This window comes from Armigeres subalbatus, chromosome 2 (genome assembly GCF_024139115.2).
Source record: "Armigeres subalbatus isolate Guangzhou_Male chromosome 2, GZ_Asu_2, whole genome shotgun sequence".
Taxonomy (NCBI): Eukaryota; Metazoa; Arthropoda; class Insecta; order Diptera; family Culicidae; genus Armigeres; species Armigeres subalbatus.
The window spans coordinates 53001424-53239198 of NC_085140.1; the positions used below are offsets into that span (position 1 = coordinate 53001424).

Here is a 237775-nt window from a genome sequence, read left to right on the forward strand (position 1 = left end):
ATTTAGCACCCTATCCCGAGGTTAGCATATTTTTACCGACATAATGTGAGTGACATGTGTTTCTGATAAACTTAAGATGCTTCTCATTTCCCAAATTTAAAAAAATAACTTAAAAGCGACAGGTAAAAAATCTCCTGGTCATAAGAATCTCCGGTGTTATCCAATAATACCAATAAAGGTTTGTCAAAAACAATTCGATTTCTTTTTTTTTTGTTAAATATTTTGGCTGTGCATATGCACAGCATATGTTCAGAAATAGACAAATTGATATGAAATTTGCGAAAAAGAATCCACGTGTCTTGGAGGAACTCGAACTCTTAACCTCTTACTCTCTAGATAGGCGTGATAACCCCTACACAACGAGACCACTTAAAGGTCACGTTTGCGGAAAAGCCATCAGAACCCGAGTACCAACCTCCACCGATGTTAGCTCTTTTTGCAAATTGAATATCTTTCGGATGCTTGATTTGACCAATCTCCACATGTGCTTTACTGTTGCATATCCACAGTCAAGCAAGCCCACCTTTTACTTACTCGAGAAACATCACACTCTATGCCCCCAGCAACGGCATCTACCGAATCAATGACGACTTCCATCATGTCCCCAGCCGCAGTATCAACCCAATCATGTTCTTTAAATATATGTCTTCCGCTTGCGTCTCAAATCAAGGCATGTGAGATGTTGTAAGATCTTCAAACTAGCCTGGAGTTCTTATCAAATGATCTACCGAATCATCCACGACTTCCATGATGTTCCCAGCCGCGGTGTCAGCCCATAGTGTTTCGTCGTAAGTTTCGATCGAAAGAACTGGCCGCTCAATCGAAACTACGTAACCGGTGATGATCCGCTAAACCATGCTTATTCTGTTCAAGATCTTGGAGTTGTTTTCGATGCCGAGCTGACGTTCAAGTAGCACCAAGAAGAAGTCATGAAGCGAGCTCATCGTCAGCTCGAGTTTGTATCTAAAATCACTGAAGAATATCGTAACCCATATGCTCCTGGAAAACTATTTATTTAAAAATTACAATGCAATTCTTCCGTCAAAAGACACAAAGAATCACAAAGAACTTCTTTGAAAATTCCATAGAATTTGTTCTAAAAAAATCTTTGAAAATCTATCCGGCGATCTCCGATGAAGTTTTTCCAAAATTGTCCATTCAAATTCATCAGGAATCAATTCTGGAAGTCTATTTTTTTCGGAAATGTCTTCCGGATTTCGGATTGACATTGATGTGTTTTTGGACAATTAGATACACTCTATACCGGGACATAAACAATAATTGGTAGTTGGCATATACAAAAACGTTTGGTTTATATATGTTCACTACGAGAAATGTCTTTTTATGACTTGTGGTGCTCTAGCTATTATTTAACCGTAGCTATGAAGTTTTAACAACTTTGCAAATTTTAACTTTTAACCTTTTATTAAAATATTTTATTAATATAAAGCCATTTCGTTACACCTTTGTATACGATAATGATGATGATGATGATGATGATGATACTACCATCTATTGTAGCAAGGCACCTGCCGATAGCAGTGGGCATATCTTCTTCTTCTTCTTACTGGCATTACATCGCCACACTGGGACAGAGCCGCCTCACAGCTTAGTGTTCATTAAGCACTTCCACAGTTATTAACTGCGAGGTTTCTAAGCCAAGTTACCATTTTTGCATTCGTATATCATGAGGCTAACACGATGATACTTTTATGCCCAGGGAAGTCGAAACAATTTCCAATCCGAAAATTACCTAGACCGGTACCGGGAATCAAACCCAGCCACCCTTAGCATGGTCTTGATTTGTAGCCGCGCGTCTTACCGCACGGCTAAGGAGGGCCCCAAGGATGGTATCGATCATTTAGTAATCTGCGTTCGATCATTTAGTAGTTTGTCAATAGCTCATTCCAGAGATCTAATTTTAAAATGTATTGCATGGTGGACTTTTTCTGCGAAGGTTTTTCTACAACTTTCTTTAACAGGTCGATGTTCGAATTCCACTATTAAAGGAGTTACGGAGCTAGTTGCTATACTTATACTAAATGACCACAACATATGCAATCATTTAGTCTAAGTTACTGCTACTAGAGCTATAGCTCCGTTATTAGTGAAATTCAAACAACGAGCTGTATGGCAGAGTTGTAGATAAACCTTTGCACTAGAAGTCCACCATACAATATATTTTGAAATTAGGCCTATTGACAAACTACTAAATGATCGAACGCAGATTACTAAATGATCGATAACATCCTTGGAGGGCCCACGACCATATCTGAGCACTGGCCATATCTGACAAACGATTTGATTATATTTCTACAAGTCGAGTCATGTACGAGACACTGAAGACGGCCTTACTGTTGAGGTCGAAATACGTATCTGTCAAGATACAATTAAGTGGTGGAATTCAATGGGATTGTATAAACTCGTCTTATGACAAGTGAAGACATTCCACTAAAAAGCTCAAAATAATTTTCTTATCATGATAATGCTATTGTTTGTATTTCATCAGACTCCTGTATGAAGGGCCAAAAATGGGTGGGGTGGTTCCATAAGCAAAGACGCTTATGCGAATTCACGGGATGAATAGAGAATCTCTTTCCAGAGAAAAGTTCGTACATATAATATTATAATCTAGCCCTCGTTTCCCAGATTGATCCAATAGATGGGGAGAAGAGCCCGCCCTTTATCCACGAGATGTTAACAATAGGAAGTTGGCGATTCCACTCTTCCTATCCAAATCGCTTCAATCGGGTGCCCTGATGGTTTTCTTTTTATGGTATATAATCATATAGTTTCAATATAATTTGGTAAATATATATAATGGAATTCTCTCACCAAGTTTCAATTCCATGTCCTGGATGAGAAAGGACCTTTCTTCAAAGCTAGTTTCAGATTTATGCCTTCAGGGATAGAAAACCAATAGCTCTTCAAGAAATGTTCTGGTTTAGATCGGGGAATGTATTTCATTCTGGTTCAAAGATCGAAAAATAGCCATCTTGATTTCTGAAAAGACCAAAAAACCGAAAAAAAAGACGGATATCACATATAACAACATAATTGTTTTGATTAATATGAATATTTATTCTGACTTTTTTGCCTTTCTCGTACAACGAACTTTTTTTGCTCGTCATGACGATAGAAACTCGTGGTGGGTGGCTTACATTGACCTCTCTTGAGCCTCTTCCTATCATGTACTTCGTCTTCGACGTGTTGATGACTAGTCCAATCCGATTAGCTTCGCTTTTCAGTCTGACGTAGGCTTCCTCCATCCTCTCAAAGTTACGTGCCATGATATCAATGTCGTCGGTGAAACCAAATAACTGGACGGACTTCGTGAAAATCGTACCACTCGTGTCAATCCCTGCCCTTCGTATTACTCCCTCCAAAGCGTTGTTGAATAGCAGACACGAAAGACCATCACCTTGCCATAACCCACCTTGCCATAACCCTCGAACTACGCACGTCACCCGATCCATCGTCGCCTTGATCAACCGTATCAGTTTATCCGGAAATCCGTTTTCGTGCATTAGCTGCCATAGCTGGTCCCGATCGATTGTATCATATGCGGCTTTGAAGTCGATATATAGATGATGTGTGGGCACGTTGTATTCGCGGCATTTCTGCAATACCTAACATATGGCGAATACCTGGTCTGTGGTAGAGCGTTCACCCATGAATCCCGCCTGGTACTGCCCCACGAACTCTCTTGCAATTGGTGCTAGTCGGCGGAATAAAATTTGGGAGAGTACCTTGTAGGCGGCGTTCAGCAATGTGATTGCGCGGTAGTTGCTACAATCCAGCTTATCGCCCTTTTAGTAGATGGGACACACGACACCTTCCATCCACTCCTGCGGCAGAACCGCATCCTCCCAAACCTTGGTAATCACTCAGTGCATTGCTCTAGCCAGTGCTTCACCACCGTGTTTGAATAGCTCTCCTGGTAATTGGTCAACTCCAGGGGCTTTGTTGTTTTTCAGCCGGCCGATCTCCTCCTGGATTTCCTGGAGATTCGGAGCCGGAAGTCGCATGTCCTGCGCGCGTGCTCCTAGGTTCATTATCATACCGCCACCGTTGTCTGCCATATCGCCATTCAGGTGCTCTTCGTAGTGCTGCCGCCACCTTTGGATCACCTCACGCTCGTTTGTAAGAAGGTTCCCGTTTATGTCCTTACACATATCGGGCTGTGGCACGTGTCCCTTACGTGAACGGTTCAACTTCTCATAGAACTTTCGTGCGTTATTAGCGCGGTACAGTTCCTCCATCTCTTCACGGTCTCGATCTTCCTGCTGGCGCTTTTTCCTCCGGAAAATCGAGTTTTGTCTGTTCCGCGCCCGTTTGTATCGTGCCTCGTTCGCCCTCGTGCGGTGTTGCAGCAATCTCACCCATGCTGCATTCTTCTCCTCAACTAACTGCTCACATTCGCCGTCATACCAGTCGTTTTTAGATCCAGAGGCACCGTGCCTAGTGCGGCGGTTGCGGTGCTTCCAATGGCGGATTGAATATCTCTCCAGCCATCTTCAAGAGATGCTGCGCCTAGCTGCTCTTCCGTTGGGAGTGCTGCTTCCAGCTGCTGCGCGTAGTCTTGGGCTAGTCTACCGTCTTGCAGCCGCCCAATGTTTAGCCGCGGCGGGCGACTCCGACGCGTGTTGATCACTGTCGAGAGTTTTGAGCGCAGACATACTGCAACGAGGTAGTGGTCGGATTCAATATTCGCACTGCGGTAAGTGCGTACGTTCGTGATGTCGGAGAAGAATTTACCGTCGATTAGAACGTGGTCGATTTGGTTTTCCGTTACATGATTAGGTGATTTCCATGTGGCCTTGTGGATATTCTTGCGGGGGAAGAAAGTGCTACGGACTACCATTCCGCGGGAGGCTGCAAAGTTTATGCATCGTTGGCCGTTGTCGCTCGATACGGTATGCAGACTATCCGGTCCGATGACCGGTCTATACATTTCCTCCCTTCTTACCTGAGCGTTCATGTCACCGATGACGATTTTGACGTCCCGCAATGGGCATCCATCGTATGTCTGCTCCAGCTGTGCATAGAACGCTTCTTTCTCGTCGTCGGATCTCCCTTCGTGTGGGCAGTGCACGTTGATAATGCTATAGTTGAAGAAACGGCCTTTTATCCTCAGCTTGCACATCCTTGCGTTGATAGGCTGCCACCCAATCACGTGTTGGCGCATCTTTCCCAGCACTATGAAGCCGGTTCCCAGCTCGTTAGTGGTGCCACAGCTTTGGTAGAAGGTAGCCGCTCGATGCCCGCTTTTCCACACTTTCTGTCCTGTCCAGCAGATTTCCTGCAGCGCTACGACATCGAAGTTGCGGGGATGTAATTCATCGTAGATTATCCTATCGCAACCTGCAAAGCCTAGCGACTTGCAGTTCCATGTTCCAAGCTTCCAATCGTGATCCTTTATTCGTCGCCTAAGTCGTTGCCGATTGTATCGAGTCGTATTATCTTCTATGTCGTTCGTAATAGTTGTTTTTAAAGGCGGCTTATTGGGCCTGCGCAAACCTCCTGTCTCGTCGGAGGGCCGTCGTGTCAGGGCTGTTTAGCGTCCCACCTAACACCAGGACTTGGGCTTGTGCGCTTTGAGCAGCACACGGTCGCTTTGGCGGAGCCTACTTGCGGATACATGCAGCTTTTTATAGAGGTTTAACAGGGCCCACTGTCAAACCCCACCACATCCTAGGCAGGCGCCACAACTCGCAGATGGCCTGGGGAGGGATCGTCAAGCTCTTGGACATAGTCCTTGCTGCCCCCCACCTAGTACTGTATTCATCTTGATTTGTATTGCAAATAAATTTTCCACATATGGACGAGGTTCTGCCAAATCATACCAAGCGCCAACAAAAAAAAAAAACATTTTTCAGCCTAAGCTTTCGTTTAACAGATTTAATCGATCACAAATCGTATCGTTTATCCCTCAACTCCATAAATGAGGATATTCTGCAAGAAATGAACGTATGAATTGATATGGAATGACTTCCGATCACCCTTTACGGACAAAACATCACAAGTCAGTCAAAAAGCCTTTGTGTACGAGAAAGGCAAAAACGAACAAATTACTCTTTCCCTGAAGAAGACACTAAACCCGTGTCAAAACGTAGGACGAATAATAAAACTCGTTTCAATTAATTGAGCTACGCGTTTTATTCATATTTATGATTCATTTTTTGTGTTTTAGATATATTTAATTTATTATTTTATTGTAAACGGATAATTTAATAAATAGTACAGAGAAGCTTCTCCGAAAAAAGCGTAAATACAAATATTTTTATAAATAATGTAAATAAATGATTAATTATTTTAGAGCGTCTTAGGGAAGGTTGCTAACTTATACTAAATGACAAAATATGCAATCATTTAGTATAAGTAACTGCTACTAGGGCTATAACTCCACTATTAGTGAAAATCAAACAACGAGCTGTTAGGCAGAGTTGTGGATAAACTTGCAAGTAGTCCACCATACAATATATTTTGAAATTAGGCCTCTGGAATGAGCTAATGACAACCAAATGATCGAACGCAGATTACTAAAATCGATAACATCCTTGAGGGCCCACGACCATATCTGAGCACTGGCCATATCTGACAAACGATTTGATTATTTCTACAAGTCGAGTCATGTAGAGACATCAGACGGCTCATTGTTGAGGTCAAGTACGTATCTGTCAAGATACAATTAAGTGGTGAATTCAATGGTGTATAAACTCGTCTTATGCCAAGTGAAGACATTCCAAAAGCTCAAAATAATTTTCTTATCATGATAATGCTATTTGTATTTCACCAGACTCCTGTATGAAGGGCCAAAATGGTGGGTGGTTCCATAAGCAAAGACGCTTATGCGAATTCACGGATGAATAGAGAATCTCCTTCCAGAAAAAGTTCGTACATATAATATTATAATCTAGCCTCGTTTCCAGATTGATCCAATAGATGGGGAGAAACGCCCTTTATCCACGAGATGTTAATAGGAAGTTGGGATTCCACTCTTCCCATCCAAATCGCTTCAATAATGTGCCCTGATGGTTTTCTTTTATGGTATATAATCATATAGTTTCAATGTAATTTGGTAAATATATATAATGGAATTCTCTCACCAAGTTTCAATTCCATGTCCTGATGAGAAAGGACCTTTCTTCAACGACATGTTTCAGATTTATGCCTTCAGGGATAGAAAACCAATAGCCTTTCAAGAAATGTTCTGGTTTAGATCGGGAATGTGCTTCATTCTGATTCAAAGATCGAAAATAGCCATCTTGATTTCTGAAAAGACCAAAAACCGAAAAAAGACGGGTATCACATATAACAACATAATTGTTTTGATTAATATGAATATTTATTCTGACTTTTTGCCTTTCTCGTACAACGAACTTTTTTGCCGTCATGACGATAGAAACTCGTGTGGGTGGCTTAATTGACCTCTTGAGCCTCTTCCTATCATGTACTTCGTCTTCGACGTGTTGATGACTAGTCCAACTGATTAGCTTCGCTTTTCAGTCTGACGTAGGTTCTCCATCCTCAAAGTTACGTGCCATGATATCAATGTCGTCGGTGAAACCAAATAACTGGAGACTTCGAAAATCGTACCACCTGTGTCAATCCCTGCCCTTCGTATTACTCCTCCAAAGCGTTGTTGAATAGCAGACACGAAAGACCATCACCTTGCCATAACCCACCTTGCCATAACCTCGAATACGCACGTCACCCGATCCATCGTCGCTCGTATCAACCGTATAAGTTTATCCGGAAACGTTTTCGTGCATTAGCCATAGCTTCCCGATCGATTGTATCATATGGCTTTGAAGTCGATATAGATGATGTGGGCACGTTGTATCTGCGGCATTTCTGCAATACCTGACATATGGCGAACACCTGGTCTGTGGTGAGCGTTCACCCATAAATCCGCCTGGTACTGCCCCACGAACTCTCTTGCAATTGGTGTTAGTCGGCATAAAATTTGGAAGAGTACCTTGTAGGCGGCGTTCAGCAATGTGATGCGCGGTAGTTGCTACAATCCAGCTTATCGCCCTTTAGAGATGGGACACACGACACCTTCCATCCACCTGCGGCAGAACCGCATCCTCCCAAACCTTGCAATCACATACTGCTCTAATGTCTTAGCTGTAACGATTTTCATGGGTATTTTTACCTCATGTAATAGTTAAACAAACCCAAGTAACAATTGTGGGAATAATTAAAGCCTATTATTTTATGGTGGTCATAAGCAATGCTAACGAACAAAGGTTTTATATCACTCTTTGAGATATCCAGAGATATTGTTAGCTTTGAAGTTTTAATAGTAGTTTTATTATTGCTTTCAAATGCGTCATTCGATGTGTTCGCCATGTTGAATTTGGAAAGTAGTGTTGCTGTATAACTTATACTACGTGAATCATGCAATAAGACAAAAGATATTTTAGTTACAAGATAAAGATTGTCGCTTCGGTTCCCTTTGTTTTGTTGTCCGAAACATGTTGGGTACCGGAACTGTCAAATCGTATGTATTTTTCCTTCATTGACATTTAGCACCCTATCCCTAGGTTAGCATACTTTGTCGACATAATATGATTGACATGTGTTTCTGATAAACTTGAGATGCTTCTCATTTCCCAAATTAAAAAAAAAAATAACTTAAAAGCGACAGGTAAAAAATCTCCTGGTCATAAGAATTTCGGGTGTTATTTAATAATACCAATAAAGGTTTGTCAAAACAACTCTATTTCTTTTTTGTTGAATATTTTGGCTGTGCATATGCACAGCATATGTTCCGAAATAGACAAATTGATATGAAATTATGAAAAGAATCCACGTGTCTTGGAGGAACTCGAACCCTTAACCTCTTACTCTCTAGATAGGCGTGATAACCCCTACACAACGAGACCACTTAAAGGTCACGTTTGCGGAAAAGCCATCAGAACCTGAGTACCAAACCTCCACCGCGGTTAGCTCTTTTTGCAAATTGAATATCTTTCGGATGCTTGATTTGACCAATCTCCACATGTGCTTTACTGTTGCATATCCACAGTCAAGCAAGCCCACCTTTTTACTTACTCGAGAAACATCACACTCTATGCCCCCAGCAACGGCATCTACCGAATCAACTACGACTTCCGTGATGACCCCAGCTGCGGTATCAACCCAACCATGTTCTGCGAGTATTTGTCTTTCATTTGAGTGGCATGTGAGATGTTGTAAGATCTTCAAACTAGCCTGGAGTTCTTATCAAATAGTCTACCGAATCATCCACGACTTCCATGATGTCCCTAGCCGCGGTGTCAGCCCATAGTGTTTCGTCGTAAGTTTCGATCGAAAGAAATGTCCGCTCAGACACAATTACGTAACCGGCGATGCTCCGCTGAACCATTATGTTCAAGAACTTGGAGGTGTTTTCAATGCCCAGTTGACGTTCAAGTAACACCAAGAAAAAGTCATGAAGTAAGCTCATCGTTAGCTTGAGTTTGTATCTAAAATTACTGAAGAATATCGTAACCCATATGCTCCTGGAAAACTATTTATTTAAAAATTACAATGCAATTCTTCCGTCATCCACAGAGAACTTCTTTGAAAATTCCATAGAAAATTTGATCTCAGGTTCTAAAAAAAATCTTTGAAAATCTATCCGGGGATCTCCGATGAAATTCTTCCAAAATTGTCCTTTCAAATTCATCAGGAATCAGCTTTGGAAGTCCAACTATTTTTTTTTCGTAAATGTCTTCAGGATTTCGGATTCACACTAATGTATTTTTGGACATTTAGATACACTCTATACAGGGACATAAACAACAATTAGTAGCTGGCATATAAGAAAACATTTGGTTTATATATGTTCACTACGAGAAATGTCTTTTAATGACTTGTGGTGCTCTAGCTATTAATAACCGTAGTTATGAAGTTTTAATAACTTTGCAAATTTTAACTTAGGTTTTAGGCTACACCTTTTATTAAAATATTTTATTAATATATAGCCTTTTCGTTACACCTTTGTGTACGAGAATAATGATGATAATGATGATGATGATACTACCATCTATTGTAGCAAGGCACCTGCCGATAGCACTGGGCATATCTTCTTCTTCTTCTTATTGGCATTACATCGCCACACTGGGACAGAGCCGCCTCACAGCTTAGTGTTCATTAAGCACTTCCACAGTTATAAACTGCGAGGTTTCCTAAGCCAAGTTACCATTTTTGCATTCGTATATCATGAGGCTAACACGATGATACTTTTATGCCCAGGGAAGTCGAGACAATTTCCAATCCGAAAATTACCTAGACCGGTACCGGGAATCAAACCCAGCCACCCTCAGCATGGTCTTGCTTTGTAGCCGCGCGTCTTACCGCAGGCTAAGGATGCCCCCAAGGATGTTATCGATCATTTAGTAATCTGCGTTCGATCATTTAGTAGTTTGTCATTAGCTCATTCCAGAGGCCTAATTTCAAAATGTATTGTAAGGTGGACTTTTTCTGCGAAGGTTTTTCTACAACTTTCTTTAACAGGTCGATGTTCGAATTCCACTATTAAAGGAGTTACGGCGCTAGTTGCTATACTTATACTAAATGACAACAAAATATGCAATCATTTAGTCTAAGTTACTGCTACTAGAGCTATAGCTCCGTTATTAGTGAAAATCAAACAACGAGCTGTTAGGCAGAGTTGTGGATAAACCTTTGCACTAGAAGTCCACCATACAATATATTTTGAAATTAGGCCTCTGGAATGAGCTAATGACAAACTACTAAATGATCGAACGCAGATTACTAAATGATCGATAACATCCTTGGAGGGCCCACGACCATATCTGAGCACTGGCCATATCTGACAAACGATTTGATTATATTTCTTCAAGTCGAGTCAAGTACAAGACACTGAAGACGGCTCACTGTCGAGGTCGAAATACGTATCTGTCAAGATACAATTAAGTGGTGGAATTCAATGGGATTGTATAAACTCGTCTTATGACAAGTGAAGACATTCCACTAAAAAGCTCAAAATAATTTTCTTATCATGATAATGCTATTGTTTGTATTTCATCAGACTCCTGTATGAAGGGCCAAAAATGGGTGGGGTAGTTCCATAAGCAAAGACGCTTATGCGAATCCACGGGATGAATGGAGAATCTCCTTCTAAAAGAAAGTTTGTACATACAATATTATAATCTAGCCCTCGTTTCCCAGATTGACCCAATAGATGGGGAGAAGAGCCCGTCCTTTATCCACGAGATGTTAACAATAGGAAGTTGGCGATTCCACTCTTCCTATCCAAATCGCTTCAATCGGTCCCTGATGGTTTTTTTATGGTATATAATCATATAGTTTCAATGTAATTTGGTAAATATATACAATGGAATTCTCTCACCAAGTTTCAATTCCGTGTCCTGGGTGAGAAAGGACAATTCTTCAACGCCAGCTAGTTTCAGATTTATGCCTTCAGGGATAGAATACCAATAGCTCTTCAAGAAATGTTCTGGTTTAGATCGGGGAATGTGATTTATTCTGGTTCAAAGATCGAAAAATAGACATCTTGATTTCTGGAAAGACGAAAAAACGAAAAAAAAAAGACGGATGGCAGTATCACATATAACAACATAATTGTTTTGATTAATATGAATATTTATTCTGGCTTTTTTGCCTTTCTCGTACAACGATTTTTTTTTGCTCGTCATGACGATAGAAACTCGTGGTGGAGTGGCTTACGTTGTCCTCTCTTGAGCCTCTTCCTATCATGTACTTCGTCTTTTACTTGTTGATGGCTAGTCCAATCCGTTTAGATTCGCTTTTCAATCTTTCCAGGCTTCCTCCATCCTCTCAAAGTTACGTGCCATGATATCAATGTCGTCGGTAAAACCAAATAACTGGACGAACTTCGGGAAAATCGTGCCACTCGTGTCAATCCCTGCCCATCGTATTACCCCTCCAAAGCGATGTTGAATAGCAGACACGAAAGACCATCACCTTGCCATAACCCACCTTGCCATAACCCTCGAACTACGCACGTCACCCGATCCATCGTCGCCTTGATCAACCGTATAAGTTTATCCGGAAATCCGTTTTCGTGCATTAGCTGCCATAGCTGGTCCCGATCGATTGTATCATATGCGGCTTTGAAGTCGATATAGATGATGTGTGGCACGTTGTATTCGCGGCATTTCTGCAATACCTGACATATGGCGAACACCTGGTCTGTGGTAGAGCGTTCACCCATAAATCCCGCCTGGTACTTCGCCCACGAACTCTCTTGCAATTGGTGTTAGTCGGCGCATAAAATTTGGGAGAAGTACCTTGTAGGCGGCGTTCAGCAATGTGATTGCGCGGTAGTTGCTACAATCCAGCTTATCGCCCTTTAGTAGATGGGACACACGACACCTTCCATCCACTCCTGCGGCAGAACCGCATCCTCCCAAACCTTGTAATCACTCAGTGCATTGCTCTAGCCAGTGCTTCACCACCGTGTTTGAATAAGCTCTCCTGGTAATTGGTCAACTCCAGGGCTTTGTTGTTTTTCACCCGGCCGATCTCCTCCTGGTTTTCCTGGAGATTCGGAGCCGGAAGTCGTACGTCCTGTGCGCGTGCTCCTAGGTTCATCAACATAGCACCACCGTTTTCTGCCACATCGCCATTCAGGTGCTCTTCGTGATGCTGCCGCCACCTTTTGGATCACCTCACGCTCGTTTGTAAGAAGGTTCCTGTTTATGTCCCTTGCACATATCAGGCTGTGGCACGTGTCCCTTACGTGAACGGTTCAACTTCTCATAGAACTTTCGTGCGTTATTAGCGCGGTACAGTTCCTCCATCTCTTCACGGTCTCGATCTTCCTGCTGGCGCTTTTTCCTCCGGAAAATCGAGTTTTGTCTGTTCCGCGCCCGTTTGTATCGTGCCTCGTTCGCCCTCGTGCGGTGTTGCAGCAATCTCACCCATGCTGCATTCTTCTCCTCAACTAACTGCTCACATTCGCCGTCATACCAGTCGTTTCTCTGATCCGGAGTCACCGTGCCTAGTGCGGCGGTTGCGGTGCTTCCAATGCCGGATTGAATATCTCTCCAGCCATCTTCAAAAGAGGCTGCGCCTAGCTGCTCTTCCGTTGGAAGTGCTGCTTCCAGCTGCTGGGCGTAGTCTTGGGCTAGTTCACCGTCTTGTAGCCGCCCAATGTTTAGCCGCGGTGGACGACTCCGACGCGTGTTAATCACCGTCGAGAGTTTTGAGCGCAGACATACTGCAACGAGGTAGTGGTCGGATTCAATATTCGCACTGCTGCGGTAAATGCGTACGTTCGTGATGTCGGAGAAGAATTTACCGTCGATCAGAACGTGGTCGATTTGGTTTCCGTTACATGATTAGGTGATTTCCATGTGGCCTTGTGGATATTCTTGCGGGGGAAGAAAGTGCTTCGAACTACCATTCCGCGGGAGGCTGCAAAGTTTATGCATCGTTGGCCGTTGTCGCTCGATACGGTATGCAGACTATCCGGTCCGATGACCGGTCTATAGCATTTCCTCCCTTCTTACCTGAGCGTTCATGTCACCGATGACGATTTTGACGTCCCGCAATGGGCATCCATCGTATGTCTGCTCCAGCTGCGCATAGAACGCTTCTTTCTCGTCGTCGGGTCTCCCTTCGTGGACTGTGCACGTTGATAATGCTATAGTTGAAGAAACGGCCTTTTATCCTCAGCTTGCACATCCTTGCGTTGATTGGCTGCCACCCAATCACGTGTTGGCGCATCTTTCCCAGCACTATGAAGCCGGTTCCCAGCTCGTCAGTGGTGCCACAGCTTTGGTAGAAGGTAGCCGCTCGATGCCCGCTTTTCCACACTTCTCTGTCCTGTCCAGCAGATTTCCTGCAGCGCTACGACATCGAAGTTGCGGGATGTAATTCATCGTAGATTATCCTATCGCAACCTGCAAAGCCTAGCGACTTGCAGGTTCCATGTTCCAAGCTTCCAATCGTGACCCTTTATTCGTCGCCTAAGTCGTTGCCGATTGTATCGAGTCGTATTATCTTCTATGTCGTTCGTAATAGTTGTTTTTAAAGGCGGCTTATTGGGCTCTGCGCAAACCTCCTGTCTCGTCGGAGGGCCGTCGTGTCAGGGGCTGTTTAGCGTCCCACCTACCACCAGGTCTGGGCTTGTGCGCTTTGCGCGGCACACGGTCGCTTTGGCGGAGCCTACTTGCGGCTACATGCAGCTTTTTATAGAGGTTTAACAGGGCCCACGGTCAAACCCCACCCCATCCTAGGCAGGCGCCACAACTCGCAGATGGCCTGGGAGGGATCGTCAAGCTTCTTGGACATAGTCCTTGCTGCCCCCCACCTAGTACTGTATTCATCTTGATTTGTATTGCAAATAAATTTTCACATATGGACGAGGTTCTGCCAAATCATACCAAGCGCCAACAAAAAAATCCCATTTTTCAGCCTAAGCTTTCGTTTAACAGATTTAATCGATCACAAATCGTATCGGATATTCCTCAACTCCATAAATGAGGATATTCTGCAAGAAATGAACGTATGAATTGATATGGAATAACTTCCGATTACCTTTTACGGACAAAACATCACAAGTAAGTCAACAAGGCTTTGTGTACGAGAAAGGCAAAAACGAACAAATTACTCTTTCCCTGAAGAAGACAGAAAACCCGTGTCGAAACGTAGGACGAATAATAAAACTCGTTTCAATTAATTGAGCTACGCGTTTTATTCATATTTATGATTCATTTTTTGTGTTTTAGATATATTTAATTTATTATTTTATTGTAAACGGATAATTTAATAAATAGTACAGAGAAGCTTCTCCGAAAATAGCGTAAATATAAATATTTTTATAAATAATGTAAATAAAATGATTAATTATTTTAGAGCGTCTTAGGGAATGTTACAAAGGTTCCTTACTTGAAAAACTTCTTCAGTCGATAACAAAACACTGAAGAAGTTTCCAAGTAGGAAACGAAATACGTATCTGTTTGTTGATACATAAAAAGTGAATAGTGGAAGTAAATGGAAGAATAATAGTCTTTTAACCATGTAAATAAATATTGTAAATAAATAATGTAAATAATCTGATGATTGATTTAAATAAATATATAGGGGAACTGTTCCGAACTCCATCTCACTGCTAAACAAAGAAATACGGCACCAAATTCGTCGCTTCTTTTTGTCAACATGCGTGCTCACTGCTGAAAAAAATCACAAAAATAACACACAAACCAAATTCCTTTCCATTGCTTTGTTTTTGATGAGATGGAAATAGGAGCTATGAGATGAAGTGGCGAACCGTTCCCCTATTTCTTTTAACACCAATCAGGAAGTAAACAAACAATTAACACTAAAATAACAAAATTGGACAAAATTGGTCTAAACTAAATTGACCCAAGAATCAAGGCATATTAATTGTAATCCTAAAATGACGGGTTACAACTGAAAATGTCGACGAATTCTTCATAAATTAGATACATATTTTCAAATGTTTAGTAAACAAATTACAATGCGATGTTTTTGCTTTGTGTGAAACATGGAAAACCCCCTTTCCAGAATTGAACACCATTCGATCGTGCTGACAGGCCCCTCCATCATGCGGCTAGGGATCAGAAATCTGCACTCCTTTTATAGAGTTGACCTTGCCCCGATGAAGACGTCGCATGTCAGGTGATTATTCGAGAAAAAAGATCTCAGTATCGCCTCCGATGATATCTCGCAAGCACCTCCCACACATCTGATCCGTTATACCCCAACCACGGTTGCTCTTGGAAGGTTTCAACTCTCACGGAACATGCTACGGGAACCTGTACGACAGCAACCGTTCATCCCTGATAGACCACCTCTGCGACGACTTCAACATCACTATTCTTAACACTGCAGAAGTTACATGAGTGGAACTTTGAGTTCACTATCGCTGATTCCCATGGTAGTGATACTTTGTCAATAGAAATATCAATTACCAATTGAACATACAAACCTCCTCCGGTTGACATCGCATATGACCTCACGAAGCACATTGACTGGGGCAAATACTGAGGCAATTATTGACGGTGAATAGTAGGTGGTCGTACTTCAGCCGCGAGAAGTGTACTTGTTTATATCCGTTTCGAAAACATGGTTTGGCTATTCTTCATAAGCCAAGTTGCACTCGCAATGAGTTGTGGCGTAGCTACAGTGAAAAAACTCTGCTTTATTTATGTTTTAGTTGTGTTAGCTGCGATAATTGTTCCTGTTTTCGGATATACCTATTTTTAATTTCATAACTGTATTGTAGTCTATTAATCTTAATCTAAGCCGCGCGTAAAAAGAAAGTCCTATCATCCCTATAATATTTAGTACCGATTTCAATGTGGCGAGCCTAATCGTGATGAAAAATTGTCATTTCTATTATTCATGATGAAAGCCGATCTTTCCAAACACAAAACATACGTGTAAAATCCTTACTTCAACAATCTTGGGTACCTTAGCATCCATTAAAAAATAATTTTATTTACAACAAACTACAAGTGAATTTTGTATGCAGGTTTCTCAGGTGAAACGATATGAAGTCCTAGTTCAAGTGTCTTAGCTTTTTCGAATAGCGGTGATGGCTCACACAATCGCCGCTGCTCAACACTGATTCGTCTCGATTTACGCGCCAACGCAGCTGCAGTTTGCCTTCCACCGCAGTATCGTTTCGTGCGAGCTTCATAGCCAGCGTCAATTTCGTACGGGTAGTGAGGTTTCACTCGAAAAGGTTTTGTTTGGGGAACGACCTCGTCGATTGCTGTCATGGTGGCTTCGTGGTCACAGGAAATACATTTGAAGTTTCCAGATAGTTTGAGTTTCGTACCTGCAGCAGCTATACTTTCTTGCAGTGCGAGGAACTTGTTTAGCCGCGATTGAAGCAGCAATAATTTCTTGTTTGTCTTGACTTCTAATGTGTGTAGTTCTTTTCTGTCCACCTTCTCACAGAGTTTAGCTGCAAGAAGTTCCATTTCTTCTAATAATTCCTCCTTATTAAATTCACGTTTACAGATTTCCACGGACTGTTTCACAATTGCAATTTCTGTTTCAAATTTTTCCAATGACACACGCGTTCTAAAAAATGAAAAGTCGGGACGATCCTCCATTTGCATTTCTAATCCTATAACACGTCCAACGGTGTCGCTCTTGAGATATTCCACGTCTTGAGTTAGTTTTTCCAACTCGTTTCCAAAAATATTGAAATGTTCTTCCATATTCACCATGCATTCATCTTTTAGCAGATTCAATTTGCTTTCTAACGCTTCGAAGTTTTCCCTCATAGCATTGATCGTCTCTTGTAGCTTACTCCCCAAATCCAGGACCTCCCTATGCGCTGTCTCCAGTGCGACTAACCTTTCTTCCTTCTCAAGAAAAATCTCATCTATCTCCTTCTGAACAGATCGTAGATTGATAATGGCACTGGCTGCTTTTTGATGAAAGTTAGTTCTCATGGCGGGTTGTGACTCTTCGCAGGATATTTCAGAATTGCTCAAAACTAATTCACTTCCGGATGCATCTGGCAGAGGTAACATCCCGATCAAACCGTTTAACACACTTTTGATGCCTTCGATTTCCTTTTCCAATTGCTCTGATGCCGCCGTGGACACCGAATTGCGAATGGCCGAAAAGCGGGAGTTGTTTCGTTGAGATGAAGTTGCAGGCAGTTGTGCTATTGTTGGCACTCCACGGGTGTAGAAGTCCTCTGGCAGAGCGTTGATCGTCAATCGCTTTGAAGCTCGCTGTGGATCCACAGACCTTCGGGAGCAAAATCCCGGAAATTGCGTCGTTAGAAGATGAATTATATTATCGATCTGCGTTTTCATAACGGCAATATCACCTCCTTCCAGATAGGGGAGTACCATCTTCTCCATGCGAGCGAATTCCAGCAGTAAATCGTTTGCTAATGTCGTCAATCTTCCCAAACTTATTTCGATGGTGTCCAATCGGGATGCCACATTGAGAAAGTCGACCGTTTCCTCGGGTTTCAACGACTCTCGACTGGATTGATATCGTCGTAACTCTTCAGGGTTTGGCAAAACCGATACAACACTTTCCAGATCCGACAGCCTCTGTGAAATATCTTGTGATGCGGAGCTGTTGGAAACACTTGGGGCTCGTTGTTCAGTTTGGCTGATATTTTTGTCGAATGCTAATACTTGAAAGACTTCATCATTGTCACGTTGTTCAACAGCCACATGTAACGATGGTTCTTCGTCCAATGACTCGATTAGCCAGTTCAGTTTTTCTTTGTAATCTGGTAGCAACTCGACGTGTGATTTTTGACATCCCAACTTGCTAACAATAATGTGCAGTAAAGTGTGCAGTGCCGTAAGATCGAAACATCCAATCTTCGGTGTCCCGATGGCCAGATCAACCAGTTTTGCGAGCGAGAGATCGTACGTCATGGTTATGTCGCTGTCACTAATGAAATTGTTCAATCGTTGACGAATTTATCTTTAGTTCAATGCCTACTACCTAGGATCCTACTACCCATTAACATCAGGTTTAATAATGAAAAATGCGTTACATTGAAAATCAGCTCCCTGCTCTAGGATTCTGTTTTTATATGATTTTTCGCTCGTAATTTTGATCGTGTGACTTCAATTTGCCACCAAAGTATTTGCAAAATGTTTCAAAAAATTCTAAATAATTTAAAGAAAAGTCACTTGGTAATTAATATATGTTAAACATTTAGGAGTGCAAAATTGAAATGTAAATCGTGTAAAAACAGAATCCAATCCGGGATTCTTCATGCTATGACCTGCTTTATATGGTATATAAAAAATCGATTTGCCGCATCGGCGTAAATAAATTCAACTTTTATTTTAATGGAGTATAAATGCTTTTCACGAAAACTATATGATTTCATAAAATTATGCTATAGATTGTCCACAAATCTGCTCAATAATAAACAATTACCATAAAACCAGTTGACCTAGTAACTAATTTATATAGACTAAACTATTCCACTTATTGTTTGAAATGCTCTTCGCTCATCCCGGTTCCCCCATTCAGAGGGTTTTCCTAAACCTTGGGGGCATCATTATCGCTATACTAACCGCAATCAGCATCGGCACGCGAACGCATCTGAACAGAACATCTTATTGTAGGAAGTCTGCCCAGCCAGTTAGGCCGCAACATCTTGTAGTCGTACGGGCGTCTTTCATATGCAAATCTAATAAACGAGCATTTGCGCGATTAGCTAGATTCTAAACTATACAGTCGAAAGAATGTGGTACACCGACCAGTACATACGTAATATGTGTTGGATGGGTAGAAAAATAAGTATTAGAACTGTGTCGGGCTGTGTCGTTGAGCGTTGCCACAACGTTTGTGGTACATAATTTATATTTTCTTGTATAAATATATCGTTTATTTCCATTGTGTTCGTATATTGTGAAATAATAGGACAATATGTCGAAAATATGTATTATGTTTTGCTACCAATGCTATTTTTTTACAATTTATTCTTCCGCGATCAAACATTAAGTTACACTACTTTCAAATTGATTACCGTCGTGCGGGGCTTCTTTTGAAAAATCAGACGCTACTTTGGACATTTTAAAACAAGAATTATAACGAAAATTACTATAAAATTGTCATTATCACCAATCGGGTGTCTTGTTGATAGTTGGATGGCAACTTTCTGTTTCAAGTTTGGTATTTTTTCCGTTTATTTTTTTCAAAAAATCAAAAATTCAAAGCCCCCGGAATCAAAAGAAGCCCCGCACGACGGTACCAATTGCACGAAGATATCCTCAACATCAACACCATTGAAAACATAAATTTAAATTTCAGTTAATTTTATGATCTATTGCTCTTTCAGAAGGGGTTTCAATTTTCAAATGAACGATTTATTATTGATTTATATTGTTTATTCAGAATAATGCCGGAGTGGCCTCAGCACTACATAAAAGTCGTCTCCATTCAGGTCGGTCCATGTCTGCACGTTACCAAACACGCAGCCTACGGAGGGTCCCCAAATCGTCATGTCAAATGTCTTGTCCCCTTTGGATCGTTGTTGAGAACTATTTTCACCATTGAAACGTTAGGACCCCGGACCCCGTCCCGGAAGGGGACAAGCCTAGAACCCAAGCTGCTAGTCTGATTAACGGCAGCTTCCGGGGTGGGCGCGAAATGCCTCTTTTATCCCGGGTCCCAGGGTGTGTGAGCGTAAGGAGCTTTCGAAGAGTGGAAGTCCTATAAAAATAAAATTTCATTGAACTTTACCTCTCTCGTTTATTGAATGATCGGGGAGGGCGATCGATTCCAGCAGTAGACGACTTGTCTTGACGGGGAGGCTGGGACTGGCGTCGGAGCTCTCAGCCGGTAGCAGGTCGACAAATTATCCGATATTGGTGGGTTGTTATGGATGGTTGACACGAAAGTACGCCAATTTTTATTGTGGCCCAATTACAAGACCGGTGTGGGCGATACGGTACCGTGAGAAGGCCGGAACCGGTAGTGGCACCCCGATGGAGCACGTAGAAAGGTACTTGGTTGCGGATGATGCGAGATGCCGGTCGGCAATTGCAAGATGATTTCTGTCGTCGAGTCTAGCGTTTTTGTGTCGGAGATCCCCGCCGGTAACCGAGCGCCGGTAATTCGGGCACGAGTAATCGAGTGCTGGATCCCACGAGGTGGTCAATGGACGGGAATGGCCAGCACATACAATGATGACGGATGACAGGAGGACGGTTTACGAGATGGAGTTAGCTTTGCCGAGTATAATAATAATCCACGGAGGCCAGTGATTGCCGAAAGAACAATAATCTTATTCCGGAATTCCCTGGCGTCCAGTAGTGGAACGTCGCTGGCTTATAACTTTTTGAAAATCTCCACTCCCGGTCCGAAATTGATTTCACACGAGGACTAGCGAATTGTTGGGACAACGGTCGGAGAACTTCTACTTCGAATCACGAACGTCTCTCGAATGGGCTCCTCTTTCCAGTCGAGGCTAACGGTCCATATTTCCATCTCTATAGCTGCATATGGTTGCTCACTTTGATGGCCAAATTTGATAACAATCAAGACCACATCATCTGGTTCACCAACATATTCATCGCCCGCCCATTTTAAATTGGCGGTTGAATCTATCTTTACAATTTTTTTCCTATCTTTCCACTCTATACAAATAATGAGTAAATGTTACCGTTCGGTAACACCATGTTACTATCTTATATTCTGGATACGAGTCTGGTCCATCGCTGTTATCCGATTTTCGCGGTGTAAACGATGAATGGTTCATTCGCCTTCTCCACGGACCGTCCGTCATCTGCATCCCACCATATAATTCCTTCACGAGCATCTTCCAGGTCTCGTGTCCGTAGAAGACAGTCTAATGTTGGCCTCCCTCATCTTTCCGAAGTTTCGTGGCATAACATTAATAGCTGAACATACTGCGTGAAAATCATACCACTCATGTCAACCCTTGGCCTTCGCATTTCCCATCTCCAGCGCGAATGGAGTTGAATCTGAGGCATGAAAGACCACCACTTTGCCGTTGCCGTCTGCGCTATGAAAACCAACATTTCCTTGGCCAACTTGGTCAAATTCCATCCCCGGCGCAACCGACGTCAGCAGCATGGGTCAACCGGCAACAGAACAGGCGATGCACCATCAGCAGTTCGATCGATTGGCAACGAGGGCAACCGATCGGACTTGGCACCCGGCAGCACAAGGCGCTGAGCATGCAGAAAGTGAAGTGTGGCATTCAGATAGCAAATAAAGTTAGTCTTAATTAGTGTAGCAACGAGTGCGGTTCTTTTTTAAAAAGAAATCCCCGTCCCGGAATCGCGAACTGGCGCCCGAATAGGGACCTTCCGAAGTGGAAATAGTATAAAGTTCCGCGGTTAAAATCGAAAAAAAGTGTTAGTGCAGAAAATCCTAAAAAGTGGAATATCACAAATATTCCCAGTGATTGGTTCAAGGAGCCAAGCCTATCACAAACGGGTCCCACGAGCCCCACCGCAGACTAAAGCAGAGATCAGGACACCGTAGCCAGCCAGCTCAATCGTCATCAGGGCCCCCAGTAGCAGCTGCAAACAGGACAACCCCGAAGTGACTGCCTGGTTTCTCTCCACCGGGAGAAGGTTCCGATATCAACCCAAAAAGTCCAATGAAGACGTTGGCAATCCTTATGTGAGTACCAAAAAACTTTTTTATAAAATTTTTAAACGGTTAAATTTTGAAATATAAAATTTTGTGATTTTGTGTGTGATTTTGGTTAAAAAAGTGTTTTTAAAAAAGTCATATAGTGAAGTTTTAGAGTTTTGAAAAAAGAGGTTATCAGAATGAATCCTGGAACTCCTCCAGCTCCCCCTACCCCTGCTGTTGCTCCAATGAGTACACAACAATTTTTAGACCTAGGAAAAGTGCCGGACGTTGTCCGAGATTTGAAAACCTTTTATGGTGATCCAACCAGACTTGTTGACTGGTTATCCGATGCCGAATCACTTCTAGATACTTATAAGAAAAACGGCGCTACCGCTGTCCAACAAAGTGTCCACGGATGTTCTCAACGCTAATAATGTGTATTTTGATTGGGAAGAAGTTAAAACAACCCTAATCCTATATTACAAGGATCAAAGGGATATTAAAACGCTGGATTTCCAACTATCATCGATAAAGAAATCCACCGACGAAACACTGATCACCAACCCTTAACATTCTCTCTCTCCGCCAAAAATACCAATGTGAAACTGAAGCGTTGGAAAGCGTATCTCGAAGAACGAAGAACTATTCTATTGAATATAAACCTGGCAAAAGCAACGTAGTTGCGGATGCTCTCAGCCGGATAGTCTGCGATCATTTCTACATCAAATCGACTGAATCCCCTATAAATGTCTTTCGACATCAATTAATTCTGAAGCAAGGACCTAGTCAGATCACTACGAAAAAACTATTTGAGAATTTTACAAGAATAATAGTGTTCATACCCGAAATTAACGAACCCTCTCTTTTACAGGTTTTAAAAAGCCACCTTGATTCAAGCAAGCTCAACGAAATTTTAACGACCGAACATATTATGGGAACATTGCAAGAAGTGTATAAAAAACACTTCGGAAATCAAAAATCTTTAAAAATCCGTTTTGCCCAATATCAACTACAGGACATTCAACAGGAAGATGAGCAATGGGAAGTCATACGTAAAGAGCACCACCGCGTCCATAGAGGTGCAGAAGAAAATAAATTGTAGATTTTAAGGAAGTTTTATTTTCCAAAATTTTCTCAAAAACTGCACGATTTTGTGACGAATTGTCAAATCTGTCATGAGAACAAATATGACAGAAATCCAATCAATTTTCCTATCCAAAAAACTCCCATACCTATTCAACCTTTTCAAATCGCTCATATTTACATTCTCTTCATGGACAATCTCCAATACTTAACATATGTCGATAAATTCTCAAAATATGCCCAAGTTCGTCAAATCGAATCTAGAGCTGCTATAGATCTTATCTCGGCAGTTAAAGAAGCGAAATTCAAATTCCCGGAAACATTGGTAATGGACCAAGAGAAAGCATTTATGACCGGTGAATTAGCGAATTTTTACAACACTAACAAAATTACACCCTATATTGTAGCTACGGGTCGTAGCGAAATGAATGGAATCGTAGAACGTTTCCATTCCACCGTCTTGGAAATTTATCGAATTACAAAGGCGGAAAACCCCGGAAAAAGCCCAGAACAAGTAATGGAGATCTCTGTCATAAAATACAATAACACTATCCACTCATCCACAAAATATACCCCATATGAAATAGTAATCCCCAGCTCCCAAAGCTCCCATATAATAGAAACGGTACACAAAAACCTATCGACGATCCAAAAGATGTTTTAGTTACTAGATAAAGATTGTCGCTGTCGTCGCTGTCCGGAACATCTTTTGCTGGCGAGGATAGGGGAGCTAAATGTCAAAGAAGGAAAATCCATACGATTTGACAGGTATGTACCACACATGTTTCGGACAGCAGAACAAAGAGAACCGAAGCGACAATCTTTATCTAGTAACTAAAATATCTTTTGACGACCCAGACTAAAGATTTGAAACGACACAACAAAAAAAAACCAAACACACCACAATTGAGACAGGAATTGACGCATACGAAAAGACTAGACGTAGAGTAAAGACGACACCACGATATAAAAAGATACAAATAGCGAAGGTCAACAAAAGCACAATTGAAACAGCCGACGGCAGACGAGTTCATAAGAATGACATAAAAATCAGAAAAATATGACCACTGACTGGACCAACTACCTTTCATCTTTTCCAGACTTTCGACACTGCTGACTCAAGCATGGACACTACACATGCAAAAACTCGACCAACCAATTTTCATCTTTGATCCTGGCATCAGTAGGATCCAGAATTTCTGAAAAAATATCTGAAGGAATTCCCAGAAAAATACCAGGAGAAATTAATGCAGAATTTCCCAGATGAAATCCTGAAAGTATTCCCAGATGAATTGCTGAAGAAAAGCCCTGCGGATTGTTCCGAAGAAATTTCTGGAAGAACTCTTGGCAGATATCCGAGTAAATTCCGAGTGAAGTCCGGTAGGAATTCTAGTACACTTCCGCGGAAAATCTCCCGGAGAAATTCCTGAAGGCATTCCTGGAGAAGTCCCTGAAGAAACTCCCGAAAAAATACCTGTAAGAATTTCTGGGGAAATACTTGGACGAATTCCATGAGAAATTCATGAAGATATTTCTAGAGGATTTCTTGAAGGATATTCTGAAGTAATTGCGAAAAGAATTCCAGATTGGAATGCTAGATGATTTCGCTATTGAATGTTTGGAGGTATTCCCGGAAAATTTCCTGAAAGTTATCCCGGAGGAATTAAAGGAAGAGTTTCGAGAGGAATGCCCGGAGAAATTCCTAGAAGAATTTCCGAAGGAATTTCTTATAGATTTACAAGTAAAATTATGGAGCTAAATCGGAGGATTTCCGTCATAAATTTTTGAAGAAACTTTTGGTAGAATTTTGGGAAGAAATTCCTTATGTATTCTTGACGGAACTCTCGAATGCATGCCTGAAGGAAATGCCGGATTCTTCCTGAAGAGAGAATAGCCGAAGAAATATTTAGAAATAAATCTTGGGGAGAAGAAAAGAAATCTTCAAGGAATTTCCTCGTGAATTTCATAAAAAAAAAATTAGTTGGGGGTTTCTAGATAAGGAGGAATTACAATTACATGAGAAGGATTTTCTAACGATTTTCAGAGGAATTTGTGGATAACTTTCCGGAGGAATTCAGAAGTTTCCAGGGGAGCTTCTAGAAGGATTTCAAGTAGAATTTTTGAGCCCGAAATGTTTCGAGTTGTTTTGAACTTTCATATATTATGGATCCTGGATGCCCTAATAAGTCTTGGGAATCTTTTGAATTTTAACCACCTATTTCTGTATATGATTGGATCGTAAAGTGCACATGTTTGAGAGAATTCATTTCAGTACCCCATAATCTAGAAGGGGGCGACGCCCCCCCTGTCCCCCTCTGGCTACGCTCTTGAATTTAACAAAATATGTTCAAATAATTTACACTACACACCTCATGGCTATATAAAATATTAGGCATTTGTCGTTTAGCTAATCAACATTATCGAAACTTCAGACGTTCTGGATCTGAAGAGAGAAGGCTGTGATAAAACACTATCGGCACTCTATATATTGAAGGATATCTTCAAATAGTATTTTAATTAAAACTTTTTCTATATACTAGAGTTCGCTTGGCCGTATAAAATAGTTATAAAACATTTGTTTATACATTAGGTCTCTACGGTTTGTATTGTTTTGATTCGTAATTGCATGCGATAATATTTATTGCTTCTGTTCGTGGTAATTCTACCTTTGAATCACCAATCGCAATGTGCGGGTATATTTAGTGTAGGTTGTTATAGCTGTGCTGATTGAGATACATTGAAAAGCCTGGATGGGATCGCACACTATAATGAGAAAGTAAGCCGTACATATTCTTGCGATAAGTAGAATGAAGGTATTATCGATACTTGGAAATTGGCGCAAATTAAGAGAAAGTTAATTTTGTAAATCATTGATCTCGTCATTCAATGAGGGCTTTGAAACTCGTCCTTTTGGTTGTCGGACGAATCTGATGCCCCCTTTGAACGAAGTTTTCAATAATGTCGAAAGAAACGTGATGACGACTATTTAGATGCTCTGTTATGGATACGAATTGGATGCTTATTTCAACACTTTAAGTTTTAGATCCCTTTTCTCAGTGATTAGAATTTCAATCGATAGAATGTCGCTACCCCTTATGAGGTGCCCAACAAGAACATACAATCTAATGTTGCGCGTGCATCGTCTTCAACAAAAGGCGGAAGTTTTTAGTTATGTTCTGCTAGAGCCGCGTGTCTTGAATAAATAAATTTTAATTTAGGTCCAATCCTGCCGCCGCATTGTGCTACCATACGCCCATCGCGTGGCCGTGGTAGCCTCCAGCGGCACTTATCCTTGCGCCATTCTTCCCCGGTCTCACTAGTATCGATTAGTGTCCTTCACTCCTGGCCTCGGTTATATTTTTCTGCCACACGGCTCACCTACATTTTATACAAACATGAGTAGCACCTAGCGAAGTACCGGACGCGTGCTATTTATTGCCCATGTGGCGTGTTTTATCGGGAAGGGGAGCTCCTATAGCTTTCGTGTTTTAGTGCTTCACAGGTGGTTAGCAATTGCCTGAGGATTGTCGGATTTTTCTTTCCTTCCCTACTCCACTAATCGTTTATCTATTTGCGACGCGTGTCCTCTTCTCTTTCTCTAGCGATTATTTAAAATGTGTTTAGTGTGCTTCATTACTAGCTTACGAAGGAAAAGTGTGATAAGCGCTCCGGTTACGTGACATAATTAACTGCCATGACCTTTTACTGGAATGGTTCGTGTGCTTGCGAATTGTTCCTTTTTAAAATAAGGGTCCGACGAAGGTGTGTCCTTGGCATTCGAAATGGTTACTGGTAGTGTTGAGTAGGGAATATTCTTTTTTGTGGTTTGCATTAATTCGCTTTGGATACAAAGGTGAATATTTTCTTTTTGGTGTATCTAAAAAAATACCAATGAAATGTAAGATTCACCCATGAATCGGAATAAAATAATAATAAATATTATAAATACGCATTATGCTTACATTTTCATTTTTAGATTTTCTTTTTTGATAATGAGTTGTCATTTTTTGTGTTGAAGCTTAAAGGAGTCATTTTCAGTCTAAATGTCCTAAAACTGCATCAGAATCATAATGTAGCAACTGAATTTATTAGTTGTGATTTTATATTCTCTGCATTTGGAGCTGAACGACTGTATCATCCAAACTCATACTATTATCATGAATCTTAATCTTAATACTATTAGCGCACACCTTCGTCTGAATCGCCGTTATAAAACGTTGCCAAGAAGAAGCGAAAATGATCCTTACACTCTATTTGAAGTAGTCAGTGAATATCTATGTACAATACCATCTCTATAAATACTCTTAGCCGAGACGGGGAATGCTTCAGTCGGAGGGAAAGCCAAAAGAATGAAGAAAAATAGAAGAAATGTTCGCATTTTCTGTTTATAGAGTTAAGAACTACATAAACTGAAACGCAACGCGGGGTATCACTGTCTTCCGGTAGGCGTTGGTCGTACCGTAACAATCTACGTTCCAGACAGTTGCCATTTCAAGAGTTTGTTTATCTACCCGTTGAGACTTGCTGAATGGTAAAATTAAACTTTCTTTTCGGTCTCGAAATTTCAAACTGTCCGGACTAGAGACTCCTACGGTAGCCTACTACCAGAATGAATTTATTTTCACGTCCGTTGCAAATCATGGCGAACATAAATTTTGCGATAGACTGCGGTGGAGAGCGTCATCTTCATCGTTCGAGAGTATGTATACATATATTTGCAGCGACGTCGAACGTGACGATCTTGCCGATAGTGAACTGTAAACTATGTGCGTTTCGAGACTTTTATGCTTATTTGTTGTTGTTGGCACTTTGAGCGATAAGGTTACGTGTAGGACGACATTTTTGCACGATAAACTCTCGCTTGAAGTTATTGCATGTTGAATGATGCGCCATGCTTCTCCATCGAATCAAAACGCATGGTAATTTATATTGACAGTATTTCCATTGCATTGCCGGTCGTATAGCACCACGTATGGAATTATGGAATTATGTTATTTAGTCTTTGAAATTAAACGCAGTCCTATTGTTGCACTTGATTTGACTTATTAAGGCTCCAGTTGTTGGTGATTCGGCCCGTCCGACTCCGTTGCCGGGATCTACTATTGCTTGTAATGCTGGTGTAAGATGTTGCCGCTGCTTCCACGGGATGAGAACCAGCGTCGTCATACGCGGTAGGTGGAGCGGGACAACCTGCGAAAATGAAATTCATTTATTAGTTATTAGAAAGTTTTTGAATGCAATCGATAGTAATTTTGCTCGGTTTAAAAGGATCATCTTAAACATTTTAAAGTAATTGAAAATGATGTTCTTATTTTGCACTTTATAACAATAATGTTATAAAATTAATTTTACCTAAAAAGGAAACCCAAAAATTAAAATTTGGAAACAATACCCACAAGTAAGAAACACATTTTCATTACTATGGAAAACACACCCCCACCGATTATGAATTTTTAAATTCCCATTCCAAATCAAAAATCAATACTTACGGCAAACCGAGCAGCTGTCCTCGTCGCTTCCGTCGCCACACCCATCTCGACCGGAACAAACAATGGCCGTGGAGCGACAGTTTCCGTTGCCGCATCGCATTGGGCAGTAATTTCGGCCACGGCTGCCCGGCCCTGACAGCAGCTTAACAAAGAAATTAGGCACCGATCGGGACCCGCACAGATGGGGTGGCTCGTCACTTCCGTCGCGACACGAAACAATCGCATTGCAATATTCGTACTCCGGCAGACACTCACCGCTGCGACACATGAAAGTATGCTCCGGACATTTGCGTGATTTGCGGAAATCACATCCGACTTCATCTTCTCCCTGAGGGCACTGGATTTTCCCATCGCAGATACCGGCACGCGAAATGCACCGACCACTCTTCTCGCATCGGAACGACAGGGCCGGGCAGTTGGTGATATTGGATTTCAGTGAGAAGTTGCATTCTTCGTCCGAGGCGTCGCTACAATCTGGCCGGCCGTCACACACGAAGAACCAACTGATGCAGATTCCACTGGAGCGGCACTGGAAGGAAAGGATAATGTGTGTAATTGTGCAGATATTAAACTATCTATCGTAATTTAAATAATCAAGAGGAGCAATGCTAAATTTTAAAACAGCCTTAAAAGCTGCCTGAAATCGTTTAGGTTTGGAATTAATCATAATCAGTGCATGGTATCTTTCATCACCGTAACCAGCATATTGTCGCAAATTTCGATTAATCATTTTGAATGGCGCCAGATTCATAGCTGAATTAAACCGCTAAAAATGTGTTTGATGAATTGCAAATAAAGATAAGCCACCTAATTTAATAAAACTTCCTCTAGAATAAAAAGTTAATAGAAAAAAAGTGATTGTAAGCGTTGTGTTCTAACACTGCCAAAAAAAAATCACGCGCTTGTTGTGCACAGTACAAGGAAGGTGACAATTATGACTCAGAGGCGCGCGCGTGCTTAACGGTTAAATATTATCAGTTTTGATAGTTGCAGAAAACAAGACAGGAGCTAATATAATTATCATATATTTGCTGACTTAAATTGTGACTAAGGGGAAGAATGTAAAACGAAAATTTCCGAATTTGGGTCCATTACGAAAGTGGCGAGATAACGAGGTAACGACAGGTAGACACCTTCACGTGGTGTTTTATGGAGTATGATTTAGCTCCTCCCAGTACTACTTCTGGGGGAGGTGGTCATATTGTCAGGTTCAAGCAAATTGTAACCCAATCGTCCTCAATATCTAACTACGTAGTATTCAGTACTCTGTGGACATTTCCTCCATCAATAGATGTGAGGTCAGTATACTTTCGGTCAGGGCTGTGCAATGTCAGGATGCTCTTTGTACATTCATAGAAAACTTAAAATGATACTCTTTCTATATGGCTAACCATCATTGCACAAAGAGCGTCCAAGACAACCAAATGGAACGACGCTCGTACTGATGAAGAACATGCGAAAATGTGTATCCCCGCTGCACAAGATATTGTGTTCTATGCTTTGCATTAATTTTCACACGATTAGCTTTATATGTGTGCACGGCCCAATGGCAATACAACTGCAAATTGATGGTGATGAGTATCTTTTCGAAGGCAAGTTAAATGATGGTCCTGTATCGTGCCACTCTTTTATATTTTGGAGAATGATGGAAGAAGCAAATCCGATCATTTCAATAGGCATGTCACAATAAATAGCTTTGTGTTACTATGATGGTTGAGGAGAGTGTGGAATGCAGAAGAATAAGCGTGTCTATATCAGGGTGTTAAAAGGTGTTGATGGTGATGGTGCACAGCACTGCTTTCGGTACGCAACATCCCGCCCAATAATCCAGCTCACCATCCAGGAACTCCAGCCCAAGAGCCTCTCAATGCAGTCGAGACCTTCCTAATGTCCTAGAACATTTTTCAGAAGCAACAGTTAATCAGCGACTGTCAGATTTTCAAACAATCCTGTATAAGAACCTACCAAAACCTGTATAAGAACTGGGCATATGCGAAATTGTTAGATTCTTAAACAAATATTGTATAAGACCTTACAATTTTGCAAGCTTTGCTTTTAATATTTGTTTGTAAGCTTGTTAGAAAATCTATCAATGTAGCCTCTGATTTTATGTTATGGGGCTACTCGAGCGTTATAATTTCATCAAAAAATATGGAGTGGGTTTGGATTCATCCTGGAGCAGGTCAACGAACTGCAAGAGTCTCTCTATCTAGTATTCATTATACACGGAAAAGCCAAACCACGAAAATCTGTGTGGCGCCCTTAGACGCAAGGAGGTTCTGTTTTTACGAGCAGATCCCTGCATAACGGGGCTTTGTCTGGCCCCTCATCGTAATCGACAAGATCATGGTGGGTGCGATTAACCGTGTACTAAACCGCAGGCTGCTCTGGCAGCATTCTTCTTCTTCTTCGTTGATGGCTCTACGTTCCAACTGGAACTTGGTCTGCTTTTCAACTCAGTATTCTATTAGCATTTCCTTAGTTGTTAATTGGAAGCCTTTTAATGCCCGCCATGACCCCACCTATTTGGTACCGGCGGGTCTCACCATCAAGGTCAACTAGGCCAAATCGTTGCAAGTCGAAGGTTTTCAATATTTTGGCAGCCAGTTAGCGTCGGACATTGGAACCAAAATCGACATAGAAGCGCGGATGAAGAAGGCTAGGGCTGCTTTTGCGAGTTTACGAAATATATGGAGATCCAATCTAATCTAGTCTATGCACTCTATTCAACTCTAAAGTGAAATCTGTGTTGTTATACGCCAGTGAGACTTGGTGTGTATCAGCAGAGATCACAAAGAAACTGTACTGTGTAACTGTGTAAGTATTCATTAACCTTCCGGGACTTGCTTGGCCTGGAACATCCACGCAGTCCCGCCGCTCTCGTGAACGAGAAGCGTGCTTTTTTCGAAGGTGTTGTGCTTTTTACAACGGCGCGAGTCCCGGAATGTTAACCGATGTCTAAGTTTCATAAATTCGGCCTGGTGTTCTCACAACTGGATCTCGAAAGCTGAGCTTCATCGACGTTGCCGATATCAAGCAAAATTCGAGAGCGTAAATGGAGGTGGGTCGGCCACGCATTACGAAAGAGCGGAGAGAAGATCTGCAAGCAAACACTGGACAGGAATCCGGCAGGACGTCGCAGCAGAGGCAGACCCATGAACTCGTGGCGACGTAGCCTAAACAAAGAATTAAAGGAAGTCGACAAGGTAAATCAAGGCTAAATCGAGCACCCACCCAGGATGGAAATCTTTTACGTTTGCCCAATAGGGTAATCAGGACATATGAGTGAGTGAGTGAGTTAGGTTTCTAAAGAAAATATGAGACAAAATGGACAAATGACCAGAGGGTGAAACGTCTGTCATCCGCGGCACAATGCACTATGGTCCAGGATACAGATTTACGCGGAAAGATGCATTTTACGCCAAAAACTATATATTTTTTTAGAAAAAACTGTTGTTCTACAAAATTGTTCGAAATAGTAAGGCCATTATTATGGTGCTACTAAAAAATAGGGGTGTCCATCGTATAAAAAAAATTGAAAATATTTTTTTTTATTTCTCGGAATATTGACATGCTATGTTCTACAAAGTTGTAGCGCAGCTTATTCCAATCAATTTTGCTAAAACAACTTTTTCTGTAGCTCTTAAGTTGGCTGGTTCTTATAGATATTCTTATTGCAAAACAGGCGTTTTGAAAAGCTCCAAAAGTCTTCAAAGGTGACATTCGTGAAAATTAAAAATGAAATGATCAGATCATAAATATTGTTTTTTGAGGGACACCTTAATTCTGGTAAGTAAAATTACTCTAAACAAGTGAGCTTAAGTGCTACATAAAAAGTTTATATAGCAAAGTTGATTGGAAAAAGCTGCGCTACAACTTTGTAGTACATTTTATGCAAAATAAAAAAAACACATTTTTATAAAATGGCCCACCCTATTTTTCGGTAACTCTATAATAAAGGCCCAAGTATCCAGAACAACTTTGTAGAACAAATTTTTTTTCTTAAAAGTATACTATAGGCCGAAAATGCATCTTTTCTCGTAAATCTTGCAATACGATGATAACGATAACATTTATAAAAAGTGTTAAAGCTGTAGATCTTTTATTTTTCATTTCTCGCGGATGTCATCTTCTGAAGACTTTTGGGGCTTTTCAAAACACATGTTTTGCTATAAGAATATCGTCTGTATCTTCTTCCATTGTCGAGTTATATATATTTTTTTTGAAAAAACTAGATTTTAGTAAAATTGGTAAAACTTGAGATAAAAAAAATATCATGTCTCTAATTTTTTGACATAATAAGGAATATGAATTTCTCTTTCAAATGCCGTGTAAACATATTTTTTTGGTCTGCCCTAACCGGAGATATCAACTTATGAAAAAAATGTAACTTTGACAGAAAAACGATTATAACTTTTGATCGGAAAAAGATATTGAGCGTAAAGGAAAAATGTTGTTATGTCGTAAATAAATAACTTTTTGGGACTTGAAAATTTTTTGGAACGAAATAAAAAAAACAAAAATTATGGCTAAATGTCTTAAAATAAATGAAACGTCGAGATCTGTTGTTTTTGCCTTTCTCGTATACTAAGTATACGGTAAAGGCTATATGATCGCTCCGAAAACAAACTTTTTATAGAAGGCCCGGAGACCCATAGTGTTATATACCAATCGACTCAGTTCGACGAATTGAGGTGATGTCTGTGTGTGTGTGTGTGTGTGTGTGTGTGTGTGTGTGTGTGTGTGTGTGTGTGTGTGTGTGTGTGTGTGTGTGTGCACAAAACGACGCAAAAAATGTCACTCATTTTTCGGGCACTTATCCTCAACCGATTTGCTCGCAACAAATTGCATTCGACGCAGAATCCTTTCCCATTGTTTGCTATTGAAAATTGGCCAGGTCGGACTATGGGATCGGAAGTTATGGCCAAAATACAAATTTATACGTAAAAATCGCGTAGAAAATGTCACTCATTCTTCGGGCACTTATCCTCAACCGATTTGCATTCGACGCAGAATCCTTTCCCATTGTTTCCTATTGAAAATTGGCCAGGTCGGACTATGGGATCGGAAGTTATGGCCAAAATACAAATTGATACGTAAAAATCGCGTAGAAAATGTCACTCATTTTTCGGGCACTTATCCTCAACCGATTTGCTCGCAACAAATTGTATTCGACGCAAAAATCTTTTCCCATTGTTTCCTATTGAAAATTGGCCAGGTCGGACTATGGGATCGGAAGTTATGGCCAAAATATAAATGATGATTTTTCGGGCACTTATCCTCAACCGATTTGCTCGCAACAAATTACATTCGACGCAAAATCTTTTCCCATTGTTTCCTATTGAAAATTGGCCAGGCCGGACTATGGGAGCGGAAGTTATGGCCAAAATACAAATTGATACGTAAAATCGCGTAAAAATGTCACACATTTTTCAGGCACTTATCCTCAACCGATTTGCTCGCAACAAATTGCATTCGACGCGGAAAACTTTTCCCATTGTTTTCTATTGAAAATTGGCCAGGTCGGACTATGGGATCGGAAGTTATGGCCAAAATACAAATTGATACGTAAAAATCGCGTAAAAAATGTCACACATTTTTCGGGCACTTATCCTCAACCGATTTGCTCGCAACAAATTGCATTCGACACAGAATCCTTTCCCATTATTTCCTATTGAAAATTGGCCAGGTCGGACTATGGGATCGGAAGTTATGGCCAAACTACCTTTTTTAATAGAAAAATTACAAAAAAAAATGTTACCTATATTTCGGACACCTAACCTTGATCGATTTACACGCAACAAGTTACATTCGACGCAGATTCCTGTCCCATTTTTCTTATTGAAAATTGGCCAGTTATGGCTAAAATGCAAACTTTACGAAAAATCGCGTAAAGAATGTCACTCATTTTTAGGCATTTATTTTCAGTTTATTTGCTCGCAACAAGTTGCATTCGACGCAGTATCCTGTCCCAATGTGTCCTATTGAACATTGGCCAGATCGAAATATGGGATCGGAAGTTATGACCGAAACACCATTTTGGCTTTTGCCTACAAAGTATACGAAAAGGCTATATGTTCGCTCCAAAACCAAACTTTTACAGAAGGCCTGGAGACCCATAGTGTTATATACCAATCGACTCAGCTCGACGAACTGAGATGATGTCTCTGTGTGTGTATGTATGTGTGTGCGCACCAAAAGTGCAAAAAGTATAGCTCACTTTTTTGGTACTTATTCTCATCCGATTTACTTGCAACAAATCCCATTCGACGCGAGATCCTGTCGTATTGTTTTCTATTGAAAATTTGGAAGATCGGACTATGGGCACAAAAATTATGGCCAAAATGCTTTATGTTATAAAAAGTGCGTAAGTCTAGCTCACTTTTCATGCACTTACCCTCAATCGATTTACTCACAACAAATTGCATTGGACGCGGAATCCTATTCTATTATTTTCTATTGAAAATTGGCCAGCTTGGACTATAACCTTAGAAATTATGGCCAAAATACTTTTTGCCTTTCTTGTGCTACAAAGTTGTACCGAAAGGCTATAATTTCTCTCCGAAAACGAACTATCGGATGCTTCCACACTGATACACTTCCCTCCCATCTTCATACGGGAGTTTGGTAGAAGGACGGTCATGAGATTCATATCATAACAAATATTGCCCTCCGCTCGCTTGATGGGAATGACATTTTCGTTTTCTTTTTGTGTAGTCAGAGCTTCACTTTAACAAACATCCAAATGTGATATCCTTAAAATATATAACTGGGTAAAATAAAACAGGGGTATGTACATCAAAAAGATTGGAAAAGGAAAAAAATTGTAGAAATTCTTATTAGCATATTGTACATAGATCAAGTTGAAAACCGAACAGAGATCTCGCGTTTTCAACTGGATCTACAATATCTTTGCTTGAAATAATCCGATTTTCATAGAACGGACAAAGAAGTTTTTCTTTTTTACTCCTAGCTACTAGCACATCTACTTTCAAGCAAACACATTTTACGAAAGTCGAGAAAGGCACCATCACCGCTAGGTGGATTCATCTGGGTTTTTGTTGAGAAAATTCAGTTTCTAGGACCTACATAATTTTTGAGAAATTTTGATTTTATTTTGAAATCGATTTTTTATGCAGAAAATCTTAGAAATGCATGAAACGTCGAGACAACCCCAGATCTTAACGTTTCATGCATTTCTAAAACATTTGGCATCAAAAAGAAATTTCGATTTCGAAGTCCCAAAAAGTAAATTTTTTTCAAAATATTTTTTTTTCGCCGTTTCATGTATTTTTAAGACATTGTCATCAAAAAAAAATTCTTGATTTCGAAAAAAAAAATTAAGTTTCAAAAAAGTCCCAAAAAGTCAATATTTTCCAATTTCTGTTTTCGCACCAAATCTCGACGTTTCATGGACTTTTAAGACATTTGGCATCAAGAAAAATTCAAATTTTTCTTTTATTTTTTTCCTGTATTCCCTTGAGAAATTTTCGTGTTTGACCGCTTTGGTCAAACACTTAACGAAAACCAATTGAGCTGAAATTTTGCATTGGACTTTTTTCGAGGAGATAAACTTTTGAATGTTACCCGTTTTTGAAATTCGAAAAGTCGATTTTGATTGGCACCCTAGTATTGCTTTTTGCATTGAAACTTTTCGTTTCGTCACTGAAACCATTCGCGAAGTCGAAGCAAAATTCTTCACACAAACAATGACAGTTCTTTATGGGTTTTTACAGTAGAGCAACAGAGAGGAGGAGATGGCGGCCATGTTTCACTCAAACTCTGACAGATAGCAATGGGATTTCCCATAGGAGGGAAGAGCAGAATTTGCTTCGACTTCGCGAAATGACACTTGGCTTTAGCGACTGCTTCCGCGATAGAGCATTTGCACATTTTATTCACTCATACATCTATATTGCTGTCAAAATGTGCATTTGACAATTAAAGCTAAAAGCTAAAAGCACAGATGCACTTACACAACCAATCAACATCAGTTGTCAAAAAATCAGGCGTACCAACTTAACCACTATCTCCTTGTCGCCGAGTCTGGCGCTGAGTGCTCGGCGCGGAAAACCAAAGGTGGGAATAAAATTTTGGGGCTTATGCGCAATACGTGCTTTTACTGTTGCAGGTCTTAATGTAACGTACACACCAGTCAAGCAGTTTGACGAACATTGACTCCGCCCCCAAGAAATGCTGCTATGTTTGAACGTGTGTGAAGTTGTTCGAACAACCATCTGAAAGTTGGCGGCTCGGTTGGAAAAAATTAAAACGGTTTGATTTTGGTTTGAGTTGTCGGGGGTGGAGTCAAGGTTCGCCGAACATGTTTGAGCATTTGTAGTGAAGTTGCACAAAACCTCATATATTTTTTGATGGTTGGTGCTCAAGTTGGCGCTTCGGTCGTTCGTGTGTGATATTGTTGGTCGAATAAATTGATTGTTCGTGCCGCTGTTGGTAAAACTTGATGGATGTTTGAATAAACGAGAGGTGGAGTCAATGTTGGTCAAACTGCTTGACCGTGTGACCGTGTGTTGACTGGTGTGTACATTGCATGACACATTTTATTGGTCGATAGATTGAAGTACTCTGGATCTCCGGAATGTATCACTGATTGAATCTTTAACTCAGCATCTAGTGAAGCATTATTGGTAGTTAGTCGAAAAAGACGAAATAATCAGCTGCAAATTAATTTACAACATTTTACTGGAATCGTGGGTTTTAGAACAAATCGCAATACATGTTCCATCTAGATGACTTCACCACTCCCCACAATTGGTCATTCTTTACGGAATCAACTCACACTCCGACATGTTGTACAACATTGACTACACTTCCACGAAAGTCGATTCCGTCGGAGTAAAGTCTGAGTATCTGTGAGCAAGTTGTACGACTGTTGTACTCTCCAACAGTCAGAGGCAATAGTCCTGTCTAATGAGCAGGTTGAAGTAGCTCGGAGTTATTGCCATCCCGCTCAGTTCCATCTTCTTGAAATAAAGACTCATATGCGAATTTCACAACGCGCATTTTCGCCTATTATGCAGGACAACGTCTGCCGGGTCGACTTTTTTGTTGATAAAAAGAACAACCAAGATAGGAAAAACTTTGAGCTACTTCAACCTGCCCATTATGGAACGTACACACGGTCAAGCAGTTTGACCAACATTGACTCCACCTCTCGTTTAATCAAACATCCATCAAGTTTTACCAACAGCGACACGAACAATCAATTTATTCGACCAACACTATCACACACGAACGACCGAAGCGCCAACTTTAGCACCAACCACCAAAAAATATATGGGGGTTTGTGCAACTTCACTACAAATGCTCAAACATATTCGACGAACCTTGACTCCGCCCCCAACAACTCAAGCCAAAATCAAACCGTTTTAATTTTTTCCAACCGAGCCGCCAACTGTCAAATGGTTGTTCGAACAACTTCACACACGTTCAAACAAAGCAGCAACCGAAGCGTTTTCTTGGGGGCGGAGTCAATGTTCGTCAAACTGCTTGACTGGTGTGTACGTTGCATTAGGGGCCCCATACACGCTCCAACATGTTGGACCGCACTAATGTTGTACATGTCGGAGCGAGTTGAACCTTAGCCGAGACTTCATTAGAGTGATATGTCACCTATTGTTCAACCATTATGGAACGTACATACGGTCAAGCAGTTCGACCAACATTGACTCCACCTCCCGTTTATTCAAACATCCATCAAGTTTAATCAACAGCGACACGAACAATCAATTTATTCGACCAACAATATCACACACGAACGACCGAAGCACCAACCATAAAAAATATATGGGGGTTTGGGCAACTTCACTACAAATGCTCAAACATGTTCGACGAACCTTGACTCCACCCCGACAACTCAAACCAAACTCAAACCGTTTTAATTTTTTCCAACCGAGCCGCCAACTGTCAAATGGTTGTTCGAACAACTTCACACACGTTCAAACAAAGCAGCAACCGAAGCGATTTCTTGGGGGCGGAGTCAATGTTCGTCAAACTGCTTGACTGGTGTGTACGTAGCATTACTCGTGACAGGTGCATTACTATCGAATAAGGCTCGTAGAGTAATCGATGCGGTTGTGGGGCAACCGTTGAAGACATCAATCATGCAATCTGGGACTATCCCGAATACGATGTGGCCAGGTCCGATTTATATGCATTCCTCCAGGTACAAGGGAAACAAGATACTGTGGATATTTAATATGTGTTGGGGAAGCTTGATTTAGACTACATGGCCATTGTTCACGTTTTTTTAAATCGCCTCAATATCATTAACTTCCCCTTATATTTTTCGCAGAGTCTTGTCCACCTTGTTCTCACCCACTCCACTCGATAGAAACTTGGGCGTTGTGGCCGTGCGGTTAGCGACGTCAATGGTCTAAACGCATGTGCCATGGAGTGTGGGTTTGATTCTCGCCCTGGTGAGGAGGAAACTTTTTGTGACGCGAAAAATTCTCCACTGGCCCACTGGGTGTTGTGTAAATGCCATGTCCGTTGTCTCAAGCTAGATGTTAAGTGTTCAGTCTGTACGACCTCTGGTCGAAGACAGTGATTTTAATGTCTTTTGCTTTTAGTTAGAAACGTTTTGCTTGTAACATTACAAATTGTCTCCTGTCTGCACCACGCCAATCATGATTAGAAGACAGCATCAACGCTACTTAAGGGCGAGTTTTAACCCTCATCATATCCTATCCCATCCAGGTTAATTTCTATTTTGTTGAACTCTTTAACCTCGACCAAGCCATTTAACATTTCGAATACATAAAGGGCCCCACACACGCTCCGACGAGTTGTACAACTTTGACTCCGCCCCCAGGAAATTTGGATCGGTCTTCACTCCGACCGACCAGAGTGTCTTTGGGAAAGTTGTACTGTCCAATAGTCGTATAACTTGCCCACAGACGATCCGATTTGCTACAACACGTCGGAACGTGTGTGGGCCCCTAACGGCTCGGTTATGCCTTCTGGCGCCTGAGTTTAAAAGAAACGACAATTTGAAAACAATATCGGAACGTATGCGCACCGTTTCTGCTTTTATTTTAAATTTAAAAAACATGTGCGGAGGCTGCAAATATGGGTTCTTTGAAAAAGTTGACCTTATTAAAATTAGAGACTTGCTTAAAACAGAAAAATAGAAACCCTTTGTGTTGTAATTTAGCGCATACATCACTTTTTTTCAGATTACGGCAGTGATGGTCAACAGTTAGCCCTCATTCGTCATTCGAGGTTCTACAAGAAATGGGAATGGAGATATTTCATTCGTGATTTTCTTGGAACCAAACTCCTCATAGTGGTGCCCCAGGGACCTGAAGATTTGAAGGGGGAAGACCTTAGTGAGGAAATGGTGCGGTTTGAAGCCGGATTGCAAACTGACCCTCAAAGCTAGTTTTCATTCTGATTCACTACTATATGGTAGCATCAAATTGTTTACATAGTGTAAGCCAACACCATCGCTTGGTGAGATTGAGTTCGTATGTCGGGCAGTCTGCGTTGGCGGCGCTGAGGATCTTTACACACGTTTAAAAAAAATGGTATCAGTCTCCGTGTCTGTTCTCTTTAGTATTATGTCCTTTTCACTACTGTACCTACTTATCAACCACAAGTCGTGATTATCACTGATAAATAAGCTTACTGTCTACAAGAATATCATCCTCCTCGTGATTGAATACGGCATGCCGGTTTGGGTGAGCTGCGCTAATACTCATCATCTGATATGCTGAGGTTGATCCTAAGCACTCTTCCCAGGACAAGAATATCTGAGGTCGACCGTCTCGATGGCATAAACACTGTACATGAACGTTATAGAGAGTCTGAAAAGAAGTTCAGGGTCCGTTGCTTACAGCAGCCAGCAGGTCGGGCGTTAATCCTAGACTAGGTTATCAAATTGTTAATGTGAATATTGGCGTACTGTACATAGCAGCTTGGTCATCAAATTCAATAATTAATAGATGCCTATTTAAGACTATCATGTTAAACTAGATGAATTATTAAAATTACTTTTTTGAGGTTATGGCTTTCAGTCTTCTTATGCTCAAAAACGGGTTTTACGTTTTTATCCGACGTTTCGGTTACATATATTGTACCTTTATCAAGGAGTTAACTAAGTGGCGCCAAAAAAGTACTACACGATAGTTCCTGGTGCCCGGATAAATTCAAATTTCGCAGCCCCTACCGAAAAATAGAGATAACATAAAGTTGTGACAAAACGTTCTATGCTAGGACAATGTAACAATAAAACGGGACTTAGTTAACTCCTTGATAAAGGTACAATATATGTAACCGAAACGTCGGATAAAAACGTAAAACCCGTTTTTGAGCACAAGAAGACTGAAAGCCATAACCTCAAATATCACCATCATAGTCGATCTCTCATAGAAAATATTAAAATTACCTTATTTGATTACTTTATACTATAAAATTCAAATAGAAAGGGCCGTGCGTATATAATAAGATAATAAATTTAATAAACATAAATGGAGGCTATCCAGTAACCCGGTGAAAATGGTTCTCGACAACGATCCGACGGGCACAAGAAGGCGAGGTGCGCAGCGGGCAAGGTGGATCGATCAGGTGGAAGATGACTTGCGGACCCTCCGTAGACTGCGTGGTTGGCGACGTGTAGCCATGGACCGAGCCGAATGGAGAAGACTCTTATATACCGCACAGGCCACTTCGGCCTTAGTCTGAATAAATAAATAATAATAATAATAAATGGAGGCTATCAACAAGTTAGATTTCCTAGCAAAATCATTCAAATATAAAAATTAATGTCCATGGTATTGTTCAAGGAAGGCCTGGAAACAATGATCGAATAGAAATGCACTCGTGAGAGATGTGCCAGTTGGATGCCATTAAAAATATATTTACATATTCGTGATCCGCGCTTACACAACCAATTTTATCACAGTTTCACATGGGAAACAGCTCTACTGGGAAGGGATGTAAGTGATGTTACAAGAAGAAGTTCACTGCCTGAACACACCAGAGAAGACTGACTATCCCTATATGGATAAATTTGTCTCATACTTTAATTTTCGGATCGCCCATACTACTCAACGATGCAACATGATACAATCATGAAAAACAAACGAACTACAAATTAAAACCTATTTTGCACTCGAGCCCATACTTTAAACTTAAGAACTTTCAACATATTTGCTTAAATCGAATGCTACTTGCACAAGGAACTGTGTCCGTGCTTTTGCTCGTTTTATATCATTTTCACCCTCGGAATTGTTCATGTTGTATTTGCAATGCATTCGTATTGTTATTGATGACACAGATAAGATGAGACAAAGATGTCGTGTTTTGTCGTCCCGTTGGCTTTACTAGCGAATTAAAGGGTGTATGGAATCAAATTGCATAACTTTGAACTACTCGCCAAAAAATAGTCCATCAACCGATTGTCATGAAATTTGCAGGGACTGAAATACATATATAACTGTTTCACTGTAATTCTTAAATACATCCACATGTTGAAGTTTTTGCCTTTCTCGTACAACTAAGTTGTACCGAAAGGCTATCATTTCACTCCGAAAACGAACTTTTGATAGAAGCCTTTGAGACCCATAGTATTATATACCAATCGACTCAGCTCGACGAGCTGAGCACATGTCTGTCTGTCCGTGTGTATGTATGTGTGTATGTGTGTGTGTATGTGTGTGCACAAAAGCTATGAAAAACATTAGACAACTTTTCGTATAGTAATCCTTAACCGATTTTCTCGCAACAAGTTTCATTCGACAGAGGACAAAGCCTTGTTGATCACTATTGAATTTTATAACGATCGGTCATTGCGTTTAAAAGTTATGAAGAAAATGGTACATCAGACCATATAAACCCCGTATAAGGTTGGTGCCTTAACTAAATGCGAGAAAGGCACCACCAACGCTAGGTGGATTAATCTGGGTTTTTTTTGTTTTTTGATGGACTCATAAGATTTTGTACATGTCCTTAACTAACATTTTTCATCCTGCAAGCTATACCAACAAAAAAATAACTAATTTTATTGTCTCATTCGATTATTCAACTTAATTAAAGTCAACTTTCCCTTGGCGCCTCTAACTATTACAAAAATCGAAAACAAAAAATCAAAAAAGTGCTGCAGTGTGAACTGGCCTGAACAATGAAATTGATGCTCTCCCAAAATATGACAAATATCAGTCCAAAATTAGATTTCAGCGCTTTTCTTATTTTTTCGATTTTGGTTTTTAACTATAGAAGCGACAAAACAGAAAGTTTTTTGGAAAGTTTATCTGTATTAGTCGGATAATCGAAAATGTTAACGTTGGAGTTATAAACCAATACGAAATGTTGACGCGAAAGGCCAAATCAACATTTTGTGTTCCGCATTGATCAATTTTGAAGGCTTCCGAAGCTCGTGTTTTCATTCCAGACCAGTATCTTTCGATCGGCCACAATTCTAGTGATTTTGGGATCAAAAGCACAAAATTGGATTACTAACACTTTTTATTCTCAGCTTTTTATAAGATGTGGAATATGGAGGTGAATGCGCAAGATTTATTTGCATACGTCATGTTCCTTCGGCAGTATTTTCGAATGCTGAAGCCGTCTTCCACAAAATATCGTTAAAATCAGCCCAGAAGGGCTTTTGAAAGTGATGCAATTTGATTCCGTACACCCTTTATGCTTGATGATTTTTTTCCAATTTTTTTGTGAATTTTTTTGATTGGTTAACTCGTTGTTGCATTTTAGGTCTTAATCGACTAAAACAAAACAGTGTAAAAAACCTGGGTGTAATTGATTACATGACAGTAATTTTTATAAGCATAAGTTTGAATCAATTTTACCTCAAACCCATGAATCATTAATACTAACCTGAAACGTTCCCGGCGCGCACCGGGTGTTACCAGCATTGCATTCGTTCTCCTTCTCCGTTGCTTCCTGCTGATGAGAGTGGGCACAGTCGCACCGGCCCAGTTCGTTGCAGTAGGTGTACGGATCAGCCAACTGGCACTGTCGGTTGTTAACGCACGCCAAACCGAGTGAGATCGGCCCATCACCAAGATCGACACGTGTTCGAATTCCTATAATAGTGGAAAAGATACGAGAGATACGAGTACTCTACGATCAAGCTACACAGTGTGTACACACCTTCCTCACTCGGCATTGAAGTATTAAAGGGAACCATCGAGTACCAAAGGCAAAATAATATTATGGAAATTAGAATGGAAAAGCTTTCGTTTTTAAAACTTTTTTCAGAGGGATTGATACATCTAGATCTAAATAATCGAAATCGAACGTCGCTTTGTGCAAATTGATTGGTGTGGTTTCATTTAGGTGATTTTGTTTTAGATTTGCATCCTTATTAATTTTTCCATAATGTACCAGAATTCAAGACAAAATTTTCAAAACAACTTATCTGCTTTCGTAAAGAAAGATTCAAACGACGATTTGACGAATCTGATAGCTCTCCCACGCAAACCAACACCATCAACAGGTACCGGAAGCCTTCATCTACCTATTGATGGTGTTAGTTTGCGTGGGAGAGCTATCAGATTCGTCAAATCGTCGTTTGAATCTTTGTTTACAAAAGCAGATAAGTCGTTTTGAAATTTTTGTCTTGAATTATAGTATTTTTCCACCAGTAATTTCAACCAAGTTGAAATGTAAACTCGTCTTGCATATTTTGAATGTGTATTTTCCACAAACAGCTGCGAAAAATCGTTCAACCGTGCCGTTGATGCGAGAGTGAGAGAAAGCTCAACGCATCGAAAGCTTCGAAAGCACCATCTTACCTTGATGCTTTACTCTGATGCTGCCCTCTGTACTTGAAAACAGTGTAACAGATGCGGCCGTTGTAGTACTAGTCGTGGTCGTGGTCGGCAGCGGTGTAGTACTAGTCGTCGTTGTAAATGATTCCGATTCGGATAGAAGCGTGGCGACCGTTGTTGAAATGGGAGCTTCCGGTTCCATCATCGTCGTTCGGCTAGCCAAACGAACCATTGTGGGAGTTGTTTGTTCCACTATGGCAGCATCAATTTCATTATCAGTGTCCTGCTTTTTCGTGTCTGATTCTTGTGTTGTTTCGTCCATTTCCTTCGTCTGTTCATCACTCGCATGTCCATGTTTCTGGCTTTTATCATCTTGATATTCAGCGGTAGTGTAAGCTTCAGTGCTATCGTTGCTCGCTTCGTAAGACTCTTGACTAGTCTTTGGGGTGGATTCATCTTCTCCTTCAATCAAATTTGAATGGTCTTCTCCAGAGATATGATTGTGCTTCTCTATAAGCTCTACTTCTTGTGGATGCACATGCGTGCTATGTTTAATTTGATAGTAGCTCTCTGATTCTTCTCCGTCGTGACTCGCGTTCTCGTACTCATAGCTTTCATTGGTTGATTCGGTGGTTGAGATTTCTGAAGAATTTTGATCGTATTCTGTGGACTCGTGATAAGGAGTTGTATCAAGTGTTTCATTTTCATCGTGGTTTTGAAAGTTTTCTTCTGCCTCATGTTCCATTGCAGTGTACTTTTCCGTGTTTTCATACATATGCATGTGGGAGGTACTGTTAGTATCATCGAAAGTCACAGCTTCTTCACTAGTTACATACTCATCGTAGCTACCACTGGCTGTCGTACTCTCTTCGCCCGCACCGCCACTTTGCTCTACTTGTACCATTTCTTCGGCCTCTTCCATAACCTGCTGCTGCTGCTGCTCCGCACTATCCACCGGCTGCACTCTGGTCATGAAGTCCTCCACGACGACCGAATCATCCTCAGTGGTCGTCGAAACATGCGGCTCGCTTGGTTCCGGTTTCTGTTGTTGTGGTTTGGCAATGACCGGTAACTGTTCATCGTCTGTCACAATGGGATCGATGGGGGCGGATTCCACTACACAGGTTGGACCCGCTTGGCGAGCCGGAGACGTGCATTGACACCGGCCGAACAAATTGGGAATTAGAAAGTCACAGTGGCTCTCTTCGTCCCACATGCGACAGTGCGCGTGACTGTAGCATACCGTTCCTGGCTGGGCCGCTGGAATAAAAGGGGGGAAAGGAAGCATATTACAAATTGAGCAGTACATTGATCTAGCGTTTTTGTGTGTATCATTGAGTGGAAATCAGTGCTCTTGGTGGTATTGTTTAAGGGTTCGATTCAAATTTTATTGCATTCGTTTCGGTTGTTTATAAGAATATTCAATATAAAAAATTGAATATGTATTTTAATCAAGAACAATTTGATTGCGTCTAGAAATGCTTGAAAATATATCATTATCATCGTAGGTCGATAAAAATATTCAAAGATTCCTCAACATTCTGAGTTAATTATTAAAATACTAAAACGAATTTTCTATACTCCGATTTTCAACAACACTGCTGCACGATTACCGGAGAGGATACAAGTCTAACCTGTTGAATGCGAAGAAATCTTAGTTTTGACTTAGTAGATTTAGTAAACAATTTTTCATGAAATCATTGGGTCATCCGATAATAGTTTCCATTGAGTCATGGTCAACAATAAACTGACCCCGCATATCAGTCCCATACTATGTTTTCACATACGAAAATGACTGTTGAGTTTTCAATTACATCTTCTATATAAAACTTCTAAAATATCTAATAAATTGAAACATCATCAGATCTTGTTGAAATTTTGTTACGTTGTTCATCATTCGGTAGATTACCGTGAAACGATTTAGTATGATTGAAACATTGTTGCAATCAGCCCATGTAAATTCTTAATGGGACTTTCAATATGGGACGCACATGACTTGGTATTTTTTCACACATGAACATAAAAAAATCACAATTTTCATTATGGAAGTACTTTGTAACGAGTACAGATATTTTCTATTCCTAAAAAAGAATCATCATCCTAACCGTTACCTAACCATTATAATACAACTTATCTGTACATTTAAATATCGTTCAGAGTCCCTGATTGTTAAGGTCAGGTAAAGCCATGTGAGGTAACTCGGCGATTTTCGATAAACTGAGAGCGGATATGCTCATACGACAGAAGCCGAAGTTTCGGTATCGTTCGTGATGAGATTGAAATGTAATATACCTAAAGCAATGCGATAGCGTTCTTTCTATTCTGGCCGTTGATGAAGGCAATCCAACGTTACAAAAAGTGATTGTGTGCAGTTCGTTAGGGGCCATCCAGAAGCCACGTTGTTATATTTTTTTGTTAAATATCTTGGCTGTGCATATGCACAGCATATGTTTCGAAATGGACAAATTGATATGAAATTTGCGAAAAAGAATCCACGTGTCTTGGAGGGACTCGAACCATCAACCTCCTACTCTCTAGATAGGCGTGATAACGTGATAACACAACAAGACCACTTAAAGGTCACGTTTGCTCCACCGCGGTTAGGTCTTTTTTGCAAATTGAATTGACGAAACATTTTGCAAATATATTGACGTTGTTATAGCTTTTGAAGATTTTCAAAATTTTCAATTTTGGAGGGAGGGCATGTGGTTTATCGTGGAAATTTGGCAGACCACACCTGCCCCCCTATGACCACGTGTTTTATTTTCAAGTACAAAAAAAAAGTTTGTAACTAAAAACATATGGTTAACCCGATCAATTTGAAGATGGACAAAAATTCAAAGGTGCAGCCCAATCGGGTTGTACGCAAAGGTGACGTTGAACTACGTGGCTTTATATAATGTACATGTTTTCGACTTTTCTGTTCGATGAGAGAAACCAAAGCAAGCGTTTTTCAAGCCCAGGTTGAATCTGTTTTCGTTATTTCAAGACCAATATTTGAAAAAGGGCGTAAAAGTTACGCCCTTTTCGAATGTTGGTCTAGATTTATCCTGCGCTCCGAGATTGAGTGAGCATTACGCACTCTGGTCATAGATATAATTATCAAGATGTTGGGGTCAGAGCAAATTAGTACTCATTTTATGATTTCTCAGTCTAAAACCCGGTGGCTCGTTATAGAAAATCACATCGTGAAAGCTGGGCTGATAATTGCGTTTGGTGGTCTTCCTATGGAGGAAGTCAGAATTGACGCGATAAATAAGTTTGATAATAATTATTATTCCTTCATGTGAGTTGCGTCGGACTTTGGACACATAGGAATCTGCAAAAACGAACCGAAGAAAGTTTTCCAGAACACATCCACTGCAGCAGTGAAGAATATTCCGAGCTTCTCTACTGGCATCAATAGACGTAAGCGAGAAGCTGCCGTCAAACACCCCCAAGGTTTTGAGAGAAAACGCGCGTGTAAGCTAGCAGAAACGAACTGCACCAGCTGGTGCAGCCCTGTAAGTTGCATTAATTTGACTTCTATGCTGGCTGGAGGTCTCCAGTTAGCCTTGCGAACAAAGGTTCAGAAACCGGAGATAGCGAGTTCGATTCGCGATCCAATCTAGGATATTTTCGGGTGGGAAACATTCTCGACACCCCGAGCATAGTGTATCCATTGTATTTGTCACACAAGATACATATTGAATACTCATGCAATATCGGGCATATAAAGCTTTCAATTAATAACTAAAACAATGCTAATCGATTACTTTGAAAAGCAGGCCAAGTTCCAGTTGAAATGTAGTGCTATGGAAGAAGAAGCTTGCGATACACTTACGAGATTGACTGATTCACCGAAACCTAAACTGCTAAATATTATTATTATTGCTAAATTGTTAGCAAGTTTTCAATAGGTACTAAATATTATCATACCTAAGTATTATAACACACTCTGCCCATGATCGCATAAATGTAACATTTGCATTTTGGTTGATTTTCTAAATCGTTTGTCAATCCTCCCCACAAACTCAATCGTTTTCAATTTACCACAGATAAGCAAGATAGTAAAGCCTACTTTACTGTTGTGGGATTAGATGCAGTAAATTGAGCTTTCTGAACGATTCACAGGCTTTTTACTAAATGAACAAAAATGCGAGTGTTACAAATATGCGATCATGGGCAGACTGGAATCGGTTTTTACGCGGAGGATGTGGGCCGCGTGAATTAAAACAACGTAAAAAACCGCGTAAATCCCAAAATGTGTCTAAATGAACCATGGATATCCCGAAATTCTAGTGAAAACAAAATCGCATAAAAAGCGAATCGTGTACAAAGACCACGTAAAAAATGACTTCAATGTACATCGGTTATGAAGCGTTGACTCTTCCTTGATCGAATGGTCCAAGACAATTGTAAATCCATAGAGAAACGGCTGTAATATTAACGATCAAAGTCTATCATATTTTCGTGACGTTTTTTGATTTTTCGAAATCGTAAAGTGTACCCCAATTTAGAAAAGACAGACGTAGTTCTACGTCAAAAGAGGAATTTCAACTGATTCAAAATAAAACTAAGCCCAGCATGGAAATTATACATTTTCTTGAGTTCGAACATTTTGATGATGTTATCATGTTGTAATATCAAGTATTAGGATATGTGGAACTCGCAAACTCTTTCGATGCATCACGAATCAGGATACAAAAAAATGTGGACTCGCGATATGTTATAAGAATTTCGAGAAAAATTTGTTATAGTCCAGTTTTTTTTTTATAATTTCCTTATTAAAGTGATTTTTTGAACAATTATAAAGTTCATCACTGAACAACATCCCTATATATTCCTATGAGTATTTGGGACCTTCCGTAGCTCTGGAGGTACTGGAAAATCTTAAGATATATTAACCTCAGCGAAGCATCTGAATTGAACTTTTACAACAAAAAGTTTATCTGAGTCCAGTTCAGGAATCACAAAGTTGATATGTAATCTTAGAGATGCAAAAAACTCCTACTGCTACGAAAATTATTTTAAGCTTTTAGTGGAATGCATTTAGTTGTCATAAGGCGAGTTTGTACTATTCCATTTAATTCCACTACTTTATGACAAGCTCCTACTGTTGTTTCTTTTGAGTAGCATTCCTGTAGAAATTCCAGTATTGTCCATCAAATTGGTTTACCTTCCAATATTAATAGGTTTTTCTAAGGGCATACAAGTTTCATTCAGAATCTTAAAACTCTCTTCATTATGCCATGATTCTATGATTCTAATCAGAACCGTAACACAATGTCCTTTATATTCCTTTGCCTGAATTATACAGTTTTGTCATAAAATGCTAGTTTTCATTTTAAATCTACAGTCTTTAATATCTTTGGGTTCCTTTTGGCATTTATTAATTTACACTGGATTCTGTTTTTACACGATTTACATTTTCTCAATTTCCCACTCGTCCTAAATTTTTAACGTATATTAATTATCATGTGATTTTTCTTTATTCAGGATTTTTTGATACATGTTGCGAGGATTTTGGTGGTAAAATGAAGTCACACGATCAAAAATACGAGCGAAAAAAAACGTATAAAAACAGAATCCTGTGTATTGTAATATTTTGTTATTTAACCCTTTCAGGACGATTTTTTTTACATGGATTTGATGTACATATTTGAGGTTTTCCACTGGATCTTGCCAAAACTAGTACAGAAAGAACTGAAAAGTCGTAATTTTTCGGGAGTTCTAAGCCAAACTGCTCTAAAGTACATATCCTCGAATATCTATGTGATCATAAGGCATTATATTACCGAGTTTTGAATAAACGTAAACTATTTCAGGGTCTCAGTCTCAGAACATATGATCGACTCGATCAACCAAGTCCTGAACGATGTATCCGTGCATCATCGCTAAGCATCCAAGCAGGTCCATTGAGCCAATGCGATTTCATTTATTACTTTCATAAGCTACAATAAATCTTCCATGAGTCGATGTTCTAAGATACAATATCGACTAAAACAAAAACTCAGCCTAAAAAATTAAAAAGAAAACCATAGCAATTAGGCAATTCCCAATAAAGAAATCATGGTATGAGCAATAGATAAATATTTAATTTTCCACAAATAATGCAAAATTTCCATAAGCAATGAAGAATTTTCCACAAAACAAAAACAAATTAACACTTTTAAAACCAAAAATTGCAATTATAAAAGAAGAATTTTCCATAAACAAATCAAAATGTTCCACGGAAAAAATGCAAGCTTCTCATAAATAAATCAATATTAACAATAACAGTACAAAATTTACCACTAAATAAATATACCAAAAATTAAAAACTTGCCACGGAGAAAATATTAAAGAGCATTAAAAAATGTGGAAATTTCCATATAAGAAATAGGAATATAAAAAGCAATAAAATTGAACATTTTTCCATAGATGACCCCTTCTTTAAATGCGTTTGAAGTACATGGAGAACTTTATCAATTTGGTTGCTATTTTGTAATTTTTAAATAAAAAATTTTCTTATTTTTTTATTGCTCTTTATTGATGCGAAAGAAACTCAGCATTGCCGGGTGTCGCAAATGTCACAATGAACTATTTGCAGAACCGCACTCGAGATCAATTTCCGTGCGTTTGTTTTGTTAACCTCAAAAGCTAGCATAGCATAGCATATGTGATTGTACAAATCGTGGGTGGCTATACAATGCTCAATTGAGCAATCTACTGTATACTGTCACAAATTAGTACTTGGGATTAGTACCTTTTCTTATACAGTAGCAGTTGTATACCTGGCCACGTCCTTACAAACACGGAAGGAAGGGAAGGAATGTTCAAAATCATGAAGATGCAAGGAACCCATACTACCTTCATCTCGGGAAGGAAAATTTGTGTTAGTGGGTAAGGTGAATAATAGGGAGCTCTATTCGACAATATAGAGTGTTTGTCAATAACAGTAGATGCTGAAAAATTATTAAAATATATTCATTATTTACTTACGAACCGTCCAAAGCAGAACAAAGTAACCCGGATCTTGCAAATGTTTCGCATCATATATAAAACACGTTCAATCGCACACTTATTCACCGAACGTTAAAAACAGAACCACAAACGTGGATTTCACGAATGTTCAGCGTCCTGCCTAAAAAACGTCCGATCGCTTACTGAACAGAAATACGACAAAACAGGCACTAGTTGGTTTTCATTTCTACCGCACAGAACGAATAAAGGCTCCCCCAAACACACGCGATGCGACAGTCGCGACACGATTCTATCGCTTGGCGACAGCGATTCTGTCGCCGTTGGTATGGAAGCGAAAATAGAACATTGCTTGCAGCGACCAAACGATAGAATCGTGGCGACTAGTTGTCGCCGTTGCGGCGATGAAATCGCTTAGGTCTGGGGGAGCCTTAAAATCGGTCAGCGCGGACTGTCTGCTTACTGAGCAGAAACACGACAAAACAGGCACTCTTGTTTTGTTATCCTCAACAGCTGACCCAAAATTGTATTCTAATGACTTTTTTACATTTCCCAACTTCAACAAATTCAACCAACTGTTTTGTATATATACAAACCTTGTGGATCCCAAAACAAATCGATTAGCGAAAAAATCTTGCAAATCGGTCAACCCGTTCGCGAGTTAAATCGTCAGAAATGAAATACCGTTATCGGGGGTGACACTGGGTCAAATGGGGGTGAGAATGAGTCACTGTTTCAACTACTTAGAGTGCTTGTAGAATATATTGAATGTATCTGAGGGCAAGAAGAGTAAAATATAAGAGACCTTTTTGAACGATTTTGCTCTACGACCTCCAGACTGCCGGTGAGAGCGATGACCCATTCTCACCCCCAGATCCATTGTCACCCTCGATGGCGGTATCAACTCATTTTTATTATATAGAGATTTTGTGAAAAATTTTGATTTTTTTTTTGTGGAAAAAATATTTATTTTGTGAAAAATTTTGTTATTGGTTATTGTTAATATTGATTTATTCATGAACATTATGCACAGCATATGTTTCGAAATGGACAAATTGATATGAAATTTGCGAAAAAGAATACACGTGTCTTGGAGGGACTCGAACCCTCAACCTCCTACTCTCTAGATAGGCGTGATAATCCCTACACAACAAGACCACTTAAAGGTCACGTTTGCGGAAAAGCCATCAGAATCCGAGTACCAACCTCCACCGCGGTTAGCTCTCTTTTTTGCAAATTGAATATCTTTCGGATGCTTGATTTGTCCAATCTCCACATGTGCTTTACTATTGTATATCCACAGCCAAGCGAGTGCACATTGTTTATTAAACGAGAGGATCGCACTCCATGCCCCCCAGTAACTGTCTGGGCGGGCATGGAGTGCGATCCTCTCGTTCTCAATTTGCAAAAAAGAGAGCTAACCGCGGTGGAGGTTGGTACTCGGATTCTGATGGCTTTTCCGCAAACGTGACCTTTAAGTGGTCTTGTTGTGTAGGGGTTATCACGCCTATCTAGAGAGTAGGAGGTTGAGGGTTCGAGTCCCTCCAAGACACGTGGATTCTTTTTCGCAAATTTCATATCAATTTGTCCATTTCGAAACATATGCTGTGCATATGCACAGCCAAGATATTGAACAAAAAAAATGGTTTTCGTACGGCCGAGTTGCCGAATAATATGCAATTAATTGTAATCATGAACATTTTGTTTTTTTTTGTTGTAGAACATTTTGATTTCTTATGGAAAATTCTTATTTTTTAATTGCAAGTTTTGTTTTTACAAGTGCTAATTTATAATTGTTTTGTGGATAATTTTCAACTGTTTATAGAAATTTTGCATTATTTTGCCTTCGATATCGACTCGTGGAAACAAATGATGCTATACTAAAAATATTTTTTTGGGTTACTCTGATGGTTCTTTCGTATAATTTTCCAATGAACATTGCTTTTATAAGCGACTCATAGAGGAATGAATGTATTATAGACCCTTTTTGGAGTTCGGATCATTCGATTTATCCAATTAACCAACCCAAGCAGCACAAATCAAGCGAATATGGTTGCAGTAACTTAATTGTGACTGATTCTGGACACATATAAGCTACTGCGATCTATGTGTAACATGTGTGCTGCTCGGAAACTAATGAATGATGTATGACAAAATGTCCCAGTAGGTCCATTGGTTTGATATGACTTCAATTATTATTTATACAAGCTACTACAGACCTTTTAGGCTATACAAAACGTCCTGGAAACCGTTATGTTTGAGCTAAAGACACTATATACAAAGACGGGAAGTCTGATCCCTGAACAAATAAATCACAAGGCAACTATGCGTGCGGAACACTGCTGATGCTGGATATACTTTCCACATTGGTCTATTCAAATTTAATAATTCCAAAATATTTGATTTGTATCGTGTTCATCCACCCAATAAAAATCCACAATTCACTATAAACATGTTCAATTAATTTTCAACCACATACGAACACTTTTTTACCTAAATCCATGAAAAAATATTCAAATATCAATACAAACATATTTATTCGTGCTGGTTCAAATGAACCCTTGCCAAATATTGCGCGCGATATTTTGGAATGACAGGTCTCCTGCTCGATTGGAATGACACTGACAGTAAATTTGGAATTCCAATTGGAACATTTCCCGTCTTTGTTTATAGTTTTTTTTAGTTTGCGCTACTTAATCATCCAAGTCCGTGAACCCAGTGCTTCTAAGGCCCTACAAAAAAGTTTGCGAACAAATCTCATTGTTATTGTGCAACTTAATGTTGAGTCAAGATTACTTTGAGTACCTTGTCTCTTGGATCTCATGTTAAAGGAAATTAGGATCATATTCTTTTTGCATCGGGTTGGGTATAAACTGGTGCTGAGGACATTGCAAATGCCTGATCTGGAAGATATCGTGGGCTGAACTTGAGAACGTTTTGGAGTACCTTGAGCATCCTGTTATACTGAATATTAATCACTGGCTTAACGTTCAGGGTGACTCATTTTATCTAAGTATTCAGAATGATTCAAACATTTCAACTTCATTTGCATGCTCTTAGAATCGAAATCTTCCCAAGGTTTCGGATATCAAAGTTTTCAGGGTCTGTCAAATTTGCGCTCCCATATTTTTTTCTGTAAAGGCAATATCCAGATGAACAATTTTGCTGGAATGATGCCCTAGCTCTCGTTTGTGATTACACAGGCAATCTAAAATGCTGGGCATATATGACCCATACGTCCTGAAAGGGTTGAGATTTGTTTTGGAATTCAATTTCAATCGTTATTATAACACTATTTTTTAACCTAGATTGCTTTAGGAATTTGAGTGTTTTTTTTCTGGAACACTGCAACTTTTTTTCATATCGCAGGAATATCCATAGTTCGAAGACCCTTAGAATTTAAAAAGCATTATTATTAATCAGAATTTCATGTTGATTTTTTAAATGCAAGCTTCTTTATGTCATAACCTGAGATGAGATAAGACAACTCGGAGCTGAATGCCTTCTCATAATTTATGCTCGCTCCACGCGACGGACAGTTCCAGTGCGACCATCTTTTTTTCACCAACTAAAAATTAACAAGACGAATTAATTTATATCAATAATTACCTATTGCTGAGCAGTTGAACTGTATTCTTCAATTGCTACATAGTCAGGATGATGAAAACAATTTTTTAACTCCATTTCGCGTTCAAATTGGCAATGAAAAAGTTTGTTCATGTTGATTTATTACTTTCAAATCTGAAGTTGAAAAATCCCCGACTTCTAGCAACACTACGAAATTAATAACAAAATACCCACCTGCACAATAAAGCAACGCTACGCTTGCCGGCATCTGTATGTATCGTATCGTGCCGTTTTAAGTATGTATCGTAAAAGGAGATGAAGAACTTGTTTTCAAATTCTTCTTCTTCTTCTTCTTCTTCTTCTTACTGGCATTACATCCCCACACTGGGACAGAGCCGCCTCGCAGCTTAGTGTTCATTAAGCACTTCCACAGTTATTAACTGCGAGGTTTCTAAGCCAAGTTACCATTTTCGCATTCGTATATCATGAGGCTAACACGATGATACTTTCATGCCCAGATAAGTCGAGACAATTTCCAATCCGAAAATTGTCTAGACCGGCACCGGGAATCGAACCCAGCCACCCTCAGCATGGTCTTGCTTTGTAGTCGCGCGTCTTACCGCACGGCTAAGGAGGTTTTCAAATATCAAGCAGAATTAATATGTAGAAAATTTCTACTCCTTATGACAGGAAAAGCAAAATTCCGCTACTAGTGGGTCCACTATTAGACATTTTACCCTATACCCCATGATGAATTTCTTTTAGAAAGCTCCAAATCCGGGGAGCACTAGCTCTGATGATGCATTTCAACTTGTTCTACACAAATGTGCAGTAACCAACACGAAAGGAGCAAAAACAATGCGAGAATCACCATTTTTCTGTGGTGCTGCATATCTGATTCTGTTTTTTCGCACTTGTATACAAGTTTGATAAATTTGTTATCATGGCTTGTTATTATTCGGAACAGTTTTTGCCTCTCCTTTATCGTTTTTCTTTATCTATTGAGAGTGATTTTCTGCAAACCCTGATTATTGTAAAAACATGAACATTTTTCAAAACTGTTGCTGCAGTGAGTTGATGCACAAGTTTCGGTGGCGTGAGGCCAAAAAGCATGGCGGTGGCGTGGCGCGGCGGTTTTTTTTTTATATTTTTCCATTTTTTCCTGGAAATTGAGACTGAATCGTAACCTGTTTTTTCGTTTCTTTTATGGAAATAGGATCTTAGGCCCGATGGTCAAATAATGCAGATATGCATCGGAATTGCGACCGACGCTGCGTTACCGCTTTTTCTCGATGCACACCTGCGTCTTTTTAACGCTGAGTTGAAAAGACGCTACGTGGTCATCGGCCCTAAGATGCGCTTTGCGTTTAATGATTTCATGATTTGTATTTTTTACACTGCTATTGTTATTCACCATAAGCTTTTCGTGTTAAAAAAAAACAGGTGGTTCGAGAGCTACACCCCCCTCTCCCCATATGGCTTATCGTGGTCATTTTCCAAGCCCCTCTTCCCCATATATAACCACGTGTTTTCTGGACGGCCCCTAATGCAAAATAACGGAATGAAAAGTTAGTAACAAAATTGTCTTCTTTTTTGTTGCTGACAAAAATTTTCCGATCTTTGTCATTATTATCTACGACAAAAACAAAACTTTGTCGTTGGATCTCTTTTGTTGCTTGTTTCGCATGCACATTCAAGACAAATTGATCCTGAATAGAACTAAAGATTGAGATACACAATGTAAAAAAAGACAAGCCAGCGATTGAACCCACGACCTCCCGCTCTTCATCATCAGATACAAAGATCTGTTGACATCTTTTAGCAAATTTCCCCAAGCAAATTAAATTTGTAGTACTAATGATAAGACAAGAATAAAGTATGCCCTGTCCATTTCAAAACCATAATAACATAAAGGGAAAAGAAAGGAAAAATTAGAACAAAATAAAATCATTGGATATAATTAACCTAGATTTCCAGCACCCGATCCGGTAGCATTCCCTGGAAGGTCACAAATACCTCACACCCAAAAATAAAAACAAAAAACAAAAAATTAGAAATTTAATAAACGGTATAGTTTATATCTCTATTATTATCAGGGCACTTATTCTCTCACAAGCATAGTTTTATGGCCATTCGTCTGGTAACCACACTTCATAGGCGCCGACCACAGGAAGATGACTTGTTTTTCGGCTCTCCCAGCTACTTTGCCCAAATTGAAAGCGAAACTGCGATGAAACTAGAAAAGAGAAAAGAACCAAACAAAGCCCTAATTTGGTTTTTGAACGGTTGTAATGTTCGATTCAATTCAAATTTTATGCGCTCTTTCCTCTATCATTGAGATTAACGCTTTAGGATCACTGCTGGGGTGAAGGAAAGCACGAGATGTGTACTTCAATAAATTTCGAAAGGAACTATGGTGATCTTAATAGTAACAGCTAGTTAGTGTGGAATGTAAAAGATAATGTTTTAATTTGTTGCTCAGAGAGATGCGATGTAGATACTATTTATGGAGAAACAAGTACGAAACACTGATGACGGACTTATTTTTGGGGTCATTATTCGTTTCGTTAGTTAATTGCAATCTTCAAGTGGAATTAATCAAGGTAGTTCTCGTAATGGAATATGTATTACAAAATTAGGGCAACAAAAAAAATTACACGAAATGCGCTAAATATCCAAGAATAAATCTGAACATGACCATGTAAAAAAAAAATTTAAGTTTCAACTAGGACTTATCTAGATTTTTAAATGGCTCAGCTGCTATTGACTGTTATAGAAATAACAAATATCTGCGATTGTCAGTATCATATTACATTCGCGGATAAGTTGCACATGTTGATGCACAATTTTAACCTTAATCATAAAATTACTGAATTAGATGATATTTTAGTTTCGTTCTAACAATACGGAGTGAACAAATAAATCTCATTTGATTTCTTCTAATGGCTATTTCAAAGCTTTAATCCTACCTTGGGGCCTTCCTTAGCCGTGCGGTACGATGCGCGGCTGCAAAGCAAGATCATACTGAAGGTGGCTGGGTTCGATTCCCGGTCCGGTCTAAGAATTGATTATGAGAATTTTCTCGACTTCCCTGGGCATAAATGTACCATCGTGTTAGCCTAATGATATTACGAATGCAACAACAGTAACTCGGCTTAAAAACCTCGCAGTTACCAACTGTTGAAGTGCTTAATTAACACAGCTGTGAGGCGGCAATGTGCCAGTGGGGGATGTAATGCCAATACGAAGATAAAGGAGATACCTAAGTGATGAGTTTCTACAACGTTTATTCCTACTGTACAAACAAATGGTATGCTAATCCTCTTAAACTGTAGTTAAACCACATTAATCGGAAGAGGCCACTTACGCTTGCTGTCTATATTCCACATTTGTACTAGATTCTGCTTTTGTACCCCGTCATACGTATGCAGACAACTGTTGAATACTCGTCCGACGTGTATAAAAGCTTTTAACGGTCATCGAAATACCACGTGGCCGTCGGTGACGAAGCAGCACCCCTGAACAATAGAACTCAGAATGCACTGCACTTCTACACATTTCAGAGTCATCATCCATGAAAATGTGGGAAGTGGCGCAAGCCTACACATGAAACCGTTGCGTTTGACCGAGTTATTTTCCTTCATGATGCTGACCGGCTGATGGATCAAGCGGGGACACTTGTAGCAGACAATTCGTAGAACAATTGTCGAAACCTAATTACAGCACCAAACATCATCATCATCATCATCAGGCAACCCACGCAGAAGCAGTAGCAACAACACCAACCTGGCAGTTATTTTCTAGTGCAACTGTCCGTTCAACCATAATGGGTCTCTCTAACTAGATTGTGACTTCACAACGGAATCAATGCAATGGGGCCTCCGTTCGTCCGTCAGTTGTCGTCCGGTCAATGCGATGCGCTGGATGGTGGTCAGTGATTAAGTGCTCCAGGTACCGAAATGATGAAAACGTAACGCAATGGATACGATGACCGCTTCAGGTTTCAGGTTAATGAACGATGGTTTGTGGGCAGTGCAGCACAATGCAATGAGGGAGGAAAATTCGAAAATATGATTTTCCAATGTAGTTCACTGGGTAATGATGAGGGCGTTATGAAGGATGATCAAAATCGCAAACAATTAAATAAGTAATCGTATCATGGTCGAATGGCTATGAGTTACGCCAATTGACAGCAACAATTTTGCAACATTATTGAATGGATGGTGTAAGATTTCATGTAGCTCAATTATTAGTTTACCATTTCTCATTGGATGTCACTAAGATATTTCTCATACGCAAGGTTTACATACACGCAAAAATGCATTCACGAACTCGCGAGCTAGCAAGAGTTCGCCGTGATTCAAATCACGTTTTTGGGAATACCAGTCACATTTTCTGGTGCTTCCAAATTCGTGATTTCAATCAAGATGTATTTTTGCTGGCTAACGAATTTGAGAACGCTTTTTTGCGTATTGTTTACTAAGTCTAGTCCCTGGCAGAGGGAGGATCCATCTTTTCATCGACGGAGAGTTCCCCAACAAAATTTGAGGGAAATCTGCAAGTATCATTTTGAGAAGTATTAGGAGATGTACGGCGCTGGGGGATCTCCCTCTACATCTTCATCGTATATGGTGCCATTTAGCTTCAAATTACTGTTGTTCGATGTTTCTTCATATATTTTGTCTTGAGCATCAAATAGAACGGGCCGTCAATAATTTTGGAACAAGTTTTATCCACACTGATTTACACCCGCCTGGAACAAAAGCCTGGAACGAACCCGTCTGGTAGCAAAAGTTGGTGGTGAATGCTTCGTATTCAAAGTACATGCTATGGAGCGAAACCAAGCATAACAGTACCTTCCTGTGACGCAGGAGAGTCGCCACAGGGCCCGATAGAAGGAGATACCATCCAGGTGGTCGGTGAATTTACTTGCATTCTTAGTCTTAAATACAATGGCACATAATCTGTGAAAGTCGGGCCTACTATAGGCTACAGAAAAAAATACGGTTAGAAAGAGTTCACATTAGCACAAAACGTAACATATACAAAATGATCATAAGATTAGTGGTCCTGTACGAACAATAAACGTGGACCATGCTCGAGAAGGACTTGCAAGCACTCGGAGTATTTGAAATACGAGTGCTTAGGAGCATATTTGACGGTGTTCACAATTTACGACACGCTGGAAAGGGACGGAAGAGATCAGGCCGTGCGTTACGGTTCACACAAAAAAAAAACAAATTAAATATATATTTTTATAATTAAATAGGACGGTGTACAGCAGTACAGGACTAATCACGAGCACGTCTAACTCTATGGCGAACTGAGTATCCAAAAAGTAGCTAAAGATGGACCGGACAAGTTTAACTCATGAAATATCTGGATGTTATTTTCATATGTCATAACGCAACGAAAAATATTAATTTTTTGCGTATCTCGAAGAAGATGTCTGTTGAAACTTATAGAAGATCTGTTCCAACTACGTCCTAGAAAGCGATCGAGGATGGCCTTTTATTCAGTTGTTACATTTTGTTTATCCAACTCAGAGTTATGATTCTTTTAAAGGCAAAATCATGTCAAGTATACTAAATCGATTGAAGGCGCGAATAAGTTTTGACCAAATGAGCTGAAATTTTTATCTGAGGTGTCTATCTTATCATAAGAATTGTAAAAATCAGCTGACCGGTCGTTTTTTGGAGATTGACACTTTTTAAATGGGTTAAACAGATTAAATACACACATACAGACAGTCAATTTGTATATAACACTAAGGGTCTCGTCGTCTAAATGTTTAGCCATGTAGCCATCACGTGCTCTTAGTGTAAAAGATAGAAAAAAAATTTAAAAAAATATATAATAAATTTGTGTCTTTCCTGTGACTTCCTGTACTCAAATATCTAAAACAAAATACTTTACATCCTATATTCCAAGCAGTACATAATTATGTCACGTCTAATACAGTTTAACTCATCTTTCTCAACCACAACATACCGTAAGTGCCAATACGATTGCCCGGGAAACCCGTTGCGGAGGAGAATCAATCAGCGTATTTACTACGCGATGATGTGTTGCTCATTCATCTCACAATTTCCCGTGTCGCTACCTATTTTCATGCCACATTCAAACATCCATTAATAGAATTTCGAACACATCACTTTCCTTCCACAAGAGGTTCAATATACCAACTAGCTGAAACGCAAAAGCATGCAACAATGCCAGCCAGCCCGCCACCAGAGCAGCAGCTACCTACCGTCCAACCGACCTCGTTAGGAACCAGAGTCAAAAGGAACGGAACTGAAAGAAGATGGTCCTGTATGCACTTCTGAGGCTGAACCAGCGTTTCTTTTTTGTTGAGTATTAAATCTAACAGCCAAAAATAAAAAAATATAGAATAAAGATTTTACGCTTTTTTTAAATAATTTTCTCACATTCCTTCGCGAAATATTTCAAGAATTAGAGCACTATCTCTGTTAATGCGATTCACACTATGCTCCCCGTAAGTGAAATGCATTTCAACCTGTCAATGAAGAGTTTCTTCTTCCAGCGTGATGCATCCACCACGTGGTGTTTCATAAATTAGCGTTTCATTAGTGCCATCGATGACTGTTGAGTAGCGGTATCTTTTGTGTAATTGAACATGAACTTGCGGTGAACAGGGAACATCGTTGAATTGGTGGGAAACGGGAAGAGCTAGCTTGAGCTGAATGTATGCAAATGGCAGTTGAATAATGACAGTTTTGTTTGGATAGTTTCCTATTAATCTACCCTATCAGTGAGATGATTTGTCATTTTAGGTAATGCATAGAGAAGAGGTTCATGACCTGTGAGCGCTGCCAATATTGCATTGATAAGTTGAATCATTATAACGAGCAGTTTGATTCCAATTAAATTTATTTTTGTATTTATCAAGGTAGATAGTGGAGTTAGGAATACGATATTCAATAGGTGCTAACAAAAAAGTAACAAACATAGATCGAAGTTCTGTTTAGAAATTAATAGATTTTCAATATTTTTGAAACTGTTGATTTTTTGCCTTTACTGTACAACAAAGTTGTACCAAAAGGAAACAATTAGGGGATTCACTTAATGGCGTAGGTTGCTGTGTATCTGTTTATGGAAATGTTTCATAGGCGATTTCTAGACTAACATTTGAAAAGGGCGTAACAGCCAAAATTTATTCCATCTGATTCCTCGTCTACACACATAGCTATATATGTAGACGAAGAATCAGAAGAAATAAATTTTGGCTGTTACGCCCTTTTCAAATGTTGGTCTAGATTTGAAATATGTCCCTTGTGATTGGGTGTGAAACATTTCTATAATCAGATACGCAGCAACCTACGCCGTTAAGTGAATCCCCCTAATATCACTTGAATAACGAACTTGTGAAAGAATGCCCGAAGACCCATAGTGTATCATGTCGATCTACTCATCTCGACGAATTGAGGTTATGTTTGTATGTATATGTATTAGAGTGGTTCAAATTAGTATGGAAAAAAATTATATAGATTTTTTTAATAGGCCGCCCGCTTATTCCGTTCTATATATGATATAGGAAGCCTACAGCAGACTGAAGAGGGAAGCTAAGCGGATCGGACTAGTCATCAACACGTCGAAGACGAAGTACATGATAGGAAGAGGTTCAAGAGAAGACAATGTTAGCCACCCACCGCGAGTTTGCATCGGTAGTGACGAAATCGAGATGGTAGAAGAATTTGTGTACTTGGGATCACTGGTGACTGCCGAAAATGATACTAGCAGAGAAATTCGGTGACGCTCCGATCGAATAGAGTTCACCGCCGTACCAAAATGATAATCTACAAAACGATGGACGATGCTCGTGGAGGACCAACGCGCACTTGGAGTTCTCGAAAGGAAAGTGCTGCGTACCATCAATGGTGGAGTGCAGATGGCGGACGGTACGTGGAGGAAGTGAATGAACCATGAGTTGCTTGAGCTGCTGGGAGAGCCATCCATCGCTCACACGGCAAAAATGGGAAGACTGCGCTGCGGTAAGCCGGGTACGTAGACAGAATGTCGAACAGTAACCCGGTGAAAATGGTTCTCGACAACGATCCGACGGGCACAAGATGGTGGTGCGCAGCGGGCAAGGTGGATCGATCAGGTGGAAGATGATTTGCGGGCCATCTGTAGACTGCGTGATCGGCGACTTAGTTTTCGCCAAACGATTTTCATACCAAATATTTAATTTGATGATTGGAGATATGGAAAACATAGTGAAAGCGTCGACAATATTGAGTTTGAAAACTGCGTGCTCTGGTGAACCTGCCCGAAGAATGTGTCATACAGATGTGGTCGTAGGAAACGAAACACACCGTTAATGGCGACGAAGTAAAGCGTAACTGCCATAACAAAAAGTTCTAGAAGCCTTATTACCAATGAGTACTTGAAAGTGGCTCAGCAGTGCGAAAATTCCGAACGAATGCCAGGATGGTGCCGGAAAATCCCCAGTCACTAAGCTGTTGAAGAACAAAAGAGGCGTCCATGTTCTGTTTAACGCCTTCGTGATGTCGAGGGACACAAGGTCCACGTGTTTACACTCCTCGAACGCTGTAGAACGCCACGTATGCTATCAAACTAGGAGCTCGGCGGAGAAGTTGAAAACTATTCGGTAAATGTGAAAGGAAAGGCACTATTTTGAATAACATCATGTTTTATGCAGTGACGGTAAATGTCATTTCGATTCATGATACTAGTTTGCTAATAACTTTTTTCACAAGTTGTTTACAATTGTGTTTTGACGTAAGCTATTTCTACGGAGAAAGCTCGGATACAGGGTGTAAAACGAAAATTTTCAAACTCGAAACCGTCACGAAATCATGTAGATTCGCCTTTATCTTTTGAAGCATTTTCTAGGTTTATATTTATATCAAACGACTCGGAAACAATTTGAAAATTTTAGTTTGATTGTCAACTATTGAAAATTTCAATTATTTCTCAACACAACTAAACCAGCCAGCATCGGAGGCGATAATCGGGCGGAGAGCAGACTATGTCGTCGTTAAGCGATCCCAGCTATAACAGCTGTTCGCAGCGATAACTTTGGCGACAGTCAACGATGGATGATGGAGTGTCGATCGGAGCGGCAGCATCACTCGAGTGAAATTTTCTTCTGGTTGCGCTCCGATAGGAAATTGAAAATAAATCGGTTCTTTTAGGGACTATTATTATATTGGGAAGAAAGTTGTTAGGCTGAGAGGATTTTTCCAAAGTGCAGTATATAAAACATAATCGCTTGGCATCAGTAGCAGGAATCATTGCGTCAGTATCGGTCCGGGAGGCTATCGTCAGCAGAAAATTTGTTCACTATGTGCCATAAAACCACAATAACGGTCCCTAAAAGGAATTATTGTTGGTTATTGTTGGGTGGTGGGATGAGCGCGCTCAATCTACGAAGTCGTACAGCGTGCGACCCTGGCGCTTCAGTACGTAGACGACATCTCTCATTTAGAGATTGTGCTAACGTAAGAACTGCCTTTTATTCGATGAAATGCCTTTTATTCGATGGCGTACCGGCTTTTCAATATTCCAATTGAGGAGATGGAGTTCGAAGCTGGAAAAATGAAGAACCATGAAGCAGTGAAATTTCTTAGGAAATATGAAAGGAAAAAAACACCGTCAAAACGCCACTACATTGCAATCGGAAAATAAGGAGGTTTGAAGGATAAGCATACCTTTTTACCCGAAGGTAACAAACGCTGCTCAGAATATTATCAAGGAACATGGATTTCGAGCAGTCTATAAAAGTGGGAATATCTTAAAACAGCGGTTCTCAAGCTTTTACTTGATAGGTACCCCTTCGAACTTTTACATTCCATGAAGCACCCTCTATTGTTTTTCGCTGTAAATGAAATGGAAAACGGACCTGAAAATTAACGCAATAAATGGCTCACAAAATGTAGTCAGAAATCTTCGTTATTCTGTGAAACTTTGCAATTAGAATTAAGTTTATACGTCATCCCATAAGACGTTGATGACCTTTGGAGGTTTCCAAGATTCTTGAAAGTAAGCTTCCGCGCTTCATGAAAATAGCCTTTCCGGCCTCTTGAAGGGAGGCTTCAGAACGACTTGAAAGGAAGCTTCTTCAGCTTCTTCAAAAAAGAATTCCAATCCTCTTGAAAGGAGGCTTCAGAGCCTCTTGCGTCTTCTTCAAAAAATAATTCTGTGCGTCTTCAAAGGACGTTTCCGAGCTTCTTTCCGTTTCCGAACCTGTAGAAAGGAGGCTTCCGAGCCTATTGAAAGAAGGATTCCAAGCCTCTAGAAAGGAGACTTCCGAGCCTATTGAAAGAAGGATTCCAAGCCTCTAGAAAGGAGGCTTCCATGCCTTTAGAAAGCAGGCTTCCAAGCTTCTAGAAATGAGGCTTCCGAGCCATTTGAAAGGAGGCTTCCGAGCCTCTTAAAAAAGGCTTCCGAGCTACTTGAAAGGAAGCTTCTGGGCCTCTTGATAGGTATCTTCCGAGCCTCTTGAAAGGAAGCTTCCGAACCTCTTGGAAGGAGCCTTCCAAGTCGCTAGATAGGAGGCTTCCAAAACTTTTCAAAAAAGGTTTCAACCCTCTCGAAAAGAAACTTTCAAGCCTTTCCGAACATTCCGTGCTTCGAAATAGAAGGCTTCCAAGCCTCTTGAAAGGAGGCTTCCGAGCCTCTTGAAAGGAGGCTTCCGAGCCTCTTGAAAGGAGGCTTCCGAGCCTCTTGAAAGGAGGCTTCCGAGCCTCTTGAAAGGAGGCTTCCGAGCCTCTTGAAAGGAGGCGTCTGAGCCTCTTGAAAGGAGGCGTCTGAGCCTCTTGAAAGGAGGCATCCGAGCCTCTTGAAAGGAGGCTTCCATACCTCTTGAAAGGAGGCTTCCAGGCCTCTTGAAAGGAGGCTTCCAGGCCTCTTGAAAGGAGGCTTCCGAGCCTCTTGAAAGGAGGCTTCCGAGCCTCTTGAAAGGAGGCTTCCTAGTCTCTTGGAAGGAGACTTTCGAGTCTTATGAAAGGAGGCTTTCGAGCCTCTTGAAAGGAGGTTTTCATGCCTCTTGAAGGGGGCTTCCGAGCCTCTTGAAAGGAGGCTTCCGAGTCTTTTGAAAGGAGGTTTCCGAGCCTCTTGAAAGGAAGCTTCCAAGCCTCTTGAAAGGAGGCTCTGAGCCTCTTGAAAGGAGGCTTGAGCCTCTTGAAAGGAGGCTTCCAGGCCTCTTGAAAGGAGGCTTGAGCCTCTTGAAAGGAGGCTTCCTGAGCCTCTTGAAAGGAGGCTTGAGCCTCTTGAAAGGAGGCTTCCAGGCCTCTTGAAAGGAGGCTTCTGAGCCTTTGAAAGGAGGCTTCCGAGCCTCTTGAAAGGAGGCTTCCGAGCCTCTTGAAAGGAGGCTTCCGAGCCTCTTGAAAGGAGGCTTCCGAGCCTCTTGAAAGGAGGCTTCCGAGCCTCTTGAAAGGAGGCTTCCGAGCCGCTTGAAAGGAGGCTTCCGAGCCTCTTGAAAGGAGGCTTCCGAGCCTCTTGAAAGGAGGCTTCCGAGCCTTTTGAAAGGAGGCTTTCGCGCCTCTTGAAAAGAGACTTCCGAGCCTCTTGAAAGAAGGCTTCCGCGCCTCTTGAAAAGAGGTTTCCGAGCCTCTTGAAAGGAGGCTTCCGCGCCTCTTGAAAAAAGGCTTCCGAGCCTCTTGAAACGAGGCTTTCGAGCCACTTGAAAGGTGGCATCCGAGCTTCTTAAAAGGAGGCTTCCGAGCTACTCGAACAGAAGCTTCCGAACCTCTTAAAAGGAGGCTATCAAGCCTCTATGAAGGAGGCTTCCAGGTGTCTAGGAAGGAGGCCTCCAAACCCCTTTTAAAAAAGGTTTCCGACCCTTTTGAAAGGTGGCTTTCAAGCTTCTTGAAAAGAGGCTTCCGAGCCTTTTGAAAATATGCTTCCGTGCTTCTTGATAGAAGCACATAGAAGGTTTCCAATCCTCTTGAAAAGATTTTTCCGAAACTATTGAAAGTAGGCTTGTGAGCCTTCTAAAAGAAGGCTTCCGAACTACTTGAAAGGAAGCTTCCGAACCTCTTAAAAGAAGGCTACTAGCCTCTATAAAAGCGGCTTCCAAGCCTCTAGAAAGAAGGCTTTCAAACCATTTTAAAAAAGGTTTCCGACCCTCTTGAAAGGAAGCTTTCGAGCATCTTAAAAAGAGGCTTCCGAGCCTTTTGGAAATAGGCTTCCAAGCCTCTTGAAAATAGGCTTCCTTGCTTTTTGATAGAAGGCTTCCAAGCCTCTTGGAAGGAGTCTTCCGAGCCTCTTGAAAGGATTCATGGACATGGATGCTCGAACAAAATTTCGGTAAAAACGTGTGTAAAGATTTAAATCGCACCTCAGCGTCGCCAACGCAGGCTGCCCGACATAAAAACTCAATCTCACTAAGTGATGGCGTTGGCATACACTACATAAACAATGTAGTGCTGCCACCTAGGAGCAATTCGAAATGAACACTAGCGCTAAAAAGTAAAACACGGCAAATTTTAACCATATTTATCGGCACACTAGCACCGCGTAACGGGGGCATAACGACATACTTCAGAATAATCAGTACAAACTTTTACACAAGCACGCGAATGAAGATGAACGTCTGTTTTCTGTGCTTCCGAGCCTTCCGAGTTGAAATGAGGCTTCCGATCCTCTTGAAAAGAGGGATCCGATCATCTAGTAAATAGGCTTTCGAGTCTCCTGAAAGAAGGCTTGTGAGTCTTCTAAAAGGAGGCCTCTTGAAAGGAAGCTTCCTAAGATCTTGAGAGGAGGCTTCCTAGGCTTTTGAAAGGAGGCTTCTTAGCGTCTTGAGAGGAAGCTTCTGAGACTTTCGAGAGGAGGTTTTCGAGACACTGGGAGCCTTTTGAAAGAAGGATTCGGATCCTCTCTAAAGGAAGCATACGAGTTTTTAAAGAAAGCTTTCAATCCTTCATCAACGAAGCTACTGAGCTTTTCGGAAAAAGCCTTCATGCCTCTCTATTTGACAAACCTCTAGATTCTAGATTTTAACCACTTAACTTTTTGTTCTTTAGATCTTTCGTTGCACAGCCCTCCATACACTACGCTGGTTGTAGCGGACAGGATTCAATAGATTTTGATTTACTGATCGCCATGCATATTACGTACAAGACAAAGTTTTCGAATCTAAAATGACATAATTATCAAAACTGCATCAATAAGTTTTAGTGGAATTGTAATACATCTGCCATTACGCTTTTTGGTCCGCGGTACTGCTGAGGCCGGCAAAGGTACCCCCAGGAGTACATGTACCGCAGGTTGAGAATCGCTAAATTAAACAAATAAAACTTAGCTACTCATATTATACAAACTTCAACAAATTTGGATCAATTACTAAAATATATAATAAATTTTTATATGTGAATTTTCAATTGTCGTATCCAACAAATTTCTATTCTGAATATTAAAGTGTCATAAGAAATCAACAGAATTTTCAATAATATTTATGCATGGTGGTACTACATGCATCAATTGTCAGACAAAGGGTTTAAATGTTTAAAATGATATGCCTAACCGCCAGAACCCTTGCGAGAAAAGGCGTAGGATTGGCAATCCTGATGTGGCAAGTTCGATTCTCCGTCCGGTCCAGGATGTTTTCGGGTGGGAAATATTATTGACTTCCTCGGCATAGTGTATTCATTCCCGAGCAGGAGAAAGTACCTCAATAATACCTCATTCTATTATTGATATGTACCATACTCTGTTATGAACTAGCCATTCCATAAATAAATCAATATTAGCAATAAACTTTTTTGACGTAAACTACGTCTAAGGGGAAGAGTCGGATACAGGGTGACGACAAATGAAAATTAGCAAATTCGAGACCGTCACGAAATTAAGATAGATTTCAAACGCTATTAGCTCCTTTATCTATCGATAGATTTTCGAGATTTTAATAGCAATCGAATCGGCAATTTTTATGCCCATTGGAATTATTGATTATTAACGTAAAAACATAGAAAATTCCAATTCGTCACAAACCCAGTAAAATTTCAGAGTTTCATTACGGCCGCCATCTTGCGGTCTACTTTTATACGGTGATTCGCACAAAGACAAGGGCAAAAGAACAAAAGCCATGACCGAGGTAGAAGCAAAAGAGTAATGTCTATGAAAAAGTGCTTTAGGTGCTGGACATGTTCGTGTAAGCAACGCCCCCAACTCTAAGTCGAATAATAGTCAGTGTAAGGCATCAACACCACTGGGGGATGAATTTGGGTTTTTTGAGTGAAAATTTTAAATTGTCGCGTCCAATTATTTTCATATTTTGAGTTACGTCAATTTTGTTCGAAATCAGCAACATAAGTAATAAAAGAATTGGTATGCGATCGAACATGATTCAGACATACAGAACAGTCCCAAGACTCGCTTAATTTTGTTCTGTTGTGTGCGGTCGAAATAGTAGGTTGTGCAACAAGTTGCAAAAAGATGATTTTTTCAGCACGAGTCGTACGTTTATCGAACGAGGTTTGCTTTTGGAAATGTTTGATATCATGTCCATAAAACTATTTCATTTATCACGCGACGCAGAGAATGTACTATTTGAACACTTACCCAAGCTAATTCAGCAAAATGTAGTCATGTAACTACTGTTCTGATGTTGATTTTTCATTATAGCACCCAAATGAGTGTTATAATGAATATTAGTTTTGAGCTGCATAATGTTCATTAAAGCACCCATTTCGTTGGTATGGAAAAGTAGGCCGTTTTATGACTCAACAAAAAGTTAATTACAGTCACCTTTCCACATCTAGATATTGAAGGAACCATCGAGATAAGGAGAGATCGAGGAATGGAAGGAAAATTGAAATGGGTAGTAGATGGAAAAAACCCGTTGCTATGAAAAACGGTAAAAAACCAAAAGTCATTTCTTGTGTTTGATGTGTTTATTATTGCCCCAAGGTTGTCTAGTAGCCTAGAAACTTGAATATAACGACATAGAGAGAGTGAATCCTGAACAAAACATGATCAGAACATCGAAATCGAGATACCGAGATAGGGAGGTTATCGAGATGCAGAAAGTAAAAATGTATGTAGGGTATCTGTTCCTATATAAATAACAATAAGGCAATGCGCATATGAAATGCATTGATTTCTCACCCAATAATCAAGAAATATGAGAATAATTATGCTCGGCTCATGTAATTTTTAATTGAAAACAATTTGGTAACTTCAAAAATGAAATTTTCATCACATTATAGAAGTATTTAGCTAAAAAACATCATCACCGCCATGCACTTATTTCAATACCATTCAAAAAGAGTTAATACTATGCCTGTACCTATATCATTATTACTTTTGTGTATACGTAACGATATGATTGCAGTGATGCCGAATTCTACAATGTTTTGTATTTGAGTTGAAATATAATTACAAAATTGCTGTTTTTGTTGCAGTTTTCCATCTTATCAGTTCAATTTTGTGTTTGTCATAATTTATCTTTTCGATATAATTTATTTTACAAACATAATAGTTGAATTTCACAGTGAAAGTTCATTCAAGCGCTTTAAAATGAAAATCTAGGTCGGCAACCCTTGAGAGTACTGCAAGCTATGTAAACAGTTTGGAATACGGACAAGGATAATTTAGACGTTGTTCGAAATAAACCCATATCAAACTATAGGAAATCGCGTTGGTTTTTAAAATATAATAATATTCAAAGTGAAAATGTGATGTGCTTTATGCGCTGTGAAGTGAATTTTGAAGGGATAGAATTGTTTTAGCTTGAAATTGAGTGGAAAACAACGGCGTGAAAACAGATGAATCGCAATCTAGTAGCAATCGAGCAGTGCATCAAAGCATCAGTTCAGATGTAGGAAAATGAAAATAAAAGTGCTTTATAATTTTATCTTTTCATAATTTGATTTTTGTGAATTAAAACATTACATAAACAAAATCTTGAATAATATTCCAAACATTCAAGAATGTGTTCCATCCATTATTGTGCACATACGATGTGAGAAATAGATTTTTTATTTGGTTCATCGACTGTTGGGATTAATATACGGGCTGTTATTAATATGGGAACAGATACCCTAGTTCGTAGGGATGGAGAAAAGGGACATAGGGAGATATATCGAGATATAGAGTGTCGATGGTAATTATTGCGCGATCGGTGCAGAACATACTCGCATAGGGGAACGAAAAAGTCAAAATTTGAATCACTCTAAGCTCATGCTCAAACCAGTGACATAGGCAATCAAAAGAATTATTACCCCTTTTTCTTCTCTTCTTCTTCTTCTTACTGGCATTACATCCCCACACTGGGACAGAGCCGCTTCGCAGCTTAGTGTTCATTCAGCACTTCCACAGTTATTAACTGCAAGGTTTCTAAGCCAAGTTACCATTTTTTGCATTCGTATATCATGAGGTTAACACGATGATACTTTTATGCCCAAGGAAGTCGAGACAATTTCCAATCCGAAAATTGCCTAGACCGGCACCGGGAATCGAACCAAACCACCCTCATCATGGTCTTGCTTTGTAGCCGCGCGGGTCTTACCTCACGGCTAAGGAGAGCCCCGACCCCTTCTTTAAAAGTGTTTATTGATCATGGAAAATTTAATAGATTTTTTTGCTATTTTTAATTTTTTATGGAAATTTTTTTATTTCGTGTAAAATTTGGAAATTGTTTACTGCTAATATTGATTTCTGCCTTTCTCGTACAACAAAGTTGTACCGAAAGGATATCATTTCACTCCAAAATCGAACTTTTTATAGAAGTCTCGGAGACCCATGATGTTTTATACCAGTCGACTCAACTCGTCGAACTGAACAAATGTCTGTCAGTCCATGAGGCCAACCCTGAAAAATACATATTTTTCCAAAATAATCGAACAGTTAAAAGCAGCGTTGTATCGTGAGAGATATATCTCTTGTTAGAACTAATAAAACCCTCCCGAATTGCTTTATTTTTGGAGTTATTCGCAAAATTGGCCAAATTAGGAACATGGCCAAAACCGGTACAGTTCCCCTACCCTGATTTTTGTTTATTGGCAATTTCCAAATTTGTTAAGGAAAATTTCTAATTCTTCGTGGAAATTTAATTTTTCTGCCGATTTTTTCTTAAAAATGAGTTCCAACCTGAAGCAGCCGCATAATGAAATCTTTAAATAGCATTATAGAATACAGCCGTGGTTCGATCCTGTGCCGGCATAAAACACTTGCCGGTAATAACTATCCAACTGATAAAAAAATCGTTAAAGAGTTTACTGAACTGGCACATTTTCTTCAGTTACTCATTTCGATTTCACTTAACCAGTTCTATTTCACTTTCATCGCCTCCCGATATTCCATGCAGCCGGCTTGTCTTCCCATTGTGCATCATCGCTTGAATCAGATCCCACTCAGTAGCTACTGGCGGTGCGGCACGGGCGGCAGTATCGACATCCAGAAATAAATAGTCGTTCCCCCCTTAGCAGGCATTGCAAACTTTCACCCACAACGTGCGTAAAAAAACTGGCGACGTATGACTCGCCTTATCTTCTGTCTGTATAAGCAAACGACCGTTATATTAATTCTTTGGCGATGAGCGTCTTCAACTTTGCTTCCCTCTTTCCCGATCTATCAGGTTTGCTGCGATGACGCGACGTTCACGTTTCTATCAAGCTAGTGGTCGCGTGACATCAATCGCTGCGCAACATGTAGTTATAACAAATAACAATTTGCGTTGTGGCTTCGTATATGACTGAGTAAGTATGAGGAACTAGAGGAATTTATGCATAGGGTAACATGGAAGCAAAAAAGATGTAAAAACATGTAAGAGTTAGAGTTCCCATGTTCTGCTTTCTTTCAGTTGACAAAAAAGTGTGAACAAGCATGTTTCAGAAGGCGGGAATTTGTGCTGTTGTAGCAAAACTATTTAGACCTTTTCATACAAATATAGCTATAGGGTTAGAGAACATAAAAAAGGATTTTGGATCAGATAGAGAAAACAATTCAGAGAAAGCAGAGAACGTTTTCACGTTCTTCTATGATAATGCACAGCAAGAAACAATTATCAACTAAAAAATATTGCTGACTGAGTTGTTCCTAATTGTGTCTCATTATTGCCAAACACACATCTCTCTTGTTTTGACTTGTGAGTAACGGTGAATGAAGTAAACAAACATAGTTAATCTTGCTAATGCTGTCTTCAGTCATCAAGGTAAGAATGAACTACGATCATTAAGTCATTACGACAGAACGACAGACGTAATTGCCTACAAGTATCTGTATGACATCAAGTTAGAGTTTGAACTAATGAATACCACTTATAAAACACTCTAAAAATGCTTCATAGATGGCATTACAACTTTTCGGGTTTGGGGAGAGGAGGAATAAGGTTTTAAATAACGACGGTCGAAACAGAAGAACTCGAAAAACCGCTCATATCTTAGCTCATCAAACCATACTGGAAGACAGATTCCCATCAATTAAAGGAATTACATACCAGATTGTGCACAATTGGCGAAAGCCTTCTATGGCTAACTACTGTCTAGTTTGAATGTAAGTCAAAGTCTATTGGTAGGTACTTACGTGCCAAACAGGTGTGCTTTCGAAACTGCAGAAAACCATCCTCGCAGTGACAGCGACTCTCGACGCAGTGGCTATTAGCCACACGCATGGCACATTGATCCGACAGGATGCATTCGCTCTCGAGTAACTGGGCTGGTGGTGTCGCATTATGTGGTGGGTGGGTGCGAGATAATCGCAAAGCATAGATAGGGGAGAAAATGTGAAGTAATGATGCTGTCAATTAAAACTGTTTACGGCTAATATGTGCTCTTATCTACGACACTCTATTTGCTTCAAGCGTCCCTCAATAGATGTCTCCAACAACTTACATGGCAAGCACTTGGTCTCATTGAGTCGGACGTAGAATGGCGAACACTCGCAGTACCCTTCCAGGGAGCAGTAACTACCGCGGATGCTGTCCGAACAGTCCATATCGTGCTGACAGGAGGCACCCAGCTGAGCACTGGAACCAGCGTGACTGCCCGCTATCATCAACTGAAATTAAAGGGACGTGATAGGGTTGATTAGTATAAATAAGTTACATTATCGTATGATTTGTGTAAATTTTCATTTTAATCCGCCGTTTGAAAAAACCAATCGCCGTTGTTGATGCAACCTACCGAAGATATATATTGAACGAGCGAAGGGTTATATACAAGATATGACCGCCCAACGGAAACTACGTAAAGCAGATCATAAGATAATAATTAATTTGCTTAGAGCTTAGAGTGATTGAAATTTTGACTTTTTCGCTCCCTGCTTGAACGATAACATTTGCTGTTTTGATAAATCTCCTAAATTTTCAACTGAATTGGTTGTAATTTAACTGAGTACGAGCAGTTTGAAGTTTGTAGGAAATCGCCCCGTATGTGAATGATCGTTAACGGCTCATTAACTATTTAGGAGGAGATCCCCCAGCGCAGGACACCTCCCAATACCGGATACTCAGTAAAACGATACTAGCAGAGCTCCCTCCTTCAGCTTATAAAGTACAAAAGGAAGCTATTTAAAAGGATTTTAACGGCATGGGATATCAGATCTTCATGTGGTAAGCCTTGTACAAAATATTAAATTGAATAAAAATGTTTAAAATTTTGATGTTCCGCGTTATTTTAGAAGGTTTGAACCAACAATGTTGAAATCAATCTAATGCATTCTGATTATGTAAAAATGGTCCATATTAGCCATATTTTAAATAATGATAATGATTTGTTAGATGTGCCATGTAACTGTGGTGTTCGGACATTGAGATTTTTCATAGTTACATTTGTTACATTTACTTCAATTCAATTCAAATTTAATAGTGTCCGGTACTAGGAAACATTTTTCTGAACCGTAAATTTTTTCTCCAAAATTCATCGTCGTAAAACGTGTTCAAATAATCAAATATAGCTTGTATGAATCATCAATAGCCATATTTTATGTATAAGGTATAAAAGGAAACATAATCCGGATAGTTAGTTTTTTTTTGTCAAATGGCTTATGTGTCCGGCACTGGATGATCTCCCCCTAAATATAATCAACCCGAAGACTTCGAAGAATATTTCCTAATATGTAAGACGGTTGTTGTTGCGAACCGATCGAGCTTTCGTAAGCAAAGTTATAAAGAAAACAAAAATACTCATTATTGATATGTTATTCTTTTACGTGCTCAATTAAATTTCCCACGATTTAGTATTTCCTTAATAATTTTTTTTGCAAGCAGCACATTGTTTCGCAACAAAAACGCAACAAAAATTTCCTATGTTGCCATATATTTTTAGATATTAATGAGCAACATTGCAAAACGGTTTTCCAAAAAAGTTACTGTTTCCATAGTAATTCTCAAGCTTCAAATCGCGCGTGCTAAGTCAAAATACAACCAAATCTGTTAAAAATTAGGGAAGTTCTATAAAGACAACTGATACTACCGTATCAGCATAGAGGAGCGAAAAAGTCAAAATTTGAACCACTCTTATGAGCATGATTGAAGCCATGGTTGTTACTCTGTTTCTGCCAGGCCAGATGTAATTACAAAGAGAACCAACAGATGATATTTAAGAATAATATAACCTTCAATGTGTACAAACGGGTGACCCAAATTTGAGTAATACCGGCGCCGACCGTGTTCGAATGCGGGCCAATTAATGAATGGGTAGGAATATGTTGACATGATACTCATATTAATAGAGGCAGACGAGTCATCTGCACTTCCACGAGTAACCATTGGAATGTTGGATATATGGGGTCGGGAGGTAGCGAGGTTCGTTTTGGTAAACGTTTTGCCGCGTGTAATGTGTAGTTTTTCCGCAAATCATGTTCGATCGCACACCAATTCATTTGTGTTTCGAACAAAATTAGCGTAACTCACTAGGTAACTCACTCACTAATATTTTGATATTACAATTTAAAATTTTCATTTATAATTCAAATAAAAACCCCAAATTTATTATTCCGCAGTGGTGATGATGCCTTTCCTTTCTCCGACTGTTGTGTGACTTTTGAAGTGCTATTTTAAAGGGGTGCTGCCTAAATAGTAAGATAACCTTGTTTATAGTTGATAGAATAGAATCAATTTTAATGATTACTCTTGCTTACATGAACATGTCCAGCATTTGTAGCACTTTTTCATAAACACCACTTTTTTTGCTCCGACCACGGTCATTACTCTCGTTCTATTGTTGTACTTTTTGTGCGAATCAACGCACAAAAGTAGAGCGCAATAACCAACGGCACCAAACGGCGGTCGTAACGAAAATCTGAAATTTTACTTGGTTGGTAAAGAATTGGATTTTCAATGTTTTTACGTTGATAATCAGTAGTTCCAATGGGCTGATGGAGAAATGATGGAGAGTTTCCGATTCGATTGATAATAAAATCTCAAAAATCCATTGAAAGATAACGGAGCTATTAACGTTTGAAATCTTACATGATTTCGTGACGGTCTCGAATTTGGAAATTTTCATTTGTCACCCTGTATCCGAGTCTACAGATTTTTCACCGACACTTGAACTTATACTCTTCCCACTCGCGACTACGGGTCCCTATTCGGGCGCCAGTTAACGGAAGACCTAGGGTCTCTTCAAAGAATAATAAAGCCGAAACGAATTATATGATGGTTAGAACTAAACTGATTTATTATATCGATTCTAATAATAAAGAAACCTATTTGTCCCTAGCTAAACGATGACAGTCCCACGGTCGTGGTGTCGACTCAGCATCACGGGGTCCCACGGTTAGATGTTTACGAAAAAGTCACGTTACTGTCTTCCCACGGAAGACGGGTGTTAACTCTCGCAAGAAGTTGCATTCGATGCAGAATCCGGTCCCATTGTTTCCTGTTGAAAATTGGCCGGATCGGACTATAGGCTCAGAAGTTATGGTCAAAATACTTTTTTTTCACCAAAAGTGCGTAGAAATTACTCACTCGAAAGAAACGAGAAAGGCACCATCACCGCTAGGTGGATTAATCTGGGTTTTTGACGTAGGACTACGTCTGTGTTTTCTATATTGGGGTACACTTTACGATTGCGAAAATCGGGGACCGTCACGAAAATATGATAGACTTTAAACTTTAATATCTAAGCCGTTTCTCGATGGATTTTCAATTTTTTTGGACCATTCGATCAAGGATGAGTCAACGCTTCTTTGTATTTATTTGAAAATACTGATTTTCAACTATTTATTATCGATAATTGATAAAAAGTTTAGAAATAGGTAAACTAACCAATCACGTACATGCATCACAAGCACAGACATCAAAAATCAATCACTTGCGGGTTTGGATCTAATCCTCAGTTTGAACAAGATTTCACGCACAGCAGACGCATCAAAGCGATTGTAGCGGAGCGGACACAGCATCATGGAGGCGCTAATAACATTTTCAAAGAAAATCCATCGCATTGGTGGTGGTGCTCGATGTGTTGCTGCAGATCATTCAACCTCAACGAACCAGAATTTCATATGAAGAAAAGGTTGACCATAAAAATAGCACTGTGGCGATCCCGCACCAAATTATCAAAATTGATTACAAATTGTGTTGTCAGTTAGTTGGAAAGGAACATTGGGAATAGAAAATTGGTTCTTCTCAGGACCAACATTTTATAAAAAGAAAGAGTTAATTGCGAAAATGGACTGTTTCGGTGGCATCGGGTTTGGCGTGGTAGTTTGGTTGCTGTTAGTGATCCCATCCATTAAAATTCACTACATCATCTCCCTCCGACGCGCTATCAAATTCGCTATTTACGATTGAGTTTTGAACTTTGAAGAAAGTTTATTTCGGATCAACTTTCTTTTGTATAAAATCCATGAAAACTATCTACCTACAGCAACTACCCATTAGTGAACGTCGCTTGGACAGACATCATCTCCCTCCGACGCGCTACCAAATTCGCTATTTACGATTGATCTCATACCCAAATTCAGAATCTTTCGAGAAAGTTCCATTGGATTCTTAGAATTCATAATAATCCGAACGGTCCGTTGTCTGTGGAAACCCGATCGAACTGGCTCGCGCGCGCGGAAAAGCAGCTTTCTTATATCTAATGAAGTAATCCCATTAGCCCCGCCCCTTCATTAATCGTTATATTTACACTATACCAGCTCACAAAGGGGCGGGGCTTACGGGTTTAATTTATTAAATACAAGAAAGCTGCTGTTCGGCGCGCGCGAGCCATTTTGATCGAGATTCCACAGAAGGCGGTTCGACATCGGATGCAGCGAAGCGGACACAGCAGCACGAAGTGGGTGGCAGTGTGGCAATGCTGCAAATTTACACTAGCGATTTGATGCAGTTAGTGATTGGAATGGGAATTGGGAAAAGAAAATCGGTTCTTCTCAGGACCAACATTTTACGAAAAGGAAGAGTTAATTGCGAAAATGGACTGTTTCGGTGGCATCGGGTTTGGCGTGGTAGTTTGGTTGCTGTTAGTGATCCCATCCATTAAAATTCACTACATCATCTCCCTCCGACGCGCTATCTAATTCGCTATTTACGATTGAGTTTTGAACTTTGAAGAAAGTTTATTTCGGATAGTCGGATCAACTTTCTTTTGCATAGAATCAATAAAGTCGCCACCTTTGTGAAAACTATCTACCTACAGCAACTACCCATAAGTGAACGTCGCTTGAATAGACAGATGCCAAGGGATAATGTTTGGTAATATGAAGAAACTTTGTCTTGAGTCGAATTTCTGTTGTCATTCCTCGCAACAATACGCATCTTAGATAAACAACATCTCATAACCAAATTCAGAATCTTTCGAGAAAGTTTCTTTGGATTCTTAGAATTCATAATTCTCCGAACCGTCCGTTGTCTGTGGACACCCGATCGAAATAGCTTGCGCGCGCGGAAAAGCAGCTTTCTTATATCTAATGAAGTAATCTTATTAGCCCCGCCCCTTCATTAATCGTTATGAGTGCACATTATATTTACACTATATCAGCTCACAAAGGGGCGGGGCTTACGGGTTTAATTTATTAAATACAAGAAAGCTGCTGTTCGGCGCGCGCGAGCCATTTTGATCGAGATTCCACAGAAGGCGGTTCGACATTTCGGATGCAGCGAAGCGGACACAGCAGTACGAAGTGGGTGGCAGTGTGGCAATGCTGCAAATTTACACAAGCGATTGGATGCAGTTAGTGATTGGAATGGGAATTGGGAAAAGAAAATCGGTTCTTCTCAGCACCAATATTTTACGAAAAGGAAGAGGTAATTGCGAAAATGGACTGTTTCGGTGGCATTTGGTTTGGCGTGGTAGCTTGGTTGCTACCTACCTACCGCTCATCTTCGCCGGTTGAGCGCTTCGGCTCTGCTCCGGTTCAGCTTTGTCTCGTTCTGACATCACCGACCGAATTTAACGACTTTGGTTTTTTTCCGGTTTCACTCGTCGGGATCTACTGGAAGTTCTCGATCTTCAGGTGATTATAGCTGAATGTGAAAACTCACTAAACCTATAATTGTTTCATTTCAACTTCTCTCATTACAGAACCCACCAATTAGCATTATCCCGCTTGTTTGTCATCATTTATTGACCCGGATACCTCATATTAAAGATACTCGTTGACAAATCCAAAAATGGATAACTTATCTATTTTTCTTATTTTCATTTACAGAGCATTCATCGAAGGCAGAAAACTTCTTATTACCCAATTTTAATGGCATTCGTACGATAATCTCATAAATGGAAATTAATAGAGAATAATTTTACCTTGTTTCTTTATTTATTTACAGAAGCTCATCTATCAAATGTTTACAGGATCTATCAAATGAAGCAAGAGAAATGGACTTCAGCATCCACTATAAATAACCGGAATTCACAGATACCCATCGAAACCATAAACAAACGGCTCTTATCAGGGCCACCAATAATTGATGAGGAAGAAAGAGCTTGTACGAGAGTGAAATATCAAATAACACAAACTATGATGACAAATACCATCCATTTCGTATAGCTACGTAGTCCTACGTCACTTTTGCGTACAACCCGATTGGGCTGCACCTTTGAGTTTTATTATATTATTGCAAATAAAAAGCTTAAAATGTAATTTCCTTCCAAACTTTAAATACAAACAATGAAAGATATTTTCTTATATAGGCAAGTTGACTGTTTTTTCGTTTGTTTCACTTACCATTCGAGATATATTCAACATGAACATTGATGCTAGCTGCCCAGTTGCATTAGGTACCACAGCAAAGGACAGATGCAATACCTTATCGGAGTTTTACACCTTATCCTCAACGTAATGTTGCCTGGATACTAGGCCTTTAATTCTGACCTGAACCTTCCAAAACAATGTCTCTGTTTGTTTGGAATTGTTTGTACCACTGTTTCGTTCAAATTGAATATTATTTAATGTTTCGGTTCTTTAAAGTACCGGATAACCCTTTTTCTACGAAGTATTCACGGATTTCGGTAAAACACAATCTTATTTGCAGCTCAGAGAGGGCAGTGTTTTTTTTTATAGAAATTCGCCAAGAAATTTCCGGATAAAGCTTTTAAACAAGAACGCCACTATTAAATGGATTGTGCTGTTTAAAATTGTCCGTATTCTTCGAAAACCCTTTCTCAACATTTTCCAGCATTAACTTTATAAATCATCATTTAATCATTAACTGAAAAAACTATATTTTCCCGGTACGAGTTGGAAAAGGTCCCATAACCTTTTCGCGTAGAGTCGTTCCTTTCGGTCTGCCTGCTTGCGGGATAAAGTTTCAAATGTTCACCATTCATATGGTTTCATGTACGATGTATTTTTTCTTGCCATTGATTATATTCTCAAACACGGAATTTTCAGAATCCATCCTCCAAACCCGATGAACGGAATAAGGAACGAGTAGATTTAGATGTACCCTTATTCCGGTCAAGATATTTTTCACTTTTCAGCATTTTCTATCGGGAAAATACAGACAACAATTTGGTAATACGCTATAATATTACCTGTTTTGTCTTGTTATGCTGCTGTGTTTGAAATCCAGGGCAAATTTTCACTTAAAAATGCTTAAATATTATGACAGACGTTCTTAGCAAGTGGGTTAATGAAAACAGTCAAAATGGCGCTCGTAGTGACGACCAACAAATTTTGTTTAAATTTTCACTATTAATCGCTATAAATGACGCTGGTTTTCATTTCATTTCATGCATACATAACCATAGAAAAGTACAAGGATATTTTTCTGTTGTTTTTAGACAAAAACTCTTTATTATTTATCATTTTGTCTCGCGTGAACGGAATTAGGTGCTGATTGGAATAAGGGCACAGCACGGTATAGTACAATGAACCAATTATTCCGCTCTATATAGAAGAAAAGAAACCATCCCACAACACTATTACCCAGCTTTAGCAGCATCTCCAATCTATGAGTAGGGACTCCACTGTCTATCGGCTGGGCCACCCCATTCATACAACCCAGTTCAATAATACCCTAAAAGTAGGCAATTACCAAGGATTGGAACGCGCTGTATAGGGGTTGCATGATGCTTGAAGGAACTAAAATTTTCAATAGTTTAGCGTTGATAATCAATAGTTTCAATACCACTGGCAAATTGGTGGAGAGTTTGCAAATCGATTGATATATAAATCTTTGAAATTCATCGAAAGATAAAGGGCCTATTAATGTTACAAATCTTACATGATTTCGTGACGGTCCCCAATTTTGAAATTTTCATTTTACACCCTGTATCCGAGTCTTCCCCTTAGACGTAGTTTACGTCAAAAAAAGTTAACAAAATTATTTTAAAACTCAGGTAGAACATAATTTTGAGAGGATCCAGAGTACATATTTTTTAGTTATATCTGGTTTTAATTTTATAGAATATCAAGATTCGATCACCAATTAACATCAAATAACCGATATCACGATTCACTCAACAAGCATTCACTTTGCTATGCAAACCGGACCGAGAACTAATGGTTCAAAGCTGTTGGAGGTAGCGCTTCCGAAAGTCAAATTTAGTCGCGCAAAATCGTGTTTTCAACACAAACCGCAGTCTTACAATCATCCGGTCGGTGGATATTCTCCTTTGATTTGTTTTTATTTTGCTGTTTTCACCATGTTTTCCATTGGTGATCTCTCAGTGGGATATGGAAAGCTATCATGCACCGAACCAAGCTGCACCGGCCGATGGATGCCACACGGTATCGGCGAGTGTCTGCAAACAGTGCGGCGGTCGTGAAACAACATGACCTTCATTTTGCGGCATACCGATCATTGAAACACTAATCGTGTTCGGGGGTGCCATTGAGTGGGAAAACTCGTTAGACACTTTTAGCCAAATAGGAAAGCAAACTGCGAAGAAAGCACATCTAAAAGTGATGTTTGCCATTAGAACCGTGCTTGTAATGAATTTAATGAACGTCTCCCAGCAGCTTATAGCTGCTGGATATCTGCGTCTAACTTTGGTGCACCTTCGTCGCAGATATTTACCACTCCGCTCTCAAGCGCGTTTCTGCTTATAGCATGCGGTTTGAATGTAACGATCCTTGCGGGGCACAGGTTGGTAAAGTGTACTTGGATAGACAATTGCCTCACGACATTCGCCTTATTTGATTTGCAATGAGTCAATGGATGAACCAGGAGACCCGTTGGGGACTTGAGCATAATAAGGGTGTGCGATACAATTGTTTTCTTGAGAAAACATTAAAAAAAATCCATATTGCTTCTGCTGCACGCTTCCTGCTTATAGGAAGAAAATTCATATTCATCAGTTGTTTATTATTATTTCAAGCATGTCGATTCAATGAAGTAGTGGTCAGAGAATTAATTTGCATGTTTTTGGTGCAACCATGGGAATAATGCAAGATGCTAAAAATTGTAAAATTGATCGAAAGAAATCTCGCTTAAGTTTTCAAAAGGACCTAAGTAACATTTTTTTCATGAATTAATATGAATAGCGCAATCAACAGAATAACATGAAAGGTTTTGATTGCAGTACACAAATTAATTCATGAGAAAATGTTACTTAGGTCCTTTTGAAAAGTTAAGCGAGAAATGCAGTGTTTTTTTTGTGCAGCACAAAATTATGTATATTTCCGAGAGGGTAGCGTTTGATGTTGTTTTGATTAGTATGCAGAATGAACGTCTAGAAACATTTGTTCTGCCTTGTGCAATCCGTACGTAAATTAACAGCTCAAGCTAAGCCCTTCGTGTAGTATCCTATCACGAAAATGATCTTAGTTCGAGAAAAGAAAGGATAACTGGGGTTATTGTCCTATTTTGGACCCCTAGAGGAAGTGCTTTTCCCAATATATGCTTATATCTATTGAAATACAGGTTCGATACGGGCGGAAATCACACAATTTCGAAGATGAAAATCTTATGTTTGAAATAGAAATTCGAAATTAACTTCAGTTATTGATAAACCGGTGAAATTTGAAATTTTCTGAAATGAAAATATTCTTCGTTTTGGACAGTGCAACATATTTTGGACCCTCAAACGTACTCATTTTGGATACTCCTAAGATGATTCCTGCATTCTAAATTCGAAATTTCTACATGAACTTATTATGTCCATTTTGAGATTTTTGAGATAGTGTTGAGTGAGCATCTGCAAATGCTACTGGGAGCACTGCAAGTACCACTCAGCATACTACACGGACAGATAAATCAACCCAAACTTTGAGTTCAATATACGCACTGATGAGAATATCGCAGAAAAAATTTACTCAAAATTGGGTAGTTTTCCCTTTCTTTCCCATAATTGGTATCAAAACTAGAGCAAGATGCAAACACCTCACCGAGGTTGCTCAGCACAATAACCCAAATTTGAGTAAATTCAATATTCTCTATTTTGGGTTGATTAAGGTCCGCTTTGGATAAATTAAACTCAGCTTTGGGTAAATTGTTTACATGGGATTAAAGGCAAACTACATAGTGCCAAAAAGTCATTTTACTCAAATTTGGGTTATTGGCCCAAACCACGGTTTTGAGTGCAAACAACCCACTTTTGGGTAGTTTTGGTTTTCAGTGTATAAGCACACAGCGGTCGACATCTCTTCCTCTTTCGTATACGGGATCTCGGGCAGCAAGGTTATGTGGCAGGGGAGCGGTTCTTCCCAGCAACATATAGGTTTCACACCCTCCAAGAATATTACGGCAAATAACGTGTTCTCGTCGTTGCCACTTGACGACGCCGGTAATTCGCCGAAGAAGCAGCAACTGCAGCTACCGCAAGTACAACCATAGCGGAAGGAGAAGTGCCCGCCTGTGTTTGTGAAGGGCGATCAAATTTAAAATATGAAATGTTTTTTAATTCTTTTTGTTACAAGTTTGAAGTTTCATTCCGTGCCGATAGTTCGAACGAGCCAGACGTGTGTGCTGTGTCTCATCGCGGATTGTGTTCGGTAGTGAAAAGGCTATTGTGTGGTGCGCTCCTACCTACGGATCCAAGGCGATCGCTGTCGGCGAGTGAAGTAGCTGCTTCTGGCGACGCCAGTGAAGCAGGCTATTGTTATTGCTGCTACCTACAGCAGCAGGGGCAGATAAGTGGCAAAACTTTTTATTGTTCTCCCTTCTGTTTAATACAGATTGGGACTGCTTAGAACTAATCAAATTAGTTTTTTTAAGTTTTTTTTTCTCTAATTTGCTATTAGTTTTAAGTTAGTATAAGGAAAGTGGCAGACGAAGATGGCAGTATGGTGATGGACCTAGGGGAACGCGCGCAGGACATAATTCTACCGGCCCCGGATCTCCAGGAAATCCAGGAGGAGATCGGCCGGCTGAAGAACAACAAAGCCCCTGGGGTTGACCAACTACCAGGAGAGCTATTTAAACACGGTGGTGAGGCACTGGCTAGAGCGCTGCACTGGGTCATTACCAAGATTTGGGAGGAGGAAGTTTTGCCGCAGGAGTGGATGGAAGGTGTCGTGTGTCCCATCTACAAAAGGGCGATAAGCTGGATTGTAGCAACTACCGCGCAATCACATTGCTGAACGCCGCCTACAAGGTACTCTCCCAAATTTTATGCCGTCGACTAGCACCAATTGCAAGGGAGTTCGTGGGGCAGTATCAGGCGGGTTTTATGGGCGAACGCTCCACCACGGACCAGGTGTTCGCCATTCGCCAAGTACTGCAGAAGTGCCGTGAATACAACGTGCCCACACATCATCTATTCATCGACTTCAAAGCCGCATATGATACAATCGATCGGGACCAGCTATGGCAGCTAATGCACGAAAACGGATTTCCGGATAAACTGACACGGTTGATCAAAGCGACGATGGATCGGGTGATGTGCGTAGTTCGAGTTTCAGGGGCATTCTCGAGCCCCTTCGAAACCCGCAGAGGGTTACGGCAAGGTGATGGTCTTTCGTGTCTGCTATTCAACGTCGCTTTGGAAGGGGTAATACGAAGAGCAGGGATTAACACGAGTGGCACAATTTTCAATAAGTCCGTCCAGCTATTTGGCTTCGCCGACGACATAGATATTATGGCACGTAACTTTGAGAAGATGGAGGAAGCCTACATCAGACTGAAGAGGGAAGCCAAGCAGATCGGACTAGTCATTAACACGTCGAAGACGAAGTACATGATAGGAAGAGGTTCAAGAGAAGACAATGTGAGCCACCCACCGCGAGTTGGCATCGGTGGTGATGATATCGAGGTGGTAGAAGAATTTGTGTACTTGGGCTCACTGGTGACTGCCGAAAATGATACCAGCAGAGAAATTCGGAGGCGTATAGTGGCTGGAAATCGTGCATACTTTGGACTCCGCAAGACGCTTCGATCGAATAGAGTTCGCCTCCGTACCAAACTGACCATCTACAAAACGCTCATTAGACCGGTAGTCCTCTACGGACACGAGACCTGGACGATGCTCGTGGAGGACCAACGCGCACTCGGAGTTTTCGAAAGGAAAGTGCTGCGTACCATCTATGGTGGGGTGCAGATGGCGGACGGTACATGGAGGAGGCGAATGAACCACGAGTTGCATCAGCTGTTGGGAGAACCATCCATCGTTCACACCGCGAAAATCGGACGACTGCGGTGGGCCGGGCACGTAGCCAGAATGTCGGACAATAACCCGGTGAAAATGGTTCTCGACAACGATCCGACGGGCACAAGAAGGCGAGGTGCGCAGCGGGCAAGGTGGATCGATCAGGTGGAAGATGACTTGCGGACCCTCCGTAGACTGCGTGGCTGGCGACGTGTTGCCATGGACCGAGCCGAATGGAGAAGACTCTTACATACCGCACAGGCCACTTCGGCCTTAGTCTGAAATAATAATAATAATAGTATAAGGAAAATTATCCTTCCACCTTGCGGGGTGAGAATGGAGGCGATTGTACCATGCGGCTTCTCCTGGCCCTTGGGTTGTTTACTTTCGGCAGAAAGTAAAAAGCCTAGATTTTCTCGGCATTAAACGAGATTTGACGCGTCGTTTTCCGAAGCTTGATTTTAGCTAGATCAACAGGAACAAACTACGCATCACCGCACCTACATACCAGGTGGCGAATGAAATTGCTGGCGACAGGGCGTACAATGTTGAATACATGGTTTATGTCCCCTCGCGGGAGGTCGAAATTGAAGGTGTGATCAACGCAGCGAGCCTGACTTGCAAGGATGTACTTGCGGGAAAAGACCGCCTAAAGAATGCAATGGAGTCTACGGTGGATATTCTGGACTGCAAGGAATTGCATTCAGCAGCCACGGTAGATAGAAAGAAGGTATATTCCAAGTCAGGTTCGCTTCGGGTGACGTTCGCCGGTTCGATGCTCCCAAAATATGTTGATATTGAAAACATGCTATTTCCGGTGCGTCTTTATGTGCCAAGGGTATTTAATTGTACCAATTGCAAACAACTTGGTCACACTGCCGAGTTTTGTGACAACAAACCACGTTATGGCAAATGTTCTGAAAGGCATCGGGAGGAGTTCTGCCAGCAACAGGCAACAAAATGTGCTTATTGTGGTTTGAATCCTCCCCATGGTGTGCAGGAATGCCCGGTGTATAAAATTGACTGAAGTAATTGACTGTTTCATGGCCCCTTCTTGCAGGAATTGTATCTTTCGATGGATAATACGGCCAATACCCAAGATACAATCACTGTGCTGCAGTGGAACTGTCATAGTCTGAAAAATAAATTAGACGTGTTCAAGTTTTTGATTCGCAATTCTGATTGCGATATATTTGCACTCTGTGGAACATGGCTTTCTTCTGAAGATGAAATCAACTTCTACGATTTTAATATTATTCGCCAAGATCGGGATGATCATTATGGTGGCGTTCTTTTGGGGATCAAAAAGTGCTACTCCTTCTACAGAATTCCCATTCCGACTGTTCCCGGCTTAGAAATCGTCGCATGCCAAGTAAACTGCCGCTAACCGCAAGTCGAGCACATATTGATATGAACGCCATATACAGATGTGCTCGACTTGCGGTTAGCGGCAGTAAATGTGAAGAATAAAGATCTTTGCATAGCTTCAGTGTATATTCCTCCAAATGCCTCTATTAATCGTCAACATTTTTGGAGCGCAGTCTCCCTCCTATCATCTCCAGTATTGATATTGGGTGATATGAACGCACATGGTATTGGATGGGGCGAAACGTATGACGATTATAGAGCGCCTGTTTTCTATGATTTGTGTGACGATTTCAATTTGAATATTTTTAACACTGGTGAAGTAGCTCGAATAGGACCAAATGGTCAACAAAGCCGTATTGATCTGTCTTTATGTTCAAATTCACTATCATTAGATTGCACGTGGAAGGTAATTCAAGATCCCCATGGTAGTGACCATATGCCGATAGTCACCACAATTAAGAGTGGCTATTATTATACCTACGCATAGTATAAATAGTGTAAGCTGCGATCATTTTCTTCAAGTCGAGTCAAGTACGAGACACTGAAGACGGCCTTACTGTTGAGGTCGAAATACGTATCTGTCAAGATACAATTAAGTGGTGGAATTCAATGGGATTGTATAAACTCGTCTTATGACAGGTGCTGTACAAATGTTTCATGGAGTACAACATTGTGCCACCTGAATGGCGACAAGTCAAAGTAATAGCTATTCAAAAGCCTGGGAAACCAGCGTCTATTTACAATTCATACCGACCGATTGCCATGCTATCATGCATGAGAAAGTTATTGGAAAAAATGATCCTTTCAATAGTCGACCATTGGGTCGAACAAAATGCATTACTCTCAAATACTCAGTTTGGATTTAGAAAAGGGAAAGGAACAAACGATTGTCTAGCGTTGCTCTCTTCAGATATTCAGCTGGCCTTTGCGCACAAGGAGTAATAGGTTTCAGTATTATTGGATATTAAGGGCGCTTTTGATTCAGTTTCCATAGAAGTACTGTCAGACAATCTGTACAGTAGTGGATTACCCGTTATTTTGAACAATTTGTTGTCAGAAAAACAAATGAACTTCACACTCGGCACTCTGACAACTTCCAGAAATAGCTACATGGGCCTTCCCCAAGGATCATGTTTAAGTCCCTTGCTTCATAATTTCTATGTTAAAGATATTGACAATTGTTTGGAAGGACAATGCACGCTCAGACAACTTGCAGATGATGCCGTGGTGTCTCTAAGAGGTCCATGTGCAGCTGTCTTGCAAGGACCATTGCAAAGTACCCTAGATAATCTGACTGTTTGGGCCAGACATCTAGGGATCGAGTTTTCACCGCAAAAAACTCAGTTGGTTGTGTTTACTAGGAAGCAGTACCCAGCTCAACTGAAACTAAAACTGTTGAATGATGACATCAACCAATCTTTATCTTCTAAATACCTTGGGGTCGTGTTTGATTCTAAATGTACTTGGAAACTCTATTTTGAGTATTTGATACAAAAATGCCGGAAAAGGATCCATTTTCTACGTTCTATATCCGGAACCTGGTGGGGTGCTCACCCGAAAGACCTCATCAAACTCTATAGAACGACTATTCTCTCTGTTTTAGAGTATGGCTCTTTCTGCTTCCTCTCAGCAGCTGATTGCCAGCGTATCAAATTGGAACGATTTCAGTATCGTTGTTTGCGTATTGCCCTTGGCTGTATGCATTCAACGCATAACACGAGCCTGGAGGCGCTTGCTGGAGTCACCCCTTTAAAGCACCGTTATTGGGAGCTCTCACTTAGAATACTCGTCAAATGTGGAACAAGTAACACACTTGTCTTAGATAATTTCGATAAAATGCTTGAACTGACTTGTCGTTCAAGATTCCTGAGAGTCTATCTCAACTACATTTCTTCAGATCTTTGTCTTCCGTGTTATAATCCACCTCGAGTTCACTTCACCAACGACAGTTCCTCAATTGAATACGATCTGTCCATGAAATACGCTATTCAAGGAATACCAGATCATCTTCGACAAATATCTATTCCCTCCCTTTTTTCAGAAAAATATGAACATGTCAATTGCAACAACAGATATTTCACTGATGGTTCTTGCATTAACGGATCCACTGGCTTCGGTGTTTTCAATGTAACTTCAACCACCTTCCGAAAACTTCAGGAACCGTGCTCGGTTTATGTTGCTGAGCTGGCAGCAATTAACTTCGCTTTGGGGATAATTTCCAATCAGCCCGTAGACCATTATTTCATCTTCTCGGATAGTCTTAGTTCTATCGAGGCACTCCGGTCGATGAAACCTGTTAAGCACGCATCTTACTTTCTTACAAACATAAGAGAGCAGATGCGTGTTTTGGTCGAAAGATCATTCAAGATTACCTTTGTTTGGGTCCCTTCTCACTGCTCAATCTACGGCAATGAGAAGGCAGACTTGCTGGCAAAGGTGGGCGCACAGGAAGGTGAAGTTTATGATAGACAATACTCGAGCAACGAGTTTTTCCCATTAGTCCGTCAGAGTACTCTTCAAAGTTGGCAAAAAAATTGGACACACAACGAACTTGGACGGTGGCTATTCTCCATAGTTCCAAAAGTTTCTGGGCGAGCGTGGTTCAGAGGTGAGGACTTAAGTCGAGGCTTCATTCTCGTGATGTCGAGACTTATGTCTAATCACTATTCACTAAACGCACATCTGTACAGAATAAACCTTGTCGATAGCAACTTATGTAGGTGCGGAGCCGGTTATGATGACATCGATCACGTAGTTTGGTCCTGCTCGGAAAATGACGCCACCAGAGAGCAATTATTGGATACCTTTGTGGCCCGAGGTAAACAACCCTTCAGGGAAGTTCGCGGTGTTTTGGGAGATCGTGATGTTGTCTATATGCAGGCCATTTATAGTTTTCTTTGTTCTTCTGACATCAACATCTAACATTTTGATTTTTTTTTCTTTCTTTAAAGTTTTTTTTGTTCTGTCTCTGCCTTTTTGTTCCGTAGAGCTCCATAGCTCTTGCCATCCGGAAGATGCTCCCAGTCGAACCATTCCTCGAGCACGACGACACGCCACATCGTCACTGACGCCAAATGCCCGGATGAGAAGCTGAAATTTCCTGATCCCAAATCCTAAGCCCCGTCCATCTTTAAACATTGTAAACTAACCTCGAATCACCTCGAGTACGCTGGCTTCTACCTCCCTCTTACTAACCGTATAATAAAATGATATTGATTGTATATACCACAAAGAACAAAGGCTCCGTAAAGTGTTATACACGCCTGAGCCTACCAAATAAACGAAATTGGAAAAAACAAGTTTGAAGTTTCTTTCCTCAATGCTTTTTCATTACAATTTTTTATTACTTTATTTGAGTGATATGATCAGATCAGTCTGATGAATTGAAAATTTCATATTTCCGTACCACGTGGCTTCCTTGATGTATTCATATCAATTTCGCAACATAGTCTTGGAGAAACAGTTGAAGTACCGCATACCTTTCGATGGTTTCTGTCTCGCACATTATTGGAACCGACCTGTTTTCTCCAACATTTTTTCCGCACATATCTAAACATCGCACAGGATTAAAGCAAATAGATGTGTGAAAGAAAAATCAGCGCAGCGCAACCGCTCCAGCCGAACGGGAAGAAAGTGATATCGCGCAGAGGCGAGATCAACTACCAGATACCCAGTTGGAAAAACTGGATTGGCCGGGCCAATAACATTACTAGATCCACCGGGAACGGCTAATGAATCTGTGGGGAAATGTAGAAGGATGAAATGCCACCAGGAGAGTAAAAGTGGTTGCCATAATCAGCGTAAACCCCCACAAAACTTTTACCGAGCAGCTGATCATGGTGGGATAATATAAGTACGCTGATATGGTTGAAATAATGCGAACATAAATCTGGAACGGAATGCAAGCCTGTCGGCCTAATTTGAGCATCACGAGTTCGTGTGTGGATCGCATGCAGCGGTTGATTAAACTATTCGAAGTCATACAGCGGAAGAACTTCCTCTAGATGAGCTGAATCACGTGCCAGCCATTCATGAAAAGCAAAACAAACTGTTTGACGAAGAGAAGACAATTGAAATGAAATAATTTCAGATAATGAATCGAATGGATACTGGCGCACAAAATAGTGGGAGAAGTATGTTAATGTTATTCTTTTCTCATGTGAGTACGAAGGAAGCAAAGGAAGACCGTGAAGAATTGATCCCACTCCCTATTATTAATGTACCTCGATTCAAATTAAGAAATTATACGGTTTTCACACAGTTCGTAAGAAAAAATAATTTCAGGTCACAACTATAGGCTAGGGGTTCCATTCCCGGAAACGATTTCCCGGGAAATCAATTTTCCCGGGATTCCCGTTTCCCGGGAAGAATACTTTAGTTTCCCGAATTTCCCGGGAAATTATTTTTTTAAAAATTTATTTTTTACCAATTTTTGGAGACGACTGTGATTTATGGTTAAAGTATTTGGAAATCCTTTCCTTATTTTGCAAATTTGATGAGGGAGTATTAATTATATTTAACAATTATATTTCTGACTAACATCTTCTCACTGTTCCCATAATGAAATTTCTATTTAATTGCATATTTTTCTTTCAAAGTAAATTACTCCCATGTTATAAAAAAATAAGTTTTGTCTGTGAATGCTACTGTATTGTACAGTTCAATCCTAATGCGTGTTGAAGGGAGGCGAAGCAAAGTATAAATTTCCATCGGTCGTTTATTTATTTAGTAGGCCCAATCACCGGGCATTATGAAGTCGAAATAAAAATTTAGTATTTGATGAAATTTCTCAACAACAAACAAAGTTATTTAACTGTGCAGATAATTTTTTTCCAAGTCGCAGATAGTTAAGCAAGGGCAGTGACGGCTTTGATAGATTTATTGTCAGAGGTTTATTTTTAAGACTTTCAATACTTTTAGATTCAAACCCCGATACGTGTTCTAAACAGACTCATGTTCCGAACACTCGTTTTTGTTATGATATATGTCTTCTTTTTCTAAATTACAATGAACTATTGAGAATTTACTGTCTGGATATGTCAGAGTACAAAAGTTGACACATTTTTGGTCTTTACTATAAGATCATTACAACAGGCCAAACATATGCAATTTTATGCTTTTCTGGTGCTGCTCGGAATTTCAAACAATGTTTGATAGAAAGAATCATTTTATATTCATAGTTAGGATTTAAGGTACGACCATAAAACGCTCGTCTGAAAATATGTTATCACTTTTGAAAAAAAAATAAAGCTTACACATTTCAAATTCAAAGGCGAAAAATGTGCCCAAGTGTTCGTATAAAGGTTCGTATTATAAATCAAATTAGACCAGAATATTGTTTTCACTAATATACGGACGAGTATCAGAATGGTTGATGTTAGAAACCTTCCGGTAATAACAGAACAAATCCTGTCAAAGCCTTCTTCTCATCCATATCAAGGAAGAATCAAGGAATCAGCTGGACACAGCAGATCTTACTCTCTAACGAAAGCAGATGCTGAAATTTCGCTATCTGATGCCCATGATATAATGAACGTTTTGCAGACAAAAGTAACACTAAGTAACAATTTTTTTCAATCTTTTCAACAACTATTTAATCATTTTCGCACAATGTAACAAGTATCGATCCCTTGAGGTCGAGAGTATATTTTTATCCTAAGTTGTTATTTCACGTTACGATTTTGTGTTTCGCATAATTGTTTTATTTCCCGGGATCCCGGGAAATCCCGGGAAGTCAACATTTTATTTCCCGTTTCCTGAGAAATTGATTCCCGGGAAAAATGGAACCCCTACTATAGGCATAAGCTTGTAAATTCTCATGATGTGTCATGCAAATATTCTTTTTTAATCTGATATGTTGAACAACAATGATAATTTGTTATATCCAATCGATAATAAATTAATGCTACATTACGTATAAGTAATCATAAGTGACATGTTGTGTTGACTGGGCTAAGATTGAATAAACTGAAACAATGCAATGCTTCAAACAAAGACGAATCATAACTATTATGGAAATTGTTATTGTTCACGTTTTCACTTATTGTTTTTTATACCTCAACAAAACTAAAACACAGAATAACTTTTACCAATGAATGACCAACCTTTGTGTGCACTACAAATATGGATGGGAAATTTTCAGGGGCGCACGTACCGACCATAATGTCTGTAATACTCAGAAGTCGTAGTATTATGATACCAGACCGGATCGCAAGTTCACAATAGGTCAGCTGGTGACGTGCCACCCACGTACCCTTTGGTCAAGCGCCATTGTTTTCTTCCGTAAATTTATAAATACCGTTCCGATAGCGAAAGTTTTTCACGTAATCAAGGGAACAGTTTGGAAATTTTCCCACCCATGAAACATCGTATTGCCCAATTTGGCTGGCCTTCTCGATAGCGGGTTTCACTCTCGCTTTCTCACCGTTACTGCTTAGTTAGTGGTCTATTTATATCATCTCCAGCTGGTGTGGATGCTCCCGGTAATCTTCTTCACTACGATGAGCGGAGTACGCTCATCCAACAAAGACCCTTTACACCACCACCGGCGAAGAAGCAGCGCACTTGTGAGCTTTCACTGAAAAGTCACTTGCCTTCCTTTGAAGAATTCGTTCCATCACTTGTCAATAGCTCGCGTGTCGCGTGGTAAATCGGCGAGCTTCTCTCGGGCGTTCGATATTCGAAGTGCGATGATGAAGCAATTCTTGGTCAATGAGCCTACGACGTTTATTCGGCAATTTTGGGCCATAATGAGCTGAGATTGTTGTAGGCCGGCGCGGTCCAATTATCTTGTGGGTAGGGTCTGAAAAGCATAACACACCTAAAATAGCAACAATTATCGATCTTCGCTATGTTCATATTTTCTCTTTTCAATTATTATAAAAAAAGGTACCTTTCCAAAATTTTCATTTTAAATAAAATTTTGTACCCAATGCCCTCATAACTTTCGAAATATCTCAGTTTTATCTCATCATCTGCACGTGATAAACTTATTATAAACCCAAAAAAAAACAAGGGAATGTAGTTTTTAAAAAATGTCACCACCTGAGAAAGCCTCAAAGGAAATTTTCAAGGAAGCATATGAAACCATACTCTTCTGTAATTTTCTCAATGGAATGTACGATCAATGCGATCGTATGCCTATGGTTTATAAACGGAAAGGCCATGAGGAAATTAGATGAATCGAAAGGTTTTTTTTTTGTTTTGAATTGAACAGGTGGGCGAGTTAGGACTGTTGTATTCGTAGCTTCTTTCTTCTTTGAATAATATGCCGATGAAATCAATTACGGATAGTTTCAACTCAATGAAGCGAACGAAGCAAAATCTAAATGTTGAGTCGCTGTGATACCGTTTTGACTCAAATTCCGAACATGGCTCATATCCTGAAAACTGGCTTTTAAATGGTCATTTTAGCTTTATAAGTTTAACTTTTTTTTCCATAGGATCTTGTATCTTGTATTCATTTGTAACCTTGATCCTCAGAGGTGAAAACTGATTGAATGTTCAGTTTTAGGGCGCTAAAACTCCAGTGTTCGGAATATGAGTCATGTTCGGGATTTGAGCCAAAACGGTATAGGTTGCTTAGCACATTATGTATTATTCGAATAAATCTGTTCCCCCTCGTATAGCTACACGGGAAGAAAAACTTTCTTTTAAACCATCTTCCAAACTGGAGAACACTCATAGGTTGTTCAAAAACGAACGCACGTGTAGGAATGATTCCATTAATGTGAGGTGGTACCTTTTTCGTTTGAAAACGAAGTGTCCACTCAAATGTGTTGACTTATTAATAAACGTTCATGCGTACGCGATGCCCGAGCAGAATACGTAATTAACAGGTTGACCCAAATCAATTTTCAACGGTTCGTAAAAGTGAGGTAAACTTTGTTATGATTGATCCCAATAGATATAGCACTGCTCCGCAAAAAATGACATGTGAATGTAGGAACGTTCCCCAACTAAATTCTGTTTTTTTTTTTGGTTTATCTCAGAAAATTTGTCTCTTTGCAGAACATCATTCGATGATTCTAAACAAAACCACTTTTAGCTGTGTGTGCAGTTGCTAGAAATACAAAGTTATAACTGCATGTGAAATTTCTCAATAGTTCGGATCACTGACAGCATTGGATTTCTGGAAAGGGTTGGTACTATAATTTGAGGGGAAATCGACCAAATTGCTAAAATGTTTTGGAATGTGATTTACATTTTGAATATTCTTTTATTGGGATCTTATAGGAAATTGTTTGAAAAAAAATCTATAAAAACTTCTTCGGTCGGAGAATGATATTTTATCAAGAAACTATTTCAAAGGCTCCACTGAAACACCTTTCAGAAATTATCCCAATATTTTTCCAGAAATTCATCAAAAAATTCTTCCATGGAATGCATTTATTCCTTCAGAAATTTCATCGTGACTTTTGAGCATTTGAAGCTTGATGGCTAAATAGCTATATTTTTTAGAAAAAGCAGCAAATTTGCGTCGTTTAAATGATGCACAACTGTAATTTAAAATCCACATCCACGCTGAAGCATTCAGCTACGTGGGCATCTAGTCTAATTCCTTCATAATGTTAGCATTAGCATTTTGCAATTCGCACAAATTCTTTGGTGGTACAAGCCAAGACTATTGTATGAGAGTAGCATTACTTTCATCCGTTACCTCAGATATTGATTTGGGACTAATCACTATCTCTTAGATGGAAGTATTGCACTCTCCAATAGTCGAGATTTGTCCTGGCCACGTCCCTGCGAATGCTGAACAAGGGGAAGGATGGTTAGTTGGGGAGACCTACTTGAGAAAGATGCAGAGAACTCTACGACCTCTCATAGGTGACACGGGAGGTTTTGGGATTGTATGGAAGGTTGTAGCAAGAGGAATCGTTTAGGTAGAACGTGAAACACAGAAAAAGCTAGGATAGAAATACAAAGTAGGAAAGGGACGAGCCTGGAATTGAACCCACGACCTCCTGCTTATAAGACAGAAGCGGTAGCCACTAGACCACCGAGCACGTCAGTCTAGTTTATTTCATAATATGTATAAAAAAACTGATGGGCTTGCTTCGTATACGGTCCCCACACAATTATGGAACACCTAAAACTATGGAACACTTTTGCCAAAAAGTAATAATTTCACGCTCAAATTCACTATTTTCGATGGTGAATAAATTTCTATCAGCAATATTAGATGTTTACCTATCAACCCATTATAGTTTTGACTGCTTCAAATGGTTAAATTGCTTTACATTTGATTTATTTGAAGAAGTTTGATAAGTTGTGAACTTCTCATACACTGAAAAAAAAACACTATAATAAAGATTGACCTGGAGAATATTTCTCGGATGTTATTGATGTGTGGACATTCAGAGGGCCGAACATTGACTCTGATCACTATTTCGTTGTCAGTTTTCACGGTTGTCAACTGTATCGAACGAAAGATCACAGCGAACGATGCGTTACAGTATCCAGCGATTGGCGGCGGAAGGAGTATCGGCCGAGATTTTTGTGCATATAAATCAGCATCACAGAATCCTCTGGATGAACCGGCTCTTTCTTTGCCCTAAATGTCGCAATGTATGGGAACCTGTACTATTGGTGCATTTAAAGGACATTTATTGTTTACTTTCATCGGTTCTAATCTACAATTTAATTTATCTTAGGTTTACATAGAGTTTTCGCTCCTTGAATTCATACCATGTACCCAAATCACGGGACCCCCTGCTAAACTCGTCTTATGACAGTCAATTTTACTTTCTTTCTTTCTTCTTTGGCGCTAAAACATAAGTTAAAAATACAGGGCAAGTTTAATAGCTTCACCCCATCTAAGGGAAATTATCAATGGAGTGACATAGCCTTCGTAGCATGGTGACTCCCAACGTCTGTTCAATCTTATTATATCATTTGCTTATTATGATACTCCTAAACTTTATTCCCTACCAACCATCCAACTCACGGTGTCTTTGTCCAAAGAGACTTATTTTCGAAATTCAGTATCTCTGAAACACCCAACACACGATAATTTAGGCTTTCCTCTTTCACGTAAGTGCAATTATAAAATGTTCTATCAGGGCCAGGGGTCATTTTTCCATACATTTTTGCTGGATGTGAGTTTGGTAGTGAATAGGATTTATATTAAGGTTACACTAAAAATACCGCAAAAAATAAAAAATAAATCTAGATTACCTGATAGTACATTTTAATTTACGCACGACATGAAAGAGGAGACTATAAACTTTCGAGTAGTGGGTATTTCAGAGATATGCTTTTTATAAAATAATATCCTCCCATAGAGAAACCGTGAACTCCTTGACATCTATGAAGGCGTCTCGGTGAGTCGCTGGGCTTTCGTTAAGTAGATGTCATATAATCTTTTCCTTTCATTCCCTAGTAACGGACAAGATGGGCTTGGCCAGCAATGGTAGCTTTCATGCTTTATCATTTTGAACTTCCAATTCGATAGCCATCAAATCTCAAATGGCAATCCACAAGCAATTGGGGTAAAAGTTAAAGAATATACATGACAGCTATCAGTATGCAATATACGAAATACTCCGTTACAACGCAACGCAACGACATCAGAACTTGAAAAGCACAAAAAATAAACCAAAGTACCCCGTCTAAAGGCGGTCTTGTGCGTCTGAGGGATAAATACATTTTGTCGTCAGTGTAGATATTACACAGCTGCTACAATTATTTTTTCAAATAAACCTAAAAAAAATTACGCCTAAATTTGCATTAACAAACGAATTTACTTCCATTTTTTTGTATTTCCTTTGGAACTTGGCTAATGCAATTTACATGCACTTTTATTATGAATGGAACTGATTGCGAATGGGAGACCTGCGAAAAATACACAATTGATTGGATCAGTGCACCGCAGTGTCGTAAATCAATCGGGAACTTTACAACATACTTCGGTTTGCTTCAGTCCCTAACCAGTCGTGGACGCATGCATGGGTAAATGCGAAAAAGTTGCATAACTACAACTCGATCACCGTGCACGTAATCTCGTCTATAGAGTAAGATGGGGTTCTATATGGTTGGGGTTCTGCCAAAACGCATCAGACGGCTTTTCGGCTGACCTGAGATATTTTGTTCGTAGAAGGAAAACAGAAATCATTTCATATTAATTCAAACATGCATTTGTTGTAGGATAACCTCAGTTCTGGGGTTGAGGGATATCCAATACGATTTGTGATCAATTAAACCTGCTAACCGTAAGATAGGGCCAAATAATGGGTAATTTTTATTGGGGCTTGGTGCGATTTGGCAGAACCCATATATGTAGGCTTTGGGCTAGAGTGAAGAACCTACGGCTCAAGCAATAAAGCAATCAATCACTTATCAATTATCTACAATTGCTTTACAGGATATAATGTTGTTCTGGATCATTATCAGACGATAATGATTGCAATTTTCATGTGAAAACTTTTCACGTGAAAACAGTAGGCGAGTTGTCGCCGGTGACAACTTCTCAAATTTTGTTAAAAAAACGACATTAAACACAGAATTTTCATTCAAACATTAATCTTTACTAATATCAACTAGTTGGCAACAGCCTCGTTTTATCTTCTATTTGGCGTTAAGGTTTCATGGTAGTAAGGAAAAAGATTTCAAAATGTAACGGTAAATTCTTCAAATCAAGATACGATTTTCAAACGGTTGTTAATCGCTAGCGTGTTTTTATCACTTGATAATTTAAAAGTAAGATCGCGGATGAGTTTTAATCATCATTGATTTTTTGAAAATTTGATTTTTCCCATCCCTGATAGGGTTTTTGCGTCACCTCATGTCAACCTCAGAAACAAAGCAATGGAAATTACAGTCGCTTCTCCAAATCTTGATATTGAAGGAACCATCGAGATAAGAAGAGATCGTACCTATAATGGAAGGAAAACTGAAATGGGTACTAGATCGGAAAAATCTCGTTGCTGGAAAAAGTCAACAGAACAGTTCTTGCTTAACTTTTCAAAAGGACCTAAGTAACATTTTTTTCATGAATTAATTTGAATAGCGCAATCAACAGAACAACATGAAAGCTTTTGATTGCAGTACTCAAATTAATTCATGAAAAAAATGTTATTTAGGTTCTTTTGAAAAGTTAAGCGAGAGTTGTCTTCTCTTGTTTTTATGTGTTTGTTATTGTCCAAGGGTGGTCTAGTAATCAAAAAAATATGAATATATCGACATAAGTAGAGAGAATCTTGAACAATATATGACCAGAACACATCGAGATAGAGAAGTTATCGAGATGTAGAAGGCCCAAATGTATGTAGATTGAAGGGACTATGGAACCAGTGGGGGATCTAATGCCAACCGAGAAGAAGAAGAAACGTCTGTTTGAAGGGCCAATAAAAGGTGAGGTGGATCCATAAGTAGAGAAACTAATGCAAAATCACCGGGATGAACAGAGCATCTTCTTCCAGATAAAAGTTTGAAGATACAAACAATAATAAAATTAAGCCCTCGTGTAACAAAAAAAATTGATATAATTTAGATCCATACTTGCTTTACAAATCGTTACAATCGGGCACCCTGATGGTGTCATACAGTTATTGAACAGATAGGGTAAATGATGTATCTTGGACAAGCGCAGAACATTCATTAGAAAATATATCGAGATTGAATAGTATAAAACAATTGAAAACCACTAGGTTCATCCAAAAACATAACCTATGATTAGTCTTGTGTCTCCATTGCCCAATTTTTGAGTAAATTACGTTTACTAGGTGTAAACTGTGATATACTGCGAACTGAAATATTTTCTTTTTGGACATCAAATATATAATTTCGACATGGAAAATGCATATATTTTGGACAGAGTCATTTTCTCCTAATTTAAAAATGGCCACCTACAGATCTCAATGGTATGACTTACCTACACGTATCCACATTCATTTAAATGCATTTATTTGCTTAACTGACATAGATTAAACCAGAAATTAACATTGTTTCGCAATCTTATCGATATCATTGAAAACAGCCTGAAAGTTGGCAATTAATGGTTCATCCATGTACTGTACATGGGGTGACCAATAAATGTCTGATGCATAAAAACATAACTTCATTTTGGTCACTCCTTTTTCATCCGTCTCAAGTTCATGTTAAGCGATTGGAATATGTTAGTATCTCAATTACAATCAAACTTTGGCCGCAGGACCTCAAGATTGCCGTTTGAACCAATTTAAACGTGTTTCAGGTGCATGTTACGAAGAGTCTTATAATGCATGTTCTCCTGCATACTGGCATCCAGCAGGCACTTTGGTAGAAAGCTTTACATTTTAGATAATTTCAAAGATAAATAATAGTTGATTTGTGAATTCTCATCAGGAGCCGCTAGAGTTGAGGTAAAAGTATGCAATGATCATACTTTCGATAAAAAATTTCCTACACATTATCTAAAATTGATCGAAGAAGCTCAGACTTGTCCAAAATATGTTCATTTTCATTTATTTAGTTAACATCTAAACAGATAACACTGAATCAACAATTTGACGCCACAATGCACGGTTCGAGGCCGCATCTCTCCATCCTCGGATACGCCCCACGCTCGCCAAGTCGTTCTGCACCTGGTCTGCCCATCTCGCTCGCTGCGCTCCACGCCGTCTCGTACCTGCCGGATCGGAGGCGAACATCATCTTTGCAGGGTTGCTGTCCGGCATTTTTGCAACATGTCCTGCTCATCGCAACCTTCTGGCTTTAGCTACCTTCTGGATACTGGGTTCGCCGTAGAGTTGGGTGAGCTCGTGGTTCATTCTTCGCCGCCACACACCGTCATCTTGCACACCGGCAAAGATGGTCCTAAGCACCCGTCTCTCGAATACTACGAGTGCTTGCAAGTGCTCCTCGAGCATTGTCCATGTTTCATGTCCGTAGAGGACAACCGGTCTTATTAACGTCTTGTACATGCCACATTTGGTGCGGTGGCGAATCTTTTTCGACCGCAGTTTCTTCTGGAGCCCGTAGTAGGCCCGACTTCCACAGATGATGCGCCTTCGTATTTCACGACTAACGTTGTTGTCAGCCGTTAGCAAGGATCCGAGGTAGACGAATTCCTCGACCACCTCGAAGGTATCCCCGTCTATCGTAACACTGCTTCCCAGGCGGGCCCTGTCGCGCTCGGTTCCGCCCACAAGCATGTACTTTGTCTTTGACGCATTCACCACCAGTCCAACTTTTGTTGCTTCACGTTTCAGGCGGGTGTACAGTTCTGCCACCTTTGCAAATGTTCGGCCGACAATGTCCATGTCATCCGCGAAGCAAATAAATTGACTGGATCTGTTGAAAATCGTACCCCGGCTGTTACACCCGGCTCTCCGCATGACACCTTCTAGCGCAATGTTGAACAACAGGCACGAAAGTCCATCACCTTGTCTTAGTCCCCGGCGCGATTCGAACGAACTGGAGTGTTCGCCCGAAATCTTCACACAGTTTTGCACACCATCCACCGTTGCTTTGATCAGTCTGGTAAGCTTCCCAGGAAGCTGTTCTCGTCCATAATTTTCCATAGCTCTACGCGGTCTATACTGTCGTATGCCGCCTTGAAATCAACGAACAGATGGTGCGTTGGGACCTGGTATTCACGGCATTTTTGAAGGATTTGCCGTACAGTAAAGATCTGGTCCGTTGTCGAGCGGCCGTCAACGAAGCCGGCTTGATAACTTCCCACGAACTCGTTCACTAATGGTGACAGACGACGGAAGATGATCTGGGATATGACTTTGTAGGCGGCATTAAGGATGGTGATCGCTCGAAAGTTCTCACACTCCAGTTTGTCGCCTTTCTTGTAGATGGGGCATATAACCCCTTCCTTCCACTCCTCCGGTAGCTGTTCGGTTTCCCAGATTCTGACTATCAGTTTGTGCAGGCAAATGGCCAGCTTTTCCGGGCCCATCTTGATGAGCTCAGCTCCGATACCATCCTTACCAGCTGCTTTATTGGTCTTTAGCTGTTGAATGGCATCCTTAACTTCCCTCAAGGTGGGGGCTGGTTGGCTTCCATCGTCCGCTGAACTGACGTAGTCGTCTCCTCCGCTGCCTTGACTTTCACTGCCTGTACTCTCTGCGCCATTCAGATGTTCCTCGTAGTGCTGCTTCCACCTTTCGATCACCACACGTTCGTCCGTCAAGATGCTCCCATCCTTATCCCGGCACATTTCGGCTCGCGGCACGAAGCCTTTGCGGGATGCGTTGAGCTTCTGATAGAACTTGCGTGTATCTTGAGAACGGCACAGCTGTTCCATCTCCTCGCACTCCGCTTCTTCCAGGCGGCGTTTCTTCTCCTGAAAAAGGCGGGTCTGCTGTCTCCGCTTCCGTCTATAACGTTCCACGTTCTGCCGGGTACCTTGCTGCAGCGCAACCGCCCGCGCTGCGTCCTTCTCCTCCAGAATCTGTCTGCACTCTTCGTCGAACCAATCGTTCCGTCGACTTCGACCCATATACCAGACATTGTTCTCCGCTGCGTCGTTAATGGCTGCTTTAACTGTACTCCAGCAGTCCTCAAGAGGGGCCCCATCGAGCTCACCCTCTTCCGGCAACGCTGCCTCGAGATGCTGCGCGTATGCAGTGGCGACATCAGGTTGCTTCAGTCGCTCTAGGTCGTACCGCGGCGGTCGTCGGTACCGAACATTGTTGATGACGGATAGTTTTGGGCGCAGTTTAACCATCACCAGATAGTGGTCAGAGTCGATGTTAGCGCCACGATATGTCCTGACGTCGATAATGTCGGAGAAGTGCCGTCCATCAATCAGAACGTGGTCGATTTGTGATTCTGTCTGCAGTGGTGATCTCCAGGTGTACCGATACGGGAGGCTGTGTTGGAAGTAGGTGCTGCGAATGGCCATATTCTTGGAGGCGGCGAAATCAATTAGTCGTAGGCCGTTTTCGTTCGTCAGCCGGTGAGCGCTGAACTTTCCAATAGTCGGTCTAAACTCCTCCTCTTGGCCAACCTGAGCGTTCAAATCTCCTATGATGATTTTGACGTCGTGTCTTGGGCAGCTGTCGTACTCACGTTCCAGCTGCGCGTAGAATGCGTCCTTATCATCATCAGTGCTTCCGGAGTGTGGGCTATGGACGTTGATTATGCTGAAGTTGAAGAACCGGCCTTTGATCCTCAACCTGCACATTCTTTCATTGATCGGCCACCACCCGATCACGCGCCTTTGCATATCGCCCATCACTATGAAAGCTGTTCCCAGCTCGTGTGTGTTGCCGCAGCTCTGGTAGATGGTATGATTACCTCTAAACGTTCGCACCATTGATCCCTTCCAACAAACCTCCTGCTGCGCTACGATGCCGAATCCACGGTCCTTGAGCACATCGGCGAGTATGCGTGTGCTCCCGATGAAGTTGAGAGATTTGCAGTTCCACGAACCGAGTTTCCAATCGCTAGTCCCTTTTCGTCGCAGTGGTCTTCGCCGATGGTTCCGGTCCGTACTCTCTTGTTGATTGTTCGTTGCTTATGATTTTTAAAGGCTGGCTTGCAGGGCCTGACACCAAACCCCCTAAATTTCCGGAGGACCATTCCTCCTTATTTCCGGTGGACCATGGTGCACAGTTTCACTTAGAGTCCCTCGCTGGCACTCGGACGATGATCAGCCACCCCTAACATGGAGAACAGACGCTGTTGTGAGCCGATCCTGACATGGAGAACAGACGCTCAATAAGATTTGCACCTCCGGAGAGGAGCAAACCCCCCCTTCCCTGTCAGCATACAACCATAGTTCCCACCGGGGTTGGTTACCCGATCTTCCCTAAGGTTGCTCGTATCCCGGCCAGCACCGCGGGGAGGTAGGGATAGGAGTTGCTGGGTAAGAGGCTAAGGACCGCGAGATGGGGTCTATTTTATTCCTTCAGGTACGCGAAGTACCAATGGTACGCTTTACCCAGCATTTGCCGTGCCGTGTCCAAAATATGTACATGTCCAAAATATATCATTTACCCTAAATTGAAATTATCTTACCGAATTTCCGTTCATTTAAAATGAAATATTTTCCGTTATAAGTTAATAACTTGGGATGTGAAATCAGACATCAAGAGAAATTCAAAGTTGACCGTTGAATACGAGCACATTAGAATTATTGGTTTTTCTTGTGGAGTTTTCAAGCCCTAGTTTTAAGTACTTCCATCAATTTAGATTTAGTTGACGCAGGGGCTGGAGTTACATTGGAAGGAACTAGGAAGACAGCTGGAGAAAGAATAGATGGGGTCTCAACTTTTGACGATAAATTGCACCATTCCGGCATCTGTCATTTTATGCATTTAGCTTATATCTATATAGATAACACTGAACAAATAATTTGAAGCCACCACAACAAACGGTTCGAGGTCACATCTCTCCATCGTCGGTTGCGCCCCATGCTCGTCAAATCATTTAGATTCCGGTCCGTCCACTGTCCACCTCACTGCGCACCACGCCTTTTGTTCTAAGCGGCTGCGAAGCGAAAACATTCTTAGAGGGCTGCTGTTTGGCATTCCTGCAACATGCCTTTCACCTTCGTATCCTTACAGCTTTTCCCACCTTGTGAATACTGGGTTCGCTGTAGAGTTGGTTAATCCTTGGCCGCCGCAGGTGATGCGCTTTTGTAATTCACGACTAACATTATTATCAGCTGTTAGCAAGGAACCGAGGTAGACGTATTCCTTGACTACCTCGAAGGTATCCCCGTCTATCACTGCTTCCCAGGTGAGCCCTGTCCGGCTCTGTCTCATCCGCTAGCATGTAGGAAAAATATATAAAAGTTGTTTATGTTCATTTACCTTCATCTTCAGTACCAACTGTGTACTGATTTAAAACTTATATGCTAATTTTGCGTTAATTGCTTTGTGTTCTGCTACAATTAAAATCGAGCCAATTAACTTCGTTGCTGTAAAAGCTCTGGGCAGTCCATGTAACTGTTTGGAATGTCAAATGCAAAAACCCTCTACAAATACACGTGTGGTGACCACAGCTTTTTAAATTCCTCTACATATGGGTACTCGTCACAGTCTTTTATGCGGAATCTGTTAACCTTGGACCGATGCGCACAAGAAAAATTGTAATAGGGTTTAGTTTGTTTGGTCAAGTTTGTATGCTTATTGCTTATGCTTATCAAGCAAAATAAAGCGCGCGCGAGAAAGAGAAAATTGTCCACCTTACGCAGTTTGGCTGAAAGTTAATTTTAGGGTAACAACAAAATCCTTTATGAAACGCGCAACTGAAAAGTAGTGTTTCATTTAACTAACTGATTGGAAAGTCACCCCGTCGCACTATGGGGAATTCTCATACAAATGGGCGACCAAAAATATTTTTTCAATGAAAACTGTTTCTATGCAACATATACTATTTGAAGGAATTTTTAAGACCACTTTAAGGGCCATCGTTAACCCTTCAAAAAATGTCACCGCGAAAAAAATATTTATTTTTCAATTTTTTTGGGTATTTTTTTTGTTTGTTTCCAATACAGCATGCATAGCAAACAATCATATTTCTAGTAATTGATGTTCATTTTCAAAACAGTACGAGGTATAGAGAATGAACACCACAATTTTCAAGAAAACTTTGATTGCAGCGTTCTCCTAAAAGCGCTAATCTCTTTCTCTTCATTGGCATTACATCCCCACACTGGGACAGAGCCGCCTCGCAGCTTAGTGTTCATTAAGCACTTCCATAGTTATTAACTGCGAGGTTTCTAAGCCAGGTTACCATTTTTGCATTCGTATATCATGAGGCTAGCACGATGATACTTTTATGCCCAGGGAAGTCGAGACAATTTCCAATCCGAAAATTGCCTAGACCGGCACCGGGAATCGAACCCAGCCACCCTCAGCATGGTCTTGCTTTGTAGCCGCGCGTCTTACCGCACGGCTAAGGAGGGCTCCATCAAAGCGCAAATATGCGCAAGCAAATCAATCACTAAAAGGTAGTTCTAGGGTTATATTTCAATCCCCCATTTACAGATGAGGGGACATTTGGGGACATTAGGTTTGCGGGACCATTTTATAGCAAAGAATTATGATAATTAAAGTTTTTCTTCTACAACTTTTTGATATTCATGTTTGTGTGTAAAACAAACCGAACTATCAAAAAGCTAAGGTTTTAAGCTTTGAAATGATGTATAAAACTTTATATTTGGAGAAAATTTGACTTCATAACATACAAATCTAGGTAAGAAACGATTTTTTTTATTTTTATCAGCTTTTTTCACTTCGCCAGCTCATATCTTTTGACTGAATAAACCAGGTATCTGGCACCCCCAATCCTACCCACTACACAGAAAAAATAAAGAACCTAAAAAAAAAGTTTAAAGAACTCATCTTTGAGTACGAAGTTCAAATTTTTAACTCAGTATTAGGTAGTTTTCTCACTCCCTCTCATGAATGATATTATAAACAAACAGAGCTGCATCGATCCAACGTGTGCTGCTCCGTGGAAGAAGCCAAATTTGAGTTGTTTTCATCATAGTCTCGAGTGAGTGAAAATAACATAAATTTGAGTTGGTGAAACTTCATAGTGGGTGAAAATTCAACACGGGAGTAAAGGCAAAGTACTCACTGGATTTTTTTTTCATTTTACTTATTTTTGGCTTCTTCCACGCAAGGGCGAATTTGAGTGAAAGGAACCGTAAGGTGAGTTGTTTCGCGGTTCCGTGTACGTTTGACAATAGCCAACATCTTTGAGTTTCCCATTGTTTGGTTGAAATTGGGTTTCCCTCTGACAATTCTATTTTGTCAACAAACCATTGTTCCGAACTGATTTTTTTCCAAATAGACGTAAATACTTTTCACCATTTTTCGAGAACTTGTGCGAAAGTATGAATGCGAGGTGTGTTTGAACAAGAATATTGATGCCTTTAATAAATTTTCATATTTCGATCGGCACCAAGCGCTCTACTTCGCCAAAATATCACGATATTTGAAACATATTTTCAATGGGAGGTTTTCGATGACTATGATTACGCCTTCGTGTTAAATTAATCGATGATTTTGATGCTGGTATCAAAAACATGGCCGCTTCGCAGACCCCTGGAATAAACATAGCGCTTCAATATTTTCCGTTTCTCTTATCTAGGGTATATACTTTCATATGATATATAAATTAGACAAATTGGAGATAGTAAATTTTTCGATTAATGGCCACCCTTTTCCCCTTAGTGCGTCGGTGCTTCATGCGCTTCACTGTGGAAGGATTTCCAGTCTGAACTGAGCATTGTGGGTTGGTTGGGTTGGTTGGCAAGGGTTGCGCTTATTTGACAGAAATTACTGGCATACAAACCGTCGAGCATTAATTGTGCAACTTCACTGTCTCACGACCAGAGGAAAAATCTGATCTAGCCCGATTTCTGCCCCATACACACTGTATATTGGTCTCATACTCACTGTAAACTGTCCTTGACCAATGAGCTAGACTTTTTCGGGCTGTTCGGCCACATTGAGAGTTGACGTAAAGTCAATGTCAACTTCTCTCCATGAACAGCCTAGATAGCCGTGTGGTGTCGGCAGCCGGTTATCTGGCTAAGAATAACATTACGGATTGCCTGTTCCAGTGGTAAAAGTCCACCATACAGGTGACCCCTAATTCTCGGTGTGATGCGGCTTTATGCTTACCGTGCCTACGAATGAATGGTTAGGGGGGTCTAATAAGAACCTAACCGCAAACGAAGCCTGTGAAGCACCAGGGCTCCCTTCACAGTATTTAGCCCTCGCTACGCTAACCGGAGCTATGGCGTAGTTGACTTTTTGCTTCTCCGAGATAATCGGCTACTCTTATTCAATCTCAACATGATGTTGAATAAGAGTGGGGTTATGAATATGTATTTTACTTAGTATTTCAACAAATTGTCACCTATATGGATTCGCATTATGCGTTTTTCACAGTGTACTCTGTGTCTCGTCCTTGACGTTCGGCTTCGGCTACTCTTGTTCAATCTCAATGTGAGGTTAAATAAGAATAGGATTATGAATAAGTGTTTTACTTAGTTTTCATCAAATTGTCACCTATATGGATTCGCATGATGCGTTTTTTTTACAATGTACTTGTGTTTGGCACCTATTTAGATTCACAATATGCGTTTTTCACAGTGCACTCTGTGTTTCGTCTTTGACGTTCGTCCATTGTTACGCCCTTAGTGTTTTTGTGACATCTCTCTTTTGTCCCTAGCTTAATGCGTGTGAGTCTACATAATTGACTTTCCTATAAATGGTATATCATATGCATTTGCATTGTGTGACTTATCCAGTATATTGTATGCTTCGCGTTTCATTGCGTTTTACAAAATGCATCGTATGTATATATTATTATCGACCCTCTCCAGAAACCTGTTCCATTCTCCTTTCCAACTTCACTTCCGCTTCCTTTCCCCTTTTCACTTCCTTTTTCGTCCGGTAAATGATGAGAAAGACCAGTGAAGGCGACGGAACAAATCTCCCAAATTGAGGGAAACGTGCCTCCTGAGCCGACGTTCTGATGCCTAATACCTGATAGACTTTACTAAGCTAGCGCAGATCAGCGGTGCAGTAATGGCAGGGTTTGATTCCAAAGGAGTATGAGGTAGGGGGGGAAACGGTTCTGATGATGCATTTCAACATGTTTTACACATCTGTGCGAAAAAATATGGTCCCCAACATAAAATGAGCGAAAACAAAGCGTTTTATCAAATCAAATCAAGGTGGGGGCCACCTATCCGCATCAGTTTTTTCTAACTTGTATGCAAGTGCGATCCCTGGTAGAAGCCGTGATATTGATAACAAAACATGATATTAACTTGTTTGTAATAAGAGCAAAAATAACAAGGGAAAACAACAAAAATTTGCACCGAAATATCACAAATATATCAGGTTTTGCTATTAACAAGAACAAACTAATAGCTCAAGATATTGATAAGTACCGTCAACTGGGGGGAAGATGATCATTTTTAAGACAAAACATGCAAAAACAATGTGTGTTTACATTTTAAATCGAAACAAATATTTTCAAAAAATGTACTGCTATACGTTGCAATAATCAACAACTTTAGTTTTCTGAAATGCGTTCGCATTTATTAAAATAAATTAAATTATCACACATTTTTTGAGTAATCTGGTTTGGGGTGAAGTTGATCAAGACAGCTCTACTAAAATCATTATGACCTAGTAGTCAAAATACACTAGGTTATTTGTATGAATGTTGAATTTACTACGTAAAGAAGTGTACGAAGTCAATATTTGAAACGAAAATAGCGTCATTTATGACTATCTCTCTCTTTCTTCCACAAAATACATTTTCATGATTATAATCGAAAAACTCGGATTTCTACCTAGCGGTAACATTACTTGAACGGAGAATATTGTTGACTACCGTTTCATAAAAAAATTTGGCACTTTTGACTGACACATCAAATGATCATCTTCACCTCAATGATCATCTTCCCCCCAGTTGACGGTACTTGTTTATGGCAAAACCTGATATTTTTGTGATATTTCGGGGCAAATTTCTGTTATTTTCGCTTGTTATTTTTACTCTTATTACAAACAAGTTAATATCATGTTTTGTTATCAATATCATGTTTTACTGTTAATGAGTTATTATTGTCTACCCGGGATAGTTTTGTTATGATTCGAAGAGGTTTTTGCCTCTCTTTTATCGTTGTTCGTTATCTATTGAGAGCTATTTCTGTAATCCCTGAGTAACGGACTTGACAAGAGAAGCAGTAGATCGGCTCAGTTGGCAAAAAATATTCTAAGTTGTTTTTCCGAATGATCATTTGCCGATTTGTTCTTTGTACTCGAGGTTGATTGTTCACTATAACTTGTCTTGTCGTAGCAAATAACGAAAAGGTTCTGAGAAAAACCCTATTGGGATTATGAGCACCATCCGCTAGAGATTCTAAGAAGCATCCACTCAATATTTTGTAGTATAGCAATATTCATTCGAGATTCTAAACAGAATCCGTCTGGAACTCTGAACAGATCCTTATTGAGATAGTAAACAGAGTCCGTTTGAGATCCTGCAAAGAATCCGCTGGGGACTCTGAACAGAATCCGTTCGGAGTTTTAAACAGAATTCGTTTTGAATTGTAAAAATAATCCGTTTGTGATTCCGAACAGAGGACCGGTCGAGAGACGGAGCAGAATCCTTTAGAAATTCGTATGATTTTTTTCCGTTTAGGTTCTGAACAGAATCGGTTTGAGATTCTGAACATAATCCGTTTGAGATTCTGAATAGCATTCGTTTGAAGGTTCTGAACAGAATCTGTCTACGACTCGGAAAAGAATCCGTTTGCGATTCAGAAAAGAATACTTTCTGAATTCTGTACCAAATCTGTTCGGGATTATAAGCATGGAAAAAAAACTCGTTAAATGTTTTTCGTGTAGTAAAGTACGTTGACAGAATAGTTGATAGTCAACATATTTTATGTAGGTAATAATCCAGCAAAATTGCAGTTCAACTTCGCCAAAACCTAACTTATTTTGAAAAATAAAAGCATTCTTATCACGGAGCAGTTTATGGTAACACTAATTTTACCTGAAGCTCAATCCTTAGTTCTTTTAAATCTGCGAATAAATACAAATTGGCTATTATCTCAACCCGGGGCGATAACATCGAAGTATATTTGCTATCGGCCTACATAACATCTATGTATGAAGTTCGAAATTTCATGAATCATAATGATAAATCTTTTCACGATATACAAATCGTGCTTCAAGATCATAATGATGTGAACTCGACAGGTTCCCGAGTACATCGAAATATTGGGAATGATAAAACACGTTTCCTGACATATAATGCCTATCAATGTGCCACATGTAGTGTATTCTCAGAAATACTTCGCGGGCCGCAGGAAAAGGCTTAAAGGGGCCGCACTTTGGGGATCACTGCTCTAGTCTGTGTCTTTTCTTAAAGATTGGGTATACAAGGTTATCTAACTAACCAGTACTCGGTAGGCAGTTCTTCATTCTCTCATGTTTTTTAAATAATGTAATTGATGCAGCTGCTCTCTTTCGAGTTTGAAAAGCGCGACCGGAATCTCGTCCTTCCCAGCAGTTTGACTGTTTTTCAACTCATTTAGATCCTGCTTTACCTCATCCAGCATTGGTGGTTTCACAGCTTGACCGTCGCCGACTATGTCCATCCTGGCACAATGTTACCAAGCTTATTTGAAAGTTATGCTATTATCATCCATTATTTGTAGCTTTCTTGTCAAACTTTTTCTCTTTTTATGACTTCTGTATAGGCCAATTCTATCTAATATATTAGTAACGTTCTACGCAGACAAGCTATAATCTCAGAAAAATATATTAAGCTCTTTTAGTGGGATGTATTCAACCGTCTAAGACGAATTAAGTACTCTCCATTTAATTCCACCAATTATTTTCGATATCTTTGCAGATACGTATTTCAACCACAACTGTGTGGTCGTCTTCAATGTCTCGTACTTGACTCGACTTGGAGAGTACTTAATTCGTCTTAGACGGTTGAAGCTAAAATCTTCAAGAAACGCATGCCGAACATCGTCAGAATTTTAACAAGTGGTTTTTTTCAAGGCCCTTATATGATTCATTCATCATTTCATTTATTTAGTTAACATCTAAACAGATAACACTGAATCAACAATTTGACGCCACAATGCACGGTTCGAGGCCGCATCTCTCCATCCTCGGATACGCCCCACGCTCGCCAAGTCGTTCTGCACCTGGTCTGCCCATCTCGCTCGCTGCGCTCCACGCCACGCCGTCTCGTACCTGCCGGATCGGAAGCGAACACCATCTTTGCAGGGTTGCTGTCCGGCATTCTTGCAACATGTCCTGCCCATCGTACCCTTCCGGCTTTAGCTACCTTCTGGATACTGGGTTCGCCGTAGAGTTGGGCGAGCTCATAATTCATTCTTCGCCGCCACACACCGTCTTCTTGCACACCGCCAAAGATGGTCCTAAGCACCCGTCTCTCGAATACTCCGAGTGCTTGCAAGTCCTCCTCGAGCATTGTCCATGTTTCATGTCCGTAGAGGACAACCGGTCTTATTAACGTCTTGTACATGCCACATTTGGTGCGGTGGCGAATCTTTTTCGACCGCAGTTTCTTCTGGAGCCCGTAGTAGGCCCGACTTCCACAGATGATGCGCCTTCGTATTTCACGACTAACGTTGTTGTCAGCCGTTAGCAAGGATCCGAGGTAGACGAATTCCTCGACCACCTCGAAGGTATCCCCGTCTATCGTAACACTGCTTCCCAGGCGGGCCCTGTCGCGCTCGGTTCCGCCCACAAGCATGTACTTTGTCTTTGACGCATTCACCACCAGTCCAACTTTTGTTGCTTCACGTTTCAGGCGGGTGTACAGTTCTGCCACCTTTGCAAATGTTCGGCCGACAATGTCCATGTCATCCGCGAAGCAAATAAATTGACTGGATCTGTTGAAAATCGTACCCCGGCTGTTACACCCGGCTCTCCGCATGACACCTTCTAGCGCAATGTTGAACAACAGGCACGAAAGTCCATCACCTTGTCTTAGTCCCCGGCGCGATTCGAATGAACTGGAGTGTTCGCCCGAAATCTTCACACAGTTTTGCACACCATCCACCGTTGCTTTGATCAGTCTGGTAAGCTTCCCAGGGAAGCTGTTCTCGTCCATAATTTTCCATAGCTCTACGCGGTCTATACTGTCGTATGCCGCCTTGAAATCAACGAACAGATGGTGCGTTGGGACCTGGTATTCACGGCATTTTTGAAGGATTTGCCGTACAGTAAAGATCTGGTCCGTTGTCGAGCGGCCGTCAACGAAGCCGGCTTGATAACTTCCCACAAACTCGTTCACTAATGGTGACAGACGACGGAAGATGATCTGGGATATCACTTTGTAGGCGGCATTAAGGATGGTGATCGCTCGAAAGTTCTCACACTCCAGTTTGTCGCCTTTCTTGTAGATATAACCCCTTCCTTCCACTCCTCCGGTAGCTGTTCGGTTTCCCAGATTCTGATTATCAGTTTGTGCAGGCAAGTGGCCAGCTTTTCCGGGCCCATCTTGATGAGCTCAGCTCCGATACCATCCTTACCAGCGGCTTTGTTGGTCTTTAGCTGTTGAATGGCATCCTTAACTTCCCTCAAGGTGGGGGCTGGTTGGCTTCCATCGTCCGCTGAACTGACGTAGTCATCTCCTCCGCTGCCTTGACTTTCACTGCCTGTACTCTCAGCGCCATTCAGATGTTCCTCGTAGTGCTGCTTCCACCTTTCGATCACTACACGTTCGTCCGTCAAGATGCTCCCATCCTTATCCCGGCACAGCCTTTGCGGGATGCGTTGAGCTTCTGATAGAATTTGCGTGTATCTTGAGAACGGCACAGCTGTTCCATCTCCTCGCACTCCGCTTCTTCCAGGCGGCGTTTCTTCTCCTGAAAAAGGCGGGTCTGCTGTCTGCGCTTCCGTCTATAACGTTCCACGTTCTGCCGGGTACCTTGCTGCAGCGCAACCGCCCGCACTGCGTCCTTCTCCTCCAGAATCTGTCTGCACTCTTCGTCGAACCAATCGTTCCGTCGACCTCGACCCATATACCCGACGTTGTTCTCCGCTGCGTCGTTAATGGCTGCTTTGACTGTATTCCAGCAGTCCTCAAGAGGGGCCCCATCGAGCTCACCCTCTTCCGGCAACGCTGCCTCGAGATGCTGCGCGTATGCAGTGGCGACATCAGGTTGCTTCAGTCGCTCTAGGTCATACCGCGGCGGTCGTCGGTACCGAACATTGTTGATGACGGATAGTTTTGGGCGCAGTTTAACCATCATCACCCAAGCAGCACGCGCAACATCTTTCAAATAGGTGTTTGTTCCTAATAAATTGCATTGAAGACACTGGCAATACATTGAGTCACATTAAAGCCACTTCCCAGTTTCAGAAAATCACAATGTTTCATTTCCGTTTAGGTGGCGTCGCAATATTCTACCCATCTGACTTCTTGGGTGGTTTAAAATTCGATGTGTTTCATATCAGAAACAAAACAGATAAGTTGCAGAATTATTAACACTTCGGTTCATTGCTGTTACGACAATGTTTCTGATATGTTGCAAAACACTTTGAGCTCAGCTGAGCAGTATTTTATTTTTGACAGTCCCCTGTATGTTCCGTATATGGCACAATGAAGTTACAAATGACTTTGTTGTTTATGTAGTGCACTTGTAGCAGAATCTCCAAATAGAATTGTTGGTGTGAGGGTTATAGTGGAAGGTTGCAAAACTCAAGGTCCATGGTTCGATTCCCGGTTGGTTTTTGCACAGATAACAGATGTTGAGGCTGGCATCCCATACGTGTGTAAACATCCGCAACCGTTAATTTAAATGTATTTTAAATTGGGACCGCGTTTGGCAATCGATTGGAGATGGCGCAAGAATCATTGTTATTGAAAACGCAGCCCGATTGCGGCTGTCAAATGCATTGGCTGCGTTCGACGGTTGTAATTCAGCTGCATCCTTAGGTACTGCCGCAATCAGTTGAGTAGATGGCAGTAGTGGGGCAACGTATATCAATTCAAAAGTTTACACAGGATTTTCAATAAAATTTGTTCTAGCTCCAATGTCTGTTATCTGTGGTTTTTGTGTTTTTATTTTCATTGTAGCCGCAAGATGTTGCAAATAGGCTCCACCTCTTGCGCTTTTTGTGTCACAAAGGAGTTCCAAATACGACGCGTTGTGCATAAGTCAGACTTTTAGTAAGTCACTCCACAGTTGTTGTTACTCACTGAGAAACAAGAGGTGTTGCTTGGGCAGATAGTGGTCAGAGTCGATGTTAGCGCCACGATATGTCCTGACGTCGATAATGTCGGAGAAGTGCCGTCCATCAATCAGAACGTGGTCGATTTGTGATTCTGTCTGCAGTGGTGATCTCCAGGTGTACCGATACGGGAGGCTGTGTTGGAAGTAGGTGCTGCGAATGGCCATATTCTTGGAGGCGGCGAAATCAATTAGTCGTGGGCCGTTTTCGTTCGTCAGCCGGTGAGCGCTGAACTTTCCAATAGTCGGTCTAAACTCCTCCTCTTGGCCAACCTGAGCGTTCAAATCTCCTATGATGATTTTGACGTCGTGTCTTGGGCAGCTGTCGTACTCACGTTCCAGCTGTGCGTAGAATGCGTCCTTATCATCATCAGTGCTTCCGGAGTGTGGGCTATGGACGTTGATTATGCTGAAGTTGAAGAACCGGCCTTTGATCCTCAACCTGCACATTCTTTCATTGATCGGCCACCACCCGATCACGCGCCTTTGCATATCGCCCATCACTATGAAAGCTGTTCCCAGCTCGTGTGTGTTGCCGCAACTCTGGTAGATGGTATGATTACCTCTAAACGTTCGCACCATTGATCCCTTCCAACAAACCTCCTGCAGCGCTACGATGCCGAATCCACGGTCCTTGAGCACATCGGCGAGTATGCGTGTGCTCCCGATGAAGTTGAGAGATTTGCAGTTCCACGAACCGAGTTTCCAATCGCTAGTCCTTTTTCGTCGCAGTGGTCTTCGCCGATGGTTCCGGTCCGCACTCTCTTGTTGATTGTTCGTTGCTTATGATTTTTAAAGGCTGGCTTGCAGGGCCTGACACAAAACCCCCTAAATTTCCGGAGGACCATTCCTCCTTATTTCCGGTGGACCATGGTGCACAGTTTCACTTAGAGTCCCTCGCTGGCACTCGGACGATGATCAGCCACCCCTAACATGGAGAACAGACGCTGTTGTGAGCCGATCCTGACATGGAGAACAGACGCTCAATAAGATTTGCACCTCCGGAGAGGAGCAAACCCCCCCTTCCCTGTCAGCATACGACCATAGTTCCCACCGGGGTTGGTTACCCGATCTTCCCTAAGGTTGCTCGTATCCCGCCCAGCACCGCGGGGAGGTAGGGATAGGAGTTGCTGGGTAAGAGGCTAAGGACCGCGAGATGGGGTCTATTTTATTCCTTCAGGTACGCGAAGTACCAATGGTACGCTTTACCCAGCATTTGCCGTGCCGCCCTTATATGATAAAAACTTATTATTTCTATGAAAAAATATTACGAGAGTAGTTGTTGAAAGTTTTCTACGCAAAATCATTGTAAAGTGATTGTATCAGTATGAGTCAGCAGTTGGTTAAAGTAAACCCAATGTGTCATTTATTCCTACTTGTTAAAATCGAAAACGTATACTTGCCCTATAGTACTCTAGCTGGTTTGAGAGAAGTAACAAAAACGTTGATATCATCAGCCGTAGCAAGATAGTCGCAATTGATTAAGCCGCAGTTTATTGACACTTGGAAACGATGATTACGATTTTTTTAAATTTCGTCAACGCCATCAGTTACTACTTCGATTAGATAAGCACTCTGTGCTGCAAGAAAAGAAAGTTTATCTGTAAACGAGTTGATCCATTTCGAAGCCGGGTGGCTTGTTGGCAAGTTGGAGCAAAATTGGAAGCGCAACGAAAGGCCATCATAGCCCAACGGATTTTGATCTGGGTCAGATCTGGCGATGGCGATAAACCACAATCGCCGCCAACTGCAAACAGTTAGAGCATTGGCCATCGAGCGCAGCAGTAGTAGCGGGCATTGCTCTGTTCGCCTCCAATGTGCAGTCGAAGTTAAGTTATTACCAGTAATCATCGGCAATGATTGCGGACAATTTTCTGATACTGGGACCGTTTTGGAGCCGGTTTATGGTTTATTGAAGCGTTAGAAACTTGAATCGGGAAGAATAACAAAAAAAAAACTAATCCTACTTTATTAAGATCGATCAGGGTAACTTGAAGCGAGCAGATTACGAGAAATATCTGAAACGATGAGTTCCATTTTGCAAAGATATTTCTCTCATCTCACTTCAAAACCCGATAGAAGTAGTTGTAATTCACGCTAATATAAAGCTGAACTGTTGTCAATGACAAGCTAATTGTGGTATATGTAATACATATTAGGATAAACTCGACTGCCTACAATCGATCTTCTTGAAATTACAGAACAAAGATCGTCAGCTGTATACATTCTATAAAGTAGTTGGTTTCTGATTATGCTTAAAATTTTCGATACATGTTTAATATTAAATGTCAAAATTAACGATGAAATACAGTCATCTGTTAGGCTGATTTCAATTTTGTTGTTGCAACACACAAATAATCGATATGTTCCACGACCGCTCTAGCATGCGTGCTTACTGAAGAAAAACACAATAAATAAGAAACAAATATAATGGTTTCCATTTTTCTTCCATAAGACTAAGGTTCATTTGTGTTATATATATATTTTTGAATATTGTGCCGGAAATTATGTAAATTTTCGTCCTATGTAAGAAAAGCTTAGTAAATAAATTATTAACTCTTTAATGGTCACTGGAGTCCATTTAGCTCAAAGTGTTCAAAGTACTATTCCTTCGTAATTTTATAAATTGATCGGTAATCACTGTCTACTATCGACTGCCGTCAATCAATACATAAGCAATCTCACCGTAACTTTGCAATAATGACAGAATAATATCATCGAATTAAATCGCAATCGGCAGGTTCGTTGCTTCGTCGATCATCGAGCTCTTTTCCAATTGGTATTCTCCAGCAAACGACTCGTCGAAGACCACGGAACGCTTAACTCACTACTTCAGCGCGTCGGAGATAGGCGTCGATAATGAAGCTTTAATGGCTTCACTGTGGCGATCATTCATTCATGAAGCAAAAAAAAAACAGCCGCGATGAAATTTATGACTACACCCTATACTCTGGTTACAAGCCCATCACTCTTAGACCTATCATTTTCCGTCGTATAACTTATGACAGAGGATAACTCATCGTCGTGACAAAGTGTGCCTACCACAGCATCGGCCAACCGTAAAAGCATCATAGCAAACGTGCCGCTCTGATTTGAATAAGCGATCTGATCTCTGAAGGAGGCGCCAACAAATTAGTTGCTCTTGTGCCCCGTGCTTCGAAACAGACAACATCCCATGGAAGTAGCATTTAACCGAATCATTAAATATCGTTACGACTAGGCAGTCGTGCGATTATAACGTGCGACGACAATGGTCTTCTACACGCTGGATTCGACAGTTGATTACACACTCTCGGGGACAGATCAATCGATTTAGGAATCTTTTCTCAGGTCGCAGATTGTTTCAGAACTACCGGATGCCATTTATAGGCATTTTGGCACACTTAAAAGCTGTTGGGGACCGAAATTCAGGTCAACCCAGATCCGAATTCGAATATGGTCATTATGCGAACCCTTTCCATAGAGTGTGCTTTACGTTGATTAGTGCCGTTTGTCACCGCGCAGTTTTCGTCGCTATACTGGCGAAAATGGATCGGAAGTGGAGGCACTGAATCACCCAACCAGCAGCATCCAGATTCCCAGGTAAATAGTTTGCGTGCGTTTTCCGCCTGGTGATGTGATCGGATTCGGAATGAGATAAAATAAATTGAAATGAAATGAATGACGGCTGGAGATGCTGCGTTGGCGCGCACGGAATGGCGATGAGAAGTGGGTTAGGCACGCCAGTTGAAAGGAAAGTAAGGTGAAACGATTGCAAGGTTGGAAGTCCAATGTCATCGTATCTTGTTGTTTTCGATTGAACGTAGACTGTTTGTCGTGAATGGATGGGCTAAGACAATCGAAATGGCACAGACAAATGATTGTTTCTTTTTTTCTAAACTCAATCTAATCTCTTTGGAGCTGTATGTCAGCTTAGATGAACGAGATAAACATTATCAAACAATATCAAATTGCATCGGAAAGGAGAAAAAATATTTTATTTTTAAAAATTTGGATACATAGTTGATGACATAATTTTTTCGTGTAACGGCTTGCAAATGGTTATAGGCTTTAGCCGCTTGAGCCGATTTTGAAACATAATTTGGGTTAATCACCAAGAAAACATAGTGGCGCATTTTACCCAATCGGCGCATTTCATACTTATTTCCCCTAGTTTTAAGATAAATCAAAATATATACAATGGAAAGCTCTCAAATTTAAGTTCGCCTGTCCTGTCGAGATCCTTTCTTTAACCCCAATACGTTTTGAAATGAATGTTTATCTTCAATCCGTAGGTGAATATCCAGTTCAAAATCAGGTAAAATATTTCGTGATGATCGAAAATTGAAAAATCTTGCATCAGCTACGTAATATTAAAATAAACGAAAACGATCGATTTCGCAAACCTCCATAGAAAAAGGTTGTCAATTTGAAAAGGGAAGGCGCTCAGAAAAAAAAACGGCAGGCCATTCCGGGGATGGTCCATAGTAGAAGCAATCGCCGTTAAAGGGGGTGGTTAAAGAGCCCTCTGGTTCAGGCAATGACGCAAACAGCAATAGGCAAAATGATCCATAAATGCCATGAGTATGATAAGCTGAAATACTTGATCGTTTGCCTTCTAAATTTCCCTCAGGAATTTTTTCAGAACTTCCATCAGATCTCCTTTTTCTTCTTTTTTACTTGCATTAAATCCCCCACTAGGACATTGCCGCCTCGCAGTGTTCATTAAGCACTTCCCTAGTTATTAACTGCGAGATTTCTAAGCCAAGTTACCATTTCTGCATTCGTATATCATGAGGCTAACACGATGATACTTTCATGCCCAGGGAAGACGAGACAATTCACAATCTAAAAACTGTCTAGACCGGGCATCGAACCCAGCCACCCTCAGCATGGTCTTGCTTTGTAGCCGCGCATCTTACCGATCTTATCGTACCGATCTTATCTTACCGATCTTATCGATACACCTATGCCTGGCGTATTGTAGAGCTCCATATTCGTCGGTCTTGGGCGATGTTCCTCCAGTTTCCCCGAACGTTCAGGGTCCCCAGGTTCGATTCCACCGCGTGCAGCCAGCGTGTTCGTGGCCTTCCACAAAGTCGCCGGCCCCTATCTGGTTCTCTGTTAAATATTATTTTCGCTATTCTTTTTTTCCGACATTCGCACTAAGTGAAGTGAAGTCTGCCGTATTTTATACGATTCACAATATTTTCTTTTTTGTATACTTGATACAGCTCATGATGCATGCGTCTGCGCCACACACCATTTTCTAGACCATTTCCCTCCGAGTATTGTACGCAGTACAATTTGCTCGCTTTTCGGTCAGCCTCTTTCAACATCCATGCTTCATGTCCATAAAGGGCCACTGGTAGAATCAGAGTTTTGTATAGAGCAAATTTCGTTTCCGTCTTCATGCTGCTAAGCTGGTTACGTAATCCGTGAAAGGCCCTATTCGCAGCAGCAATCGTCTTTTCACTTCATGGGAAACGTCATTGGCACATGTCACAAGCGTTCCAAGGTAAACAAAATCTTCAACAACTTCAAACACACATCCCCATCAAGCACTACCTCAGCACCAACACCACTAGGTCTTCCTCTATACCTGCCACCATATACTTTATCTTGGTAGAGTTAATTTTTAAGACTATCCTCGCCGTCACCCTCTTCAGTGGGACAAAAGGCTCCACTACTGCTCTGCGATCGATTCCAATAAGGTCGATGTCGTCCGCAAAGCTCAGGAGCATATGCGACCGTGTGATTATAGTGCCGTTCCTCTGCACGCCAGATCTCCCAACAGCGCCTTCGAGTGTAATGTTGAACAATAAATTCGAAAGAACATCACCCTGCTTTAAACCGTCTAAGGTCACAAACGAGGTTGACACTTCGTCTGCAATGAACAGATGGTGAGCCTGCAAGTTGTACTCTCGGAATTTATCAAGGATCATCCGCAGGCTAAACATCTGATCCGTCGTTGATCGGCGCTCACGAAAACCTGCCTGGTTTTCGCCGACGAAGGACTCCTCGGGCGGTTTCAGTCTGTTAAACAAGATACGCGACAGGATTTTGAACGCCGAGTTCAGAAGGGTGATCCCTCTGTAATTGGCACACTCTAGTGTGTGCCCTTTCTTATGGATTAGGCAATGAGACCATTAAACCAGCCGACAGGCCCTCCTTAGCCGTGCGGTAAGACGCGCGGCTACAAAGCAAGACCATGCTGAAGGTGGCTGGGTTCGATTCCCGGTGCCGGTCTAGACAATTTTCGGCTTGGAAATTGTCTCGACTTCCCTGGGCATAAAAGTATCATCGTGTTAGCCTCATGATATACGAATGCAGAAATGGTAACTTGGCTTAGAAACCTCGCAGTTAATAACTGTGGAAGTGCTAAATGAACACTAAGCTGCGAGGCGGCAATGTCCCAGTGGGGGATGTAATGCCAATGAAGAAGAAGACAGGCAGTTCTTCATCCTCCCATATTTTCCGGATAATGTGGTGGATTGATCGATGCAGCTGCTCACTCCCGTGTTTGAGAAACTCGACCGGGATCTCGTCCTTTCCGGCAGCTTTACTGTTTCTCAGCTTGTTTAGAGCCTTCTTAACCTTGTCCAGCGTTGGTGATTCTATGTTCTCTGCATAATGTGGTGGATTGATCGATGCAGCTGCTCACTCCCGTGTTTGAGAAGCTCGACCGGGATCTCGTCCTTCCCAGCAGCTTTACTGTTTCTCAGCTTGTTTAGAGCCTTCTTAACCTTGTCCAGCATTGGTGGTTCCACAGCTTGACCGTCGCCGACTATGTCCATCCTGCTCCTTAATATACCTTCATTTTCACCGTTCAACAAATCTTCGAAGTGCTCCTTCCACCTCCTGCCACCATAGTCTTGTCTGTCAGCAAATTCCTCTCTCGGTCATTGCACATGGCGGGCACTGGCGCAGTCTTATGCCACGCGCCTGTGACAGTTGCGTAAAACCTCCGCATATCGTTGCTATCCATGTGCTCCTGCGCTTCAGCTATCACATTCTCTTCGTGTTGCCTTTTTTCTGCGGTGGATTCGTTTCTCTTCTGCCCTTGCTACACTGTACCGCTCTCTGCTGGAACGGGTACGAGCCACTAGCATTCGATTCCTAGCAACATTTTTCTCGTCCGTCGCTCGATGGCACTCCTCATCAAACCAACCATTTCGTTGGCGTCGCTGTGCAGTGCCTAATACTTCCTGCGCTGTTGTAGTCACAGCTTCGTGGATATTTTCCCACAATCTGTTGACGTCGCCAGATCCAGTGGCATCTCCTATCCGCTCGTCCAGTTTCTGGTGGTACTGTTCAGCAACTCCTTCAACTGACAAGCGTTGGATATTGAAACGCATCGTTCTGTTGTTTCATAAATTCGTGACGCTCGAAAGTCGCGCCCGAATTTTTGCAACTACAAGGAAGTGATCCGAATCGATGTTCGGACCTCTGAAGGACCTTACATCTAGAACATCCGAGAATTGTCGTCCGTCGATCAGCACGTGGTCTATCTGTGAGCAAGTGTCTCCACACGGATTTGGCAGGTGTGTTTGCTTGTTGCCATCCCTCTCAAAAGGCTTTCCGTACCAATGACAGGACGAAAGAAACGTTCTCTTTCGATTTGCGCATTTGCATCTCCGATGACAATCTTTACATCGTGTGTTGGAAACTCTCCGTAGGCCTTATCAAGGCTCTCATAGAACTCATCCTTCACGTCATCAGGCTTATCGTCCGTTGGGGCATATATGCTAATCAGGCTATAGTTGATGAATTTGCCCTTCATTCTCAACACGCAAATGCGGTCGCTTATCGGCTTCCACCGGATAACACGTTTCATCTGCTTCACGATCACCATGAAGCCAACTCCTCGTTCTGCTCTGCAACCGCCGCTATAGTAGATGTGGTACTTATATGAAGTGTTCGCTATGGGATCCACCACCCGGAATTCGCGTTCTCCAGTTCTGGGCCACCGTATTTCCTGGATGGCTGCCACACTCACGCCGAGCTTTTGCAGGAGCCGACGAGCCTGGAGCCCAACACGTGCGGGTTCATTCAAAGTTCTCACGTTCCAAGATCCGACCTTCCAATCGTTGTCCTTCATTCGTTGCTGGGTCTGTTGCCGTTGACTCAATCCGTTTGCTCTATTTTTGTCTTTCTAGGTAGTTGTAGAATCTTCGGTAGGCTACCTTACCAGGGTTGCGCTACCTACATCGCGTTGAAGGGGCTACCTTCTCGATGCTGACACGATGCACCATGATGTGCACAGTTTAGTTTAGAGTCCCTTGCTGGCACTCGGACGATGACCAGCCGCACCTAACATGGGGAACAAACGCTGTTGTGAGCCGCTCATAAAATGGAGGACAGACGCTCGATCAGATTTGCACCTCCGGAGAGGAGCAAATCCCCCTTCCCTGTCAGTATACGACCATAGTTCCCACCGATCTTCCCTAAAGTTGCCCGTATCCTGGCCAGCGCCACGAGGAGGTAGGGATAGGAGTTGCTGTGTTAGAGGTTTAAGGACCGCGAAATGGGGTTTATTTTATTCCTTCAGGTACGTGAAGTACCAATGATACGCTTTACCCAGCATTTGCCGTGCCAATTCTCCGGAAATCTTTTCAGAACATCCTCTAGAAACTCCTTCGGAAATTTTCCAGGAATTCCTTTGAAAATTTCTTCGGAACATCTTCCAGATATTCCTACAGGCTTTCGGAAATTTCTTTAGAATTTCCATAGAAAATTCTTTTAAAAAATTCTATAGGAATTATTTCGGTAATTTCTTTAGAAATTTATGGATATGAGTGTTCGACTGTAATATTCTGTAATTATGTTGTTATATTCGGCTTTGCAGTCCAAGAACTCGGTCAAAACGATAATTTTATGTTTGTCCCTACGTTTCGGCACTGATTAGTACCATCTTCAGGGGAGAATTCATGAGTTAACAACGAACGAAACTCATGAATTCTCCCCTGAAGATGGTACTAATCAGTGCCGAAACGTAGGGACAAACATAAAATTATCGTTTTGACCGAGTTCTTGGACTGCAAAGCCGAATATAACAACATAATTTTAGAAATTTATTCAGAATTTCTTTTAGAAATCAAGATGACACCCTTCGAGAATTCTTTTAGGAGTGTCATCTGAAACTATTTCATTCTTCAATAATTTTAGAGAAAAAATCCCTGCAGGAACTTAAAGAATTTTGTACGTTTTACTGAAGGAATTTCAAAAGTAGCAACAGGATTACCGATAAGTTTGAATAAGATACCTGTGATATGATCTACCAGAGTAGATGGTACCCAAATGTCAAAATTTGCCATCAAACAAAGGACACGAATTGGAACAAGGTTTTTTTTAACGTTAGCTCAACAAGTCAGGTAGGCATGCAAATCAAACAATGAAAGCTGATAAAGGGCTTATTAGCATTAGCATTGAGCAATTCGCACACATTCGTAGGTGGTACAAGCCTGAACTATTGTATGAGAGTAGCATCACTTTCATCTGTTACCACAGATATTGATTTTGTACTAATCAATCCTGACTACGTCCTTGCGAATGCTGGGGAAGTGGCACGATGGTTAGTCGGACACCTGCTTAAGAAAGATGCAGAGAACTCTACGATCTCTCATAGGTGCCACGGCAGGTTTTGGAATTGTTAGTGTGGAAGGTTATAACCTGTTTGTAGAACGTGAAACACAGATAGAAATAGAAATACAAAGTAGGAAAGGGACGAGCCTGGAATTGAACCCACGACCTCCTGCTTATAAGGCAGAAGCGGTAGCCACTAGACCACCGAGCTCGTTCATGATAGCTGATAAAGGGCGTAAATCGATAAAACTGAGCTTCTTCAGCTATGAATGTTTGTTGGGTCACTCGCGGGCAAAGCGCGGCGAAGGAACTTAACTCGATATGCTGGAGCTGAGTGAAGACCGTTGACCAAACCTCAGAGAACGCAATACCGTCGGTGCAGGTATCGTTATATTCCGATATTCCTAACGACAAAGCGAGAACAGCTTCCCTGGGAAGCTTACCAGACTGATCAAAGCAACGGTGGATGGTGTGTAAAACTGTGTGAAGATTTCGGGCGAACACTCCAGTTCGTTCGAATCGCGCCGGGGACTAAGACAATGTGATGGACTTTCGTGCCTGTTGTTCAACATTGCGCTAGAAGGTGTCATTCAGAGAGCCGGGTGTAACAGCCGGGGTACGATTTTCAACAGATCCAGTCAATTTATTTGTTTCGCGGATGACATGGACATTGTCGGCCGAACATTTGCAAAGGTGGCAGAATTGTACACCCGCCTGAAACGTGAAGCAACAAAAGTTGGACTGGTGGTGAATGCGTCAAAGACAAAGTACATGCTTGTGGGCGGAACCGAGTGCGACAGGGCCCGCCTGGGAAGCAGTGTTACGATAGACGGGGATACCTTCGAGGTGGTCGAGGAATTCGTCTACCTCGGATCCTTGCTAACGGCTGATAACAATGTCAGTCGTGAAATACGAAGGCCCATCATCTGTGGAAGTCGGTCCTACTATGGGTTTCAGAAGAAACTGCGGTCAAAAAAGATTCGCCACCGCACCAAATGTGTCATGTACAAGACGTTAATAAAACCGGTTGTCCTCTACGGACATGAAACATGAACAATGCCCGAGGAGGACTTGCAAGCACTCGGAGTATTCGAGAGACGGGTGCTTAGGACCATCTTTGACGGTGTGCAAGAAAACGGTGTGTGGCGGCGAAGAATGAACCACGAGCTCGCCCAACTCTACGGCGAACCCAGTATGCAGAAGGTAGCTAAAGCCGGAAGGGTACCATGGGCAGAACAAGTTGCAAGAATGCCGGACGGCAACCCTGCAAAGATGGTGTTCGCTTCCGATCCGGCAGGTACGAGACGGCGTGGAGCGCAGCGAGCAAGATGGGCAGACCAGGTGCAGAACGACTTGGCGAGTGTGGGGCGTATTCGAGGATGGAGAGATGCGGCCTCGAACCGTGTATATTGGCGTCAAATTGTTGATTTAGTGTTATCTGTTTAGATGTAGACTAAATAAATGAAATTAATGCAATAAATGAATGAACGACAAAGCTCATCAGCACCGAGTAGTTGGTTTCCAGCTTAGTGACGATCATCATCTTAGCGACGAAACTTTGCGATAATCCAATGTTTAGCGCCAACCTGGCACTGGTAAGCTGGCTCCGAAGTTTCGAAGGGTGACAACTACTGACAACAGGATCTACATGGGCGACTACAATGCAAAGAACGGCTTTGAGCATGTCATGTGCATCATGGTCTGAGAGTAATGAACGAATACGCTGAGCTGTTTGCAGAAATCTGTGGCAATAGCGATATCGGGCGATCACTCTTTCTTCATCGACAAGTGCACAAAGGGACGTGAATCTCTCATGATGGCAATACTGAAGATCGAATCGGCCACATCAGCCGAAAATGGATTATTGAACCCTCTTGATGCCCGAAATAAATGCTCATGCTCACAAAACATCTGACAATAACATTCTAATTAGTAGATTTGGATTTGAACAGGCTTGAACGGCGATTCAACAACTTTCGTAGAAGAAATCGGAACTCGTGCAAAGGATGTTTCAGAAGGTGGCCGCATACATCCGGAAATAGTTATAAGGTATTGGCTGCTTTTCATACAAAATGGTCATGTTTGACGACCAGAATCTCGATTTCTAGCGTTTAGATTAAGGACATATTTGGCATCCCAGCCTAAAATGACTTAAATTTTCAATTAATGATGATTTTTAGTATGCATTTAGTATGAAAACGTACGTTACAGTTGAAAATAATCATAAAGTGGGGTAAATGACCCAATAGAGGAGGAACTACTCACGTTCCAGTACTGTTTGAACTCTTAAATCTGATACATATTTTGTTTTGCTTACCTTGTGGGTGTATCCAAAAGCTTTTAAAGTTACTTTTTCTGCAGTCGGGAAACCGTCGCAACAGTATTCCTAATTGTGCTTAAACCACCAATTATTAGTACAGTATTCCAATAGTTACGGTATTTTTCAATTTGTGTTCCTATAGTTGCGAATCTCTATGGGATTCGCAACTATAGGAGCACTACCCAAACTATTGGTGCAAATACGGAAAATATTAAAGGTTTTAATAATAATTACCTATTTTTAAAGAATTCTGTGGCTATTTCTCTTTGAATAGTTTGTTGATATGTCAAGCGAACGGTAGGTCATGTAGGTTACTGCGATTAATTTGTAGATGTGGCGTAACATGGACTACCGCAACTATTGGTACACCCACATCCATCGGATCAATTACCCTGGTGATTTTATAATTATTTCCAACTAAAGCGTGCCCTTCCAGTAAACGTGCGTACAAAAAAAACATCATCAATTGAAAATTTAGGTCATTTTAAGCTAAGAAATCGAGATTTTGGTCCTCAAACATAATTTTTTTGTATGAAAATCAGCGAATGCCTTGTATGCCTTCGGAAGTGTAGAAGAGCAGTGGCATCAGCGAAAACAAAAGAGGTGAGCTGCGCACTCAATGAAAAAAGTAGATTACAGACGCCACCTGGTCAAAGATTGAAGAGCGTATGGACGCAAAGGCCGCAATAGAGCAGGCAAGAACCAGAGCCAACTACGAGCTCCATCAACGATATTTGGCTCTAAACAAGGAAATTTGACAACTAGCAAGGCATCATGTTATTGTGCATTGTTCTCAAAGTTATGTACGAAGTTATCCTAAATACAGGAGAAGATAGACACGACTCTCTGATGGCAGCAGGATTTTATGCCGGAAGACCATGTGTGGACAATTTCACTACGCTTCTCATCAGCCTAAAGCACATAAATTAATTCCAAGAGTCCCGCTATTTGGTATTCATCGACGAAATATGAATAAGCTTTCAATCGTCGGAACCACGAAAATCTATGGGACGCTCTGAGACGCAAGAAAGTTCCGGATTAAATCGTTGGCCTCACCGGAGTACACTATGAGGGTTTTACGATCTCCTAATTAACAAAGGCACCATATCAAATATTCAACTATAATTACAATTAAATGGGATAGTACTAACTCGACTTATGATATTGAAATATTTTTTGTTAGACAGCAGCGAAAATGTAGTAAATATGTTTAATCAATTGCATGACTGATTTATATGAAGTTGAAGGTTAGATTTCAATGAATACTCATTGTCGATAGTGATCCTCAGCAACGAATAATTCCATCCTTTTAGCGGTGAGTAACATACCTGAAATGAATAAAAAAGAAGTTTTTTTAAATTTTGTTTACCAACTGATTTATGAAAAATTTAAACTATTCCTTATCAAAAAACTTTGGTAAATTAAATCCATTTATATATGTTCAAGGGTTACATTGCCTGACAATAGCTCATTGATCCATATCTATTTTTATGATCGGCTTTACCGCAATCCACCCCAAACCTTCTAATATGCAAGATTGTAGCGGTCGGCTTGTTTCTACGTTCATTGGCCACCATAGTTCTACAGTATATGAACGAATTTAAAATAACATGAATTATGGCAGCCATTCAATCCTAGCGCAGTTAGCCTAAGGTTGTTAAAAATTATCCTATAACTGGGAAGTGGACGCAAGCGCAACCGCAAATATTCGAGAGGAAACGGTACGATGGCGAAGAGGTCGATTTCTATAGGAAACGGCCAGACGGGTATTAATAATGGCAACAATGGGGTAAGAGAAAGTAATGAACCAGAATCGAGGCGAACAGAACATCGACCGACACAACAACGTGGAAATGAATGGAAAGATATGCCGTGGACACCGCCGATCAGTCGTGGAAAGTGAAAAACAACAACACATAGTTTCAACCCATTAGCGGATTATATGGTACGAAACGATTATCAGCCATTATCTCGCGGTAAATATTTGTTCGTTTAGCTCAATCAGCCAATTACGCGGGACCCATTGATAGGTTTCTTGCGGCGTGGATGCTCATTTGCACCTCATATCGGAGGAAACAGCTGCCCGGTTGGGAACCTACGATATCGATGATACTGATATGCCGATATGAACGGTGACCAGCTGACTGGTTGGCCGGCCTACCATATCGGATGCGTTTAATGAGGAAATCATTCCGCCTTTGGATGACCGCAATAATACACTATCAGTATGATGTAAGAAAAACATGGATGTGGCCTCAAACTAGCATCCGCGAATACAGCGGCTATTAACTGTTTCTTGTCTAAACTCATTTGTGTGATAACGGATTTTGTTAATTATTGTGTGACAGCTATCGGAAAAAGCAGTACTGGACCTTTATGGCAAGCAGCTGGGTTACTGCTTCTGAATTTCATTTCATAGCTCTTATATTCATTCCATCATAAACGAAGCAATATGAAATGGAATTTGATTTGTTTGGTTCTTATGTTTTAAACAGTGAACACGCATATAGCAAAAAGAAGCATTGCTAAAGAAGGTACTGTATATCGTTTTTTCGCGATGAGATGAATATTGAATATACGTTCATTAAGATGGAAATGGGGACAGTTTCCTAATTTTAATGTTTTCAATAGGAATGCGTAAAATAAATTCTTGCACCGTGGGAATTTCGTTTCATGCGATGTGCGTGTTTGCGATGTTTCAAATCTAATCAAACAATTTTTAAGAAGTAACAACGTGGAGAAAGTGATTTTATATTGTACATAAAAACAGTCAATAATAAGCGTCAGACGCCGGAGATAACACAAATTGCCAAAAAATATGATTCTGAACTTGTCATAAGACGAATTTGTACGAACCCATTTTATTCCACCACCTAATTGTACCTTGACAGATATGTACGTATTTCGAACTCAATAGTAAGGTCGTCTTCGGTGTTTCGTACTTGACTCGAGTCGAGTCGAAATACGTATCTGTCAAGGTACAATCAAGTGGTGGAATTAAATTGGATTATACAAACTCGTCTTATGACACCACGAATGTTATATTTTTTATATTACATACGTATTTTTTGAGCTCTTTTCAATTTCCTGGCAACAAAAACTCAAGTTTCTCAATCATTTCCTTTCCCAAATGAGCAAATTATGCTTAGAGAAATGACATCTTCATCAATCCAACGACCGGATAGAAGACATTCTACAGCGACATTTTCCTCGCCTAGCTCAATGACCGTTCAACGCACTAATAATCTTCATTCGCCATGTCAACGCTAGGGCTACTTACCGGCAAGTAGGTACATATGTAATTGAGCACCCGTTCCGCCGTTCCGGCGCAAAGACACTTTGCAAAAAAAAGAACTGTTTTATTCGTGCAAACAATTTCCCACCATCAGCCTTGGCTTAATCTGACGGAAGAACATTCTAAGTACATACGCCAATCGAGCAGCTTCGCACACACATGGTAATTATGTTCGCCATCAGATTGTACACCAAAGTGATTTGTTACCGCGGCAGCGGCGATGATGTGATACCCCTCCGCTACAATGATCTATTCGCTGAGTGTGAACGCATGGCTGGCGGAAGAAAGAAACTTGCATCGTACGAACAAGGTGTTTCCCATAGTTGGTATATCTGCCTATCTGACTGCAGAAGTGGCAGAATGGAGAAAATAGGCCCAGAAGGAAGTGGCTTTCCGCACCCGATGTCATGCTCGATCTATCGTGAGATGGAATGCAAATGGTGTGAAATTGGAGCGTGTTCTGTTGCATCTGCAGCGAGTAAGAGCATTCGGCTTGGTTGGAGCAAGTGGACAATGAACTTTGTGTTTTGGATGGTTCTGTGTCATTAGTTATCTGATGTGTTCTTCTGGTTAATAAGTCCACATATGAAATTATGTTGCGCTGAAAGATCTCGTAAAACAATGAGGTGCAGGGTATGAACACATCACAAAAAAACATATAAGTATAATTCAGTTAAATCATGATTAGCTAAACTCAGACTAGACTAACTGATAATAGTAACTGTTCGGACCTGCTGTGAATTGCAATACAATCCAAAATAATGAAGACAGAGATGCTGACCATTCTCCAAGCTCAAGTTTCATCAGCTCACGTTATCATCAACAACACCGCCAGATACGCCATTATAATACAATTGGAATGAGAACAGAATTTTAGAATGGGGTAAGTAATATTAAACCAAATAATTTACAAACGTTATACACATTATGCTTCAAACTTTTGTTTCATCGGTTTCTAGCTTTGTGCTTGACTTCAGTTGTAGCATGAAGTGCTAACATGAATAAATATATAATGAAGCACTCAGTTATTAAAATAGGCACATGTAAATTGTTCCTGAGTTGCAATGCATTACCTTTGTCGGCAATTCTCTATTTCAAACCTCATTTGTACATAATGATCCCTAAAGTTTTAAATTTGAACTAGCCACCATAAAATTTCCAATTCTGTTTACGGACATGATTAGTTAATTCTAACCAACGGTACTTTCCTGCATGCCCCCATACCAAATCCAAATGACTATCTCTAAAATTGACCTTATTTGTACTGCCATTAGGCAGTGTGAATGCCTCTTAACATATTACAACTCCGAGCTGAGATCAACTCTATCTTCCGTCCAGCTTCACACTCTACGTTCCGTTCCTCAAACCTGGTGCCTTCCCGAGAAGACGCGAGGAAAAGATCAGTTACACCTCATCTCAAAATAAACCCCAAGTGCTATTTGCTTGTAGAATTTCTCTCCATCTTCTTTATAATCCCCCGCCGAGTTACTTTCTGTCCGCCTCGAGATGTGCACTGTTGTGAGTAAATTACACAAAAGTCAAGCAAACATCGAACGCAAACAAATGCCTATCGGTGGTTAGAACGCAGGCTGCTGAATTCCGTTAATCCGCCCGTAAAGCTATCACAACCAATATGTGCTTCGGTAAAGCAAGTTCGATTCCCCACACCTGCGTTGTAACTTGAAAGAAAGTATCGCGATTAGCCCTTGTCCAGTAGATTTTTCGTAATCACGTTGTATGTATTCGCCGACCTAATTAGTGGCTTTGCTCTTTTCGGATGAGAGCAACAGAAAGGGTACGGATAAAAAGTTTCCGAACTTTCAATATCATCGATAAGTGGGGGAATCCTATAGTCAGTTAGAAACTGAGACAACTATAGTGGTACGTGGTGGTACTACATGTAGGGAAACTGTTATTCATATCATAGCTCCCATCTTCTTCATCTTCAATGGCTCTGCTCTCCAACTAGAACAAAGCCTGCTTTTCAATTGGTTGATTGGTAACTTTATTATACCCGTCAACTGCATATGAATATGTAAGGGAAGTTTTGAAAGAAATTTGAAGGAAATTCCAAGAATTTCATTCTAGAATTTTCGATGTAATGCCTGAAGTAATTACTGGATGAGTTTTTTTAGAAACTACTAAAATGATTTCCGATGGAAACCCTGATGGAATATTCTGAAAAGATTGCTGAAAGAATATCTAAAGAAAATGTTAAAGATTTTTCCAAAAATGTAGAGGAATATCTTAAGGAATCCCTAATGGATTTTTCGAATCAATTTCCGAGGAAATTCCAAAAAAAAAATAACTTAAGGTTATCTAAGAAGAATTTTTAGAGGAATTCTTGAAAGAATTCCTATAGGAGATTCGAGAGGAATTCTTTGAAAAATGTCGAAAGGAGCCTTAGATAAATTTAGGAATTTTAGAAATTTCTTCGAAAATTTCTTCAGGATTTCCCCCTTAATTTACTTAGAACATTAATTCGGAAATTCCAGATTCTTAGAATTATGGCCTAGAGTTTTGGAAATAGTTCCTGGAGGAAATTCTGGAATAAAACCTGGAGGAATTACCAACGGTTTTTTTTAAAATATTTTCTGAACGATTTTCTGAAAGAATTTCTAAAGAAATTCCTTAACCCTTTCAGGTCCACGGTTTCATATATGACCCTAAAAGAAAAATGGATGTATAAAATCGCACGATGGATAAAATTGATTGAAATTAACACCCCTATAAGGAAAAAATAACAGACATGGGCGATTAAGGCCTTACGACAATCTAGAAGGTCCTGAACACGGTGAAGTTACGAAAGAGAAAATGTTAAGTATATTTGTAGCGAATGGTACTGTTTCAAAATAAGTTTTTTATTTAAACGTATTCGTAGAGTTATCGTTACAATAAACTATTTTCAACCTTCCTTGGACGTCCTAGGCCATTCAAACTAGCCTTGAGTTCGGGACTTGTGATCCACAGCTACAAGAAAGTGTTGTTTCAGTACTCAAAGCTTCAAAATGCATTCAATTATATCCATTACAGCTTCTAGGAGGTCAACAGATATCGTTGAATAGTTTTGAGATATTTTGTGTCATCCAAACTATCCTTGAGTTCGGGACTTGTGATTTACAGTTGCAAGAAAGTATTTTTTCAGTATTCAAAGCTTAAATATACATTAAGTTATATTTATTATTGCTGCTAGGAACTTCCCCGGCTCAAAATTTTGATACGTGGAAAATTCTAAGTAATCCTGTCTTGCAAACTAGCGTTTTTTGTCATTCAATGTTTTAATTTACGTTCAGAGTTCACGTTCACGAACGGCGTGTTTACATCAGTCGCGCGATTATTGAGATATCATTGATCTGAAATATTCTGAGCAATCCAAACTCTTCTTATGTTCGTGACGTGCGATGAACATTCGTGACAGTAGCTATTATCCTTACACAAAATTTTGATACGAGTTCAACCACACTTGTTACATCTCCTAGAAGTATAAAATAGATCGGCAGATAGTTTAGATGTTCTAAGTCATCCAAACTATCCTTCAGGTGCAGTCAACAGTTGTAGCCGTGGCTTTATTTACTACTCAAGCTTTTGATATGTATTCAACTACAGTCGAACCTCCATGAGTCGATATTGAAGGGACTATCGACTTATGGAAATATCGAGATGTGGAATGGAAAACTTTTGGAAAGCTGCTTGAAGAGACCATCACAGTAACCCAGAAAATATTTTTCAATTTAAAATAATTCGCCTTCATAAGTCGATATCGAGTCATACAACATTGACTCATGGAGGTGTTACTGGTTATACATTGCATCTCCTTGAATTCTACTGGCATCGTTACATACAGTAATATCCCGATTTTATCATCCCCTGATGAATTTTGGGGAGATAAAACAGGGTATGAGACAAAATTGGAGAAAAAATTATCGACATAGTTGAATACATATCCATGGTTGAAGTGACGCAAAAAGCTTGTGTCGTTGCTATGGATCGCAAGTTCTCTACCCAAGGACGAATTGGATGACCCTGAATATCTCAAAACCATCTCACTATGTCTTGTGATCTTCAGGAATATGCTATGGACATGGTTGAATACATATCCAAGCTTGCAATGACGCAAAAAGCTTGTGTCGTGGCTGTAAATCGCAAGTTCTGGACTCAAGGACAGTTTGTATGATCCAGAATATCCCGAAACCATCGCACAATGCCTTGTAATCTTCAGGAATATGTTATGGATATGGTTGAATACATATCCAAGGTCGGAGTGACGCAAGGAGCTTGTGTCGTGGCTGTAGATCGCAAGTTCTGGACTCAAGGACAGTTTGGATGACCCAGGATATCCCAAAACCATCTCATTATGTCTCTTGATTTTCAGGAATATGTTCTGGATATGGTTGAATGCATATTCAAGCTTGGAGTAACGAAAAATGCTGGTGTCGTGCCTGTAGATCGCAAGTTCTGAACTCAACGGCGGTTTGGATGACCAGGATATCCCAAAACCATCTGATCATGTTTCCTGATCTCAAGGAATATGTTATGGAGACGGTTGAATGTATATCCAAGCTTGGAATGACGAAAAAAGCTTGTGCTGTTGCTATAGATCGCAAGTTCTGAACACAAGGACAGTTTGGAAAATATTTTTCAACTTGTTTTGTCATTTCTCCATTATTAATCACGAAAATAAATGGAATATATCAAATTTACTGGGTAATACTGCTTGGAAAAATTTGGGCCTGAAAGCGTTAAATTATTCCCGAAAGGGTTAAATTATTCATACGATCTTTTTGAAAGAATTTCTTCTGAGTAAAGAAATTTCCTGGAGAGGATGAACTCTCGGAGGTGTTTGTCTCAAAAGCATCCGCCATGGCCTTACTCGATGTCGAGAAGGCATTTGACAATGTATGGCATGATGGCCTGGTGTATAAACTACAACGCTACAATCTTCCCAGCTACCTGGTGAAAATCATCAACAATTACCTGTCGGCAAGGACATTCCGGGTCTCAATCAGCGGAGCGAGTTTCAATGCGCACAACATCGTCGCAGGCGTCCCCCAGGGCAGTATCCTCGGGCCCCTGCTTTTCAATCTGTTCACCTCCGACATGCCAGAACCTCCAGAAGGTGGCATTCTGTCTCTGTTCGCAGATTACACCTCCATCGTCTACAACGGTAGAGTGATCAGAGCGCTAGTAGCAAAACTCCAACGAGGCCTGGATGCCCTGACAGAGTACCTCACCAGCTGGAAGATCTGTATCAACACGGCGAAGACCCTGGTCATCATTTTCTCCTACTCCAAATCCCCTAAACTTGTTCCGCCTGGGGACTGTAAAATCATCCTCAATGGCACGGCTGTGGATTTTTATTGTAAATATTAGTGTACATAGTAGTTAGGTTATCAAATTTTAAAAAACACACTAGCGCCTCCTAAAGGCCGTCATTACATATTATATTTTAAAACTCAGTTAACAATAAAAAAAATCAAATCGAAGTTAAAGGGCCAAACCGGCCGATCACTGTATATGTATAAACAAAATAATTGTAGAACAAAAGATGATTGAATAAAGAAGAATTTTACTACTAGGCGTTTCCTAAAAAAAATCTTAACCCTTATAGGACCAAGTGAAGAAATTCAAATTAAAAATGCCACTGCTCATCGAATATTTGACGGATTTGCCTAATTGTTTCAGCAATTGGACACGTACAGATTTTTAGTTTCCGGGAACATATTGCTAGAACCGGAAATGTCCCTGTGGTCGGAGTTATCCTGGGGGGTCACTGGGTCAAATTGGCCATTTTTGGGGCCACAATGAGATTTGTCGAATGAAACGAGATATTTTTTCTCAATTTCACACAAAATGATTGTCACTATTTCCAGGCATCATGTATTAGCGCTGAGGGGTGCTTCGGAAGGTCGGATTGTGGCCAACCGATTGATTACGGAAGCCGCCGAGGGAAGTGGCCAAAATTAGAACCATTCTGATTCAGGCAATATGGGTATCAAACTTCATGGATTTCAATTAACATTTCAAATGTGATATTTTTAGCCTTCCTTTCAAAACAGATGGCCACGTTGTAGTCGGTTCCGGAAGACCCTGGGGACTCGGGTTGGCGGCCATAAATGGAATCAGTGCGGACCAGGCAATATGGGTATCAAACTTTATGAATTTCAAAGGACTTTGCGAATATTCATTTGTTTCTTGTTTTAACTCATTTGGCCATTTTGTAGCCGATTTTGGGAAACCTTGGGGGACTCGGGCTTGCGGCCATAAATGGAATCAGTGCAGACCAGGCAATATGGGTATCAAGCTTCATGAATTTCAATTAGCATTGCAAATATGATATTTGTGGTCTTCCTTCAAGTCAATTGGCCACTTTGTAGCCGGTTCCGGAAGATCCTAAGGGACCTGGGTTAGCGGCCATAAATGGGATCAGTGCGGACCAGGCAATATGGGTATCTAACTTCATGAATTTCAATTGGCATCGCAAATACGATATTTTTGGTCTTCCTTTCAAGTCAACTAGCAACTTTGCAGCCGATTCCGGAAGACCCTGGGGGACCTGGGTTGGCGGCCATAAATGGGATCAGTACGGACCAGGCAATATGGATATCAAACTCCATGAATTTCAATGGACTGCTTTGCCAACAAATTACTAAATAATTTCAAAATAATAGAGCACAATTTAAATTTCGTAATATTGACAACAACGCAATGCCTGACTACGTTCTATTTGATTATTCGTTTAGCTGAGTAAACCCTTTAATTATATCAACTAATCGTTTACGCCAAAATGACTGGTGCCATCAGCATTACCAGAACTCAGACGTTCTACATCTCGATATTCCACATCTCAATAACTGTCGATGATTTTCTTAGTCTCTTCAATCCACATTCTTTTTTATCTCGATAACCTCTTTATTTGCAATCCATTCTTAAACATTGTAAACCTAACCTCGAGTCACCATGAGTACGTTGGCTTATTTCCCTCTCTTACTAATTTAATATTAAGATTATGTCGATTGTACATATCACAAAGAAACGTGGCTCCGTAAAGTGTTATACACGCCTGAGCCTACCAAATAAACGAACTTGAAAAAACCTCTTTATTTGGATCTTTCTTTATCTAGATGTGTTATGGTCATATTAAGTGCAAAAAAGTACTAAAAACATGAATGAGTATTTTCATCATGTTTTGGGCATAAAAAATAGTATTTTGGCCATAACTTCTGGTCCCATGATCCGATCTGGCCAATTTTCCGTAATCCGGACAATACTGAGTTCCAAAAAAATGGGTCTACAAAATGTGTACACATACACACACATACAGACATCACCTCAGTTCGTCGAGCTAAGTCGATGGGTCTCCGGGTCTGCTATCAAAAATTCGTTTTTGGAGTAATTATATAGCCTTTCGATACAACTTTGTTGTACGAGAAAGGCAAAAAGGTACTTAGGTGAAACGAGCCTCTGTAAAACACGAAGTTCCAGTGTTCTAACAACATTTTGTGACTTTAAAACGTGGCTACGCAATTGGTCCTCGTGACACTATCTGTTAACCATCTGTTCAACCGCGACACCGAACTGGCCGGTTGGTATTGGTTTTACAACTTCTGAACCAGACACCAGGATTGACACTAAGAATTGCAGAACCCACGTCAGCCGCTCACCTGAAAAGATTCAGTTGAGATGCTGTTGACATTTTTTTCGATCTCTATGAGGAAACGGTAAGCCCACAAAAGTTCCCCCAAGCAGAATATGTATTGTTGATGAAACATCAATTTGCACGGTAAAAATAATAACACGGATGACTGTTTATTTTTTGCCTAATTTACGCTTCTATAAAACAGGTACAAATCAAAACTACGAGTTCTGACGCAGCGAAGTAAAGAAAATGCTGATGGAACGGAATAACACCAGCAGAACATGGAGTCTGCTTGGACAGCAAATGGAATTTTCGTCTCACCGATATTTCTTTTAGCAAGAGCTATTCGTGCGGAAGACTTGCAGATTGCATCGGGAACCCTTCATTGCATCAATAGTGGTTGAACTATGGCTTTTGGCATCGACAAATGCTTCGATCATTTCAGCCGAAAACTGTCGGCACCGTGCCTCCTTCCGGCAAAGTCCGGCCTTGGCAAAGCTACTGATGTCAACGGTACAAGTAGTTAAAATGAAACTGGAGATGGCATTTAATGCGGATCCCTTTTAGCAGCTTTGAACCTATGGATTCGGTTGCTGAGGTTGACCTTAAAAAACTGTGCGCCGTGAACCTCACCTACCCCTAGCTGTACCAGGACCAAACCTGCCCCATTCCATATCCTAGAACGAAACCTGGTTTATAATAACGTTTTTGAAATGCTGCAGAGCTTTTTTGCATTTATTTGTTCAGGGAATCAATAAAATTTAAGTATAAATTGATATTGAAAGCATATTCATCTAAGCTTTAACAAGATTTTTTACGAAAGTTACAGAACAAATAAGGTGGCTTTAATAATATGATTGAAATAAAAACGGTTGAACTATTTGAAGAAAACTTTCAACATTTTTCCAACTTCAATTCATGCATTATCCTTGCCATTATCTAATGATTCAAAAAACTGAGAAACCGTGAAAGTGCGTTTTGAAGTCTAGTCTAGAAAAAATTGATACAAAATAACGATATGCATTTTAAGAATTCCCCGGGTTACTGTTCCTGGACTTCTATGTTCATCCCATAAAAACAAACCAAAAAAAAAAAGAAGAAAAGAAGCGATAAGATTTGTGCTGTATTTTTTTTTTTGCGATGCGATGAGTATATTTTCAGTTAAATGGATGTTGTAATTTTTTCTAAAAAGGGGAAAGACGGTATAATATGCCCCCTCTAAGGCAACTCCTTGATAACTTTTTACTTTTCAATGCAATTTATGCAAACTTTGTGTTATTTGGTAGTCCGGGAAGCCGCAAATGCATTCCCCGTGAGAAGTCATAGGATTTCAAAATGTGCCTGGGCAATACGCCCCAGCTCAACCAAAAACGTTTCATAGCCCTTCATTAGTGTTTTATCAATCCAATAATAAAAAGGTTACAAATCCTTATGTGCTTGACGATAAAAACCCAACATAAGTCCATTTAAGCAGGTTTGAATTACATTTCAGTAGTTTCCATATAATTTGGAAGCATCTTCTGCAAGCTCCCTGCCCTTGTGCCCAGTTGGTAAGGCCATATCGTCCTGCCCAGGGTAGGGGAGTTTTGACCAGTGAAACATATTTTGGAAAATCGTTACATTTCAGAAGATGAAAGAATTTTTATATCATATTAACCACTGAGAAAAGGTATTTTGTTGCCCAACGGAGTGTTCCAGTTTAAGTTATGTGGACAGTATGCTAGCTAACGTCGAATGTTGGGCAAACAAACATTAAAAGTTACATCAAAGTTTTGTATTTTGCTATTATTTTCATTATGTAATAAAACAAATACTTCCACATTCACATAGTATGATGGTTTTACAAATATTTATAGGTACCAACATATTTTAACCCTTAGTTAGTTATAGTTTTCTAGAAATCAAAGGGGGGGCATTTTGGCCAGGTGGGGTGCATTATACCGTCTTACTCTACATAATTCATTACAATCTCTCAGGCAGGCTTTTTTTTCATTCAGGTCAAATTTTCTTTAAATTGCTTTGTCACCAATAAAAATTTCGAGATTTTTCTGGTCTACGGAATATTTTTATGCATCTGTAATGACATTTAACTGATCAAACAACTGTACACCCGATTCTTTTTTTACATGGGGAATGCGTTCTGTGTAAAAAAAGTTTTCAGTTCAAAATTTGAAAATCCATGTAAAAAAAGTTTTATGATTTCTCGACGAACCATGCAAAATGGAGCAACTTTGCAAAAATTTTGTATGGGATTTTTTTACACGTCCATTAAAAAAAATCCGTATAAAACCAGAATCGGGTGTATTTTCTCACTCTTCCTTTATACGAATCTGTGCGCGCACAATGCTTTGACACAAAAAAGAAATTATGGAAATTCGTATTCTACACATAAAGTATTTGTATAGTCCTTGTAATGTGAACGACTTTTGGTAAACAGGGGACAATTATTGCATGATACCGCTAGTTCATCTAGTGACATTCCACTTATTTTTTGCTATCTCTAATTACGCCATAGCAGAAATCTACTAATTGAGTAATTGAAGGGTAAGCTTTTAAAAAGTATCGATTTCCATCACATCACCGTATCAAGAATGACTCGGCTTTCCGGTGCTGGTTCACCCGAACCATCGCGTTGCATCCCGGACTACTTCATCACGTTATCTAATTGATGACTCAATGATTGTCATGCTATAGACATTGCCTCGTCCATCTAACTGCAACCCCTCGGCGAACCTTGTGAACTGGAACCGATTGCAAGTGCTTTCCTTGGCGGACGCGCGTCGGACGGGCCGATTTCCGGAGCATGCAAACGAAATCAGATTATGACGGTAAATCCAAATTGATTTTGTTTGTTATGTCTCCTCACACCGATTGATGCCTGAGAGCGGATTATGCAATCGGCGGCTGACTAAAAGTACCTTCCGTACAGCGACAACTCAATTGACCTGATCTGGCCGACATCAGCCATCACCATTCGTTTTCAAAGGACCGAAATGCGTCGCACGTTGTCAGGCTGGGTTCCGATACAAGTTGCAATAAAAACATTAAAGGCGAATGAGCTTCGGAAAACTTTTTGGCCATTCAACGATCCTTATGGTGTGTTTCCCAAGCACAAAGAGGAATTATTCACCCGCTCTGATGACGCGGAATTCAGCAATCATAAAATCAGCTACCAACAATAGCCCCGACAAAAGACAATCGAATACAAAGGGAGCCAGGAACCCCTCTCGTGGTCGTCATTCGCCGTGATTTAATTCCTGTAAACAGATTATGGACAGGGATGGGTATTTGTAGCGAGGATTGATTGTTTTGTGTTTTCATCACCGACCGGAAAGCAGAGCATTGAAAGAGGGTGCCTTGTTTCAATGCGCGGTTCAGTCACCCTCGACTGTTGTTCATACTCCTGTAGGTACATTCCTTGCACCTAACGCCCAACAACGCTGCTCTAGTGCAGAGTTGTGGATATGAGTTTATGCTCTAATGGCTTATGTTGAAACAAGCTGGTGGAGTATATCGAGTCGCACAGCACGTCTGCGCTTCCTTGCATTGTTGAGTCGTTTGGCATGTTTTACAAGCAGTTACCGACAAGTGGAGATACACAAACGCACAAGTGGTCGCATGAATTTGCGTGGCGGATAATTAAATCATTGAAAAACCACTTGCTGATTCGGATGTGGTTAGATATGTGCAAGGGAAACGTGAAGTGGAGAAGCATACCCGTCAGACGGAAAGGGGTGGCACGATAATGGGAAACGCATGGTTGACGGTAACATCAATTGGCAATGTTGACGCATTGTTTACACGTGGTGAAGCTGCAATTTGTAGATTGTCTATGCTGAATAATTTAATTTGTGAAACAGGTATGAACAATATTGCTATATATTTTTTATGAAACACGGTAAAATTACAAATCATTCTGTTTTCAACCAATTTTCCAAGATCAATAGATCTTATACCTCCTTATGGCTTCTTCAAAACATTCTCCAGGATGGACATATGTCGGATAAAATATACAATCAGGCATAGTACGAGAAAGTTTCGAAAACAAGAAAGCCTTGATCGCCTGATAATATCTCATAAGAGACATAAGAGACCGCTTATTTGAACGATCAGCGAGCTTTGTCTAACCTCCGCGTATTTGAGTTAATTTATTAACTTTTGACCAGAAATTCCTTTGATATTGGCACAGTTACCCATTGAACATAGGGAACTGTTATTGCGGCGTATTGATCGATAATGGCGGCGTGAGTTTTTCTACATCAAGAGGTAGAAAACATTGAAACTCATCCAGTCTGCCCTGATCGAACAAAAATGTGTTATGTGTTGAGTAAATAAACAAATGTCAACGACCGTATCAATTACGAGAATATGTGAGGCGCCATGAGACGCAAGGGAGTTCCTGAGAAAATCATCGGCCTCATCGAAGTACAGTACGAGGCCTTCTCGTGTAGAGTGCTGCACAATGGGGTCATGTCTGAGCCTATCCAGGTCGTAGCTGGTGTGAGGCAAGGATGTATTCTATCAACGTTACTGTTACTCATCGTAATCGACAAGTGATTCTAGACTATGAATTCTGCTATTGCGGATAGTACATTAAACATAAGCACTCAAATATACCAATCGTGAAATCACATATTTCGCGTGCCTCAATTTACCGTACAATGTGGCAAGTTTTACATTAGACTGATTTGAACTCTCAATTTTACATATGCACTAATATTGATCTCTATCGTAAAAGAATCTGTGCATGATTGAGTGTTTGAGAGTATGGAGAGCAACATATTGAATTTTCTGGCGAACTTTGCTTCATTTGCAAAGCGTGTGCCAATGAATCGGTAGCCTGTGAGGGGCTGAGAGAGGTTGCGCGGCGGGGTATGGCAATGCTAGCGCATTGCTGCCACCGCAGTGTGAGATGGTGTTGATAGCGCCATCGGGTTGAGTAGCAACGACGAAGATTGCACCGTCAGTTTGTTGCCGAATTTTAAAACGAACAGTCACACCGCTCTTCAACGGCGAATTCCATTCAGCCGTTTTCGGCTGGAATACGACATCGACGAGATTCTGGTAGGTGCGATTGACCGTGAACCAAACCGCGGGCTGCTATAACCATGGAGCACCTAAACGACTTCGAATTGGCTGATGGCGTTGCACTCCTTGCTCAACGACGCTCTGATATGCAGAGTAAGCTCAACGACCTTGCCGAGCGTTCCTCTTCGGTAGGTTTATTCATCATCGTCAACAAAACCAAATCAACCGTCTAAGACGAATTAAGTACTCTCCATTTAATTCCACCAATTATTTTCGATATCTTTGCAGATACGTATTTCGACCACAACTGTGTGGAAGAACAGAAAACGGGAAAAAAAGGAGAAAGGTGGTACACCCAACCAGCGACTGTTAGATTTTCTAACAATTCTGTATAAGAACCTACCAAAATCTGTATAAGAACTGGGCATATGCAAAATTGTTGCCCTGGGTCTATGATATACGATCTTGTGTTTGCTGGGTTGCGTCTGTATTTTACTCTTGAGGCCTGGTAGCATTTTTCTCGTCCGTTACTATCCTCATCAAACTAAAAACTTCTTAGCGTCTCTATGCAGCTCCTTACCAATCCTAACACTTCCTGAGTTGCGACCAAACTTAGGGCCGATGTCCACGTAGCGGTTTTTGAAGCTGCGTATACTCGCAAGGTACCCCGCATCAAAGGGAGTAATACGTGTGCACGACTACATTTGATGCTAGGCACATTTAGCTGGAAAAAACTGCTACTTGCGCATTCTAAAAGTACGTCAAACTTATACTGCCGTAATCTGAAAAAGTGACGTTTTAACCATTTTCCGAAAATGGTGTTAACGAGTGGCACTCATCGTGCTTTTTAACAAAACAAAAAATATAAAACTGGTATGATGTAATTTAGCGCATACGTCACTTTTTCAGATTACGGCAGTATAGGGGAGGGGGGTTACGAGAGCGTGACGACTCATACAAATGAGTTCATCGATCTTGTGCCGAACTCGATGTCATCATTATCAATAGACGTAGACCAAAATCAGTCAGATCTAGTTCGGTAGTTAAAAAGTGCTAGGTCAACTACGGAGCAGTGACTCATGTCAGACAGGCTGGTATTTCCTTTCCAGTCTGAAGAGGTGTGCGCATGTCCAAAAATCGTCATCAGCTGGTCAGAATAAAACATTTTTTTTTCGAATTTTCTTTGGCTTGTCCATAGGAAATTCTTCGGAAATTCCACGGAAAATTGTTCAAAAAGGAAAAAGGTCGTTTAGCCTAAAGTCACACAGTGAAAACCCTTTTGAGCGAATGCCACTTGCCCGAATAACACATTAAGCCGAAAGTCATCTAGCCGAAATTCATTTAGCCGAAACGGTTATTGGGTTGGAACGATTTGGCTGGAAATATCATTTGTCCAAAAGCGACAAACAGTCGAAACCCAAGTAACATTTTCAGTTTTATAACGCTTTTGAAGACTATAATTTACTCTACAAGAGTGTTATGAAACCAGCATAAAACCAAAATGTTACTAGGGAAGGGACATACAGTCGAACTGGTAATTTAGCCGAAGAAGCATTCGTTTTGTCGAATTGGTCATACGGCAAAATTGTCGTTATTCCGAACTGACCGTATGCATGAGCATGAGCATGATTGACCGCCCACGGTTGCTACTCCGTTATTGCCAGGTCAGCTGTAATTACACAGAGAACCAACAGAGGATGTTTGGGACTAACATCATCTTCAATGTGTAAGAACTGAAGATCCAAAAATTAAGCAATACCAGCGCCGGCCGTGTCCGAATGCAGGTCAATTGAGGAATAGGTAGGAAATTGTTGACGTGATACTCGCTTTGATAGAAGCCGAGTCATCTGCACTTCCACGAGAAATCACTGGGATGTTGGATATATGGGGTAGGAAGTGTGGCAGGGTTCGTTTTGGTAAACGGTCTGCCGTGTATAGCGTGTAGTTTGAATTAAAACAAAAACAATCGAACAAACGCTAATTATTTTGATTATTGACCGCACTACAAAACTGGATGCGAACTAAATTTTCACTTTTTGATTAATTTAATCACCCGCACAATGCAGAACAAAATTTCGGTGACCAGCCGATCGTTTTGCTTTCCGCACAAAGCAAAACCAAATTTCGACGACCGGCCGATCGTTCTGCTTACTGGAGAATCACGACTGGATAAGAAACAAATTTTCACTTTTTGATTAATTTACTCACCCGCACAATACAGAACAAAATTTCGGTGACCGACCGATCGTTTTGCTTTCCGCACAAAGCAAAACTAATTTTCGACGACCGGCCAATCGCTCTGCTTACTGGAGAATCACCAACGCATACTTTTATACATGTACTACGCCGATATAAAGTAATATTGCGTAATTTTGTGTGATTCAGTAGGAATTTCAAATATATGAAGCAAATGTGAAATGTAACACAATAGAAATCTATGAAATATGAAATCTATAACTTCAAATGTATACCTTAATATCGTTTATAAGCAGTACTGAACTTAATTGAGCAAAAGTTAGTCAACAGCATCGATCGTTTCAATCTCGATCAGTCGCTTCGTTCTAGCGCTGCGAACAACACAATTGCAGATGTGGGAGATTTAGATATATCTCTGGATAATGAGGATAACAACAACCGTGACCGTGAATTAAATGTACCACCGGTTCTTACCGAAATCATGTTGCCTGTCGCGTCTACCTCGGGTACGAATGCTGAAGCCACCACAAAGACGAATACTGCCACTACTGCCACCGCTTCCTCCAACGCTACCTCCTCCATCGCCACTTCTTCCATCAATGCCGTCGCTGCCGTCATCGCTCCATCCACCGCTCCACCCACCGCTGCTACCACCTACGCCACTGTCACCTCGAGAGCCAATGCTGTTGCTGCTGTCTCGAATCGTATTTCAAATAGTGCCTCCAAGCAACCACTCACAAGGCACAAATCTCACCCGCTCTATTCCACCATCATCAAATCAAGATTGCCGCCTGAAGGTGGTAAACAGACTGCGACCCCAGTGCGTCGAACATCAAACGAAGAAACGATGAAGGCGTTCTATGTCACACCTTTTCACGTCGAACAAACTGAAGACGATATCATCGAGTATCTGCGAGAAACCATCAACATCGACCAGTCTACGCTAAATTGTGTTAAACTAGTGCCGCGTAATAAGGACATTAATGAATTATCATTTGTATCGTTCAAACTTTCTGTTTCTGAAGATCTTGTCGCTGTAATTAACGATCCTTTTTATTGGCCAGAAGGTGTAGAAATTCGCGAGTTTCAGCCAAAAAACGTGAACGTACCAAGCCTGCTAGTACCGAAATGATTAGCGTAAGTAACTCTAATACCAATGCCCAAACTGATTCAAATATCAATGCACTAACTGATTCCAATACTTCTTCAACTCCTTTGCGGTTTGATGGGTCTATATACGATTCGAAACTGAATCTACATTCACAAGATTATGGAAAAATGAAAACTATTCTAGAGAAACGGTCCAATAACTTTATTAAAATAGCTCTCCACAACGCAAGGAGTTTAACTAGCAACATTGAAAACTATCGTTCTTTGGTTGTTAATTCAAAATTAGATGTTCTATCTGTTGTAGAAACATGGCTCAAACCTTCAAATACGAGCATATCAGTTGAACTTGAGGGCAGCCCTTACTTTGCACCGTTCAATGAGCATGAGCATGAGCATGATTGACCGCCCACGGTTGCTACTCCGTTATTGCCAGGTCAGCAGTAATTACACAGGGAACCAACAGATGATGTTTGGGACTAACACCATCCTCAATGTGTAAAAACTGGTGACCCAATATAAAGCAATACCAGCGCCGGCCGTGTCCGAATGCAGGTCAATTAAGGAATGGGTAGGAAAATGTTGACGTGATACTCGCTTTTATGGAAGCCGACGAGTCATCTGCACTTCCACGAGAAATCACTGGGATGTTGGATATATGGGGTAAGGCATGTAGCGGGGTTCGTCTTGGTAAACGATATGCAGTGTATAACGTGTAGTTTGATTATCGTGCACTAATTAGTTCAATTACTGACCGCACCAAGTAGAACAAAATTTCCGTGATCTCGAGACCGTTCTGTTTTGAACAAACACGTCGAGCACTTAATTATTTGAATAACTTTCGGCACAAAGCAGAACAAAAACCCGTGGTCTCGAAACCGTTCTACTTTTAAACACTTTCTATCGCACACTAATTAATTTAAAAAGTCTTTTATCTTTATTATCCCGCGACAACGAAAAAAAAAACTAACACAATGCAGGTTCGGTGGCTTCTGCATACTAGGTAATGCGCTTCTACGACCGAATTTTCGCGCACAAATAAACTTAAACTTACAATTATTAACTGGATTATCCCGCAGAGCAAATATCGCATAATGTAAGCTCGTTTACTATAGCATACCGAGAAACGCGCAACTACGACCGAACTCACGCGCACTTTAACACGATCTTTCAAACACTATTCCAATTATTACCAGTAGGTGGTACACATTTTTTTATGCCATTCTGTAAATCAAAATTCTGGTTATCATATTTTTTTCAAAAAAAAAGCTTAAAATGACAGTCCTTGTTATAATTGATTTAATAGAATGTAAATTTTGATAATAGTGATGTTATGTTGCTAAAACTCGAGGATTCATGGAAGATTCTTGAAACAAATTGTTAGGATAATTATAATAGTCTGCTGGAATATCTGACGCATACCTATATGAAAACTTATGGCATATGAAAATATTTATAAAATTGTGGATACCTGTACTTTTAGAAACATATGGCATAAGTAAGAACCGTTTAAAAATGGATTTTAAAATATAAAAATAAGGAATTAGAGGCGACCACATGAAAGCTACCATACCCGGAGAAACTCGTTCACTTACAAATGGGCATCCTTCCTCGTCGTCTCTCTCTGTTAGAAGAAAAAATCACCCATCTTGTGAGAATAAGTCGATGCACTCATTTTAGTGAGCAAACCTGCTCACCCTCAAAAACGGGTAAATTCCCAAGCAGAGAGAAAGAGACAGCAAACAAAAGACAAAGTAAACGACTTTCTCCGGATAGCATATACAATCTTTGTCGGGTGGTATCTTGTTATAAAAAGTCAAATGGCTGTCAAGGAGAAGGCTCTTTTTTATCACAAGGTACCATCTCTACGTGACCATTTGAAGTGAATTGTGTTAATTTAATGTTATCAGAAATGGCGTCTTTTATTTTATGTTTCTGTATTTCACTAAAAGTAGGTGAATTCAAGACAATTTTCTACTCAAAAGTTAGCTACACAATGTATGAAGACCAAATTTGAGCTACACGCTCGTCATTTTCGGGAAGAAATGGTTGCGAGGCCAATAAAGCTGCATCACTTGATAGAAATACATGAAATATCATAAGTTCACTACATACCTGGATGGAAACTTTTTTATTAGAACTGGGCAATATATACAAACCAATTGCCGGAAGTAAAAACAAAGCGTGAGGTCGTCCTAGTTGCGGTATTACAGTATTTCGGAATTTTCGAACTACTTGAATCCATCAACAGGAAGGTTTCTTAAATATTTTCTCACTTCACAGCACAGCTTTTTCTTTAATTTAAATTTATCGTTTGATTGAAAAACGGAGATTTTTTTCGCAGAGGAAAAACACGTCCACTATCTAAGGCAGCTTGCTGCGATCGCAGCCCTTACTTTGCACCGTTCAATGTGGAAAAACGATCCATAAAAGAATGAAAAACGATTCATAAATAACATCTGAATGTTCCATAAAACGCTACCATAAATCCATAAAATATTTCGAGAGATTCCATACAGAATATTTTTATGATCCATAAAACTTTGAAAAATGATCCATAAAAACTATAAATTGATCCATAAAATTTCAAATTTGCGCAATTTTTATCCTGATGATGATCCATAATTTCAGCCATATGATCCATAATTTTGGTCATATGATCCATAATTTTGATAATGTGATCCATAATTCTTGGAAAGAAGGCCAATGAAACTATATTAATTGATCCACACATTTTATAAAATCTATGGATCATTTATCAAAATTTATGGATCATATCACCAAAATTATGGATCATTTTAACAAAGTTATGGATCAAATGGCAAGAATTATGGATCATATGACTAAAATTATGGATCATATTACTGAAATTATGGATCATCATCACGATAAAAAAAATGCACAAATTTGAAGTTTTATGGATCAAAATATAGTTTTTTATGGATCATTTGTCATATTTTCATGGGAAAATAGCAAGAATTGTATTGTTTTTCTTGACCATGTTAATGGAACATATTTCCCAATTAATTGCTAAATTTTGGCTTAGTTATGGATCGAAAAATTATTCTTTATGGAATCTCATTAACTATTTTATGGATTTATGGTAGCATTTTAAGGAACATTCAGATGTTATTTATGGATCGTTTTCCAGTTTTTTATGGATCCGTCTTTATCGTTTATATGCAAAAGTATGTTTTGCCGAACTTGAGGGATACAAAATTATTAGAGCTGATCGCGATAATAAGAACAAATCAAGAGGGGGTGGAGTCGCCTTTTATGTGAGAAAAAATCTCAAATTCTCTGTTATCACTAAATCTGGAAAAGAAAGCGAAATTGAATACTTGTTTATCAAATTAAAACAGGCCAACTTAGTCTGTGGAGTCGTCTATAAACCCCCAGACGTGGCAGTTGCTAAACTAGATACAGTTTTCTGCATTGTTTCTGAAATTTTTTCTACAGAACCCAATATTTTGGTTACAGGCGATTTCAACATCAATTTGATGATGGAGAACTCTAACAAGACATTAAAACTAATTGATCATTTAAGCGCATTATCCTTTAAACTGATTCCAACTCATCCAACTTGTCATAGGCCCGGTTCTACATCCACCATTGATTTATTCACAAGTAATTGCACAGAGAACATGAAGAACGTTTATCAGTCATCAGTGGGAGGAATTAGCGATCATGATTTTATTTGCATTGATTACAAATTCAAGCTTCCTAAACCTGGTGCCAATGTATACTGGACACGTGAATATCACTAAATTAATCAATCGACTTTTCTGTCTGATTTACGTAGCGTAAATTTTGATGGTGTGTTCAATTGTGTGGGGATTAATGGAAAACTAAAATGTTTCAATGATGTATTCTTTACCATTCTTGATAAGCATGCTCCGCTCAAGAAAAAAACGATTAAAGATCCAAGTACTCCTTGGAACAATACTCACATTCATCGATTGATTAAAAATCGGTCCGAGGCTTATGAATGTTGGAAACGCGATAGAGGGAATCAGCGTAAATGGAAAAATTTCACTTGTCTTCGTAATTTAACAAACCAAGAGATCAATCGTACAAAACGTCAATATTTTACCTCACAGTTAAGAGCTGACCTTCCTGCTAAGCAACTTTGGAAGAACATTAAACGATTAGGCTTAAAACAAACAAACACTTGTATGGGTGGAGGGGATGTAATTGCTGATACTCTGAACTCATTCTTTGTTGCTCATTACACTCCACTTTCATTCAATCAAAATGACGACGTTGCAACACACCCGAATTTCTCATTTAGGTGTGTTACAAATGACGAAATACTTAGTGAGTTTGTTAAATCTTCTTGTGATGCTGTTGGCAATGATTCAATTCCACTACAAGTTTTAAAAATGTATTTAAGTGTTACTCTCTCATACATTCGGGATATCTTTAATTGTTGTATCACTTCCTCAGATTTCCCACTTGATTGGAAAATCGCAAAAGTAATTCCAATAGGTAAGATTGACCACCCAGTTACTGAAAGAGACTATCGTCCGATCAGTATTCTTTGTGCCCTCTCAAAAATATTCGAATCACTACTCTCTCAGCAACTGAATGACTACTTGACACACAATGATCTGTTATGTCCATTCCAGTCTGGATATAGGAAATCATGCAGCACCGTAACCGCGCTTATTAAAATAGAAAACGACATTAGAGAAGCGTTAGACAAGAAGATGGTCACTTTACTGGTTCTTCTTGATTTTAGTAAAGCATTCGATTCTATTGATCATAGACAATTGTGTAACAAGTTAAAATATAACTTCTATTTAGATCAATTCTCCATAAAATTAATTCAGTCATATTTGTCCAACCGATTGCAATACGTTGACTTCAACAACCAACAATCTGAATTAATTCCTGTTCTAAGCGGGGTGCCTCAAGGTTCAATTCTCGGACCGCTACTTTTCTCAATGTACATTAATGATCTTCCATTGAATCTGTCACATTGTCGATTCCACCTGTATGCAGACGACTGTCAATTATACATATCTGGGGTCCCTGGCACAATATCAGAAATGGTAAATCGAATGAACTCTGACATTCAGAGTATATTGCTATGGTGCGAGCAAAACGGCCTGATTCTTAACGGAGGAAAAACCCAAACGATTATTTTTCACACAAAACGTGCCGTTTTGTCGAATGTACCATCAGTTAGAGTGGGAAACGATATAATTGAATATTCTAATGTCATCAAAAATCTCGGTTTAATGATGGATACTAACTTGAACTGGTCACCTCAGGTTAATGCCGTGTGCAGTTAAATTTATAATGCCTTACACTCGCTTGTATTATTGAGACGGTGTACTCCCCAACATATCCGGATTCAACTGGTCAGGTCTCTTTTAGTTCCACTGTTTGATTATGGTGATATTTTGTTTGGCCTTGTAACTAAAAAAAACACGAAAAAACTAAACCAAGTATTCAACGCTGCTACACGATATGCTTTTAATCTGAAAAAGTTTGATCATTTATCCAATTATAGAAAGGCTATTCTTGGAACTGATTTTACAAAATCATTTAAAGTTTAGAATCTTCGAGATTTTTTTAGATATACTCGTTCTTCGCGAGGTTCGTTACTTATCGTTCCTAGATGTTTCACAAACAGTTTAAGAGACTCCTTCCGCCTACGAGCTATAAGAATTTGGAACGATTTACCTAGGAATCATAGGTGCGAAAGAAGTTTTTCTTTATTTAAGCGGAATCTAAATATCTTATTCAGTATGTAGTTATTGGTATTAGATGTTGCATAGTAGCATAAGCATTGAAAATCAATATGTGATTATTTATGTTGCTATATGGTAATTGTTAATAAATAAATAAATAAAAATAAAGAAAATAAATTAAGTTATTTAGCCAGTCGACTCGTTCAAGCAGTGATTTACAACATTTACTTCCAATCGCTTTTTTAACAGTTGACTAATTTGTTTAGGTTAGATCAGCTAAATTTGATAATGTATACATTCGAAAAAAGTTCAGGGAAAATTACAGGTTTTCTAAAACAACTTGTAATCTAGCTTGGCCTATCATAAGTAATACATCGAAGCATTTATTGGATTCTTTGGATTGAATACTTTTGGAATATCTTTTGGGAAGATTTTTGTGTCATTTTGTAGAAAAAAAAGTATCCAAGAACAAGGATAACTGCAAAGGTGATTTCTGAGAAATTACCAATCTAGAACAACATTTCTGAATGAAAGTTTTGATAAATTATTGAAAGCATTCAATAAAAGCATGCGTATGAGATGGCCTTACAACTCGTATTTGCTACTCTATGATCAAAGCCAGCGAAATTGCAAAGGACTACAAATTACAGTTTATACACTTATAGTGAAGTGGCGGTTAGGATTTAACATAGGGAAGAGTTATTAATTTGATTGTTAAACATCGGAGGTGAACTAGCCTTGGGCTAAAAACCTCTTTAATAAAGATTATAATAATAATTGATTGTTAAAAAAAATACAACCAGACAGGTTGATGTCTAATAGTAGGTACTGATAAAATATTAGTAGAAATGTTTCAAACCTGATTAATAAAGCAGTTTTTGTTTTAAATTATGCAACTTAAATAGTAGAAACGCTCAACTGCGACTACCAACCGCGCAATGTCTTTGCTTATTTTATGATCAGTAAAGTTTATATTTTATTCTGATGCCGTCATACTACCTGTCGCATATCACATTTGCTGTAACTGCCGGGATACCCAACCTTCCTTCAATACATACAAGCGATTACAGTCCATCCCGCTCAACCGACAGTCGACAGCCAAGCAATTCAGAATAAGCTTCTGCCAATACCGGAAGATGATCAATGATGCGCAGCTAGTCCAGGTGTACACAGTGGTTTTGACTTAGAGCGGCAAAAATTTGATGAGCTTGGAAAGAAGAATCTTGTTGCCTGGAACTATGGAACGTTTGCGGAATCTTCGACAATTTTCTTCTGATTTCGTCTGGTGCGGGAAATGTATAGACCGAAAACTTTCCAAAAGGAATTCATAATGAAAAAAAACTTTCAAAATGGATAAAAATGACGGTTGAAAATTTTCCGCGTCCGTTTCTCATCGCGACCTACTTAGACCTCTCCGTTATTCCGAACTGACCGTATGACCGAAAAAGTCGTTAAGCAAAAAACAAAAATATCATTCGGCTGAACAAGTCATACGGACGAAAATTTCTGTTAGCTGAACAGATAAAAAGGCCAAAAATGTAGACCTGTTCAGGACATATTCTGTCAAATGCCTCTTCCTGCCAGACGATCATTTCGATCAAACGACGTTTTAGGCCAACTGACCATATCAGCAGAAGCACATTTTCGGCCGTGTGACCATTTCCGCCAACATTTCCTGCCGTTTGCCTTTCTTCTTCTTCATCAATGGCTCTACATTCCAACTGAAACTTGGCCTGCTCTTCCACCTCCAATGCATGAGTATGTATCTTTTGTGGCAAGTACAATGGATACACTATGACCAGGGAGTCGAAAATGTTTCTCACCCGAAAACATACTGGGCCGGACCGATAATCGTACTCGCCAACTCCGGATTGGCAGTCCTGCGCCTTTGCTCACAAGGCTAACGCGAGAACCAGTATACCCATATGCCCATCTCGGCCAAATGACTTTTTGACTTTGATTCATTCGGCCAAACAACGGCCATTTGTTCGAATGTCACTTGACCGAATAGTAAATGTAAAACCAAAAATCATCTAGCAAATTCCATTTGGCCGAATTGTGCGTTTGGCTGAAAATGTCGTTTGACCGAAAACAACATAGGGCCGATCGTAACATATGGCTGACCTAGTAATTTGGCCGTAGTTGTTAGTAGTTAGAGCAAACACAAGTAATTTGGTTGAAAACCCGTTTGAATGAGGAAGGGTAGATAAACTGAAGCATGGACCAGCGATACTAATCAGATGAATTATTTTTCCGAGATCATAACCTACCTCAACGATGTTGAGCAATTGTAGAATCAGATTCGATCGCGTTTTGCTCGGAACCTACGTTCGTATCTTTATACACAATACCTCCATATGTGTTTGCCTTTCTCGTACAACAAAGTTGTACCGAAAGGCTATAGGATTACTGCAAAAATGAACTTTTGATAGAAGGCATGGATTCCCATAGTGTTATATAGGTATCGATCGACTCAGCTCGACGAACCGAGGTGATGCTTGTTTGTGTGTATGTATGAAGCATAGCTATGGTGATTCATAGGTGCATCAATAATATATATTCCGAATCCAGTTTAAAATCTGAGTGGTCGAATAGCGGAGTTGGATGTTTTCCATTGCATACTAAGTTTGGTTTGAATGGCGCACTAACTCTTTCCAAACTTTTTCTATTGATCTCCATTTAACGGATATCATGGATTTAACAACAAACTTCACCATAGCAACTGTAATGCGCGATGCTTGACGCATGACGCATGCTTGACGATGCAAGCATAATTGTCGAGGTGTTGCTTCTAGAGGTGGAGCATCGTATGCAAATTCATCATGCAAAACTGCTTCCATTTGAAATTCATGTAATTTCATTGTTTCTAACTCTCATTTTTATATTGACATACTGCCAAGCATACTGCTAATTTTATACGATTCAGATGCTATCAGCATTATGGTTAATGATCCCACTAATTATATTAACTGACATTAATAAAAATAAACAACAGATGTAGGTTTTCATGACTTCTGTTGTAGCTTCTCACGCACCATTCACAATTTGAAGCCTATACCATAAATCAAACTTCAAATTCGAATTCATTCACTACTCCTCTGCCATCATCACACAAAATCGGTAGTCGAATTCAATTCATATTTCATTCAATCTCACCCCTGACACCAGATATGGAACGCACTGCCGGAGAAAATCAACAACAAAACGAGTGATTAATTCGGACACGTGTTGAAGTCAGTCAAGTGGTGCACAACATAATCATCGTCGTCGTCGGCTTCAAATTATACCCACGCGGCCGATATAAAAATAATAAATATATTAGCTGCGGACATCAGCAGCAGAGCAGCGAACAGGGCGAAAGCAGACATTGTTTCCCCCTTTTACAACCTGTCGGAGCAGATGCAGCAATACCACCGCACCAGCTCACTCGAGGCGCCGCGCCGATTGGTGAAGAGATTATGTTCGTAACATTTTAATCAAATCATTGTCGGCTTCCAACATGCCTTGAACATGTGTGGGGCCTCCATTCAAACCCTAACCATGGTCAACATTTTTCTGCTTTGATCTTCATCCATGATCAGATAAGCGAGAGACGTTTGGCTTGGTTCGGTCAGTAAGAATACCACCTTCTTTTTGTGCTTCTTCAGGTACTTGTGGAGTCCTACTGTTCATTGTAGTTGGATTCTTCAGCTAATATTAATTATCTTCTCATTATATTCACAAAGGCACCGGCATTACTGACATTATTATCATTTCCATCATTATCACCGCTAGTGGCGTTGAAGTACTGCTTCAACAGATACCTCATGTTTGAAAAACAGTCTTGACAAGAGGAACTAACTTGTCGTAATCAATCAACTTGATAATATTACAAATTAATTTGCTACTGCGTGATTTAAGATATTGCATCACAGAATTTAAAAAAATATAGCTGGAAGAATAGAATTAGGGGCGATTCTAATATGACGTCCAGTACTTTGTGAGATATCTAGATCCCCCCTCCCCCTCTGTCAAATTTTTAATATACCTAGTATATGAACACAGTAAATCTTAGACAAAATCTTAGAATAACCCCCCCCCCCCTAAAACCTGTGACGTCATTATTGAACGACCCCTCATTAGAATGATGCATTAATTGTCAGCATATTATATGATAGACACTTCAAAAGACATATTTATTTAGAAAAATTAGGAACTAAACTGATTAAATTTTTTTATGAAACACCTATACTAAAATTTGAGCTGTAAATATGTCAGCGTAAGATTTCCAACCTAGCCGGCTGCTCGCTTTCGTCCTTTATTTCTTTGTTGAGCCTCCGTCACCATGAACCCCTGGGTTTGGCTCTGCTACGATGTCCAAAGTGATGTGCAGCATGCGGATCTTTATACTTTCGATCGAGAATTTCTGGGCTAGGAATAGGATCCATTCAAATACAAATGCAAATTACTCAATCTGAGCAATGTGTGGTAGTTACGTACCAAATGAGAATGGTATACTAATTCAAGCTATTTTTTGAAAGTGTGTTTAATTAACGTAAGCAAAGCCATATGATTGCTTATTCGGAAATGGTGGGCTCAATTTTCCATTAGATAATCTTTTCGGGGGGTAAACATTCTTGACTCGCTTTAGAATAAGGCCCTGGAGTGATACAAAGTTCGGGGTTTGTTCTTGATTCGGTCTAAGAATTTTCTGGAAATAACGTATTCGTGCTACCCACATGTTCCAATTGTGTTTTACGAAGATATTAAAGAAAAAAATGTTTCATGCACAAACATCAAACACATGCAAACAAAAATCGATGGAAGCGACATCTATAAAAACATGATTCCACAAAAAATGGAACATTTGCCGAGTGGAACGTTCATTTCTCTATGATTTACTTCGCTACAGCTTTTTAATGCATACATGCATTGGTTGTTTCCAACAATCCTCTAATCGTTGAAATCAACCCACATATAAGCTATACACTCACAATCCACTTAGGCATTCAAATAAAAGAACACAAACATTTCTATTGCATAAAGCATGGTATGTAAAACGCAATCGAATCAAGAGCATTTTCCAATTGGGAACATAGTATCCGCTGCTTCCGTCTTCTTTATGCTTGTGCGTACTTACCAACCCGGGAAGACCCGGTTGATCGTTAATAATCTAGCCTGGAGCTCACCAGATTATCCACTGTCCATCCGTCCTCTAGTAGTGCTGCTGGCGAGCATCTTCATTTGGCACGCCCCATCTGGTTTGCTGCTCCACGATTCAAGTACAGCCTCCAAAAACTGAGATCAGCATGCAGTTGGCGCGGCGGTCCTAAGCGGAGATAATTGAACTTGTCAGTCAACCGAAGAGGCCGCTGCCCCACTGGGACCCATTGAAAATCCAATTAATTGCAATCCGTTTACGGTTTAATTTGGTTTACCATAGTGGCTCGCCCGAGCTAAGCTGTTCTGCGTTTGCGTTGGGAGGTTTAGGAAATTAAAAAATCTGTTTACTCCAGACGGAGCAGACAGCAGAAAGCAACCACACCCCTTGTTTGTCTACCATGCCAAGAGGTAAAATTAATTTCACATAAATCTGCATTGCAAGCCTCTGTTTACAAACCGTTAGAGAATCTTGACCCGTTGGGTCAAAAGAACGGTCTAGTTGATTCGTATAAAAAATGAGTCCCTTTTGTTTGCAAATCTAACGGATTCGGTACACATCACGGAACATACGATGCCTTCCAGTACTGTTATCGTAAAACGCTTTACCGATCGATTGAAATTGAACTTTTTTTGAGCTGTTCGGTCAGATTGAGAGTTGACGTAAAGTCAATGTCAACTTCTCTCCACGAACAGCTTAGATAGCCGTGTGGTGTCAATCTCATCGTGAGGTTAAATAAGAGTGAGGTTATGAATATGTTTTTTACTTAGTTTTTCAACAAATTGTCACCTATATGGATTCGCATTATGCGTTTTATTACAATGTACTTTGTGTTTGTCACCTATATGGATTCACATGATGCGTTTTTCACAGTGTATTCTGTGTTTCGTCCTTGACGTTTGGGTTCGACTACTCTTGTTCAATCTCAACGTGAGGTTAAATAAGAATGGGGTTATGATTATGTGTTTTACTTAGTTTTCAACAAATGGTCACCTATATGGATTTGGAGAGAAATTTGACGGCTTTTTTTTAAGTGCGATGATGTCACTTTTCAATATTTTTTTTTTGAATTAATAAAATGAAAAGTTACAAAAAAAGGATCAAGGAGGTGAGCCCGGTGCTGGTCGTCATCACTGCCGCCATTTAACAGAAGCATTGAAGACATTTATCGATGGAAGGAAGTTCTTGGTCAAGATTATGCTTCAGCTTCCAAGTCCCCACACTGCTGATCGACACAAGATCGTTGGTATTCGATTCGAAGTCGTAACATGAAAGCGATGGGAGGAATTGGAGCATTCCGGTGGAGCATTCCGACGAGCAGAACATTGCACGCGATGGTGGCAAGTATCCGGACGGAATGATTGGAAAAAGAATGGTAATTGTTGTAAGTCCATTCTCGATTTGGAGAGTAGAGTAGAGTGGGGCAAGAGTGCGCGTGGGGTAAGAGTACGTTTTCGTTTTTTTTGAAGTAATTAAAAAAGATAAACTAGCAGCACTGCATCAGTTTGACAGATATTCTGCCCAACTATTATCATGTGTAATTGTAAACGATTTGAATAAACAACAAGGAAGATATGGAGTTAGATAACTTTTTGGTTATTTTGCTAAAAATAATTGGATTTCCGCAACTAGTATTTCATTACCATATATACGTTCAATCAGGTGAACATTATACCATTTCGATAACCTATTGTATAGAGTACTTTATGGTACAGAACACCAATCCGGTTGGTTTTCCAAGAAGTCAAAATCATTACTTGAATAATTTTTGGGACTGTGGGGTAAAAGTACGCAGGAACCGGTGGGGTAAGAGTACGCATATGAATCTTCAAGTTATGATGTCAAACCCGTATCTCTAGCCGAAATAAGACTTCTTCCAAAGCGTAAACATTTACAACTAAGAAAAAAGGGACAGAATTCGAAATTACCACAAGTTTTTAGGATAAGTTGAAGTAATTCGGTGTTAGAAAGGACTTAGCGAACAAAGCACTGAAGCGAAATAATGAAATTGTATTAGGACTTGTTGTGCACCTAAACATAGTACGAAAACACAACTTCATCTAAATGATAATTTTATTTAATCAAAAGAAACATTAATAAATTACGCAACTTTAGCTGGGAGGGGTTGTGAGATGTGTGACGATCCATATAATTTTTAGAGGATTCATACAAATAGTGTAAGATAGGGGGGGAGGGGTGATGAAAGAGCCAAATTTCACGTTACGTGATTGGTGGACTTTATTTAAGGAAAATGCCTTTGTATACGCCACGCGAAACCTGATATATATATATTTTTTTTTCCAAGTTCGTTTATTTGGTAGGCTCAGGCGTGTATAACACTTTACGGAGCCATGGTTCTTTGTGATATATACAATCAATATCATTTAATTTTCCAGTTAGTAAGAGAGGGGTAGAAGCCAGCGTACTCGTGGTGACTCGAGGTTAGTTTACAATGTTTAAGGATGGACAGGGCTAAGGATTTGGAATCAGGGAATTTCAGCTTCTCATCCGGGTATTTGGCGTCAGGGACGATGTGGCGTGTCGTCGTGCTCGAGGAATGGTTCGACTGGGAGCATCTCCCGGATGGCAGAGCTATGGTGCTCTACGGAACAGAAAGCAGAGACTAAACACAAAAAAAAACTTTGAAGAAAGAAAAAAAAACTATTAGATTTTGATATCAGAAACACAAAGAAAACTATAAATGGCCTGCATAAACCACATCACGATCTCCCAAAACACCTCGAACTTCTCTGAAGGGTTGTTTACCTCGGGCCACTAGGGTATCCAATAATTGCTCTCTGGAGGCGTCATTTTCCGAGCAGGACCAAACTACGTGATCGATGTCATCATAACCGGCTCCGCACCTACATAAGTTGCTATCGACAAGGTTTATTCTGTACAGATGTGCGTTTAGTGAATAGTGATTAGACATAAGTTTCGACATCATGCGAATGAAGCCTCGACTTAAGTCCTCACCTCTGAACCACGCTCGCCCAGAAACTTTTGGAACTATAGAAAATAGCCACCGTCCAAGTTCGTTGTGTGTCCAATTATTTTGCCAACTTTGAAGAGTACTCTGACGGACTAATGGGAAAACTCGTTGCTCGAGAATTGTCTATCATAAACCTCACCTTCCTGTGCGCCCACCTTTGCCAGCGAGTCTGCCTTCTCATTGCCGTAGATTGAGCAGTGAGAAGGGACCCAAACAAAGGTAATCTTGAATGATCTTTCGACCAAAACACGCATCTGCTCTCTTATGTTTGTAAGAAAGTAAGATGCGTGCTTAACGGGTTTCATCGACCGGAGTGCCTCGATAGAACTAAGACTATCCGAGAAGATGAAATAATGGTCTTCGGGCTGATTGGAAATTATCCCCAAAGCGAAGTTAATTGCTGCCAGCTCAGCAACATAAACCGAACACGGTTCCTGAAGTTTTTGGAAGGTGGTTGAAGTCACATTGAAAACACCGAAGCCAGTGGATCCGTTGATGCAAGAACCATCAGTGAAATATCTGTTGTTGCAATTGACATGTTCATATTTTTCAGAAAAAAGTGAGGGAATAGATATTTGTCGAAGATGATCTGGTATTCCTTGAATAGCATGTTTCATGGACAGATCGTATACAATTGAGGAACTGTCGTTGGTGAAGTGCACTCGAGGTGGATTATAACACGGAAGACAAAGATCTGATGATATGTAGTTGAGATAAACTCTCAGGAATCTTGAACGACAAGTTAGTTCAAGCATATTATCGAAGTTTTGTAAGACAAGTGTGTTACTTGTCCCACATTTGATGAGTATTCTAAGTGAGAGCTCCCAGTAACGGTGCTTTAAAGGAGTGACTCCAGCCAGCACCTCCAGGCTCATGTTATGCGTTGAATGCATGCAGCCAAGGGCAATACGCAAACAACGATACTGAATTCGTTCCAATTTGATCAGGTGGCAATCAGCTGCTGAGAGGAAGCAGAAGGAGCCATACTCTAAAACAGAGAGAATAGTCGTTCTATAGAGTTTGATGAGGTCTTCCGGGTGAGCACCCCACCATGTTCCGGAGATAGAACGTAGAAAATTGATCCTTTTCCGGCATTTTTGTATCAAATACTCAATGTGGAGTTTCCAGGTACATTTGGAATCAAACACGACCCCAAGGTATTTAGAAGATAAAGATTGGTTGATGTCATCATTCAACAGCTTGAGTTTCAGTTGAGCAGGATACCGCTTCTTAGTAAACACAACCAACTGAGTTTTTTGCGGTGAAAACTCGAACCCTAGATGTCTGGCCCAAACAGTCAGATTATCCAGGGTACTTTGCAATGGTCCTTACCAAGACAGCTGCACATGGACCTCTTAGAGAGACCACGGCATCATCTGCAAGTTGTCTGAGCGTGCATTGTCCTTCCAAACAATTGTCAATATCTTTGACATAGAAATTATAAAGCAAGGGACTTAAACATGAACCTTGGGGAAGGCCCATGTAACTATTTCTGGAAGTTGTCAGAGTGCCGAGTGTGAAGTTCATTTGTTTTTCTGACAACAAATTGTACAAGAAATTATTTAAAAATACGGGTAGCCCATTACTGTGCAGATTGTCTGACAGTACTTCAATGGAAACTGAATCAAAAGCGCCCTTAATATCCAAGAATACTGAAGCCAATTGCTCCTTGTGCGCAAAAGCCAGTTGTATATCTGAAGAAAGCAACGCTAGACAATCGTTTGTTCCTTTACCTTTACGAAATCCAAACTGAGTGTTTGACAGTAATGCATTTTGCTCGACCCAATGGTCGATTCTTGAAAGGATCATTTTCTCCAATAATTTTTTCATGCATGATAGCATGGCAATCGGTCGGTATGAATTGTGATTAGACGCTGGTTTCCCAGGCTTTTGAATAGCTATTACTTTGACCTGTCGCCATTCAGGTGGCACAATGTTGTACTCCATGAAACAGTTGTACAGGTCAAGTAATCGTCTTTTTGCGATATCTGGGAGGTTTTTCAGAAGATTGAATTTGATGTTATCGCATCCCGGAGCAGAGTTATTCGATGAAAGAAGAGACATAGAAAGTTCCAGCATTGTGAATGGTCCACCCAAAGAACCGGGATCATTGACTGATTCTCGAAATAGCGGTTCTGCTGGTACGGAATCTGGGCAAACTTTTTTTTTGCGAAGTTGAATATCCATCGATTGGAGTATTCTTCACTCTCGTTGGTGGAAGTGCGGTTCCGCATGTTGCGGGCCGTTTTCCAAAGTGTTGTCATTGAGGTTTCTCGTGATAGTCCCTCGACAAAACGTCGCCAGTAGCTACGTTTTTTAGCCTTGAGAAGATTTTTGAGCTTTCTTTCAAGCCTCAAATACTCTTCGAAAAGCTCAGACCTTCCGTATTTACGGAAAGCCTTGAAGGCATCAGATTTCTCAGAATACAACTTAGTACATTCATCATCCCAACCAGGAGTGGCTGGTCTTCTTATGACGGATGTACTTGGAACGCGTCGTTTCTGAGCTTCTAGTGCGCTTTTTTAATTAATTCGGTAAGGAATTGATATTCATCCAGCGGTGGAAGAAAATCAGTTGATTCAATACCAATATTTACCGCCGATGAAATTTTGCCAGTCAATGTTCTTCGTGAGGTCGAAAGGAACATTAACTGGCTCAGATTGTTGATAGCTACTTTTAATTGTGGTAACTATCGGCATATGGTCACTACCGTGGGGATCTTGGATAACCTTCCACGTGCAATCTAACGATAGTGAATTTGAACATAAAGACAGATCAATACGGCTTTGTTGACCATTTGGTCCTATTCGAGTTACTTCACCAGTGTTCAAAATATTCAAATTGAAATCGTCACACAAATCATAGAAAATAGGCGCTCTATAATCGTCATACGTTTCGCCCCATCCAATACCATGTGCGTTCATATCACCCAATATCAATACTGGAGATGATAAAAGGGAGACTGCGCTCCAAAAATGTCGACGATTAATAGAGGCATTTGGAGGAATGTACACTGAAGCTATGCAAAGATCTTTATTCTTCACATTTACTTGGCATGCGACGATTTCTAAGCCGGGAACAGTCGGAATGGGAATTCTGTAGAAGGAGTAGCATTTTTTGATCCCCAAAAGAACGCCACCATAATGATCATCCCGATCTTGGCGAATAATGTTAAAATCGTGGAAGTTGATTTCATCTTCAGAAGAAAGCCATGTTTCACAGAGTGCAAATATGTCGCAATCGGAATTGCGAATCGAAAACTTGAACACGTCTAATTTATTTTTAAGACTATGACAGTTCCACTGCAGCACAGTGATTGTATCTTGTGTAATAGCCGTATTATCCATCGAAAGATACAATTCCTGCAAGAAGGGGCCATGAAACAGTCAATTGCTTCAGATAACTTTCCACTGTTGGTATAAAGAGGTCAATGATTGGCCTCAATGAATTCGGAATATTGAATAAATTCAAAAAACGGTCCACAAGGTCCTTAAAGGAGATCAATCCTCGTTTGGACGGAGTACTTTTTTGGGAAGAACGAATTGAAGTTTTTCTTTCATTGATTCTCCTAGCCGGATGTTTCTTGGAAACATCGGTTTTGGGCAATGGCGGGAATGTCTTGCTGCAAGATGGATCCAAAGGAGCAGTGAAGACAGGTTGCTTCGGGATTTTAAATAATCCCCCATTGCCTTCAGATTTGGGCAAGCTTTTATGGATGACTTTTGATTTCTTACGGCGCGATCCCGGGGAAGACGGTTGCTTCCTCTTTTCGGGCACGTGTACCTCCGTAGAATCATCCATATCAGCTGTGTCAGAGTCCAATTCGTCAATGCATATGGAATCATAATAATCACTTACTTGAACGGTAGCTGAAATAGCAGCCTTTGCAGTGGTATCGGCGGATGTGTCTTGCGCTTTAACCATTTCCGCATAAGTCTGCTTGGAGCGCTGTACCAACGAGCGCTTCACTGTTTGGGTGCGCTTTCTGTACACCGGGCAATCTTGCAAACCATGGGCAGGAGCCATACCGCAATAAGCACATTTTGTGGCTTGTTGCTGGCAGGATTCCTCCCGATGTCTTTCGAAACATTTACCACAACGTGGTTTGCTGTCACAAAACTCGGCAGTGTGACCAAGTTGTTTGCAATTGGTACAATTAAATACCCTTGGTACAAAAAGACGCACCGGAAACAACATATTCTCTAAATCGACATATTTTGGGAGAATCGAACCGGCAAACGTCACCCGAAGCGAGCCTGACTTAGAATATACCTTTTTGCCATCTACCATGGTTGCTGAGTGCAATTCCTTGCAATCCAGAATATCCACGGTAGACTCCAGGCTCGCTGCGTTGATCACACCTTCGATTTCGACCTCCCGCGAGGGGACATAAACTAAATATTCTACATTGTACGCCTTGTCTTTAGCAATTTCGTTCGCCACCTGATATGTAGGTGCGGTGATTCGTAGCTTGTTCCTGTTGATCTGACTAAAATCAAGCTTCGTAAAACGACGCGTCAAATCTCGCTTAATGCCGAGAAAGTCTAGACTTTTCACTTTCTGCCGAAAGTAAACAACCCAAGGCCCAGGCGAAGCCGCATGGTACAATCGTGTGCGGACATCTTTCAGGGGACTACCGCCCCCCATAGTCTCTGCCTCCATTCTCACCTCGCAAGGTGGAAGGACTATTAATTCTTATACTAACTTAGAACTAATAGCAAATTAGAAAATATAAAAAAAACTAATTTAATGTATTATAATTAATCCCACTCTGTATCAGAGAGATGGGAGAACAATAAAACAATGCCTCCCACTTATCTGCGCTGCTGCTGTAGGTAGCAGCAGAAACAATAGCCTGCTTCACTGGCGTCGCCAGAAGCAGCTACTTCGCTCGCCGACAGTAATCGCCTTGGATCCGTAGGTAGGCACCACACAATAGACACGCACTACCGAACAAAACCCGCGATGAGACACAGCACACACGTCTGGCTCGTTCGAACTATCGGCACGGAATGATATATATTTTTACCTCTGTAGTTTTTTGTATATATAAAAAACAATGGTTTTTCGTATGAAAGTGCACATTTTAAGGACCCCCTCCCCCTTTAAGAGTTACGTAATCTTTAAACATTCCCTAATATATGCTCATTAAACATCAATTAAATGTTATTAGCTCTTATTTGTGTTGATATATACTTAAAGCACATGATTGGATAAATGCGTACTCTTACCCCACCCGATGCGCACTTTTACCCCACCGGTGGGGTAAGAGTGCGTTTTTCACTTGTCTTGCAAAAAGGGTTCTACCAAAACGAATCTCAATAATTTCAATATTTTTTCCACCAGGTAACATAAAGGAAGAGTATATGAATCATCGACACAGATTTGATATTCAGAAGCTTGCTTCATAAGGGCCACATGATCGTTTGAAAACTAAGTGCGTACTCTTGCCCCACTCTACTCTACATTTTTTTTTTCTATCACCGTCCTTCCTTTCACCATGTTTTGTGTTATACAGTCCAAATATTCATTACGTTAGATCTACCATAGTTCGGTGTTCAGTATTACAGCACTTCTTCTTCTTCTTCTTCTTCTTCGTTGGCATTACATCCCCCACTGGGACATTGCCGCCTCGCAGCTTAGTGTTCATTAAGCACTTCCACAGTTATTAACCGCGAGGTTTCTAAGCCAAGTTACCATTTCTGCATTCGTATATCATGAGGCTAGCACGATGATACTTTTATGCCCAGGGAATTTCCAAGCCGAAAATTATCTAGACCGGCACCGGGAATCGAACCCAGCCACCCTCAGCATGGTCTTGCTTTGTAGCCGCGCATCTTACCGCACGGCTAAGGAGGGCCCCGCATCTTACAGCACGGACGCGCTCAATTCATGTTTCATGTTTTTGATTGTTTTTGGCTTTTATATTTGTTTCTTCACGGGAAATTGAGAAAAATCATAAGGTAGGTGCTTGAAGGTCTGTGGGAGATGTGTTAGAACGAGAAATTGATAAGATCTAGCCTCGTAGAGGGCGAGCCTGATAAATTCGAGGATTTATGTATACAAACGTTCCAAAATCTTCAAATTTTAATATTAGCATGACTACTATTTTCCGTGCTTTGCCATCAAAATGTCAGAAGCCAAAATACTTTAGTTGTTCCACACTGTGCCACCAAAGTACTATTTGATGGGTAAAATAGTACCTATTATAAACTTAAATAGTTCAACTCATTAAAGAGTGAGCACCGTTTACTCATTAATGGGCAAACCGCTCGTACGTCAAATTACCGAGTGATTTTTACACATTATTTCAAAAACGTTTTTCAAGAAAATGTGTAAAAATCACTCTTTATTATTTACTAGCAGACCCGACGAACTTCGTTTCGCTTAAAATTGATTTATTGTCGGAGTAGTTCTCGAGTTATGATGAAATTTCTGATACATTTGTATGGGAGCCCCCCTTTCCAAAAAGGGGAGGGGTCTCGAACCATCTTGAGAACCTTCCCCGGCCCCAAAAAAACTCTGCATACAAATTTTCACGCCGATCGGTTCAGTAGTTTCCGAGTCTATAAGGGTCAGACAGACAGAAATTCATTTTTATGTATATAGATAGAGATAGATTTGTTGACAAAAATTATGATTTTTATCTTTGTCGAAGTTTCTTCTGTAACCAATAAGAAAAGTGACTATTGACATGTATTGGGAGGTGGGTGGGGCAATTATTTTCTTTTCTTTCTCGTTTCAGAGAGCGAGTATTGGCGCTTAAACCTAGGCTAATTAGCCAGGGCAAGTCTAATACCTTGTCCCACCCCAAGCAGAAGCAACACTATGGAGAACGGAGTGACGTAAATTTCTTAGCATTGTCACTCCCAACATCTGTACAAACTAATATCATTTGCTTATGATGATATTCCTTAACTATATTCCCTACCAACCATCCAACTCCTTGACATCTATGAGGGCGTCGGTGAGTCGCTGGCCTCTCGTTAAGTAGATGTCATATCATCATTTCCTTCCTTTCCCTAGTAACGGAGAAGATGGGCGTGGCCGGCAATGGTAGCTTTTATGCTCTATTATTTTGGACCTCCAATTGGGTTGCTATTATATCCCAAATAGTAATCCATAAGCAATTGGGGTAAGAAAGTTAAAGAATATACATGACAGCTATCAGTATGCAATCTACGAAATACTCCGTTACCACGCAACGCAACGCAACAAATGGTCACCTATATGGATTTGCATTATGCGTTTTTCACAGTGTACTCTGTGTTTCGTCTTTTTCGTTCGGCTTCAGCTTCTCTTGTTCAATTTCAACGCGAGGTTCAATCAGAATGGGATTATGATTATGTGTTTCACTTAGTTTTCAACAAATTGCCACCTACATGGATTCGCATTAAGCGATTTTAACAATGTACAACTTTGTGATTGTCACCTATATAGATTAGATCTGTTCACCATTTTCAAAAGTATTCCAGATTCAAAGTGCCACCCCTCTATTTCAATGAGTATCTTAAATGTAGTCTCCTGACCAATTTTCATCCAAATCCAAGGAGATTTGGAGGTGCATCAAACGAGATTTGTGATTTTTCAGACTTTTTCGTAAAAATATCGTCTGAGTGCATCAATTTAACTCCACATAATTAAAGGATTAGTCGTTGATAGCTTCTTTAGACTATTATCTACCACTTTTTCATTGATACTATGATGTTTAGAGGGCTTGTTCTATGAGGTTTGATTAGATTTAGCTGGAAAAAATGCCTGAAACCCAAAAATATAATTTTAGGTGCTTCTGGGGGTAGTATAAATTTTCAATATGTGCTCAATTCAATTTTTCCTTTCATTTTCTTCGAGTGTTGCGGAAGTTTCGTCCATACATCACTTTATTCTGAATGCCGAAGCTTGCATGTAATAACGTAGTTTTCATGAAATACTCAACATTTGAATAGGGTAGTCAAGCAAGACCATTCCACCCATACTAAAACAAAGTTGACCATGATTTATGAGCAATGTCATCCAGTATGCTCGACCCACTGGTATGGATCTAGAGTGGGCTATGTGGTAGTGTCAGGGCCTGCAGATCAAGAGGTCCACGGTTCGAGGCGCCGAGTCGATAAAGATATTTTATTCATCAAGCCAGGTGGCTAATTCCATATTGTCGATCTCCTAATCATACCAAAGTGTGAATATTGTCTATAACAGACAAGTAACTACACTCTGTAAAATATAATATGTAAAATATCTGTAAAATATCGAACGCAAAAATCATTAAATTTGTAACTGCTATAACTTTCGATTCCCTAGATGAAATATTTTGAAATTTTCATGGCAGACGCCTGGATATTATATCTTTCGAAAGACGAGTTCAGAATGGATGGACATTTTTTCGTTAATAACGGTCACAGGCACACCGTGAAACAGCTATCATCTGCAGTTTTCGCGTTGGATGGCGCTGTAAAATGATGAGCTTTTGAGGCTTCCTCTGTGTGAGCGTTGACGAAAGTATTGCTCTACTTGGCTGTACGTGAGTTGTTACGTATAGCTTAGGATTCGTAGATGGTGTTCGGGATGCTAACAGCGCTAGCAGTTTCTGCCAGAGAGTAGAGCCACCTGCTGAAGAAGGCAAATTGACCGTGGTGGATCGATGGTGGAAGCTTGTTGTCGAGTTGGCAGAGGAAGGTCATATTATAGAGGTTTTATTTTAATACACATGCGTCTACGGTTGCGCAGAAATCTACGATGGTTTCTAATTTGTCTTCTCTCAATGCTGGAAGGGAGTTGATTCTGGACATCATCGAATGGACGATGACCTCCGGCTGCCCGAATAGTATTTTCTAGTAAGCGAAAAAAAAAACTATCGATTACATTGTGTAGCAAATTAATCAATTCATCTTTATTACTAAAAATCAAACAGAAAAGTAAAACAATAACAAAAACAAAGATAAAAAAAAACCAGATTAATCCACCTAGCGGTGATGATGCCTTTCTCGTGCCTTATAAAATATATTGAAAGAATAGAATAATAGATCACATTTTTTCGATTATTTTGCATGCTTTTGCATTAGTTAAAATGCATCGCCACCATTTTCGGAAAAAAAATTTTTTTTGGTTTTGAATTTTTTTTTCCAAGGGGGGACCCTTGGGAAAAAAACAATGATTTTTCAATAATTCCGAAATGCAATGTCCGATCGAGCCAATTTTCAATAGCAAACAATGGGAATGCAACGTCGAATGCAACTTGTTGCGAGTAAATCGGATGATGCTAAGTTCCAAAAAGTGTGTCTACAAAATTTGTACACATACACACATACACACACACACATACATAAATACACACATACAGACATCACCTCGGTTCGTCGAGCTGAGTTGATCGGTATATAATACTATGGGTCTCCGGGCCTTCTATCAAAAGTTCTTTTTTGAAGCAATCTTATAGCCTTTCGGTACAACTTTGTTGTACGAGAAAGGCAAAAACATAACAATTCATTAAATACGGGCTCAAAAAGTATTCGTCTATTCAGGTTTAGCGCGCTTTTGAAACGAAAACAGGAGTTGTAGAATGGAATTCAATATTTCGTTGGATTCCCTTGTGTATCGATGACGGGCTGTAGTTCTTGTGGCATGGAACTGACCAAATTAGCCGTAACGGGGGACGGAATATTCTTTCATTCTTCTTTCAATACTAATTTCAATTCGTTGTTGTTGGAAATATTTCACGAATTTCACGAAAAGTTTGTCGTCCAGAACCTTCCAATGGAGTTCAATTGGATTCATATCTGGGCTCTGAGGAGGCGTTTTGAGTTGATTGGGGTATTATAGAGTTGCTACAGCTCAGTACTTTGGGCTGTGTGCTTGAGGTAATTATCATCCCGTAAGATGTATGTTCCCTGTAAGCCCAATTTTTCAGCACTGGCGTTCAAATTTTCTTTTAAAATGCGGATGAACATTTTGTGATACATCATTCCTTCAATAATGTAAAATTTTCCCACACCGGTTGCGCTCAAGCACCTCAGAGACTATGACGGAGCCTCCACCATACTTTACTGCTCAAAAGAGATTCTGCGGCTGTATCTCAATATTCCTATTCCGCCATACCATACATCGGCCATTTGATCCAAATATGCTGTACTTTCTTTCGTCAGATAACATGACTTGATTCCGAAAGTCACCCTTCTTCCAACGATATTTTTAGCTGAAATCGAGCTGTTTTTGATAATTGGATGGCTCACTTGAATTTTCTTCCGTGATACTCGCCCATTATACCCATACTTTTCACAGGTATTTCTGTTCGTATTGGTTCATATCTGAGCACTTCTTCTCTCCAACTCACTTGCCTATATGGGTGAACTCGTTTTTGAGGATTTTTTTAATTTTCCGTACAATAAATCGCTCATCGTTGTCAGTTTATCATCGCTTGCAACCAGTCTGTTATTTGTTTGGGTAGATTTTGGTGGCGCTGATGCGATCAATCACCAATTAAATGGTTGAATTCTTGCTACCCTTGGTCTACCCACATTTCTTGCAAAGTCATAAGTCAACTTGCACTAATTATGCAGGCGCAGGGCTGCATTGGGCTCATCTTTTTACTTTTCCCACCCAGGGTGGTTCTATTTTCCGCGCCAAGTTCAAACAAAACAAAAACATTATTTGATCTGTCATTGAATACTGACAAAAATGTTGCTAGACATCACTAGAGTGTGTTAGCACGTGTTAGTGTAACTTCATGCGAATAAAAATATTATATTCGTGTTTCACTCGATTATTTTCTGAATAGACGAATACTTTTTGAACGAGCGAAATTGACGAAATTTTTATATTCTCCACATACCAGAAAAAGTAATTGAAATTTCTATTTGTTTTTGAATAATAATCATGTGTTGATAAGTTTTCTACCAAATTTAGAAAAAAGTTTTTTGATTTCACTTCTATCGCGCCTGAATTTCACATTTTACCAAAGAATATGCAGCTAGACGAATACTTTTTGGACCCACTGTATGGTAGAATCGACCGGACTCTCGACATTAGAGGTGATGAGCCCACCATGGGTGACATTTGTAGATGCAATCCAGTTCTGCGTTCTGCTCATTGATCCATTCTTAGACGATCCTCCGCTTCGATAACTTGGTGCCGCTCTGTTTCACACCGCTCGACGTTCCGAAAATCTTCCAACATTTGAAGCTTTAGAGCTTTAGAGAGCTTGCGAAGAATGACTGACACCTATGGCGCTTTAGATCCATTACGAGATGAAGACACAATCCATTGCATCGAAGTGACGAACGGTGCCTTATCTGCTCCCTTGGGTTGCTTTGATTCGTCCTAGTTGACTAGCTGTTATCTCGGGTCGCTGCGGCTGATGTTGTTGCTGTGGCTGCTGCTGGTACGATTTGGATGACTGCCGCGATGGACCACCTCTTGCTTGAAGCAAAGCCGCAGTTGAACAGGTTTCCTGGACACCTTTCGCAGACTCGCATTTGGCACAACTTCAGGGAAAGTTCTCTATCTGCTACGTGACTCCTACAGTCCTACACACTGGAAGTGATGCCATTTGGAGCACACATCGCATTGGACCATTTCGGCTGAATCCAGTCCACAACACACATGGCAAGTTCATCCGGGCTGTGCATAATCGAGTAGAATCTAGCCTGACACGTCAGGAAAATGTTCTGTGATAAAATCCAACGAATACCACTTTTGACTTGTTATAAGACGAGTTTGTACCATCCACCACTTGATTGTACCTTGACAGATACGTATTTCGACCCCAACAGCAAGCTCGTCTTATGACAAGTGAAGACATTCCACTAAAAAGCTCAAAATAATTTTCTTAACCACCTTTGAATTCACATGGGGACAAAATTTCCGAGGAGTGAGACTAAATTTAACAAACTAGAGTTATTTGCAACAATTTCGATTTAAAATAACCATAAGTTGATTACATTTTATATTTATTCTCATGCGGCACCTATATGCATGTAAATAAGTATATAAATAGAATACATTTTTTCCCTTTATTCGTTTTTAGATTTTTATCGATCTTATCCCCAGGTTTTTTTCAAAACTTCTTCTTCCTCGTCTTCATTGGCATTACATACCCACTGGGACATTTCCGCCTCACAGCTTAGTGTTCATTGAGCTATTCCACAGTTATTACCTACAAGGTTTCTAAGTCAAGTTACCATTTCTGCATTCGTATATCATGAGGCTAACACGATGATACTTTTATGCCCTAAAATTGCCTAGAACAACAACGGGAAACGAACCCAGCCACCTTCAGCATGGTCTTGCTTTGTAGTCGCGCATCTTACCGCACAGCTAAGGAGCGACCCATAAAACTAGTATTCAAAAAGAGGGTTTCGTGAGGCAACAATCCCACCTTGTTGAATACATTGCATTGTAATCGGAAATCCGGAGTCAAGCGAAAAACAAGAATAGTACTTTTTGCATGGTCTTGTAAGATTATTTTCGTAAGGTCATTATTATTTTAAATTAATAATATTGTCAAAAAGTTATCAAAACACGCCAAGCGCCAACAAAAAATTACCTATCTTTCTGCCCAACCTTTCGTTTAGTGGATTCAATTGATCGAAAATTGTATCGAATATCCTTCAACCCCATAACTAAGGACATCATACAACAAATATACGTATGAATTGATTTCAATTGATTCCCGTTTTCCTTGGCCGAACAGTATATTACAAGTCAGTCAAAAAATCGCTTGAGCGGTTTGGCTGGACACCGACCAATTATGAAACCTCTCTTTCAACTTTCACCTTAACATGTCCCATATTGCACGTGTATTTGCCTTTTTGTCATCAAAATAATCTGGTCAACCTAAATATGAGCAAAGCGGCGTTCACGCCAGCTTGCTATTGTTCCGTTCAAAATATTAAAATTAAGACAGCGAATTTCTATTTTGTTTAGGAGATCATTTTCACCCTATTTGATTAATGCTTTAATGATAGGCTTCCCAAACTTTTGAAATCTGTAGGGAAACTGTACCGGATTTAGCCATAGGTCCTAATTTAGCCAATTTTGCGGATAACTCCGAAAATGACGCCATTTTCGTCTAATTAGCTTCAATAAGATACGTATTCCTTAGGCTTCTATGCTGTTGAAACTGATAGATTATTTTTGAAAGTTACATATTTTCGAGGGTTGGCTAAATTGGGCATTACACTATCCAAAACTGGAACACCTTATCTGATTCGCGCAAATCAACTTTGATTAAATAACGACTAGTCGGTTCCAAACTAAGGTAAGAAAAGTAGGGTCAAGTCTCTTTGCCTTTTCTTCTCATCTCAAACTTACATTATAGACTCAACACCTTAACAAAGTTGTTTACATTCCATGCAGGTATGCCACCTCTATAACGAAGCTGTCGGCGGAAACGGAAGACCGTTTTGATTGGTGAGTTATAATGCTGCCATGAAGATGTGACCTTTCTCACATTAACACTGACAGTGATAATTACCAGAGGGCGCCAATCAGAAATGAAAAGGCAGCCGACAACACTTCATTACCGCTTTGGAAAGCTGTTGATTAATAGCTGGACTTTTGAGGGTCTACGGTGTGTCATTATTCGAATGACGACAAACAAGCGCCCTTTCCAACGATTTTGTACAATCTCTTAGTAGGAATGCTTTAAAACTATTCCACACGCCCAAACTGCCAACTGCTGTATACTTAGTTCGTCACAAATAATTCACAAAGATCGATTGAAGAAGTACAGCTCAATCAATGCTGTGCGTTTCGCCTTTCTTATAATTTTAAAAGCAAACAAACAGTCATTGCCTCTGGCTTAATCCCAGACGATGAATGGAAGAGATGGCACGTCACACTTGTTGAAAAACAAATTTGCGCTCACTCAATTCAGATCCGAACCAAAGAAGCTTATTGACTAGTTTAGCGGGACCAGCCGATTTCGATTTTGCTTTCAGAAAAGTGGAACCCAACTGACATCATCGGCGGAGCAACAGTGCAAACAAGCAATACCGTTCCGAAAAGGTGCAACGAAATGATGAAAGAGGAAGATGCCGTGGATTTGGACTGGGTCACTTTTCCGACAGGAGAAATCATTGTGTGAAACTCACCACGTGGGAGGTCAAATATCGCACTGTTCATAAAGTGCTCTCCGAGCACGCAAATGAATCAGAGTTAATAGCTGCGAGGCAGATCGGCTTAATTCAATTTCATGTTAGTTGATTATACCTCTGACATATAGAAAGCAGCAATCATAATTATGAACACCTGGAAGATTTAGCTCTCAGTGAGCATAGATTAGGCATCTCCATAGAGTTGTGGTGCAAAGGACACAATCCAGAACGGAATTAATGTTCATTTTATGATACTGCACCTGCAACATCTGTCGTGGGAAGACATACGATACGCAATACGTAGATTACTAAGTTTCATTAGAAGAAAAATTTTCCTAAGAGGTCTTCTTTTTAGAATAATTCAAAGCAATATTTTAAAAGTATTTCGATCATAACTCAATTTCACACTGTTTAAAAATACCTTCAATGATGAAGAGGGTACAAGTGATGTTGATATATCGGAGCTATTTCTAATGGCGCTGCAGTCTTGGATAATCAAAACGAATATTCAAGATTTTACACAATGTTCTGACTCTATTTCGTTAAGAGCATGATTGACCGCGATTGATTGCGGGCAGCAGGGACTATGTCCAAGGGCTTGACGATCCCTCCCCAGGTCATCTGCGAGTTGTAGGGCTTGCCTAGGATGTGGTGGGGTTTGACAGTGGGCCCTGTTAAACCTCTATAAAAAGCTGCATGTATCCGCAAGTAGGCCCCACCTAAGCGACCGTGTGCCGCTCAAAGCGGACAAGCCCAAGTCCTGGTGTTAGGTGGGACGCTTAACAGCCCTGACACGACGGCCCTCCGACGAGACAGGAGGTTTGCGCAGGTCCAATAAGCCGCCTGGAAAACCAATCATTACGAACAATATAAGAGATAATGCGACTCGATATAATCGGCAAAGACCTAGGCGACGAATACAGGATCACGATTGGAAGCTTGGAACATAGAATTGCAAGTCGCTAGGTTTCGCAGGTTGCGACAGGATGATTTACGATGAATTACATCCCCGCAACATCGACGTCGTGGCGCTGCAGGAGATTTGCTGGATAGGACAGAAAGTGTGGAAAAGCGGGCATCGAGCGGCTACCTTCTACCAAAGCTATGGCACCACCAACGAGCTGGGAACCGGCTTCATAGTGCTGGGTAAGATGCGCCAACGCGTGATTGGGTGGCAGCCAATCAACGCAAGGATGTGCAAGCTGAGGATTAAAGGCCGTTTCTTCAACTATAGCATCATCAACGTGCAGTGCCCACACGAAGGGAGACCCGACGACGAGAAAGAAGCGTTCTATGCACAGCTGGAGCAGACATACGATGGATGCCCACTGCGGGACGTCAAAATCGTCATCGGTGACATGAACGCACAGGTAGGAAGGGAGGAAATTTATAGACCGGTCATCGGACCGGATAGTCTGCACACCGTATCGAATGACAACGGCCAACGATGCACGAACTTCGCAGCCTCCCGCGGAATGGTAGTCCGAAGCACCTTCTTTTCCCGCAAAAATATCCATGGAGATCACCTAACCAAGAAACGGAAAACCAAAGCGACCACGTTTTAATCGACGTTAAATTCTTCTCCGACATCACGAACGTCCGCACTTATTGAATCCGACCACTACTTCGTTGCAGTATACCTGCGCTCAAAACTCTATACGGTGTACAACACGCGTCGAAGTCGGACGCCGCGGCTTAACATTGGGCGGCTACAAGACGGTAGACTAGCCCAAGAAAACGCGCAGCAGCTTCAAGTGGCACAGTCTCTTGAAGATGGCTGGAGAGATATTCGATCCGCCATTGGTAGCACCGGGAATGGCAAGGTGGATCAATTAGGGTTTTTATTTTACATTTTTAATAAAAGTTTTGTATCGGATTTTTCGAAAGGAAAGTGCTGCGTACCATCTATGGTGGGGTACAGATGGCGGACGGTACGTGGAGGAGGCGAATGAACCACGAGTTGCATGAGCTGCTGGGAGAACCATCCATCGTTCACACCGCGAAAATCGGACGACTGCGGTGGGCCGAGAACGTAGCCAGAATGTCAGACAGTAGCCCGGTGAAAATGGTTCTCGACAACGATCCGACGGGCACAAGAAGGCGAGGTGCGCAGCGGGCAAGGTGGATCGATCAGGTGGAAGATGACTCCGTAGACTGCGTGGCTGGCGACGTGTAGCCATGGACCGAGCCGAATGGAGAAGACTCTTGTATACTGCATAGGCCACTTCCTTAGTCGGCCTTAGTCTGATTAAATAATAATAATCGGATATGTATTTTTAGTTTAAATTTGAACTTTTGCCGTAGGTAATTTACTCATAATTTTAATATATAGTGAAATACTAGTAAATTTAAATAAAAAATTTTCAAAGTCGCTTTATTCAATTTAAAAAAAAATACGTTCCCGTAATTTTTGCAGTAAAAGTTACTATATATTGCTTTTTGCATTGAAACTTTTCGTTTCGTCACTGAAACCATTGACACTTGTCTTCAGCGATTGCTTCCGCGATAGAGCATTTGCACATTTTATTCACTCATACATCTATATTGCTGTCAAAATGTGCATTTGACAATTCAATTTTCAGCTAAAAGCTTTTTTTTTTGACACCGATGCACTCACACAACCAATCTACATCAGTTGTCAAAAAATCAGGAGTACCAACTTGACCACTATCTCCTTGTAGCCGAGTCTGGCGCTGAGTGCTCGGCGCGGAAACCCAAAGGTGGGAATAAAATTTTGGGGCTTATGCGCAATATCTCGCGATTAGTTTCATAGGGGCGTAACTGTATAGATCGATTTCTCTTTGTCGATTTTTTCTTTTTATTATTGCACCGAATTGCGCTAGTTTGTCGATGATTTAATGGTTTTGTGTGATAAAGGATGATTGTATCTTGCACCAGAATCAATAATCACGGTTGTAGTTTTTGAAACAATTGAGTTATTAACAAAATATAAAATCGATTAAGAGAAATCGATCAATACATTTACGCCCCTATGAAACTTAGCGCGAGATATGTGCCCTTTCAGATAACACTTTCAAAAAAAATTAATCGAACCATCTCCATGAGATATAGGCATTTTGAGATTGCATAGTTTTTTGGCATAAATTGCATATAACTTTTAAATGGTAAGACTTATAAACATGATGTGTTCAGCAAAAATATGCACCATCACTTGCTCTTCATTTCTTCTGAAGACCGCATTCTCGTAAAACTCAAAACAAAAAAGTTAAAATAGAAAAACTGATTTTTTTGGCCTAGGTTAAAATCGAAAATTTCATTTACTGAACTCAATTTATGTGCTAGACACAAGGTGTCTTCGGCAAAGTTGCATCAAATAATGTTTACTGCAAGTTTGCTGAAGAGGTCATCCACAAAAAAACCCGAAATAAAAAAGTTTAATTTCAGTTTTGAGAAACGATAAGGACCACCCTATCGAACTTTTTGTCCGAAGAAGCAATATTTTATTATAAACAACTTCACTGAAAACACCAAGTGTCAAAATAGAACAAAAACGGAGGAAAATAGTTTTTTCCTGCTAAATAACTGAATCAGACCATTGTGCAATGGTGGAAATGATCCCTTCCACCAAATAAGGCACTTTCCCGGATTATGGCAATGGTGTATGTAATTCCTTCATTAAAAGTAGAAGCTTGTCCGGATAAAGGCAATGGTGGATGTGATCCCTTGTTTGAAAATAGGTGTTCGGATTTGAACCAAATTTCTCGAAGCAGCCCGTGTTTTGCGGAGGCTTAGTCTAGAACTTATATTTAATTAGCAACTTACAGTTTTATCTTTAATGTATACTTACAATAATTGGTATTATTGTACTCTTGCAGAAATGAAGCAATGGTGGATATGATTCATTTTTTGAAGGAAGGCGATTGCTCCAATTAAGGCAAGAGTAGATGTTATCCCTTCTCTAGAAGTAGGTGTTTGCCCATCCCCGTGTTTGAATATGGCAATTGTGGATATAATTCCTTCTTGAAAAGTAGACATTTTCCCTAGCCTATAACTTCTATAACTCAATAACTCTGTTATCCAAAACCTCTTTCTTGCTTTTTATCGACAGACCCCAATGCACCAATCAAATTCAAAATGCACTTTATTCTAGCATTAACCATTGCCTGTTACAACTGAACAATTTATCACCGAAATATTCTATGGACAGGCGTGTAGGCGTCGCAAAGTTACAATGGAACTAAATTATCTGAAAGAAAGTAGAAATTAGTGATATCAAAGTAATAATAATTGAATGTTTCAAATTTCTGTAGGAATTTTCTTGTTAATAGAAAGCAAACAATACTTTGGCTGCTATTAGTAACGAAGAACATCTATGTTTGCTTAGATGAAAATTTCAGTTCAGTGTCAGGAAGCAGTTAATGTCACTTTTTTATAGCATCCGCCATTATGGTGAGCGTGGAAAGCTGTATAAAAGCAAATCCAGCTTTCCACGCTCACCATAATGGCGGATGCCATAAAAAATTGACATTAACTGCTTCCCGACACTGAACTGAAATTTTTTATCCAAGCAAACATTGATGTTCTTCGTTGCCAATAACAGTCAATGTGTTGTTTGTTTTCCATCAACAAAAAATGCTTCAGGAATGAAGCTTTTTGTGATCATTATTTTTTCAAGTTTAATTTTATTTTTACTCTATTTCAGATACTCTTATTGTTATTCGCCGTATATTTCACAAGTCTTATAGACGAGCATCAGATTTTCATCATGGTTGACTCTTGATTTTGATTGGCGATGTCTCTGAAATTCGAAGCGAAAGTGAAAATTTCATCAACCCTAATGGATATGTGTTGTACATTTTACTCGAAGTCTACTGGCTATCATTTTATTCCTGGTGTTAAGGAAGTGTTCGTTGCAAATAATTGGTTTTTATAGGTCTCATCGACCACATGCAAGCGATAACTTGTGCACAATAATGGATTTCGTACAGCATGAAGTACACCAAATTAAGAATACTGTAAAATCTAACGAAGTGTGTTTGAATATTGGAAATCAATTTCAATATATCAATACGAAAATTGCTCAAATATAAAAAAAATGCCGTCACACTTTGAATGACTTTAAATATACCTCAAAAGTCGATATATACAAATTCGAGAACCAATTTAAAAAAAAATCTACAATCTGTTTATTTTAATTGTTTATTGATTAATCAGGTCAAATAGCACAAGGGGCTTTCCATAATCCACGCGGCAGTTTAAAAAATTAGAACCTTGGATTCTCAATCCTTCACGATTCCGTAGCGGAAAGCAGACCCGGTCTCTGATCGGCGGATAAGAAGCGATTACCATGCAGAGTAGGTTTAGCGTAGGGCCCAAAGACTAATTAAGACGTAACTGTCGAGCTTATCGGAGGGACCACTTCTAGTACTGCATTCGGTCCCTCGGTACCCAAGTTTGATGAAACCCCACTTTTTAACTACCTTGATGCGTAGTTTAAAGTAGCAACCTATAGTAACCAAACGAACTTGTGTACTTGTGGAAACTATGTTTGTTTTTGTGCATCAACATTTTTTTCCAGGATTTAATCCTTAATTCTTTCAGTTAATTTGAAATATTATTAATTAATAAAGGAAAGAGTGGCTAAATATTCGTAAGGAGATTGTACACATTGTACAATTTTTGTACTTCAGACCAATTTTGCTCCCTTAACCACTTGCATGATTTTTTTCACCAGACTGCATTTTTGAATAAGAACCTTTCCTTTTCACAATGATACACAATGCTTGGTCATCATAAGGATTTTTATTAGTGATTTGTGATAAGAACTATTATTATGTATTCGAACCAGGACCAGAGTGATCTCTGCAATACATAAAAGATGTCTCCAGTCCGCTTGGTCCGTAACCGCCACCCACGTACTTTACAGAGTCCTACTCGTTGCGCATCTCGCCTTGTACCATTTGGAGCACTATTGAGGATTACTAGTAAATTAAATTAGTTAGTCTTTGGTAAGGCCTGCGTAGACTAAGAAAGTAAAACGAGTGTCGTAAAAGGTCGAATGATTGTAGCGAACGAAACCAGAGATTCCGAGTTTCCTGTGCTTCAGTGCGGTCATTTATTGTGTCCCGAACTAACTCTGACCCTGAGGTGTATTGTAGTCAGGGAGCATAAGGAAGGCTCACCACTGAGCAACCGGTAGTTACACTTTAAAGTGACAAGCAGATGGGATCAAGCAATCCGGAGATATCGCTCTTTTCCACACATTTTTTTGTATCCTTCGCTTCAGTGATGCTGGCTTAAAGTTTCGGAAAATATTGAATAACTTCACAATATCTGGAATAGAATATTAAATGATTAAAATATTAATATAATATAATATTAATATTTTAATCAATCGATACTTGTGCATATTTCGTTGTTGATGAAAAAATAACAAATTTCGAGTTGTCGTTGACGACGAATAACGTCAATGCATGCTTAGATGAAAATTTCAGTTCAGTGTCGGGAAGCAGTTACTGTCAAACTTTTTATAGCATCCGCCATTATGGCGAGCGTGGAAAGCTGGATAGCTGTCTAGTACCATGATTTAAAGTGATATTGTCCAATCGTAGACATGATTCAATTTTTTAAATGAAGTCTGCGTCTGGAATGAGGCGAAGAAATACACTGCCAATAACATTTATATATGATATATGTGTCGCCGTTATAAATTTTTGCAATAGCTCGCCCTAAAGGAAGACATGTCCTCTTTTTTCAATAAAAATCAAATGTCCTCTTGGTCTTGTTCTTGGTCTTGTAAAGAAAATACAAAAATTAAGGAACATACAAAAATATGCATAGAATGAACGGTAAATTTTGCTACGTTTTGCCATTAACTGCTTTCTATCACAAAAATTTCTCTAAGCAATCTTCCCGAGCAGGAGAAATTGGCTCGATAATACCTAATTCTGTTATTGATACCATACTCTGTTATGAACTAGCCCTGCATAGGAGGTAAAATACCAAAGGAGTAATACCAAAAACTAATATGCACAATACTTAAGCCATTACATACTCAGTTATTAAATTGAATTTCAATACCAAATGCATAACCAATTATGATTTGTTTGGTATTGATATACCTAAGCATGTTATTCCTCAAGAATTCTGCATATAAGTTTTTGGTATTACTTTTTTGGTATTTTACCTCTTATGCAAGGCAAGTTCATACCAATTTCGGTGATCGAGAAGAAAGAACAGTCCATGACATAATGCCAAACGTCCATTATGGCTAACGTACATTATGTCTAAAGTCCATTATGCCTAACGTACTTATGCCTAACATCCTTATGCCTAACGTCGCGGACCCGCTTGCCATCTTCTGTTGAATTTTCGAGTTAAAGATCAGTCAGCTATTATGGCAACCATTCTTGGTATTCAAGACGTGGCATCAGCGCATCACATCTATTCTAGGGTAAAATGCCCAATAGTGGACCCCCGTAGCGAAATTTTTCTCTTCCTGTCATAAGGAGTAGAAATTTTCAACATATTAATTTTGCTTGACATCTAATACCAAGTTCTGCATCTCCTCTTTACGATACATACATAAAACACTCAAATACACGGCGTTATTCGTTGAAATTAACATTTTAAAGTCTGACTGAATTCGCCCTATAGTAGACCCCTCGGGGGTCCATAATAGGAATTTGCATCCCTATAGTCGACACTTCATTTGATTTATATGTTCCGTTTCGGTACGTTCTTCTTCCCTATTATGGACCCCCCAAAATATTCCTATAATGGACACTCTCGTGTTTATTTTTTTTAGAAATGTAAAAAATCATTGAATTTTACTTTCCATAGCACTTCCAATGCATGTAATCAAATCAAAGGACTGTAAGGTAGGTTCTCCAGATGGAATTTCATAGCGAAATGTTTACATTGTGCTGTAATAACGCAAAAATGACTGGAAGGTCCACTATTGGTTGGGGGTCCACTATTGGCCACTTTACCCTATTCTATTAAAAACTCTGATTATTCCACCTAGCGGTGATGGTGCCTTTCTCGTGCAAATAAAAGATAGTACCACTGGAAGATTTGGTTTTTTTATTGTGTGGCTTTCTCAGTCTAATTTAGTCAAAACGATTAGTTTTGTTTTGCCCGACGTTTCGGCCTGTATTTTTGGCCTTTTTCAAGGGTGAAACAGTATATGCATGTTTCACCCTTGAAAAAGGCCAAAAATACAGGCCGAAACGTCGGGCAAAACAAAACTAATAGTTTTGACTAAATTAGACTGAGAAAGCCACACAGTGAAACATATAAGATCTTATTCTTCTTCTTCTTCATTGGCATTACATCCCACTGGGACATTGCCGCCTCGCAGCTTAGTGTTCATTAAGCACTTCCACAGTTATTAACTGCAAGGTTTCTAAGCCAAATTACCATTTCTGCATTCGTATATCATGAGGCTAACACGATGATACTTTTATGCCCAGGGAAGTCGAGACAATTTCCAATCCGAAAATTGTCTAGACCGGCACCGGGAATCGAGCCCAGCCACCCTCAGCATGGTCTTGCTTTATAGCCGCGCATCTTACCGCACCGCTAAGGAGGGCCCCTAAAATATAAAAGATAGTGTGGCCAAAATCAAAACTTTCGAGCCCATTAGAGGCAGAAAATGTTGAAAAAAAAAGCTAGAACAACTGTGCATATCAATACTAGATTTCTGCAATTCTTCTTCATATAAACCGAAATACACCCAAACTGTATGTTTTGCGATGAAGCAAATCGAGATCCAACGTGTTACTTTCCCCTACGCTGGCTAAATTGCACGTTGCAGATATACGGGACCGACATAGAAATGGAACCCTGGTTTGTACTCTAATTCTACTATGTATGTAAGCGGTGCCGCTTCACTACTGTCACGTCGTGGTCACATCACCATCATCAACACTTTCCTGGACGAAATATGCTCCGCTCCAGCACGGGAGGTAGCGTGACGGTGCCAGTCTTTTGTTGGGTGGTACAGAGTGGCGCATGCTCTTTTTATTATTGGAGCAGAGCGCATTGCAGCGCTTATGATAATGCAGTCCAGCAGGGGAATCGTAAAAATGTTTTAGTTATGCTTGAACAGGTTAAAGAACGGTAGTTTTAAAATCGTATTTAAACGCGTGTTTTGTGTATGATACACATATTTCACAGCAGCGAGCGGCTTAGCAAAACGGTTCGGGAAGTGCGGGAATGAGCACAGAGCCAACCCGTTGCGTGATTTCGTTTGCATCGGATGCATTTGATCGTGCGAACGATATTTTTCTAGTCTAGATTTTAGGATTGCTGATTCTGCTAGTTTACGAGACATAGTAATGTAAATCTACGATTGAGAAATGGAGTCATCGAATTTATGTTCGTTGCCATTAGAAATTTACTATTCCTAATAACAAGTTTTAGACTAGTTTTTTTTTAGTAATTTAGTAATTTCTTCTTCTGATGAGCGAATTAAATTTAGAACATAGTATATTACCTGCTCTAATAAACTTCCTTTCGCCAGAACATGTTTGATCATGTTAGAAATAACTATTGGCTTTAACAAAATGAATAGATAACAGAAAGTCGTCGGTGAGGTTTAATTTTGGTTTCCATTAATTTCGTATTTCAAAAAAATGAACAAAACCAATACAGAATACATGGAATGTAGAATACATACAAACAAATGATCTTCCTGGCATTTTACGCCAGCAATATATATAATGCTCCATCTACAAACTCTGCTACAACGTCCTAGGTCAGTTAGTCGAAAGTCTGTTTTCAAAAACGATGCTTTCTTTGCATATACCATCCTACTTCCAAGCCCCCATATCTGGAATTGAGGCGAACGTCGTAGAGAGAGGACTTTTCGTCTACTTCCTCTGTTTTAAGTAAAATTTACTAGCCTAAGGGCATGAGGCTAACACGATGATACTTTTATACCCAGGGAAGTTGAGACAATTTTCAATCCAAAATGTCCAAGACCGGCACCGGGCCACCCTCAGTATGGTCTTGCTTTGTAGCAGCGCGTCTTACCGCACGGCTAAGTAGGGCCCCACATATAGAACTTGATTACTGCCTTTACTATTATCGATTCAATTGGAAATTTCCATAGCTAGATAAACCAAGCCTTCTGAAATTTGTTGTTGTTGTACTAATATATTCGTCTCTACTGTATGCTGTAGCAGAATGACGTTCAATGTCTTGGAAGTTCTTGTACCACATCAAGATTCGAACTCAACTCCTGAATTATGATCATGTTTCAAATTTGCGTGCCATACAGTTGAGCTATAGAGGATCACACCCATTACATTCCAACGAGTCGATCAAAAAATGATAATTGCCGGAACTTATTGTAGAACTGTTGTTCCCGATCTAGCCCGAAAGAAAACAAATTTACTCTTTCAGAGCAATTGACGGCTTCTTTAGGTTGTGCAAAATATTTTCTTCTTCTTGAACATTTTACCCCCCGTCAAGTTAATTGATATCTAGTAAGAACCTGATGCCCAGTTTATTGCCTATTATTCCCCGCATGTACTCCACAACTCGCAGACAAATTCAACGAAGCGTTCATTGTTTTTTCCCAATTGTGCTAGCCTTTTTTGTTCCTTCCCGTATTAGCTGATTGGTTCACGTAAGAACTCTTGTCTTCAAAAACTCACTCGAACTAGCTCGATCTTAAAAATCGGCACAAGTCTGGCACAATTCCAGTCTGATACAAAAGCCGAATCGGCTCGATTGGTTGGCCGGTTACACACTGCTATCCTCTAACAGTTTATTTATTTGTTTTCGCTTGAGTGATTTCCCGTCGCACCACAGATCTGCCTACATCCAGTTCACTTACCTACTGACTAGTTCAATCGAGAGTGTGCTTTACTCGGTTTGTAAGCCACCGTCATAATCAACCGCCTTTTCGCCCTCTTCGTTGTACTGCCGATTTGGCAGAGCTTTTCTTAAAAATTACCATTCCTCGTTTTATCTACTTGTTCTTCGTAGTCGCCGGTGTCTGCGGCTATTTTTGTTCAAGCTATCCCAAAATAGTGCCCACCATCAGTGGGTGAAAACAAACGGAAACCCACTTGACACATATGGATAATTTATTGGTCAGATGCGACCTCTTCAGCGCTCTACTGACGTCTCCCGGTTTTGAATTTTTCTTTGCAAGTGCCAACACCTTTTACGCAGCCGTTGCGTCGGGCGCCACTTTTCCACTTCTGCTCACAGTGCTGTTGCTGCCGATGATGCATGTAGCACAACCGAAATCGAGAAGTGCATCTCAAAGTTGAAAGTTTCCCCATCCGGCTAATGGCGGGAAACAAGTCTCGTTTTAAGGGGAACGCTGGCAGAAGCGGAGAGCTGTGTAAACTTGCCACCCCTCGAGAACAGGTGTGTCTACACATCAGGTTGTAGGGTACTACATTTGTTGTGCGATATGTGTTTATTGAACGAAATCTATGCCAAAAACCAACCAGGTTGGAAATTGAGAAAAACATGTGATCGTATCTTGGAATCCAAGTTTGATTTTGGTTTGTTGAACTTACGTCTACCTCCTGTTATGCTGTGCCGTCATGTCAGACTTTTATGAAGTACATACCTACCACCCCACACAGGGACTGGTATTTCTTGACTGCATTTTACACTGCACTTCTACAAAAGTCACACGTTTTTTATATCTTCTAATCATTTTTACCAATCTTATATTAACTTACAGTTAGTTAATCCCAGAGCTGTGTCGCGAGTTCAAGTGATAAAACATGCTGGGTGATTTTCGCACATGTTTTGCTGAATTTAAAATCCTGTCAGGATAATGTATCCCAACATTTCTTGTGAGGTACCCAGCTAGGACACCCTCAAGAAGAATGGTGTAATTGTGGATCAGTTGGATCACAATTCTGCTTGGTGAGACGGTCCACAATTTTCTGTTGTATTACGTAATTGCGGACCGAGGTGATACGGACTAGTGGAAAGGTTTTAATTTTAGTGATCGGATAAAAAAACCCAGATTAATCCACCTAGCGGTGATGACGCCTTTCTCGTGCGGTAAAAAAATAGTGTTTTGGGTGATATTTTGGACATTACTTCTGAGCCCATCGTCCGATCCGGCCAATTTTCAATAGGAAATAATGAGACAAGATTCTGCATCGAATGCAACCTGTTGCGTGCAAATCGGTTTAGGGTAAGTACATTAAAAGTTAGCTAGACTTTTTCTCGCGTTATTTTATGAGAAAAAGAATTTTGGCCATAACTTCCGAGCCCATAGTCAGATCTTTCTAATTTTCCATAGGAAACAATGAGGTAGGATACTGCGTCGAATGCGAGTGAATCGGTTGAGGATAAGTGCAAGAAAAGTGAGCCAGACTTTTTTACGCGCTTCTCTATAAAAAAAAGTATTTTGGGCATATATACCTATGCCGTTATCCAATCTGGCCGATTTTCAATAAGAAATAATGGGACAGTTTTCTGCAACAAATGCAATCTGTTGCGAGGAAATTGGTTGAGGGTTAGTGCTAAATAAGTGAGCTATACTTTTTTACGCGCTTTTTAATGAGAAAAAGTACTTTGGTCATAACTTTCAAACCCATTGATCCGGCCAATTTTCAATAGGAAACAATGATGCAGAATACTGCGTCGAATACATCCTGTTGCAAAGAAATCGGTCAAGGGTAAGTACAAAAAAAGTGAGCGAGACTTTTTTACGCCCTTTTTATGAGAAAAAGTATTTTGGCCATAACTTCCAAGCCCATTGTCCGATCCGGCCAATTTTCAATAGGAAACAGTGGGGCAGAATACTGCGTCGAATGCGAAGAAATCGATCAAGGGTAAGTACAAAAAAAGTGTGCTAGACTTTTTGCTCTTTTGGTGCACACACACACATACACAAACACAGACATCACCTCAATTTGTCGAGCACTATGGGTCTCCAAGCCTTCTATAAAAAGTTTGTTTTTGGAGCGAACATATAGCCTTTACGTATACTTAGTATACGAGAAAGGCAAAAAGATTCAATGGCACCCATCCCACAGTACCTGAGAGCCTCCTTAGGTGTCTGATTGCAGATTACCGTTTACTAAAAAAGATCACAATTCTGCATACATACAAGAGTTTTTTTCTTCTGCGTTAGAAGGACGCTCTCAAGAAGAAATGTTTCATTGTGGATCGGATGGATCACAATTCTGAGTGGTGGGACGCCCGCATAATAAATATTCTTCCTCTGCTTTAGTAGGTCGCCCGCAAGAAAAATTATGTAATTGTTGATCATCATCTTCTTCTTCTTCTTATTGGTATTACATCCCCCACTGGGACATTGCTGCCTCGCAGATAGTGTTCATTAAGCACTTCCACAGTTATTACCTGCAAGGTTTCTAAGGCAAGGTACCATATTTGCTTTCGTATATCATGAGGCTAACACGATGATACTTTAATGCCAGGGAAATCAAAACAATTTCCATTCCGAAAATTGACTAGACCGACACCGAGAATCGAACCCATCCACCCTCAGCATGGTCTTGCGTTGTAGCCGCGCGTCTTACCGCTAGACTAAGGAGGGCCTCATATGAATGATCACAATTCTGCATGGTGAGACGCCTGCACAAAAGAGTTTCATCTTCTGCCCACAGGAAGAACGGTGTAATTTTGGACCGGACGGGTAATAATTCTGCATAGTGGGACGCTCGCATGCAAAAGTTTTCTTCTGTGTTGCTGGGACACCCGCAAGAAAAATTGTGTAATTGTTGATCATAGTTCGGAATGGAGGGAGGCCCGCATACTAAAGTTTCTTCTTGTGCAATAGTTAGTCACCTGAAAAAAGAGTTATGCATCCAAGAGTTCTGCGCTAGTGGGACGCCCATATAAAGAATGATATAAAAAGATGGACATCGGATGATCACGATTCCGCGTGGTGAGACGCCCGCATACAAAAGTTTCTTCCTCTGCATCGACACCCCCCTAAATGCTTGAAAGATTGAACGGGTACTAAAATGAATTCCCTTAAACTGAACTAACTAACTAACTGAAATGTTTGTATTCTGTTCGAAATTCCTTTATTCAATTGTGAAACTAAATAATATCATTAATATTATATTCAGTATTATGGATTTTTTTAATTGTAACCTGATTCTTTTGAGGGTCTTTATGTTTTTCACCATTTCTAGAACGTATAGTATTTAAAATCATAACCACACTTCGGAATATTATTTTCGTGATGCTCATTCTTTATTGTTGTACTAAATGTTCTAAATCAACCGTTTAACAACGTCGAGCACGTCGGTTTTGAAAATATTTAAATTTAGCGCGTTGACGCTTGCAAAAATCAAGCAAACAACCAAGTAAAAATGAATATCGAGATATCACCTACCTACATTTTCATTGCTAATATTTTCAATATTTATTAACAATGGCTCATTAAAAAATTAAAACAAATTTGAAGTGAATCAAAACGTGGTATTTATCTGGTCATCAGATCTGAAGATCCGTACATAATTTATAATCTAACCTAATTTTAAATCTTATTTAGTGTTTTTTTAAGACTTTCTAGGTGTAAAAAACTGAGAAATTTATAAATCGCCTTTTTTATTTTATCTACATTGTCGTTTCCTCGTTTTCTCCTTGAGGATTTCATATACTTGATGTGATATTTTCCTTTTCTCTACCTCCTACAAAATAATATGTTTCTACCAGAAATCCGTCTAGAAGCTCCCCCGGGAAATTCTTCTGGAAAGTTATCCACAAATTCCTCTGAAAGTCGTTCGAAAATCCTTCTCATGTAATTGTAATTCCTCTAAAAAAATATTTAGAAACCCCCCACTAAATTTGTTTAGGAGATTTCTTTTTTTCTCTCCAAGTTTAACTTCTAGACATTCCTTCTGCTATTCTTCCTGAAATTTCCTTCCATAATTCCTCCAAAAGTTTCTTCAGAAATTTGTGACGGAAATTCTCCGATTTCGATCCATAATGTCATTTGTAAATCTATAAGAACATCCTTCGGAAATTCATATAAGGACTGTATCGAAAATAAGTTATCCACTTTCAAAATGTTACTACTCAGAAGCTCATGAAAGTATTGGTTTGATTTACCCTGCATTCGATGTACCTATTCATATGTTAAGTTTCAAATCAGATTGTTTTTGTTTGTTGAAAAAGTGTTGTTTCCGATGTATCGCAAATTAAAAGTGATATTGAAATTCGAGTTTTGGACACATGGCTCCGTAAGAAGGGCATCGAGATGGATAATTTGACCAAGCGTTTCGCTAGCCACCTCAAAGGTAAAAAATCATGGTCAACAAGCTTGCGGAATATTACACATTCGCTAATCGACATGTTAGACAAAAGGAAGAAAATCAATATAAAGTTACTGGAATTTGAACCAGAAGTAATCATGTAATAAAACGAGGCAATTTTATGCTGATTTGTGACCAGGACAAAAAATGCTTGAATGTATGTTGGAAGTGTGGAAAATTTATTCAGTATTATATTTTTTCATAAAACCTAACAAACAGAATTAACATTTGTTGCTAGACAAATTTTAATTAATTTTTAAAATTCATCCGATTTTATTCAAATAAAATAATGTGGATAGCTTATTTTCGATACAGTCCTTAGGAGCTTTTCCGGGAATTTCTCCAAGAACTCTTCCTTTAACTCCTCCGGGAATACCTACATAAATTATATAGCGAAATCCTCTAGGATCTCATTTTGCAATTCTTTCCGCAATTACTTCAGAATATCCTTCAAGAATTCCTCTAGAAATTTCTTTAGGAATTTCTCCAGGAATTCGTCCAAGTATTTCCTCGCAAATTCTTCCAGGGAATTCCTTCAGGTACTTCTCCAGGAATTCCTTCAGGCAAGGATGTTATCGATCATTTAGTGATTTGCATTCGATCATTTAGTAGTTTATCAATAATTCGTTCCAAAAGCTGAATATCAAAATATGATGTATGGTGGACTTTTAGAGCGAAGGATTTTCTACAACTCTGCCAAATAGTTCGTTGTTTGAATTTCACTAGTAACAGAGTTATAGCTATAGTTTCAGTAACTTAGACTAAATTATAATAAAAATCCAATCATTTAGTTTAAGTTACTGCAACTAGCGCTGTAACTTCGTTATTAGTTGAATTCAAACAACGAACCATTAGGCAGAGTTGTAGAAAAACCTTCGTACTAGAAGTCCACCATACAACACATTTTGAAATTCAGCTTCTGGAATGAGTTAATGACAAACTACTAAATGATCCAACGCAAATTACTAAATGATCGATAACATCCTTGCCTTCAGGAATTTCTCCGGGAATTTTTCCGCGGAAACGTCCTGGAATTCTTTCCGGAATTTACTCCATAATGTCATTCGGTTCTTTCAGGAATTTCTTCAGAACAAACCCTCAGGAATTCATCCGGTAATTTCTTCAGCAATTCATCTGCGATTTTTTTTTCATTATTTCCTCCTGGTATTTTTCCTGGAATTCCTTCAGATATTTCTCCGGAAATTTCTTCAGAAACTTCTCCAATAATTATTTCAGGACTTCCTTGTGGGAATTCCTCCGGAAGTGCTTGTGGGAGTTCCTCCCGAAGCTCCTCCAGATGTTTTTCCAGGAGCTCCTCTGGGAATCCCTCCACTTTACAGGGAATTCCTGTAGGATATTTAGCAGGAATTTCACGGGAAATGGGATTTCGAAAGTTCCTCAAGAAATTCAACTCCGGGTATTCCAAAGGCTGTTCCTCTGAAAATTCCTCCGGGAGTTCCACCAGTAGTTCCTTCAGGAATTTATTCAGGCTTTCTTTAGAAATTCATCTACAAATTCCTTCAAAAGTTCCTTCGAGAATTTTTCTGGGAGTTCCTCCGGGAATTCTTACAGAAGTTCATTTGGAAGTTCATCCGGGAGTTCTTACGAGAGTTCCTCCGAGAATTCCTCCAGAAGTTCCACCGGCAGTTCCTCCGAGAATTCCTCTGGAAATTTCTCCTGGAATTCCCCCGGAAATTACTTTAAAAGTTTCTCGGCGAGTTCCTACCAGAAGAATTCTCGAAAACAAATCTTGGAGAATTCATCTTATATATATATAAATTTCGTCTATCTGAAACCTTTGTAGGGGTATGTAGCTGGATTAACATCATCATCGTCATCATCTGAGTAGCTCCCAGAAAAATTCTCGGATGTACTTTTGGAGGAATTTCTATATAAATTCCTGAAGAAGCCTAAATGAATTCCAGAAAGAAAGCCTTATAAGGAGGAAATTCTGGGGAAATTCAGGGAAACCCCCGTAGGAACTGCCGATAGAACTGTTGGAATAATTCTTGGAGGAAATCCTGCAGGAATTCTTTTGGAGGAGCTTCCGGTGGAACTCCTGGAAGAATTTCCGGAGAAACTCCTGGAGTATCTCCCAGTGGAAATCTTGAAGTTTCCACCGGAATTCTTTCAGGATCTCTTCGGTAAATAATCTAGGAATCTCCTCCGAAAATTCCATTGATCATTTCATTTTCGGTATAATTGCTGTATAAATTGGATGGAATTGGTGGAATTCCTGGAGAAATTCTTTAAAATTTTCACAAGAAAGTATTCGAAACTTTCACGGAAATTTTATGGATTTTTTATGAGAAACAGCACGAAAGAATTACCTTAAGAATTCGTGGAGGATCTCTTGAAGTAAATAATAGTGGAATTTTCGGATCAATTCCCGGCGAAATTTATGGTGAAATTCCTGAAGACATTGCCGAAGAAGTTGCTGGAGGCATTCCTAAAGAATCCCTGTTGAATTCCCGATAGAATGCCTGGAGCAATTGTCGAAGGAATTCCTGGAGAAAGCTTGCATATTGTTTTTTCTGCCTATTTTATAATATTATTTCAGAGAGGATTTGTTGAAATTCAGATGTATGGTTCTAGTTTTCTAAAACTTATGGAAGAATGCAGGATTTTTATAATAATTGTTATAGCCGATTTTATATTCTTTCTGAATACTAAGTTCGTAAATTATTTACCTTATTTAAAAATATTGGTTTAATAAATCATGCATTTTATTGTTTTAATCATTATTGTTGTTAAATAAACGCACAACGCGAACGTTGCATTGTGGGCGTGAATACGTCACGTTCGTTGGCGTTGCGTTTTAGTACAAAACGCTGACTTCAATGCACAGCGCGACGCGACGCGCTATTGTGATCCAGCCTTTACTGTTGGTAGTGGATTTGGTTTCAACTTAGAAGGAAATAGTGCCGAGCACCAATATTCATGTGTTTTTCTAAAACAAAACATTTAGAAGACCTAAAAAAATTGCTCCCTCCCTACTCGAAATCCTGGCTACGCTCATGCATATTAATCAAACTAGCAGTGATTATGTCTTTCTCTGGTAATAAGGAAGATATTAAAAAAAATATTTTAAAAAGTTCAATCAAAGGTAATTGCCTATTTCCGGGGATTAAACCACCCGACTTGGACGTTAATTTACAATGTTATGAAAACTCATATGTGAATACGTACGTTATGTGGAAGATATTGATTTGAAAAATGTATTGGAGGGAACCACTTTCCCTTCGATGGGACTCGAACCCGTGACCCTACAGTACGCTAGACTGGTGCTTTAACCAACTAAGCTACGAAGGACCTCCGTCGGCCTTCGCAACCTAGCGGCTACTGAACGAGCTCGATTTTCCCAAATTGGACGCATAGTCAAATCACTCGCAATCCATTTATCAAGCCAATACTTCCACATGTGTATTGTACAACGTCCACATTAGAGGAGCGTGAGTATTTAGAATGTCTGGCGGCTATACACATTCTTCATCAGCAACGGTACTGATCAAGTGAGGTTGTGTAAGCTATTTGCCAGTCGGTCGTCAAGCTCAGACCCGACCGCATTGCGTAGGCAAGAGCACGCAACTCAAGTTCAGTTCAATCAAAGGTAATTGCCTATTTCCGGGGATTAAACCACCCGACTTGGACGTTAATTTACAATGTTATGAAAACTCATATGTGAATACGTACGTTATGTGGAAGATATTGATTTGAAAAATGTATTGGAGGTAACCACTTTCCCTTCGATGGGACTCGAACCCATGACCCTACAGTACGCTAGACTGGTGCTTTAACCAACTAAGCTACGAAGGACCTCCGTCGGCCTTCGCAACCTAGCGGCTACTGAACGAGCTCGATATTCCCAAATTGGACGCATAGTCAAATCACTCGCAATCCATTTATCAAGCCAATACTTCCACATGTGTATTGTACAACGTCCACATTAGAGGAGCGTGAGTATTTAGAATGTCTGGCGGCTATACACATTCTTCATCAGCAACGGTACTGATCAAGTGAGGTTGTGTAAGCTATTTGCCAGTCGGTCGTCAAGCTCAGACCCGACCGCATTGCGTAGGCAAGAGCACGCAACTCAAGTTCAGTTCAATCAAAGGTAATTGCCTATTTCCGGGGATTAAACCACCCGACTTGGACGTTAATTTACAATGTTATGAAAACTCATATGTGAATACGTACGTTATGTGGAAGATATTGATTTGAAAAATGTATTGGAGGTAACCACTTTCCCTTCGCTTACTCACGCTCCTCTAATGTGGACGTTGTACAATACACATGTGGAAGTATTGGCTTGATAAATGGATTGCGAGTGATTTGACTATGCGTCCAATTTGGGAAAATCGAGCTCGTTCAGTAGCCGCTAGGTTGCGAAGGCCGACGGAGGTCCTTCGTAGCTTAGTTGGTTAAAGCACCAGTCTAGCGTACTGTAGGGTCATGGGTTCGAGTCCCATCGAAGGGAAAGTGGTTACCTCCAATACATTTTTCAAATCAATATCTTCCACATAACGTACGTATTCACATATGAGTTTTCATAACATTTTAAAAAGGTTCAAATAGCAATTTAGCTGGCTGGGATTTATTTTTATATGTATTTACATTTATTGTATTCATTTATATACATAACAGTCAAAAAATTGTTTAAGCTACCTACTTTCTCCGTCAAATGCAACTTGTTGCGGGTGAATTAACCAATGCTCTAAAAACAAAAAGGTATACCGGTTGCGTGACGAATATAAGCAGTAATTAAAATATTTCACCAAGTCAAACATCCATGTATCTGAAATCTGAATCTTGTTCTCCAATCATAAATTTTGTTTGAAATTTGCTTAAAAAATATCAAGTATTACCAGATATATTTGAATTTTGTTCTGCAATCCAAACAATTTTAATTTTAAATTTACTGCAAAATCTCAAGATGAACAATGCCTAAAAACGAAAAAAACTTCATTATTTTAATTACATATTTACAGAACCCATTCGATTTTGGTAACATTATAGATTTTAGCAACAAAACCATTCAATTTTAACAACAAGACATTCAGTTCTGCAAACAAAAAAAAATCAATTTTTTTTGAATTGCGTAAAATTTTTTTCCTCTTTAAAAAGGTGCTTAAATATCAAACCAGCGTAAAAAATCGCGTTCAAAAATGTACGAAGATTTGTTTTTAAGAATAATGCTTCTTCTTCTTCTTATTGGCATTACATCCCCACACTGGGACAGAGCCGCCTCGCAGCTTAGTGTTCATTAAGCACTTCCACAGTTATTAACTGCGAGGTTTCTAAGCCAGGTTACCATTTTTGCATTCGTATATCATGAGGCTAGCACGATGATACTTTTATGCCCAGGGAAGTCGAGACAATTTCCAATCCGAAAATTGCCTAGACCGGCACCGGGAATCGAACCCAGCCACCCTCAGCATGGTCTTGCTTTGTAGCCGCGCGTCTTACCGCACGACTAAGGAGGGCCCCTAAGAATAATGCTTAGATCTCAAAATTAGCGTGTGCCCAGTCACAATAACTGAAGAACTGTGAAGTATCAGTTCACAGTTCACAAACGGTTCACATGTATGCTGCTCAAGGTTTGAACATCTTGTTCCTCCTAATATGTCAGAAATTGACGCCCTTATATGGATATATCTCATCAATTAATTGAACAGTGCGCTTTTAAATTGATACTTTAGCCTTGCACTAGGATTTGTGATGAAAAATAATTTAAATAAGAAATAGTTTATTTCACAGTGCTAGGACACATTATATAAACATAAAAGCATTTTATACATAAAGAAATTCACCAAATTAATTTGTTCAAAGAATGAATCATTCCGTTTAAGCCGCTTAATACTCGATGGCCTGGCAACGATACTGCAATCTACTGTATATCATTAGATTAACTTGCTACAAATTATTATAACCTGTGCAACTATTCATTAAAATAAACGCTATCTATTTCCGAACTACAGCTATAAATTACAAATGAATGGAGCATAGAGCAATAAAATAAACATCCATCAGTCGGCGCGCAAAACCGAGGCGCAACATCATAAAAGACTCGATAATGCCGACTTTCAATTGCGCGTAAGAAAGTCATCACAATCATCGTTCTCCTCCTTCAGGGTAATTTTACCATCCCAGACTGCAGTAAATTCTGTCTAGGGATCTACAATGAATAAAGGGTGCAACACCATCGGTGTGAAGTGAACAAATTGTTGTACGCTGAAGCATCTCTGACAACCTACTGACCACTGATGGTGATCCTGTGATGAAAAAGAAGACTGAACCGTCCTGACACCCTGGAAGCATTATGATGGGATCTCAGAAGAAGTGTAAATAATAGACCCATTAGTCTTCATGTGTAACACACCGTGGTGCACCCGTGATCAGGCACCTTCAACACCGACAGTTAGTGGGCAGTGTGCATTTCTTGCGTCATCTTGGAAATGCGGACAACTGCATGTAAAGAGACGATCAGTTCAAGATGACATGCGAAATGTCGTCCGAGAGCATCTCACGCCCTGCTTGACCATTTCACAGATTGGAATATATTTTATCTCTCCGGTTAAAAATATAGTTTTTTTTAATTTCTCAAATAGAATCTATTCCGAAAAGTTTTTACCACATTTTTTTTTCTTATAAACAATGCAGATGCATATGTACTTTTATTTGTATTATATACAAAAATATGCATTTTAATGCTTATAAATAAAAGAGGAAAATGAAATTATGGAACTTTTTTGTGTTTACTTGATTTCTAAAAAGGCTGTAGATTCGTTCGTAAGACTTTAAATAAGGAGCTCTGATCTGTATTACAACCAGGTTTACCATCTCTTGCTTAAACTTACGTTATATAAGGCAACAAATCGCAAAAATTCAAAATTCAGAAGCAGTAAACCATTATAATTGGTAAGACAGTTTTGAGTAACGCCCCACCAAGTGACATAAACTTTTTCTTCCCATAGGCATACTTTTCGAATGCCACCTCGGGTCATTTGCACTGATCCATCAAAGATGCAACCGTGATCAGGCTGGAAAATTTTCATCTCCGAGCATGCATACGGCTTTGGGAATTGAAAATAAAAATAATTAGCGTTTTCTTAGCAAACCGCTACTTTCACGATGCAAATCGCAGCATTAAATTTAGCCATTAAAATTATAAAACTGCCTGCACAATTAAATCACAAAACTGGGAAAGCACAAAAAAACGAAACGATCTTCACCGAATTGCTTTATTGAGGATAAAGAAGAACGACAATTAAAAGTATCACTTTGGACTGACACCGGCGCGGAGAAACCTAGTTTTTAGTTTTCTCGCAATAAAGCTGCATGGAACCAGTCAGTTGCGGTCGCCGCAGCAGAAGTATTTCACGTTTCACTAAATTGACCGTGGGAAATGCATTCACCAAAGGCAGCTACTTGTCACAGATACCGAGGCCGGGTTAGCTCATTGCGTGTTTCTGCGATTAGAGAGCGGTGCGGTATGAAGATAAATACCGGGGCTATAAATAATATGTTTAATGGATGATTAGCGTGGAAATTGCAATGTGAGCGAGAAATTTATTAGCGTAATTGGATTTAACTAACGCATTATACTTAAAGGAAACAAGCTGATAGCGAAATGGCATGTTGACCTTGGATCATAAAAACAATTCGTCTTTTATCGTTTTACCTTTCGTTTTCTTTATTTTAAATTCCATCACAAAAAAGCATCCGGCACCATAATCTTGGGGTAGGAGAGTTTGAGCGTCCATTTCCCGGCTATTTCCATTGTCCTGAGATTTGGGACAAAAACAATCGCTTGTCTGAGCAACTGAAAAAAAAAAGGTTTTGCATTAAATAATTTTATTCGATTTACAGCTAGGTCGGGTAAACATAAATAAACCAACATTTTAGCCAGTCTCCGGTGCAAAAATACATTGAAAAGTTCTATGAGGACAGCTCACCCCATATAAATTTTTTGGCGTTTTGTGACTTTTTTAAGTAATATAATTTTTATTTTTTGATTAGACATACTTTTTGATAGACATCGAATGAATCAAGGGTACAGCACCATTATGTAATTTATAACTGATTTTTGTTATGCACATACGCTGTATGAACAATTTTTGACAATGGGAAAAAAGGAGGTATTTTTGGCCAACATTATGAATCCTGCAAAAAACAGTGTTATTCATCATAAAAACATAGATAGAAAAGAAAAATATTTTTTCTGAGCCTTCAATGGGGTATGGGGCCAATTTTCGGCATAGTATCGATTTTTCTCATATTCTACAAAACCAATGAAAATTGGTCACTTTTTAGCTTGCAATAAACCTGTTTGATGCTGGATAAAATACTAATGGTCATATAAACTGTATATTCGTGTCACAGACAAATGGACGCAACACAGATTTCCTAACATGATCAAAAAAGCACTATCAGCTTCTGGTGTTGAAAATTCACTGAGTAGAACTTATTAAACCAACAAAGGATGGTAGAACAGATTCAATTAGCGTCATATTGTGACATCAACAAAATGGAATTTCATTTATTTGATATTTCATTAAGATTTCTTTCATAATTATAAAAAGGTATTATGGCAAGGAGTTATTCAACACACTACTCATCCAACACGTTATGACACGTTATGGTTAAATCTATAATTCGCTTCTATAATGTAGTAATGTCAAAATTGTAAATTTTGAACAACTTCCCTTCTCACTGCGTAACGCTTTTTATATGATAGGGTATCTGTTCCCATATTAATAACAGCCCGTATATTAATCTCAACCGTCGATAAACCAAATAAAAAATCAATTTTAATTACAATTTCTCACATCGTATGTACACAATAATGAATAGACCACCTTCTCCAATGTTTGGAATATTATTTAAAATTCCGTTTGAGTAATGTTTTAGTTTACAAGACTCAAATTATTAAAAACAAAATTATAAAACACATTTATTTTCATTTTCCTACCTCTGAACTGTTGATTTGATGCACTGTTCGATTGCTACTAGCAGATTCATCTCATTTCACGCCGTTGTTTTCCACTCAATTTCAAGCTAAAACAAATGAATCCTTTCAAAATACACTTCACAACACATAGAGCACATCCCAATTTCACTATAAATAAAATCATATTTGAAAAACTAACGTGATTTCCTATAGTTTGATATAGGTTTATTTCGAACAACGTCTAAATTATCCTTGTCCGTATTCCAAACTGTTTACATGCAGTATCTGCAAGGGTTGCCGACGTAGATTTTTATTTCAAAAATACTTGAAAGAACTTTCATTGTGAAATTCAACTCTTATGTTTGTAAAACAAGGTATATCGAAGAGATAAGCTATGACAAACATAAAATTAAACTGATTAGTTGGAAAACTACAACGAAAACTGGAATTTTGAAATTATATTTCAACTCAAATACAAAACATTGAAGAATTCGGCATCACTGCAATCATATCGTTACGTATACACACAAGTAATAGTGTGCGTATTTTATGTTGGAAACAGTATTATTGATATAGGTACAGGCATAAGATTAACTGTTTTTGAATGTTATTGAAATAGGTGCATGGCAGTGATGATGTTTTTTAGCTAAATACTTCTATAATGTGATAACAATTTCATTTTTGAAGTTACCAAATTGTTATCAATTAAAAATTACGTGAGCCGAGCATAATTATTCTCATGTTTCTTGATTATTGGGTGAGAAATAAACGCATTTCATATGCGCATTGGCTTATTGTTATTGATATAGGAACAGATACCCTAGATGATTTTTTTAATTATGTGCAACGTTAGGGCATAACCCCCCCTTAAAATGTTATGTGAATTATGTTCGTCACCAAATTCAATTGAAGTGGCATTATTGAGTAACTCAGATTAAAATTGAAAAATAAGAAGTTTACCAAAACACCTGATTAATCCCCCTAGCGGTAATGTTGTCTTTCTCGTACATTATAAGAAAATGTATTTTGGCCATAACTTTTGAGCCCATAGTCCGATCCAGCCCATTTTTTATAGAGAACAATGGACCAACGTTCTCTGACGAATGAAACTTGTTGCGAGTAAATCGGTACAGAGTAAGTGCTTAAAAAAGAGTTAAGACCATTTTTGCTCACACACATACAGACATTCACACACACGTACACACAGACATCACCTCAATTCTTCGAACTGAGTCGATCGGTATACAACACTATGAGCAACTCGTGGGACCAAAATGGAAAACCAAGTCAATTCTTCAATTAGTGGTAGTAGTGTAGGCGACAACCCCTTCGCAAGAGGTGGGTTGTTCAGGTCTCCGCCTAGGAGGCTCAAAAGCCTCCTTTCAAGAGGGTCAGAAGTCTCCTTCCAATAGGCTCGGAAGCCTACTTTCAAGAGACCTGGAAGCCTTCTTCCAAAAATCTAAGAAGCCTGCTTTCAAGAGGCTCGGCAGCCTCGTTTTTATGCAAGTCTACATTCAAGAGGCTCGGAAGCCACATTTCAAAAGCTCGGATGGCTCCTTTCAAAAGGCTCTGGAAGCTCCTTTCAAGAGGCTAGAAAGACTACTTTTAAGAGGCTCGGAAGCCACGGGGCTCGCAAGCCTATTTTCAAGAGGCTCGAAAGCCTACTTTCAAGTGGCTCGGAAGCCTCCTTTCAAGAGCCTCGGAAACCTCCTTTCAAGAAGTTCGGAATTCTTATTTCAAAAGGTTTTCAAGATGCAAAGGAAGCCTCCTCTTAAGTGGCTCGAAAGCCGCCATACAAGAGCATCGAAAGCCTCTCTACAAAAGGCTCAAAAGCCTCTTATCAAGAGGTGCGGAAGCCTACTTTCAAGAGATTCAAGAACTTGGAATTGTTCATTAAGAAGCCAGGAAGCCTACTTTCAAGAGGGTGTACCTCAATTAATGCAATAGTTCGAAGGGGTACCTCTCAAGGAAAGGTTGAGAATGGCTGTGTTCGAGTGTAAAAATAAACCGATTTTTGGTGTTTAGTATGAGCTCTAACAATAAAAGCCCGCCGAACTTATGCAATGTTATGTGTTTTATGTCCTGTTCAGAATTTCAAACAAAATTTGACTAAAACAACTCATTCAATAGACACGATCAGTATATTTAAAGTCGCAAATGATCCCGAGTGTTTTTTTTTTATTGAGGTTTTCAATGCTAGGCTGGTTCACCTTAATTCTCGAGTGTTCGTGTAATAACGTTTGGTGTTAGAAATCCTCCACTAATATGTAGAACGAAACATCTCTAAGCCGTCTTTTCCTCCATATTGAGAAAGAATACGACGTTTTGGTAAAGCAGCACATAGCGGAGCACATCAGGACACTGCAGATCTTATCTCTGAGATAGAGCAAATGCTGATACTTTGCCAACTGAACTGATTTGCCAATGCTTATGGCATTGCGAACGTTTTGCAGAAGGAGTTTACGCATTTCGTACTGAACAGAAAACTTTTTTTTTTCAACAGATCATCGATCATTTGATGTAACAAGTCTCAATCTCCTGAGGTCGAGTGTGTATTTTCATCCTAAGCTATTTTTTTAGTAATATTTTAGGACTACATATATGTAACGATTTTGAATAGTTTCATATAATTGTTTTATTCCCGGGATCCCGGGAAATCCCAGGAAAATAATATTTTATTTCCCCATTTTCCGGGTGGCTGATTTCCGGGAGGAATGGAAAAGTACATGATGAAAGAGGCTCAAGAGAGGACAACGTTAGCCAGGGCCCAGACATTAGACGAGTAGTTCTCTACAAGTACTAGACATGGTGAAGATCTAACTCGCGTTTGGAGTAGTTGAAAGAAAGGAGGAGGCGAATTATCCACGAGTCGCATCAGCGCTCGAGAGAACCATCTATGGTTACAACGCAAAATCGGACGACTACGATGGGCCTGGCCTGTAGCCAGAATGTCGGACAGCAATCTGGTGAAAATTGCTCTTGACAGCGATCCGACAGTCACAAGAAATCAAGGTACGACAAGGTGGATTGATCAGCTGCAATATTATTAGCGCAGAATAAAATGAATAAATCTTTTACGTACGATACAGATCACTCCGACCTCCGAAATAAATTAAAAAGTTCTCTATAAATTAGGAGAAATTACCTGGACGAACACTCGAAATCTGGGTCACTAGGGTCTAGGATCCCTTCAAACAGCTTTGCAAAGATTTTCCATTCCAAATCTCGATATTTCCATGAATCGATGTCCCTTCAATATCGACTCATAGCCCAAGTAACATTTTAAGTTTTATTCCCCTCTTGGAATGGTTTTCAAGATCAAATCATAAGAACTAACAATAAAACTCATAACTACACGACAACCTTCTGATGACCACTATAAGAGTAAAATATGACCAGGTGGCCCTCTCTAGATAACCACTATAAACCTCTTATAATAGTATTTGGAAACCCCTTCGAAACCACCCGCAAAAATGGAATTTGGCTGCTGCAGCTGTCAAAAATGTTGCTTTAAAAAGGGAAAAAAATATTGCAGGAAATAATAACAAAATGGACTGATGATGAAATTCATGAAGAGGATGTCAACAAAATAAAATTTATCAGGTTTGTTTTTCAATATACTTTCTTTGAAATAAGCTGCGCTTTCGATTTTATGGTGAAATCTAGGAAAAAAATAAGATTGTTTACCACGCGCCGGCAAAATAATGTAGTTTAGCGCTTTAAGCTGAAAACAACTAAAACATCAACATCGTAAATATCCCCCTAATATGTTGATGTTTCTCCTAATTCCAATCATTTAGCAAGAAAAGTGTTCTACGCGATGAAAATATCATTTATTTATGGATTTCAGCGATAAATTTCACCGACCTGAAAATACTTCTCCTTTTCCAATATGGCCATCATGCATTCCGAGCGGAAAAATGTTGCTCTTATTTCACACCGTTATAAACTCTTTGCAATGCAAATATTCTTCATTTGACCACATTACGACTAAAAATTGTGGCTTTGATCGAGCTTTGAAAATATGGCTTATTAAGCTCTTTACCACAACCGTAGAGTTGCTCATAAGATCAATCGGAATTTGACGTTTGAAGCTTTTCCAGTAGATTTATGAGTGGTTTGTTGATAATAATAAGAGCGCCAATAAAACTGAAAACTAGTCATGGCGGTTGCTGTCATAAAACCACTATAAGAATTAAATAAATCCAACAAGCATGGAAATTGTTACTTGGGAGAGGTTTGACTATACTTTGATTTTAAAAGTTATGGTCGCCCTCGAATCAATGTTGAACCAATTATGATTATATATTCTGGGCATCTGAATATATTTTGAGTAATTGTAATTGTATTTGGTTGATTGATCGAAATCGACTTCGAAACATACTGATCATGTACCTGTTCAGCATCTTTCGTATTCGCATTTAACACAAATAGTACCTATGCGACAAAATAAATAATAAATAAACATTCGCGCGTTTGTTCTATTTATCCAGCAAATTAAATAAAAAATCAGAAGAAAAATATCTGCCACTCTATGAACATTTTAAAAGGTTAAAATTTTAAAGGGGTTTAAAAAAATATTAATATTCAAAATATTTGTGTGATACGTTTTGTAAGACAATCATATGAATTAGATGCAGAGACGCTCAAATTAGTAGACGCATCCGCATCTAACAGAGAACATCAACGCTTTAATATGTCGAGCTGAGCTGAAAAAGTATAAGATGTGTAATTGTTCAACTACTACAAGATTTATCATAAGTCAAACGAAAGATTTGAACGTGCAAATGAGAAAAGTTCGTTAGCGTAATTGATTCGAAAGTACCATTCAATAATTTGCTACTTACATCCCTAAAAAAATCTTACAATTATTGTGTAAAACCTTGGTATATACAAAGTATTATAAGCAAGCTAACAATACAAAATAATAATACAAAATTATAAGATTTCAATATAATGGTTGCATTGAAAACATCCGAAATTGTATATGACAAAATTTTATACAATTCCTGTAAAGTTCTTATGCAGAACTGTATTAAAATCAGCTATTCGCTGGTTGGGTGTAAAATGAAAACTTTGCAAAATGCCTATTACAAATTAATTTTTAAATCACAGTACCAGTGATAGACAAACAGCTGACGTTACATTAGAAAAAAAAAACCTCTTGAAAATCGTCACCATTGTTTGTGTCTATGTCATAAAATAATATTCTAATGAGATGCTATATCTGTTCGAATTAGGAAACAAAATTTTTTACACTTTTCAATTATATGGGATCTAATTTAACAACTTTGTTCATTGGATTGCCTTCCCGTCTGAATTTATTTCTAAAGTTAATTAAAACATCGAGTATTTGTTCTCAATGCCAATTTAATAGAACACGCCTGAAATCTGAGCAAATTTGAGGAGTTCGTGACTGCTCGGGTTTTTGGACTCAAACGTGTATGTATAAAAAAATAGTAATTAGTGCAACTAGTTGCAAAAAGATAATTTATTCAGAACGAGTCAAGTACGAGACACTGAAGATGGCCTTACAATAGAGGTCAAAATACGTATCTGTCAAAGTGACAATCAAGAGATGGAATTAAATATGATAGTACGAACTCGTCTCGTCTTGCCTTATCAAAAAGATTTTCATTAAGAAAATTATTTTTAACTTTTTAGTGGAATGTCTTCACTTGTCATAAGACGAGTTTGTACAATCCCATTGAAATTCCACCACTTAATTGTATCTTGACAGATACGTATTTCGACCTCAACAGTAAGGCCGTCTTCAGTGTCTCGTACTTGACTCGACTCGAAGTTGTTTCTTATTTTTTGTTTCTTATTTTGTTGTTGTTTCTTATTTTTGTGATTTTTTCAGCAGTGAGCACCCATGTTTGCAAAAAGAAGCAACAAGATAAGTGCTGTATGTTTTGTTGTGAAATGAGATGAATATATGTTCAGACCAGATCTTTACTGTACGGCAAATCCTTCAAAAATGCCGTGAATACCAGGTCCCAACGCACCATCTGTTCGTTGATTTCACGGCGGCATACGACAGTATAGACCGCGTAGAGCTATGGAAAATTATGGACGAGAACAGCTTCCCTGGGAAGCTTACCAGACTGATCAAAGCAACGGTGGATGGTGTGCAAAACTGTGTGAAGATTTCGGGCGAACACTCCAGTTCGTTCGAATCGCGCCGGGGACTAAGACAAGGTGATGGACTTTCGTGCCTGTTGTTCAACATTGCGCTAGAAGGTGTCATGCGGAGAGCCGGGTGTAACAGACGGGGTACGATTTTCAACAGATCCAGTCAATTTATTTGCTTCGCGGATGACATGGACATTGTCGGCCGAACATTTGCAAAGGTGGCAGAACTGTACACCCACCTGAAACGTGAAGCAACAAAAGTTGGACTGGTGGTGAATGCGTCAAAGACAAAGTACATGCTTGTGGGCGGAACCGAGCGCGACAGGGCCCGCCTGGGAAGCAATGTTACGATAGACGGGGATACCTTCGAGGTGGTCGAGGAATTCGTCTACCTCGGATCCTTGCTAACGGCTGACAACAACGTTAGTCGTGAAATACGAAGGCATCATCTGTGGAAGTCGGGCCTACTACGGGCTACAGAAGAAACTGCGGTCGAAAAAGATTCGCCACCGCACCAAATGTGTCATGTGCAAGACGCTTATAAGACCGGTTGTCCTCTACGGACATGAAACATGGACAATGCTCGAGGAGGACTTGCAAGCACTCGGAGTATTCGAGAGACGGGTGCTTAGGACCATCTTTGGCGGTGTGCAATAAGACGGTGTGTGGCGGCGAAGAATGAACCATGAGATCGCCCAACTCTACGGCGAACCCAGTATCCAGAAGGTAGCTAAAGCCGGAAGGGTACGATGGGCAGGACATGTTGCAAGAATGCCGGACAGCAACCCTGCAAAGATGGTGTTCGCTCCCGATCCGGCAGGTACGAGACGGCGTGGAGCGCAGCGAGCGAGATGGGCAGACCAGGTGCTAAACGACTTGGCGAGCGTGGGGCGTATCCGAGGATGGAGAGATGCGGCCTCGAACCGTGTATTGTGGCGTCAAATTGTTGATTCAGTGTTATCTGTTTAGATGTAAACTAAATAAATGAATGAATATGTTCAGTGAGATGGAAAACGGAGCAGTTCCCCTATATGCCAAGTTTCCATATATCTAGTTTCTACAGATTATGATAGGTTCTCATACAAAATTGTACATCGCCTGGTAGGCTACAGAACATATTGTAAGAATTATCATAAAATATTCTCCTCAAAAAGTTATAAGTAATTTATGCACGTTCCACTAGACGATCTTGCAAAACCTATAGAATGAAAACAATTCGGTTTTTGCACAAGTCAAAATAATATGTACCTAATAAAAAATAACAATCCATAATCACTTACCATCAAAATGAGTACTTCCACTCTCCGCATCATTTTTCCAATCTTGGCAAATTTGTGCCCAGGGAGTCTAGTTTCAAAACAGCAGTGCTTTCTCCGATCAACCACAGTTGCACATTCGCCTCGCTTACAAACCAGATATGTCCGCCCAGGAAACAGAAGTTCACTTTCGATTTCTTTTCCTATTTTCTACGAAGCCCACCGGGGAAAAACCTATCGAAGAGCGAAACTTAACCCACGGCAATCCTCAAACTCGATACGATTACTTTTTTCCTAATTAGGAACACTCGTACACTTTTCCAGGCTATCCACTTCACGGAACCCGCAAATGTAAACGGACTTGATCATGGGCAGATTATAATTCCTAATTATAGTGCTTCTAGCGTTTCCTTAATTTGTTCATTTGATTTTATAATTTTCTCGCATTCGTTTTTGACACACTTGACACAAATTTAACACTTTTGTATCAAGTAACTTCGCGTAGATTTCTCTTCTTGCGGCAATTGGCGGTTCTTCCACTTATTCAATTCCCACACTAGTAAAAAGAATTCATAATTGAACATTCATCACTGAACGAGATCATGCGTTAAACGTTTGCATTGATAATTTGCATTCCTTGCCCATTGATCGCGAATTGCAAAGCTTCCGGAGGCAAATCGGCTGGACAGAACAGAGAAAGAAAGATTCCAACGGCATCACCAACCAAGCGATAACCGCGGGAGATTTCCTCAGTTCTGCACAACAAACGCCAAAGCTAACTGCATATCGCGCACCAAACACCACTGAGCGAATTCGATATCGTCGATTATCGGAAAGCGAGTGAAAACTCTTCAGCCGGAATCCACAATCACAAGCAAAATAAATCAGAAAATTAATTCTGCCAATTTTCCTTCCTCTAATTACTCTAAATACAGACACGAAGTAACCGGGATCAATAAGAAAGCGGGCTCTTCATGTAGCACAAAATATCGTTCAAATTCGCGCGTTCACGTGCTCTAACGGATTTAAAACCACACGCGAAACTCTAAGAAAATTACTCCTTCACTATTAGAGTTAGAGACCTTTCGCTCAAGAGGCGCACATCAGACCGAAGCGATGGTCAAACGCAAACTGAACTGATTTTGGAGTATGAACTCTTTTTACTGTGCCACACCACTATCGGCGGTGTTGACTTTGACTGAAGAAGAACTGCTTCTGTGGGCTGACGCTGGAAAATGCTGGTAGCGGAGTAAAAGCCCAACAACCGAAGTGGTTAGAGCGGAGAAGAGCGAGAATCAACAACAGCCATGTGGGTGCTGCAGCCGGCTAGTCTTCCACTCTGGACTGGAAAGCTTAGGTACGTGAGAGGTTGCTGGACGCTCTTCCGTCCGCTGAGAGCGGCAGATGCAATTTCAATTGCCGCGCGCGCTGAATGGGGTGGAAAAGTGGAAAATTGTGTTGCACTGGCAAAGAGACACGATCGCCCACACGATAGTTCACCGGCTGGGTGGATTGGGCGAGGGTGGAAGTAATGGTGGGTGGACAAAATGAGAGAATGAGAAAAGAGAATAGAAATGTTTTGAATTTTGGCGTTGTTGGTTAGAAAGCTTCCAAGGGAACGGATTTAAGTAGGTAAATGTCCCACAATGACATGCGAGTGCTGCGAGATGTAGTAAGTTGCTGCAACTGCCGCTTTGAATAGCATAGCGGTCAACCACTTGATTCAACGTCAAATATAGAGATTTTAAGGACTTAAAATTGTCCTAAGGTTTCGACAAACTTTCTTATTCTACACTGCTTTTTTTAACTAATTTTGTTTGTCTAATTATCTAATGCATGCATTAGATAGGTGTTCCGTGCTTTCTTAATACTATCATCATTATTTGCTATGTTAGGTACATTTTTAGTTATTATTAATACATTTCAATTGCCTCTGGCAGTTAAGATTTTTCCTCTGGTTGAATTAAATCATGTAGGAGTTATAATGCTTTTAACTTTAACAGTTCTACACTGCTTTGTTTTTCTCTTCAATAAGGCGTAGTTGATCACTATTGAATTTGAAAACGATTGATATTATCTTTGCTAATGAGAGAAAGGCAGTACCAGTGATCACTAGGGGAGGAGGTTCAGTTGTGGGCACCCTTTTGTGTTTGGTCCATAACTTTGGTCCTGGTTGATCTTATGTCGACATTTGCATAGCAATCGAAAGCCAAACTTATAACCTTACTACTAGCAAAGGAATTAATATGATTTCATCGATTTAGAAAAAAATATTGACAATTTAGAAAATTTGACATTTTTGGACATTTTCATTTCGTGGTTCGGTTGTGGGCACCCTTGAAAACTTAGCTAAAAATAAAGAAGCATGAATAAAAACCACCCAGATTTAAAGACAAGGAATAATTTATTCATTCTAAAAGCCAGGAGACGCTAAAAAAACTCAAATCAATTCACCTAGCAGTGATGATGCCTCCCTCGGTGCATTAAGGAGGATGTTGAAAAAAATCACATAAGAAAGGTCTAAATAGCACTTTAGGTAAATGGGTTTTAATTTTTCATTGATTTACGTTTTATTGGTATGCATCACAGTCAAAAAAATCCTGATTAATCACCCTAGCGGCAATAGTGCCTTTCTCGTTCATTTCAAAAAATAATATTTTGGCCATAAATTTTGATCCCATAGTCCGATCTGACCAATTCAATAGGAATCAATAGGAAACAATGGGAAAGCATTCCCCGTCGAATGCAACTTGTTGCAAGCAAATCGGTCAACGCTTTGTTCCAAAAAGTGTGTGTATAATGACTAGACATGCCCAGAGAACAAAAATATTAAATAAACTCATTATTTCGAACAATTATGTCAAACTTATTATAAAAACTGCATAAAAACGTTATTAAAAATAAGTTAAGGGACAAGTAAAACGATATTGAATGATTTATCAATAAAATGAGGGTGAACATAACCGAACCAATAAAGGTGCCAACAACCGAATTTCGAAGCCTTTTTGGAACGAGAAGAAAAAAAAATTCGCGCTAAAATTTTGATGGCAATCGACATTGGGCCTCAAAATAGATTAAATTTACTTTGTTTCTAGTTCAAAGTAGAGATGCCCATCCGGTTTGATATTGAGCACAAAACATCATGCTATTATAGCAAACAAATGACGGTTGTCAGAATGACAGCATCACTTATCTGTCAAAAGATACATAGGGGTGCCCAGACCCGTACGGTGCCCACAACCGAGCCTCCTCCCCTACTAAGTGAATTGGTTTTTAGCATTAGAAAAAAATATTCACAATGAATGACCTTTGTAAATTCATCCGGGTGTTCCTTTGGAACTTCCTCTTGCTTTTAGTAAAACCATACAAAATTCCTTCTGAAATTGCTGCAGGAATTATTCCGGAAACTCTCCGGCAATTTATTAAAGAAAGAATTATAAAATCCTTAAGGAACTTTCGGAAAAGTTTCTAACGGAAATGTCAATAACAGTTTCATATGAAATTTCCACGGAACTCCTAATTCCTGAATGATTCCTGAAAACACGTGAATTTTTGATTTCCAAAAGAATCTCTGAAGGAATATTCGAATGCCTTAAGAAATTTCTAAATAAATTTCAAGAGGAATGTACGAAGGAGTTTTTTTAACAAGAATTCCTGGATAAATTTATGAAGATATTCCTGAGAAGAATTTCTAATTTTTTCCTAGAGTTTCGGAAAGGATTCATTAAGAATCACTGCAAGAATTTGTTTGAGAAAATCCTGAAACAATTTCTGATGCAATTCATTGAAAAAAATTTAAGGAGTTCCTTATTCATTTTCGGCAGGCATTCCTAAAGTAATTTCCAAAGGAATCCATGAGGAAGTTTTTAAAAAGAATTCTCCTGAAAAATTTTTGAAAGGTTCTCCTGAAACAATTTTCGTAGTTATCCTTGAAGGAATTTCTGAAAGGTTTTCCGTAGGAATTGCAATGGAATTTGCACATTTTTAATAGATTAATGAAGGATTTATCGAAATAATTTCTAAAAGAATTTCGGAAGAAATTTTTAAAGGAATTATCGAAGGAATCTCCAGAAGCTTTTCCGAGGGCACCTCTGAAAGAATTTTCGAAGAAATTTCGCAAGGTATTTCCGAAAATAATTTGGACTTTCCAAGCAATTTCTGAAGTAATGTCTGAAGGATTTCTCCTAAAACCATTTCCGAAGGGATTCCTAAAACTATTTCCGTAGGTATTCCTGAAGGAATTCCCGAAGGATTTTCCATAGGTATTTCCGAAGAATTTTCCAAAGGAATTCTTAAGGGAATTCCCAAAATAGTTTCTAAAAGAATTCGTAAATGAATTTCCGAACGGAATTACTGAATTAAATTCTGTAGGAATTTCCGACATTCATAAATTTCTGAAAGAAATTTTCCTCAGGAATTTCTGCACAACTCCCTCCAGGATTTTTTTTTCTTCAGAAATGCTTTGAAATATCCGTCACAAACTCCTCCAAAAATTCCAATGAGATTTCCTATTTCATTCATCTATAGTTTTCCGGTGGAGTTTTTTCAACGAAATTTCCAGAATAATTCCTACATGAACTTTGGAAGGATTCTCACATTGAAATTTCTGGAGAAATTTATGAAGGCCTCTCGGGAGGTTATTCCTGGAGGAATATTCAAATATATTTTAGAAAGAATTTCCGAAGAACATCCTGAATAGATTTGGGACAAGAATTTGAAAACGATTTTCTGAAGGAATTGTTGAAGCAATATCCTAAGGAAATATTAAAAGAATCCTCTGAAGAATTCCTAATGAAATTTTCAAACTATTTGCTATTGGAATTTTCATATATTTTTTCAGATTTCTACAAGAATTTCTTCAGGAACATCTGCCTGGAATTTCTCCGGGAAGTCCTCCGAAAATTCGGACAGCATTAAAACAAATTCCTGTTTTGAATCTGGAATTAAAAAACAAAAATATCGGGATTTTAGTCGATCCATCATCATTCTTCTTCGGATATTCTTTAGAATTCCTTAGGAATTAACTTCAGGAGTGGCTTGTGAAGTTTATTCAGTAATCAAATCATTCAGGGGATATTTCATTAATTTATTCAAAGGTATGTTCGGAAAATCTTCCCCCAGAAATTAAATCGGTTAGTCACCCAGAAATTCTTTCAGGCATACTTTCGAACATTATTTTAGGAATTCCATCGTGAACTTCTACTCTCTTCTCGAGGAAATTCTTCAAAAATCCCCCGCAAATAAATCTAGAAATACGAAATTCTTTCAAAAAATTCCTTCAAAAATTTGTCTATGATTTTTTTCAGAAACTACTCCGAAATTTCCTTCGGGAATTCGTTTAACAATACTACTTTCGGAAATTTTTCCAGGTATTTCATCGAAAATTTAATACCATCAGCTCCCGTAATTCCGCTTGAATTTTCCAACGAATTTCTAAAAGAGTTTCCGGAGGAACTTGTGAAGGATTTTCCAAAATTCTTGAATTTCTCAGTGAATTCCTCCTGGAATTTCTTCGAAATTTCCTCCAGTGGTTCTCTCGGCAAATTCGTAGGAAATTACTTTGGAGATAGAGCCAGAAATTCTTTCGGAAGCGCTTTGAGAATTTCTTCAGAAATGCTTTCCCACGTTTCTTCGAAAATTGCTTCGGAAATTCCTTAACGAAATATTTTAAAAATTTCTTCGGAAATTCTTTTAGAAACTCCATCGGAAATTGCTTTGGAAATTAATGGTTAGAATTTCTACGAAAAATTGCTTCCCTCCGGAAATTTATTTTTTATTTCTTTTGGAAATGGCTTCAGGAATGTCTTTGGAAATTGGTTTAGTAATTCCTTCGAAAGTTTTCAAGAAATTACTTCAGGAATTTCTTAAATATTTTTTCCAGTATTCTTATGAAATCTTTCGGAAACTCTGGGAAGAAATTGTAGGAGTTCTTCCAGGAATTCTCTCGATTGTTTTTATATTTCTTCGGATATTCCATAAAGATTTTTTTCTGGAATTACTTCTGAAATTCATTCAGAAACTTTTTTGGGATCATTCGGATATTACTTCAAAAGTTCTTTCGTAAATTTCATCTGGAAATTGCTTTGAAATTTTCTTTAGAAACTCTTCCAAAAATTTCTTTAGTATTTCCTATCTTATTCTTTAATAAATTCTCGAGAAAATCTTTCAACAAAATTTCCGACATAGTTCTTGTCGGAATTTCGAAATAAATTTCATATAAAACCAAGAAGAATTTCCTAAGGATTTTCTGGAGGAAGTTTCTAAAGTATTTCCAACGAAATTTTCAATGGAATTTAAAAGGTGTTTCCAAAGAAATTTCTAAAAGAATTCGTAAAATTTTCGAAATTTTCTTTGAATTGAATTTTCTGGAAAATCCCTAGACTAAATTCCGGAAAATTTTTTGGAGTAACGTCCGAAGAAATTCCTGGACAAACTTAATGTCGAAAATGCCTTCAAGAGTATCGTTGTTACTTCCGTTAGCAATTCGTTGGGAAACTCCTAAGGAAATTTCTGAAATTTTGTCCTAGATTTGTGGAAGCGAATTTTGCAGGAAATTATGGAGGAATTATTGGAGAATTTTCCCAAGGAATGAAATTTGCCATGGTATCCGAAAGAACACCTGAAATAATTTTTGAATTGGAAGCTTTTAAAAAATAATCCAAAGAATTTCTAGAGCACTTTCCAATAAATTAGACGTTTGCATTGCATTTTAGAGACGAAAAATGCAATAGAAATTTCGTAATATTTGAAACTTCCTGACATTTTTTTAATTAGTGATAAGTTAACTGATTAACGCCCCCAGTGATAAGTTAACTGATTAACGCCCCCAATTGTAGTTCTTACTAGGGATCCTATAATGAGAGATAAGCGAAAGCGGCCATTCCCAAGTAACATTTCAAGTTTTATTCCGCTCTAGAAATGGTTTTCAAGATCGAATTACAAGAACTGACAATAAAACCCATTACTACAGGATTACCTTCTGATGACCACTATAAGAGTAAGATATGTCCAAGTGGCCCTCTCTAGATTACCACTATAAACCTCTTATAAGAGTATTAAAAAATCCGTTTCAAGCCGCCCGCAAAAAAAGGGAATTTGGCTGCGGCAGCTGTCAAAAAATTGCTTTGAAAAAAGAGAAACAAAATCTTGCAAACAAATAATAACAAACTAAAGTGTTGATGAAAATCATGATGAGGATGACTACAAAATAATACTTTTTTAAGTTTTTTCTCCAATGTGCTTTCATGGAAACGAGGTGCGCGCTCGATTTCATGGTGAAAGCTAGTGCAAAAATGAGATTAAGCACTACGCGCCCGCAAAATAATATAGTTTTGGGCAATGAATTTAAAATTATTATAATATCAATAACGTAAATCTTCGCTAAACTAATTGATATTACACCCAGATATGTTTGTTTTTTATATCCTTTACCAAAAATGTGTCTTTTTGCGGCGAAAACACCGTCTAATCATAAATTCCAGTGATAAATTTCACTGACTTGAGGATGGTTCTCCATTTCCAATATGGCCATCATAGATTTCGATCAGAAAAATGTTGCTCTTATTAAACACCGTTATAAACCCTTTGCAATGTAAATATTCTTATTGGGGTTATTCATTTGACCACATTACGACCCAAAATTATGGCTTTGATCAAGCTTTGAAAATTAGACTTATTATGCTCTTCGTTACAACCGTTACAAGAGCTGCTAACAAGACCAGTCGGCATTTGACGTTTGAAGCTTTTCGAATAGATTTATTAGAGGTTTATTGATAGCAATAAGATCGCTAATAAATCTGAGCAACTAGCCATGGTGACTGCTGTCATAAATCCGCTATAAGAATTAAATAAATCTAACAAGCATGAAAATTGTTACTTGGGATTGTAAGCCAATCGTGCATAGAGAACTGTCAAGCCGTGAGCCAAATGAACGTTGTTATTGTTGCAGATTGAGAGGTATTGAGATTCTTATGGAATTGATTTTCAGAAAAGTTTCATCGAATAAACATTTTGTTTTACTTTTGCGAGTAGAAGTATATATGTATTGCACTTTTATTTGACAATGCTTATTTAAACACTATTAGTGCTTGTCATAAGACGAGTTTATACAATCCCATTGAATTCCACCACTTAATTGTATCTTGACAGATACGTATTTCGACCTCAACAGTAAGGCCGTCTTCAGTGCCTCGTACTTGACTCGACTTACGAGGCACTGAAGACGGCCTTACTGTTGAGGTCGAAATACGTATCTGTCAAGATACAATTAAGTGGTGGAATTCAATGGGATTGTATAAACTCGTCTTATGACAAGTGAAGACATCCCACTAAAAAGCTCAAAATAATTTTCTTATCACTATTAGTGGACAGACAAACATATTCCAAATTGTTATCAAATGCAAAGTCATATACAAGTTTCAACATTTTGCGCTGCGGTAAGTGCTGGAAGCGTTTGCCAACAAAAGTGACAGCGTTGCTAAATCGTCTAGAAAAGTATTTGCATATCTCTCATTATAGAATCCCTAGTTCATACTACTGACGCCAAATTATAAATAAAGTAATTACGTAAAAAATGCTGGAACCCCACCATTACCAGAGCTCTGGCACCGCCAGTGTTTTGTAGTTCCAGATATAAATCCTGCCTACTCTGATCGGTTTGGTCCGTTCGCAAAAATACCAGAGGAGTGTAGTTTTATCATGAGTGATATGAAAAACAAAGAGAACTGCATCTACCCAAGTTTGATGTTCCGTGAAAGAAGCCAAATTTGAGTTTCTCCATCATAGTATCGGTGTAGGTGGTAGAACGAAGTTAATCGAAGTCTAAAACAAGGTGATAGACTTTCGTGTCTAATATTTAACATTGCGCTAGAAGGTGTCATGCAGAGTGCCGAGGTACTATTTTCAACAGATCTAGCCAATTTGTTTGTTTCGCTGATGACATGGACATTGTCGGCCGAACATTTGCAAAGGTGGCAGAACTGTACACCCGCCTGAAACGTGAGGCAACAAAAATTAAACTGGTGGCGAATGCATCGAAGACAAAGTACTATAGTTGGTGGAACAGAGCGCGAACCCAATGAGTTTAGCACCGCCCAAACGTTGACCGATTTGACTGAAATTTTGTCCAAAGCATCGGGGCATTAAAAAGAACGAAATAAGAGGACGGCCCATCAAAAAATTGAAATAAGTTTTTTCCATATTTATTTGAGCCACCCTAATGCCCAGGGTGTCGAGAAAGGTTTCAACCCGAAAACATCCGAGACCGGATCAAGAATCAAATTCGCCATCGCCGGATTAGCAATCCTACGCCTTTGCTCGAAAGGCTACATAAGACTCGGCTGATAATAATGTTAATCGTGAAATACGAAGTCGAATCATTTGGGGAAGTCGGGCCTACTAAGGGCTCCAGAAAAAACTGCGGTCAAAAAAGATTCACACCCGCATCAAATGTTTTTTTTTTTTTTTTTTTTTTTTTCTTGAGCAAGGGTAAACGGAAATCTGCAACCAGACACCTGAGGAGGTACTCAGGTAGTGTGGGGATGGGTATGTCATGTAACTCTTACCCGACCCACTAAAACCAAAACCCTTTCGCCAGTCCGTACCCCCGGCCCGCAATTAAGCAATACATCAGGGGGACTATTGAGAACGCTCACGCCTATGCTAACGCACTTGACGTCAATACACACAACATCGACTTCAAGGGTGGCTACCTCACCACCCGTCGATCGCAAGCTATGATAGTACGAGCACCCCGACAACAACCACCGCGCGTGAACCGCAATGACCTCTATATCTACATACTGAGGTCCCCGCAGCCCACCCGCGACATGTTGGTTGTCGGGGTGAGCAAGGTGTTCACTGCATCACAGGTGCCCTTACTGCACTCGTTGGTTTTGTTCAAGACGCCACCACCGCTGCAGTTTCGACATGATCTGTTGAGATGCTGTGTTCACCGCATTCCATATAGCTTCTTCCCGGCACATCCTCTCGACGAGGTTGTCCGGGGTTGTATCCATACCACTAATAAGCAGCATGGTATTGCGTTCTACCTCGAATCGCGGGCATGCGAACATCACATGCTCTGCCGATTCTACCTCACCTACACATTCAGGACACTCCGCAGAATCTGCGAAGCCAAACCTGTGTAGGAATTTCTTAAAGCAGCCATGTTCAGACAACACCTGTGTTAGGTGGAAGTTGACTTGACCATGCTTCCTATCAACCCAGTTGGACACATCTGGAATCAGTCTGTGGGTCCAACGACCTTTGACTGCGGTGTCCCATGCTCTTTGCCATTTGAGCAACGAAGCTGCTCTCTTGACACGTCGCACTTGCACCGAGTCCCTTTCGTTGTAGCACTCCACATCCTCCTCTAGGAGTGTGTCAATCGGCATCATTCCAGCTATAACGCACACCGCCTCATATGATATGGTGCGATATGCGCTCGCGACACGTAAGCACATCAGCCGGTGTACTCTGATCAATTTCTTTACCTTGTACTCGGCTTTTAGTGCTACGGCCCATGCCGGCACGCCATAACGGATGATAGACAATGCTACGCCAGCTATCAGCCTACGCACTTGACTATGCACCGCCGATCTGTTGGACATCATTCGTGATAAAGATTTTATCGCCAATGAAGCCCGCTGACATGCATAATCGACGTGGCTCGTAAAATTGAGCTTATCATCGATCATCACGCCCAGATGCTTGAGAGACCTCACGGAGTTAACTGTGCAGGTCCCTACTCTTATCCTAGCCTGTTGCAACCCATGACGGTTATGCACTACCACGACTTCCGTCTTTTGGTGTGCAAGGGATAACCGTCTCGAGTTGAGCCATTCCTCCACTCTGCCAATCGCGTATGAAGCCTTCAGTTCGACTTCGTCGAGAGTGTCACCTGCTACTTCTAGCATTACGTCATCCGCGAAGCCTTCTATCTTTACTCCGGCCGGGAGACTTAAGCGCAATACTCCGTCGTACATAATATTCCACAGAACCGGTCCGAGGATCGATCCCTGTGGAACACCCGCGGACACTACGATCGACTTTTGACCAGCATCAGTGTCGTATAACAACACCCTATTCTGAAAATAGCTTTTCAGTATCCTGCACAGGTAATCCGGAACTCTCAATCGGTGCAGGGAGTCAGCAATTGCTGCCCAGCTAGCATTGTTAAACGCGTTTTTACATCAAGTGTAATCAACGCGCAGTACCTAATACCTCTTCTGTTTAAACCTCTCGCTATCTTTGCCGTATCCGTTACCGCTCGAATTGCTTCGATGGTAGAACGGCCCTTACGGAAGCCATACTGGTTGCTAGATAAGCCACCAGCACACTCTGTATAGGCCGACAATCTATTCAGAATGACCCTCTCTAGCAGCTTTCCAGCTGTGTCGAGTAGGCAAATTGGTCTGTATGCCGAAGGATCCCCGGCTGTTTGCCAGGCTTCGGTAATAGCACCAATTTCTGCCGTTTCCATCGATCTGGGAAGTTTCCTTCGTCCATGCATCTCTGGAGGCAGCTCCTGAACATATCTGGATTGGCAAGAATGGCGTGTTTAAGGGCCAGGTTTGGAATACCATCCGGGCCTGGCGCCTTATTGAGCTTAAGTTTTCTTGCTGCTACGATAAGCTCTTCGTTAGTCACTAGCGGTACCACGTCAACTGACTCGTAGGGAGTAGCGGGCCAGTTCGATGATTCATGCCTCGGAAACAACCTGTCTACTATTTTGGCCAACATCCCGGAGATTTCTCAGGTGGCGTGCTATTGGTCCTAGCCATCACCATCCTGTATGCATCTCCCCATGGATTGTCGTTTGCCATCCTGCACAGCCGCTCGAAGCAGGCTCTCTTACTACATTTGATCTCGTAGTTCAGAGCTCTGCTCGCTGTCTGGAACACCCTGCGTCTCTCGACCTTATCAGCGTCTGTTCTGGCACGTCGCAGCCTTCTCTTTGCTCGAAGACAGGTTCTACGAAGGTCTGCAATTGTGTCAGTCCACCAGTACACAGGTTGCCGGTTTCCGGGAGGTTTGGTCCTCCTAGGCATCGTCACATCGCATGCACGGGTTAGTACATCGATTAACTCGTCGCCACTTAATCCCGTTGTTCGCGTCTCCCATCGTAGTGATTCCTCCAAGAGTTCTGGGTTGAACTGCGAGGTGCGCCATCCTAGATCGGCTTTGCCGATCCGCCTTGTGGCTACGAGGGTATACCGGATCATAAAACGAATTTCCTGATGATCGCTGGAGGTATGCCCCTCATGAACCTCCCATTCTGGCTCCACCGTCCATCCCGCGCTGCAGAAGGTCACATCGATGCATGAATCACCGTTCGGTCCCCTGAACGTTGGCACTTGGCCTTCATTCAGCAGGACTACGTTTAGTACCGCTAGCGACTCTAGCAGGGTATGACCTCTGGCGTTTGTGGACCGGGATCCCCAGTCCACTGCCCACGCATTGAAGTCGCCTGCTACAACTAACGGTTTTAAGCCAGTTAGTCTTGCTGCAAGAATATCTACTACCCTAGTAAACTGCACTATACTCCACCTGGGAGGACAGTAGCAGCTACAAAAGTAAACACCGTTTACCTTTGCTATAACGAAACCCTCATCGTCAGGTGATGATATTATCTCCTGAATGGGATATCGCCCGCAAGTCCAGATGGCCACCATCTGGGACTTATCCGCAATCCAACTACCGTTACCGGCAGGGATGCGATAAGGATCGGACAGCAAGGCTACATCAGCTTTACACTCAGTAACCGACTGTTGTAGCAGCAATTGAGCCGCCTCGCAGTGGTTCAGGTTAAGCTGTGTTACCTGCGTGTCTGGGTCCTTCTAGAGGCCGGACAAGCCTGGACACCGGTGAGGTGTCTGTTGTCTGTACCCGGGGGACAGATCAGACACCTTGGTGCAGCCTGACAGGTGCGAGCTTGGTGGCCTTCAGCTCCACACCTACGGCATAGCTTACTGCGATCAGGTCCTTTACAGTCATAAGACTTATGACCGTTGCCAAGACACCTGAAACAGGTCTGAAGTGGTTGGCTTATACTTAGCGGACATACCGACCAACCCACTTTCAGTTTAGCCTTATCCATTACCTTTTGGCCTCAGCCTGAGGTACTTGGAATGAGGCAACCTGCATTCCATGAAGCTTTTGCGTAACCGAACCGTAGATTCCTGGATCTCGACATTGCACTGATCTCTCAGTGCGTCGACCAGGTCTCGAGCCTCGGTTACTTCCATCCAGGCCCTTGCACTGGATGTTCGAAACTGGACATAGGGCTCTTACTTGAACCCCATCGCCCAGGACTTCCTCTGTCAACTTTTTGTACTCAGAACTCTTCTGAGCAGCATCCCGCTTCAAGACGAGAATCATCTCGCCTCTCCGCGTCCTTCGGATGCAGTTGACATCCTCTCCTAGGCCAGCGAGTTTGTCATTAACTCTCATGGCCTTCAAGACTTCGGCGTAGCTCTTATCGTCAGTACTGACGATAATCGCCTCACCTCTATCTTTACGCTTACCACTGACATTGGAAGGTTCACCCGTCGTCTTCTGGGCTCTACCCTTCTTAACAGTGGCGCGTATCGCTCCGCCTGCCGCTTTCTCTGCGGTCTGCTGTCGTTGTCGTCTCGCCTTCTTGGGGTTCACGACTTCCCTCCAGGGTAGGTCTTCCTCCCGGCGAGCTTCAGTGGTCCTCACTGGTGGAGGCACTGGGTTCAACGGCTTGGGATGGCCATCCTTCTGCTCGACCTTCTTCCTTTTCGCTGACTTCGGGGCTGCGGAATTCTCGACAGCTGTTTTCAGGTTCGCCTCCTGCGTAACCTTACTCAGCTTCGGAGTCGCTCCCGTTACAGCCATCCTTTTGCGGAGTTCCTCGACCTGGCTCTCCGCCAGTCGTTTGCCCTCGGACAAGAGACGAATTTTCAATTCCGCCTCCTCTTTGTCCTTATCCGCCTGCTTCCGCTCCTTGACGAGTTTGCGGAGCTCTTTCTCTGCACTCTTACTGGCCTCTAGTAGGGACCTCCACGCCGTTTTGGCCTCAACTACTAGGGCACAGAGTGCCTGTACAGCAAGTTTCAAGTCCTTGCTGTAGTTAACCCGGTTGTCTAGGAAGGACATAATCACGTCGGATACTTCCGTGACTACTTCCATCGTGTGACCACCGCGTTCTTCGTGGTTCGCCATCACAGATTTGATGACGCGGGTCAGGGTAGGGCCGTCCATCTTTACTTCAACCGGCACCTCCTCAGACCCTCCACGGGCTTCACCATCGCCTTCCCCGGCGATCTTTGGGGAGACCTTTCCAGGCCGCTGCGTCTGGTGAAAGGGTTCTCCTTACCACCATTCGCTTCACCTCCTTCCTTCGTCGTTTTTGTTTAATGGGATTACTCATGTCTGATGGGTCCCCTTGCGGCTGCTGTCGAATCCTGCTGGTGTAGTCGCCTTCACGATCCCATGGTTATCTATACATACCTTGCGGCATGCAGGAGGCCATGCGAGGGTTGACACTTTCGTGTTCAGAGCCAGATCAGCGCTAGTCAGGGAAAAGCATCTGAGCCTACTCCCACTCAGCTGCCAGCTGAGCGACAGAATTGTACCGCGTGCTGCAAGGCCCGCCACGGTTTTAGGGGACGGAAGACAGCCTGGCCATTAGCCCATTCGCCGTTTCAGGTCGGTGTCACCCGGCCTTACTAAGAGAATAGAATAACCAGACTACCAGCCCTCGCGTTCACAATATCTCAATATCCAAAACAAGACCAATAACATACAACCAGTATACCATAATCAGGATCTTACTGGAATCAATCCTGATGTGCCAATGGCACTCCCTGGGCTTGTGCTTTTGAAGCGGCACACAGTCGCTTTGATAGAGTCTGCTTACGGGCACTTGTGGTTTTTTGGGAGGGATTTTAACAGAGCCCACTGCTAAATCCCACCACGCCCTAGGCAGTTCTCCCTGACTCACAGACACCCGCACCAAATGTGTCATGTACAAAACGCTCATAAGAGCGATAGTCCTCTCCACGGACATGAAACATGGACATGGAGGACGAGGAGGACTGGCAAGCACTCGGAGTATTCGAGAGATGACTGCTTAGGACCATCCATCTGTAAGAAGACGGTGTGTGGCGGCCAAGGATGAACCTTAAGCTCCCCAGCTCTACGGCGAACCCAGTACCCAGATAAAGCCGGAAGGGTACGATGGGCAGGGCATGTTGCAAGAATTCCGGACAGCAACCCGCTGTTCATGTCCGATTCTGCAGTTACAAGAATTTTTTTTTTTTTTTGTCTTTGTTATCGAGACTTTCAGCCCGAGGCTGGCTCGTCTCGAAGTTACAAGATGGTGAAGAGCGCAGCGAGCGAGATACCAGGTACAGAACGACTTGACAAGCGCGGAGCATAATCGATGATAGAGAGATATAACCTTGAATCGTTTATTGTGGCGTCAAATTGTTGATTCATTGTTATCTGTTTAGATGTAAGCCAAATAAATGAAATTAATGTTCATGATTAATGTTCATGTTGGTAGAGTCAATGGTTAATCCACACTATCACTTAAGTGGGACAAAAACCTCCACTACTGCCCGCGATCGATTCCATTAAGATCGATGTCGTCCGCAAAGCACAGGAGCATACCGTTTTGACTCAATTGACTCAATTTCAAACATGACTCATATTTCAAACAATGGCGTTTTGGTGTACTTATACTAAAAATTACATCGGTTATCCGTACTAATGATCAAGATTATAAACGAGTTCAAGAGTATATGGAAAAAAAATACACAAATGTAGCTAAAATGGCCATCTTAAAGCGAGTGTTTGGAATATCAGTCATTTGAGGCAGTCCTACATCCTCCTCTATTTTTTCAATAATGTGGTCGGCGGATTGATGCAGCTGCTCACTATCTAATTTGAGAAGCTCTACCGGGATCTCATTCTTCCCAGCAGCATGACTGTTTGTCAACTCACTTAGATCATTTTTCACCTCATCCAGTGTTGATAATTTCTCATCCTGCACATGGCGGGTACTGGCGCAGTCTTATTCCGCGCGTCATTGACTGTCGCGTTAAACCTCCGCATGTCGTTTCAATCTATGTTCTTCTGTGCTGCAGCTGTCTTCGAGCTGCCTTTCTTTCTGCTGTGGGTTCGTTTCTCATCTGCCCGTGCTACACTCTACTGTTCTCTATTGTCAACTGAGCCGTTGGATATTGAAACGCATCGTTCTATGTCATATTTCTGGAATTCTTGACTTGAATTTTTGTTTGTGTGGGATTTATCGACTAAATTTATGGAAAATGTGTGGTTTCACTTTTAAAACACCGAAGAATTGTATAATAAATAGCGCGGTATTTAATTTGAAATAGATAAAATAGGTTTAAAATCGCCATGCGAAGCATTTGGCCCGACTTTCAAATAATTCATTCGGAAGTGACGATGAAGGTCGGATAATAAAAACGTCCAAAAAGTCTCTTATAAGTTTCCGTTTTCTTGTCCTCGATTAAATCTTTTCTACAAGCATTCCATGTAGTTGCAATAACAGTGACTTATTGTCAACCCGACGGCGGTAATTGAATAGGGCTCTGGTTCGAAGCACAGTTTCTTGGCCTAGCTACTTCATTCGCTCGATCATTTCGCTAGAAGATCGACTGGAACGCAAAAATACGCGATTAGAGTGTTTGTACTTACGTTTGAAGTTTGTTTGGAGAATACATTAGATATGAAAAGCCTCTTCTTTTGAGAAAATCTTTGTAATGATTAATCCAAATATACAAACATACAGACACCAGCGCAGTTCATCGAGATGTTATATACTATTGGCCACCTCTTCGTTTCGTTAATTAATGTCCGGACCGGAGCCGGAGCCATCCGCGTACGCTTGACGTCCATTGCAAAGTGTGAACACGGTCCAAACCGGAGCCGGGTCGCTTTAATGACATCTATTCCATCGAAGTGCCTTGCGAAGCCCAAAGTAATACGTCTCCGAATTTTTCCGCTGGCATAGTTTTCTGTGGTCCCCAAACACGTGAAGTCATCAGTAACAGAGATTACAGCACCAAAGCCCCAAAGAACAACAACAATTGAGAATTTTTTCATGAGTAAAAACGCTTTAATCGTTTAAAGACGTTCATCCGATTAAACTCAAGTTCCGCATAAAGTAATATTTCTGGCAAAAGAAATATATTAGCAATGCAGTTTTTTTGAAAACCGATGAAAATGAAATGAAAATCTATACAATATTAAGTCATTAGCATTCAAAAATTGGATCACATTAAAAATAATAGCAGCGCTCAAGGTTCTATTAGTAACATTTCATGCTCTAGTATTAAATCATCTACAAAGTTGCTATCAAACGGAAACATTTTCAGTGCTACCATTGTTTCATGTTTGGCTATGCAATGCATCCTACTACGACGTCACACTCCGATGAATAATGACGAGCCTCAAAATTCATAGACATTTTGACGATGATCATATATTCTAGGCTGGGGATCTCTTCATGGGTTATCCACGAAAAGAAGGTCACGTTTAGTAATCTTTCCGCGCCTTTCGATTACGATGAATTTCAGCTACACCACGACAGTTTAACGCGCAGACACACGGGAAGCGGCACGGTAGAAAGTGCATTAACGGACATCCATCAGCGTGCCGAAACAGAACAACGCATCGCGTGAAACTTTACGATCGATGCCCTTTGAATCAATTAAAGCTTTCCGAGTTGCATTGTTCAACAGGCGGTTTACTCACAGGCATGCAGCAGAGCTGGTGACAGTTGGACGATAAACAACTCGATCTAAAACACACGACCAACGCCAGCCAACCGAAATGCAATCACGTTTTCTTTCAATTTCCCGCTTTTTTCCCGGTATGGAGTCCGGATGATGGACAACTTTCTGTACGCGTTTCAGCCGCGGGTGTTCCTGACAGCATTTTCTCCGCGATCCGATAAGTGAAGATTCGCTTCTATTGCTATATCGATCGCACTTTATAGGTTTCCTTTATCCGGCTTCCCGTGGGGTCACATTAGCTTTCATGGGTGTAGTAGTCATGGGTGGCAGAAAAAGAAAGTTTGCAAACAGGCCCATACTAAGAGTTAATACTATTTTATTTTAATTCGTGACCCGACTTAACTTAAGTACGATATACTTGAATCATCCTCACTGATGAGGTCAAAATACATATCTGTAAAGTTATAATCAAGTAGTCGAGATTCATATAATAATACTTAGAAAAGGGATATATTTGGGAAGCACTTCTATTCTCATATCCAAGTTTTATCACTCAATCCCACTCTATCCAAGAGATGTAACTTTTAGTGCACGGTTAGTGTCTGTTAATTTCTAATGATGTATAAAAAATCAAAGTTATTTGGTTGGAATACCCTTGAAATATATTTGTTCATTGTTTAGGAAAGACTACAAAATTCCATAAATTTATAATATTGAAATCACCCCTTCATAATCCAATCTCATCATACCTATGCCAGCGATTTAAGTATAAACGGAGATTTGATTCCAGTTGAACTTGCGCTCATGCTCGTCGCGCCTTCTCCGAAACCGGCGTGGTGGGTGCACGCTGCATCGTTGATGATGTCGCGAATCGGAGCTAATTTCAGTTGACGGTTTTGACTCATCGTCACTCGACTCAAGAAAAGTGCCAGGAAGCTTGACGGACAACGTGGAGAAATGGTTAACCCTAAATGGAAGCGGTAAGTTTCACGTCCGTCCACTTTACCGCGTAGTTTATCGATGCAGTTTCCTACGCATACTGTCGCGATGCCAATGATATGTATCCGTTATGGTTGCAGCGACGGATCGATATAATCTAAAGCTGGGGAAGAGTGACACTGATTGAAGCTGTTTATGAACAAAGATAGTCAGTAAATGTCACTTCCTCAAGGCAAAATTGTGCAATCAGAGTAAAATTTGATGGAAAATAACTTTTCACTTCCACTAACTACCTACTTTCTATCCTTTGCCAATATGGACGCAAAAGTCTTCACTTGTTAATATTGTTCAGTTCAAGCTTCATGGATTACATCTGCAACAATTTCTTCCTCTAAAAAAGCCATGTCGAAAACCAAAATTGTGCATCGCAAATTACACAATAGGTATTATAATACAGCAGAAATATTCACAAGAAATATTCAAATATTTCAAATTTAGCAAAACAACGCTATATTTTTGAGACGCAAATAGATGAAAGGGACCTACGTAACGACCGGATTCTTGATTCGTATCAATTAGGCGTATTTAGGCGTCGAAAGGTAGCCATCGATGCTGCCGATTAATCACTCAGCGTATCTCTCAAGGTGGATACGGATGCATTGAGTGCTTTATCATAACGCTCCTCTACGCCATCATCATGGCATGCCGGGCAGAAGCCATAAATAGAATAACAAAACATGATATGGTAATGTGACCAGACCAGGCTGTAATTTTCAACTTCGTTTTACAAATTTATTACAATTCATACAACCTCACAACATTTTTTCCAATTTTTTGTTTTTGGCCACTTTTGGCCACTTTTGGTGGATCCATTTCCAGTGACGCAATCCAGATAGGCGTCCCGCGTACCGGCGTCCCGCATAGGACGCTTGCTGGCCACATTATGATATGAACTAAATGGCACGGCAAATGCTGGGTAAAGCGTACCATTGGTACTTCGCATATCTGAAGGAATAAAATAGACTCTATTTCGCGGTCATTAGCCTCTTACCCAGCAACTCCTATCCCTACCTCCTCGTGGCGCTGTCCGGGATACGAGCAAACCTTAGAGAAGATCGGGTAATCAACCCCGGTGGGATCTATGGTCGTATGCTGACAGGGAAGGGGGGTTTGCTCCTCCCCGGAGGTGCAAATCTTACTGAGCGTCTGTTACGAGCGGCTCACAACAGCGCCTGTTCCCATGTTAGGGGCGACTGATCATCGTCCGAGTTCCAGCGAGGGACTCTAAACTAAACTGTGCACACCATGTTGCATCGTGTCAGCATCGAGAAGGCAGCCCCTTCAACGCGATGTAGGTAGCGCAACCCTCGTGAGGTAGCCTACCGAAGATTCTACAGTTACCAAGAAAGGCAAAAGTAGAGCCAACGGATTGATTCAACGGCAACGAATAAATGACAACGATTGGAAAGTCGAATCTTGGAACGTGAAAGCTTTGAATGAACCCGCACGTGTTGTGCTCCTGGCTCGTGAGCTGCAGAAGGTCGGCGTGAGTGTGGCAGCAATCCTGGAAATACGGTGGCCCAGAATTGGATAACGTGAATTCCGGGCGGTGGATCCCATAGCGAACACTTCATATAGCGGCGGTGACAGATCAGAACGAGGAGTTGGCTTCATGGTGATCGGGAAGCAGATGAAGCGTGTTATCCGGTGGAAGCCGATAAGCGACCGCATTTGCGTATTGAGAATGAAGGGCAAATTTTTCAACAATGGCCTGATCAGTATCTATGCCCCAACCAACGATAAACCTGCTGACGTGAAGGATGAGTTCTATGAGAGCCTTGATAAGGCCTACGGAGAGTTCCCAACACATGATGTAAAGATTGTCATCGGGGATGCAAATGCGCAGACCGGAAGAATTTTTTTTTTCGCCCTGTACTGGAAGCCTTCATTCCGCTAGCAACGATAATGGTCTGCGACTTGTAACCAGTGCCAGCTAGTGACGGACGAGAAAAATGTTGCTAGGAGTCGAATGCTAGTGACTCGTACCCGTTCCAGGTTAAGAAGGCTCTAAACGAGCGGAAAAACAGTAAAGCTGCTGGGGAGGACGAGATCCCGGTTGAGCTTCTTAAACACGGAAGTGAGCAGCTGCATCAATCAATCCACCACATTATCCAGAAAATATGGGAGGATGAAGAACTGCCTGCCGGCTGGTTGGATGGCCTCATATGCCCAATCTATAAGAAAGGGCACATACTAGAGTGTGCCAATTACAGAGGGATCACCCTTCTGAACTCGGCGTACAAAATCCTGTCGCGTATCCTGTTTAACAGACTGAGACCGCTTGAGGAGTCCTTCGTCGGCGAATACCAGGCAGGTTTTCGTGAGGGCCGATCAACGACGGATCAGATGTTTAGCCTGCGGATGATCCTTGATAAATTCCGGGAGTACAACTTGCAGACTCACCATCTGTTCATTGATTTCAAAGCAGCGTACGATTCAGTGAAAAGAAATGAGCTGTGGCAGATAATGTCCGAACATGGTTCTCCGGCTAAACTGATTAGACTGATACGTGCAACGCTGGCGGCTGGATGGCTCGAAATCAAGTGTCCGGATTGTAGACGAAGTGTCAACCTCGTTTGTGACCTTAGACGGATTGCAGCAGGGTAATAAACTTTCGAATCTATTGTTCAACATTGCATTCGAAGGCGCTATCAAGGGATCAGACGTGCAGAGGAACGGCACTATCATCACACGGTCGCATATGCTCCTGGCCTTTGTGGATGACATCGACCTCTTTATAATTGATCACAGAGCAGTAGTGGAGGCTTTTGTCACACTGAAGAGGGAGACAGCGAGGATAGGCTTAACCATTAACTCTACCAAGACAAAGTACATGGTGGCAGGTAGAGGTAGAGGAAGTCCTAGTGGTGTTGCTGCTGAGGTAGTGCTTGATGGGGATGTGTTTGAAGTAGTTGAAGAATTTGTTTACCTTGGAACTCTTGTGATATGTGACAATGACGTTTCCCGTGAAGTGAATAGACGTATTGCTGCTGCAAAAAGGGCCTTTTACGGATTACGTAACCAGCTTAGGTTCCGCAACATGCAGACGGAAACGTAATTTGCATTATACAAAACCAGTGGCAATTTATGGACATGAAGCATGGACATTAAAAGATCTTTCGGGGATTCCGAGCAAAAAGTGCTGTGTAAAATACTCGGAGGGAAACTAGAAAATGGTGTGTGGCGCAGACGCATGAATCATGAGCTGTATCAAGTATACAAAAAAGAAAATATTGTGAATCGTATAAAATACGGCAGACTTCAGTGGGCTGGTCACTTAGTGCGAATGTCGGAAGAAAGAATAGCGAAAACAATATTCAACAGAGAACCAGATAGGGGCCGGCGACTTCGTGGAAGGCCACGAACACGCTGGCTGCACGCGGTGGAATCGGACCTGGGGACCCTGAACGTTCGGGGAAACTGGAGGAACATCGCCCAAGATCGACGATTATGGAGCTCTACAATACGCCAGGCATAGGTGTATCGACACTGTAGCCAACCAGGTATCCAGGTAAGACTAAAATGATATAAGAGATAAAGTAACAGGCAACAATATGAAATATCATTTGTGCTGAAATATAATTAAAATATCAAGATATGCTACGAATAAGAACAAACTAATGGCACATGATATTGATCACTTCTTACAAATAGCATAACATGATCTTCTCATGATATTTTAGTGCAACATATAGATATTGTCGTCTGTCTCTTATATCAATCATGTCCATATCACATTTTGCTCTCTAATCAACATTTGATATTATTGAGCTATTATATTCTACTCGGGATGGATCCCTTCTCAATAAATAAAATCTCAAATTCTCAAATCTCATCGGCTATTCAAATCATGCATGAGTCAAATCCCATCAGAATCATGACCCAGAGAATCGCTCATGATTCGAATTGAGATTTGCATCATTGCTTTTTGGACAAACTTGCAAAAAAAACAGATGATTTTGGCAAGTTATATGCAGCTGTGAAGCAAAGACCTAAGTGTTTGTGACGAACAGGGCCGGATTTATGGGGGGGCCGGGGGGGCCGTGGCCCCGGGCCCCCACAAATCTTATGTACCAAAACCAACCTTTTTTGTACATTTTTGGGCCCCCACATACCGTCGGCCCCGGGGCCCCCTTCCGGTTAAATCCGGCCCTGGTGACGAATAAGACGATGGACTCGAAGCTGTACAAAGAGGAATGTCTCAAAAACCGCGGTCTACCTTCCATAAAGCCCATAAAGGTCCCGTGAAGTTTTGGCCAGATTTGGCGAGTTGCCACTACAGCCGGGAAGTCATCCAGTGGTACCGCGATAATAACGAAGATTTCATCGATGAGATATATCCACGCAACTGCCCATAAATAAATCCACGCAACTGCCCACAGCTCCGGCCCATCGAGACATTTTGGGCAGTAATGAAACGGAAGCTTAAGAAAAAAGGAAAAACATCTCGGAACGCGACCCAGATGACCAAAATGTGGAACAAATGTGCCAAGGAAGTTGACTTCGGAGGTGTGCAACTTTTGATGAGAGGAATAAAGAAGAAGGTGCGAATTTTCACTATAAACAAAAAGAAATGATTTGTATCATAATTGTTTCCTTAAAGTACAGTAAATTACCTTTGTTTTGATATGTTAACCTTATTTGTACGTCAATCGGTTACCGAGATACAGATGATTTTATTATTCCGGATTCTAAGGGCCGATGCTCACGTAGCGTTTTTTCAACCCTGCGTGCACGTGGCGTTGAAAAAACGCAGGTGTGCATCGGTGCGGTGACGCGTCCTTTTAACGCCGTGTGCACGCAGCGTTGAAAAGACGCTACGTGGACATCGGGCCTAAATGGACATAGCTTCACAAAATACATAATCATGCAATGGTTGTATTAAAATCTTCTTCAATTGTATATGCCAACATTTTACACAGTTCCCGTAAGGTTCTAATGCAGAACTGTATTCAGGACAAGCCTCCTGGAATCCAGAACTAAATTCACTCGCGTATTTAAGGGTGCACCACTCAATATGGAAGCAACGCACAACTGTCATTTTCATTATTCGACGCATGCTGCGACGTAGCAAACCTGGAATAATAAAAATGACATTTGTGCAGTGCTTTCGTATTAAGCCCCCTTGAAAACGCGAGTGAATTCAGTTTTGGATTCCAGTAGGCTTGTCCTTAAAATCTGTCACCTGCTGATTGCGAGTGAAAATCTAAAAAAAAATCTGCTCATCGTATTACGGTAGTATACTCAGACACAGACAGGTAATACCGTTACCTGGCCGTAACCCACAAAGTTATTCAAGGAATAAAACTATGTGTATAGTCGTATAGTTTTCGAAATCCGACCAACGCTCATTATCCCATCCTTCGTCGCCTTTACTAATCGTGTCAGTTAGTCCACTATCTTTATCTATAACTGATTTATTAGTTGAATGGTTAGAAAAAAAAAAGATAGGGGATGAGTAGGACGGACTTGTTATCACCTGTTAAACAAACGGTTATACACACCTACTGATCTGAAATAGTATAGAAGAATTATGTCATCCGGATTATCAAGTTTCCGTTGGCAAATACCCAAATGAACGAACTATCTCAATAATGTCAGTATCATGTTTGCACCCACATGTGATACAGTTGAAATCGGCATGCTTCCAAACCAGTACGATAGTTCTCAGCTACAACAGCAGCAATTCAATTAACATTAATCTCCACGAAAAACAATAAATAAACATATTTTCATTTCACGGAACATTCAGTAAAACTGTTCATTAACTCATTCTGTTAAGGCGCACGAAGAAGCTAGCAAATACGAAAAGAGTACCAGACCAGTAAGTGCGACGAGTGGGTTGTCGAAACGGGACGAAGAAATGCAAACAGGTCATCTTTCAGCATGGTTTGCTTTGGTTATGATGCGATACGAAGAGAAACTCCCGGAATATCCGCCACTGACTATCAGCAAGAGCATTCGGAAAGAACAAAGTGCATGCATGCACCAAATTATGCGCTACCACCTCAAACTCACATGCCCCCACGTACCTTCCCTGTGACATGTATTTTTTCGCCAGCGATGAAGCAACTGCAATGCCAACACTCAGCGAGAGTGCCATTATAAATTAGTGCCGTGCGGTTGCGAAGGCATACCTAGATCATTTTCTGTTTCGCTACAATCTCCAATTGGGCACCGTAACCGGTACGGGTGAGGCGGTGGCAGATCTCGTTGAGACCCCGCAAAGGGCGGGCGCGAAGTGCAATGTCAATGCCGCAACAAGTCGTGCCAATTTTATGCTGTCGCGCGTCGATTGGACGAAGCGGGGAAGGTTGTAAGAGCAGGGAAGGGCAGGCTATACGCTGCCGGCTGGTGTCGACGATGCCGGTATCGAAGAAATTCAAAACAATAAATAATAAGAAAACATTCACAACGGAACAATAAAATGACCACACCAGATTAAATCGTGTTTTGCCTCACAAGAGGATTCGTTTACTAAAGGGTCACAGTGGGTCATGGCTGTTGAATAGAGCCCTTGAATGGACAAAGTTCTATGATCAATTGATTCAGCTATAGTAAAGTAACTAATATTTGAGAGGTTCTCCGCGCTAGCGTCCTATTAGTATCATCTCTTGAAGATATTTCTATTTCATTCATTTTACAGCTATGCACAGTTTCATTTATATGTATCGTTAATTCTCGAGTGAACGCATGAAATGCGATTAAATTTTGTTTAATTAGATTGATTAGCTTGGGAGTATGTAAACAATTATGATGGCAACAAAACTTCTCGATGTGCGTTCACCCAATTTTTTTTCATGAATTAATTTGAATACTGCAATCAATAGCTTTCATGTTGTTCTGTTGATTGCGCTATTCAAAGTAATTCATGAAAAAAATGTTACTTAGGACCTTTTGAAACGTTAAGCGAGAATCCTATGAAACATGTTGATACACTCGTGTCTGGATTCTCAGCATACCTTTTCATAAGTCACACGTCTGAAAATCCTGCTTACTATTTATACATTTTATCATTTTATGAAGATGTAAAAATAGTAGTTTGTGCAACAAGTTGCAAAAAGACGATTTTTTCAGCACGAGTTGTACGTTTATCCAACGAGGCTTGCCGAGTTGGATAAATACTACGAGTGCTGAAAAAATCGAGTTTTGCAACGCGTTGCACACGCTATTTTTTGCAATGACGAAAAATGGACTTGAATTTGATAAATTTGTACCAAAGTTGTACAGTCTAATTTACTCCACATGATCGTTCTTGCCAATAAATTATGTTGCTGCAGAGAACAATCAGATTCCATGTTACCGTGTCACATTGCATAGTTCGATAAGCCGTGAAGCGATAGATGTATTTGCCTTTGGAAATTTTTGATGTCATGTCCATCAAACTATTTCATGTTTTACTCGACGCAGAGAATACACTATTTGAACACTTACCCAAGCTCATTCGGCAAAATGTAGTCATGTAACTAGTGTTCTGATGTTGGTTTTCCATTATAGCACCCAAATGAGTGTTATAATGAATATTATGCAACCCATTTGAGTTGCATAATGTTCATTAAAGCACCCATTTCGTTGGTATGGAAAAGTAGGCCGTTTTATCACTCAAAGACAAACTGTAAACCAGATATTATGATCAGAAATTGCAAAAAATATTTTATTGATTTTTTCAAGAACAAAATGACAAATCGATTGATGGGAAAACTAATTCACACAATTCCGAACGCCCGAAGCACAACGATCGGTGATATATCCCATCGTAGGGGGGTGTGATCTTCTGGCGATCGGTACAAACAAGGCAATGCCAGTGTCGAACATAGCAACATAAAGCAACGTGTGTCAGGGAAATTGCATAATGACCACGGCGTGCATCGACGAAGACGACAGCGAAGACGCACAAAGGAAGATGTGTCGATATTTTCCCTTCTTCTCGCTTACTAACGAAGCGCGGTAATCGCGCTCAGCCAGCGCATATGATGCTCGCCGCTTGCGAACATCTTTTGCGGTTCACGTTCCCTTGCCCTCAAGGCAAATCGGAACGTCAACGGATTACAGGAGAATAAACATGCTTATTGTTTTGTGCATACCTCCGTCAGTATCAATGGCGGCACAGCAATTGCAGTACCTAGTCGGGAATTAATCAAGAGTGCATTTTCCGATTTCTGCAACCACCGCAAGTCATACTTCATTAACAGTGACTGGACTACAGGCAGTACTGTCTGCATACTAATGTGTCGGCTTCCTGTGTGAGTTCCGATGTTCGGTGGATTTAGAATCCAATGAAATATGTTTGCACCAACCTATATGGAATTGATTTCCCCTCGAAGTAATATGTACTTCGTCGGTACCACTACTCTTTAGAATTAGAATTTTTTCCAAAGGTTTGCTCGAAAATTGATTGAAAAAAATCATCAGTTTCCATAATTAATTCCCCCTGAAAGCTTAGATTTTTCTTCCATTTCTTCTTCTATGGCTCTACGTTCCAACTGGAACTTGGCCTGCTTTTTTTTTTGTCAAAATTGAGTGGACAACAGCAAAGATTCTTTGGTTCTCGAGCTTTGCGGCGATATCTTGATATAGTTTGTACCATGTTTATAAAAAATGTGAAAATTCACAGAAAAATAGTAATTTTTTGAACTTCTATACAATTTGTAAGAGGTGAAAAAATATTGAAAAATTTTGCACCAATTTTTCTCAAAACCAATTTTTTGTCACTTACACCCGTTTACGTTTGACCCCCTTACTTAGTATTCTATTAGCATTTCTTCAGTTATTAATTGAAAGCTTTCTTTGTCCGCCATTGCATTGCATGAGTATGTATCTTGTGTGGCAAGTACAACGGATACACTATGCCCAGGGAGTCGCGAATGTTTCCCACCCGAAAACATCTTAGACCGGACCGAGAATCGTATTCGCCATCTCCGGAGTGGCAATCCTACGCCTCTGCACGAAAGGCTACACTACAAAAAATCCACACATATTTATTGGCAAAAATCCATAAAATTAACTTATGATGTATATCAGCGCACACATAACCATTCTCCACGCGAACTACTAATAAAATATATATCCAAATAAACTTTATGTGTGGTCTCGAATTAGCAATTATTTAATGTATGTGTGGTTCTATATCGATTATATTAGGGTGGAGCTCTTGCAAAAATCTATAACGGCGATACATATATCTTATGCAACGTACACACCAGTCAAGCAGTTTGACGAACATTGACTCCGCCCCCAAGAAAACGCTTCGGTTGCTGCTTTGTTTGAGCGTGTGTGAAGTTGTTCGAACAACCATTTGACAGTTGGCGGCTCGGTTGGAAAAAATTAAAACGGTTTGATTTTGGTTTGAGTTGTCGGGGTGGAGTCAAGGTTCGCCGAACATGTTTGAGCATTTGTAGTGAAGATGCACAAACCGCCATATATTTTTGATGGTTGGTGCTCGAGTTGGTGCTTCAGTCGTTCGTGTGTGATATTGTTGGTCGAATAAATTGATTGTTCGTGTCGCTGTTGGTAAAACTTTATGGATGTTTGAATAAACGAGAGGTGGAGTCAATGTTGGTCAAACGGCTTGACCGTGTGTACGTTCCATTATATAGATATTTTTGGCAGTGTACTGGATACCCACAGTTTAGATTTTTATTTACCCTGAATTGCCCATTGAATTAATGTGGCGGGAGCATCATCATCAATAATTAAATTTCGCTTTTATGCGTAATGGAACGTACACACGGTCAAGCAGTTTGACCAACATTGACTCCACCTCTCGTTTATTCAAACATCCATCCAGTGTTACCAACAGCGGCACGAACAATCAATTTATTCGACCAACAATATTACACACGAACGACCGGAGCGCCAATTTGAATACCAACCATCAACAAATATATGGGGGTTTGTGCAACTTCACTACAAATGCTCAAACATGTTCGGCGAACCTTGACTCCGCCCCCGACAACTCAAACCAATATCAAACCGTTTTTATTTTTCCAACCGAGCCACCAGCTGTCGAATGGTTGTTCGAACAACTTCACACACGTTCAAACAAAGCAGCAACCGAAGAGTTTCTTTTGGGGCGGAGTCAATGTTCGTCAAACTGCTTGACTGATGTGTACGTTGCATAAAATATAAATCACGGCAAGCGATGGAGCAAACTTTAAGACAGAATGAGGGAGCAATCAAATTTCATTACAGTCGATGTGCATATGTTTATTGCGGGAAGAATTAAATTTCGCTACGAAATTTTAAAGAGAGAGGAGACAGGAAGGAAGAAAAATTAATTTGTTTTCGCCTTAAAGATTCTGCTGAGGAACTTTTTTTTTCGAATTTCGAGAAGCTCTATCAATATGCGCCATTTTGTTGAATTCAAATTGTTCACTGGCAGTGTCCTGTATTCGACGGGCTTGGGCTTCATACGCAGGAGGTCGTGGGTTCAGTTGTATCTTTTAGTATATTTGTCATGTTGTAGCAATCGCTAGAACCGGAAATGGACTTCATACCGTTTCCTTCTCTCTATCCTATATCTTCAGCTAGCCTATTCAAGGCCGTCTGCAAAATGATTCGACACCTGTCAAAAGTAATCTTGCTCTGCGAGCAAGGTTATTCGATAATTATTGAAATGTCACTTTTAAGTTAAATTCAGTTTAATTCTCCAAATGAGACAGACCCTAAGTATATGTAAAGGCTATGATCACTCCAAAACTAAACAGTATGAGCTTAAAGCAATCATGAGTAAAGAACTTTCAGCAATTTTAATGATCTTTCACACTATTCTGGATTTTTTTGCAAATTCCATGCGAATATCTTGAAATGCCCACGACTCTGCAAGGTTCCCTAAATATTGTGCAAAAAGTCAAAGAATATCATTAAATTTAAATCCTGGGGGCTATTTGGGTATTTATCCAATTAGCCGAATATTGATTGTTGTGTGGAATAACTTCAATCCTCTGAACTTTTGAATCTTACTTCTAGGTTAAGTTTTGAATTGTTGTAAGAAAGTAAAATGTTGCATTTTGTTTATTTATTTATTGTCGTCAATCATGTTTGTAGACCGTTTGATTCAAATTTGATCTTATAATATAGTTCACCGTTACTAAATTACTAAACACAACTTTTATCCGATATGAAGGTTAGACACATCAAGCATTTACTGAGTACGAAAGTATTGTTTCAATTTAGTCTTAGATGTAGTGAAATCAATAGCATTACAATGTTTATTATAAGCAGCCATCATTTGATTTAAGGGTCCGAATTTCGCATAGTTTGTACGATGACTACTACAGGCAAATAAAGTTCGATTTCGCAAAGGTCTTGATGGGATATAAAAATTTAATTTAGATAATATTGCATTTGAGTCGACCTTCTTCTTCTTCATTGGCATTACATCCCCCACTGGGACATTGCCGCCTCGCAGCTTAGTATTCAATTAGCACTTTCACAGTTATTAACTGCGAGGTTTCTAAGCCAAGTTACCATTTCTGTATTTGTATATCATGAGGCTAACACAATGATACTTTTATGCCCAAGGAAGTCGAGACAATTTCCAATCCGAAAATTTTCTAGACCGGCACCGGGAATCGAACCCAGCCACCCTCAGCATGGTCTTGCTTTGTAGCCGCGCGTCTTACCGCACGGCTAAGGAGGGCCCTTGAGTCGACCTTGTTCAAGATAATATCATTATTGAAAGATACCATCGCATATTCCCGTCGTTCCTTCAATGTTTGTATACTAATTAGCATTCATCGTGCTTTATAAGCCGGGAGTGGATGTTGAGTCCACACTAACTTGCGTAGTGCAAATAATAAAAATTACTTTTATACCGATTCAATTCTTGTGTCATGCGTGACTGTGTAAGGTGACCAAACTATGCTGCAATATTCAAGTATCGATCTGACATAAGCAATATATAATGTTTTTATACTCAGGTAACCAGTAAGCACTATGTAAAGCATTTAAGTAGCATTATATGCGCCTTTACTGCAAAACATTAAATGCCAATAAGCCATATAGTCGCCTTTAATGCTATTTTAATGCAGGTTTTGGCCCAATATATGGCTTCTTAAGTGCTTAATCCTACTTTATCGATAAAGATGAAATTCTGCTGAGTAGCATTTATTCAGCATCCGAAATGCTGAATAAATGCTTAATTTTAAACACAGGAAAAAAGGTTTTTTAACGTCATTTTGTTTCTAATTCCTTTTTTACATAGTTTTTTTTCCATATTATATCGTTATTGTATTTTCATATTTGAAATGGAACATATTTTTTTTAACGGGATTCGAACTCGCGCTCTTGCCAACCGGCTGTAGTTGGCATCGCCCTTACCAGCAGACCCGTAAGAGAGAGATGGCAGTGGGAATAATTTTGCCCAAAAATAAACATTACGGCCCTTCAGGAACATTGAAACTTAAACTCATCTCAGAATGCAACCGTCACAAGTTGCAATGAAACAGCTACAGTAATGCATCCATCGAAAATAGTGCAATGAAATAATAAAATGTAGCTAAACTATGTAATTAGTGATAGGGTTAGGTTAACGACAAGTACTCCTGTCATCAGCGCCGTAGCGTGCGGTTGGCCAGGTTGGCCCCCGCCAAGGGCGCCAGCCTTCAGGGGGCACCAAAATCACTATTTGCTCTAATATAAATAGAACAGTTGTATTACTTTATTACTTAAAGGCCATGTAATAACCAAACCAACTATCGGTTGGTCCAAAGACCTATAGGTATATGGTAGATGCGTAATCTAGGGGCCCTCTAGGGGCCCTCCTTAACCGTGTGGTAATACGCGCGGCTACAAAGCAAGACCATGCTGAGGGTGGCTGGGTTCGATTCCCGGTGCCGGTCTAGGCAATTTTCGGATTGGAAATTGTCTCGACTTCCCTGGGCATAAAAGTATCATCGTGCTAGCCTCATGATATACAAATGCAAAAATGGTAACCTGGATTAGAAACCTCGCAGTTAATAACTGTGGAAGTGCTTAATGAACACTAAGCTGCGAGGCGGCTATGTCCCAGTGTGGGGATGTAATACCGATAAGAAGAAGAAGAAGAAGAAGCGTAATCTAGATGGAGCAAACAAAGAATATTTTTCATTATTTCACATCTACATGTTAAATGGATTGGTTTTAGCTTTGACTGCTATTCAGGATTCTCGGGGATCTCTGGGACCGGGTTGAAGGAGCCAATTGAATAAGAAAAAATCTGAGAGTATCTTTTTAAGTTATTTGAAAATCAATATGTTTGATATCCACATTGCGATTGGTAAAATTTTTGGTCACTATTATGGCCACCGAGAGTTTTTCGGAACCGTAATGTTTCAGCATTGTGGAGTGAATAGTGAAGAAATGATTCAGTTTTTCCATGTGGGTTCCTTCAAATGAATACGTCCACAAATAAGCGATTGACCAAATTCTGAGGGCCCTTTTGCTCCTATGATTGATACCAGGAATCCTCCAGGAATTCTTCCTACAGTTCCTCTGGTAGTTCCTCCAAGAATTCCTTTGTTAGT

General features: G+C 40.3%; 2 protein-coding genes across 6 annotated transcripts; both read right to left on the reverse strand.

Moving 5' to 3' along the window:
* Nucleotides 1–16444: 16444 nt before the first annotated feature.
* On the reverse strand, nt 16445–18459 carry LOC134214399 (uncharacterized). The gene has a single exon (XM_062693778.1). It carries the CDS (start codon nt 18390–18392, stop codon nt 16482–16484), a length of 1911 nt encoding a protein of 636 aa, XP_062549762.1. The 5' UTR covers nt 18393–18459; the 3' UTR covers nt 16445–16481.
* A 7203-nt stretch (nt 18460–25662) lies between these two features.
* LOC134208665 (uncharacterized) lies at nt 25663–206746 on the reverse strand. 5 transcript variants are annotated; one of them, XM_062684439.1, is made up of 8 exons: nt 206622–206746; nt 205564–205773; nt 73735–73900; nt 73427–73558; nt 44432–45667; nt 43512–43720; nt 28656–29184; nt 25663–28356 (listed from the first exon to the last, which is right to left on the reverse strand). In XM_062684439.1, the coding sequence occupies exons 2-8, from the start codon at nt 205594–205596 to the stop codon at nt 28187–28189; spliced, it is 2475 nt and encodes an 824-aa protein (XP_062540423.1). In that variant the 5' UTR covers nt 205597–205773; nt 206622–206746; the 3' UTR covers nt 25663–28186. The 5 variants fall into 5 exon arrangements, with proteins under 5 accessions (XP_062540423.1, XP_062540421.1, XP_062540418.1 ...); XM_062684437.1 differs by having other exon boundaries at nt 206477–206682; XM_062684434.1 differs by having other exon boundaries at nt 205564–206095; nt 206477–206682.
* Nucleotides 206747–237775: the final 31029 nt, after the last annotated feature.

Bases quoted from the DNA above. Each gene is read 5' to 3' on its own strand.
- LOC134208665 (XM_062684439.1), bottom strand. From the start codon at position 205,596: ATGATGCGGAGAGTGGAAGTACTCATTTTGATG. The intron at 73,901-205,563 runs GTAAGTGATTAT...CTTTAATTTCAG, and splicing joins TGGAAGTACTCATTTTGATG to TTGATGATAGCGGGCAGTCA. The intron at 73,559-73,734 runs GTAAGTTGTTGG...CGACACCACCAG, and splicing joins TGAGACCAAGTGCTTGCCAT to CCCAGTTACTCGAGAGCGAA.
- LOC134214399 (XM_062693778.1), bottom strand. From the start codon at position 18,392: ATGACGTACGATCTCTCGCTCGCAAAACTGGTTGATCTGGCCATCGGG.